The sequence below is a fragment of the Sciurus carolinensis genome, chromosome 1 (assembly GCF_902686445.1).
Source record: "Sciurus carolinensis chromosome 1, mSciCar1.2, whole genome shotgun sequence".
Classification (NCBI taxonomy): Eukaryota; Metazoa; Chordata; class Mammalia; order Rodentia; family Sciuridae; genus Sciurus; species Sciurus carolinensis.
The window spans coordinates 144,338,998-144,585,165 of NC_062213.1; the positions used below are offsets into that span (position 1 = coordinate 144,338,998).

The 246,168-nt window shown below is 35.8% G+C and overlaps 4 protein-coding genes and 3 non-coding genes across 31 annotated transcripts; 4 read left to right on the forward strand and 3 right to left on the reverse strand.

The window, feature by feature from the left end:
* Window positions 1-757: 757 nt before the first annotated feature.
* Gipc2 (GIPC PDZ domain containing family member 2) lies at window positions 758-90,096 on the reverse strand. The gene is given in 7 exon segments (XM_047529363.1): window positions 758-4,360; window positions 12,773-12,854; window positions 15,813-15,919; window positions 37,686-37,866; window positions 51,170-51,255; window positions 51,258-51,354; window positions 89,608-90,096. Coding segments are annotated over 7 exon segments (939 nt in total). The 5' UTR covers window positions 89,848-90,096; the 3' UTR covers window positions 758-4,214.
* Window positions 41,259-41,364, forward strand: LOC124968462 (U6 spliceosomal RNA). The gene has a single exon (XR_007105732.1). It is a non-coding gene; the product is annotated as a U6 spliceosomal RNA (small nuclear RNA).
* A 30,493-nt stretch (window positions 90,097-120,589) lies between the features above and the next one.
* On the reverse strand, window positions 120,590-157,356 carry Dnajb4 (DnaJ heat shock protein family (Hsp40) member B4). Of its 3 annotated transcripts, none has more exons than XM_047552000.1 (5): window positions 157,243-157,356; window positions 152,469-152,572; window positions 131,057-131,298; window positions 123,280-123,848; window positions 120,590-121,890 (listed from the first exon to the last, which is right to left on the reverse strand). In XM_047552000.1, the coding sequence occupies exons 3-5, from the start codon at window positions 131,265-131,267 to the stop codon at window positions 121,657-121,659; spliced, it is 1,014 nt and encodes a 337-aa protein (XP_047407956.1). In that variant the 5' UTR covers window positions 131,268-131,298; window positions 152,469-152,572; window positions 157,243-157,356; the 3' UTR covers window positions 120,590-121,656. The 3 variants fall into 3 exon arrangements, with proteins under 3 accessions (XP_047407956.1, XP_047407963.1, XP_047407948.1); XM_047552007.1 differs by lacking the exon at window positions 157,243-157,356 and adding an exon at window positions 156,910-157,040; XM_047551992.1 differs by lacking the exons at window positions 152,469-152,572; window positions 157,243-157,356 and having other exon boundaries at window positions 131,057-131,501.
* A 62-nt stretch (window positions 157,357-157,418) lies between these two features.
* Window positions 157,419-191,343, forward strand: Fubp1 (far upstream element binding protein 1). Of its 17 annotated transcripts, none has more exons than XR_007108649.1 (23): window positions 157,419-157,653; window positions 163,425-163,515; window positions 164,361-164,423; window positions 165,230-165,268; window positions 165,712-165,751; window positions 166,278-166,330; window positions 166,442-166,513; window positions 166,638-166,695; window positions 169,412-169,574; window positions 169,677-169,775; window positions 169,892-169,993; window positions 170,240-170,342; window positions 170,433-170,533; window positions 170,878-171,019; window positions 171,648-171,808; window positions 174,160-174,311; window positions 174,532-174,611; window positions 177,658-177,795; window positions 179,929-180,003; window positions 185,781-185,840; window positions 185,921-186,066; window positions 187,819-187,913; window positions 188,791-191,343. XR_007108649.1 is itself a non-coding variant. In XM_047551857.1 (22 exons), the coding sequence occupies exons 1-22, from the start codon at window positions 157,534-157,536 to the stop codon at window positions 187,822-187,824; spliced, it is 2,064 nt and encodes a 687-aa protein (XP_047407813.1). In that variant the 5' UTR covers window positions 157,419-157,533; the 3' UTR covers window positions 187,825-191,343. The 17 variants fall into 17 exon arrangements, 14 of the variants coding, with proteins under 14 accessions (XP_047407813.1, XP_047407811.1, XP_047407812.1 ...); XR_007108647.1 differs by having other exon boundaries at window positions 157,420-157,653; window positions 186,573-189,878; window positions 191,102-191,343; XR_007108648.1 differs by having other exon boundaries at window positions 157,420-157,653; window positions 186,573-188,836; window positions 189,742-191,343.
* On the reverse strand, window positions 191,233-239,923 carry Nexn (nexilin F-actin binding protein). 7 transcript variants are annotated; one of them, XM_047551938.1, is made up of 14 exons: window positions 239,706-239,920; window positions 215,295-215,370; window positions 214,357-214,548; window positions 213,752-213,830; window positions 213,515-213,663; window positions 209,127-209,168; window positions 207,769-207,966; window positions 207,506-207,682; window positions 204,998-205,186; window positions 200,716-200,913; window positions 197,757-197,978; window positions 193,027-193,212; window positions 192,443-192,800; window positions 191,233-192,364 (listed from the first exon to the last, which is right to left on the reverse strand). In XM_047551938.1, the coding sequence occupies exons 2-14, from the start codon at window positions 215,319-215,321 to the stop codon at window positions 192,351-192,353; spliced, it is 2,031 nt and encodes a 676-aa protein (XP_047407894.1). In that variant the 5' UTR covers window positions 215,322-215,370; window positions 239,706-239,920; the 3' UTR covers window positions 191,233-192,350. The 7 variants fall into 7 exon arrangements, with proteins under 7 accessions (XP_047407894.1, XP_047407898.1, XP_047407919.1 ...); XM_047551942.1 differs by lacking the exon at window positions 239,706-239,920 and adding an exon at window positions 239,555-239,675; XM_047551963.1 differs by lacking the exon at window positions 214,357-214,548 and having other exon boundaries at window positions 191,234-192,364; window positions 239,706-239,919.
* On the forward strand, window positions 199,516-199,589 carry Trnat-ugu (transfer RNA threonine (anticodon UGU)). The gene has a single exon. It is a non-coding gene; the product is annotated as a tRNA-Thr (tRNA).
* LOC124968688 (small nucleolar RNA SNORA42/SNORA80 family) lies at window positions 219,389-219,523 on the forward strand. Its single transcript, XR_007105819.1, has one exon. It is a non-coding gene; the product is annotated as a small nucleolar RNA SNORA42/SNORA80 family (small nucleolar RNA).
* Window positions 239,924-246,168: the final 6,245 nt, after the last annotated feature.

Below are 246,168 nucleotides of genomic sequence, written 5' to 3' on the forward strand. Positions count from 1 at the left end.
TTTTTCATTTTTTCTTTTCCTTTTTAAAGAATTTCACCTTTGTTTTTTAATGTGGTGCTGAGGATTGAACCCAGTGTCTCACCCGTGCTAGGTAGCACTCTACCACTGAGCTACAATGCCAGCTTTTGTTTTGCTTTTTTTTTCCCCTACATTTTTATCGGTGCATTTTAGTCAAACATGATGATGGAATTTATTGTTACATATTCATACATGCACACAATATAGCAATATAATTTGGCCAATATCATTCCCTAGTATTTCCCTTTCTCACCCCTCCTCCCTCACCTTGGTCCCTTTCCTCTATTCTACTGATCTTCATTGAATTTTCATGAGATTCAACCTCCACCCTTCTTTTCCTTTTTCCTCTCTACCTTCTACATATGAGAGAAAACGTACAACCCTTGACCTTCTGAAAAACTACAACTCTTTTCAATGACAAAAGCAGTCATTCTTTGGTTCATGAAAAGGTATTTATTTTAAGAAGGCATATTTTAAATATAAGAAATATTACAAAATTGTATATAACAATTTATTTTTTGATCAACGTGCAACCAAATTTTACATCTATAAGTAGAAATATAATAAACGATATATCCTAGAACAGTATCAATATAAAATTCACAATTTCACATATTGATTAGTAGATCCCCAAAATTCAATCTCAAAAACACTAAATGTATGCTATGATTTTTACAAAATCATATATATATGAGATATATATATATATATATATATATATATATATATATATCTTTCCCCAAAAAAATAGAATATTTTACCTATACTATTGTATGGCACAAATGGTTCAGAATATTAAACAATAAATCAAAACAATCTTTAGAAATATTTTATAATTTCTTCATTTTGTTACTACTTTAAAAATACCTACAGCTATATCTAAGTCTTATGGAGACTTACTATCTCCAATTGAAATAAGGATGTCTTATTTAACTTCCACCCTCTTAGCAGATAATAACCTGGAGTTATTTCTTAGAACTAAGTTTTCAGTTAATAACATAGAGACAAGCTGTACCACTTTGTATACTTCACAAATTAAGAATCATTTTATAATCATGATATATGTAAGGGCTTTTAATTACTTTGATATCTCCTTCAATCTGTGTCAGAAAAATAAATGTGTATTTTAAACAGGGCACTATTAAACTTGGGACCACAAGTCGAATATCTTTGCCTCTTTCTTTAGTCACTAATATCTTTGGTAAAACATTTAACTGGCCTTCTAACCTACTGTCTCCACCTGAACAATAACAAAGCTATTGGTATCTATTTTTAGATGTATCAGAGAGTGAAAAAGCCATTATATGATCAATCTTTTACATCTTGGTGAATGACTGTGCTCTATTTAGAAGAACCATTATGTTGAAAACTCCATTTTGCAAATGAAATTCATTTAGCAAATATGACAATTCTAGATAGGCAATAATAACCACAGGAGACCAAGGAGACGAGCAATAACACGGGACTCATGAAGTGTACTTTCCTTGGAAAACGTCTATTTGCTCAAATTAGAGAGGGAACATTGCAAATTGTATATCATTGGGAGGATTGTTCTCTTTTTCATTTTCAGTCACATTATAATATTGGATATAGCAGCTCCAGAGGCTAACAGATTACTGTTTTTATAATTGAATTTGTAAAGTTCCACATCATGAAATTATATAATTATGTTTTTGAAACATCACAAAAGCCCAAAATACATCCATCTGTAATCATCACAATGTGCACATCTGATCAGGACCCAGCTATGTTCAAGGGTCTGTTCAATCATCATCCATATTTTCTGCCACAATCAAAGAAAATACATTGTGTGCTCTTAGTGGCCACTAAGAGAAGATGCTGTCTTGCATGAGAGGAACTCATGAACAAATAAAATAACCATCCTTCATCAAAAAAAAAAAAAACTATAGAACAAGAGAAAATGAGAGTCCTGAAAATGCCTAGTGGTACTAATTAAATGAATGTTTCAAAAAAAAGATTTGCCCAGCATAGCAGCAGCAGCAGAGTAGCCCACAACTTATGTGACTGCACTAAAAATACACTCTATTACTTTTTCTGCACTGTGAATTGCAAAAAGATACAAAGTTCACAAATAGATGTATTTTCAGGTATAGGTACAAAATGACATAAAAGATGACCTTGTTATCAATAGATGTAAGAGTTAAGAACATTTCAAAGAAAAATCCATTAGTATACAAAGCACTTGATCCCAGATGAAGTCCTCAAAAAGTACAATGTCCCTTTGAACAGGGATAAGAATAATTAAGCTGTACATGGATGTACCTTACACATCAAAGTTCTCAAAATATCATTGCTAAAAATACATCCCATAAACCACAGCATCACGTTTCAGACTTCATGCATGCCCAAAAAAGGTGAAACTGACATTCATCAATAATAGACAATAAATCAGTGGAACATGGTGACATGCACCTATAAGTCTCAGCTATTCAGAGGCTGAGACAGTAGGATCTCTTGGAAACCACAAGTTCAAGTTCATCTTGCACAATGCAGCAAGTCTTGTCTCAAAAAAAACTTTTTGAAATAATAATGATAAAACAATGAATAATTTTAAATCTAACATATAGTTCCAAGAAATTATGTGTTTGTTGTTTAAAATGTTTCTATGGGTCTCCAAAATCATACAATAACTTTCCTATTTCTAAATATATCAGCTTTTTTTATGTCTAAGATGGATAGGTATTTTTGGAACCTCCAAAAGAAGCTAAACGAGTACTAACAGATTACAGACCAAGCTGGATCCTATCTTAAAATGCTGGGCAAGAACAATAAAACAATCCATATTCTTTAAGCTACTTTGGTTATATATTAATGGCTAAAACAGCTCTGTGTATATGTCAGATTAACATTAGCTTCACAGCATTAAACTTATGTGACAGGGGAATGGATGGCAGCAAAAGAAAAGTTTTACCAGAGAACAACAGAGTTATCTAAGCAAAAACCCAGCATGAAAAGGGCACTACTTCTGATTTCCTAGAATGCCTCCTTCAAAGGGGATTATTTCTGATTACTGTGACAGCACACAGCATTTCTCATCCAACACTTTAGAAGAACATTTGGTCACACCATGCTCTGCCTTTTTAAATGATATATGTTGAAACCACTCATTTCCATTTCCCTTACATCAGTAAATGTTAAAAAAGAGTGATAAGATTGTCGTTTACCCTCAATTTCCTCAATAATGTAAGGTTTAGAGGCAGTGTGTTAGAGTTCTAAAATAATAGACTAATACATTCCCAAGTCTCCCTTCCTCCTTTATTTCTACTTGGAGGAAATCTATTTCTGATATCTCCTCTAAAGTTTAGGATGCTGAAAAGGATTGCTGCTTAACCCTCCCCCCAAAAAAGTTCTCAAACATAGTGATTTTCTGAGTAAATATCTTTCAAAAGAAAAGTGCCACATAGAATATAAAACCTTCCCTGGAGTGCTTATAAAGGGTATCATAAAAGTAGTTATAGGTGGAAAAAAAGGAATAACATTTTAAGAACTGAAAAAAAAAATCAAATACAAGTGCTTCTACCCTCCTGCCTCTTTCATCCATGCAAATGTGTACACACAGCAATAGACTCAACTATAAGTTTTAAGAGCAATTACACAAAAGCAAAAAAGAAAATGAATCTTTGTTTCACAAAGAAAGAAAGTATGTCATAGAAAACACCAAAGGAATCTTACCTCACTCAGTGGATAAAAAACAATACTTCTAGACCTACAGTAGGCATAATTCACATTTCATTTTCAGAATATATTCTATTTGAGCTTGTATAACAAAATGAAGATGTTATGAGGTAATTATACTATCTTAATTATCATTACATTAAGATTTTGCAACAAAAAATCTACAAAGCTATTGCAATCAATTTCTTAATGTGGAAAACTAAACATGGGTGCTAATGGAGAGAAAAAGCATTTATATGAAAATACTCCTTAAATCTTTCTTTTTAAAACTTCTGAATGAAAATTAAAATCAATCACATATTAAGTAATTTAAACAAACTGTGGTAGCAACTACAATAGAAAGTATTCAGAAATCAAAATTACCAATTATATTCCAGACTTTATTCCATACACATAAAACCAAACCAGAGTTCAGAAAGGTGTCTAAAAGAGTTCTTATACAGGTTTGTTTTTTAAGAACAATAGTTCATTTCTTCAGAGAGAGAACATTCACATCATAATCATCCTTGTTTGGCATCACCAATGGCTCCCCAAACATCAAAGACAAATTCATCTGGGAATGCAAAGTCTCCAAGAGTTTCATCAAGTGCCATGGCAAATTCATCTGGATTATTTTTGTCCTTTCCAGCTTCAAACATTGTGGTAGCTGTCAAAGATAATTAACAATAAATGAGATAGCATCAGGGGACTGACACCAGTCAGTGTTTTCCAAACATAGCATGCATATGTATCATATATTCCTAGTGCAATTTAAAACCATAAGATACCCTTTCTCACTTCTCAAGGTAGCAAAGACATTTTTCAACAATCTGTCCATTGCACCAGGTTTGTAGCTGTCACCCACTGACCTCTCCCCAACCTGAAAGCTCATTGTTTGGGAACCTCCAGCATTCCTATGTGCAGAACAAATACCCTGGAAAAAAAACCTTATAGTCTAACCCTTCCCTGCCTCCCAATAGTCATCAGCTAAGATGTAACAAAAAGAATACAGCATCACATTTGTGGTATTCCTGCCAAAGAAGTGCAGCCTGATTGTAATTATGGGGGGAAAGAAAGATAGGACAAAACAAAAGGAGAAATATCCTTCAAAATAACTCACATCAAGGTCATGAAAAACAAGTAAATAAGGGATAACTACTTTAAATTGACACAGCATGGTATGTAAATGCAACACATGATTTTTGAACACACCCTTTTACTATAAAACCTATTGAAGAACTTGATGAAACATGAAAAGGACATAAACATTAGATGGCAATAAGGTCAACATTAATTTCATTATTTGGTTGAATATATTTTGGTTCAATAGGGAAACACATTTGTTACAGGAAATACACATAACTTATTGGGGGGGGACAATGGGATATCAGTAAGGTAACTTACTCTAAAATGGTTCAGGAGAAAAATGTCTTTGTACTTCACATGTAACTCTCTGTAAGTTTGGCAGGGGAGATAGTAATAAAGTAGAGGAACTGAATCTCTTCTCTTAATTGTGGTCACCCTTCCTCCCATCTCAACCCTGACCCAAAGTGTTCTTCATTGATCATCAACCAGAAGTACTTCAAACAGGAGGGAGGTAGGGCTGGAATTGTAGCTCAGTGGTAGAGCACTTGCCTAGCATGTGTGAGGCACTGGGTTTGATCCTCAGCACCACATAAATAAATTAATAAAATAAAGATCCATTGACATCTAAAAAAAATTTTAAAAAAAAGAAGGTACAGTGAACCACTCCAGTCACAGATCCTGCCAAGTTACTAAGTTATTCAGACTCTTCTAAAGCTCCCAAGTTTATTAAAACTTTTCATATTTTTAAAGCATATGCCAAGACTGGGCAGGATATACTAAAAACCAATACTCCAATATACTGGTTTGACTTTATAAACTTGACTATTGAAAAATAATTTGGAAACAAGTGTCAAAATCCTCAAAAATATTCATATCCATTAATCTACCTAACATTTCCACCCCTGGGAATCTATACTTTAAAAATAAAATCTTGGGCTGGTTTTGGAGCTCAGAGGTAGTGTGCATGCACAGCATGCACATGGCCCTAGGTCCAATCACCAGCACCAAAAAAATAGACAAAATCTTAAAAGCAGAAAATAATTTAACATAAAGATATAACTAAGTATCAAATAAATCTAAAATGTAGAATTATTAAGTAATCTCTAGTGTAATGAAATGTATCAGGTGAAATATTTCATGAAATATTTTGAAATAATTTTAATGTTCATGAATAATTTGTAATAATGGGGTAATATTTTTCCTTAGTATTTACTGAAAAAGCAGTACATAAATATTACATTATTATCACAACTACATTTTTACAAAAATCTATATATGAAGTAGATAAATAGAAGTAATAAACTAATTACAGTAAAAAAAATTGTGTGTATGCATTGGTTGGGGGTGGAACTCAGAACCTTGTGCATGCTAGGCAAGTACTCTACCACTGAACTATACTCCAAGCCTTTGAGTTAAAAAAAAAATTTCCACTGATAGGATCAAACCCATAGCATCACACACACTGACTGGGTCAACACTCTATCACTGAGCATCATCCCCAGCCCTCCTATAGTAAAGTATTAATGGCAGAATCTAGATGACAAATGGAGAAGAATTCACTAAAATGTCTGTCAACTGTGCTGTATGTTTTTAAACTACCATAGTAGAATATTGGGAGGAACCTCTATGCAGACCATGGATGAAAACTTTTTAAAACATAGTAGATAAATTCAAGTAGAAAAGAAGAAAAATTCCTCATGAGTACTAATTATTTCCCAAGGAAATTATTCCCCAAGGTCTATATTCAGTGCTTCATCTCTTTCAACAGGAAGTGATGGTACTGTATTCAAGAAAAGAAAAAAGCTCCCTCAAAAAAAGAAACCAAATACACAGAAAACTGCACTCCATCCATATTCCCCATAATCCCAGAGGTTCTATCTGTGTCTCTCTCCTTCTTAGACATTCTGCCTTGGGGAATTGATCTACAAACCTGTGTAAACAAGACTTTGCTTCAGAGAAGTCCAGACCTTTCCTTCCTTCCCCAACTTCTCATGAGCCCCACCCTCCCATTTTAGAATAAGTGGTGGGCAATCCTTCCAACGTGTGCCATTAGCATCTCAAGCAGCAGATGTCATCTACCCTTCAGAAACTGCTACCCTTTCTCCTGTTTCCGCCATTGTCCTTAGAGTGTGAGTTCTCTCCTTTACTTCATCTCTAAGTCTTGTCAGCAGTCCATTCCACATGGGCACAGTAGACTCTTCTTCCTGAAGCACAGCTCTGATTCCACAGGTAATAGAACGAGAGGACAGTGAAGCTCTGTTCCACCTCTGGAACCGTCTTTCTCATCCCCACATATAAAAATATTCCTTGTGCCACCAACTTCCTCAAAACTCTAAACCCTAGTCTGTCACTCTGATCTGAAGCACCCTTGGCTCCCAAATGCCCTACTCCTCTACACTAACAGTATGCCCTCAAAAATATGGCTACTCAAAATGCTAGCTTTGATCCTTCTGTCTTTGCCTGGGATAATCCACCATTAAAATCCTTTCTCTCCTTGAAAGCCCTCTCCTCAATGAAACTCTTTGTCCATAAATGGAAGTCATATCTAAATTCTCTAAACCCTTCTGCAGGTACTTTTCATACTAAAGATGCAAACAATCTACGTAAAACCTTGACAAAATGCAGATTCTGCTCCAATAGCTCTGTAGCCATACCTAAGATTTTGCCCTTCCAACAACTCTCAGGTGGTACTGATTCCCAAGCAACACTGAAGTAATAAGATCTTATAGTACAAATTCATAATAGCCACATTATAGAAACAGCCTACATGCCTAGGCATCAGTGGATAAAGAGATACAGAAAATGTGGTATATATATACATACACACACACACACACACACACACACACCCCACACACAATGGAATATTATTTGGACATAAAAAGGAATGAAATCATATCATTTATAGAAAAATAAATGGAACAAGAGATTACAATGTTAAGTAAAATAAGCCAGACTCAGAAAGACAGTATTGCATGTCTTCTTTCATAGATGGAATCTAGGATGGGGGGGCGTGTTGACCATGAAAGTAGAAGGGATACTTTTAGAAAAGAGGAAAGGGACTAGGGAGGGGAAAGGAAAGAGTTAGAGAAGGTACTGGATTCATAGATATTATATGCATGTATAAATATGCCACAGTGAAACCCATTATTCTGTATAGTTGAAATGAACTAAAAATATTAATAAAAGATCTTATAATGCATATTCAACACTGCTCAAGTCTTAAAGTCTGCACTGATCTTATTTGTAAGTATTGTTTTCTACCCTACTAAGGAATAAATTTCCAATGGATCTTGATTAGCTTACTCAGTCTTTTATGTCCACAGGAACTAGTTCAATGTCTTATACCTAACAAATACTGGTGAATGAGTAGGGACAGAGGAGGCTTTGTAAGTAAACTTAAATATTGTGCACGTTGGTACAGCTAGCATGTTTAGGGAAAGAGAAGTCCAAAACTCTGGACCCATAGCTAGAATGTGAAAGAAGAGCAGACAAAATATAAATGTTAAGTATAGCTGAAGTAAGACTCGAGTTCAGAATTTTGCTTAATCTAAACTTTAACTATTTCTTATAGGTCCCACAAAAAGCATTTATTGACTTATGAATGAGACATAGGGAAGAAGAAATCTAGTTGAAGAAGAAATAAGATGGACACAGACAAAAGATATAGGAAAATGTATAGACTATTCAGAAGCAGAAACAATAGTATAGATGATGATTTTAAGTGTTGGAATAATCAATGTAGGCATTCACTGATAGATCTGGAATCAACCAAAATCAATCAATCTATCTCTCTATCGCCATTACCACATGCGTGTACACACACACACATACACACACACACACACACTTGACTGTAAAGGTGGAAAAAACCCTGGCACATGTGGTACATTGTTTTTTATACCTCAGGGAACTCAGCGGCATTGTCTAGTGCACTGAGCTCAGGACCATGCTGTGGACCTGGCCTGCTCTAACTTAGAGTCTCTGGGGTTTGGTTTCCTAATCATAAAATGAGAAAAATGCTGCTTCTAAATGTTTACACTACAATTTTGCAGTCGAAATCTATAATCTCACTCTTGCACTCATTCTGACACAGCAGAAAAGTGGAGGAAAACCCCCACACTCAAAGAAGTCCCACAGTTACTCTGACCTCCAGGTATACGGTCCTATATTTTCTAACTCCACTGCCTCTACTCTTATTGCTGGTAATAATTATTAGTGATAATTGCTGAGATTGATAATGGTTACATCTATTATTTATGATGTAACAGGAACTTTATATACATTATTTAATTTGATGCCTTGGCAATTCTATGAGGTTGTTTTTATTGTGCCCCTTTTACAGATGTGGAAATTAAGGCTCAAAGCTTAATAATTTGCCCAAAGGCTAACGCTTCAAAGTAATGAAATCAGAATTCATACTCCCTGTGAATTCTCTACTTTTGTGCCTCTCAACATTTTCCAGTATTTACTTTGAGGTACTATAGAAGTGATAAAAAATACTAATTAGGCAGCTTCATAATTGTGCTAGAAATACTATAATGCCCCATAAATCTTTTAAAAACCAGCAATTTGCTACACAAATTCAAAAGGAAATTAAGAATGGAGAATGCACTTGAACGTGTTATAAATATTTGCTAATGCATAAACATAATGTTTAAACATCCTTACAGGAAAAATGAATGTTATAATTCCATCCTTTTTGATAAAAGATTGTATCCCTGCTTTAAGAGAAAAGCCCACAGGGCATGGTGACACATGCCTGTAATCCCAGCAACTCAGGAGGTTAGCAAGTTCAAGGTCAGCCTCAGCAACTTAACAAGGCCATAAGCAATTTAGCAAGACTCTAAAATTTTTTAAAGGGCTGGGTATGTGGATCAGTGGTTGAGTGCCCCTGGGTTCAATTCTCAGTACCAAAAACAGAGAGAGAGAGAGAGAGAGAGAGATGTGTCAAAGAAAAACTTCAGTACAATGAAATACTATTTTAAAAGTTATATCCTATATAATATACTGTATAACTTATATAATACATTAACATAAGATAGTATTAAAATGATTTTTTCTGTTAACTGATATAGAGCTGCAATATACCAGATTATATTTAATACTTAAATAAAATCTGGCAAAAAAATATTCCACTGAAAGTCGCTTTTATGCCACACATAGCAGCTAAGTGCTGACCTCTCATGGCCATTCTGAAAATATCTTCTATCATCACCATTCCTGAACTTTCATATCATTATTAGTGACAAACCTAGTTTGGTGATATAGATCAATATAGTTTCCATTAAGCTTTTGAATATTTAAACATAACTATTAGATATTTAAAAATTACTCCATGGTTTAAAATCTTAGTATAAAAGTCCTACAATTAAATCTTAGTTCTAACTTGTTAATTAACTTATGGTAAGTTGCAGAACTCCTCTCAATCTCCTCAGCATTCAAACCTACAAAATAGCAAACAGCATAATTTAGATAAAGTTTAGTCATCACTGTTGTTAACTTGACCATGAAATCTGTAACTGTATCTCACTCTATGGAAGGTCTTTAGCACTTATACTCCTTAAGATTTTTTTATAACTATCAACCCATTCCAAATAATTCACATAAGTCATACACTGAAAACATAGTCAATGTAGAATATATTTTTTTGCTCTTTTAAAAAAACAAGCTTTATTGAGATATAAGTCACACACCATATAATTCATCCATTTAAAGGGTAGAATTTGAAGTTGGGGAGTCAGTGGTAGAGTGCTTGCCTAGCATGGACAAAGTCCTGGGTTCAACCCTCAATATCAAAAGAAGAAGAAAAAGGAGGAGGAAGAAGGAAGAAGAAGGAAGGAGGAGAAGGAGGAGGGGAAAGAGGAGGAAGAAGAAGGAAGAAGAAGAGGAGGAGGAGGAGGGATGAGGAGAAGGAGGAAGAGAAGAAAGAAGAAGAGGAAAGGAGGGGAGGAAGAAGAAGAAACTTACATACAACTTCCCATTAAGTTAGGTCAATCTACATAAAACCTTACAGGACTCAAAATCTTCTAGGACTTTTTTTCCCCATGGATAACATCCCATGGTGACCCATGTCACAAATGGTTGGTTGAAAAGTCACAGTTCACACTTTAACTTTACAACCAAATAAATAAAGCACTTTCATCTTCAGAGTTAACTTCCCACAAAAATTCATTTGAATTCATATCTATTTTCAAATAATAAACATACCCTAATCCCTTTTTTTTTTTAAGGATAGTGTTTTCAGCCACTTTATTATCATGCTATTTTTAAAAATTTTTAAAAACTTACATAACTCCAGAATAATGGAATGTCAATGTAATTTGCATTAAGAAATAACATTTCTGAAAGTCAAGAAATACTAGGAATACATAGAAGTAAATATATTCATTTGTCTGTTAAATAAGTCTCACATTTGTGATTTATATTTCATGTTAGTAATATCTGAATAATAGAAAGCCCTAATTTAAAACAGTGGACATTCTTCAAATAATTATTTTCCTAACACTTTCCCTGTATAATGATAATGCATCATGGCAATTGGAAGAATTTACTACAGATGATTAATTAACCTTACAAAGAGACTGTTAGTTTATTTACAATTAACTTGTGAGGAATGTTTAGTGCCCTGAGTGCACTTCTAGAATTGCAAATTCTGTATTTTTCTTAAGGATCAAGAAACAGAGCACCAGTGTTTTTCAGTTACAGGCTTTATCTATGCATCCTACTATAGAAATTTTTGAAGTTCAGACAGGCAAGAAAAAATTCTATTAAATAAAATGGACATTGGTTTGGACTGAGCTTTTTGCACTAGGCCCAACAGATGAAACCAAATGGGGTCACTCATGTTGAAGTTCCACACCAACAAGCCAAAACTAAGTTACTCATCTCATCTTCCAAGAAATTAGAGTGAGAAATAATCATCAAATCCTAAAACAGGCCAGTTTTAGCTTATATGACAAGGAAGTCCCCTGATTTAGCCTGGATAGGGAAACTTGAAATGACCGATTTTATTTGTTCTGTTTTTGCTTTCTTCAGTCCCTTCCTATCTATGAAGCCAGTCTCCTCTGTTCATTAAAACACTCTTATGTTTTATAAGATGAGATGCCACCCAATTTGCAATTCTAGAACTGCAAATAAAAACCAATTGAGATCTTTAAAGTACATTTGTTTTCATTTTGTCTTTTGACAATTCTAAAAGAAAAATGAAAAATAAGTGGAACTCAAATAGAAAAGGATGAATGAGCTTCAAATACTCTACCTGGTAGCAGATAAACAAAATAGGCAAGACCTTGACTTTAGAAAATGTATTCAGCAACTGATTCAAATGCACACACACGCGCACACACGCATCAGTGCATGCAGGCACAAACTGCACCAGGTTCCTTTATATTATTCTTTCTTATCTTTATATTCATTATTCTTTTCATGACTCTACAAATATTTTTTAATCTTGAAAGGTATAATTGGATACACAAATAAGACATAAACAAGCACTAGAATCTATCAAATTAGAAGATATGAGACTTTTGAAGGTAAGAGTCTTGGAGCAGAGAGAAGAGGCAAGAGTGATCCCCAGACTAACCAAAGCCACAGCTGCTGTATCCCTGCATCCAGCACCAAGGTCCCATCACCTTTGCCACCATTCCCAAGAGAAAAGCTGGAGGGATGCTAAGGTGATGGGCAAACCAGAGAAGATCCACAAGGTTGTCTGCTAAACCTGCTCCTCCAAAGCCAGAGCCCAAGCCTAAAAAGGCCCTGCAAAGAAGAGAGAGAAGGTGCCCCAAGAGAAAAAGGGAAAAGCTGATGCTGGCAAGGATGGAAACAACCCTGCAGAAAATGGAGCTGCCAAGCAGACCAGGCCCAGAAAGCTAAAGGTGCTGCAAATGCCAAGAGAAGGGTGTGCATTTTTCAGAGCAGTGTATTTCTGGTGACTATGCAATTTGAAATACAATTTCTTATCAAGTTTTATCTTTTAAAAGTATATTCTTACCTAAGTCAATATCTCGAATACCCATGTATAGTTCAAGAAGATCATCAATCTTTTCGATTGCCTTTGCTTTCACTTCAGAGGGCTTCATCAAAGAAGAGAGAAATAAGACATTATATTTTTATAATGAAATCTCTTGATTGTCAGGAGAAAATCTGATACAGAGCCAGCTCATGGGGATGTGCTTCAGCTTATTTTAGTGAAAATATCTCCAAAATGTGCTCTATAACTAAACATAAATCAATATAGTAAAAACTTTATTTTTAGTGTTAGCTTTAAATGTTATGGATTCATAAAAGAAAAGCAGGGAACACAGTTCCCAAGTAGTTAACTACCTAGATGGGGAAATCAATGTAAAAATAAATGACTATGTAACAATCTTAAAGGACATAAAAAGTACAGAGCCACCATGGGGAGGAAGCAAATTTATCTAAGAGTTTTGGAAGATTTCAGAAAGAAGGTGACTTCAGAATTGTGTTTTCCAAGATGTACAAGGACAGGGGCACTTGAAGCAGAAGGCAATGGATATGCAAAGTCTGTGAGGTCACAGGCTCTGCATGCTACAGGGACTACAAGAAGCCCTGTGCGACTGGAGAGCACAATGACAACGTGACTAGATCTTAAGGGGTCCCGTGTGTCACTAAAAGGACTTTGGTCTTTATTGTCTAGGCCAGGGTCTCCAAACTCTTGATGGCTCACCCCAACAGTAAAATACTTCTAAACATCCCCTCTTATTATTTACTCTTTAATTTTATGGTACAAATTTTTATAAATTACACACATGTATTACCATATTAATATATTATACACATTATAAAAACACCAAAAAAGAAAATTTTATAAGATGAGACACTTTTGAGATAATATTCTTAACATAGTTTGTTTTATGTATTAATGATACCAAAACATTTTGTTCTTCCTAAAACTATTAAAATTTTCAGTAAAAAATATGTTTTTAATATTCTTTTAAAATCTTTAGTAAGTCTTGTCCTATGTTCAGACTATTCTTGGTTTCCTTCATACCTGAAAAGAAATTGCCCAAAGACATTTAATACTTGACTACAGGTGCAAATGTAGATGCACCATTAGTCAGATTTTCAGAATTTCACATTACTTTCATTATTGTTATATGTGTTTGTTGCTTTGTATTCTCAAAATTTATTAAAGTCATGTATTTTATAGCAAATAAAAAATTATTTTTATCTCCTTGAGGATATCAGTACAATGTTCTTACTTTTTTCTTTCTTTTTTTTTTTTCCCCTTCTGTGCTGGGGTCTTGGACATGCTAGGCAAGCACTCTAACACTGAGCTACATCCAGGGCCCCATACACTAGCACTAAGCTTCAAAACAGTAACAGACCTAATATATTGCTATTGCCTTCATTTTAGTGGGCAATTTTGAATTGCCTGTGTAAAACAACAGGCTATACAAAGTAACTTAGGTGTTAACCTTTGTATCTATCTACCCAGTCACACTATAAGTTGCCATAACAGTATCAGTACTCTGGCACACACAACAGTTTATCACTATCTGCAGCACAGCTCTTGATCTATCACCTCTTGTTCAGCCACAATGGTTGCCTAAGTCCATTCCCCATCTTCTCTTATGCACAGAAGCTTCCTTTTACCCCCTTGCTATCCCCCTCTCAAATCCATCCTGCTTCACAATCCATCCTCTCAAACCAAGGGATTTTTCTCTAACATGAAATTGATTGTGTTGCTCCCCAGTTTTCATAAGTTCTCTCACTTCAAGACTTGAGTCAATTCCTCCAGCCTCATCCGCCTCAGCCTGGTACTTCCAGTACCCACACTCCTGTTTCAGGGATGGCTCACCAGCTCCCCAAGCCCATCACAGTGTCATGTCTAGGATATTCTTCTCCTAATCTCACATGAACTTCACCATTTTTTCTGGAAGGAAACTTGCTGACCTCCTTTCTCTCCCCAGTTCCTTCTTTGTGACACTGTGTATTCTGTGCATATTTCCATTAGTCCTGTTCAGTTGGTTCATGATAGCTTCTTGTCATGCCTCTCTCCCTTAGAAGAGGAACAATGTCTTTATCATCGTTTTTTTAATTTTTGTTTATTTTTACAGATTACATTTTTGATTCATTGTACACAAACGAGGTACAACTTTTCATTTCTATGGCTGTACACAATGTAGATTCTATCCATCTTCATATCACCAGCACCTGGACTTTGCTGATCCAACAAATGAATAAAAGAATTGGATGTGCAAGTAGAATATCATTCGGTGTTCAGAATTTGTGCCAGGTTATAAGGGGATGATTTGTTTCAGATCCTACGAATCCTTTAAATACTTCAATCCTTGAAACTAGATTACAAGTCATTTGTATCAAATTTAATATTGGCACCAAAACCGCTTTTTTCCTTTCATTATCAGCTATTTTTAATTGACCTATTTAATTAAGCAGGCTAGGCAAACAGGGATGGATTTTTTTTTTTTTTTTGGACATTTAATTTTAAATAAATCTTTCCTACCTCCTCAGATAGATTTTAAGCAACTATTTTTCCTCCTAGCACCTAATATGTAGCAGATGCTTAACAAATATTTATGATACTATTAGAAGATGATGCTCCTGAAGGGACATGGAGTTCTCCCACTAACCCTGTCTCCTTTCCAAGCTGCTTCAAGTCTGCTCATTCTCCCCCACAGCCTCCAGCAGAAAGCAGGGCTGGCATTCACCTCATTGCCCACTGCCAGTTCCTTCCCACTGTTCTTCCATTCTCCTGAATTTATTTTTTCCACTCGGGCATGATCATTCATTCAAGAAATAGTAATGGCCTTCAGTAACATGCCCGGCAGTGTGCTGCACAATGAAAACATAAAGGCTCAAAATGACCAGGTGTTACTGTGTAGGTTTTGTTCAATTCTTCCTCATATCTCATTTCAAAATGCTTGCAACTCTACCAGGTCTGCCAGTTGCCATTTACCTCCAGAACAAACCTTTCATTCCCCCAGGACCAAAGTACAAGGTATCTATACATTTCTAAGCAAAATGGAAATCAAATGAACATAACATACCATTTCTTCCACGGTGGCAGGACCTTTTGATCTCAGACGAAGTGTTCCTCTTGCAGTTCCCATTTTGTCTGCTGAAGACTTTCCAGCATTTGACCTTGGTCCTATTTCTATAAATATAAAATGGGGGGGGGGGGTGTTATACACACACACACACATTTATATCCAGAAAGAATTCCAACAGATTGCTGCAAAAGCTAACATAGTTTCCATCACAAGTTATTGTAGAGATTTGATAAAAGGTAAGCCTTCTTACAGAATTACTTAAAACAAAATCAATTCGCCTGCTATCCATTATTCTCATATTCAAATCTCTATGAGAATTGTACCCTCAAAAAGAGGGAATATGTGAAGTGTACAGATAAGATAAGGCTGGAATGGGGGGGTACGCCTGTAATCTCAGCAACTCAGGAGGCTGAGGCAGGAGGAGCACAAGTTCAAACCCAGCCTCAGCAACTTGGTGAGGTCCTAAGCAACTTAGCAAGTCCCTGTCTCAAAATAAAAAATAAAAAGGGCTGGGGATGTAGCTCAGTGGTTAAGCACCTCTGGGTTCAATCCCCAGTATCAAAAGAAAGAAAGAAAAAAAGACTGGAAGTTATAAGGAAGAAAAAGTACAACAGTTGGCTTTGTTATAAGAGCAAAGAGGTTTAAGTAGCCAGAAAGCAGCACTGAAAGTCCATCTGGACTTCATCCAGCTCATGAAGGAAAAGAACCATGTCTTGACAGAAGAGAGAGATGAAGGCATTGTTATTTGTGTACCAAACATCTGCTTGATGCCTTATGTGCACAATACTATTTAATACTCATACCACCCTCTCAGGACTACTATCACCCTCATTTTACAAATAAGGGAATTGAACTCAGTAAGAAGTACAGTTGGGATTCAAAACCAGGTCTTGTGATTCCAGCATCAACATGCTTTACTCAACAGCTCTCCAGCCAACACAGGGATAAATTTAAAGGTGATATAGAGACAAGGGCCTAAAGAAAGGTAGGCTGGAAACAGTTCCAAGGGAGGAATTCCCCAAAGATAGCAGGGACCAGAACTGGAAGCAAAGGTTCATAAGAAGCTGCTCCTTTCCTTATGCTTGTTTTGTGTTTTCTTTTTGTTCTTGCAATGCACCAAGTCACACCCCCTACCCCCAATCCCAAGCAGCAACCTACGCTAGTGAACAGGAAGGGTAGGGAGTGAGGATGGATGGAAGGAGCGTGCCGTCTCTAGACCACTCCAACACTTCCCACCCTTGGAAGTGTAGGCCCTGCTAAGTCAGATTTATTGTTTTGCAGAGGACCTGGATACTCAGAGTTTTGCATGAATTTCCTGATTTTTCAGATTAGGTAATTAAGTTAAACATTTTAAAATAATGTATTGGCAAAGACAAGAGGTCAGATTCCAAACACAGGTCACCAGTCTATAAACTCTGCAGATATTTCCCAAGTCCCCTGGGGTGAGGAAGAAGTACAGGGAGGACGCCACACCTGAGCTGCAGACTGAGCTCCAGAGATTCATGGGACCAGCTGATAAGTGCGAGCAGGTAACAAGGTCCTCAAAAAATTCACAAGACACAGAAGTCAAGTGCCTGCACAAAGACATTCTTACCAACTTAGAACCTAGAATAAGCCCCACCTTTAGCAAGTACTGCATTGGTTTTAGGAATATATCCCAAAGTGATTGAAGATTTTGCATATTAATTCTACCCTGCATTTTGGGACAGAAGTCTTCCTCTGAGAATGAAAGGGAAAAAATGATCATGCAATAAGTAGATCAGCTCTCCCGAAGCAAAAAACTGTAAATGATGGTTAATAAATTTGGGTAACACCCAAATGCTAGTTCTGGTGACCAAACACATTTCAGAAAACTAACATTGTATCAACAAGCCTACAGCGTTGGTCTTGCCAGTTCCCCTATGTCCTGAGGAAAGAACGGATTTTCAAATGCTAGACAAAGAGTGTCCAAAGAAAAAGATTGGGTTGGTCTGTCATCAGCACTGTCCAGGATTCTGTACTGCCCAACGACATGAGTGTTCCCAACCCAGAGTTACGCACATCCCTAAAGTGATAAAGATAGTCTCAGCATAACAGCACTAACCATTAAACAAACCACACATGAGCACACACCTACACACCAACCCACTGTGATTTCACCTAGCAACCTACTCAGTATAGTTGTCTTCCCCCCAAAATTCCTACAGGGTAGAAAATAAACTGCTCAAATAATACATGCTTTGGTCTACTGCTACATATACATCTCTAGGTAAAGTAATGTATTGGCATTGTAACTTATCAACAAGAATCTCTTGTAAGTTTTATGAGCATGATGTATTCCTGGAAAATTGAACAAGTCTGAAATCACTGGGGGGGAAAAGAAGGTTTCTGATATTTATAAGGCTAAGGACTTAGACACAGGACTATGTGGCTTCCCACCTTAGAGTTCATTTGGCCTCCCTAGACAATGTCTCTATCTTTTCTTGCTCTTACTTACAATACCAGTAGCCAGAAGGAAAAATTTATGGAAAACGGAAGTATTTTTAAATAATAAATTATTTTTAGAGTTTTAGGTTCACAGCAAAATTGAGCATAAAGAACACAAATTTCCCATATACCCTCACCCCCTCCCACAGGCACAACCTCCTCCATTATCCGTATCCCCCACCACAGCAGCACATTTGTTACCATGGATGAACCTACACTGGTGTGTGCATGTGTGTATGTGTATTTTTTTATTTTATTTTATGTATTTATTTATTTATTTATTTATTGTAGTGGGAATTGAATTGAACCCAGGGACACTTTACCACTGAGCTACAACCCTAACCCTTTTATTTTGAGACAGGTTCTTGCTACTTAAGGCCTTGCTAAGTTGCTGAGTCTGACCTTGAACTTAACAATCCTCCTGCCTCAGTCTCCCCAGTCACTGGGATTACAGGTATGTACCACCACACCCAGCTGGTACATCATTTTTGATCCATAGTTGACATTAGGGTTCACTCTTGGTATTGTACATTCTGTAAATTTGGATATATGTATATATGCATATCCACCATTGTAGCTTCGAACAGAAGTGTCACTACCCTAAAAATCCTGAATTCTGTCTATTCATTCCAGATTTTTTTAATCATTATGTATTTGCTAAGCCATCTTCCTCTTGAAAGTGGCATGCTCACACTAACCACTTGGGGGCACCAAAGCAGAAGTTAAATTTTAAATTCTGACTTGTACTGGCCTCCAGGACGGTTTTCACTTCTAAGGAAAGAGCCGCCAGTTTTCTCCGTGATCCTATGGTTCAGGTACATAAGTCGACATGTTTATACCTGCAAACAAAAGTATGATCCTGTTCACCCGCAGGGAAAAAAACAGGTTTTATGTTTTGGAAATGTTTTGAAAAGTTTTAATGCTAATTGTCTGCTCTACTTTAGGGAATGCCGGCAGGCCTAAGCACGTCTGACCAGTCAGACCACACCCTAAATCGGGACTTCATGTGAATGGGTTTGCATGATGTCTTTCATGGGGCTGACCTAAGTGGAGAGGTGGTTTACACCACAGATACAAATAACCAGCTTGCAGATTCACTAGGTTCATTGGTGCTCCCCACTCCACCTACAAAGCATACAGTCCCTGCCAGTCATGGGTTACTGAGGGCACAGGAACACTCCCAGCCAGGAATCAGGCATATTTGTCCCCACATTTTCTTGTGGCAATTGTATCTTTTATTCTGATTTAATTTAAAAGTGCATGAGCTGATGAGATGAGTGTGAAATGAGGAGTTATTATTGCTCCAAAAACTAGGTTGACTGCTTTGGAATGACTCCATAAGAATTATTTCAAAAAAAAAAAAAAAAAAGTGTGGGCAATATGTTTCAAAGAGATTAGTAAAAATATCTTTAAACTTCCATCATTTATCATATCTGGTTTTTAAAAATGAAATAGAACTCATAGGTATGCATTAACATTGTGATTATATAAGAAAAACTTCATAGAATTCCAATTTGTGCCCTTTATACCAAGAAAAAGTCTTTTCCATCAAGAGTGGTAAAAGAAAGTATATTTCTAGACTTTAAATTAAAACATTTGTATAGACACATAACATTCCTTATGAGACCCTATTTTAATTGACATTTTTAATAAATAGACAAACTCCCAGTCTCTGCTATATGGTGAAGATCAGGAGGGTGAGAAAATGGGGAAGGCAGAAATGTTTCTGTGTCCATTCCCTCACCCCCCACCCCCAAAAAACCTGTGCCTGCACCATAGGAAAGGAAGAAGTACAGACAGAAGTCAAAAGCGCTATTTTCAGGAAAAGTGCATGCAACATGGCTTAGATTCTCAATGACAAAGGGTGACACATGGGGGAGGCTGGGCATTCTCCCCACTTCTGCACAGCATGAGGGACCTAGTTGGCCTGGAGTATGAAGCATCACTGTCAGAGCAGGAACAGTGATCACAACTTCAATAGGAGGTGGGCACAGATGCACAGAGTCATATCCAACATCTCTTGTTGCTCAGTGAAAAAGAGATGGCCCAGGGGCTGGGGATGTAGCTCAGAGACAGAGTGCGTGGTTAGTATGCACAAGGTCCTAGTTCAATCCCTAGCACCACAGAGGCGAGAAAGAGGGAGATGACCCAAAAATGCCCAAGGCAGAAGATGGAATGCGTAAGATGCAGAGGTCAACAGGGGTGCCTAACAGGATTCGGCTGCTGAGCACATGTGGAATCGTTGGGAAGATCTAGAAATAACTCTAAAGGGCAACACTGCGATGAACTGGAAGTCATGCATGAAAACAAAGTGGGAAAGAAAAATCAGTGACATTTTGGTGACAGGAAGCAAATGAATCACTCTCAGTTCAAAACTGTGACCAAAGTTGTTTTACTATTTCTCATGAGATTTCAGCTGAAAGTAGAGACCCCTCTTATTTTTCTGGCTTTTTAAAACATTATCTGACCCTTTTAAGACATCTTGCAAGGGCTTTATGACTGAGATCTGATTATCTCCACCTTCACACTGTTCTTAACTGTGTATTATAATGCCTGAGTGATGTTCTCAATTGCATTCTGATGACTGACATATAATAGTTTGCCCTATTAGAAAATTAACATTCTGGTCAAATCTATACTGTTGTCCACAGGGTGGTGGTTAAGACCATGGACTTCAGAATCAGAATACCTGAGTTAATGCCTAGTTCCTTCATTTATAAATTATATGAACTTGAGGAGTAAGTCCTTATCTGTGAAATACCATCTACATACAGCTTTGTTTAAGCACTCAAGGGGCTAATATATGAAAGGTGCTCAGCCCAGCAGCCTGCTCACATTTAGAGAATGCTGGATGAATTTCAGTCTGGGGAGAGAGAGATCGGCTCATCCACTCCCTCCTTAACAACACTGTTTGCATTGGTTTTCTCTCTGAAAATGAGAAACATGCAAAGGTCCCTTTCAAAATGTTCAAGTTGTCACTTCAAATACGAGCAGCAAAGGTCTCTTTTGTATTTAACTTTATTTCTTGCTTCTATGAAACATTACAATTTCTCCCTTCCCATTAGAGCAGGGTAGAAATGATAGGTGATCCCCCTATTTCTTCACGGGATTCCCCAAAGTGGAAAAGTTTAAGACTAACCCTTCCACAGTGGAGACCTCCAGTATTCATCTCAGTGGTGGCAGAACTTAAAGGGAGGGGGAAGAAGGGTCTACTGAGAACCTGATACAGAGTGAAATCCCAGGACCCTGCAGTCTCTTTGTCCCCTCATTAGTTTTATGACCCCACATGGGCAAGTGACCAGATGTATCTCCACTCCATTTCAGAGAAGAAAACACATAGTCCACTCCCCTGACCATCCTTGTAGGGTGCACTCAGTTACCTCACCAAATTCAACAATTGATTTCCATCGTTTCCATCTCAACTTACATAGCACCAAGAGAAACATTAAAAGGTGGCCAGATGGTAATCCAGGCAGGACTTTGCATTATAAATACACCTAGTATCCTCAGTTTTGCAAGCCCAGAATTGCTTGTTTTTCTTTTGTTTTGTTTTTTTGTGTGTGTTGTTGTTGTTGTTTCATTTTTGTTTTTTCATGACTCTCAGTGCTAATCTCAATTTCAGAGAATGATTCACACTAACCAAATTCACATAGAGCAGAAGTTATCACATCTGTCTGTTAATCCATAGGTATAGGAGTGATTTTACATAGCATTGAAACCACTATACATTGAGTGCTTAAACAAAGCTGTAAATGTATATTGTTTTACAGAAAAGGGTTCACACTCAAGTTCACAAAATCTGTAAACAGAGGAGCTGGGAAGTTAACCCAGGTTCTCTGATTCTAAAGTTCATACTCTTAACCATATAAATCCATAGGTATCAGAGGTCCAAGTGGACTCCCATGCTTCTTCCTCATGAGCCTGAGACTTCCTGGAAAAAGTAATGTACAAAGAAAGACCCAAACACCAAGGGCAAGGACAAGTGGGAAAAGAGACAGGGAGAATCAAATGTTGCAGGCCACTGATTCAGCAAGGTCCAAGGCTCCCAAAGCAAGGAATAGAGAATTTCAGAGTCCCTCCCATCTAGGAGACTCTCAATTCATTAGTTCTCTAGCCCTCCTAGAAATGATTAATTTAAAATTTCCTTCCACCTAGATACATGAGAAGCTTGGTGTGCAAGACATCAGATCAAAGGACTTAGGCCTGAAGGACAGTATTCTTAGGCCAAGGCTATTAAAAAGTAGTTCAAAGTTACAACTTTATTTCAAAGGAATAAATACGCATATAAACATGCACTATAATTCATCTAGGAATACTAATGTAAATCACTGGGGAAGGTCAATATAATGACTAACTAATTATTTAATATAGCCCAGGCAACAGATAAATTCTTTATATGTTCTTTCATTTAATCCTTACAACACTAATATGAGATAGGTATTGTTATTACCCTAATTTTATGAAGGAAAACCAAGCTTTGAGAAGTGGAATGATTTCACAGGGTCATAGACAACAGGTAAGAGGGCAGAGTTAGAATAAAAGGCCAGACAGGTCTAACCCAGTCACCACTTGATTTTGTATTCTATTTAAAATTATGAGCTGCCATCAGTACTAGATGCTAACTGTTCATCTTCCCAGTACCTACTGGTCATTTGAAGATCATTGTGGTTCAGAGGAAACTGACTGCTCACAGGTTCAGGGATGGAACACAAGAATGGGCCAAGACAGTAGACCCCTTCATCACAGTGACTGTTCCAGAGGTGGGCAGAATGAATCTCAGGTTGTTCACTGGAAATTATAAACAAGGACACCCCCTTTCCTGCTCTACTTGAAAAAAGAAGCAGATGCCAGCAACTGCTGACCGCCATCCTGGGACACAGTGTGGTGCCGACCTGAATGATGGAACTGAGACAGCAAGCAGCAGGGCACAGAGAATGGGCAAGACACAGGATCCTGAACCCATCATGTGGGCTCTCCAAGGAGCCTTGCTGATGCCAGTACCACTCAAGGACTGTTGATTTATGATTCCCCCTTCTGCTAAGCCAGTTAGGAAGGTTTTCCATTGTCTTTAACAGAAAGACACCTTGCAGATACAGATGTCTGTCCAAATAATGAAGCAACCCATCTAAAAAGACCTTCCAATGTGTAGACACACACCAATAGCATGGTCCATATAGAGTTCATGTGCTCCCTTCCCTATCTCCACCCCCAACATACATATCTGCTTCTCTGAATAGTTGATAAAATCTAGCTTGTGTCCCAGGAATCAAAATTGAACTGTGTATTTCATTTTTCCATGTGTCCTTCCTCTCTGCAATATTTCTCAGACTTCTTTAGAATAGGCTTTTAAAGGGTTGGGGTTGTGGCTCAGTGGTAGAGCGCTTGCCTAGCATGTGTGAGGCCCTGGGTTCAATTTTCAGCACTGCATATAAATAAATGAATAAAATAAAGGTCCATGAAATATATATACATTTGAATATCTATTGTATATAATTTCCATCACATCCTCTAAGGCCAAATCCAAGTGCAATTTTCTCCAAGGATCTTTCTCATGGAGTACAACCCACATAAAAGCATATATATATATACTTTTAAAAAATACAGCTAGAAGATGTGCTAGGACAAATAAAAAGCAAGGAAAAGGAGGCAAGAACTGATGCCACCAGCAGGAGGATATCATCTGTTGTTGGATAAAGAGCCCTCAGCTTATGAGTGAACCCACAAGGACACAAAGTTGGTTCTGAACTGTTCCCTTGTTGAGACTGAGCAGTGCCTGGCAAGTATCAGAAGTGAAATAACTGCCTGAAATCTTCTTGTTCTTTAAAGTGCATCATATGAGAAAATCCCAACCCCATTTTTATAACTCCCTAAAACTGCGAGCAAAATTTAATGTGCATTTCTGAGGAGAATGTTGGTAGCTTTAATCCAGAGGGGAATATGTTACAAAAACAGATCACAAACCCCTGAACTCCAATTTGAGGAAAGTAAAGAATCACTCTTCTTAAAAGAGTAACAACCAAAATAATTTACTTTTTCTCTTTTACTTATTTTACTCTTCAACATAATTTTATATGAGAATGCAAGAAACAAAAATCATTGTCTTTATTACTGGTTTACTGCACATATTTTCCCCTAGAATTTTAAAAGTTAAGTAGTTACCAAAACAGATCCCATTAATTTGAAGAGTTGATAGGATGTAATATTCTACCACACTAGTAACATGGAACCATTTACAATAATATTAAAGAAAATTGTTCAATGATGAAAATGATAGAGTTGAAAACCATAAAATCGCTATTTTATAGAATGACAAAGTTTCTTACAGTTCCTAGAATGCTAACCTTCTTTTTTAAAATAACTATTTTCTGGTTATGAAAGTTAAAATGTTCATTCAATATTTAAAATTTTTAAAACTCCAAACAAGCCTATATAAAGTCACCCATACACTTACCACTGAAGGATAACCAGTTAACATTTTGATATACATACAGGGCAAATTGTTTTTGTTCTACATTAAAGATAGTTTTTACAAAAATGGGACATTACTGTACATAATGTAATCTTTTCACAATATATCACAAACTTTTTTAATACATGAAAAGAATTGCTTCTCTGCTTAATTTTTCAGAACACACTCTGGCTACAATTTTGAGCATAATCTGTTAAATCTGTTTTCCTATAATTATATGAAAATTCCCATAATAAAAACAGTCTCTAGTGAAATATTCATTATTGGCAGAATTGCTATTTTTTTAATAAGTTGCATTATACTCATACAATTCAGTCATATTAAAGAAGCGACTTGTATTTAGCATCAGTTTGCCCTTCATTCCACACTCCATTTTAATTACTAAATTTTAAAATACTTGAAAATCAGTAGCTTCTTTCTACTTATGGTTGTTATTATTTCCAAATGCACCCAAAAATGCATTATAGTTCTAAGAAGTCAATCTAATTACCAATTAGGGAAAATGTCTTGGAAAACACTGTTTACAAGATTTTTAGTACTATACATCACAATAATTTCACCTTTTTCAGATTATAATGTGTTTACTAAAATATTTTTAGTTGAGAGTTTACAACTAGAATAGAAAAGAATCCATACTCAGGTATCCAGCTGGTCTTACACTGAAAATGCATTTGTCAGTTACACTCAGGATTCATCTGACATATCTGCCACATCCCACAAGAGGGAACTTGGCTCCTCATTCATCTTCTCCCACAGGATCTCCAAAGCAAACTCCAAACCAATGTCTAGCTGCGTATGAGAAGACCAAAATAGACTACTACATAAAAAGATGATGAAGTGACATGTTCTACCACCCCCAAATCTGTCATGTAAGCACTTCAAACCTGACCAAAAAATACCTAAGAGTGTCATTAAATGCATCCAAACCTTGAACTTCTCTCCCGCACTGTCCCCAAATCATCTCTATATCCCAACTGCCTCATTTCCAATTATAACATCATTGTTATCCCAGGTTCCCAGAATAGAAATCTTGGAAGTAACATTTGCTCCTGAACTTTCTTTCCTGTCCTCTTCATCTAAGGGTCATCAATCCACCTCCAATCCCTACTCAACCCTGGCTTCTTTCTTCCCTTGGAATCTCCACTGCTGCCCATGGTCCTAGCCCTTATCATTTTCTCCTAGACTGTCACTACAGCATCTTACATGGTTCCTCCTCTAGTCAAATATAGCCACATTGGTCTTTTAGGCTTAATTCCCAAAAATATGTTTCATACATCATTCTTCAGTTCTAACATCTAAATGATTCCCTATCCCACTGTAAAGCAACCTTGTGTTCCCCATCTAGCTTTCAGTGCTCTTCTTAACAAGGCCCTAAGATGCTTTTGTAGCCTGCTTTGTCACAGTGTTCATGGTCCTGAACACTTTCCCCAGGAAACCTTCCTTGTACATAATTTCCATCACATTCTCTAAGGTCGAATCCAAGAGCAATTTTCTCCAAGAATCTTTCTCACGGGGTCCAGCCTATTCATATCTTTCCCCTCTCTGAACACCCATTTAAATTTCTTCAGTGGATTTTAAATTTAATTCTAGATATAAAAAGTATCAAATTGTACATGACCCTAAACCCCCATGCTGTAGATTTGGTGGGAATTTTAATCTTGGTTTTGTTTGGGAAGTTCTTCTCCCTCCCAAGATCCAGAGGATTGATGCTGCACTCAGTCTGTCACGAAACCTACCCTGAAGCTCTACGACCAAGTCAGAGTATCCACTCGGAAGCTGATCCCAAAATTTCAGGTCACAGCTCTTAAAGTTCTTGATGCTGGCATAAATCATCTCTTCCATGGCTCTCTCTTTGGGGAAGCTCCTTTCTAATCTTACCACTTTCTGTCTACCCCACCACTCTCTAAGCCTTAGAATCCCTCTCCATAATGGGTAAAACAGCTCTCATATGAACTGCACTTTGTTTAAATCTGCTTCATAGCAAATATCAGAGTTTGCATTATATTCTGATGAGACAGTAATACAAAATGCTAAAGCTCAAGCTTGAAACAAACAGGGCCAGAGTGCTATCCCTGCACTTCCAGTCCCCGCTGGGTGACTTCAGCAAGTTAGTTAACCACCCAACAAGTAGACTTGTCTGGAAAATCTTCATTGGAGTAGCATGAGGATTAAATGAGGTCACAATAGCAGTAAACCTATCAGCATTTATGTGTCACTATGTATCCACCAATTCTCTAAGAACCTTACATGTATTAATTCATTTTATCCTCACAGTACTTGATGGATAAGTAAACAGGCATAGAAAGGTTAAGTAATACCAGAGATCACATAACTAGTAAGCAGCAGAGAAAGGAATCAAACCCAAGTTTGGGTCAGAATCTTTGCTCTTCATATACTACACCATTGTTTCTTAAAAGCATGCAATAAACAGTAGCTATTACCATGAACAAAATTATTTAATTCCTAATGTATCTGTCTCCTTATGTAAACGGTAAGCCCCTTGAGGACAGCAACACACTGGCTCATCCATAGGAGTTATCAGAGAGCTGGCCCTGGAGGCTGGCTGAGTGGCTGAGAAGTCTACCTCCTTTGTTCATCACCTAAAACCTGCAACAAATTGCTGTTATTTACAGTTGGCTATGAGGCTTGAATGGTTTCCTACTTAGAAGTACTTGGAAAAGTAAATGGCAGTCACTATTGTGATATCCCGATATACTTCATTATTTGATTTGAGAGGGGATATTATCAGCTGTCTTCCTGAATCTGAAATAGTGTCAGAGTTTTCAACAAATACTTGCTAATCACAAACTCACACTGTTTTTCCTGTTTCACGTGGGTTTCTCCTTTTTCTCAAATTAGGCCTTAAAGAAAAGGCTACACCTTCACAATGTTGGCACAGGTTGAGTATCCCTTATCTAAAATGCTTTGGGGGGCTGGGGTTAGTGGTAGAGTGCTTGCCTGGCATGCCTGGGTTCGATCCTTAGCACCACATATAAATAAATAAAGGTCCATTGACAACTACAACAACATTTTAATAAATAAAATGCTTGGGACCAGAAGTGTTTCAGATTTTAGATTCTTTTCAGATTCTGGAATATTTGCATATACATATAATGAGATATTTGGGAGATGGAACCCAAATCTAAACATGAAATTCACTTATGTTTCACGTACACCTAGTATGCAGAACCTGAAGGTAATTTTATATAATATTTTTAGCACGATTTTGACAGTAACCCATCATACAAGTTTGGGGTAGGTTTTCCCATTTATGGCATCAGGCCAGTAATCAAAATGTTTCAGATTTTGGATTTTGGGGTGCTCAACCTGTGATAATAACAGTTTACTTTTTTTTTTTGGGGGGGTACCAGGGATTGAACCTAGGGGCGCTTAACTACTGAGTCACATCTCCAACCCTTTTTTATATTTTATTAAGAGACAGGGTCTTACTAAGTTGCTTAGGGTCTCATAAATTGCTATGGCTGGCTTTGAATTCACGATCCTCTTGCCTCAGCCTCCCGAGCCACTGGGAATACACGCATGCAACAACAGTTTACTTTTTTTATTGAAGACTTACTATGTGCCAGGGACTATTCTATGATTTTATCTTGTGTAATAATTAAATCTTCATAACGGTCAAATGTGTTAAATACTACTATCACTTTCACTTTTTATGTGAGGAAATCAAGGCACAGAATGGTTTGCTTACTTATTCAATGTCAAATTATCACACAGCCTTGACCTGGCAGAGCGTACAGGCTTAACCACTGCATTTTCTGTCTTTTATAACTTGTTTCATATTCTCCAGTGTATTTTGTAGAAGTCAGAATATAGGAAAAGGAAAAGTATTTGTTGGTTGAATTTTTTTTACTAGAAATAACAAATAATAAAAAGTATTTTTTAAATGTTTAAAATATCTGCCTAAAATGTCCTGTAAAACTTAAAATCCAAAGCTTATTTTCTAATGACAAATAAGCTCAGCTTTTGAAACAAGTACATCAGTTAAGCTGAATTGGGAAGATGAGGTCCAACACTTCCAGCTGTGAATGACTCAAAGGACTGAAACGCACTTCACATACTTAACATCCTATTCTGATGGATACACAGCACAGAAATGAAGGCTCTAAAAGAAGACATAACAGATCTGCTGCAAAAATCTAACCCCAAAACAAATGTCTTAGGAGGTAAGCGTTTTCTTTCAGCTCCCTTGCTGATTTTGAAAACAGAAATATTCCAGGCTTCCTGTAACAGATCTCTTTCCATAACAGGCAACAATCACCAATCGGATAAATTCTCCAAGATAAATGGACTCAAAACTCATTTAAGCAAAACTAAATCAAAATTTCACAGATTTAATAGTTATTATTCTGCAATGAAGAGGTCTCATATGAAAATGAACCAGTTGGACTAGTCCGATCTTCAGGTTATTCAAATGGAGAGTGGATTCACATAGCCTTGGGAAAATCGAGGTTCACAGGGCAAATTGCAGGGTTGAGTTCATTGTGAAGACATATTCCTTTCATCAGCAAAAGAGGAAAGGAAGTGAGCCATGCCCTAAAAAATACCACTAGAGACATTCCAACCGACACTTGATAAGGACTGGGAAGGCTGCCATCACCTCATGGGGTGGAAGAAGGAAAATCTGGATCAGAATGCAAGTGACCAGGAGAAACCATGTTAAGTATGGGAAAGATTCCACTAAGCAACAAATTTGCAACAGGGAAGTCATTTAAAACAGTTTTTTTTTTTTTTTCTTTTTTGGTCTTTGTTTTTGGAGGGTTTTGTGTTGTTTTGTTTAACTGTGTCCTAGTAAGAAATAAATGCATTATATTGTAACCCATAAACACAAATATATATGGTAAAACATTTATAACAAATAATGCCTACTCTTATTCGGTACAAAGCGCTATGATATTTTTAACTCTATTCCACTTTGTGTTATAGACACACTGGTTGAGATACAGTAACTAAAAAATAGTGATTTAAATTGACCAACACAAGAGATTCTATGGGTATCTTTTAAAATGGCCTTTATTTCTCCCTCAGAGCCCCAAAGCCAACTTGGGAAAGCTACAATGAGCATCGGCTCTACGTGCTGCATACTCCATGCCATTCCTCACTAGACCAGCTTCTCCTCTTCCTAGTTCTTTAGTGCGGATGTCCCCCCACAGCTTCCATCTTTTTTTCACATCACTCTGAGGGACTGCATCTACTTCCATGATTTCCACTGCCTATGCAGGACAAACACTCATTAACCCATTTTCCAGACCTCAATTCCCAACACCCTTATCTCTCTTACGTTTTCACCCAAAATGAACCATAATATACTCATAGATCCAAAACTGTACTTAAATGAACTATAATAAACTCATAGATCCAAAACTGTACTTATAATCCATCTCCTTACCCAAATCTTTTCCAGCTTTCCTCTTCACAAAGAAAGGCACTGCACTACACCCCTCACCCAAGACACAACAAATCTGTGGGTCATCATTTGCAATTCTTCCTTCCTTTACCTCTACTTCCAAAGGGTTACTGATCCAGCCTTCTTAATACTCAGTAGTATGCAGGTAAACATTTAACAATCCACTCTCCAGGCTAAAAAAAAAAGAACCTAAAGTGCAACACTTACCTATTTCTGTGGTGTAAATACCCTACCATAACTAATTTCAAGCAACCAATCTGATGCTCCTGAAAGAGGGGTTGAAAAAAGATGTGTACAAATGAATCTAGCACACTATTCTCAATTACTCAGAAAAATTTCTTTCCATATCTGCCAGTGCTGTCTTAATTCATGATTTTTTTTTTGAACGGGGAGTACTAGGGATTGAATCCAGGTGTGCTTAACCACTGAGCCGCATCCCCAGCCCTTTTTTAAAGATTTTATTAGAGACAGGGTCTCACTGAGTTTCTAGGTACCTTGCTGAGTTGCTGAGAATGGCTTTGTACTCACCGTCCTCCTGCCTCAGCCTCCCAAGCTGCTGGGATTACAGGTGTGCCCCACCACACCTGGCTTAATTTAGGATTTCATCTCTCTCCCAGCTAACAAAAAATTATCTCTATGATCACATGACATCACATCCCACTCCTCTGACAGTCTCCAAAATCCAGTATTCATCAAATCACTCCCCTGCCTAAACCTTTTTATTAGTTCTCACTGCCCACTCCTTATCTTCGTGTATAATGTCCTTAATAATTTGGTCCCTACTGACACTTGAGCTTCATCTCTTGTGACAGCACTACCTATAATCTCTATTCTAAAAACACTGGCATACATGATATCCCCAAATATATGACACTTTTCCATTTCTCTGCACCTGTGCTCACTCTGTTCCTACTCCCAAAGAAAACTTTCCCCAACTACCCACTGAGTAAACACTTACTCATCTTCTCAGATTCAGTTCAAATCCCTTTATATCATTTCTTCTCATGCATATTAACCATACAGGATAGTTATTTTCATTATACTACAATCATAATATGCATACAACATAATTTCATTAATTTCACTCCTAATATCTTCCATTGTCCTTCCAGCCTCCCTCTCCCTGTTCCCTAATGGTCTCCCTTCTGTTGTCATGAGATCTCTTTCTTTCCTTTTTTCCCTTCTAGCTCTACATACGAGAGAAAACACACATTTGTCTATCTGAATCTGTGTATTTCACTTAACATGATCTCCAGTTTCATCCATTTTCCTACAAATGATATAATCTTGTCCTTTACAGCTGAATAAAACTCCATTGTGTATCTTCACCATATTTTCTTTATCCATTCATCTGTCAATAGAAACCTGGGCTGGTTCCATAACTTGGCTATCATGAATTGTGCTGCTACAAACATGGGAATATATGTATCTCTAAAGTATGCTGTCTTTAGTTCTTTCGGATAAATACTTAGTACTGGTATAACTGGATCATATAGTTCACTTTTAGAATTTTGAGGGCCCTCCATAGTGGCTGTGCTAATTTCCACCAACAGCACATCAGTGTTCCCTACTCCCATATTCTTACTAATATTTATTGTTATTTTTATTCCTTTTTTTTTTACACAATACCTTTATTTTATTTATTTATTTTTATGTGGTACAGAGAATCAAACCAGTGACACACATATGCTAGGCAAGTGCTCTATCACTGAACTACAAACCCAACCCTGTTATTTGTATTCTTGATGATTGCCATTCTGACTAGAGTGAGACAGAATCTCAGTGTAGTTTTGATCTGCATTTCCCTAATGGTTAAATATGTTAAAGACATCTTTTGACATATTTGTTGGTCATTTGTACTTCTTGAGAAAAATCTGTTTAGGTAATTTGCCATTTACTAAATGAGATGTGTTTATTTGTTTGGCGTTGAGTTTTTGTCCTTTTTATAATTCTGGATATTAATCCTCCGTCAGAAGAGTAGCTAGCAAAGATTTTCTCCCATTCTGAATACTGTATCTTCATGCTATTGTTTCCTTTGCTGTGCAGCTTTCCAATTTGATGCCACTCATTTATTGATTCTTGGCATTATTTCCTGAGCTTTAGAGATCCTACTCAGGAAGTCATTGCCTACATGGTGAAGAATTTCCCCTGTGTTTTCTTCAAGTAGTTGCAAAATTTCTGAACGAATTCCTAGATCTTTGATTCATTTTGAATTGACTTTTGTGCAGGGTGAGAGACAGGGATCTAGTTTCATTCTTCTACATGTGAATATCCAGTTTCCCAGCAATATTGTTAAAAAGGCTATCTTTTCTCCAATGTACTTTGGCACCTTTGTCAAGAATCAGATGACTGTAGATGTATGGGTTTGTCTATGTCTTCAGTTCTATTCCATTGGTCTATGTGTCTGTTTTTATGCCAGTACCATGTTGTTTTTGTTACTATAGTTTTGTAATATCATTTGAAACTGGGTATTGTGATGCCTCTAGCATTGTTCTTTTTGCTCAGGATTGCTTTGGCTATTCTGGGTCTTGTGTTCCTCCATAAGAATTTTAGGATTGTTTTTTCTAGTTCTGTAAAGAATTTCATTTGATATTTTGATGGGGATTGCATTGAATCTGTAGATCATTTTTGATAATATAGTTTTTTATTTTTCCACAGTAGTGGGGATTGAACCCAAGGGAGTTTTATCATTAAGATACATCCCTAGCCCTTTCTTTTTTTTTTTTTCCTAGCCCTTTTCATTTTGAGACAAGGTCTCACTAAGTTGTTGAGAGTCTTGCTAAATTGTTGAGATTGTCCTTGAACATGTCATCCTTCTGCCTCAGTCTCCAGAGTCACTGGGATTACAGGCATGTGCTCCCAGTAGTCATTTTAACTACATTAATTCAACCTATCCATGAACATACAGGGGTGGGGAGGAGGGGGTCTGATCATCTTCTCGTGTCATCTTCTATTTTTTTTGGTGCTCTGTAATTTCTCTCGTAGAGGTGTTTCCTTGGTTAGATTTATCCCTAGGTTGTGGTGGTGATTGCTGTTGAAGCTATTGTAAATGGAACTGTTTCCCTAATTTCAGTGGATTTCTTATTGGTTCAAATCCCTTCCATAGAGAAAATTCCTTAGGTAGACTTAATGCCTCCCAGTTTCATATCTCTAGTATATTTTAGCACTTATAACACCCCTTTATTGAACTTATTTTCTTTTCATGTCCATCTCCTCTCACTAAACATGAGCTTCTGGATCTGGATCTTATTCATCATGTATACTAAGCATATGATATGGTCATGGTGTAGAGTAGGCTCTCAGTAAATGGTGACTATTATTATTATCTAGGGTAAATAGCACCCTAAGACCAGTATATAGCAACTGCTCAATAAGTGTCTGTTGAACTGAAATATCAGTATGTTCTTGCCAGTCTCCAAGGTCACAGGACTGCTAAAGTCCATTCTGGATTGTTAGGGAGTCCAAGATCTACTTCCACTGCCAAAGAACTGGCACTTTAACTTTTTTTCCTTGCCTATTGGCCTCTGTGTTAGTTTACTAGAGCTACCAGAATGGGTGGCTTCAACAATATAAATTCATTTTCTCATAGTTCCGAAGGCTAGAAGTATAAGATTAAGGTGTCCCCAGCACTGGTTCTTCTGAGGCCATTCTCCTTTGCTTATAGATAAACGCCTATCTAAATGCTTAAATAGCATTCTTCCTCTGTGTCTGAGTTCAAATTTCTTCTTCTTTTTTTTTTTTTGGTGCTGGGGATCGAACCCAGGGCCTTGTGCTTATAAGACAAGCACTCTACCGACTGAGCCATCTCCCCAGTCCCAAATTTCCTCTTCTTATAGGTATACCAGTCATAATGGATTAGAGCCCACCCTAATGACCTCATTTTAACAATAATTACTCTTTAAAGACCCTATCTCCAAATACAGTCTCATTCGGAAGTACTGGTGATTTAGGACTTCAACATACAAATTTTGTAGGATACGATTCAGCCCATAACAACCTCCTATTGGTCTGTGAGCTCCTCAAAAAGTAGGAACTTGGGCTTCCATCTTATCATCCACTGTACCTATCAGAGCACCTGGAACACAGGAGATTCTCAGAAAACAATGTGTGGGATACAAAAGTTAAGGATCTTCCCAGAAGTATAGTCCAAATCTATAGATTGGGGTCCCTCAAAATCAAGTGGCAAGCACCAAGCAAAACAAGGTTTTACTATTTCCCTGGAAGAGAGTTTGATTCTGTCATCACCTCTAGCTAGTTCACTGCCAAACAGTTATTTATGTGGCACTCTATTCATAGCATAAAAATGAAATCCTTAAGGACAGATATCCAAAGCCATTGACAATATCCTCTTCTCTCCAGATCTATTCTAATACTTGCAACAGACAGTTTGGCTAGAGTCAGATTCAAGGTTAAAAGAAAACCAACACTGTTCTGCCTACAAGGTGTAACAGCTTAGGATAAATGGTAAGTTGAGTATCTGCTGCTTTCTTTTTTTTTTTTTCAACCCAAAAGGAAACATCCCCCTCTCTGTTCTGTGTGATTTTGGTAGACCTATCAATCACATAGCCTGCATTCTCCAATGTCAAGATGAACATATGACATAATCAGTCCCCCCACATTTTAGGCATTTGAATCCTACATAGAGTGACATGAAAAAATAATTGGAGGGAAGTGCATTAAGCCTATGCCATTAAATCTTTCTGGTACACACACCCCTAAAAGTTACTGACTTTCCCAAGGCTTGATCAACTATTTTTGTTAGAGATGTACCTAGTAGTCTTCCAACAAATGCTTTTCCCTTAAATTAGTGAATCTTAATACATATAGTGGCCTCTAGAAGTGTGGGCAGTGGAAGTGTTGTACCTAAAATATGGAAATGGGAGCAGGTAATAAGGATTCCCCTACCTGCTATAGAGAAGTTGTGCTCACCATCCTTATTTTGCCACCATAGAACAAAGTATTTGAGGACATAGTTCATTCACATGCCTCCCTTGACTAAACCTTTTGGGAAGTTGGTAGGAAAATATCAAAATACTGGAGTGTGTGGCCATTTCTGACTGTTTTTGGTAAGATCCTAGAAATGAGCCAGGTATAGTGGTGTAGGCCTATAATCCCAGCAGCTCGGGAGGCTGAGGCAGGAGGATCCCAAATTCAAAGCCAGCCTCAGCAATTTAGTAAAACCCTAGGCAACTTTGCAAGATCCTGTCTCAAAATAAAAAAAAAATAAAATAAAATGAGATAAAATAAAAAGGGCTGGGGTTGTGGCTCACTGTTTAAGCAACTCTGGGTTCAATCCCTGGTACCCCCCCCCAAAAAAAAAAAATCCCAAGATCCTAGAAATGACTTCACTTCAACCAAGGTGGCCTACAAGAATGCAGAAAAAACTCTTCCTCACTTAGACTGGTCCTGTTTCCTGGTAGGAATTCAAGATAACAGAGAGGCAGATAATCGTGAAAGGCCATAAAATTTGAATTCTTGGCCCTGAGTCAATGATAATGCTAGAAAACACAAGGAGAAAGGAAGGAAACATAGCAAAAGATAAGATTGCAACCAAGAGAATTGGGGGAAGCCTGATGCCCCAAGTACCTCCGGATATAAATTCTCCCTCCCTGGCAAAGGGCTAAGCATTGGGATGAAGCCAGAGGATGAGAAACTGACTAGTTTTGCCTTTATCCCAGGAGCAAAAAGAAAAGCAAGAAAATTAAGGGCTAGAGGATAGACAAAGCAGTAAGGCTACTTCTAAGAGAAACCCTCAAGCTAGGGCCAGAATCCAAGATTAAGCTACAGAGGAGAAAATGCATACAGACTAGCAGCTTGGAAAACAAAAACCTATCACTGCTCCAAAATCAATTTCTAGGTATCCTATTCCACAGCACCAACAGAATTTGACATACTGAAATACATACCCTTATTAGAAAAATCCTAGCCTTCTCAAATATATCCATGAAATTCACAAGGCAATAAGGAACAGGTTTGATCGTAGCTACTTAAGTGAAGTACATCTCTGATATTGAAGAGAGAAATCTAATTATAGGACAATAGTGACTAAATATAATGACCTTTGTAATACACAAGACAAGCAGCAACTTTCTACAAAGACATGGGAACCAAAAGATTTATATGCATACAATATGAAAAAATTGAAAGAGATTAACTCTGGAAAACGTAATATGTGTTAGAGAAAAATGTAGGAAGATTTCACATTTCTTAGGTGTACTAACAGAACAGCTTTAGTTTACAAAGAACCTAAATCAAATAAGAATATTTATCTCAAATCATCTATGCCCTATCAGCTCATATGCCATGCTATCTGGGGAGCTGGACTACCGAACAAAGCCCTTTCAAAAGGAGCTGGTGGAGAAAAGTCTGGGTGCCCTGGCCTTCCTTTGTAGGTAGGACAGCAGATGCTGCACCGCACCAGGCAGAATCACAGCAGCTTCCTAGAGCACTCCCTCCAGGTGCAGCATGGGCATAAGGCACTCTTCTTACACCTGCCGTGGAACTCCATCTCCCACAAGCAACGAAACCTTTACTATATTTCCATTAAATGGCACAGAATCATGGGAGCAGAGAAAACTTCCTAATTCCACAGATGCAGCTTACTCCCTAAGGAAAATGTGATTCCCCAGACCCACTGCATTCTCCCACCATGTTCACTAACTGCCTTGAGTAAATGGCATTAGAAACAACTAGAAGGCATATTTATGTTCTGTGAGCCAAGGAAAGAACATAGGGTGGGTGGAGTCATGGATGAGTAAGGGCAGGCTTGGAATGATTCTGTCGAAGATATTTTAACACTGGCAAACATGAGGCCTTCATCTGGCTTATTAAAATAGTGCTGGGTAGTGAGAGGGAAGTTGGCACATTCTCGTGTAGATGAGATGGCCCTGGGGGTTTGAACGACAGTTGTAATACAGCTGCCATGGCTAAAACTAGGCAAGTACAGATGTCACATCAACGAGGGAGTAATTTCATACTGTTCCATGCTGCCAAATTCAAAATGCCAATGGAGGAAAAGTAGAGGTGAAGGAGGTCTTTAAAATAGACTAGATAACTATTTTAAATACCAATTCTGTGTATAACTAAAGTTTTTTGCTGCTGAGGTCCATGAACAACAGTTATTATGGTTTAAAGGGCTCAATCAAAAATCTTACTGCTCAGCAAAATGAAAACAATATTCAATGTGCTGTTCTCAGAGATTGGAACAGCCACATCAAATTTAGTCACTAGACTAAATTTGTCTTTGTCATTCCCAATGTTTGTTTAGAAAATGTCCTTCTACGAAACTTTTTTTTTCCTCCTTCAGTAGTTGCTGTCCCTGAAAGCAGTGCTATCTATCATTCTCTATGTTCTTAACTGAGGTGTTAGATAAGATAAATATTAAAAGCACATGGCACCACATAACAGTACTCATTTCCCTTAAAAAGGTAAACCAGAGGAAGAGATGATTCTCACACACACACACACACACACACACACACACACACACGCACACATACACACAACTTACCAAATGCCTTCTTGGGTTCTATTAACTTCAAGGTAAAGAGTTCCTCTTTTTTTAATTCCTTTAACTTCTTAGCAACTTCATAATGACGCCACCCAACGATATTTTCTCCATTTATGGATTCAATATGATCCCCCACACAGATTGTTTTAACTGAGTCAATAATGCTACCATCTTTAATTCTCTGAAAGAAAGAAAAATTAATGATGATATAAAAAAGAACTGTGTGGCATTACTTTCCATGCTCCTGAGATCTTATATTCATTGTATTGACATACTAACAACGCAGCTTAAGGCTCAGTTAAAGAAGACCAAACAAAGAACCACATCATCTAACCTCCAACCATTCTTCATCTTCTTTGTCATTCAGAATTCAACTACCTCACAGTTACCTTGTCCTCTGGGAAGCTTTCCCTGATTTCCTCCCACAGGAATGAGTAAGGTGCCACTCTCATTTTCTACAATACTTTATGCTCTATACACTGAGCTTTAAACTAAGCACTTTACATTTGCTATTTAATTTAATTCTAACAACCATTATGGTAGATCAGGAAGATGGAGGCTTGAGAAAAATCAATTGATATGCCAGATTCAACACACCACAGTGCAGGTGTTCATTTCCCTTCACTTGCCATAGCTAAACTGTGATATCCTTGGAGACAGAGTCTTATACATCATTTTATGTCCTGTTCCTGACACAATGCCTGCACAGAAAATTCCTCCGTAAATGATTGTTGAATTATTTCAAAATGAGACCCACTTCAGAAATATAAAGCTTAAGATTTTTCTACTAGATACATTTTTTAAACTGCATTTACAAATGCAAACATTCAAATGGCAGGATCTTGACTAAGATGACTAATATCTCATAAGAAACAAGTATGGGTATCATTTGAGAGTAAGAGTCATTTTATACTGTTGTTCTTCATTGATATATTTTAGATGAGAACTCAAAACTCAAGGAGAAATTTGAAACTTGTCTTTCTTCAATTTTACTTATTTACAATGCATCTGTTATACAGAGTCTCAGTGTTAGATCTAGGGTCCCTAAGATGGTACCAAGAATTTCTGAAAGGATTTTAGGGGAAAGAACTCTAGAAAACAATATAGGGGTGAGAGCCCTGCGTGAATGTACAAATACTTCCACAGTGATAAGGAGCGGGTCAAAATAAAGGCCATCAACTGCCGCAGGAATCACAAATCCTTCATGGGAATGCCAGGACAAACATCAGGTGCTGCTGCTACTGCCATAAAAACAGGTAGACTCCCCATCCCTGCCACATGGATGTGTAACATCTTCTGATTGATCACTGTGTCCAAGATAAGAGAAACTGATCTCAGGTACCCCAGCATCTCCATCAGAAAAAGTTTGTAAAAGATGAACCTGAGAAGGTCATGATTTTTTTTTTTTTTATTAAAATGTGAGTAGTTTTCCTTTCTACCCTCAAATTTTAAGAATATTGCTGTGTTCATTATTCTAGTATTACCATGCTCCATGCAAATGGAAAACAATACAAATTGAAACAGAGCTTATTATTTATCACTACAAATAGTTAATTTTAAAGCGAATAAACCAGAAATTGCATAATCTGGCATTGTTTTATTAGAAATCCTTATTAGTCTTCCATAGCTAACAAAAACAAAAGTAACCACAACATACCACTGAATACTACAGTTTCTAAACTGCCACAGAAAAATAAACAAGATTAAGAAAAAGATTAGAGTCTAAAGGCAAAAATTTAAACATACTATTACATAACCACTTTAAAGGCATTAAAGAATTTAACTTGGACTTTTTTCTTAACTTTTATTCTAATTTATCTTTTGATATGGCTTGAAACTATTTTTTCTTTGATTAGTTATACCATGCAAATTTCAGTATCTTAACACATACTATTTTTAGTTTTTGAGACTTATTTTTATGAGTTTATTAAAAATAAGCATTATAAAAAGCAATAAGTAAAAGACCTAAAAGTCATGGCTGACCCTTACCCGTGAAATAAAGGTCAGCATAACAGCAATCTCTCATTGCCCAGGCCACTGAGTAGGTGTAACAGTCACTAGAGAGGACCCAAACCGAAGGAGGAAAGGCAAAGTTACTGAGTCAGAGCAGGCAGCAGGGTGAGAATCCAGGCAGAGGATCTGGGATGAAAGAAGGGAAAATCAGTTTAAGAATCTTTGAGAAGAAAACCAGAAGTTGGACCAGAATTAGAAGCAAACTTAGAGAAACTAATTATTTATAGAATGGGTTACCTGGACCTTAGCCTCCTAAGTAGGTAGGATGTAGAATGAGGTAGCAGTAGGGACTGAACCAGGGGATGCTCTACCACTGACCTACATCCCCAGTCCCTTTTATTTTTTATATTGAGACAGGGTCTTACTAAGTTGCTGAGGCTGACCTCAAACCCAATCCTCCTGCCTTGGCCTCCCGAGTTTCTGGGATTAACAAGCAATGCACCACCTAACTCCACTGGTTTTTACTTTTTTTTTTTCCTTTTTTTTTTTTTTTCCTTTCTTTTTAAGTTGTTGAAGGACCTTTATTTTATTTACTTATATGTGGTGCTGAGGATCAAACCCAGTGCTTCACACATGCTAGGCAAGCACTCTACTACTGAGCCACAACCCCAGCCACTGGTGTTTACTTTTCTGAATGGTATTTAAAAATCAGAATAATATTTGTAGGGCTTGTAGCTCAGTGGAAGAGCACTTGCCTAGCACGTGTGAAGCAGTGGGTTCAATCTTCAGCACCACATAAAAATAAATAAAAATAAAAGTATTATGTCCATCTGCAAATAAAAATGTTTTAAGATATAAGAATAATAATATTTGTAATGTGAAAATTATATGAAACCCAAATCACAGTATCCATAAGTAAAATCAGTCCCACAGGGAAACACCCACACTCACTCAAGTATTGTCCATGGCTGCTATCACTTCAGTCAGTGACTTAGTTGAGTAGTTGCAACAGAGGCTGTACAACCCACAAAGCACAAAATATTTATTATCAGGCCCTTACAGGAAATGTTTGCCAATTCCTGTTTCAGACTAGACTAGAAATTTATGTTTTATTATAAGCATACTTTAAATTTTCTAATGAAGTTATTCACATACTTTTTTTCCTAGGAAATGTTGAGACCTGGAGGCTAAAATCAAGGATGTTTAGGTGGACTGTCTTTTCACCTGAGGAGTTTCACCTGTGAGAATCATGGAGAACTACAGAATGTATTTCTCTGTCATTGCTCTTTCTCTCTCTCCTAATTATGTAATGATTTATTGTTACTATGATTAAAGTATTAGCTATCAATTAAGAATACTGTCAGATATTTTACATGTATCATTATCTTTATGTCTCAAATAACCCTATAAGGTAGGGGCTAATATTTGAAAGAAGGTCAGAAAGGTTCAATGACTTGCCCAGGGTCACATGCTTGTCTGATTCTGAAGCCCAAGTTTTGTGCATTGCACTGTACTACCTCCCTAATCTAGAGTCCTGCCCCCTTGTCCTTGAATCCCTGTTACTGTCCTTCTCTTACTTTGACCTACTCTGACTTCCAAACACTATTAAAAGCACATTCAGCACTTATTTCAGTAGCACATAGACTAAACTTGTAACCATGCAGAAGAGACAAGCATGGTCCCTGCACAAGGATGGCATGCAGACTAATGCACATTCCATTTTTTTCTGCTTATCTTGGCCAATATAAGAATCACAGGAAAGATAAGTCAGAAATGAATAAAACTGATTACTTTTAAGAAGTGGGGGAAGATAATTGGAGAGACAGGGTAGGAGAAGAAATGGAACATCTTTGAAAAAAAAAATCTTTACATATAGTTTTGATTTTTTGAATCATATTTTTTATTATATTCAGAAAATAAAACTGGTTAAACATGGATGAGGGAAAAACAAACAGAAGCAAAAGGACTCAAGAGTATTTCAAATAAAGAGCATAGACACCAGAGGTAGGGGAAAATAGGACAGAACTATTCCAAATAACTTGTGAATACAAAACTTCAAATCTATATAATTTACACACACACACACACACACACACACACACACACAATAAAGACAAAATGGAGTACATTCAGACTTTGAACTCTTATTAATAGGTTTATTTTTCATAGTATTATCGATATAGCAATACTAAAACTAGTTGGTATAAATTGTAGGACTAAGCAAATGAGAGCATGTTTGAGTAAATATTTTTATAGGAAAGTCAAGGAATAGCCTTGAGATGAGAATGAAGCATAATTATGAATTCATCATTTCTAATAAACATGTTTACTTTTTTTTTTTTTTCTTTTTTCTTTTTGGTACTAAGGATTGAACCCAGAAGCACTTAACCACTGAGCAACATCCCTAGCCCTTTTTCGTATTTTATCTAGATACAGGGTCTCACTGAGTTGCTTAGTGCTTCACTAAGTTGCTGGCTTTGAACTTGCAATCCTCCTGCCTCAACCTTCTGAGTTGCTGGGATCATAGGCATGTACCACCACACCCAGCATAAACATGTTTTTCTAATGCTATCACTGAAAAAGACCTAGAAATAATAAAACTCCAGTAGCAATGAAAGACTACTACTCATAACTTGAGTTTGAAATATCAAGAACCTGAATTTGAAATATCATTTTAAAAAATCAGGGCTCCTGCTGGGCATGGTGGCACACACCTGTAATCCCAGTGGCTCAGGAGGCTGAGGATTACAGGAGGATCTCAAGTTCAAAGCCAGCCTCAGCAAACATGAGGTGCTTAGCAACTCAGTGAGACTCTGTTTCTAAATAAAATATAAAATAGGGTTAAGGATGTGGTTCACTGATTGAGTGCCCCTAAGTACCAAAAAAAAAAAAAAAAAACTCCTTAGAAAAATGGTTGAGTCTGGGCCTGAGAAAAGGAAGATATAAGATGAGCCTAGAACATCTTGTGCCAGAAAGTAAGGAACTGCTCTATAAAATGATGAGAGCCATACTGAAAGAGCCAGCTTACCAGATTTCTACAGGTCAAATCTCAGAAAATAAATGATAATACTAGCTTAGAACCCATTGAATAAAATAAAAAATAATGTACTCATGCTAATAAATAAATAAATAAATAGAACCAGTTTTTTAAAAAAGAATGTTTTCTAATAAATATTTAAAGAATGATGGTATTGGGAAAACTATCATTTTGCAACCATCATAGGAAAAATTGATTCAAGCAAGATACATCAATAGATGCTAGATTAGTGGGTTCTGAGTAAGGGAACAGGATATTTTCACAATGTCAAATATATCCCCACCATTATTTATTTATTTATTTTTTAAAATATACATATATTTTATTGATATACATAAAATTAGAAGTGCAGTCTTTAAAAAAGAAAAAAAACAAAGGATTTAGAATGTTGTTTAAAAGAAAAAATACATATACTCGAGATGAAATATATATGCCAATCACCCTGATTGTTTTATATATTTATTAATTACAAAGGAAAATACAATACTTTTGTGGTGAAAAAGATTGGTGGACACCACCTTAGACAAATGACAAAAATTAACATCATAAATAACGGGACAAACCAACATCAAGCACTTTCTGATGTGGTACACTGAGGACACTGCAGTACTTATGTAATTTTCCTTCCCAAAATGCACAACCTGTCTCTAACGTGAGGAAACATCAGAAAAGACTCAAATAAAGGGGATATCCCTCAAAAGGCTAAGAAACAATTCTAGATTTTAAAAGACTAGAAAGAAAAAAACCCTGGAGGCTCAAGATGACAGACTAATGACACCCAGCACTAGTTGCTCCTCCCAGGGAAACAAAGCCCAGGTGTGTAACTACTCTTGGTGTCTATGGCTATGGGTGAGCACTGTAAACTGACAGCAAAGGAAACAAAACCTGGTGAAAGCCAGAGAGTAAAGAGAATAACAAAGCGAAAGAATTTCCAGTGCCTGGCACCTCAGCTGGGGAAAGGGGACTCTCCCTTCTAAGGGAATAAAAGTAAAACAGGAAAAGTTGCAGTATAACACAGAAGACAGCACCCTACCAACAAACAATTTAAATAGGTGACAAGGACTATGCACTGCAAGTTAGCTTTAGAGAAGAAATTCACCTATCCCTCAGCAAACAGTGCTTGAGCCAGGAGCCATCTTGAGATAGGTCCTATTGTCAGAGACTAAACTGCTCTGGGGATCAGAAAACCTGGCAAAATCACATCTCAGGGTTCCTGTGGACACTCGCTGCATTGTCGGGACAGTGCAGTGTCGGGACTGCATTATGAGACAAGTGAGGCTTAGGAGCGTCTCCATAGCAATTCTGACCTCCACAACATGAATGAAACCAACTGAGCGTGCTTCTGCATGACCAGTCTGAGGTGCAAGGATCAAGGCTAGCTGACCACAGAGTCCTTGTATCGTCCCCTCCAGTTCAGAACTCAGTGGTTCAATTGCTCCCCACATCCTTGGAGAAATTCTAGGCATCAGCTACAGCTTTGCCATTTGCCAGGACACCCAGGACAAAGACTAAAACCCTCAGAAGCACACATATAGCTAGCACAGTCCACATTCTGCCAAAATTCAGCTGAGGGGAAGGACTTGTGTGGCCTCTGGACGCACCCTGGGTAGGCAGACTAAAAACCTTATGAAAGAATATACCCCTGGCAAGATCAATATTCTGCCTTGACCTGTTCAGCAAGAAACACAGGGTGCAACCTGGGTACCACCCCAAACTCACTTGGCAAGAGCTAAGAGAAACTACAGCAAGCTGTAGTTGAAACACACTCCTGCCCCCATACCTGGTGAATTCCAACCTTAGAAGTTATCTGAGTGCCTTGGAGGAATTTTGTTGTTGTTGTTGTTTTCTATTCTATCTTTTTTTGTCCTTACTTTTGTTTCATTTTTAATTTGATTTTTTCTTTTTTCTTCTTTCTCATGTCTTTCCCTTTTATTTTTGATATCATTTTCCCTATTCTTCTTTTGTTTTTATCTATTTTTATTATTCACTTTTTAATTATTTCTCTCTTTCTCTTGCTCTTTTACTTTTTTTCCCCTTCCAGTGCTGAGAATTGAACTGGGCCTCAGATGCTCTGTCTCTGAGGCATATTCCCATAAGCTCAGCACCAGTCACAATCCAGTCCTGCTAATATCCTGGCAGATACTTCTACTTAAAGAAAAGGAAGACATAAGATCTCAACTGTCCACCCATACTAAGTGTGCACAGATAAGGGAGGCTAAGGACCATATCCTAGACTACGTCCTGTGTTATTCCCACAGTAACAGAAGAACACAATGATTAATGGCATCACATCTATATGGATCCATCTTGGTCACACATGGTCCATTCGTGCAGAACTGTTATATCTGAAGATGAGTCCCACAGAGAGGAAGTTGTCATTCCAAGTCCCTTTCCATTCCCATGAACTACCAATTTCCAATAAGAAGGCCCTTCAACAACACTGAAGTAATCAGCATCAGAATCATTTCAAGTAACAGTGCTACTGCCAACAACAGTACTTGTGGAAAACCCCAACTCCAAAGGGGGTTCCACTCCCAAAACAGAAGTACCCAGAGGACACATCCCACATACTCTGCTGTCTACACCATATCTGCCTGAAGTAGAAGAGTGTCTCCACTCTTAGAAGTCTTACAGAGAAACTGGATCTTTTCAAATTCAATATAGAATGCTCTGTGCCCAAATCCATAAATCACAACCAAACAAGCTACAAGGAGATTAGACTATGGAGTCAGGTTAGAAATAAACACAACACTATACAACAAACCACTGCAGTCACACTGGCATTAAAAAAAAAAAATTCATACCATAAGGCCAACACGCAAAAACAGAAGAGATACTGATCCCAACAGATGGGCAAATCTCAACACTGATGGACAAATAAGAACAAACAAGGTGATCTGTCACTTCCTAAGGGTCACAGTACTAAAGAAAGGGAAAAAGAATGAATGAATGAAAAGAGCATACAATATCTCTGGGACACCAAACATCCATGGATACAGAAAACATAGTGAAATAATAGCAGAAAATGCCCCATATCTTAGGAAAGACATGAACATCCAGGTGCAGGAGGCATTTAGAACTCTAAACAGACATGACCAGAAAAGAACACCTCCACAACATATTATAGTAAAATTGCCAAAAGTACCCAAGAAATAAAGAATATTAAAAGTTGCAAGTTAGCCACAGTGGTGCATGCCTGTAATGGTCAAAGGTCACGCTGGAGGAAAGTTGCTCAGCTTGTGTCAACTAAAAAGGAGTGAGGGAGAAAATAAACCATGGCACCCAACAGTGACATACTTCCTCCAACTAGGTCCTACCTCCCTTCAGTTCAGCTATCAATTACTATTTATTATATATTCAGCTATTAATGGATAATCCATCAAATGGACTAATTCACTGATAAGGTTACAGTCCTCATGATCCAATCATATTGGGGACCATACTTTTAACCAGAAACTTTAGGAGACATTTCAGATCCAAACCATATACTGGGAAAAAGCAAAGTAATTCCCCTAAGATCAGAAACAAGACAAAATTGTCTACTCTCATCACTCTTATTCAATATAGTATTAGAAGTGCTAGCCAGAGAAACCAGGCAAGAGAAAGAAATGAAAGGTGTATAAACTGGAAAGGAGGAAGTCAAATACCCCATTTGCAGATATGACTCAGTACACAGAAAATCCTAAAGACTCCATCAAAAGACTTTTAGAGCTGATAAATTCACTTAAATACCAGTATACAAAAATCAAAACACAAAAATCAGTAGCTTTTCTATACATCAATAATGAACTCACTGAGAAAAAAATCAGAAAAGCAATATGATTCACAATAGCCAGAAAACAAATAACTAAGAATAATACCTAAGTAAGTATGTGAAATACCCTTACAATGAAAATCGTGAAACAATGAAGAAAGAAATTAAGAAAACACTAGAAGCTGAAAAGATTTCCTATGTTCATGGAGTGGGAAAATTAATGTTGACAAAATGGCCATACTACCCAAAGTGATCTACAGATTCAATGCAATCTTAATCAACAATGACATTCTTCACAGAACTAGAAAAAATAATCCTAAAATTCGTATAGAAACAAAAAAGACCCTGAATAGCCAAACCAGTCCTGAGCAAAAAGAACAATGCTAGAAGCACCACAATACCAGATTTCAAAACATACTACAGAAATGGTAATAAAATCAATATGGTACTGATAAAAATAGACCCATAGACCAACAGAATAGAAGTAGAATAAAAGACCCAGAAGTAAGTCCATACATCTTCAGCCAACTGTTCTTAACAAAGGTGCTAAAAACATGTTAGAAAAAGGTTAGCGTCTTCAACAAAAGATGCTGGGAAAAGTGGATACTTACATGCAGATGATTGAACCTAGATCCCTATCTCTCACCTTGCACAAAATGAATCAAAGACCTTACTATAAGACAGATGTTTTAAAACTACTAGAACAAAACATAGGAGAAACCTTTCAAGATATTGGCACAGTGATTTCTGGGTTAGGACCCCAACAGCCCAAGAAACAAAAGCCAAAATTGACAAATGGATTTAAAACAAATTTAAAAGTTTCCAAACAGTAAAGAAAAGTAAAGAGACAACCTACAGAATAGGAGAAAATCGTTGGTAGCTATTCATCTGACGGTTACTATCTAGAATAATTCAAGCTAAGCACAGTAGCACACGCCTGTAATCCCAGCAACTCAGAAGGCTGAGGCAGAAGGATCACAAATTCAAGGCCAGCCTCAGAAACTTGGCAAGGCCCTAAGCAACTTGGCGAGACCCTGTCTCAAGATAAAAAATAAAAAGGTCTGGGATGTGGCTCAGTGGCTAAGCACCCCTGGATTCAATTCCTAGTACAGGGAAAAAATAATAATAATTTAACAAAATAAAACATATAATCCAATCAAGAAATGGGCAAATGGTCTGAATACACACTTCACAAATGTAAGTGCAAATGGCCAATAAATATATGAAAAATTATCAGTATCTAATAGCTATCAGGGAAATGCAAATCAAAACAACATTGAGATTTCATCTCACCCCAGGAAGAACAGCAACTACCAAAAAAACAAAAAATAAGCCAGGTACAGGGGCACACACCAACTACTCAGGAGGCTGAGGCAGGAGGATCACAAGTTCCAGTTCAATCCTGGCAACTTAGAGACTCTGTCTCAAAATAAAAATAAATAGACCTGGTGATGTAGCTCAGTGGTAGAGCACTCCTGGGTTCAATTTCTAGTACTGAAAAAAAAAAATGTTGGTGAGGTTGTGGAAAAAAAAGACAACCTTATATTTTCTTGGTGGGAATGTAAATTTGTACACTCACTATGGAAAACACTGTGGAGGGTCCTCAAGAAAGTAAAAATAGAACCACCATATCATGTAGCTATCCCCTATCCCACTCCTGAGTACATATCCAAAGAAACTGAAGTCAGCATACAAAAGAAATACCTTCATACCCATGTCTACAGTGGCACTATTCACAATAGCCAAGAGATGGAAATAGACTAAGTGCCCATCAACAGATGAATGGATAAAGAAAATACACAGACACAATTGAGTATTATTCAGTCATAAAGAAAATAAAATCCTGCCTTTTGCAGGAAATGGGTGGAACTGGAAGACATCATGTTTAAGTGAAATAAGTTATACACAAAAAAGACAAATGTCATATTGTCTCTCATATGTAGAAACTAAAAAAAGATGACCTGAAAGTAGGACTATGAAAGTCCAGGAAGGGTAAGAAAGGGAGGGAGGACAATATCAGAACTTAATATATACATGTATGGAATGCCACAGTGAAACCCATTAATTTACCTAATTACTGCATTAATGATTATAATAATTTTTAAAAGACTAAAAGACATGGTAACTAAACATAAAGCATGACCCTGGACTGAATCTGTACCAGGGAAATGGACATTATTAGGAAAACAAATGAAGTTGCAATATGAACTATAGATTAATTTAAAAGTATTATATAAATGTGAGATTTTAAAATTTTATAACTGTACTGTAGTTATATATAAGGAATATCCTTGTGCTTAGTAATTACACTCCAAGTACTAAGGGATACATGCACACACACAAGAGTTCTTTATATCTTTATACTCTTGTGTAGGAAATTATCCCATTTTTAAAATTTTTATAAACTAAGTACACAGTACAATATGAATCTCTCTATTAAAGTGAATTCTGTGTTTGCTGTTTGGATTATTTTCCACTTTCTCCTTTGTCCACCAGGTCCTTTGTCTCCACAGGGCTAATGACTAGTACTCTAAGGCAGGCACATGTTAGACAAGGCATTAAAAAAAATAGAAACACGAGCTCCAAATGTCAGAGACTAACATCTAAAAAATCCACACATGTTTGCAAAACTTCCAAGCCCTTCTCTTCTGACATTAGAAAGTCACTGCTGCATATGCCTCATGTCCTGAGCTTCCCTTGGATAATCCCACATGACTTTCCCAACTCACAGATTTTCCATTTGGTCACCCACTCAACCTTCAGCACAGTCATATCTTTTGCAGAGTTAAAAATAGCCATTCTATCAAGTGGGAAGTTGAAGCACCATTTAGTTTAAGTATATAACTTTCCTAAAACTATTTCTTTAATGATGACAATGCATCAGCAAGTCAAGATTTGGACAAAATAAAGACATGCAACATGCTATGCTGCATGCAGCCTACCACTAATTCTTAGCTCAGCGCACAGGAATGCCAGGTCCACTGTCAGGCTTCTTGGATTCAAATCCTGAATTTCTCCAGCTGTATAACTTTGGGCAAATTACTTTAACTTTCCTGATCCTATTTTTATACCTGCAAGATAAGAGTTGCTAATATTACCTTCCCATGGACGAATCTCACAGACATAATGTTGAACAAAATAAGTCAGAAAAAATAGAGTATATAAACTTCAAGAAGCAAATGGTGACAGAAGTCAAAATAGTAGCTACAACTCTGAGAGCCATAGTGGCTACTACTCTCCCCAAAGGGGTGGAGGGGAGAGCATTTACTGAGAAAGGGCACAGAAAGGCTTCAGAGCAGTACAAACAGAATTTTCCATTGATATGGGTGGTAGGTACACAGGTGTTAAGATGTAGACATTCGGGCTGGGGAAATAACTCAGTTGATAGAGTACTTGCCTCGCATGCACAAGGCCCTGGGTTCAATCCCCAGCACCAAAAAAAAAAAAAAAAAAAAAAAAGATGTAGACATTCATTAAAAATTTGTTACACCTCACACAGGGGAGCATGCCTGTAAGCCCAGTAACTAAGGAGGCTGAAGCAGGAGAACAGCAAGTTCAAAGCCAGCCTCAGAAACTTAGCAAGGCCCTAAGAAACTTAGTGAAATCCTGTCTCAAAATAAAAAATAAAAAGGGCTGGGGATGTGGCTCAGTTGTTAAGCACCCTGGGTTCAATTCTGATACCAAAAAAAAAAAAGGAAACTTACACCTCAACAACATAAAAGTAAATAAAAAGACATAACACCAACAAATAGAATTGTTGTGAGAATTAAATAAGAAAATATATGCAAAGTGCCTAGTACCTGGCAAGCATTCAGTATAAGTCAGCTGTTATTATTACAGTTACATTCAACTCCAAGGCAGAAGGATCACCTGATCCCAGAATTTCATGGCTAGACTGGGCAACATAGCGAGAAACCATTTCAAAAGGAAAAAAAAAAAAAAATGTTTCGCTTCTGTCCTGAACATGTACAGACTTTTTTTTACTTGTCATTATTCCCCAAACAATACAATAACAATTTACATAACATTTAAATTTTATATATAAGTAATCTAGAGATGATTGAAAGTATGTAGGAGAATGTCATAGGTTATATGCAAATTCTACAGAAAGTCGAGCTTCTGAAGACTAGCATCCCCAGAGAGTCCTGGAACCAATCTCCACACAGATGCCAGGTAACAACTGTCCTTATTACAACAGAACTATTTTTAAGAGGTATTTACCTTTTTACTACTCCTTATTTCGAAAAATTTTTGTCCCATTTCAAACTTCTTTCTCTTGCCTTTGTTTCTTTATATTACTGTCTCTGTATTTAAACAGAGGAATTATATAGTTCATGTAATTCTGAAGAGCAATTTAAAGAAGTAAATAAAGTAGCTGAAAATCTGTGCAGTTAAAAGGAACCCTAAATCCCTGGATGTCAGCATGAATGTCATCTGATTTTAGAGCTGCAAAACTGGAAAAACTTACATGAACAGGCACCAGGAACAGTCTTTCTTTTCAATAAGTTCTATATTCAAGAGGAAGTTTAAACCAAAGGGAAGAAATTCAAAGAAAGGGTAAACAAAAAATGATGTCTTTCAACATTTTTTTTAAATGAAAGTGAAACTAACATTACCAATTCATGCATGCCTGCTGAGCCAGCTCTCACCCTGAAGATCATTTCTGTCATTGACCTGGTAGATTTTCTTAAATATTACCCTCAATTAGGTCACACTGTTTTGGTTTGCTTTGTAACTTACCTTGATAAAAGCATAGCCAACACCATTATCTGTGATGGTGAGTCCAAGTGAATCTTCAGATTTATACACATTCACTTCTTTTTTAGTCCTTTCACATGGGCAAATATGAAATCTTCAAGACCTAATTGCCCTCCTAGGAGTTTTTCCATGTCGATTTTAGGTGTGTTTAAAGTACAATATAAGATCTACAAAGATAAAGAAATATATTGTCAGTTCCCATCAGGAAAACATTCTGGTCATCACCTTATTTGATAAATATTGGGTAAAATAGTTCTAAATTTATGATGTCTAAGTCCACATATAAAATGTGTTCATGTGTTGGCTGGACAAAATCTGAGACTCATTTTCATGTAAAGACATTAGGTAACATGTACTGTTTTCCATAGGTCTCACAATAGCTTTATAAAGTACCACATTATTTCCATATCACAAACAAGAAATGGGGCATAGAAAGACAGTTTTCCTAAAGACACAAAGCAGTACTTGTCAATGTCAAGGATTTAAGGTCAGGCCCTTCCACTTCTCAGTGGCTTCAACTGTATGACCTGCTATTTACAAGGCTGAAATCAAAGACTAAATTCCAAAAAATCTGCATAACATACTCTGCATGATACACACACGGCAATAAAAATACAGGCAAACCTACACGTGAAAACTGGTACACGTATTTTTTTAAAAGAAAATTTTATTTATCTTGCATTACAGTGCTTTAAAAAAAACAATTTCATGACTGGGCATGGTGATGCACCACCTGTAATCCCAGCAACTCAGGAGGCTGAGGCAAGAGGATCACAAGATCAAGGCCAGCCTCAGCAACTTAATGAGACTATAAGCAACTTAGTAACACTCTGTCTCAAATAAAAATAAAAGAGCAGGAGATGTAGCAACATGTCCCTGGGTTCAATCCCCAGGACCAAAAAAAAAATCTCATTAGTGAATGAGGTGTGAAAAGTAAAAATGTTTTAGGGCTAAGGTAAAATTTAAAGACTGAGAAATCCAAACCTCAACTTTAAGGAGGGACTGAGGTTTGGAGGAGTTAAAGCAACTTATCCAAATTCACGGAATAGTAAAAAGGTAACAAAAAAAATTACCTTAACAGTTAGAAAATTGTGTGGACACTTTAAAGAGTCTTCGTAAGTTTGGCAAGTCTCTATTTGACCTCTTTTTCCCTTCAGAAATATGACTCATTTTACTAAAATATGCAGTGCTACTCTTAAGTTTCTTAACCATAATCTGAATAATTTGGAGGTCCAAATACAAGATTATGGAAGAGAGGAAAGGTGAGAATGTATCACTGGTTTAAAAATCAAATTCAATGAACAGGAATTGAATATCTTCTATGTACCAAATCAAAAAGACATTTAATATGGCTATTTATGCCCACATGGCTAAATGGAATTTTATCTCTTTTTTTATTATTGAGTCCTGTTCACTTTAGATACTGATAACTCTCTGTTAGTCAGCTTTGCATAACTACAATGAAATACCTGGGGGAGCTCACTGATAAAGAGAAAACATTTATTTAACTCATGTTTCAGAGATTAAAGTACAGATGAAATGACCCCATCTGCTTGGGCTCTGAAGGTGATGGGGGGGACACAGCAGGTGAGAGCACATCATGGCAAGAATGTGGGGGGCAGAGAGTTCACATGGTCAAACAGGAAGTCAGAGAGGGAGACTGGGTCCCACAATCCATTAGGGATACTTCCCTAATGACCTCTAACTAGGCCCTACCTCCCAAAGGTTCCACCACCTCTCCACATGTCACCTTGTGGACCAACTCTCTAAACACCATGAACCCTTGGGATGGTCAGACTGTTAGTGAAAGTTCAGTCCTTGTCCCCATTCCAGTCCAATAATGAAGATAAGGTTTGGGGAAAAAAACGGAAAAAGAAGTTGCATTGCTTTGCTAGCAAAGGAGAAAAGCAAGGACTCCTGTCCTGGAGGCCGAGATTTTCCCCCTCAGGAGGCATAGGCATGTTTTTTAAAGAGGTGATTTGAAGGCTACATTCTCTGTCTGGAGTTGTAGTTCACTTGTTAATTTGGAATACAGTCATTTCTTTGATCTTCTGGTGCCATACCCAAGACTGGATTACTTTGTTCCTGTGGCGGTTGTGTGCACAAGGACAGATAACCATGCCTAGGATGGGCAGGAATGGTAATCCTGTTTCCCCTGAGATTAGGCAAAGGGAGAGATTAGGAAGGTGAGGGAGAGAGGAAGAGAAAGAAACACGTCTGTTTTAAAAATAAGAAAGTAAAGGGGGTTTCAAGATGGCAGACTAGGGGGGTTTTCAAGATGGTGGACTAGAGGGCAGCTGCATTTCATGTTGCTCCAGGATGCAGGATTCAAAAGAGGAGATAGTGAGAGACTTGGGACCAACTCAAAGCCACCGGGTGAGTCTCTCCCGTTGGGGAGGCGTCCCGGATGGGGCGGTAGCCCCGGAAAACAGGAACTTTGTGAAGTAGAGTTGCTCGGCGAGAAGCCCCTCCCCCACTGAAGCGGTAAACACGGACCACTGGGAACATCGTAGCAGAGGCCACTCAGCACAGCGCTTGGACTCGGAGCAACCACTGGGGCTCCGGGCGGCTGCCTGAGGAAGAGCTGCGTGGCGAGATGTTTGGACTCAGAGCGATCGCTTCTGAACACCGGGGGGTTGCCCGGAGGAAGAGGAGAAGAGCGGCGGGTCGCTTGGTCTAGGAGTGACTGCATCAGAGCCACAGGTGGTTGCCAGAGGAGGAGCTGCGTGGTGAGTTGTTTGAATTCAAAGAGACCGCTCCTGAACAACAGTGGCCTGCCTGGATGAGGAGCGTGGTGGGTCGCTTGGTCTCCGAGCGACCACTCCTAAACACTCGGGGGCTACCCCAAGGAGGAGGAGGAACAGGGCGGGTCACTTGGACTCGGAGTGACTGCCTAGGGCTACGGGCGGTTGGCGGGAGGAGGAGGACGCGAAGTGAGTTGCTTGGATTCCTAGTGACTGTGTCAGAACACCGGGCGGCTGTCCGGAGGAAGAGGTGTGTGGCGGGTCTCTGGGTCTCGGAGCTATTGTACGGGGCTCCAGGTGGTGGCTCAGAGGAGGGGCTGCATAGCCAGGCAATTAGGAGCAGAGCAGGGTGCCAGGACCTAGGCGGCTTCTTGCTAGAAGAGCTGCACAGAGACACGCCTGGGGGCAGAGCAAAGTTTCCAGGAATGCGGGCAGATTCTCTGAGGAGAGGCAGCCTAAGGAGACTCGCCTGCGAAGGGTGAGGCTCCAGCCCAGGAGGTAGGTCCGGGCCCCTGGGAAGGTTGCAGAGAAGACAGCCAGCCCAGGCGGTAGTTGTAGATTGAGGGGAACCTCTAGGAGGGGAACTGATCAGCAAGACATCCCCACAGAGTGAGTCTTCCCTGCCGGGTGAGGTTTTCCACAAGGACGGTAAAACCAGAGACACAGGCACAAACAGGCCTTGCCTCAGCCCGCAGCCTAGTTCTCCTTTGGATGACCATTGGTCAACAAGTGGAGGCACCTCTTCCCACTATCAGGGAATATACCCGACCTGAGGGTCCACAACCCTAGAGAGGCAGCTTCCTTGTGGAGCACCGCATTATCAACTTCCTCCAAGACTGCAGGCTACTGAAGGATAAGAAGGGATATACTAGCAATCTTCAGGGACATTATAAGTTGATAGAGGAAATCTGCAATATCTTAATGACCCACTGATTCCTGAACAATATGAGAAAACAAGGGAAGAAAATGCCCCAAACAAATCTAGATGTTACATCAATAAATCCAACAACAGCATGGCAGAAGAAATGACAGAAAGGGAGTTCAGAATGTACATAATTAAAATGATCAGGGAAGCAAACGATGAGATGAAAGAGCAAATGCAGGCATTGAATGATGAGATGAAAGAGCAAATGCAGCATTGAATGATGAGATGAAAGAGCAAATGCGGGCATTGAATGATCACACCAATCGACAGTTAAAAGAGCAAATACAGGAAGCAAAAGATCATTTCAATAAAGAGTTAGAGATATTGAAAAAAAAAACAAACAGAAATCCTTGAAATGAAGGAAACAATAAACCAAATTAAGAACTCCATAGAAAGCACAACCAATAGGATAGAACACCTGGAAGACAGAACTTCAGACATTGAAGACAAAATATTTAACCTCGAAAGCAAAGTTGAACAAACAGAGAAGATGGTAAGAAATCCTGAACAGAATCTCCAAGAACTATGGGATATCATGAAAAGGCCAAATTTGAGAATTACTGGGATTGAGGAAGGCTTAGAGAAACAAACCAAAGGAATGAACAATCTATTCAATGAAATAATATCAGAAAATTTCCCAAATCTGAAGAATGAAATGGAAAATCAAGTTCAAGAGGCTTATAGGACTCCAAATACACAAAATTAAAACAGACCCACACCAAGGACATTATAATGAAAATACCTAACATACAAAATAAAGACAGAATTTTAAAGGCTGTGAGAGAAAAGAACCAAATTACATTCAGGGGGAAACCAATACAGATATCAGCAGATTTTTCAATCCAGACCCTAAAAGCTAGAAGGGACTGGAACAACATTTTTCAAGCTCTGAAAGAAATGGATGCCAACCAAGAATCTTATACCAGCAAAACTTACCTTCAAATTTGACGATGAAATAAAATCATTCCATGATAAACAAAAGCTAAAAGAATTTACAAAAAGAAAGCCAGCATTACAGAACATTCTCAGCAAAATATTCCATGAGGAAGAGATAAAACACAAAGAAGCAAATCAGCAAAGGGAGGAATTATCCTAAAGGAACTGTCAAATAAAGGAGGAACCAAGTTGTGTCAAAAAATAAATAAATAATAAATAAAATTTTAAAAATGAACCAAATGACCAGGAATACAAATCATATCTCAATAATAACCCTGAATGTTAATGGCCTGAATTCATCAATCAAAAGACATAGACTGGCAGATTGGATTAAAAAGAAAGATCCAACAATATGCTGCCTGCAAGAGACTCATCTCATAGAAAGAGATACCCATAGACTAAAGGTGAAAGGATGGGGAAAACATACCATGCACATGGACTCAGCAAAAAAGCTGGAGTATCCATCCTCATTTCAGATAATGTGGACTTCAAGCCAAAGTTAGTCAGAACGGATGAAGAAGGACATTTCATACTGCTTAAGGGAACCATAAATCAGCAAGATATAACAATCATAAACATCTATGCCCCAAACACTGGCTCATCCATGTATGTCAAACAAATCCTTCTCAATTTTAGAAACCAAATACACCGTAACACAATAATACTAGGTTGATTTTAACACACCTCTCTCATCACTGGACAGATCTTCCAAACAAAAATTGAACAAAGAAACCATAGATCTTGATAACACAATTAATAATTTAGACTTGACAGACATTTATAGAATATACCATCCAACCAAGAGTAAATACACTTTCTTCTCAGCAGCACATGGATCCTTCTCTAAAATAGACCATATATTATGCCACAAAGCTAATGTTAGCAAATACAAGAAGATAGAGACACTACCTTGTATTCTATCAGATCATAATGGATTGAAACTAGAAATAAATGAAAGAGTAAAAAACAGAAATTACTCCAACACCTGGAGATTAAACAATATGCTATTATATGATGAATGGATAATAGAAGATATTAGGAAGGAAATTAAAAATTCTTAGAGGTAAATGAGAACAAAGAAACATCATATCAAGATCTCTGGGACACTATGAAAGCAGTACTTAGAGGAAAATTTATTTCATGGAGCACATTTAATAAAAGAAGTAAAACTCAACAAATAAACGACCTAACACTACAGCTCAAAGCCCTAGAAAAAGAAGAACAGACCAACACCAAAAGTAGTAGAAGACAGGAAATAGTTAAACTCAGAGCTGAAATCAACAAAATTGAAACAAAAGAAACAATACAAAAAATTGACAAAATAAATAGTTGGTTCTTCAAAAAAATAAACAAAATTGATAAACCTTTAGCCACACTAACAAAGAGAAGATGACAGAAAACCCAAATCACTAAAATTCGGAAAGAACAAGGAAATATCACAACAGACACGATAGAAATACAAAACATAATTAGAAGCTATTTTGAAAATCTATACTCCAACAAAATAGAAAATTTGAAGACATCAACAGGTTTCTAAAGACATATGAATTGCCTAAACTGAACGAGGAGGATATACACAATTTAAATAGACCAATTTCAGGTAATGAAATAGAAGAAGTCATCAATAGCCTACCAACAAAGAAAAGTCCAGGACCAGATGGGTTCTCAGCCGAATTCTACAAAACCTTTAAAGAAGACCTCATTCCAATACTTCTCAAAGTATTCCATAAAATAGAAGAGGAGGGAACCCTCCCAAACTCATTCTATGAAGCCAATATTACCCTGATACCTAAACCAGACAGAGACACATTGAGGAAAGAAAATTTCAGACCAATATCCTTAATGAATATTGATGCAAAAATTCTAAACAAAATTTTAGCAAATCGCATACAAAAACATATTAAAAAGATAGTGCACCATGATCAAGTGGGTTTCATCCCAGGGATGCAAGGTTGGTTCAACATCAGGAAATCAATAAATGTCATTCACCATATCAATAGACTTAAAGTCAAGAATCACATGATTATTTCGATAGATGCAGAAAAAGCATTTGATAAAATACAGCACCCCTTCATGCTCAAAACACTAGAAAAAATAGGGATAGTGGGAACATTCCTTAACATTGTAAAGGCCATCTATGCTAAACCCATGGCTAATATCATTCTAAATGGTGAAAAACTGAAGCATTCCCCCTAAAAACTGGAACAAGGCAGGGATGCCCTCTTTCACCACTTCTTTTCAATATCGTCCTTGAAACTCTAGCCAGAGCAATTAGACAGACCAAAGAAATTAAAGGGATACGAATAGGAAAAGAAGAACTCAAACTATCCCTATTTGCTGATGATGTGATTGTATACTTAGAGGAACCAGGAAATTCCACCAGAAAACTCTTAGAACTCATAAGTGAATTCAGTAAAGTAGCGGGATATAAGATCAATGCACATAAATCTAAGGCATTTTTATACATAAGTGATGAATCTTCAGAAAAAGAAATTAGAAAAACTACCCCATTCACAATAGCATCGAAAAAAATAAAATACTTGGGAATCAATCTCACAAAAGAGGTGAAAGACCTCTACAAGGAGAACTACAGAACACTAAAGAAAGAAATTAAAGAAACCTTAGAAGATGGAAAGATCTCCCATGTTCTGGACAGGAAGAATTAATATTGTCAAAATGGCCATACTACCAAAAGTGCTATACAGATTCAATGCAATTCCAATTAAAATCCCAATTTTGTACCTTACAGAAATAGAGCAAGCAATTATGAAATTCATCTGGAAGAATAAAAACCCAGAATAGCTAAAGCAATCCTTGGCAGAAAGAGTGAAGCAGGGGGTATCGCAATACCAGATCTTCAACTCTACTACAAAGCAATAGTAACAAAAACGGCATGGTATTGGTACCAAAATAGAAAGGTGGATCAATGGTACAGAATAGAGGACACGGACACAAACCCAAATAAATACAATTTTCTCATACTAGACCAAGGGGCCAAAAATATGCAATGGAGAAAAGATAGCCTCTTCAACAAATGGTGCTGGGAGAATTGGAAATCCATATGCAACAGAATAAAACTAAACCCATATCTCTCACCATGCACGAAAATAAACTCAAAATGGATTAAGGACCTCGGAATCAAACCAGAGACCTTGTATCTTATAGAAGAAAAAGTAGGCCCAGAGCTTCAACATGTCGGCTTAGGACCAGACTTCCTCAACAGGACTCCCAAAGCACAAGAAATAAAAGCAAGAATCAATAACTGGGATAGATTCAAACTAAAAGCTTTCTCTCAGCAAAGGAAACTATCAGCAATGCAAAGAAAGAGCCTACAGAGTGGGAGAAAATCTTTGCCAATCATACTTCAGATAGAGCACTAATCTCCAGAATCTATAAAGAACTCAAAAACTCTACACCAAGAATGCAAATAATCCAATTGACAAATGGGCTAAGGAAATGAATAGACACTTCACAGAAGAAGATCTACAAGCAATCAACAAACATATGGAAAAATGTTCAACATCTCTAGTAATAAGAGAAATGCAAATCAAAACCACCCTAAGATTCCATCTCACCCCAATTAGAATGGCGATTATCAAGAATACAAGCAACAACAGGTGTTGGCGAGGATGTGGGGAGAAAGGCACACTCATACATTGCTGGTGGGGCTGCAAATTAGCGCAGCCATTCTGGAAAGCATTGTGGAGACTCCTTAGAAAACTTGGAATGGAACCACCATTTGACCCAGCTATCCCACTCCTTGGCCTATACCCTTAAAATCAGCATATTACAGAGATACAGCCACATCAATGTTCATAGCTGCTCAGTTCACAATAGACAGATTGTGGAACCAACCTAGATGTCCTTCAATTGATGGAATGGATAAAGAAAATGTGGTATATATATACAATGTAATATTACTCAGCCATAAAGAATGATAAAATTATGGCATTTGCAGGCAAATGGATGAAACTGGAGAATATCATGCTAAGTGAGATAAGCCAATCTCAAAAAACCAATGGACGAATGATATCGCTAATAAGTGGATGATGACACATAATGGGGGGTGGGAGGGGTTAGTGTTAGGGTTAGAGTTAGGGTTAGGGAGGGGGGCAGGAATGGAGGAAGGAAGGACTGTATAGAGGGAAAAGAGGGGTGGGAGGTATGGGGGGGAAGGGAAAAAATAACAGAATGAATCAAACATTACCCTATGTAAATTTATGATTACACAATTGGTATGCCTTTACGCCATGTACAAACAGAGAAACAACATGTATCCCATTTGTTTACAATAAAAATAAATAAATAAATAAATAAATAAAAAATAAAAATAAAAAAATAAAAAAAAGAAGTAAAGATAGTAGACTGAGACAGTATTACCCTATGTATATATATGATTACATGAACAGTGTGAATCTACATCGCGTACAACCATAGAAATGAAAAGTTGTGCCTCATTTGTGTACAATGAATCAAAATGCAGTCTGTAAAAATAACTTTTTTTAAAATAAAAAATAAAAATACATAAAAATAACTGAAGAAACCCTGCCCCCCCCCCAAAAAAAAGTAGAAGTGGCAGAGCAGCAAGAACTATATTCAGAGCATAAAGTGGCCCACTGTTACAAGACCACACCCAGATCAGCACCTTCCTTCATCCCAGAGCCTCACATCCAGTCCTCATTCTCAACTCTCCCTGCATCCCTGAGTTTTACACCATTCTCAATTCTCACCAGAACTTTGAGCCTTAACCTCCATAATCCTCCTGAAGCTCAAAATCTGGGGCAAGTACTATTTATCAAATGGCTTTTTAGGCCATGTCAAAATGTGCCTGATTTAGCCATGCCGGGTGGCACATGCCTGTCATTCCAGCATTTTAGGCAGCAGAGGCAAGAGGATCCCAAGTTGAGGCCAGCCTCAGCAATTTACCAAGATCCTTTCTCAAAATAAAGAATAAAAAGGCTGGGGATGTAGCTCAGTAGTAAGAATATACTGGGTTCAATCCCCATACCAAAAAAATAATAGTAATAACCTGTGCCTAATTTAGAAGAGCTTCATAAAATGAAGCTCTCTCTGCTACACAATTAAAAGTTTACAGTGGTCAACAAAGGAGTTAAGTAAGAAAAAGACCCCTGTATACACAACAGTGAATACCTACAGGAAAAACTAATGTCCCACCCTTTTCCTCTTTTCATCCTGGTCTTTCATGAGCCTTTCATGCAACTCTCTATGTTCCTAGAATGGGTAAAAATATATTCGGCCTTGTGCCCAGTAAGTTTTTACAAATATCCTCTATTGTAAAAACTGTAATATTCCCAGTGGGTAAAAAGCTAAGCCAAGAATGGTTTCTGCTTGTAATTGTAAAATCAATGACATAATCAGTCCATTGACAAAAACCATTACAAATGGTTGGAAGGGAAAGGAATTATTCACATCTCTTCTGACCTCCTTTCTCAAAATCATGGGAAGTGAGAAGAAATAATAAACACAGTTCTCTCCTTGCCTTATTTTCCATGAATCTGTCAATCATATTAAGAGCATATCTCAAACACCCCTAACATGAAAGTGACTTCACAGTTAAATAGGAAATAGAAGATTAAAACATAATGATAATATAAACAGGCTAGGAGGAAACCCAAAAAAGAAAATTTCACACAAACTGACCTACTAGTTACTAAGCCACTTCCTTTCTTTCAATTTATCACATGCCTTTATGCAGAGCAAACACTGGATTTCCTGTAGATAGAAGCCTTTGCCATTATGCTTCCTCCCCTGAAAAATAACACTCCTTTCCATGCAGCCAGAAGTTGGCAGGAAGCTTTATTTATTTATTTATTTATTTATTTTAATAAAAGGAGTGGAGCCAGCTATATCCTTCACTGAACAGAGCTTAAAGGGAAGTTGTATTGAAAACCCACAGGAATGGAATGGCCACTAGGAGGTGAAGTAAGAGCCCTCCTTAGCAGCAGGTAACTAAAGCACCAAGACTTCATTCAGATCAGTTCTTCACGTGAGACTAAGAACCTACCATTCACTCTATATAGATGCACATCTTTCAGCAAAGATATCTCTAAGTGTGTGGTAGAGTCTAGAAACTCAAACACAGGGCTGGGAATATAGCTCAGTGGTAGAACACCTATCTTGCATGCACGAGGCCTGGGTTCAATTCCCAATACCAAAAAAGAAAAAAACTGGATTAGCCAGGCACAGTGGTGCATGCCTGTAATCCCAGCAACTTGGGAAGCTAAAGCAGAAGGATAACAAGTACAAGGCCAGTCTCAGTAACTTAGTAAGACCCTGTCTCAAACTTTAAAAATTAAGGGAACTGAGGACGTAACTCAGTGGTAAGTCACCCTTGGATTAAATCCCCAGTACAAAAAAAAAAAAAAAAGAAAGAAAAGAAAAGAAATTCAAAACCATCCTCATAGATACTGTATTTTAAACTAAGTAATCAGTGCTATCCCACCTTCTAAAGGCTGCATAGTTCTTATTCATCTACTCATCAAATACACATTGAATATCTGGTTTTTGTCGAATTCTATGCTAGATACAGATAAATATCATAGTCATGAGGAACTCTCAGGCTGGTAGATGGTCCACTGAGGTACAGTAAGGCAACACAGAGCCAACTATAATGTAATAAAATCCATAAATATTTAAGCCAAGGAGAATCTAAAATACATACCATGAACTTTCCTAACCTCTCATATAGGTCCTCTATTCAAAATCTAAAATGCCTGTCTGATGACCACCCCCACTCCACCCCTACACCCTTGTCTGTGGAGACCAAATGTGACAGCCCAGGTGGAGTGAAAACCTAATAATCACTCTTTCCACTTTGCTCACGTAATAAAAAAATCTAGTACCTCTTTGAGTGTCTGAGTCACCTTGCCTGAAGTCCACTTGGTTTAACACACATTTGTCACTCCCACTCTGCTGAGAGAGGTGGATCTTAGTCATCTTTCTCTCTTCTCCAATGTCTAACACAGGAACTTACTTGCTCAGTTTATATCTGAATGGCGTTTAAAGGGCATATTCACTTACCTCATCTAACATGGCACACCTGCATACTGGATTTTATTATCCTCATTTTGTAGACAAGAAAATTGTGACTTTATCCAATTAACACAAAAAGTACATGTTTTCTGTTAAAAAGAAACATAAGGGCTGGGGGTGTTGCTCAGTGGTAGAGCTTGTACTTAGCATGCATGAGGCCCTGGGCTCAATCTTAAACACCAAAAAAATAAAGTAAAATAAAAGGAAAGGAAACAGGATAGGGAAAAAAAAGAAAAAAGAAAAGAAACAAAGACTTGGTCATGTTTAAAACATTCCTCTAGGAAATGTGTGCTTCCAAAGAATAAATATGTTAGATAAAAGGCAGTAAATACAATACTTTTTATCTTTTACACTCTGGTAGATAAATTAAATTTTAAAAATTAAGAAAGCAAATTTATGGCAAGGCATCATGCAATATAAAGAAAATGACTGATCCATTATATATAATAAATAACTTTTGTTTTTCATGGAATCCTGAACACATTCTAAGGTTATCTATATTAGGTGTTTTACCATCATCATTGCCTATTTTCATAAGAAAAACTGATTATTTTTCATGATTATTTCATTTTTTTAGAGCAGTATTTCCCAAAAGAAATATAATATGAACCACACAATTTTGCATTTTCTAATAGTCACATTTAAAAAAGTAAAGCTGGGCATGATAGCACACACCTGTCATCCCAGTGATTTGGAAGGCTGAGGCAAGATCTCAAGTTCAAGGCCAGCCTCAGCAATTTAACAAGAACCTCAGTGACTTAGCTGAGGTTAACCTGTCTCAAAATTAAAGAAATAGTAATGAAAGAATTTTTAAAAATAAAGAACAAGAGGCTGGGGTTGAGGCTCAATGACAGAACACTTGCCTGGTATGTGTGAGGCACTGTGCTCGATTCTCAGCACCACGTATAAATAAATATATTAAAATAAAGGTACATAAAAAAAAAAAAAACAAAAGCAAATAGAAATATGTGAAATTTAATTTACAATTTAATTATATAACCCAGTATAATCAAAATATTATAATTTCAACATATAAATATAAAAATTATTAATAAGATAGTTTGCATTTTTGTATAAGGCTTTTAAGATCTGATAGGTAGTTACCCATATGTCTTTTCTCAATTTAGACTAGCAAGTCACATTTAAAGTATTCAGTATCAATATATGGGCAGATCAGTTGTAAAATTGCATGTCTTTTTTTTTTTTTTTTTTTTGGGGTGCTGGGGATCGAACCCAGGGCCTTGTGCTTGCAAGGCAAGCACTCTACCGACTGAGCTATCTCCCCAGCCCCGCATGTCTTTATTAATATTATACTTTGTGTTTTTCCCATTTCTATACATCTGATCAAGTCATTTCCTCAGACAAAAATGCCATACCTTGAAACCAACTTCTAAACCCAGTTGATGCTGTCAAAATCTTCTCTATCCAATGAAGTCTAACTAATTTTTTTCCACAATTACCCTAGGATAATGTTTTTTTTTTCATCTTCTACATACCTATTAGATTTCATACTACTCTTGTGAGATAGCCACATGCTATTTGTAAACTTTCAGTTGACAGGGATTTTATCTTATTGTCTTGTCTTTCACATGCCTATCACTATCTTTTGTATAGGGAGGGAGAGATTAATAGTAGTAGAAAGCTTTTTCCCTTTGGGGCTACAAGATGGAGGACCTTGGATTGTTATTACTGTGCTGATATCAATATCTATCGTACCCATTCCCCTTGCCCTTAATTTTTCTCTGGAAACTTCTCTATTTAAGCCACAGGGTAGTTTGAATGGAAGTAACACCACCCTTAGTTCCATTGAGATTGAGTCATGATTGGGTTTAATACATTTAATGACTAAGTCATAATCCAATTTAGTCCAAGAAGATTCAAGAAAGAATTTGTTGGAGTTTCTGGAGAAAGAATCTTTTGTTTTCCATACAAGTTACTAAAAGGTGACACCCTTTCTGTACCTCCCCATCCCCACCCCCTCCACTTCCCCAACTCCTGTTCACAAACCACAGGAGTGAGACTGGGACAAAGCTGACAGAGAGGACAAAGTCACTGAATCCCATCTTACCTAAATACAGTCAGTGGTCCATTCTTTTCCCTAGTAACACAAACCCTCAGATATCTAGACCTCCCATGTGCTTAGGAGGAAAATGATTCACATCCCCTGTTCCAGACATAACATTTAACTAGTCTAAGCAGTGATTTAGGAGTAGATGTATGGCTCAATGTTAGCCAATAAGCCATGAGAAGAGGACATCCAGAAAGTTTCTGAAAAGTTCTTAAGCTCTTAAACAAAGAGGAGACAACCCCTTTTTTTCCCAGGATATTGCCTTATCTGGAAGTGGTCTAGAAACTTCCATTACCATTGAGGTATCACCATCTTACTGTTAGCTGAGAAAGAAACCAAAGCCAAGAATAGAAAAAACAAAGAAGATCCTTGATGACTCACTCTCATTTATACAAAATAATAAACTATCTTGTTTTAGCCAGCTTTAGAAGGCAGTTTTCTGTTACTTTCAACAGAAAACACATGATTTGATGCACCATCTTAACCCAGAATATTCAGTCACATAAGCCAATTATTTCACTAATTTTTTCTGCGTAGGATTTTCTGTTGCTGTCAACTATAAGATTCCTGATAGAATGATTCCTTGTATCTTTACAATTCTTCACAGTTTAAAAGTTCTATTTGTCTCATTTTATCCTTTTTAAAATATGTAAAGTGCATGGTGACTTGTGTTTCTTTTAATGCACTGAGGCACTGTGGTATCTATAGTACTTCATATTCTGCCTCATTCATAGTCTATACCCTCTAACAAAAATTTCAGTCAATTCTTCCCCCTTTACTTTAAATATCAATCAAATAAATCAATCTCTTAGGAATTATCTTGTCCTTATAATGGCTGATAAACAGAAGAAAATAAAAGGAAAGGCAAGAGAAGAAAATAATGAATTAAGAGGTAAGATCCTAGGTCTAGTTCCAATAATATATTTCAAGTCTTTTGGCTTCTTGGATTCACATGTAAATCATGACATTAATAAAGCTTGGACTACATCACAGAACTGTTACAAAAATTCAGTAAAAGACTATAAAAAGTACTTTATAAATTCTAAAGGTTTTTATTATTATTCCTGTAATACAAGTGCTTCCTGAACAAGAGAGTGCTTGAGAGCTTAAATTGCATGACTTTTGCTAAAGATATTACAATTTTCTTCTTTTTTTAATATCATAACTAGGATAAATTCCAAATTCCCCATAAACTGTATTTCCCATTACCCTTCAACTTTTTTATTGAAAGATAACTCATAGACAGTGGTTTTTTTTATTTTTTTTGGGGGGGGTATTGAAAGATAACTCATAGACAGTGGGGGTTTTTTGGGGGGTTATTTTTGTTTTTGTTTTTTTTGGTACTGGGGATTGAACTCAGGGGTGCTTTAACACTGAGTCGCACCCCCAGTCCTTGTGTTTTGTTTTGTTTTTTTGCAGGGGGCGGAGTTTGTTTTTGAGACAGGTGTCTGGTTAAGCTGCTTAAGGCCTTGCTAAATTGCTGAGGCTGGTCTTAAACTTGCAATCCTCCTGCATCAGCCTCTCGAGTTGCTAGGATTACAGGCATGTGACACCACACCTGACTCATGGACGGTATTTTTACTGTGCATTTATATTTTAATTGCTATTTTCTTCAGTATTTTCAAATTCTTATCACATGGCTATGACTATTTACCATTGAAACTCATATGGCTAGTATGATAAAGGTCTGAACCATTGCATAGAGTCAGTAATATAAATTAATATTGCTTATTCTCTGATGGCACCATTATCTGTTCCCCCAATGCACTTTGTAAATAGCACTATAGAAACAATTTGTCATCAGTGCTTCAAAAGATATTACGGAGCATAATGGTGCACACCTGTAATCCCAGCAACATGGGAGGCTGACGCAGGAGCATCACAAGTTCAAGACCAGCCTAGGCAATTTAGCAAGATGTTAAGCAATTTAGAAAGATCCTGTCTCAAAATAAAAAATAAAAAGGCTAGGGATATGGCTCCGTGGTTAAACTCCCTGGGTTCAATCCCTGGTACCTAAAGAAAAAAAAAAAAAAGATATAGACCCAAGGACTGGGTGTGGTAGTACACACCTATAATCCCAGCAACTGGTGAGAGTTAGGAAGGAGGATCTCAAATTCAAGGCCAACCTGGACAACTTTTTAAGACCCTGGAGAAAAAAATATATATATACAAACTCCTCAAAATCTGGGGTTTTTTTGGCTGGGGAGGAGGACAGGTACCAGGGATTGAACCCAGGGGCACTTAACCACTGAGCCACATCCCCAGCCCTTTTTGAGACAGGATCTCACTAAATTGCTTACAGTCTCCCTAAATTGCTGAAGCTAACTTCAAACCTGTTATCCTCCTGCCCCTCAGGCTCCCCAGCTGCTGGAATTACAGGTGTGCACAACCACTCCTGGCTCAAAATCATTTTTAAAACTCCAGGAAGTCCATTTCCAACTTTCTTTTGTTTAATGTTCCTTAAACAGGAACTGAGCTGGCCAAATATTCTACACATTCCAAAGGTATCTGAAAAAAAAATATGAGCTTGTGCAGCTGGAGTTAATGTTATTCATGGATGTGATTATAAACACAAGTAACTAGAATAGTTACCTTTTGTAACTTCCTGAAGTGGCAGTACTAGTAAACATTTTTATTTAATGACTTTCATATATCTCAGTCTTCCCAAGAAGCTTCCTTTGTACACTTCATCTCAAATAAGCACTGTATAATATCAGCCAAAATCATTATAGAAAATAAACAGCATAATAATAAACCTTGTATAATATTAATTAGCCCTTACTTTCATCAGGAGTTATTATCACATCTTTACGTATAAGAAAACACTTGGGTTATGTTTTCATTATTGATGACTAAGGTTTTATCTGGGCAGTTATTATTTAAGTCTCAAAAATGCCTTCTCAAAGAGAAAAAAAATGTTATTTTACCTTCAACTAGGTGATTGCTCTTAAAATAGTAGGAATTAAAGATGACTTAAAATTATGAACAAAATAATTATGGGGGTGGGGAAGATTACCCACTTACCCTGAGTACTTGAACAGAATCATCCCTAGCCAAGTCACATGTAAGAACTACTTACTCAAATACTTCCAAAAAGTTCAGTGTCTTAAGCTACACAAAACCAAAATATTTGGTAAAGGTGTTGTATCAAGGAACTTTTATAACTCAATCTTCTTCAATTATAGTCATAGACTGGGGCAACTGCTCAACCCTCTTAGTTGTATGGAGTTTGGATACTGATTCCCACTTCCAGTAAAGTACTGTGAAAGCAAAAACTGTAGAGATGAAGTTCTGTAAGGATAAAAAGAACATTAATTATTAAAGTACAAGAAACACTGATTATCTATGTGCAATCAGCTACTTGCATATTTTACTTCATTTAATTCTTACAGTTCTAAGTTACAGATTGAACATCCCTAAATTAAAAATGCAAAATCCAAAATGTTTGAAAATCCAAAAATTCTTATGCACCAACATGCTGCCAAAAGTGAAATACTCTACACCACAAAACTTTCAATCACAAAAATATTTAAAATATTGCATAAAATACCAATCAGTCTACATGTATATGGGGTTTATGAAACATAAATGAATTTTGTGGGTAGATCTGGGTCCCAACCTCTAGCTACTTTATTATGTGTATGGAAATATTCCAAAATCCAAAAAAATTTGAACTTCTATAATCCAAAACAGTTTTAGTTTCAAGCATTTCAGATAATGGCCAGCCAACCTGTGTACCTTCTTTGTGTGTTTGTGTGTGTGTGTGTGTGTGTGTGTGTGTGTACGTCAGGTGGATTGAACCCAAGCCCAGGGTTTCACACATGATAAGCACATACTCTACCACTGAGCTATATCTCCAGTTCTACCCATGTTTTACAGCTCAGAAAATAATGGTTTAGAGAAAATTACTTGTGTAGAGTCACATAATGCAAGTAGAACTCCAACACTGGTTGTTTAACTTCAAGCTCTTTTCCCTGAAATGCTTTTCTGACATCTAAGGGTCATCTAAGACACCAGTTACTTCCTAATGCCTAGTTCAACTAATTATTATGATTCAGGCATGAAAGAAAGTATTCTATGCCCTGTGCAGACAAGAAAATCACCTCAAACCCATTAAAAGATCTAAATTCACACAGCTAGTTAAAGGCACTTAAAACTAGAATCCAGATTTAGGAACTTTTTCTAACCCATGACACTAGCTGCAATGTAAATATAAACTTGGTTTAGAATTTAAAACTCCTGGAAAGCAGAGACTATATAGTTTTATGCTTTACGTAGAGTCAGATAAAAGAGTAAGACAGCTTGCAAAAGAAGCTATCTGTAGCCAGGCACTGTGGCACATGCCTGTAATCCCAATGACTCGGGAGCTGAGGCAGGAGGATCTCAAGTTCAAAGTCAGTCTCATTAACTTAGTGAGGCCCTAAGCAGCTTAGTGAGACCCTGTCTCAAAATAAAAAATAAACAAGGTTGGGAATGTGGATTAGTGGTTGAGCACTCTGGGTTCAATCCCTGGCACAAAAAAAAAAGCTATTCATAAAGGGACTCTAAAAGTTAAACATATTAGGTGGCTTAACAAATATCAAAACAGCAAAATACATCACTATTTAATTTGAATCACTATAAATAATTTTTTAAAATATCTCTTCCAGTTAAATAATTTTAAAACTGGTTATATTTCTTTATTTTATTATAAACACAGACATTTAAAGTCTCATTCTTATGATTTTCCAGTATAATATATATATATTTTATTTCTAAGATTTATTTTAAAATACATATCATTTTATATATGTAATACCTTTACCTTCACCTTGTCAATAGCTGCAGTCATCTAGAAACAAGCTTCACAGCTTGGAAAGATATAAAATTGGCAACAAGACAGATATTTAGAAACATGATACTGTATGCTCTATTTAGACCTTCATGAGGATATTGTATAAAGCCCTGCCTCGAACTGGGTAGAACTTTCTATAAATGATTCACTTCTAAATTAGCTGCCCTAGGTCAGCAGTGGTAAGCCTTAAATAAAAGGTGAATCATTCTTTGTACTCTTTCTTCTCCAGTACAACTACTTTTTTTCTGTGTTTTTAATGACCAAAATAGTATAACAAAAGAATTCAACCCTCCCCCCAAAAAATGAAAGACATAGTCAAGTTTATATTTTTTATCTACCAAATGACTTCCCAGAATAACCAAAAAAATACTTTTGGGGTAGGGTTGTGATAAAATCTAATCAAAGTAACTATGTATCCAAGAAAATCTAAATTGCAAAGCAATTCTTGAGACATAAAAAAGGTTAAAAGAATACAAAGAGGTTTCAGTCTTCCTTTGTGGACATGACCCAGACACTCAACCAACAAGTAAGATAAATCAAATGTGTGTAGCTATATATATCATCTCTCCCACAATATTCTTGCAGTCAGAGATGTCTGAGCTTATTCTAGTCTAATAATGCTGCAAGGTTACATGCCAATTTTAAAGACGACATAAATCATTGCTATTCCCCCTTGTCAGGTGCTGTCTCAAGTTGTCCAGCTTTCTGACCATTTATCTTCTTTAAAAAGTCTCCTTCTCTTGACACTAAAGATAGGAGAAAATCTAAACAGAGACTGTAACAGTAGGGTGATTTATGAAATAATAATAAATATAATAAATTATAATTTTTTAGTAAAGAGATTTGTGAAATAACCTCTTCCAGTTAACTAAACAAATACGCTAATACAGTTTGTAAAACATTGCCATTTGACCTCGAAAGGATCCTTAACAAAATACTCTAATTCATTTGGTAGAATGCTCATATAGCACCGTGTTCCAATTAGCCGGGAGGCTGACTTAAAACCCTTACAATGAAATGTCTAAGGAGCCTGTGATATTTTAAAACTACCCAAATGAATCATGGAAAACTGGAAAGCAGACATGATAAGCCATTCAGGTGTCAACATGGAACAATGAGGGGCTGGGATGCAGCTCAGCATTACAGCCCTGGGTTTGATCCCCAACACTTCAGAAAAAGAAAGAAAAAAAAAAAAAAAAGATGAGCAATGAGGGAAGATGATCTATTCCTTACTACTCTCTAGCACAGAAATTCTGAAAGAAAAATGGGTACTTTGTGGAAGAAAAATAGGTCACTAGAGAAACTATCAGAGGGAGAGGGCCCAGGGTGAAGCAGACGCATGTGAGACTTTAGGAAATGAGGCTACAGGATTTGCTAGATGACAAGTGACAAAGAACTCAGGGTCAGGGGGTCGAAGCAAACTCACCATCCACCTTAGACTCAAATTATTCATTAGAAAGTTGGAAAGCATAAGAAAGCACACCTATAGGTAGGGCTGGTGGGACTGATGCACAAGTAAGGTTTCCCTCCATCTGGACTGTGTGTGAGGATTCTTCTAGGCTTGAGGTTGCTTGGTTTTGAACCACCTCCCACCCTGGGGCCAGCGTGCCATAGAAACAGAGAACGGAAAAAGGTGAAAAGGAGTTGCCAAGAATAGATCTGTCACAGGCTCAGAGATACTCAGACACAACCCTGGCTGAAAGACTGTCCTTCACTGTGAGTTGTTTTTTACCAGCTCCCTACGCCCACTCTCACCAGGCAGCTGCTTCCCACCCTCTGCTGGCCAACATTACTGCCACTCCAGGCTGTGCGACCCCTGGTCTTGGGGCAGGCACAGAACTCAGTGGGAGAGACGACCAGGCAGGGTCAGGAGACTTCCCAAAGAAGCTGGCAGGCTACACCAGGGCTTCATCCTCAACTCCCAGGAATGTGTCACCGCACCACAGCCAGGACGAGGAGTACCAGTTCCCTGGCTCCAGGCTGGGCACTGACACCACGCCCTTACTACCTGCTTCTATTTTTATGACCATGCACACTACCCTTCCCCAATGCCTATAATGTAAAACCTTCCTCACTGCCCAGGAAACAGATTCATATATTGTTGGTGCCTAATTGGCAAAGGTATGACAAATTTTCTCATGGTGTATTTTTCTTCTTTCTCCTTTTCTAGCAGGCTAATTGGTTGTATGTAGGATAACTTCAATTCCCAGTTTACCTGTCATCCCAAAGTAATTATTAATACCATTCCTTTTATTCTCTGAAGTGTATGAGACTTGGAACAAATTACATGGTCACATATTTATACTGTATTTCCTATTAAAGTGATCAAATAACCATGCTCCCATTTCAGGATGTGGAAAAATCATATGATTTGGGTGTTGAGGAAAGGGAGTGGCTGATTTCTTCCTCTATCCCATGGTACTAAAGTCACCTTCCCCAGATGCCCCAACTGTGCACTTTTTGGAATAACATGGCAATGGTCCATGACTTAAACACAATAAACAAGACTCTAGCAGATTTGGTGTAGGGAGAAGTAAAAATTAGCTCTAAATGTTAAGACAAATTCTATAACAGGTACTCTCCATGTCTAGAAATATGAACAAATAAATACATATAAAGAGCTATTTTTTGCTTAGGGAAATAAACATGGACAAATGTACAAAACAATTCTGGATGAACTGGCATATTTAATATTTTTCAAGTTAAACAGATTCCCAACTTTGTTGGCTGGGTTTATATTAAATGTTACTGAAGAACCAACCAGTCACCAGAGGAGTCCAGATTAATTACTACAATACAGAATTCCACACTGAGGCATGTTAGTTTGAGGATTATGTAGAGATATGCTTTTAAGCTTGTCTTCTTTATTTTCTGGGTTTAGGCAACGGGTGGGAGAATGAAAACTGCTTGGGTCTAGAATAAAAAAAAATAGCAAGGAAAATCTGCAAAAATAAGTGTCATCCAGCATTCTATTTGAGGGAAAGAGAACTAGAACTTATTAAACCATTGTTCTGGACATCTAATATGTAATTCATTGAATTCCTATGACATCCTATAAGGCAATGTTATTTGTACATTTTAGCAGTGAGAAAATTGAGGCCAGATAGTGGCATCTCTAGGAATCAAATCCATGACATGCCATCCTCCTCTGAAACTTCACCTTCCCATCTGACCTCCAAGGCTGTGCTCCTCTATCATACCTCTCTGACAGTCCATCTGCCACAGGGCTCTATAAACCTCTCCAAAGCCACAGCAACATCTGATACCTCAAGACATTACAAAAGCTTGTCACATCACCAATGTAACCAATCATGTGTTCCACTTGCAAATTATAATCCTGTAAGACTGATCCTAAAACTAAAAGGATAAAACCAACAGGAGTTCTAATTCCTGATTTCAAGTGTAGAGCAATTTCTTAATCCCAAGTAACCAGTTGTAAAGCAATGTTGCAAGAGAGGGGCTGGAGTGATACTAACCTCCAAAGAAACAGCTTGAAATTTTATGAGGGTTTTTATGGTAGTATGATTATGTGACATCACTGATATTTAGGGGAAACTGGAAAAGGGTCAAAGATACTTTATGAATTGCAATACTTGAAAAGACTGGCTAAGTGAAAAACTGTTTTGCATTTCACATGTTTTCAAATGTCCTACTTGACATTCATACTGAGAGTAAGGAAAACACTATTTATTATTTAAGCCTAGACCCTAATTCTGTGTTACACATGAACTCATTTTTGTCCTGAATTTTCCTGAACAGAAATTACTATGTAACTCAAGAAAAGACTGTACTGGTTTGTGCAAAATCTTACCAAGAGTTACTCATCATTTCAGAAAAGCAAGTCACTGACAGCAACGATGTTATATATTTTAATTTTTAACATAAAACATGTTTATCAATCTGCTCCTATTGTTGCTACATTATGATAATTCTATGAACATGCACAAATGTTACTTACACCCATTTCAAAAAGTCATATGTAAAGAAAAAGAAACATTCAATTCAATATTGAATGTTGTCCTAATTTTACTGTTTTGAAATCCAAAATTTTCACTGTAAATAGATACAAGCACTTGACTACTTCATTATGTCTCCAAGGATAGTTTTCCCAAATATTTGTATACTGAAAGTCATATTTCTCTCTAATATTAGAGTTAACAACATGTTTTAAATTATGCATACAGATAGGTAATGTTCAAATTTTTATTTCAGGATAGTAAAGTAGTTAACAGGTAATACTCACTAGAGAGGAACTTTGAGTATAAGATTAAGAATATTTGTGTAAAGGGAAAAGCAAGGAATTTGGATTCAGACAGGCCTGGGGTCAAAGTCATCCCTCTGGACTGCATGACTTGAGTAATTTACTTGTAATCGGAGTTCCAGTTGTCTCATCTATGGCTTTTAGTCATTTCTAGGGGTTCTGGTAAGAATTATCATTTCAGATAAGATAGCATAGATAAGTGGTAATAGAAGGTATTCAACAATAATTCTCTCAATGTTTTCTTTTTCTTTTTTTTCTTTTTTTTTTTTTGTACCAGGGATTGAACCCAGGGATGCTTGAACACTGAGCCACATCCTCAGCCCAACAATAATTCTCTTCTTAATTCTCAAAATATGTTTTTCTTCCCCCACTTTGATCCACATAGAGGCAGACGAACTAAGCTAGGAAGGGGAAAGTACAATGAATACAGGAGAGAGGAAACAATGAAAATTATGACCAGCACCAACATTAACCACACCCAGAACACACTGCCATTGTCTAATGAGAGCAGTTTTAAGAGGTGAAGTTCGCCTGCTGCTCGCTCTTTGTGAACAGACCCTCTGCTCACTGCCAGTCCAACCCCCACCACTTGCCCCACCAGGGTCCTGCTGCATGTGGACTCCTCTTGTATTCTCTGGAATAGTGTTCCTTCCCACTGTAACCACAGCCTGTGCTTAGCTTGGGTAAGACTTAGATGAAAATGGTGCTTTAATAAACCACTTCTGGTCAGTCACAATCACCAGGTTGCTGTGGGGACCCAGCTCCACATCTGAATCAGCTGCCCACATTCTGACATAGAAAAATCCAAGCAGCTGGCTCATTCCCTTCTTGTGCTCTCTCCCTCCCCAAGTTTGTTTTCAAGTAAAAGATAGAGATTTGCCTCTTCTCCACCCCGCCAAAAAAAGAGCTTAAGTTCAGGTTCTGCCTTTGATCATGAAAGGAATAAGGTTAACACCAATCCTATAGCCGCCACTAGATGAACACAATGTACAGATATGCAAATTACTTTATGAAAGGATACAGAATTATCATTTCCTCAACTTTGCTACTGTGTATCTCTTCAAGGTCACTATATGCTTTGATTTTTCTCCAGGGAGATTTTTATACACATAGTAAATACACTTTCTGAACACTACTAACGGAGGGTCATACAGTTTCTAAAAAGCAAACAACTTATCACTGACAAGCTCTAAAGTCCCTTCTGGCCTTTCACATACCCAGAGAAGTCACAGGACCTCCTTGGTATTAGTCATGTCCAAGGTTCAACTTCCGGCTCTTCATTTTAATCAATAAAACCTCAGAACATTCAGCATACTCCAAAGAACAGAGCTAGAATTCCTGAGTGTCTTGGAACACAAAGAAGCAGTGACAGAGTCAGCATCTAACCTAACTTTGCTTTCTTTTGTCTACCTCAACAAGTATCTGGAACCATAAGTATTTGCTAATTAGTTACTTTTCCTTCAGTATTTCATTTAAAAGAACATCTTCAGTTATCTCAGAAAATGAGAGTTTATCCTCAGGTGAACAGGAAAGCAAAGGAAGTAATACAGGAAAACCCTTCAGGAGACATGTGGGCTTCTTAGAAACTATTAAAAATTAGCTCATCACCACTGGAGACATAATAGCAGGTCTCCTAGTACAAAGGACACTCCAGTGGCCCTCAGTACAATGCAGGACTGCCAATAACTGCCATTCACATGCCTCAGCCTCTCTTTCTTAGATTCACTCATCTGCTGCCACTACCAACTGTACAGAACAGATGTACGACATGCTTCTAATTGGGTTTTCAAGTAAAAGCATAGAGGAAGGATAACTAATATCGAGATATGCACATATTGTCACATATACACATGCACATAAATTCATGGATGATTTCTGCAAGGATAATCAAGAAATCAGTCATAGCAAATACTTCTGTGGAAAAGGATGAGGGAACTGTGAATAGGACCTTGGAACTCTCCATTCATCGACCCGTAAACACACGTCTACATATGGATGGCAAGTCAGTTACCTAAAGCTATCAGGGAAATTTTTGTACTCCATGTTTCCATAAATATGTCAAAATAAACTCTACTGTCATGTATAACTAAAAAGAACAAATTTTTAAAATAAATAAATTTCTTTAAAAATTACAACATTCTCACACCTTGTTCAAATCTGTAAGGGTAAGGACCAGAAACTTGTGTTCTTTAAAAGGATGACCAGGTGATTCTGAGCTACAATAAGTTTTGGAAACCACTGGTCTGGTCCACTTGCCCCACATTACATATGAAGAAACTGAAGCACAATGAAATAGAAGACCTGCCCAAAGTTGGATAGTGAAGTGAACAAAACAGTCAAAGGATCAGCAGAGGACAAGAATCAAATGGAAACTATCTGGCAAAGTTGTCCTAAGTAAGATAAAGATAAGCCTTTACTAATTGGAACATTAAAAATTATCATAGGGAACTTTTATTACAGAATAAAACAACTGATGAACAGTTTTATAAAATCAATAGTTTTTTTTTAAATTATAGACCTCAAAATATTGGCCCAAGGACTGTTACGCAGGGGGAGAAATGGAGAGTTCCATTGGAAAATAAAAATGATAAACACCAAGATTTCTAGATTTTTTTTAAACTTTTAGTAGACTTCTTTGAGCCTTTACTACATACTAGGAATTTACAAGATACATTTCCCAAAGTTATTTGAGAAAAAGGCATTTTTCTAGGCATTTTTAAGGAAACCTTGTACTAGTTTGTCATGTCGCTTGTCTTTTTAAACTGAACTCAATTGGAGGATGGGGCTGTCTTTTTTACCTTTATATTTCTGGCATAGAGCTGAACTAATAGCAAGCACTCAGATAAGTGCATTCCTTCAGAAAAAAACTAGTTACAAGTTAGATTGGGGAAAGGGAGGTTATGAATATGTAAATATATAAAGACCAAAAGTTAATATTTTCTGGGGCCAGGGAGCTTGGGAATGAGAAGGAGAGGCCAAGAGGAGGGAGGGACTGGGAATGATTACTAATGGTTATTCATTTCTTTCTTGGGTGATACAAGTGCTCTAAAATTGTGTTGATGGCTGCATATGTCTGTGAACACACTAAAAACCCCTGGATTAGGTCTGGGGTTGTACCTCAGTGGTAGAGCAGTTGGCTAGCATGTGTGAGACACTGAGTTCGATTCTCAGCACCACATATAAACAAATAAAATAAAGGTCCATCAACAACTAAAAAAAAAAAAAAAAAAAATTAATTAAAAAAAAAAAAAATCACTGGATTATACACCTTGTTTGTTCATTTGCAGTACTGGGGATTGAACCCAGAGTCCCTCTATCACTGACTACATGCCCAGTCTTTCTATTTTTGTTTTGAGACAGGGTCTCACTAAATTGCTGAGGCTGGTCTCAAACTCAGCTTCCTGAATAACTAGGATTAGGACTGTATACTTTAAATGGGTAAATGATGTGATGTGTGAATTATATCTCAATAAAGCTGTTTTAAAACACTTAAGAATCATTAGAAATGGGTTGCTTATTTGGTAAATAAGTAAAAAAAAAAAAAGTTAAAATACAATAAAGACCCTTTCGACTCTAGAATTATAATAACCAACACTTCACAAACACCTACAAAGTATCAGGCACTGATTAAACATACAAAATTTCATATACTCCTCACAACAACCCTTTATAATGAGTCTCCTCATTAGCCCCATTTTACAGATGAGGAACAGAAACAATGAGCAGCCAGGAATGTGCTCAAGCTCTCACAGTTAGTGGCCCTTCCAACCACTAAGTTATGATTCAATGCTTCCCCACACAAGAGAGGTTTCAGAGCACAAGGCACAGAAGCAGTATTAGGAGTGACAAATAAATGATGGAGGGTTTTCTAGCAAAAAGTATAAACAAGCTTATGTCTTTTCTTGCTTAACAAAATCTAAGTCCCTTTTTCTGAAAGATATATGAAATACATATGAAATGAAAAGATATATGTGTATGTAAAGAGAAACCCTATATTCATAAGAGCTAGGACAACAGACAGTAGGCCAACAAATGCTCATTGTACTGTCTGGTGGTATGTCATTGACTCAAGAAATACCCATCTCAGAGAAGGAGGGACTAGAATAAAAGTTCCATGCTGGCGGGAACTGTTGTCTATTTTGTTCACTAATGAATCCCAAGATTTGCAGCAGTAACCAGTGCAGGTTAGTATTCAAAAATTTCTAAGGAAGGGCAAGACTAAACAGGCTCAATATGTGTAGCTTCTATTTAAAAAATGCATTCAATGCTGGGCATGGTGGCACACACCTGCAATCCCTTCTACTCAGGAGGCTGAAGTGGGAGGATCACAAATTCAAGACCAGTATGAGCAACTTAGCAAGATCCTGTCTCAAAATAAAATTTTCTATAAAGGGCTGGGGATGTACTTGGTGGTAGAGCACTTCCCAAGCATGGTTCAATTCCCAGGACCACAAAAATTTAAAAACAAATTTAAAATTATAATTAGTCTATTCTGTTATAAATTTATAACATGTACAAATAAGTAAAATATACATTTTTATATGATAAACACCTTTTTTATTAGAGAATTTTATGGTCTTCTCTCCCTGTACTTGATTCTCTACACACATAGCAGAAAGAAATGTATCTCCAGAGATTTCTTCTTGAAGAATTAAAATTCTGTCAGGATTCAGTCAGAAAAGAGTTCAACCGGCCATGCCAAGGGTATGACTGGTAAAACAGATAGTTCTAGCTTTATGCTCAGAAGGTATAGAAAAACACAGCTACGGGGCTGGGGAGATAGCTCAGTTGGTAAAGTGCTTGCCTTACAAGCACAGGACCCTGGGTTCAATCCCCAGCACCGTGAAAAAAAAAAAAGAAAAAAAGAAAACACAGTTACAACTGGGTGCAGTGGTACATACCTGTAATCCAAACTATTGGGAGGCTGACACAAGAGGATTGCAGGTTCAAGGCTAGCCTAGGAAATTTAACAAGACCCTATCTTAAAATACAAAAAATAAAAAGGGCTGGGCATGTAGCTCTTGGGAGAGCATTTCTGAGTTCAAACCCAAGTATCATAAAAAGGAAAAGAGTAAAATAAAATCACAGCTATTTCACTATGCAAACACTGAAACACAGAACATACAAGGGACTTTTCAAATGGGATACAGTCTATTCCAGCACATACTGACAACATTGTAAAAGGTAAGACTTATCCTATTTTCTCTGTTGATTTTATTCATTCAATCAGCACAAAATTTTAACTGTTCTTTGATATTGTCTCATCAAGAAGTAAAAAAGGACTCATTGGATTAAGCTAAAGATACGACTAGCAAAAAAATAGAGTACAGAACCTACAGGAATATTAGAATCTGGTTTTCAATTTCATTTTGACCTGAAAATGAAATAAACTCTCTATAATAATGAAAAAAAAGATACAACTATCAATTTATAGGAAATACAGTGATGATGAATGCTAAATTATACTACAGGAATTTAAACAACAAAAAACAAACTAGGAAAAAAACATACAGGATAAAAGATCTGGCTTCTTCAACAAATACATTGGAAAGAGAGAAAGAACAAGGGTGATCTATAGATTGAGAGAGACTCAAAAGACATATTTTTTAAAAGTCTCAATTATGATATTTAAGACAGTACACTTCAAGAAAAAAGCATTATCAGGATTCATTATCATAAGTCAAGACAGTGGTTATTCTTAGGGGACAGGTGGAAGGGGCACATAAAAGGTTCTCAGGCAGCTGCCAAGCTCTATCATCTTAACACGTGTGGTTTACAAGAGTGTTCAACCTACCCATTAAGTGGTACATTTGTTTTATGTGCTTTGCCCTACTTGTGTTAAATTTAATAATAAAAACCGTTTTTAATTGGATATGAAAAGAAGAAATGTTGAAGCTGGGCACATGGAAGTTAATGACATTACTCTCTTACTTTTACATGTATTTAAAGTTTCTGTAATAAAAAGTTTTACTGCATACCAACTGCCAGCCCCTGTCCAGAGCAGTTCTCAATCTGATGGAAGAAGAGTCATAGAAGCTCAGAGAAAAAGCATGGAACCCAGCACTGAGGTGGAGGGAAGGTTTTGGGTAGTGACTCTTGAGTTTTGTAGCCTAAGTAGGAGTTGACAGAAAAGAACATGGGAAACAGTTCCAGATAAAAGGGAGAATAATGCATAAAAGTCACAAAGAACAGACTATCGTGTCATGTTCTAGGGAGGCCATGGAAGGCATCTGCCATTCACATTACCCTAATTCAATAAGTCTCAGAATACCCGTCATGTCCACAGTTCTTTCCTGCAGAAGTCCTTATCCACTGTTCCCCTGCTTTCATACCATATGCCCTACAAGCTGGAGCAGAGATGAGCCCACACCTGAGGGGCCTATCCCACCTCTACCGTTTCTTGACACAATAGATTCTCTTAGAGACTGATTTGAGACACACAAAGTAAGGCACAGAAATCAGAGAGGCGAAGAAATACAAAGACAAAGAGACAGGCAAAAAGGTCCTTGGAGGAGCAGTCAAAAAAAGAATGTGAAGAAAGAATCATTCAGAAGTGGTAGTCAGCAGAGAGAGGACTGAGATGGAGGAGACAGAAGCAGCAGCCAGACTTACTCTTGGTTCTCTAGCATACACAGTCACTGCTTTAATCTGGGTAGGATGAACCATGTTCCAGATGTCCATGGAACCTAACTGTGCAGACACAGAAGCTGTCCTGGGCTTCCTTACCTCCCTATGTATCCTAATAATATTAACAAATACATACTGGTACAGAAAATGTTTGTGTTCCCCAAAAATCCATATGTTAAAATCCTAAATCCTAAGGTGATAATCTATGGAAGGTGGTTAAGTCATAAAGCTGAAGCCCTCATGCATGGGATTGGTGCCCTACAGAATAGGCTCTGAAGAGCTCCCTTGTGTGGACACAGCAGAAGGCATCATCTATGAACCAAAAAGGGTCCTTCACCAGACACCAAATTTACTCCATTTCAATCTCAGACTTCCCAGTCTCCAATACTGTGATAAATAAATTTGTTTATTAGTCAGTTGGTCTAAGGCAGTTCATTATAGCAGCCCAAAAAGACAGGTGAATACAATTTATATGTATTAGTTACCTGAGTGCCCCATCTTAAAACCTGCGAGAGCCTTGCACTCCGTTCAGAATGGCTAAAGAAGCAGGGGGAAGAGAAGAGGACAGCAGCTAGGGTAAGGGGAGATGAGAGGGCCAGTTTTCAACCTAAGAGGCATCAGGGGATGGAAGAGGAGACTACCTGGCCCATGGGTTCAAATTTACCCTGGGGTTGCTCACACACCTACTTCAGAGGAGGCATAGCACAAGATGAAGCAGTCTTATCTATTTCTTACCTTCCTTATAGCAATGAGATCTAGAAGACAGCTGCTTAGATTTTCCTCCTACTTCTCAAAATGAGTCATGTTGTTCTTGCTTGAATTTTTCGTACAAAAATGAAGCTAATGTTCATAGGGGTATATTAAGCATACATAATGACTGTAACATATTTATAACTTCTGAGGTGGTACTGTACACATCCAGAAAATATCACCACATTCAATTTAAGTCAAACATTATTTATAAAGAAAACACAGCTAATGGACAGTTGTGCTTTTCTTTATAAAATATACATCGGGCATCATTACCTCTTCTGAAAAACATCTGAGTTATTCACACTCCCTTCAGAATAAAATCTGTTCAACTTCTAGGACATTTGGATAGTTTTGCTACTATCTGTATTGTCAGCTTCATTGCCTATTGTATCACTCATGTACTTTTATTTAGCAAACTTTTATGGGGCAGCTAACCATCCAGTAACTCAGGGATCAAGATTTTTAAAAGAGAAAAAAGTACCAGCCCTCAGGAAGAGATAGAGGAGAAACTAAATTCAATTCAGTGTGCTGGTGCCATGTTCAATCTTGTGCACTTGTAGCTATCTAGACTGACAGGTTAACAGGGATGGTTTCTTGGAGGAAATGATAGTGGAGATTGGAAAGGTGAGTACAGACTATTGAAATGAAGAGCATGAGAAAAGGTACAGAGGAATTAAACACTTAAATATTCTGAACTGTAATGAAGGATTGTTAAAAGCAGTGCTGGGAGCAGCTGCCACCGTATAGGGCTCAAGAGTTGGGCAAGGAATATGAGAAATTGCTTTGCTGGGGGTGGGGGTCGGGGGAGGCATGGTACTGGCAAGGAACTAAAAGTTCTGGAAGTGCTTTTTGTTTTTGTTTTCTTTATTTTTCATTTATTTTTTTTTCCTTTTGGTGCTAGGGATTAAACCCAAGATGTTTTACCACTGAGGTACATCCCTAGTTCTTTTAAATTTTTTTTATTTTGAGAAAGGGTCTCACTAAGTTGCTGAGGCTGGCCTTGAACTTAGAATTCTCCTGCCTCCGCCTCTAGAGTGCCACTGTGCCCCACTGCACTGGAAGCTTTTGAGGAAATTGATATGATCAAAGCATCAAAATATTAAAACAGAAGACAGATGAAATCAGGAAAACCAAATCCAGAGTGCCTCTTTACCAAATGCATTATAATAACCAAACAATGTGAACTGTCAATATCCATCAGTCAAAGATTACCAGGGATTCTCACCTGGAAGTTTATTGCTCCTTGTAATAAACTGTAAGAGCTCTACAGGGAGACTGCATTCCATGGGGGAATGCTGGGCATCTCAGAAGGTCTTAGAAAGGACTGGGGATGTAGCTCAGGGGTAGCACAAGGCCCTGGGTTCAATCTACCGTATCTCACACACACAAATGCATAAGAAAAAATCTGGGCTTACTGTTTGGTGATTTGGGGGATGTTGAAAGAAGCATAGGTTTGCTCTGGAGAGAGTGCTGTCAGGAAGTAGGGTCAATCCTATGACCAAGTGTCTTAGTAAACCTATTTATAAGGTGGGACATACTACTACAGTCACATAGCATTTTTACCTGATGCCCAAGTTTTATGGAATTGTTTATCAAGGCCTACCCAGGAGTGTCAGTTCAGCTCCAGGATGTCAGGGTCTGTTTTTCTCTTATGCTCTTTCCACTGCATTTTATTGGGCTTGAGATCAATGGTGATATTCACACCAAAATTTCCAATCCCCTCATTTTGTGAGTTTGTTGTTGCTTCTGGGGTTACATGCAAGTCAATGGACTCCATTTTCCTCCATTCTTCTTTGAGCTCCCATTTGTGAACCAAAGAGACAAAATAGTTTCAGTTGCCAGTTATGTGCATTGCTGGCAAATGGTAAAATCTGAAGACATTTCATATTCTCCAGAAGTGCCACATAAATACACAATATTGATTTCCATACACACTTGGTGCTGGTGCCAGCAAGTTGAGAAGGGGAAGCAGTTTCTGGGAAGCCTCACAAGGCAGCTTCCCATATGCTGTAACTTATTTAGGAAGCAACTTTGCTTGCTAACAGAGCCTCCAGCTTCATATTTTCTAAGATGGATAGGTCAATTAGTTTGACTTAATTGTCTTACTCTACATGCATATCAAATATTGTACATCTTATTTTATTTAAAACTTAAAAAAAAAAAAAGATGAGGGTGATGTTCCTCATACCCCTCCCCAACAAGACAACTCCTCTTTCCCCTCTATAATATAAAAGAGTTAATACCTACATAAGATGTCAGCATTATAATCAGTAGTAAAAGATTATGTTAACGATGCAGGACTTAAGTACTAAATTTGTGAGGATTCTTTTATTCAGCAATTATCTTTTGAGCCCCAAGGATGTTCCAAGCCCTTAGGGCTATATCAGTAAATGCAAAAGGCAAACAGATAATAAACAAAATAAGTCATATAGATAGGCTATTACAGATACTTCATGGAGAAAAGTTAAGTGGAGAAGGGAATGGGCCTGCTATTCATCTAGATGGGATGGATGATTAATGTCGGCCTTGCCAACATGTCACTATGCAGAGTTTTAAAAAGAGCATCCTGGGCTGGGGAGATGGTTCGGTCGGTAGAGTGCTTGTCTTGTAAGCACAAGGCCCTGGGTTCAATCCCTAGTACCCGCAAAAAAGAAAAAAGAGCATCCTGTAAGAAAAGGCTCTGGCAGAGAGAAGAACCAATACAAAAGCCCTCAGGCTCCAGTGTTCAAGGAATAGCCTGGTAGCCAGACTGGTTGGAGCATCCTGCCAGCATTGGAATAATAACAATGGAGAAGTAATGGACCTATAGCCCATCACAGAATTTTTGTTCAAAGTAAGATGGGAATCCAAGGAGGATTTTGAGCAAAGAATGAGATACAAAGCACATCTCATTGGGGACAAGAGTTTTGGAAGAGTTTTGCTACTAAGGAGAAATGGGTGGGGTGTAGCCTAGGGGATGGGAACAGATGTCAAGAGAAGGTTGGTTGGTTTAAGAGAAATAATCATATGTTTGCACACACAGGATTTTAAATTTTAAAATCACAATTCTTGCCAGGTGTGGTGGCACATGCATATAATCTCTGCTGAAGCAGAATGATTACTTGAGCACAGGAATTCAAAGCCAGCCTGGGCAATATAGTGAAATCCTTAACAACAACAAAATCACATCTCTTGTCTTTTCTGCTTCCCAACAATACTGTTCTATTCATCTACTTTATATGTCAAGAGAGAATAAATCACTGAATGATTCATTTATTCATTCAATGAACTATGTGGTATCTAATATCATACATAAATTCATACTGGTTGAACTTTCCTAACTTTGAAATACTCCAAAATCTATAACTTTCTGAGTGATGACATAATGCCAGAAGTGGAAAATTCATCACTAATCTTATATGATGGATCATAGTCCAAATGTAGGTTAAAAATATTATATAAAAGTATCTTCATGCTGTGTGTATAAGGTATACAGAAAACATAAATGAATTTCATATTTACACTTAGGTCCCATTCCTAAGACATTTCATTATGTGTATGGAAATCTTCCAAAATCAGAAAACATCTGAAATTCAAAACACTTCTGGTCCCAAGCATTTCAGATAAGTTATACTCAACATGGATAACCAAGTCAAAGAAAATAATTTCTGAATTCCATAAAGAAATTGAGTCTGGGGGCCAGGCGCAGGGGCAAACACCAGTAATCCCAGCAGCTTGGGAGGTTGAGGCAGGAGGAAATTGAGTTCTAGGCCAGCCTCAGTAAAAGCAAGGTGCTAAGCAACTCAGTGAGACCTGTCTCTAAATAATAGGGCTGGGGATGTGGCTTAGTTGTTGAGTGTCCCTGAGTTCAATGCCCCGTACCCACCCCCCAACACACACACACACACACAAAAAAAAAAAGAAAGAAAGAAAGAAAGAAAGAAAGAAAGAAAGAAACTGAGTCTGGGTTTCCAGTTACTGAACATGTCTATCTTCTAACTACAAAACTGATTTATTTATTTAAAAGCTTCTCAATTCATTATCTTTTCCTATAATCTTGCCTCAAAATAAAGATTTAAGTGAAGAAAACATGTCATGGCACAAACTACTTGTCAGACAATCACAGTAGTCAAATATTCAAAATGCCTCTTCAACAAAATTTATGACTATGCTTAAGAGCTATAGTCATAAATAATGACTCAACTCTTTTATGTAACCTGAATATTTTAAAGGATGGTATTAAGCTTTCTGAAAAATTGACCCTGCATTTACTATTTTTTAGATGAGATTAAGTTACTTTCTTTTTTTCTCTTTTTACTGAATTGCTCATTTAGTTGTTTTAGGAAAAAAAGACCTCAGTATATGGGATTTCTGCATAAGTGACCATCTGTTTCAATGTAATGATCACAATAGACTGCATCCTGCCAGCATGGGTAACAAATCTTAAGAGATTCACAGGCTTAATTCACTTCTCCCTTCAGGGACCACAAAACAGTTGAAATTCACAACTGTCAATCTCACAGAAGCATCATTTTAGGTGAAAAATATTTGTCTAAAAAGAAGGCTTTCCAGGTTTGTATATGGAATTTGAAAGTAGTTACTAAGAATTTTCCAGCCAGTTCCTTGGATGGAACCAAGAAACCCAAATTCAAATTCCAACTCTACCATGATCTGAGGGACTCTGGGCCAGCTCACAGCCTCATTCAGCACAAGTATAAAATGAAAAGAATTCTCATGAGGGTAAAAAGTGGCCAAACTGCTGACTACACATCTAGCACAGGTGTGGCACATTATGGGCCCCAGGAAATTTATCTGAATGTGCCCCATCTGACATTCAATCCTGTTCTTTTCCCCCAATAAAGAGTATATAGCTCCTAGCTGGGCACATTGCCCAACACCTGTAATCCCAGAGGTTTAGGAAGCTGAGGCAAGAGGATCACAAATTCAAAGCTAGCTTCAGCAACTTCACAAGGCCTTAAGCAACTTAGCAAGATCCTGTCTCAAAATAAAAAATAAGAAGGGCTGAGGATGTGGTTCAGTGGTTAAGCACCCCTGAGTTCAATCCCTGGTCCCTTCCCCGCCCCCAAAAAAAGCATATTGCTCTTTATAGAGTTTCATTTATATCCTTACCGCCTCTTCTCTTGCGAGAAGGCAAGCCTTCCAAGTTAACTATCTATTCAATCCTCTTAAGGGGGAAATTTTTTGTTTCATATGCACTGACATCTCAAAAACTATTTGTATTACTATTCCTCTTGCTAGGATTATGGGATAATCGATGGAATCTTCTCTGGTGTGAATCTGATTTTAATAACTAACTTTTGTTTCAAAGTTAAGTACTGAGATGTTTAAGACATACTATATAATGATGACAAATGGTTTATCCTGCACATACTTATTAACTATTTTTAATCCAGGTAGAAACCCTACATTAATGTTGGTTATACACATAATCATGCTAATATACATATATTGGGGCTATAAAATATACTTATGAACTTTGATACAGCATATCAAAACACTTTATGCTCATTAGCTTTGAATTTTATCTTGCTAATCAAATGCACTGAAACTGAACTGAAAACATTGAACATGGCTGTTAAGATATTATTAAGAGACTCTGGAAAAATTGGGAAACAATATAACTTCGTGGAATTTGGAATCAGAAAGAAAAAAACGGATTTAAATCCAGGCTTTACCATTTATTGTGTGTAATTCTAAAAATGTTCTGAATTCGAAAGCCTTGGTTTCTTCTCTATGAAGCAGGTATTAATAATAATACTTTCATTTTAGGGATTAAGCCGATTGAACAAAATTACGCATCTTGAGCTCAGAATAATGTTATATATAGTGATAAAGAAAACTGTTAATGTAAAGAGACCAAAACTGGAGTCCCTGGTCACAGAAGAGACATTTAAAGTTATCAGTTAAGTATGTTAACAATCTCACCACTGTAGAAATAAGATTCAAGAGTACATAACAGTTATGCTTTTTTCTTCTTCTTCTTCTTCTTCTTCTTTTGTAAGGCCCAATCTCTTTATATGTCAGTTTATCATTTAACTTCTAGGCATTAATAATATCAATTACAATTCATTGAACACTGATCATATGCCATGCAATCTGATAGGTCTGCATACAAAATACAATCTTCACAATATCCTTCAAGGTAGATACTCTTATCTGTACTTTATAGGTGACTGAAAATGAGACATTAAACTAGCCTATGGTAGAGCCAGGCTCCACATTCAAGTTTATCTCATTAGCCTGCCACCTACCTCACCTACAGAAGATCACAAGGATTGTTCTTCAAACACACTTTTGTTTTCCCAGACAATGAATACTTTTGTTTACTATATATCAGTATTTCTCAAGAATTGCAAAGGACATACACTAAAAAATAATTCTTAGTTTATCTATAATTCAAATTTTAAAAATTTTTATGAGTGCATAATAATTATACATCATAGTAGAATTCACTGTGACAAACTGGTACATGCACATACATAATTTGTTGATTTCAGTCCCAAGTACCTTCCCTTGACCTCCATTTTTCTCTCTTCCTAGTCCCCTCCTCTACTCTACTGGTCTCCCTTCTATATTCCTGAGATCCCTTTTAAAAAATGCTTTTTAACATTGGGCATAGGGACACATGCCTCCAATCCCAGCTACTTGGGAGGCTGAGCCAAGAGGATGGCAAGTTGGAGGCCAGCCTCTAGCAACTTAAGGAGACACCATCTCAAAATAAAATTTCTAAAAAGCTCCAGGAATTACGAAGTGACTCATTCCTGTAAACCCAATAACTCAAGAGGCTGATGCAGAAAAAATGAAAGTTCGAAGCTAGCCTCAGTAACTTAGCAAGGTCCTACGCAATTTAGCAAGACTCTGTCTTAAAATTAAAATTAAAAAAGAGCTGGGAATGTGGCTCAGAGGTTAAGTTTCCCTCGGTTCAATCACTGGTACAAAAAATAAAATAAAATAAAAAGGGGAGGACTGAGGAGTGTAGTTCAGTGATAGAGTGCTTGCCTAGCAAGAGCAAGGACCTAGGTTCAACAGTCAGTACCACCAAAAAAAAAAAAAAAAAAAGTGCTTTTTTTGTTGAAAAGTTCCTTGTAAATGTAAAGTTATTACTACAGTCCTACGTAAATATAAATAATTTACAAACTGGGTTTGTGATTTAGCCCTTAGTACTTGGGAATCTGAAAGAACAAAGAGCTACACTTTATGTTCTCTTTCATGTCTTTTTGGAATTTTGCCTTGACCTCAATTTCGCTTGGACAGACCTGACAAACAACTAATTAAAAAAAAAAAAAAAAATCAAACAACAAATTAAAGAAGAGATATCTGGATGTTACCCTATGCCACTCAAAGGCAGCTCTTTACACTCAGAAGTCATAGGCAACAAAATCCTGTGCTTTTCCTAGAAATGTGGACAAAATATTTTCTTGAACTAACTCTTCACAAGTACATTTACAGTTAGATCCCTTGGGTAAGCATAAAGTGGTCACATAAAAAAAGCCCTCATAAACTCCTACTTTTGAGATCATGCCTACGTCAAACTCCAGTTCCAGGCAAGAACACATTTTAATTAAATTTCTCAGGCCCTTTTCAAGTTTATGATGTAAAAGTTAAAAGCTCATCGTTCCCATGAAAATTGTGTTAACTAGTCACACGTAGTTAAGTATGATTTTTTAAAGTAATGCCCTCCCTTGAAATAACAGCGCAGCTTTTAAAAACTTCTTAGAAATAACACCGTTTCTGGTGTTAATACTGGAAATGACAAATGAGATGCAACATGGGCCTTGGTTTGGGATCGCCTGGAAGGCACGCCAATCTTTTTCCCCCTTACTTTGGGCAAAAGCCCAGAGCGACTCTCACGCCTACAGAGGAAACGGGAGGGTAAAGTCCAGGTGAGATGGAGGGTATTAATTTGCCCAGCCAGATCTTGACTCTGGGAATCCTGAGCTGCTGAATCTGGGGCATCTAAAGCAAACTCATTTACATGAGGAAGAAAAGTCGCCTCGCCCCAGTTTCCCACAGGCTGGGTCTCTGAGCTTGGGGAATGTGACTCTCCAGTCCTGGGACTTGCCTTTCCCTTCCCTCTCTCTTTCCCTGAGGCGCTCCCGGCGGACTCCACCCTGCGTGCGATCCAGGGTTTAACGAAAGCTGCTCAACCAGTCCAGGCCAATTTAAGCCACGGGGCCCCGCGGAGAGCGGGAGGGAGAGGCTGAGCACCTGGCCCTTACCTCCGACGGCGAGATCTCGAACACGCCGGCGATACTGGCGTAGAGCTCACGGATGCTGGAGAAACCCTCCACCCGGCCCGTGGCGCTGCCGTGCGCCAGCTGCGTGTGGAAGACCAGCCTGCGCGCGGGAGCCGGGGGGTCCGGGAGGCTCCCGACGCCCGCGCCCGCCTGCTCGCCCTCCACCAGCCGGGCGGTCTCCTTGGACTTGGCCTTCTTCTTTCCCCGCAGCCCCAGCGGCATCCTGCCTGGCCGAGGGCGTGGGCGCACCTGGGCTGCCGGCCGCCGGCTCCTTGGCGCAGCGCCGCGGACTTTGCGCTCGGGGCCGCGGGGCTCCGCGCAGGTGAAGGCCGCCGCTGGACCAATGGCAGCGGCGCTTCCGCCTGGCAGCACCGGGTTAGGGCCCCCTCCTCCCTGTGCGGGAGAAGGCACCTGGACCCGAGCACGCGCCTACCTTCCTTCCCTCTGTGTAAATCCGGAGAGAAGGAAGGTTGGGCGCAGCCCCACAACCTCTCTCCCAGTTTATGCTTCCTCCGGAAAAACTCCATTTCCGTGAAGGCCTCGGATGCTGACGCTTCCCAACAATACGTCTTAGAATATAAACATGCTGGCCCTTCTGTGCTTTTCAGAGACTCTAGTGTATGCTCACGATTTGGCCGCTCTCCTTCTTATCCCTGTGGCCTGGGTCTTTGGAGATAGGGATTTAAGTAGAACTCAACCTTCATCTGCTTTCTCAGCTCATAATACAGGGCACAATTGAAAGGGAAAAGTCATGTAATTCTCAAAATAGGTGTCACTTTCAATTCCTAGTCAAACACCTCCAGGCAGGCCTTGCAATGCTTTTTACTTTTCCCTGGGCAGCTTTCTCTCCCAAGTCATTTGCCCCACCTCTGCCCTTCTCTCAGCTTAGGACCTTCCTTTTCATTCTACAGAGAAAATGGAGGCTGTTCCTTGTGAGGCGTAAACTCACTCATTTTCCCACCCACTGTCTGTAACAAACACCTCCAACCTAGGAAGAAATCTTTTCTTTTGACCCTGAATTTGATCTCTCCCCTCTTCAAGGATCTCTATTTTAATCTACCTATTGTGCTGTTTCTCCCCAGCTGGTGCCACAGATGGTCAATATTATGATGTTATTTTCAAGTCCAGCATCCTTGCGGTTCCCTCTGTCTGCATTTTTCACAGCAAGGCAAAACAGTCTTAAATTATTAGCTGCATTTCTTCATTTCTTTGCTTTTAGACTCACTGTGATCAGACTTTCTCCCCTGACTGAAATTGGCTTACCATGGTCGGTACCTCTTTTTTTTTTTTTTTTTTTTTTTTTTGATAGGAGAGTCCCATTTATTTTAAAAATCATTACTATTTATTTAACTTAGAATGTATTGTTATACATTTTTATTGATTGAGTTCCTTTAGGTTAAAAATATTTAAAGCTGTATTTCTCTATAGCATTAATGAAATGTTAACTTTTGCCACATTCTTATGGAAGATAAAAAATATATTCCCCATCCTTACCTTCCTCCTTTCTTCTTCTTTTTTTTGAACTATTTTTTTCTTTATTAAAATATTTTTATTTTTACAGATACATTTTGATTCATTGTAACAAATGGGGTACAACTTTTCATTTCTATGGTTGTACACAATGTAGATTCACACCATTCATGTAATCATATATATATATAGGGTAATAGTGTTTCATTCTACTGTTTTTCCATTCCCACCCCCTCCCACCCCTTTTTCCTCTACACCATCCAAAGTTCCTTCAGTCTTCTCTGACCCCCATCACCTCCCATCATTATATAATGTCATGCACTTATCAGAGAAAACATTCGGCCTTTGGTTTTTTTGGGCTTGGCCTATTTCACTTAGCATGATATTTTCCAACTTCATCCATTTACCAGCAAATGCCATCATTTTGTCCTTCTTTATGGCTGAGTAATATTCCATTGTGTATATATACACCACAGTTTCTTTATCCATTCATCTATTGAAGGGCATCTAGGTTGGTTCCATGATCTAGCTATTGTGAATTGAGCTGTTATGAACATCGATGTGGCTGCATCATTGTAGTATGCTGAGTTTATGTCCTTTGGGTATAAACCAAGGAGTGGGATAGCTGGGTCAAATGATGGGTCCATTCCAAGTTTTCTGAGGAATCTCCGTACTGCTTTCCAGAGTGGCTGTACCAGTTTGCAACTCCATCAGCAATGTATGGGTGTGCCTTTTTCCCCACATCCATGCCAACACTTATTATTATGTTCTTGATAATAGCCATTCTAATTGGAGTTAGATGAAATCTTAGGATGGTTTTAATTTGCATTTCTCTAATTACCAGGGATGATGAGCACTTTTTCATGTATTTGTTGATCACCTGTATATCTTCTTCTGTGAAGTGTCTGCCTATTTCCTTAGCCCATTTATTGATTGGGTTCTTTGTATTTTGGGTGTAAAGTTTTTAAATTTCTTTATAAACTTTGGAGATGAGTGCTCTATCTGAAGTGTGTGTGGAAAAGATTTTCTCCCACTCTGTAGACTCTCTTTTCACATTATTGATTGTTTCCTGTGCTAAGAAAAAATATTTTTAGTTTGACTCTATCCCATTTATTGACTCTTGCTTTTATTTCTTGTGATATGGGTTTCTTGTTAAGGAAGTCTGGTCCTAAACCAACATGATGGAGATTCGGGCCTACTTTTTCTTCTCTTTGGTGAAGGGTCTCAGGTCTAATTCCTAGATCCTTGATCCATTTTGAGTTGAGTTATGTACAGGGCGAGAGATAGGGGTTTTGTTTTATTTTACTGCATATGGATTTCCAGTTTTGCCAGCACCATTTGTTGAAGAGACTATCTTTTCTCCATTGTAAGTTTTTGGCACCTTTGTCTAGTATGCGATAACTATACTTACATGCATATATCTCCGTGTCTTCTATCCTGTACCATTGGTCTACCTATTTTGGTTTCAGTACCTCTTAATCACCAAATACAATTAACTGTTTTCAGTCTAACTTGAACTTTTAAGTGCATCTGACTATGTTGACATTTTCATTCTTCTTGAATCTTTTTTTTTTTTATTGTAAACAAATGGGATACATGTTGTTTCTCTGTTTGTACATGGCGTAAAGGCATACCATTTGTGTAATCATAAATTTACATAGGGTAATGTTGTTTGATTCATTCTGCCATTTTTTCCCTTCCCCCCACCCCTCCCACCCCTCCCCTCCACCTATACAGTCCTTCCTTCCTCCATTCCTGCCCCCCTCCCTAAACCCAACTCCAACCCCAACACTAACCCTTCCCACCCCCCATTATGTGTCATCATCCACTTATTAGCGTTATCATTCTTCCTTTGGTTTTTTGAGATTGGCTTATCTCAGTTAGCATGATATTCTCCAGTTTCATCCATTTGCCTGCAAATGCCATAATTTTATCGTTCTTTATGGCTGAGTAATATTCCATTGTATATATATACCACATTTTCTTTATCCATTCATCAATTGAAGGACATCTAGGTTGGTTCCACAATCTGGCTATTGTGAATTGAGCAGCTGTGAACATTGATGTGGCTGTATCTCTGTAATATGCTGATTTTAAGTCCTTTGGGTATAGGCCAAGGAGTGGGATAGCTGGGTCAAATGGTGGTTCCATTCCAAGTTTTCTAAGGAATCTCCACACTGCTTTCCAGAGTGGCTGCACTAATTTGCAGCCCCACCAGCAATGTAAGAGTGTACCTTTCTCCCCACATCCTCGCCAACACCTGTTGTATTCTTGATAATCTTGTATTCTTGATAATCGCCATTCTAATTGGGGTGAGATGGAATCTTAGGGTGGTTTTGATTTGCATTTCTCTTATTACTAGAGATGTTGAACATTTTTCCATATGTTTGTTGATTGCTTGTATATCTTCTTTGAATCTTTTTTTACTATACATATTTGAAAACTTTTTTTCATACATACACACAATATAATAAAATTTGACCAATATCATTCCTCAGTCCCCCACCCTTTTTCATAAGATCTCTCACACACACATACACGCTCACACCTTTATTTTCCTTTTTCTTCTCTACTTTCCACATATGAGAGAAGATGTACAACCCTTGAGTTTATCAGTTTGGCTTATTTCACTTAACATAATGGTCTCCACTTCCAATCATTTTCTTGCAAATGGCATAATTTCATTCTTCTTTATGGCTGAATGAAACTCCATTTGATTGATATATATAAAAAAAAATATATATATATATATATATATCACATTTTCTTTATCAGTTCATTCATCTCCTAGTCTGGTTTCATAATGAATCATGCTACTATAAACATGGGTATGCATGTATCACTATAATATTTATCTTTAGGATAAATACCAAGGAGGGATATAACTGAGTCACATGGTAATTCTATTCCCAGTCTTTTGAGGAACCTCCATACTGATTTCCAGATGGTTGTATTAATTTACAATTCTGTCAACAGTGTAAAAGTTTTTCTTTTTCTCCACATGCTCTCCAGCATTTCTTACTGTTTATATTCTTGATGGCTACCATTGTAACTGAAGTGTAATTCTTGAATTTTGCTTCTCTTTTGGCTACCTTTATGCTCCCTAACCACCACTTGCTAACTGCTGCTCTCCAGGAAGAGTGTTCACAGGCTGTTTTTCCTTAGCCAACTTCTCTTCTTGCTCTATATGTTCTTTCGGAATGACTATATCTACTCACTTTGGTTTCATAGTGTAGATTGCCAAACTGATACCTCCAGCTCACTCCAACAGGAAGGGAATGTTCTCCAGGAAACTCAAATTGCGATTGTACAAAACTGACCTCATCCTTTCTCCTGAACATTTTTTTTTCCCCTCCTGGCTGAAGTAAATAGAATTACCATGCATTTAGTGGCCCAAGTCAGACATCCCCAAGTCCTCATGCCACACTTTGTCCTTTTCCCTAATCTCTCACATCAATTCAGCCCTGAACATCCATGTTGCTCAAATTAAGATTAACAGATGTACTAGGGAAAGAGAGAGGGGTCTATAAATTCTTTAGAATAATTTTTTTGTTTTATGTTTCTGTGTCTTAAAAAAGAAATGTAAACAGTCAGGTGCATGCCTGTAATCCTAAGTGGCTCAGGAGGCTGAGAGAGGAGGATTGCATATTCGAGATCAGCCTTTAGCAATTCAGCAAAGCCCTAAGAAACTTAGTAAAACCCTGTCTCAAAATAAAAAATTAAAAAGAACTAAGGGTGTAATTCTATGGTAAAGCAACCCTTGGTTCAACCCCAGTAACCAGCCCTCACCTCCCCCCAAAAAACAATGTAAATACATTCTGGTTCATCCAAATGACTCTAAATCTGAGATAACTCCATAAGATCTCAAGTCTTGAATTCCTTTTTGGCTATGATTGCCATAGCACGAAGTAGTATTGCTTGGTCTTGAACTAATAAGAAAAGAGTAAAGAAAATCTAAATAAATTATGTGTTCCTATCAAGGGAAAGCCAAACAACTTCACAATGTATTGTATGGATTAAAAGCTAGAGAAGTTTGATTAAAGAAAAACAGAAGTAAGTCATCATAGAGTACATTATCAACATCTGGGAACATGAGGGAACACAAGGGGTATTAAATTAAGAAAAACCTCAAAGGGAAAAATGCTTTTGTACTGTGTCAAAAAAATATTAAAAGAACAAAAGTATTTTTACAGAATAGAAAGGTAGGCTTCCATACTCTTTCAAATCCTTTAACTTCTAAATGCTGTTTTCCCTTGACTAGAAAGTGAAAGTGTTCATCAAGGCCTATATCAAGTTCATTTTTGCTGTATTATCACACATAAGGAACCAACTACATTGAGCATGCTCACAGCAGAAAACAGATGGTACTCTCAGATTAAAGTATTTTGTGATGATTTAATAAAGAAAATAGGCAGGTGGTGGTCAGGGTAAAACCAGACCATACAGTATAATACCCCAGGGCAGTTTCTATCCCAAAGTTCAAGGAAATGAGGAATTAAAAAGTTCTGTAGAGAAAATCACCTTAAGAGGTGAAGTGACATTTGCTTGAAGGAAACATCTGCCAGAAATGATTTCCATCTCCAAGAAAAGCACCTGGGGAAATAAATAGCTTGATCCAGTGTTACCCAGAGGCCCAGGCAAAAGGCACTCCTTCAGCTACCCACCACCCTACAAGGAGGGGAGTCCCCAGAGCCAAGGGCATATGGCCACCCAGAACTCATACACTCCTTTCTAAACCATACTCTGGATACCCAGGACTCTGAATTGCCCTGCCCAGGTGGCCCCAAACCTACTTCCAGAACCTGCATAGGTTTCCCAGGCTAGGCAGCCAGCTTCCCTCTGCCTGAGGAGTGGCTAAGGAGCAGCTCTTAGCCAGAGTAAAGTGGGGATTAGGGCACAAGATAGAGCTGGGTAGGAAAATAAAGGGCTAAACTGCAAGCTGAGATCTGTTTCTCTCTCCCTATGTTCCTGCATTCCAGTGTGGAACTCTGAGGAATTGGGGAACTCTAAATTTGTATTTGGTTGTTCAGGTTGTTATGAAGATATACTGGTCAAAACAGAAACAGAGAACATATATTATTTGACCATTAGTTTTAGACAGGCATATGATATCTGGACCCCCTTTGTACTCTTGCTGTAGGGCCCACATATGTGCCTACGCTGATCTTATTCTGCTTCAGTCTTCAGATTACCTACTTATGCTTAACATTGAACTAAACCAGAGTCTGGAGGGAAGGGAGTCTCTGTTGATATGTTCCAGGCTGCATATGCCTCCAGGAAAAACAAAAAAGGTAGAGATTGGATCTAGAGAGGCAAATGGAAGGTGGCTGGCACACCACCCCACAAAGCTCTGTATGTGTGTGTGTGTGTGTGTGTGTGTGTTACTAGAGATTTAACCCAGGGCAACTCTACCTCTGAGCTACCCAGCCCCGTTTTCTATTTTTTTTATTTAAGACAAAGTCATACTAAATAGCTGAGGCTGACCTCAATCCTCATACATCAGCCTCCTGAGTCATTAGGATTACAGGTGTGAGCCACTGCATCCAGATTACAGCAAAGTTTTATATTTGTATAAATGCTGACTTTTTTTCACATATGATTAAGTTGTTAAATCAAACGAGACAGTTTCTAGATGGTAGAAACCATTTCATCTTCCTCATTGGTATCCTGTTCTGATTCTTATATAGTGTTATATATGTAATAGATATCAGTACATAGGATTGAACAAAATGGATTGACCTTTGTTACTACCTAAAATAAATAAATTAAATATAATTAATTAACATTATTGGGCTGGGGGTATATAGCTCAGTGTCAGAGCACTTGCCTGCAATGCACAAGGGCCTGGGTTTGATCCCCAGCACTGAAAGGAAAAGAAAGAAAGAGAGAGAGAGAGAGAGACAGAGGGAGGAAGTGGGGGAGAGGTGGGGAGGGGAGGGGAAGGGAGGGGAAAGAAAAGAACAAGGACTTCACTTTACCTCTAGGCTTTACCTAGGTTATCAATCTACAATATTTCTATTCATTATCATTTGGTGTTTCTATTAAAGTATCAACTATAAAATCAAATATAAGTGATTTATTTTTAAAATTCTAGAACTAATATAACTTATATGTCTTCCAAAGACAAAACATGTATCCATCAAATGAATCAGAAGATAAATTTACTAACTTGTTTTTCCCAGCAAAGACAGCCTCTAATTACAACATGTAACATTAGGAGTTCTGAAACAATACCACATTGATCACCCCCCTTCAGTCTCCCCTAAACCCTGTTATGTATGTATCCAGTAAGCAAATGCTTCAGGAAAAATAAACACAGGATTTGTTAAACCATATGCCCTTTTCCTTAGGACTAAAGATAGCATGTTTTAGTTGCATGGCAACAATGAGCAACTGACAATGACAAATGGGGGAGGAAATAACTATTAGCTAAAATTCAGACAAGTTTTGTTAGGATTAACGAAATAGAAAACTGGAAAAAGGAAAAGATGAAGTGATACCATGTGAAGAATAAAGTTAATAATAAGCAGGTACTTATTGAGCTTATTGAGAACCTACTGTGTGTCTGGCCCAGTGCTCAGTATTTTACACACATTATCTCATTTATGTACACCTGGAAGAAACTCTGGCATGGAGTCCAGATTACTCTGCATCTCCAAGGTTGTGGGGAATAAAATATTAAAGAGGCCAGAATAAATGTGAACAGAAAGCTAATTTAACATAAATTCTTACCATGATCTAAATATGGAAAATTGCATGAGGTTTAGAGAGTAGCCACATTCAAATGATCACATGATTTTAATCATTCAAGATCCATTTACAAAACTGAAATAGTAACTGGTTCACATATAAGCCATGGAGGACTCTTTCAGAGTTGGGCAAATAATTTTCTTTATACAAGCTCAAAGTAGTTGACTAAAATAAGTGTTTGTGTGTGTGTGTGTGTGTGTGTGTGTGTGAGTACTGGAGATTAACCCAGGTGCACTCTACTACTGAACAACATCCTCAGCCCTTTTTATTTTATTTTGAGACAGGGTCTCACTAAACTGCTACAGCTGGTCTGGAATTTATGATCTTCCTGTTTCAGTCTCCCAAAGTGCTGGGATTACAAACATGCAGCACCACACCTGGTTAAAATAAATATTTTCAATAAAAATAACAACCTAAAGCTTCTGAAAGTAATCACTGTAGTCATTTTTAAGGTCAAACATAGCCATGACAAAAAGCGTATTTTCTTTAAGGAAAAATAAACATAATAGTTTTTTTTGATACTTTTATTACAGGTCAAAAATACTGTGTTAGTCAGCTATTTGTTGTTGTGATCAAAGTAGCTGACATGAACAACTTAAAGAAGGAAGCATTTATTTTGGCTCATGGTTACAGAGGTTTCTGTGCTTGGTGGGTTGGCTGTATAGCTCTGGGTCTGAGATGAGGCAGAGGAAAGCTGCTGTCTCATGGCAGCCAGGAAGTAGAGAAAGAGACACAGAGAGGGAAAGAGGAAGGGAAGGGTTCAGGGAGAAGATAAACCTTTCCAGAGAATACCCACAGTGACGTGTTTCCTTCAACTACGTCTCACTCGCGGTAGTTCACTCAGCAATGATCTGTTGAGGTCAGAGCCCTCATGATCCAGGCATTACTTAAAAGTCCCATTCTGAACCCTGCTGCATTAGAGACCATGCTTTCAACATGAGACTTTCCAGAACATTTCAGATTCAAACCACAATAAATATAAAAAATATGGGGTCAACCTGGCTTTCCATTTGTTGGGGAAAAGGTAGAAGATTATCAACAGTATGGAATCATTAGCTGGCGATGAGATGACTATTTTCCCAACTGTTCTATTGTAAACTTGAAATAAATACAAATGATAAGTTCTCAGACATAGCCAAATACTATTCATTTTGTTCCACCATTTTGTTGCAAAATTTATACTGGTACATGTATCCAAAAATAGTTTGCCACATTTGGTAATTAATTTTAGAACACTGAACTTACCCAGTAAGTTTTTAAAATTAGAATTTGAACTGAAAACTAATCCTTACAATATAACCTCAGTAACTTAAGATAATTTAAGTTTTGCTATAATTTTAGCATAGGCAGAATTAAATATATATCTGTGGAGCAGAATGAAGACAATGATGATTTACATGGGACAAGGATAACCTGAAAATCCAAACAATTTTTGAGTGGGCATCCTGCTTTCTTCTTTTCAAAAGTTAAATAAACAAATTGAAATAGTGAGTTTAAGTTTTTGTAGTACTGGGAATTTAACCCAGGACCTCATGCACACTAGGCAAGTAATGCTACCTTTGAACTACATCCCAGCCCTTTTTGTTTTGAGACAGAATCTCTCTAAGTTGCCAAGGATGGCCTCAAACTTGTGATTCTTCTGGAATTTCAAGTGTGCACCCCCACTCTGAATATAGGTGTTTAAAAACAAAAAAAGGAGAAGCCAGTCGTGATGGCATACAACTATAATTCCAGCAGTTTGGGAGGCTAAGACAGGTAGATCTCAAGTTTAAGCCCAGCCTCAGCAATTAAGCAAGACTCTGTCTCAAAATAAAAAATAAAAGGAGCTGGGGATGTGGCTCAGTGGTTAAGTGTCCCTGGTTTCAATCCCTGGTGCTTCCCTGCCAACAAAGAATAACAGTGATAAGGGAATTGTATAGGATCAGGGCAGCGATATATCACTTCCTATATTTTCCACAACTATTATAAATAAGGGATGCTATTCAGAATACCAGTAAAGAACTTGAGTTTTACAATAAAAAGAACCCTTATACAGTGTTGGTAGTAATGAGAGTAGTACAGTCACTATGGAAATTAGTATGGAGGATCCTCAGAAAAAGTAAAAATAGAACTACCATATGATCCAGTAATCCCACGCTGGTGTATATACCTGAAGAAATTAAAGTCAGCATACTGTAGTGATACCTGCATACCCATGTTAATCATAGCATAATTCACAATAGACAAGTTATAGAATCAGACTTGGTGCCCATAGATGGATGAAAGGATAAAGAAAATGTGGTATATATACCTAGCCATAAAGAAGAATGAAATCATGGCATTTATAGGAAAATGGATGAAACTGGAGATTGTTATGTTAAGCAATATAATTCAGACTTGGAAAGAAATATCACGTTTTCCCTTGCATGTGTTATCTGAGAACAACCGTGAGATAACAGGACAGAAGCAGAGAAACTATTAGAAGAGGAAGAGTATTCAGGGGAATGGGAAGTAAGGGAGGGAAAAGGGGTGGGTATGACAAAGTATATTATTTGCATGTGTGAATATGCTACAATGAAATTCATTATTCTATATAATTAAAATGTGCTAACAAAAAGAACTTGAGTTTTAGATTAAGAGATTTGGCTCAAGGTGTTACATAGTATTTGACAATGATCTTGGGCAATTCTTTCAATCTCTCTTGGCTAATATGTTATACTTAAAGATATTTACTTCATAGGGATAATATGAGGGTTTATAGATCAGGTGGTGTAGTACCTAGCACATAGTAGATGATTAAGAAACAATCATTATTAGTGTATAATAGATGTTCATTATTAAAATGAATAACATGCTCTAAGATCCTATAGTATATTCTGAATCAAATACATGTTCTGTTCTTGATAAGAGCTTTTTCATTTTGTTTGTTTTGTGGTACTGAGGGTTAAATCCTGGGGCACTCTAACACTGAGCTACATCCCATCCCTTTTTGACTTTATTTTGAGACATCTTTAAGGTGTCCTTTCTTTCTTTCCTTTTTTTTTTTTTTTTTTTTTTTTTTGGTTGCTTTTCTTTTTTCTTCTTCTTTTTTTTTTTTTTTTCTTTTGATACTCAGGATTGAACCCAGAAATATTCTACTTCTGAACTATATTACCAGTCCTTTTTAATTTGAAACAGGGTCAATTGCCCAGGCTTGCCTTGAATTTGGGATCTTCCTGCCTGCACCTCTCAAGTAGCTGGAACTATAGGCAAGCACTACTGCACCTAGCTTGATAATAGTTTTTATATGGTATATTTCATTGAACTCTTAAACTTTGAAAACAAGCTATCTGAACATATGCATTTAAGTTGTTCAAAATAATGAATCAGAACATTCTGTTCTAAGCATTTTAGATTAAGAACAATTAGTTTAAAGACACACACCTATAATCCCAGATACCTTGGAAGTTGAGGCAGAAGTATCCCAAGTTTGAAACCAGCCTGGACAATTTAATGAGACCTGTCCTGAAATTTAAAAAAATATTTATTAAGTGACCTGGGGATGTAGCTCAGGGGTGAAGTGCTTAACAAGAACAAGGCCCTTGTTTCAATCTGTAGTACCACAAAAAGAAAGGGAAGGAAGGAAGGAAGGAAGGAAGGAAGGGAGGGAGGGAGGGAGGGAGGGAGGAAGGAAGGAAGGAAGGAAGGAAGGAAGGAAGGAAGGAAGGAAGGAAGGAAGGGAGGGAGGGAGGGAGGGAGGGAAGGAGGGAGGGAGAAGTCAGTTTTCCAGAATGCCCAATCCAGTGAGGAAGACTAACATAATAATTGTTAATTATACAAAGATTATAATAAGCTCTGCAAGGAAATAGCAGAATGAAGAAAAGATTGGATCTGATAAAAGAACAGAGATGTCTCACATGTGAGTTGGACCCTTATTTGACAGGTAGAAGATTGGAGTCAAATGAGAACTACATGAAGAGAAAAATTGTTGTATATTCTTTCTGCAGAGGTGAAACAGTAGATGTTTATGGCTTGCATTACAAATGTGTCTAGAATTGCTGCTTCAATATATAAAACTCAAAACATAGGTTGATTCCAATTATAAATGGTAAGAAATACTAGAAGAAAGTTTGAATTTTATTTTTGGTAATTTGTAATAACCAATAATGTGATTAATGTGGAACATCTGTTTGGCAATGAGGACACCTAGTCCAAGTTTTACTACTCATTAGCTTATGGACAAGTCATTTAGCAACTCTAGGCACCATTTTCTTAACTCATTTGGAAAAAAAAAAAAAAAAAGAGCTGAGTAGAACTGCTGATCTGATTCCTTTATGTACAAAAGTGATGTAATTGTGTAACTCAAACTAAAAACTATGGAACTAAAACATCACATGATACCCCATAAATATGAACAGTTTTTATGTGTCAATTTAAAATTTTTTTAAGTATGGAACTGTATAACCTTTTATCAATCAGTATCAGTCAGGAGGTAAAAATAGATTCTTCCTACTTAAATAGAAAGTTAAGGATTTCATTAGCCTTGTGAGTGTTTAAAAACTATTTTGTTTTGCTGACATCTGGTTCTAAGTTTGTAAGACATTTTCTTTTTGAAGATTAAATCCCATATATATTTCCCAAAAGAAAGTGTATCCCATTATCATATTTTCTTCTCTACCAGGATCTCAAATACTTTGAGAAAAATCCAGAGTGACTTAAGCATTCAAGGCAAAATATTTAGGCATGATATCTGACATTGAATAAGTGCTAAATACTTGTTGAAATTAGTTATTTCCCCCTACTTCCCAATTCCATTGCTAGTTTTAACTCAAACCCTTTAATCTAACACTATCATTTTTAAAATTGTTTTCCAAAGGTTTCATTTCTTCTGTGTTCTGTCTTTCCTATTCATCTGCCAAACCCCTACCTGGGAGGAATCTTAGTAAAATTAAAGCCTAATTATTTTCCTGTTTAAAACTGTTTATTTTCCATTGCTTATAGCAAGTGCTTAAAATGTGGTTCCCAGATCAACAGCAGCATCCAGTGACTTTATAAATGTAAATTCTCAGGTTTCACCCCAAACCCACAATCCATGTTTTCCACTAGTCCTCCAGATGACACAGATGCACACTAAAGTTTGTGAGCCACTGGCTTATAAGATAAAATAAAAATTCCTTAGGATAGCATATATTCAACACCGTTCCCTACCCATTCCTCTACCTCTCCCAAATCAAATCATGTACCTGTGGCCTATTGAAGTGCTGGCAGTTTCCTAAACAGCACTATCCCCTTTGCTTATTGCTCCTGGAAAACACCTTCCCAACATGGCAGCCTGATAGCCTCTTGCTCATTTTTCAAAGTTTCTCTCAAGGGTCCCTGAATGTTGTGGCAGTCATATGGAGACTGTGACAAAGCCCATTGGAAGAATCAGGGTGCAAAGCCCTAAAATTTGGAGTAAGGGTATGATCTTTGCTACTAACAGTCATTTCCCTTTGAAAACCAGTTCCAGACTTGCTATAGAAACTGACCTCATCATGGAATACCAAGTGATTATTCAACCAGAGCTAACTCCCCATGAATTGACTGTTACTTGGTCAACCAAATCTTAAGTTGAAGCATGCACACGCTGTTATTAATGGAATTCATGGAATAATGTATTACATTATTAAATAGAGATACAAGGCTAGGCCCAACTGATGGCTAGTTAATAAGGGAGGAAAAGCACAGGCTTGGGTCTGCACTGTGCTGGCACAACCAGAACTGGGCAGGTGCTGCATTATACTCGTGGGTAACCTTGAAGGATATGGGGATAGGAATTCCCTTCTGAGTATAAAACTTAGGACAGTTCACTTGTTTGTCCACTTTGCAAGGAAAGAAAAATGGTCTAGTATCTATTTACTTTGGCCACATTCCTCTTGTTGGTCTTGCTGATAAGGTAGATTAAGAAAGGGCCTACAACAAGGGCCCTAATTCAGTCAGTGAGTTTAGGGGTTTGGAAAGAGATGAGCCCAAAGGCACAACCCCAGGCACCATCTTAACACTGCTGATCATTCTATCTTTCTGCTTACTTGCTAGCTAACTCCTTTGTCAGAGTTTTACCTTTAAATCCTTAGTGAGAATCATTCATTGGGGAAAAAAAATTCACCAGCCCAAGGGCTTTGGAAAGAAAAGAGGAAGAGGAAAGACTATTCAAGAACTACTAATCACTGTGCATTGGTTTTCAACAACACCTCTTGTCACCAAAGCTTCTTGCATTGCTGTGACACTCTGCAGTTATCTGCATCTGCAGCCTGAGCTGCTGCCTCCAACTGTGGCAATGAGGCTGAAGTCCATGTCTATTACAAGGTAATGCTGGAGGAAGTCAAGAGCCAACTTAAAAAGCTTTCCTCCAACTAATCTTCTCTCCAGCCTGCCAACTATCAACTCTAACACTCACACTGGTTCAAAAGAGCCTTAAAATCTCTCCAGGGTTCCTCCTTACTCCATCTAGTTCTATAGTTTCTGTGAGGCTGCCTGTGGAGGGAGCTTGCAGTTCCTACTGCTTTCTGGTCTTGTCTAGAAACTAGAAGATTTCAAATTCTCATGAATCTAATTCTTGGCATATAGTTTGTTTTAAAATGTTTAATTAATATTGAATGAATCAATTCTGGTAACTGAGGTCAGAAACTAGAATTTTAAGTCTACTTCCAAACAAAGAGATGCCATGACTAGCAGTGGCTATTATGTATTATTGACTCAGATGCTATTTTAGGTCCTAATATCTTTAAAAGAAGTAATGCACTAATAAATGAAGTAACTATAAATTTCTTCTGTGTTCTGACTGGGAAATAAGAAAAACAAGTATACTTCTTTATAATAACTGTGTACCGTTTAAATGCCCACTACATATGATTTACCTAACATGCCTAATATCTTCCAGATACATTTAATCGATTCATGCTCTACTATTTTTCCTAAAAAGATTTCAATTTTTCTGAAAATGTATTTTCATGACATACACACATATATACCACTTAATTCATATTAATTTTCTAATAATTTTTAATTCTTTTTTCCACATTTTTATTGGTACATTATAGTTATACCTCATGATGGGATTTGTTGTTACATACTTATACATGCACACAATATAGCAATATAATTTGGTCAGTATCACTCCCCAGCACTTTCACCCTCCCTCCCCATCTCTTACCCTTTGGTTCCTTTTCCTTTACTGATCTCCCTCTTATTAATTTTCTTATAAGAAGACTTATCAGACTATTTCTTCACTGTTACCTTAGAGATATATGTATATGGCTCATTCATGTATATCCCAGAAGTACACTTTGTACAGAACTAGAATTAATAAAGAGGACAATTACCTAAAGGTCTATGAATTCTAACAGGCTACACAAAAATACTATGTACAATCACCTAAAACATTAAGATTATACCAAATGCTTACAAATGAGAACTACTAGCAATAGCAACTTGGGAAACATATTTTACCCTGCATTATGTTTGTGGTCACTGATGATGATAACTACAAAATTAAGAAATAATATGAAAACAGAAGTCAGTCAAATACTTCAAGTGGCATTTGCTTTTTTTAATCATAAATAATCCTGAGAGAAATAGTTGTGCTGCTGGCAAACAGAATGCAAAGAGTTTTAAGTACATTTTAAGTTAACTTAGGGGCTTGGGAACAGATGAGCCCAAGGGCACAGAACCCCAGGCGCCACCTAACCACTGCTTTAACTTAAAATTTAAAGCAACTTTAAAAAATGTTTAAAGTAAGCAGTACATGCTGTAATACCAGCTACTCAGGAGGCTGAGTCAGGAGAATCACAAGTTTGAGGCCAGTTTCAGCTACTTGGTGAGAGGCCCTGTCTCAAAATAAAAAATAAAAAGTTCAGTGGTAGAGTGCTCCCAGTTCAAACCCCAGTACTAAGAAAGAGAGAGAGAAAGAAAAAAAGAAAAGGTGTGTTTAAGTTACATTTCCTACACTCAAGGTAGAGTAACCCATCAGAATCATACTCAAATTCATTCTGAACTCAAAATTAATAAATAATATATAAGTTGATCTAAGAGAAACAACATGTTTCTTACTAAAAACACCCACCTCTTTATGTAAGACCTTCATAGTCTTTGATTTGTAAATTTAATTTTTAAAAAGTATTAGTAACATGGGTTTGCTAAAATATAAACAAGAATTTGAATTCCAAATATTTTCACAGCCTTTATGTGCCTTCAATATGACAAATTTAATATAGATTTACTTTTCATAATTATCTGAAATTGATATAAATGAATTCCATCTATAAATACATTAAAATAATGATCTGCCAGGTATGGTAACCACACGTGTAATCCCAGCAACCTGGGAGACTGAGGCAGAAGGAACCCAAGATGGAGGCCAGTCTGGGCATCTTAGGGAGATCCTGTCTCAAAACAAAATAAAAAGGGCTGGGAATGTAGCTTAGTGGTACAACATCCTGGATTCAATCCCTAGTACTGCTACTAATACTAATAGTCTTATTAGAATTTGTCTCATGACCAAAAAGTAGCTGTATCTACTGCTGTTCCCACAATCAAATAACCTAGTTACGTTTAAAAAGTAATTAAACAAAATGTCAATCGATTAAATTTTAGTAATTCTTGCATTTGTATCCTTATAAGAATTCCTAGAATTTTTCAAGCTGTAGAACTATTTCCTAAATGTAGATCATGAAAAATGTAGTGGAGTACAATTTAAAAAAAATAGAGTACAATAAAAAATATCAGAGTAATTCCATGTGAGAAGAGTAGGTAATGCTTTATGAAACTTTCATTTCATATACATATCTGCATATACAATTATATTCAAAGGTCAGAAAAGATAATTTCATGTTACTATTTTTATTATTTTGTTTGTTTTTGAGATGGGATCTGCTATGTTGCTGAGGCTGGTGTTGAGCTACTGGGCTTAAGCAGTCTTCCTCCTTAGCATCACAAGTAGTTGGGACTATAGATATGCACAACTGTACTCTGCTCATATTGAATTTCAATAGAAAAAGTTGAATATTTGTAATTTTATATATGTTTGTTGTTGTTTTGTAGTACTGGGGATCAACTCAGCCTTGTACATGATAGGCAAGTGTTCTAATGCTGAGCTACACCCCAGCCTTATAATTTCATATTGTTCAAACTAATATATACTCACTCACACATAATGTAAGCAATTAGATGATAGTATAAAATGTATATTCTTCCTGACAGAGAATAAAAACAACACCAGAAAGCTCTCAGAGTGCTGCTATACTTTTCATACAAACCTGCATCACTTAACATGGGAAATGTTCTGGATGACTTGTCACAGTGAAATGCCTATAATCACAGCTACTCAGATGCTGAAGCAGAAGGATTACAAGTTTGAGGCCAGCCTTGGCAAATTAGCAAAACATCTCTCAAAACAACAACAATTTTTTTTTTAAATTTAAAGGGATTTGTTTTGAGAAATGAATCACCCAGGCAATTGTGTCATGCAAACCCAGAATGTACTTATACGAACCTACATGGCATAACCTATCACATATGTGGACATGTGGTAGAATCTACTGCTCTTAGGCTATAAACTGAAGCCTGTTGGCAATTGGAACACAATAGTGTATTTGTGTAAGCATCTAAACATAGAAAAGATAAGAGTAAAAATACTAGATAGGAATATTTTAACTCTGTGATAATGCCATGGGACCACCATTATATATGCTGTCCCCATTGGTGACCAAAACATTGTTATGTGTTGTTACATGGCTATAGTTCTAGAAGATAGACAGACACTTGAGAATGTTTATTTCTGTTGAATTATAGAGTAGTTTTACTTATTCATTAAAATTTTATGGCTTATTTTTTTTATGTTATGTTATGATATGAATTGATATTTAAAAATGTGAACTCTAACAAGCTAATTAATGTATAAGTATTTTAAAGTTTCCAAACTTCCATAATTGTTATCCCTAGTAATATCTTTCAGGGAAAAAATGAAGACTGGTGAAGAATAATTAAGAGAGGTGGGCAAATTAATTTTCTATTTTTGTTCCTTGTACCAGTTTTCCAGAACCATATATAAGTAAATGCTTAAATTTCAAAGTATTATTAAAAAGTAACACTAATTTAAATTTCATGTATTATTTACTCTTACCATTATAAAGAACATAAACTATTCTTTTCTACCCTAACATTATTAGCTAGTTCTGTTAAGACATTTACTTACAAAACCTCCCAAAGTTGTTAATGACACAAATAAATTCATGGTTCATAATTAAAAAGTAAAAAAAAAAAAAAAAAATCCACCCACACTAACAAATTAAATTTTACTGTAGTCTATTTTTCCAGGGTGAGTTATTGTATGATTTCTAAAGGCAGTTTTATATACTCAAGGATAGACCTCATATAGTGTCATGGTCAGCAAATAGCAGGTACCAAAATTACAATCAAAGCAAGCCTAGTGGCTCCTAACCAGAGTTCTCCACAGCCCCAGGAAACTACAAAGGAGGTAACAGGAATAAGTGACCAAGTTCCTTTCAGTATTGCAAATCACTTATTGGGAATTACACATCCTTAAACATGTTATTGAGGTTAATTTTTTAAATGATGCTCTTTGCTTCCACCTATTTAGTTTCTGTTTATCAGTAGGGCTAGCAATTGTATTGTAGTTGACATATAAAACTAGTCTTTTTTTATTTTTGAGGCAGGGTCTTGCCTGGTTGGCCAGGCTGGCCTTGAACTCCTGAACTCAAATAATCCTCCCACCTCAGCCTCCTGCACAGCTGGAACTACAGGCACACACTCCTATGCCCAGTTCTAAATTTTTAGTTCAACATAATTTAACTCTGAATATCCTTTGTCCATTCCCAGAATTCTTTATAGAATCACATATTTGATTAGGAATTATATATGATAAGTATTCTCCATTATATGTGAAAACAAGCCTGAAAAGAAATGTGGCTACGTAAGAGTCAGGATCAGAAGCCAACGTGACATAATGCAGTCCAATTTTCTTTTTAGATTACTATTTACTTCTGCCACTTGGTTTATATTAGGAAATAAATCAATAGGATTTGAAAATTTGATAGTGAGTCTTAACTAAACTTGATTAAATATATCTTTACTTTTCCCAATAAAGTATTTCATTGTAGGACTTTTTTCTTTTCTTTTCTTTTCTTTCTTTTTCTTTCTCTCTCCTCTCTTTCTCCCTCTCTCTCTTCCTTCCTTCCTACCTTTTTTTTTTTCTTTTCTTTTCTTTCTTTTTCTTCTACTGGGGATTGAATGCAGGGCACTTTACCACTGAGTTACATCCCCAGTTCTTTTATTTATTTATTTTATTTAATTTTGAGACAAAGTCTAGCTAAGTTGCCGAGGGTCCTGCTAAATTTCTGAGGCTGGCTTCAAATGTACAATCCTTCCTCAGCCTCCTGAGTCACTGGGATTGCAGGCATGCATCATCATAACTAGCCCATTGCAGGACTTTTGCTATTGCTGTTCCTTTTTCCTTAAATGGTTTTCTACCAGATTTTCCAGCAGCCACACTATTGCCTTATTGAGGTCTGAGTGGCTCATGTCTCTTTCCAGACAGACATTGACTCCTCTAGCTAAAAGCACTCCGTTTTACCCCCACACCCATTTCTATCCCATTATCATCTTTTTCTTACCGAGTATTATTTTCCAAAAAATGATTTATTTTTTAAATATATTTTTGTCTTTAACTGGCTTATAATTGTTGTGAATATTTATGATAGAGCATGACATTTCAATAAATGTAAATAATATGTCATGATCAGATCAGGGCAAATGGTATATCAATCACTTCAGAGAGAAAGAGAAAGTTGGGAGGAGACTTCCTGGGGTCAGAGCAAATCTCAAACAAAATTTCAGTATTATCCTTTCAAAGGAGTCCAGATTTGCTGTTTTTAGAACAATGTATGCCCCAGGGCATTGTTGAAAACAGTAGAATAATCAGTCAGCAATTAGTGGAGCTTAGCATTTGGATGTGGTCAGGAAACAAAGCCTCAGAGCCTTGTCAAAACCACTGTCATCTCAGGGTGACTGTGTGAACACCTGTAAGTTGCTTCCCCTGAAGAGGAACATCATAGGTTTCACACGGTGAAGGTAAAATAGACTTTACTAAAATGTTCTTCCAAATACTAAATAAGTAAATAATAATAACAAGTTCCAGAGGTGGGTAAGGACCAGTATCCAGAGTTGCTAAAAAAACTGCCTTAAAGAAAGTATGACCCATATTCCAGGAAATACAAAGCCAACAGAAACTGCTTATGAATGTACCAGATGTTGGATTTAACAAAGATTTGAAAGGAGTCATTATTAAGTATGTTCAAGATCTAAAGGAGACCATGATTAATTAAGGGAAAATACAGCAACAATGTTTTATCAAACAGAAAATCAGTAAGAGACAAATCATAAAAAGGAACCAGATGGAAATTATAGAGTTGAAAGGACAAGAATATAAATGATATATTTATATGTAACAGAGCTCAAGAGTACATTTGAATTGGTAGAAAAAAAATAGATTGATAAAGATTAAACATTCCAAAGAATAGAAAAAAGAATGAAAAAAAATGAACAAAGCCTTTGAAAATTAAACACTATCAAAGGCAATACATTCAAAACTTGAGTAATAAAAAAATGAAGCAAGAAAGGAATAGAAAAGAACTTATTTGAAGAAATAAGACTAAAAAATCCCCAAATTCATTAAAAAACATTAATCTATTCATCAAAAAAACTCAATAAGCTCCGCATGGGATAAGAGCAAAGGAATCAACACCCATGCACACACACACATTTCACAGTAAAAAATGCTAAAAACAAAAGACAAGGAGAAAATCTTAAAAACAGAAAGAGATAAATGACATAACTCACAAAGGAAGTTTAATAAAATCAGCTAATTTCCAACCAGAAATAAGCAGCTGAACAGCATATTCAAAATGCTTAAAGAAATTTGTCAACCAAGAATATTATCTCCAGCAAAACTATCTTTCAAAGGCAGAGGCAAACTTGGGCATAGTAGTAAATACTTGTAATCCCAGTGACTTGGAAGGCTGAGATCAGAGGCTCACAAGTTCAAGGTGAACTTGGGCAATTTAGGCTCTGAACGACCTAGTGAGACCGTGTCTTAAAAAAAAAAAAAAAAAAATTTAAGGGCTGGGGACATAGCTCAGTGGTAAAGTACACCTGGGTTCAATCCCCAGTACTATACCAAAAAAAAAAAAAAAAAAAAGCAAATAAAGACATCCCTAAATAAACAAAAAGTGAATTTGTTAATAGCAAATCTGCTTTAAACATTAAAAGAAATTCCCCAGACTGAAAGCAAGTGGCTCCCAGACACCAGTTCTTCAGTTAATAATTCATATCCACCAACACATGAACACACAAAAATCCACATGAACAAACATGAAAACAGGTATTGATAATTATGTAATTTAAAAAGACATTATAAATGCATGTTTCTTTTCCTTTTTTCTCTTCACTGATTTGAAAATCAATCACATAAAACAATATGTATATAACATAAAACAATATGTATATAACATATTATTGGTATTATAACATATAGAAATGTAGTACATTTACCAATAACAACACAAAGGAGGTGGGTGGGAGCAATATTATATTGAAGAAATTATTCCAGATGCTAGCTAACCCAAATGCACAAAAACAAATGAAGATAACCAGAGTGATCAATATTCTAATATAACAAGTTATATATTTGCCTTCCTATCTTGTTTCTTTAAAAACCATATTATATAAAATAATAACTATGTATCATTGGATTTATAATATTTACAGATATCATGTATATAACAATATCACAAATTGAAGGTTGTTATGGCTGGACCTGCAACATCCCCCTAAAAGCTCTTGTGTTGAAAGGATGGTCCCCAGTGCATCAAGGTCAGGCCTTCAGGCAATGATTTTAGGCAATGATCATAAAGGCTCTGACCTCATCACTGGATTAATCCATTTGATGGATTCATAATTTGAATGAACTTACTGGGAGGTGGTGAAACTATAGGCAGGTAGGGCATGACTGGAGGAAGTAGGTCACTGGGGGCATGGCCTTAGAAAATATATACACCCTGTCTCCCTTGCTCTGTTTCTTAGCTGACATTATCTGAGCAGCTTTTCCCTGCCATGCCCATTCACCATGAGGTTTCTGCAATGGAGTTGACCAACCAAGAACTGAGATTTCTGAATCCATGAGTCAAAATAAATCTTTCCTCCTGTAAGTTATTCTTCTTGGTATTTTGGTCGCAGCAATGGAAAGCTAATACAGGTAGAAAGGAAAAGTAGAGTTATAAAGAAATAACATTTCTATATTTCACTGAAATTGTTAATGTAAATCAGAAGCTGAACCTGCTAAATTGATATTAAGAGAGACCATTAAGGAAATAATTTTTAAATCGTGAAAAAAATCATTAAAGAAATTGGAACTCGATATTAGAAAGTATTTGCCTCATGCAGAAGACAGCAGTAAAGAAGGACTCAGGAGGCTAAGGCAGAAGAACCACAAGTTTGAAGTCAACTTGGACAATTTAACAAGACCCTATAGGGAGTGGGGCTGGGGATGTTTCTCAGTGGTAGAGTGCTTGCTTGCTTAACATGCATGAGGCCCTAGGTTCAATCCCCAGCAATGCCAAAAAAAAAAAAAAAAAAAAAAAAGAGAGAGAGATAAAAATAAAAATAAAAAGTGAGAAAGAGCAAGAGAAAAACACAAAGAAAAGAAATAGTACAATGGCAGACATAAATCCAATTATATTGATAACATAAAAATGGCAAATATAAGAAAGCTAAAGTGTCTATACTAGTATCGACAAAATTGACTTTAAAACAAAAATATGTCTCTCAAGATGGGGACATTTTATAATATTAAAGAGAATTATAATATTTTATAATAATAATGGGTTAATCTATCAGGAAGATATAAAATTATGTTTATGCACCTAACAACAGAACACCAAAATACATGAAGCAAAAAATGACAGAAATGAGGAGACATATAGAATATTCAACAATATTTAAAGATTTTAATACCCCATTCTGATAAAGGATGGAACAAGTAGTCATATCAACAACAACAAAAAGACTTGAATAACACTATACACCAAGTAGATCTAACAAACATTGTAGAATACTGTACCCAACAATAGTAGAGTATACATTCTTTTCAAGTTCACATGAAACATTCTCCAGGATAGAACATTTATTGATCATAAAACAAATATCAGTAAATTTAAAAAGATAGAAATAATGTTTAAAAAACTTTATAAAGGCAAGGATCTACCTACATCTAACACAGATCTTGAGACAGAACAGACATGAATTTTTATTTTCTACCAATCAGAACTAATATAAAAATAATAAAATTCATGTCTTTCCTGAATACAAAGTAGGAAAAAGAAATATATTTGAAAATCATAAAATTCAGCTCAATTTAGACACAAGGAAAAACAAACTTCAAATTCTTGATTCTGTCCCTGAAAGACCTAGGCAGAAACCATGGCTAACTGGTAGAAAATATTTCTCATAGGAGGCAAGCACATAGTGAATTTCCACTGACATGCTCTTTATGTATCTGTCCTCCATCCTCAAGTTTACAAATGCTTTTGTAAAAATCATTTTTATTTGTGACTCCAGCTCCTAGTCTTGTGCTCTTTACAAAATACTTCCTGATAATGACAACAGCTAAGATGATCTTCATGGAAGCAAGGTATACAATCAGTTGTTACTATCCATTCACTGAGATAAACTTCTCTTGATTTCCAAAAGTTACTATCTTAAATAATTTACTGGTTATGGAAGGATTTGTTCAGTTGTTCCAGGCAGAACAAATGAAGACTACTGCCAACTTCATAAACATGTAGCCATGAATAGTAGAAGCAGCAGGTCAAAAATTGTTATCTGGGCTTGAATAGTAGTTACATCCTTTCTAGTTTTGTGACCTGGGATAAGGAATTTAAAAACATCAATCTGTTTCCTCATCTGCAACTAGAAGTAATAATAACTACCTCAAAAAATTATAAATTGCTATGCAAAAATATTAGACTATACAGTTGAAAATGACTATGAACTGTTAGTCACTGAACTCTCATAAATTAGTTATTTTATAAACTAAAATCAAAAGCAGGCAGGGCATTTATTTTGAATTTAAAAAGTACTTAACAGTGTATAACTGGACACAAGATACTTAGTTCAGACTTTTTGAAATAGTCACATATTCACAATAATTTTAAGTTCATAGCCTACATTCACTGGCTAGAATTATGTGTTGTTCTTTAATTTAGTACCTTTACTTCTCTGAAAATATTTTATTTGCTTATTTATTTGCAGTACCAAGAATCAAAACTATGGCCTCAGACATCTAGGCAAGCATTCTACTACTGAACTACATTCCCAGCCCTTTTTATTTTTTATTTTGAGACAGGGTCTCACTAAATTGCCTATGCTGGCCTCAAACTTGTGATCCTCCTGCCTCAACCTCCTGAGTAGCTGGGATTTCAGGTATTTGCCACCACATCTAGCTGAAAATAGTTTAACTCAATAACATGTACACATTTTAAAGCGTGTATAACAGATCCTGTGTAAAGAAACTGAGATTTATGTAGCAGTCTCCATTTTTTAAACTACACATAAGTCTTAAAACAACTTGAATCTGTTATAATGATAAAAATACATGTAAAAATAAATTATTTTGTATTAATTAAATAACTGGTAAAGTTTTAAAATTTCACGCCACTACAAAATTAGGATTCCTAGCCAATGACTGATCTTAATATTTAAACACATGTTTAATAAGAAAAAATATTAAATTAGATGACTTGTATCTATTCATAATGAGTGTATCTATTCATAAATGAGTGTTTTTAACCCACAACAAGGGAGTGGAAGATTAGGAGTTAATTGGATTAGACAAAGGGAAATGAAGGGAAGGGAGGGGGAATGGTAATAGGAAATACACTAGAATGCATTGGACATATTTTTCCTATCTTCATATGTAAATATATGACCAAAGTAACTCCACATCAGGTACAACCACAATAATGGGATCCTAATTGGAACAAGTTATACTTATTCTATGTATGTATAATATTTCAAAATATACTCTACTGTCACACAAAAAAAATAATTTAAAAGTGGGGAAAAAAAAGTCAAAAAAACAAATTCATCACACCTAACACCTCAAGATTCTAACTGAAAGAGAAAAAAGGAAAAGTGGGTCAGTCTCATGAAAATCAAAGGGAGATCAGTAGAGTAGAAGAAAGGGATCAGAGAGGGAAGAGGGGAGGGAAGGGGGAAATATTAGATAATGACATTGGCCAAACTATATTGTTACATTATATGCATTTACAAATGTGTAATGAATCCTACCATTATGTATAAATATAATGTACCAGTAAAAATTTGGAAGAAGATTCTAACTGGAAATAAACATAAGATATCTGAATTCCATTTTAAAACATTTGACATATTTTGCTACATTTATTTTGGTTAAATGACTTTGGTACAATAATAATTTTTATTGAGTAAGTTTTTCTTTTCGTTGTTTTGTTATTTGTGGTGCTGGGGATCCAACCCAGGACCTGGGAATGCTAAGCAAACACTCTACCACTGAGCTACACCCTCAACCCTTGTATAAATTTTGTGGTGTGCAAATCTTTTTGTGTGAGTACCAAAGCAGAGATAGTGTAACTTCATATACTCTCTTCGAAGTTTATGGAAATTAACCTGTATTACCTAACAAGTAATTTTAAATAATACTAAAGCCTCATTACAACCTGGTTTCCAATTTCAACTTTTAAATAATTTCCTCCAAAATTTATGCATTAAATATTGAGGGAAAAAAGCATAAAATGTGTAACTATTTCTGGCGTGTAATTACTACTCTGAAGTTGGTTGTGCCAACTTTCAAGGTTGCCTTCATAAGTTAGGGAGTGTAATTTATAAAAGCCAAGGTAAAATATAATTTCCCCATCTAATTCGGTTATGTCTCTGAAAGTTTTATGGTAGGAAAATGATCAGGATCTTAAGTTGTTATGGGAAAAAAAAAGTTTTAGGCAGAACCCTACTCTTAAGTCACTTTTTAAGTTTTCTACAATGAAGACTATATTAAATAATGAGAATGATAGTCTATTATTTAATTAGTAACAATACCATCTGATTTACCATTCCTTTCTCAACTTTAGAAACTTTAGATGCTTGCAAATTTGTTTTGTTAGACATAATAGGGATATCAAGAATGTAATTTTTAAATAGAAAGCATAACCTTATTTAAAATGCTTAATGCTTTTCAAATTTTATGATTCTCAATTAACCTTAGCCTTTTAAATTCCTCCACCTCTGGAGCCCTAGAAGTGCAAAATGTGTACTTAGATTTTTGTGTGTGAAACTTTTCTTTAATTATTTACATAACTAAATATTTCTCAAACTCTTTTCTAACATTTGATCTTCCATAACTTCATGTCACAAAAATACTTCCTGTAGACTTTTAATTTTTTGTGATTTTATTTATTTATTTATTTATTTATTTATTTATTTATTTATTTATTTATTTATTTATTTGCAGTACTGGAACTGGAACCTAGTAGCACTCTACCATGGCCACATCCCAGCCCTTTCATTTTTTGAGTCTTGCTAAATTGCCCATGCTGGCCTTGAACTTGTGATCCTCTTGCCTCGGCCTCCCAAGTAGGTGAAACTACAGGGGTGTCCCACTATACCTGTATTCATCTTAATGCTATCCCTTTAACAAAAATAGTAACAAAGTTCTTTGTCTTTGGCTTTATTTCTTATGTTTAAGGCTGCATCTGAATTTTTTCATTTGCTTCTACAATTTACTATCATTTTCTTTGTCCAACCTCCAGCCTTCTCTTTTCAAAATGATCTCAAGAATAGCTTAAGAACTGTATTCACACAAATCAACATTTTAAAAAAATTTTGTTTGTTTTAGTTGTAGGTGGACACAATACCTTTATTTTATGTGGTGCTGAGGAACAAACCCAGGACCTCACACATGCTAGATGAGCACTCTACCACTGAGCCACAACCCCAGCCCCCAAATCAATACTTTGATGAAGAGATATACCCACAAATTTTTAGTTTGAGAGGGATTACTATATTTGCAAATGAATATAGAGGGTATATATATTATTACTCATTATAATTTTTTTGATGAAAAACTGCAAGTTTTTTCTCTCCCTTTCTTTCTCCTCCTTCTCTCTTACCTTTCCCTCTCCTTTTTTTGTACAAGGATGGTTTCACATAGGTAGTATCTTACTTTCAAAAATATATATGGCTTATATAAAACTTCAAATATGGCCTCATTGTATTTTGAAAATAATTTGAGGTACATTTTAAAAATTTTAATCAAGGGCCCATCCTAATTATGAACTATTGTTGCTATTAATTTCCTTGAAAAATGATTTTGAGAGGCTGGGGCTGTAGCTCAGTGGCAGAGCGCTTGCCTGGCATGTGTGAGGCACTGGGTTCGATCTTAGTACCACATAAAAATAAACATAAAATAAAAGCATGCTGTCCAAATACAAAAAAAAAAAATTTTTAATGTTTTTGAGCCTATATGATAGTGCATACCTGTAATCATAGCTTTTCAGGAGACTAAGGAGGATTCCAAGTTCAAGGTCAGCCTGGACAATTTAGCAAGACTCTGTCTCAAAATAAAAAGTTTAAAAGGAATGAACCTCAGAGGCAGAACTCTTACCTAGCTTGTGTGAGGTCCTAAGTTTGATTCCCAGCACCACACACACACACACAAATAAAAATAACCCATTTTGTAATGTGTCTCAAAAGTTGTGACTTTATATTCTATCTTCATAAATGACTCAAAATATTTCAAGTATACATGCTAAATTACACAGACTTTACAAAGAGATAGCAAACTTTTAAAACATTTTTTCCATTCTTGAAAATTTAACAACAGGAGACATGAATGGCTTACTAGGGAAAATGTGGCACTGAGAATCAGTCTAATTCTCTGAGTTTCCTTTACAACTTGGTCTTTAAGTGCAAACAAGTCACTTGGCCAGGGTTTTACTTCTTCATCTAGAATTCTATGAACTAAAAGTATCACAGGGGTAAAAAAAGGAAATGTTGAAATATTTAATCTATAAAATTTATCTACTCATCCAAATTTTGATGAAGCTATTATTAAAAAATAACAAGCCAAATATTTGTTTCCTTAAAGGATAAAGCCCACATATACACACATGACATATAGGCAGTATATATACATTATTCAGTAAAAATTATTTTTACATTAAGGATGATGTCTATTTATCCTTAACTCTGGGAGGTTAAGTACATAGTTCTTGAACTATGAGGAGAGTAAGTCATGTCTAAACTCTTTACTGAGTCCAATCACATATATTAATTTCATTTTACCCCTCATAACTATTCAAATGACAGTTTCCTAAAAATAAACAAACAGGAGCATTTTTAATTCCTTGCTTCCAAGACAAGCTACTAAGAGGCAGAAGTGATGAGCTAAAGTAGAGGTCACAAACTCAGATGCTTTCAGAAGTCACAGACAAGTTAACTAAACATGCATAGCAGCTTTATGTAACACAATAGAGAATGGTAGGTCAGTGGCAGAAGTATATGCTTTGCCTAGAAACATCCTAATTAAAAAATGTTTTTTAAACTAATGAGCTAGCCAAACAAAATGCTTTTTTTGGCAAGCCATCAATGACCTTAGTGTACAGTTGTTCTTTTTAGCATAAGTAACTTGTGGTTTTTCTTGTGGGAAAGATAAACATCTTTATCAATTAGCTTACTGGGATCTATAGTACCTCACAACTCTTCCAGCTATGCAAAACAGGTTCAAAAGAACATTTTTAAAATCTCACAATTTAAAAAAAATTAGAAAATTTTAATCTTTACTTATACTACTACTATTAATTCAACATCTGATAAGTTAAAATTGGGCACTTATGTACAGTAAGGCCATTTAGTATCCTCTAAGATGAGAGATATTAGGATACTGTTTGTAGAACAATGTAAATTTTACTACTTAGAATAATTCTCTACTTAAAAAAACATTTAACACAAAGATTATTCACATTTCTAACCTATAAATTATTTACCTGGAAGAGTCAAGAAAATTGCAGTAAGCATGGGTTAAAATAGAAATCACACCTACCACAATGATGCTTTTCAGTTCTACCTCTTTAGATTTATAAGAAATTTTTCATGATTTCACACTTCCCTAGGACATTTCACCCACTGCAGTGCTGGGACTGAACCCAAGGGCATTTTAACTGTTATTCAGAAAAACAAAGTTATAAAGAATTTATGAATTATATATAGCAAGTATGATTAGCTCAAGTCTTTGCATTTTTTACAAATATCTTCCATTTTGCAACTAACGTATGTGGTTGTTTCTAACAATTCCTAAGGTATATGCCCAAGATAATTGAAAAGTTATGTCCACACAAAACTTTGCACACAAATGTCAACAGCAGCATTATATAATAACCAAAAAGTGGAAATAACCCAAATGTCCCAAAATACCTTGACAGATAAACAAAATTTACTAGGCATAATAGCACACACCAATAATCCCAGCTATGTGGGAGGCTGAGGTAGTAAAATTGTAAGTTCAAGGTCAGTCTTGGCAACTTAATGAGTCCAGGTCTCAAAACAAAAAATAAAAAGGATTGAGGAAGTAACTCAGGGGTGGAGGCCTCCTGGTTCATCCCCAGTAGTGCACATGTACATACACATAAACAAAATGTGACATATACATAAAATAAAATACTATTTGCCACATAAAGAAATGAAGTACTATGATGCAACATGGATGGACTTTAAATGTCATGCTAAATTAATCAGACAAAATACAGTTTTATTCCATTTATATGAAATATCCAGATAGACAAATCCATCAGATAAAAAGTAGATTAGTGTTGTCAGTGATTGGAAGAAAGAATGGGGGGTGACTGCCAATAGACATAGGGTTTCTTTTGGGAGTGATGAAAATATTCTGAATTAATGGTGATGATAGCACAACTATATGATCATACTAAAAACACTGAATTGTGCACCTCAAAAGGATAAACATAGGCTGGGAATATAGCTCAATGATAGAGCACTTGCCTACTATGAGCAAGGTCCTGGGTTCAATCCCAGTGCCACTCACACACACAAAGCAGGGGAAAGGGAGTAAACTAACAGGTCAGTGGTATAGCTTAGTGGTAAGGTATAGCTTAGTGGTAGAATGCATGCTTAGACTGCACAAGGCCCTGGGTCCATTCCTCAGCACACATAACCAAAAAAAAGTAAACTGTATTATGGTATATGAATTCTATCTCAATAAAGCTACAAGGCATATACTTATTATAACCTATTTATATTCTACTAAAAGGTGACAGAATCCAATTGTATGTATGTGTGCTCATGTGAATCATTATTCTGGGAAGTAGTTTTGTTTTTGTTATTGTTTTCTTCTTATTTTGTTTTTGTTTTGTACTGGAGATTGAATCCAGGAACACTTTACCATTTGAGCCATATCCCCAGTCCTTTTTATTTTTTTTATCTTGAGACAGGATCTCAACTAAGTTGCTTAGGGCTTCGCTAAATTGCTGAGGCTAGCCTCAAACTTGGAATCCTCCTGCCTCAGCTTCCTGAGTCACTGGGATTACAGGCATGTGCCACCATACCTGGCTGGGAAGTGTTTTTTTAACCAAAAACTTCTCAAAACATTACTCTCAATGTAGTTATAAAAACAGAAGACAAAACAAAATAATTTTTAAACGCAAATATATTTAAAAAATTAAAACACCTAGGAAATGCAATCTATACATATGAAAAAGTAAAATATTTATATGCATAACAAGTAGTAGCAACATTGACCATAAGCAGCAGTTAGTGTTTATTTTTCCTATATTTTGGTTTAACACCACAGTGGTAGTTTATTCTTTTTAGGGAAATTATATAAGGTATAGATAGCATATTATAAGTAAGTTACAGAAGACTGTGTAATTGGAAATTAATTCCAAGTAACAGTGTTTCCTCTAAAAACACATTTCTTATTAAACAAATTATTTTAAACTAGTGGACAACAAAATGAGCCTATAATTTAAGCCCAAGATATATAGTTAACTTGCATAAAATTACATATGGCATTTAAAAAGTCTATTTCTAAAATATCAGTAATCAGGCAATTGGGATTTCCACAGGAGATAAATTGCCATTCATTTTATTTTTATGAAGAAAAGGTCTGCTTTTAAGAACATTATAACCATGTTATTAAGAAATGTTACCGTATATACTTCAAAAGTCAAAATGGTAAAACATATTCACCAGTATGTTCTTTTACAGGTTGGTATTAGTCCTCAAACAGCATTTCAGGGTGGTTTAAATCTAATAACCACATTTCCAAACAACTTTGGCTTTTAATCTCTTTAGAAATACATATTACATACACAGATAATTGAAATTTCCATTATAAATGGGAACCTAGTAATACTGATTATCTAAAGATGTAAGTAATAAAGTACTTGGATTGTCTAGTACTTTATTAGAAATACATCTGCTGATATCACAAAACCAACTTCTCTATATATGCAAAATACTAAAATTTCTGATTTGGGAGAAATAAAATAAAATACAGTGAGTAGTTTTCTCTTAATCTCTAACTGTAAAAATCCCTTTTGCCTATTTATTTGACCCGTCTCTATTCATGCAATTTAATGAGCCCTCAGAAGAATTTACACATTTTTATACAGAATTCACATCTACATCAGTAAACTGCCAGTCCTTTTATATTTTCAGTGCCTTATCAAAATATGGGTAACAAAGTTCTTCATTCTATGAGGCAGGAAGATGTTTTCTAAGAACTTCTTTGGATGATGAAGATATTGTATCTGGGAAGGACACCTCAAATTCTATTAGAAGGTCACCACGTTGGTCAGGATTTTTGGGAAATGGCAGCCCATATCCAATAATTCTTCTTCTCATGCCAGGTTTCACAATATCATTTATTGACATAGGTATGTTTCTTCCATCCATTGTTGGCACATTAATTGAACAGCCACACAATGCCTAAAATGGACAAAATAAAATAAAGTTATCAAACTCTAAAACTTAAAAATCTATGTAAACACATTACAAGGTAGTAAAAAAATATATATATTAATGTAAAATTTTAATCCCCAAAAGAATAATAACTTACAAAACTTTTTCCCCATTAGAAAAATTATTTAGGGAAAAAAATGAAAAGTTCTTCAGGTAATACATAATCAGAGATGTTACAAAATATGGGAAAGTAAGGAAAAAGGAAAAGAGAAGTAAAGGATGTCTTTAACAATGCCTTGGAATGAAATGGATAGTTTGAAGTTGCTATTACAATAATCAAGATGCAGAAATTGGAATGCAAGAAAGAGAACAGACTTAGAACTGGAAAGACCAACATGGGAGCAATACCTACTTCTCTGTAAAACCACAGAATAAGAAATACACTTATTTTAGTCAACATTTACTATTTACTACATGCTACACAATTCCTATTGAACAACAGAGGGACCATGAACAAAGATGCCACCTCAAGGAAAGCACAAGGAACTCAGAGAAACATACATACAAACTAGCAATTAATAGTGTGAGCACAGAGGTCTTTGTGAGAGAAAGGGCACTCACATTATCACCCTAGTTTCTGTGAATACAGAATGCTTGAGCTAAGCATTGGACCAGGAGTAGGTATTGAGGCAAGCTGAAGAACAACAGTGCTGTGTAGAGTAGAGGTGAGATTATGACAAGAATTATATAAGATAATAATAACAGCAAACTCAGGGAGAACATACATCTCTAGATAGAAATCAGATTTAAAATGACCTTTTATCTTAAGTCAAGTTTAGACTTTAATGTAGAAATTAGGTAGAGCCATTTGAGAATTTTAGGCAGGACCTAAAATTGACATGGCCATATTTCATGGGTTATAATCTATTTTGAGAAATAGTGAAAATAAGAACTTGAGAACCACACTGAAGTACTACTATTATGGTGTTATTTTTTACTATATAATTATTACTACAAAGTATAAATTATTATTGTAATACTTTGATACACCATTATTACTCCAAATTAATAATTTTAGAACACATCTTATCAATGGATTTAAGGCGATGAGATTCCAGAGCAAATCATATAAACCACAATTGTAAAAACAGAGTAGAGTTAATCCACTATTAGGCCTCATCATACATAATTCAGTTTGCACTTAAAACTGACATTTAAATGGTTAAATAATTAAACTTAGAAAACTAACTTCATAAAAACGATTAAAGGTACTATTGCCTCAGAGAGTCATTATAAGGGTTACAATAAATATGATACACACAAAATAAACGTTAGCTATTATTTAGATTAATTCCCTAAGATCAATCAGCTGCAAAAATATGTTTGGTCTCAGAATCCTAGGTCCTACTAACTTACCTCCCGTAAACTAATTTTAGCATTATAAATTATATTTGATCCATCTCTTTTAAATTTGGGGTGATCTTTGTCTTTAATAATAAAAACAATGTCTGCTGGAATACTATTTGGTGTTTCATCTCCTTCCCTTGGAAAAGTAATTTTGGTGCCTTCTTTCCACCCTTTTTTAATCTCAATGGTGAGAATTTTGTCCTCAGATCTATAACTCCTTCCATCAGGGTTTAACCTTTTCCGAGAAATCTTCATCCGTTTGGTACAACCATTGTATATTTCTTCAAGTGATACTCTAAGTTCATGAATAACTGGAGGATCTTGTTTGAGACGGGATGGCCCCACAGAATTCCTGTCTCTTGGATATCCATTCATGCTGAATCCAAAGGCACTAAAAGGATCTCCATCTATTTCCATTTCTTCAGAATCTCTACCACCACCCATCCGTCTTCCAAAGAAGATTTCAAAGGGGTTGGAACCTCCAAAAAATGCTGCAAATGTGGCATGAGGATCACCATGAAAGGTGTACCGAAAGGTTCCTCCTTGTCCATCAGTACCTCCTGCTCCTCCTTTCAACCCTATGTGAAGAGATAAGCATGATTACAAAAAAAATCTGCAACTCTTGACAGTTAAACTTTCAAAAACTCCACTGCTCAGAAACTGGCTAAATTGGGTTGCAATTTATTCAGAAATATCATTATATCTAAATACAAAAAATTCCTGAAAATTCCATCCCAAGTTAAGTTTCTAACTTTCAAAATCTTCCTCCAAATGCTTAGCTTTAATACTTTATTCCTGGGTTGGGGATGTAGCTCAGTGGTTCAAAGTTTGCCCAGCATGCTTGATGTAGTAGTTCAATCCTCAACACTGTACATACATACAAATACAGTAATTTATTCCTGAATATTTGTTTTATAATCAGTAAGAAACAATTTAAGAATCCCTTTAACTACTGGTGTGGCATACTGAAGTATACAAATTTAAGTTTTTAAAATTTGTCAGTTGAAAGGTGTTTAGTAATCAATGCAAAATCTGAAGCTTTAAGTACCATTATAATCAATAAATACAATCAATAATATGTAGTAGCATATACATACTAAATTATTTCAGGTCAAGTATTAAGAAAGAAACTCTGCAAAGGGGAAAAATTCTAATAATGAGAACACACTATGAAAAATGTTTTTTAGACACTAAAATTGCTATTGTTTTTGTTTTTGCAGTACTGAACCCAGGGATATTCTACCCCTGAGCTAAATCCCAGCCCTTTTCATTTTGTATTTTGAGATAAGGTCTGGCGAAATTGCCCAGGCTAGGCCTGAATTTGAGATTTAACTGTTTCCACCTCCAGAGTAGCTGGGATTACAGGCATGTGCCACCATGCCCAGCCTAAAATTCTTATACCAAAAATTCTTATTCTTATATCCAGATACCAAATTTGTTTATCTAGGCATATCTCATCATAATATTATTCCAAAAACAAGACAGCTATCAAGAGCTGTAAATATCCCTCCCTTGTAAGGACTGTGACTGGTTATTTCTGTCTATTGTGGACAACCCACTTCAGACTACAGTATAGTGGCATTTTGCTCAGAGGTTCAACTAAGTAACATGTAGCTCACAAGATTACATATGTTTGAAAAAGCATTTTCTAGTACATGCCAAAGAAAGATTCCACTAAAACCCACAAAACATCATCACAGTGATCTTTTAAGGGGTCAATACTGAGATTAAAATCAGCAAAGTCTCTGAGGCAGCCTTACAGGAATTCCTAACCAAGGGAACAAGGAGAAAAATAAAGATTATAAAACTGAAAAACATAAAAAATAATTTAAAGTTCCACTAGAAATACTTTGCATGTGCTCAAAGGGAGAGCATATTTCTTATTCTATATTAGCTTCTTCCATTAAAAGGTATATATATGTATTCTACACCATCCTAAAGTCTCAACTGATGTCTAAATTTTTACCTTTATCCATGAATAGAAATCTAAAGAGTTCTAACAATCTGAAAATTGTCAAAACGGAAGGATATAACCAAATAGCAGTTAGGGAAAATCCTTGTAGAAACTCAATGATAAGACTAAGCTGGTAATAACTTTTAAGATGCAGTTCATCCAAATCTCGAGTGTGTGTATGTGTGTGTGTATGTGTGTGTTTACTTATTTTTGTAGTGGGAAATGAAGCCAAGGATACTTTACCATTGAACTACATCCCCAGCCATTTTTATTTTCTTTTATTTTGAGACAGCGTCTCACTGAATAGACCAGACTGACCACAAACTTAAAATCCTACCTCAGTCTCCTGAGCTACTAGGATTACAAGCCTGTATCACTATGCCTGACTTTTTTTTTTTTTTTTTGGCAGTACCAGGGACTGAACCCAGTGGCACTCTACCACTGAGCTACATACCCAGCCCTTTTTATTTTGGGACAAGGTCTCAATAAGTTGTCCAAGATGGCCTTTGAACTTGTGATCTTTCTGCCTCTGCCTTCCAAGTAGCTGGGATTAGGCAGGGTGTAGCTCAGAGGTAGGGTACCATGCTCAGCATGTTGGAGGTCCTTTGGTTTGACACCTAGTACCAAAAATAAAATAAAATAAAATAATCCAAATTTCTAAGATTAAAAGCATGTGCTATTGTGCCCAGCTTCCCTTTTATAAATTTTACGAGAACAATTATAATTCTCCATGTTAAAGGTTAATGGCATATTTCTTTAAATGAAAGAAAACAAATATTCAAGGTCATAACCAAGTAACTAAAATGAATACTTAAATTATTTCAATAATTTTATCCTTCATCACACAGATTTCATAGGATATAACTATTTATTAGAGAGTTAAGTAAATCAGAGGCAGGAGATGTAGCTCAGTGATAGAGCACTTGCCTATCATGCCTGAGATCCTAGGTTCAATCCCCAGTATTGTAGGGGAAAAAAATTAGAGTTAAGAAAATTGGGTAAATTAGCTTGTTTAATCTAAGCCTCTACAAGCCAAAAAATCTAAATGCTTTGGAGCCATAATGGATTCATGGAAAGAATAACATTTTAAGTTATTACATCAGGAGTTTGGCTTTCCCTAAAACCTCTTCCCACTCTGCCAAAAATGGTAACTCAGGATTACTGAGTCCCTAAAAAGATTCACATGTAGTCTGAAGTGTCTTATTTATCGAAACTGTCAAGACTCCAATGCAGCTTTGAGGTTTTCCTAGACATTAAATAGTGAATTATGTGGCTCAGATAAAGAACGGAGCTACTCTAGGCTGAGAAAATTCTATCAAAATTCATGCCACTATTATATAATATGAATTGTTATGCAAGTATCACTTGCAATGCATAGTACTTGAATTATAACAAGCATGTCATCAATTATACAGTTAATCATGTGTAGTTTAACTGCTAATGGAAATTTTAAAAATTCAACTAGATTCCTTTGCCATCCAAAACACTTTCTAGATACTATCATCTCTTTGTGTGATCAAGAAATGCACTCTAGAAACATTTGCCTATGCTTTAGTACGTCTGCTATTATATAAAAACCAACCAACCAACACATTTGTTCTCTAAAAACAAATATTTGGAATAGTATCCACAGCAATGACTTCCACTTATTAGTTAACTTGATTAAAAGTTTATCAAAAAAAGAAATACTAGAGAACAATTAGAATTTCAAGAAAAAAAAATGATACTATTTAATCCTTACATTAAGGAGACCTAATATGTAAAAATCCAGACTTATATAGCAAGACATAGAATAAGATCCTTTAAAGTTTATTTCACAAAAATCCAATTGAGCGGGCTGGGGAGATAGCTCAGCTGGTAGAGTGCTTGCCTTATAATCACAAGGCCCTGAGTTCGATCCCCAGTACCGCAAAAAAAAAAAAAAAAAAAAAAAAAAAAAAATCCAATTGACTTACATATTTTTGGAATGTGTAATAATAAATACCAAAGAGATTCTGTTGATTAAACATGTAAGTTAAAGAGAAGAAGCAAACTAGCATAAAGATTAATATACTAAATGTAAATTTGATCACATAAATACTACTTTTTAGCACTTGAAGAAAATTGAGTAAACTATAAGCAATAAACAAAATAAGGAAAGCATAAAGAAAAAGACATGTTAAAGTATGAGAATACTCTAAGGATGTGTTACTAAAAATTCTTTTTTAAAAATTTTTTAATGCAAACTTCAGTTCACATTCACTGAACTATTCAGAACTACACCTAAAATTTTCAGGCAAGAGTGGTTCAAATTTAGAATTCCAATTCTAAATTTCTATGGTTCTAGTTTTTGCTTTCAAATGATTCAACTACGGAGAAAATTTATTTTTAAAAAATTGACTGATTTCATACCCTAAAATTAAACCTTTGTAAATATATATTTTGTACAATCAACAATCCACTGGGATGTGGTTGTGGCTCAGTGGTAGAGTGCTAGCCCAGCATGTGTGAGGCCCTGGGTTTGATCCTCAGCACCAAATAAAAATAAAGGTATTATGTCTATCTACAACTAAAACAAAATATTTGAAAAAAAAAATCCACTTATGAGCAGGAGTTGTAGTTCAGTGGTAGAGTGCTTGCATAGCACATGTGAGGCACTAGGTTCAAACCTTAGTCTGACATTAAAAAAAAAAAAATCCACATATGGAATATTACCATCATTCCAAAGAGTTCTGCAGTTCCTATTTGTAGCTAATCCCTATTCCTACCTTCAGCCCTAGGCAAGAAGATCTGCTTTCTTCTCTACAAATTTGCCTTTTCCAAACATTTCATATAAATGGAATCGTACAGTATGTAATCTTAATTTATATATGGCTTCTTTTATTTGATACTTTTTAAGGTTCATCCATGTTGTAGCATGTTTCAGTAAACTGGTCCTTTTAACTACTAAATAGAACCCCACTGATGTTCATACATTTTCTTTATCCATTAACTAATTGATGGTACTTTTGATGTTTTAAATTTGGGACTGTTACAAATAATGCTACTACGAACTTTTAGGTACATGATTTGTGTAGATATGTTTCTTCTTCCTAAGAGTGGAATTGTTGAGTCATATAGTTAAGTTTAAAACATCTTTTTGGGAGGGATACTGAGGATTGAACCCAGGGGCACCTTACCACTGAGCTACATCCCTGGCCCTTTTTGTTTTGAGACAGGGTCTTGCCAAGTTGCTAAGGCTGGTCTCAACCTCCCAGGTCACTGAGGCAATTACAGGCCTGTGCCATCCTACCTGGCTAAAACAGCTCTATCTGTCCATTTTTTTTAAATAAGGCATTCTAAATTAGAGATATTAGAGATTTTTCAGAACACTAGTAAATTGAATCAATGAATCTCTTAATTCCTAAATACATAAATTTAGCAAAAACTCAGATACTTCTGAGTTTATGATTCTTTATTTCCACTGTCCCAGCTCCAAGAATATAATAATTAAGGGGGGGGAGTACATCCAGTACTTACAGTGTCTCCAATAGTCTTAAAATTCAGTATTTTGTTACTACTAAAGAAATGTATGAAACCAGGACTGCAGGTCAGACAGAACAATAAAAAGCAAAGAGAAAAAAAATGTTTTCCCACACTTTCACAGTGTATCTAAAGGGAATTTGGCAGGGCACAGGGGAGGGAGGAGCTGCTCAGGATCTAACCCAGCACCTATCCATCATTGAGCTGCATTCCCAGTTCCTAACAGGATTTTTTAAAGAATTAGTGGGATATTCTGAGTAAAGGACAAATAATAAACGTGATACTTTTCTGGTAAGGAAGAATAATTCTAAAAAATAATTCGAATACCTTCATTCAACTGTATTTTCAAGTAATCTATAACTGTGGAATATTTCTGAATAGGTCAATGTTCTAAAAAAAAAAAAAATCCCCCCCCAACTCTTTCTTTCTATAGCTTATATCAATTATCTGAATTAAGAACAACAACAAAAATATTCAGGGCACATAGATGATCCTCGTTTAATTTTTAAAAATGCACTCACTGATGATGACCAGTAAAAATCAAACTTGGAAAAAAAAATTGACTCAAGAAAAGCACTATTAAGAAGCAATATAGGGCTGGGGAGACAGCTCAGTCGGTAAAGTGCTTGCCTTGCAAGCACAAGGCCATGGGTTCGATTCCCAGCACCACAAAAAAAAAAAAAAAAAAAAAGAAAAAAGGCAATATAGACAAGAAAACTGTAGTCATTTGGTGACTTGAAAATTCTGAAGATAAATAACCTTAATAAACCTGAATCCCTATGGCTTTGTCACAGATATAAACTTCAGCAATCAATGAGATAGATGTAGCCAAATATCTCAGATTTAAAGCACGGGAATTTACAGTGCTACTCCATGTTTATGGGCTTTTTTTTTTTTTTACAAAATTATAAAAACCTCCTTCAGAAAGAGTAGTAGATTACTGACAGTATCTCGAAATCCTGCTTAACTCTTGAAAAGAACCAAATCATGGTATTCTGAGTAGTATGGCCATAGGGAACATGCACTATTTGTCCCTTTATAGTTACAAGACCTGACATTGCAGATCCTCACCACACTAAAACAAGCAGCATAAACTTCAATTTTTGGCAACTTACAGACCAAAAGGTAAAAAACTCTTTACACACAATAGCCCTGCTTGTCTCTATTTAATTTGTTTGATTCAAAATGAGAAGTCTCTGCTTGGCTTTATTTTAAGAATATATTTCTAATTAGCAAAATTTGATGATATAATGCAATAAAGAAAGCAAAGGGATAACAAAAAGTTTTCATAGCTACAATAATTTAAGACATTTTGAGAGAAAAACTAATAATAAAGTACTTGATTTTAAATTTTGAAAATACAGGACTTGTAGAAATAAAAAGGTTTTTGTTGTTGTTGTTGTTGTTAATTAGCGATTTAAAATAGTCTACTTTATGGCTATATTTATATGGAGATGACAAACAAACCTGATTTAAAATCCAGAATGATAAAAGAAGAATCATAAATTATCCCTATTTATGGTTGTCACTAATATCTGATCACATAATGTAAGAAACAAAAGTATGGCAGGGACAGAAAAGGGAAGTTGTCATGCTTTCCTCCACACCTAGATAGTAAAATTTCAAAATGAATTGTTACCTAAAAGAAATTCAGTAATTGTTCAAACTAGGTGGCCATTTTAGGTCAAAAACTGTATTTCTGGGATCTCATTTTCTTGGCACACAATTACTGTTTACAATTAAGCTAAAAACTTGTTCTGGTATTTTATGACATCAGGAAAATTCTTTCCTCTCCAGGCAAAATGCCAAAAACAACTAGAAGCTAAATGCCTGCGCCTTCTGCTTCTAAGACAGACGATTCTGTCTTGTTCAGTCGCCTTGTTTTAAGAAAGGAAAAAAAAAAAAAACTTGTTTGTTTTTTGTGAATAAAAGATAAAGTACCCAGAATTTGAACATCTAATCTTAAAATTTTAAAATCATTATTGATTCTGGCAGAAAATTCACTGGAAAACAAAACAGGTTGCATAAGACTTTTGACACAATTCATTGATGTACATGGGAATTTAAGGTTTCTGTTTAAATACACAATGTTAACAACAGAAGTCTAATGGTAGAATATGTATAATACAAAATGCTAAAATCCCCTGTAAAAGGCAAACAAGGACATTTCATTCATAGCTATGCAATACTCATTCATATAATCAGGGATGAAATCTTGTTTTTAATCTATTACTTATTTTCAACATGTCTGAGGATCTAATTTAATGATAACCACAGAGTAAGAAAGGAAAGAGAGATGAAGAAACAGAAAGATACACACAAAATACTTACCTTCTTCCCCAAACTGATCATATATTTCTCTCTTTTTAGGATCACTCAACACTTCATAAGCTTCTGCGACCTCTTTAAATTTTTCCTCTGCTTGAGGAGATTTGTTCTTGTCCGGATGAAATTTGAGGGCTTGTTTTCGGTAAGCCTTTTTAATATCTTCATCTGAAGCTCCTTTTTCAATTCCCAAAATGCAATAATAGTCTTTCCCCATTTCGAATGCCTTGAAATGAACTTAGATTTCCCTTTGTAAAAGAAAACAGCGTCCCCAGTCTTAGCAATATGATTCTAAGAAAAATAAACCAAGCTGGGTATTTTAAAAGTTAAAGCAAATCAGCAATTTAGCTAGCTGTCTTAAGGCAACAAGCAGACAGCGTCTCCGTGTTTAATTCCTTCCCAACAGCTCACTTACAGATAAATATACACTACACAGGAGACGGCCTCCTTCTGGATCCTCCCATTTTCACTACGTGTCTCTGTACTTTCTAGAACAGCAAATGCTACAGGACGTCACTTTCCCAGCTGCCTCTAGTCAAAGTACTGAGCTATGTTTTCTCCTCCTCCATGATTAACTATTCATTTTCCTTCTGGTTCTATCATTTTTATTTCCTATTTAAGAGGCCAAGTAGATTTAACAAACCAGTATTTCAACATGGACTGTCATAACCACATATTTATTTACTCGGTTCTAGGTGGAAAAGACACAAAAATAATTATAGCCATTAAGAATTCCATGTTATCAAGTGATTATACAAGTACCCTGACTTATTATTTTAGGTATTTGAATTTCAAGTCATTCAATTGTAAAACATACAATACTAAAAGGTAGGTTTTTAAATTTTTTCAAATAATTTGCTTCATTAAAAAAATTCCTGGAGTTTATCAATCAGAAATTCGAATTAGTATATTCAATTTCACATTGTAAAAAGGCTATATCATGAAGTTAAAAAGCAGTATTTTTTTGGGCTGGGGAAATAGCTCAGTCGGTAGAGTGCTTGCCCTGGGTTCGATCCCCAGCACCGCAAAAAAAAAAAAAAAAAAAAAAAAAAGCAGTATTTTTAAATGAAGACATAAATGATCTGAACTATCTTTTTGATTTTTTGTAGTATATAAGAATTAACAGCTCTAGGAAGCCAGTATTTATTTGTAAAAGCTTAATACCTGAATTTAGTTATTTCAACTAAAACAGCATGACTCATTCCCCCCCTACACTGTACTCCTGGGGTCACTATTTAAGGAATTTTTGTAATGCAGGAAAGTTAGGGAAAAGGTGTCAGGTTACAGATAGTACAAGCTCATGTTCCTTAATAAGATCAAACTAAAAATCTAGATATGCTATTATTAAAAGAGCAGTAATATGGAAATATTTTTTTCCTTTTCAAACACATTTCCCCTAATTAGAAATATATACTCATTGAAAAAGATTTTGGGAAACACAAAAAATAAAAATCTCCCTATCATACCACTTTAGGTAATCCTGTTAAATGTTAGTATATCTCCTAATCCCTTCTTCTATGAATATTGATGGTTATTTGATATATTTATATATCCTCTGATGCCTGTTTTCTCATATATTTTTTAATATTTTATGAGACATATTTTCATGTATATAACTCATCTTTTATTTATATGGTTTTCTCATCTTTTCAAAAAATGTTCTCATTTCTCTTTTTTTTCCCTTTTCTTTTCTTTTCTTTCTTTCTTTCCTTCTTTTTTTTTTGTGGGTGGGGGCATGGGTTAGCTTGGTTTGGTTTTTGTGGTGCTTGAGGATCAAATCCTAGGTCTCACACATGCTAGGTAAATACTCTTATGACTGAACCCCCATTTCTAATATAATATTGAAATGATGGATTACGAAGAAAATGTCAAAAGAAATGTATCAAGTTCATACCCAGTGTCTATAAACATGAGGAAAAAAAAACTTTTAAGAGGTCTAAGGTGTAGCTCAGTGGTAGGGTTCTGGCCTAGCATGTGCAAGTTCCTCATTTCAATCCCAGTACCCTCCCCCTACAAAACATTATGAGGAAAATAAAATAGACATTATGTTTAGAATATAATGAAAAGGTCAGATGTGGTGGCACACACCTGTAATCCCAGTTACTTGGGAGGCTGTGGTAGGATATTCACAACTTTCAGGCCAGCCAGTAACTTAGCCAGCCCTGTCTCAAATTTTTAAAAAAGGACTGGGGATATAGCTCTGTGGGAGAATGTCCCTGGGTTCAATCCCAATTATCACCACTAAAAATAACAACAACAATAATAACAAAAAGGAGATAACCATGTGTGAAAGAAATGGTAATTATAAAAGGAAAAGAAAGGGAATTACCTCCTCTACTGTATGGGCCATCAATGATGACTCAGCACTTCTTTCTGAATGGTTTATCTTTGCACGTTTTAACAGCTATGATCCCCCATTTCTCAAACCTCTCCACTTTAAAAACACCTTGGCATTAGAAATTTCTAACATCTATTTAACTTAGTATAGGTTATAGAGATTTGTCAGCTATTTAGCATGCTTTTTACTCTCATCAAGGAATAACTAATGTGAAAAGATACCTTTCAAATCCAGAACATTTAGGGAAAAATATTAATATTCAAAGTCACTGAAAGACTCCTATTTTTAAAAAGCATATTGTCAAGCTGGAAGTCAGTTCAAGGATCAGTATCTACAGTAGATTAAAACACATAAAAATTTCCAATGAAATTTCTTTAATATTCATTACCTAAAGGAACACTGACATTACTGTCTACAAAATACATGAAATCGTTCTTTTAGATAATGGTGGGATAAAAAAACGACAACACTTATCTGATTCAGTCATTTTGAGAAAGCTAGAAATATTACAAGATAATGACATATTAAATGATTTTAGATCCCAAAGTTTAGGTCTTTCACATATATTTATAGATGGAAAGAAACATAGCTCTCTAGACAGCAAAAGGGTAAAAAGAGATTTTTCACATTTCTTCAAATATTGTACATACACAAAAGAATCATAGTGGTTAAGTAAAAAGCAAGAATTCGCCTCAACTTGGATATTTCAAGTTAACAAAGAAGCAGATATAATCTTATTTCAAGATCACTAAAGAAAATAAAACAACCTGGCTAGGTTTTGGCAAAATGAGCAGGTAACTGCATACTCTCAGTTTTGTAAATTTTTATAAATAATTCTTTCAAACATTTGTCAACAGTTATTAAGAAGCCATTAAACATGATTTTTAGGAGCTATAAACAATCCTTAGGAAACAATTCAAAGATAAAAATAATTATATGTCCAGATAAAAAAAGTTCAAAGACAAAAATAATTATATATCCATATAAAATAGTTCAAAGATAAAAATTATATATATATAAATATACACATTGCAAACAGATGAAATAAGAGTAATGGATCAATGTGATTAATAAATAGTACATTGGAAACATTTCACTCTTGCACTCACTTTTTCACTTCTCTACTACTATGTTGAAAATCCATTACACAATCCCTTTATATTAAATTTTGGCCAACCAAGTTTTTATGAGATGAATATGGGAATCTTTTTAATAGGGGAGGAATTGCCATCCTTGCAAATAATTATCATGACAGAAATAGGAAGAGTCTATAAAGGGAACAGCAATGACGGCCTTTAGGGAAAATGGAGAAGAGATGTGATCAAAGTTTATTTAATAAATGTGTTTTTAAAAGTAAAAATAAGGCATGTAGTAGCAGTTTGGGAGGCTGAGATAGGAGGATCGAAAGTTCAAAGCCAGCCACATCAACTTAGCAAAGCCCTAAGCAACTTAATGAGATCCTGTCTCAAAATAAAAAATAAAAAGGGCTGGGGATGATGTGGCTCAGTAGTAGAACACCCCTGGATTCACTCCTTAGTACCAAAAAAATAGTTTCCTTTCACTCAGAAAATTTAACTTGGCATAAAGCATTAACGTAAACACCAGATTCATCCTCAAAATACTCAGACATCCTGCAAGATCGTATCACCGTCCAGGCCCTTTTTCAGATCTTTATTTCAGAATTTTAGTCTCACAGTGCCAAAAAAAAAAAAAAAAAAAAAAAATTTCTAAGTCTTCCCCATGATAACATTTATATAATACTTTACAGTTTATAAAACACTTCCATTGTCCTAATAATACATTTAACAGACACTGTTCTAATATTACCTTATGATTAAGGTGTATGAGGTTGCATTTATTCTAATCTATGGCCCATTTTTCAAATAACATCTAAATAATTACCTAATACCAAATTATTGGACATCTAATAATTACTGTCATCTATACGTTATACTTTCTTTAAGAGACTTCAAGCACTAAGATTCATCATTGCCAAGGATTTCTGTAGGAATAAATACTTGATGTAAGTTTGGAACTTGGTCTCTATAAATTCTCATTCCTGTGGAAAGGCTTCAGATTTTGAGCGCAATAGTTAAAATACCTATAAAATTTGCCCTGGTTATAATCATAACTTTTTTGGGGTGGGGAATGGAGAAATTTTGAAGAGCTTCACTTTTTATCCCATTAGGTTACAAGAGAGAAGATGTAAACTTCAGTTTAAATTGTTCACTGGGTAGGTATGCTGGCACATGTCTGTAATCCTAACTACTTGGGAGACCAAGACAGAAGGATCTTAAGTTCGAGACCAATCTCAGCAACTTAGCAAGACCCTGTCTCAAAATAAAAAGATAAAAAGAGCTGGGGATATAGCTCAGTGATTAAGCACTCCTGGGTTCAATCCCCAGTACCAAACCAAAACAAACAAAAATGATGCTTCAGTCAACAATGGACTGGGCCACATGTATGACAATGTTTCCTTAAGACTATATATCATCTAGTAATATCTAGTAATATCCATCTTAGTTTACGGAAATATATTCTATGATGTTCACCCAATGATGAAAATCACCTAAGTATAATTTCTCAGAACATATCCCCATCACTAAACAATGACCATATCAAGAAGAAATGTATTAAGCTCTCCTTTTCCATTTATTCCCTATAGGCTTCAAAAGATGTTTAGTTCTTTTGAAGCCTATAGTTAATAATCAAATTCAATAAAGTTTAATTAGAGTGAACAATTAATGACCAAATAAATGCTATTCAATTATTATGAGAGCTGGGAGACAAACACAGCATAGAGGAAAAAAGCATAAAACTTTGAATGAGAGGATTTGGTTCGGTGCTCTTAGATTTGGTATGTAGATACCCATATGAGTTATGGAAGTCATGTATTTCTCTGAGTCTCAATTCCCTTATCTATAAGTAGCTAACATCAACTCCACTGGACTGACATAAAGACAGAAAATACTATGACAGGGATTTACAAAAAAGTGAAATATTGTACAAATGTTGATTATCATACTGACTTTGGACTGGAATGGTGAGGATGGGAAAGCCTTCAGAAAAGAAAAATATAAGGGTTGCCGGTGTAGCTTAGTGATACAGCATATGCTTAGCATGTATAAGGCCATGGGTTCAAGTAGGCATAGCACCAAAAAAAGAAAAAAAAAAAAAAAAAAGATGAGCAAGGTTTTGAAAGATTACTAGATTTTAAAAGAAAGAGAAGAAGCAGGAGAGAGTTGCAATTTGTACCAAGAACACAAAGCCCACAGGCAAAAAAGTATAAAATATATTCCATATAGCAAAAAGACTGATCTGGTTAAAAGAAGTTTAGGGAGGCTTACCTTAAGAAGTTGACAAAAAAAAGTTATGATCAAATTGTTGAGAGTTTGAATGTCATTTTGTTTGATTGCTTGTTATTCATGTTATTAAAAAAAAAAAAAAGTGGCTCTTGTTACTTCAAGAATTGGGGATGTAGCTATAGAAGACTTGCCTACCATTCAAGAGGCCCTGGGTTCCATTCCCAGTACTACAAAAAAATAAAATAAAATAAAGTGCTATTTCAATGGTTTGTTCTTTCACAAACCTGAAACCACAATCTATTTTGAAACCAGTGAAATTACTCCTTTGGTTTTCTTAGTAAGGTGAATCAATCTTATAAAAAATTACATTAATATTTGTAAACTTCTAAAAGCATGTATAAAAGATGTCAAACTAACCTAAATTTCTCAGTACTTCAAATGCATGTGCTAGGCAAGTGCTCTACCACTGAAGTGCTACATTACCAGCCCAGTTTTCCCATTTCAATACATTCTTATTGCTTGATTTTATAATAGTTTCCCTGCACAAAGCATTATAATATATACATTTAATTTTACTGATTTATTGGTCTTCAAAAAAAGAACTAAAATGAAAATTTACAAAATTTTTTAAAAGTATATGCCTTTAAAAACTAAGGTAATAGTAATATTGCTTTAAGAAGTTTATTAAAACTACTAGTTACCTACAGATACTCAGGAGTCAGAAATATTTTATATTTAAAAATTATATTTCCTTTTTGGGAGTACACAACTGACTTATTCTGATATTCAAATTATTATTAAATACATTTAAATATATCCTAATAAAATTTCCAAGCTACAACTAGTATATATTATTCTCTTTTAAGATAAGTCACAGAAAAGTTTACAAGCTAGTAAACATAGAGGCAGCTAATAAACTTTCTTACATTTTGGAAAACATTTAAAATGTTTTCTTTAATTTTCAACATTGAATTAGAAGCCGAAAGAAACTACAGCATTGCTAGATTATTTTAAAAGGGTCTTGATAAATTCATATTTGACTATAACACTTTATGTTGAAGGTTCACATAATCTAAGGCATGCTGTCCAAGAGATATATAAAGCAAATTACAAATGCAAGCCATGTATATTAGTCATACATTTCTAGAATTCATGTTTTTAAAGTAAAAAAACTGTGACATTAATTTTAATAGTATATTTAATTTAACCCAGTAAATCCAAGAATTACCACAGCAACATGTGACTAACATATAAATTGTCAGTGAGATACTTTACATGCTCCTTTGGAACTAAATCTTTGAAATCAGTCTGTATTTTACACTTACACAACACCTCAATTTGGATAACCAAATTTAAGAAGTTTATTAAAAGTCTCATATAGCTAGTAGCTACTGTATACAAAGTACAAATATACCGATTCCTTCTAATCACCAGTGCTGATGATCAGATTTTTCAGAAATCTTAGCCTATGAATTTATCAAACATTTACATTTCTCACTTGCATTTTTACTTATAAAACAGTATTCTATTTTTCCTTTTACAAAAAAAGATGAAAATTTTTTCAAACAATTTAAAGTTATGTAGTAGGAATGGCTCTATTTACATATGCTCAGTTGACAAATATTTTCATAATGTTCCAATTAAAGCAACACTAGGACTTTATGTGATTTTCACTTTCCTTTTTTGAGTTTCTTGTTCCATACATGGACACAGAAGGCCTCTTAATTGGATGGTCAGAAGAAAGTAGTATGTGACTAAAGTGAAACCAGCAGCTCCTAAGACAATAGTACAGAGAAAATGGGAGAAAAATGTCTGTAGCACAAGAGATGAGCAGGGGAAGAGGATATGCTGCTATTTCACCGAACTGTTAGGCTCTTAGCCAAGACAGCAACAAACTGATTAGCAAGTTTGTTTAGCTCTCTAATCGTTTACAACTGTAAAATGACTTCTTTTAACTTAAATTGGTACCACATTTTAATTACGAATTATCTTTATGTTATATCCTGAAGCCATAATTAAACTACTCCTATGACACTTAACTATGATTCAAAGACTTTATTGACAGCTACCAAAAATAATTATTAGAACGTTTATAAAAATAAGCCAACATATTCTATAGTATTTACCAACTACTATAGAAGTAGATCACTGTCTAATTCAAAATACAATGAGCTCAAATTACTATTATTGCCTAAAGTAGTATATCTGTAGATTTAAAAATTAAGATTTCTAAATTAATGTTAAGTACATGAGTTTTAATATTTGGGTTTTTAATATTTAAAAAAGTCTTATCTGTACTAAATCAGAACATCAAGGCAAGCCTTATCAAGACCTAATTGTTACACTGTTGCCTGTGCCATGAAGGATAAAGTAGAAGACACAGTCCCTAGCTCTTAAGAGGTTTATACTATAACTATAGTAAATACTACTACTATCTATTGCTGCTTTTGCTATATAGTGTTAAAATAGTTGAAGCAGAGACTGTATAGCCTACAAAGTCTAAAATACAAACTCTCTGGCCCTTTACAGGAAGTTTGCTGACTCCTGCTTTATATAAACTATTTTTGATAGAGGAAGAGGATAGTCTAAAAAAAGCACTAAACACAATAAAATTTTATTTTGATCTGGCAAATTTTTCTAAAACTCTGGTTTTTACTATAAGAATTCAGAAAATAAAAGTTCAAACTTCTCTTGCTAGATCAATAAAATAAAACTTGTAAACTAATTCTTTTTTAATTTTTTAGTTGCAGATGGACACATACCTTTATTTATCTATTTATTTATTTATTTAATGTGGTGCTGAGGATTGACCCAGGTACCTCACCTGTGCTAGGCAAGCACTCTACCACTAAGCCACAACTCCTGCCCCCTAAAATTTGTAGATTAATTCTTAACCTGGACATGTCTGCTAAGGAGACTACATTAGAATATTTGAGGTATGAGATAAGATGTTTATCAAAAGAGAGTATACAATGTTACAAAAAACTGAGAAAGCTGGGCTGGTGGTGCATGTCTGTAATCCTAGGACTTGGGAGGCTAAGGCAGAAGGGACTGCAAGTTGAAAGCCAACCTTAGCAATCAAGGCCCTAACTTAGTGAGACTCTGTCTCCAAATTAAAAAAAAGGGCTGGGAATGTAGCTGAGAGGTTATGTACCCCTGTGTTCAATCCTTCGTACAAAACAAAACTCTGAGAAAGCTGCTTTAATAATCATACTGTTTTGCTCAGTTTAACCATTCCCATCATCTCTTCAAGTACTGGCCATAAGTGATTTTGGCCATTTCCCAAAATTACGTTTACCCTGAAAGCAGTTGATTCTCATTATTTGCCACTGTTACATTCTATAAAATTGCAGGGGATGCTGAATTAGCAAATTCTAAATCATTACTTTCTAAGGAAATAGGTTCCTAACAGACGCTGATCACATCTTCTATCCAACCAATAATATGTAACTTATTTTATGTGTGTTTCTATTTTTAAATTCCTCATTTAATATATATTGTTGATTTATTGACATTAACTCATGGTCAACAGCACTATTAAGTCATGCCTAGACACATCACAGGCTGTAGGAGGCAGTACTGGGGATTGAACGCAGGGGATTGAACCCAGGGCCTTGCACGCAGGCTAGGCAAGCTCCGTATCACAGAGTTACAAACGCAGGCTTTTCTTTATTTTGGCCAGGCTGACCTCAAACTTGCAATTCTGCCTCAGTCTCCTGAGTAGCTGGGATTACAGTTCTGGGTCACAACATCTGGTTTCACATCATAGCCTTTTTGCACTTAGGAATATTTAGACAGCGCTTCAGTATTGTAGTTGGAAGCCATTTTAAATAGTGATTATCACCAAAAAAGCAGAAAGATGCAAAAAAAAGTTATACTAAATAGAGGAGACTGATTTACAGTACAAGAACTGAAACAAGAATAAACAGTGCTACCTTATTCAACCTCAGCTGGTTCATAAGACTCAAAACTGCTACTCTTGTATGCACAAGTCTGGAAATGACCTTCAGTATTGATTTGGGGATAAAAATAAATTTTGTTTTTTTGTAAATTTGCAAATACAGAATTGGCAAGAAACAAGGATCAACTGTGTAATGATATGCCATAACTAAGAATCTTCTAAATTAATCAGTTTTTTTTTTTTTCCTTTTTTTGCTGTGCTGGGGATTGAACCCAGGGCCTTGTGCTTTCGAGGCAGGCACTCTACCAACTGAGCTATATCCCCAGCCCCAATTAATCAGTTTTTATAAATTATTTCTGAGCAACGTTAAGTACACAGGCAACAAAGGCTGTCTTTGAAGTGATATTTGTTATAGATATAACAAATGGGTTGTATGTAGGTGTATAAACCCTTTACCCAGTTTGTTTCTGCTTTGTGACTCTAGTTGTGCTGCTTAGGTTGGGTTCCCTGATCTACTTTTACCCTATAGCTCAACTCTATCACTATTAAAAAAAAAACCCTACATAATGGTCTGTTGATGCGTTACTCACTATGGGGTTTTTTGTTTTGTTTTTGTTGGTTGGTTTTGGTTTTATTTTAGCAGTATTGAGATTGAACGCAGGGATGCTCTGCTCTACTTACCAAGCTATATCCCTAACCCTTTTTATTTTACTTTGAGACAGTCTTGCTAAATTGTCCAGGTTGGCCTTTGCAATCCTCCTGCCTCAGCCTTTCAAGATGCTGAGATGACAGGACTGTGCCACCATGCTGATTTATCCACTGGATTGAAACCTCCCTGGGAGATCTTGTTACTCTTTCGCTGTCTCTCTTTTTTCCCACTAGAACCAATAGAATAAGACCTTTACAATATGCTGCTGCTCAATGAACATATACCAAGTGAATGAATCAAAGATTAGTAATTGGGACCTAAAGTACAATGACCATGATATAAAACCAAAAAATTTCAATAAAAAGTAGAATCAGTACAATTTGCCAATAAGCTGGATGTATGGATAAGGAATGATTTCAGATTACCAGTTTCTGGGTTGAACAAAGGTGTGCACAGCTGTGTTTTCAATGAAAATGCAGAATATAGGAAAATGTTTGAAGGGAAAGACAAATTCCATTATGAACAGGCCTACAGCTCTATTAACAGCCCCTTCACCTAGGCTACTTCTATTTGGAAATTTTTGTTGCTTGATTGCATTTCTAAGTACGACTGTATTGTAATAACCTGTTTCTCTAGTTAACTCCAATTAAAATGCCGAACTGTACAGTGCAAGATTTGTCACTCCTCAAAACCTAGTAAAACAATATTCACTTGAATTAAATGTGGATGAAGATGTCCACAAAACATATTCTGAACTGAAGCTTAGAAAGAAATATTAGCTAGAGATTAAAAAATTAGAAAGGATCATCACACAAGTGGTATTTTTAAGTGTGAAAAAGGAATAATTTTTGGAAAGAATCAAAGACAGAACTTTGATATGATCAGTATGTATGGATCACATCAGTCAAGAGAAAACAATGAAAAAGACTGAGAAGGAATCATTAGAGATCAACCAGGTGAATCAGCCATTCATATCTTCTTTCTGGCTAACAACTACCTAATTTCTTCCAGGAATAGAGTAAGTGACTCAAGGAAGGTGGGAGCTGTCTCCAGCCCTGGGAAATGGCTCATGGTTGGTTTAAGTCAATCATATAATCACATTTTCTTTTGTCAGTAACTGATGCCCAATGTGATGTAAGGGAAATGATCTGGGGAACTTGGGAGAAGATTTTCCTCCCTAAAAGAGAAATCCTAGCAGAAACCTCAGGATTGCCTTCCAGGTTTTGAATGATGAAGAGATAAAGAATTATAATAATGAGGGGATAAAAGAAGTTTTAAGATGGTCAAGAGGAAGTGAATGATACAGATGAGAGTTATAAAAATATTTTAGATACATTAATAAAATAATCATTTATGTAATGTCTCAGAGAAGACTTGATAAAAAGAATATGAGTAGTTGAGATCTGCACAAAATTAGAGGTTGACTCTGAGAGCAAAAGGAAATGAAGACCAATTTATGAGTTTGAAGGCAAAAGGATTGGAAAGACCAAGTTCATAAATGCTACAAATTTTCCTCTTAAAAATATTTTTTAAATGCATCTATTTCTAAAAAGTTAATAATAAAGTAGGATGCTTGATAAGAATGGTGACGGTTTGGCCAGCTATGGTGGTGCATACCTGTAATACCAGTGACTCCAGAGGCTAAGGTTGAGGTAAGAGGATCACAAGTCAAAACCAGCCTGAGCAAATTAGTGAGGCCCTAAGCAATTTAGGGAGACTCTGTCTCCAAAACAACCCCCAAAAGGGCTGGGGATATGACTCGGTGGACAAGCATCCCTGGGTTCAATTCCTGGTGGGGGATCGGGGGGCAATGACAGGATCACTTTGGATTCTGTTAAGAACAGAATGGGAAGAATGATGGGAAAGAGTAGAAGACCAGTTAAGAATGCACTTAATAATTCAGATGGTTTGGAACATGATGTAGCAGTGAGAAGTAGTCAACTTCTGCATATACTTTAAAGATAGTCAATAGGATTTCCTGATGAATCAGACGTGCAAGCAATCAATAATGACACTAAGGTTTTTTAGCTTCAGCAAACTGAGAGAACAGAATTGCTATTTACTAAATTAGAGGAGAAGGAGGGAAGTTGGGGAGTTCAGTATTGGAAATACTAAGTTCAGAATATATGAAAATGTCTCATAGGAAGTTGGAGAAGAGTCTGGTAATCAAAGAAATAGTCCAGACAGAAGAAAAAATAGGGGAATAGAGGTGACCTTTAAAACCATGAAACTAAAAGAAAGTACTGGAGTGAATAAAGGGTTTTTTTGTTTGAAGTTCAAGGATTGCATCCTAGGATTCGTAAATGTAGTAGTAATAATAACTATTACTAGGAAAGTGGGGCTTCTCACATATCCTAGGAGGTGAGTCTTAATTATTCAAAAGTATGATCCTTGCAGGCATAAACCTGTGTGACTCAGTCCTAAATTATTCAAAAGCCAATATGACACTTGCAAGCATAAAACCTGCTCTAGTCAAGACAGGGTTAATCTGATTGGTAGTCAGGGATAGGATAAGGGGAATGTATGCTGGTAGAAGAAATATTTTTCTTCCATTTAACAGTCATGACTGTATAATACCTATGGCAATGTTTAAGTAGTCATTAGGAAAACTAAGCCAATAAGCTGAAGATTGTAGAGGACAAAGATGAAAAAAAGACATAGATACATCATAAATTGTTGAGTTGCTAACTCAATCAACTTTAGGATCATTCCTGTATTTTCTGTTATTATTTAAGCTACTTAATAAGAGTTTACATTACTTGGAGTCAAAAGTATCTGGCTATAGTCATTTCATTTAATAACAATGCTTAGGCAACTGAAAAGCAAACAGACCCCAAAAAAGGTTCAATACCTTGGCAAGGTCACTTAAGCAACAAATGGTGAACTGAAGCTTATCTGACTCCAAGTCTAGATGAACTGATTAACTCCTGCAAACTGAGTAGACATAATTGAAAGAGAGGAGAGTGGGAGTTGAGAATTAACAAAGTCAATGACAAAAAGTTAAGGCCAGGAAGTAAGACACTGAAAAAGAAAAGTGTCTAAAGAATAGAGAAACAAATGGAGTACATTAGTAAAGAAGCTAAACTGACAAGTCTTCCTGAGAGGAGAATATCAGTTGAAGATTTTTATTGTTTGAAAAGTCTGGATGAAGGTTAGATGGAGGTGGTCATGAGTAGGGAGTAAAGAGTACTTTGAGTAGTCAAGGATTAATGTAAACATCTGCTAACATTTACTATATGGCACACTTGATTTTCTGATACAATCAAAAGACAAGGTACCCTAAAGAGTTTCCACTCTAGAGTGAAGGACAATAAACAAAAAACTAGAACTTTAGTGTATAAAAAAGCTTAGGGTCAGCACTGCCACTGGAACTCAGTAGCACTGATTTAAGATGAAGGTACCCAGTTGTGACCTACATAGCAACCCTGAGGCCTTAATGCAGGTAGAAACAGAATATCAGAAGGACAGACAGAACAACAATGAGATTTTTTTCAAATAATTTAATTTATTTAAGGGAGTAAATGTTTAATGAATGATCCACCTGATCATTAAACTTTTCCTATTTCAACTTTTCAATTCATGGCTTAATAAATGCCTAAAAGCAAACAGATAATCTGCAAAGTGATTCATGATTTCATGTAACATTCACTCAATTAGAATATGCTCCAGGAGGGTGGGATACTTGCTTATTTTGTTTACTTTTGTACCTCCAGTATTTTTGTTGGACTGAATAAATGAATACATTAATAAGCAGGCATTATATTAATCTCAGCTGAATAAGACAGTGCCTGCCCTTCAGAGTTTACCATTCAAAGGCTCCAATTAAAATTTCTTGGATTATCTAAGTACATACTTAAGAGTTTTGAAAAATGAAAAGTAATAGCTGTCTGGGATAAAAGTTTATTTTAAGCTTCATATACTTCTAAATTAAAAAATAAACTACTATTCTATCTTGAAAAATTAGTATTGTATCCCTACTTGCTACAATTAGTTTATTAGCATAAATGATTATGATAAATTACAGGAAAACTAACTTCAGATGCTTCTAAAACATTTAAGTCCTTTTTTCCTCTCAAGTATAGGTCCCTTCAGATGCATTTTTTAAAATGAAGTGAGTGCATGAGTTAATGTGAAGTAACATAAAATAGCAAACAAAATCAGAAGGCAAATTCCAAAGAGATCACTACTATAAATAGACATGGAAATGTCAGCACAGAAGCAAAGTTCTACTAAAAACAACACTACTGTTATCCCAAGTGAGTCTAAATCTTATACCCACCCAGATAAGAATTTCACTTCACTTGGTAAAGATCTTCAGAATTCCCATAATGTATTTCCAGAAGGAAACGCTGTTAAGTAGACAGATGTCCTGATTACAAAAAACAAGATGCTTCTGATTCTGCACCGATTCTTCTCCTTGTTGTACTTAATGAAATGAAAATTTCCTTAACCCAAAAACTGCTGCTTCATATAGAAGACAATTCATGAAATAAAAAGTATCAGATAGGAATCTAGGGCTGGCTCTGTAATTAATCTTGTCACTTTATACAACACACTCAAACAATCTGGGTCACTGTTTCCTTCACCATAAAACAAAAGAAATGGACTAGATTATCTTTTCAAGGTCTTTTTAAGAAAAGTTTGAGGGAAATTACCCTCCAGTGCCATCTGGCCTCAAATGCCCTCAACATTCATAACCATATTTTCTATAATTGCCCAGCTCTAACTCTGTAGGAAAATGTTAAGTAGAAGATAATAAGGAATTCAACCTAATAGTTATTAAGATTTTGCCAAGATAAAAGCACTAAGCTCTACTAGGCAAACCAAAGTAAGACCTACTCTTTGAGCAGTCCTCTTTTAAAGAGAAAGGAAAAATAAAGGACAAGATCCTTGTATTCAGAACATTTACTACAACCTAGCTGGGGAAACAAAATTTAACTCAGTTTATTTCACCAAACATTTATTAAGTACTTTTTGTGTAAAAGGGAAGTTCAGATTTTCATGAGCATACCAATAACACTCACTTTCTAAAAAATAAGAAATGCAGATTCCTCAAAGCATGATTCAGTAGGGCTATTGTCTGCACTTCAAAAAAGTGCTGCAGATGACACTGGTAGTTTTTGGTTAAGAAACACTGCCCGAACCTACATTACAAAAAGTTAATAGGACTCTTAAAATGTCAAGTTTGACACCTTAACATTTTCAAGAATCGACTAAAGAAGCAGGCAAATCCAAAATGAAAGTGGTTCAGTGGTTCAGAGTTCAAGGGGCCAGAGGGGATGGCTTTTCTCAGATAAGCACAGAAGCAAGGAAAAGAAAATATATGATTGGTTAAGATGGAGAAGCAGCCTTATTTGGCTCATGTCAGTGGAAAGTCCCTAGTTAGAGGTTAGTTAACGGTTTCTGTCTGGTTAAGACTGTTTATAGTAGGTTTCAGTTTGCTTATGTAGGAATGCAGGGTACTTAAGCCATTTAATTATTTTAACAGTTTAAAAACAGAAAATATTTCCAGATCTTAAACTCTTCCCAAGACTATATTCCCCTAACAACTAGAACAAACTACAGGCAAAAGTCTGAGAGAACATCAAGACTTCGGAGCTTCTTAAATATGGCCTGCATTTCAGGATTAATTTCAGAAGCTTTTAAAGATTTAAATACAAACAAATTAAATCAGTGTCTGGGAATAGGGAGTGGGACTAACTCTTCCTTGTTTTCTTTTTTGTTTGTTTGTTTTGTTTTTTGTCTTCCAGTGCTGGGAATCAAACCTAGGGCCTTGTGCATGCTAGGCCAAAAGCTTTACCACTGAAATGCTTTACCTCCATTCTCTTCTTTATTTATTTTTATGTGGTGGTGAGGACTGAACCCAATGCCTTACATGTGCTAGGCCAGTGCTCTACCACTGAGCCATAACCCCAGCCCATACCTTCAAGTTCTTAAAAAAGCTCTCTCTTGCCACTGCAGACAACCACTAAGTAAAAGATCACTGAAATAGGTTAGTCCTTGAAAAAATGGGTTGGGGTGGGGGGAAAGATGTGTATATATATGTGTGTGTATCCACACTGTGCTGGGAATCGAATCCAGGGTCTATGCATGCTTAGACAAGTGTTCTACCACTGAGCTACACCCCCAGCGCACCTCCAAATGATTTTTTATCTGGATTTTTTTTTTTAAGCTAAAAAGTTTTTAAAAATGTAATAAAATAAAAGGAACTGTTATATAAATATATAGATATGGGATTTAACAGGGAGGAGGGAAAATAAACGTTTTTTACCAACCACAAAAAAAAAAGAGAGAGAGAATAAGAACAATAAACATATTAAATTGTTTTAGTTTTTTTTTTGTTTTTTTTTTTTTTTTGGTACCGGGGATTTAACCCAGGGATGCTTAACTACTGAGTCACACCTCCAGCCCTTTTTATTTTTCACTTTGAGACAGGGTCTCACTAAATTGCCCAGGCTGGCCTCAAACTTGTGATCCTCTTGCTTCAATCTCCCAAGTTGCTGGAATTACAGGCATGTGCCACCATGCCTGGCTGTTTTAGACATTTTGTTTTTAGGCAACATGCAAAATAAAAGTCCTGTAGACAGCTAAGCAGTCACAGGTGTGGAAACACACTTGGGGAATAAATATAGGACCAATTTAAAGTAAATTAAAACTATATATATTACAGATATATACATATATATTACAGCTTTATTATAAATTATTGAAAAGCACAGTATACAATTTGTCTAAAATTACTCAAGAACTGGGTGTAAAGGCCAGTTTTTGAGACAGATGCTCTGAAGGGTCCCAAATTTTCAATCTAGCATTATAACCCTAAGTAATGGGAAGCTGTGAGTGTTATGTCCTATCAGTAAGAGCAGAAAGCTCTGAACTTTTCAATTTTCTGCATAATGATGCTGTGTTGTGGCTCCTATGGCATTGGTTAAAGGACAGATCCTACCAACAGCTATAAGCAGCTAGCCAAACAAAACACTATATATATTGAAAAAGGGCTTTTTGTATGATGCAGTAAGGAGTTTCCTTCTCTCATTAGACTTGAAAAACACTATAAAGCTGGAAATGACACTTTGGTCACCCACTAGATATTCCTTCTACCTTTACTAAAAAGGTCCCAAGAAGAGAAAATGTGTCATGTTTTCACAAAGGATCTCTGCTTCAAGCATTAACAGTTCTAAAAGATAAACTATAAAGAATTTTACTCAGAATTCTCAAAAGTCTGATCTTTTCTAGAAGTTGGAATATTTTCTAAAGAAATCTGATATGCAGAAAAACAGTACAAACACTATTACTGATGCTGTGTGGTAACATGGGAAAAATCAATCAATCTGATCCTTGCCTTAAAAAGACTTATAATAGACTACTGACAGATCAATCCCTAAATAATGTATTTGAAAAATAACACTAATCATCACTCATCATCAAATATATATAGACATCCCTCAGTATCTGAAGGGTATTGGTTACAAGATTCCCCTCAGATACTAAAATTTGAAGACATCCAAGTCCTTCATATAAAATGGTATACAGTATTTGCATGTAACTTAGATACATCCCCCATACATGGATATAGATTTGGGTATGTGCTCTACCACTAAGCTTTATATACCCAGTCCCCTCCTGTATATATTTAAGTCATCTCTGGATTATTTATAACACCTAATACATTGTAAATTCTATGTAAATACTTGCTGTATTGTATTGTTCAGGGAATAATGACAAGGAAAAAAGTCTGTGTATGTTCTGTACAGACAGAACTTTTCTGATTATTTTTGATCCATGGTTGGTTGAATTCACAAATGCAAAATCCACAGAGGGCAGACTACATATGTAGGCATGTATAGAAACATACCATATAAAGTTTTATACAGCCAGAGCAATTAGACAGACCAAAGAAATTAAAGGGATACAAATAGGAAAAGAAGAACTCAAACTATCCCTATTTGCTGATGATATGATTGTATACTTAGAGGAACCAGGAAATTCCACCAGAAAACTTTTAGATCTCATAAGTGAATTCAGTAAAGTAGCGAGATATAAGATCAATGCACATAAATCTAAGGCATTTTTATACATAAGTGATGAATCTTCAGAAAGAGAAATCAGGAAAACTACCCCATTCACAATAGCTTTGAAAAAAATAAAATACTTGGGAATCAATCTCACAAAAGAGGTGAAAGACCTCTACAAGGAGAACTACAGAACACTAAAGAAAGAAATTAAAGAAAACCTTAGAAGATGGAAAGATCTCCCATGTTCTTGGATAGGAAGAATTAATATTGTCAAAATGGCCATACTACCAAAAGTGCTATACAGATTCAATGCAATTCCAATTAAAATCCCAATGATGTACCTTACAGAAATAGAGCAAGAAATTATGAAATTCATCTGGAAGAATAAAAAACCCAGAATAGCTAAAGCAATCCTTGGCAGAAAGAATGAAGCAGGGGGTATCGCAATACCAGATCTTCAACTCTGCTACAAAGCAATAGTAACAAAAACGGCATGGTATTGGTACCAAAATAGAAAGGTAGATCAATGGTACAGAGTAGAGGACACGGACACAAACCCAAATAAATACAATTTTCTCATACTAGACAAAGGGGCCAAAAATATGCAATGGAGAAAAGATAGCCTCTTCAACAAATGGTGCTGGGAGAATTGGAAATCCATATGCAACAGAATGAAACTAAACCCATATCTCTCACCATGCACAAAACTAAACTCAAAATGGATTAAGGACCTCGGAATCAGACCAGAGACCTTGCATCTTATAGAAGAAAAAGTAGGTCCAGAGCTTCAACATGTCGGCTTAGGACCAGACTTCCTTAACAGGACTCCCATAGCACAAGAAATAAAAGCAAGAATTAATAACTGGGATAGATTCAAACTAAAAAGCTTTCTCTCAGCAAAGGAAACTATCAGCAATGCGAAGAAAGAGCCTACAGAGTGGGAAAAAATCTTTGCCAAACATACTTCAGATAGAGCGCTAATCTCCAGAATCTATAAAGAACTCAAAAAACTCTACACCAAGAATGCAAATAATCCAATTGACAAATGGGCTAAGGAAATGAATAGACACTTCACAGAAGAAGATCTACAAGCAATCAACAAACATATGGAAAAATGTTCAACATCTCTAGTAATAAGAGAAATGCAAATCAAAACCACCCTAAGATTCCATCTCACCCCAATTAGAATGGCCATTATCAAGAATACAAGCAACAACAGGTGTTGGCGAGGATGTGGGGAGAAAGGTACACTCTTACATTGCTGGTGGGGCTGCAAATTAGTGCAGCCACTCTGGAAAGCAGTGTGGAGACTCCTTAGAAAACTTGGAATGGAACCACCATTTGACCCAGCTATCCCACTCCTTGGCCTATACCCAAAGGACTTAAAATCAGCATATTACAGAGATACAGCCACATCAATGTTCATAGCTGCTCAGTTCACAATAGACAGATTGTGGAACCAACCTAGATGTCCTTCAATTGATGGAATGGATAAAGAAAATGTGGTATATATATACAATGTAATATTACTCAGCCATAAAGAATGATAAAATTATGGCATTTGCAGGCAAATGGATGAAACTGGAGAATATCATGCTAAGTGAGATAAACCAATCTCAAAAAACCAATGGACAAATGATATCGCTAATAAGTGGATGATGACACATAATGGGGGGTGGGAGGGGTTAGTGTTAGGGTTAGAGTTAGGGTTAGGGAGGGGGGCAAGAATGGAGGAAGGAAGGACTGTATAGAGGGAAAAGAGGGGTGGGAGGGGGGGGGGGGAAAGGGAAAAAAATAACAGAATGAATCAAACATTACCCTATATAAATTTATGATTACACAAATGGTATGCCTTTACGCCATGTACAAACAGAGAAACAACATGTATCCCATGTGTTTACAATAAAAAAAAAAGTTTTATACACTTTAATAAGGCATATTACTTAACTCCTCCAAAGTTACAGAAGAAAGTATAAGATTATATCATATGACATGAGTTCTTTAAATTTTGTAAATTAAATCTATTCTTTTTTCCACATAAAGAGCTGCCTTCTCATGAAGACTTTTGGTCTAAGTCTTGATTAAAAACAAATGCAAATATTTTAAAAATTCAAATAAAAGCACTAAGTCATGAACCATATCCTAGAAATTACAAAGACATTCATTTTCTTACCCATCTTTGTACAGACAATTCCTTTCTTTCAAGTTAGGTTACCCACATTCAAACTGCAGCTTGCAGCTCTAACACTAATATGTGACCCTGGGCAAGTTAACATACCTAAACCTCAGCAAAATGGTAGATATTAACAGGCTCTATCTCAAAAAGACTGCTATGAGAACAAAAAAATGAATCCATTTAAAGAACTTAGAACAGTGCCCATAATATGGTATTAGATATTACTATCAGTGTTTTGGTGTGCTATGCTTTTTCTTTGTGTCTGCACAAAGGCAGACATAGCTATTACTATCTTAAGACATTATATCCAAGTGAGAATTCCAAATAAACAATGAATGATAAGATGGGAAATTACTATGCTATGGCACATGAGAATGAATAGAAATTCCTAATTTAGAGTTTCGGACAAGCTTTTTGGAAAAAATAGGGAATTATCATACAACAGTAAAACAGAAGTCAGAGGTCAGTTTCTTACAGAGAAAAAGATGTACAAAGGCTCAGGGGCTCCACAGTTATGAATATGTGGGGATGGTAAACATGTTAAACAGCTGAATTTAGGGTAAATGAATGGCCATTAACAATATCATAGTACTGTTCAGTCCTCTAACAGCTCTTCAATCAGGATACTCAAATTTGGCATTCAAATCAGAGAAGAAATTGCTGGGAACTCAGAGTGAGATGATGCTACAACAATTTCTTTTTCTTTTCATTTCTTTTTTAATACTGTAGATTTAACCCAGAGGCACTTTACCATTGACATACATTCCCAGTCCTTTTTTAATTTTTATTTTGAGACAGGGTCCTGCTCTAAGTTGCTAAGGCTGGTCTCCATCAGCGTCCTCTCTCAGCCTCCCAAATCACTGAGATTACAGGTATATACCACAGAGTCTGGCTAACAGTTTCTCAAAGGCAAACAGAAATCACTGTGTAAAAATACAAAAATTTTATTATGTTTTACTGTTGGTTACTTTTAAGAAACAGATTAAATTACCCTTTTAATGTTATGCTAGTGAAAGAAAGAACTTGAGACTTACCAAAGGGCATACACTTGATTCTAGATCCTCTGGGACCAAATCCAGAGTCTTTTCCACAACATTGGGCTGCCTCCAGTTTCAGACATTGGTCAAACTGCTATTCCCTACAAAGTTCCAAAGTTACATTTGTGTTAACAACTTTGTCTTTTAAAATGAAAAATATCTCCTGCTTCCATTCATACCTTAGTCTAAAATAAAATCCTAGAAACTCAAACAGAATGGAGATAAAAGTCACAAAGGTTAATTACCCACCTAATAATCAAATACCTGAACAACATCCTGGACCATCACTTTAAAGTGGTTGCATTCTCACATTTAACCTGCATCTGTTGGGACTGTATACTGGAAAAACAGAGTTGGTTTCAATGACAGAGTATAAAATAAGTGTATAAGTTTATAAGAGCCTTCTGGCTAAAACCTGTCAGAATATACATGGATATAAAGTGAGGTAGGAAAGCTAGACAATTTTTGCCATTCTAAAAATGCCTGTTCAAAAACCGTAAGAGGTTATTTTTCTCTATTAGCTATAAATAACTATCTGTCAATATTTCACACAGTCTTAAGAGCTCCAACAGTTCATTCTATACTAAGAATGAACCAATTTGGTAAGCAATAAATCAAGAAGTAAAAGGAAGAAACTTTCTAGTACATTTAATAATCCAACTTTTATTTACCCTTTTACCTTATTATTTGGCAATTTACATGGTATTGGACATTTATAAGTTCAGAACTACTGACTTTCCCTTCATCCTGAGGATAAAATATGGAATACCTATCAGAAGTTAATTTTTTAGGCTACTGCCAAAGTTCTAATAACTGATTCTAAAATGTCCTTGATAAGAGTGTGACTATCAAACATAATTTAGTTGGACATTCAGCTAATCTCTCATAGCACAATAAACCAATTATAGATTATTAACTATGAGATGCCCATGATAGGTTCATTTTTTTTCTTCTTGTTTTTAATTTTTAAAATTTTTGATATGCCCATTTTAAGAGGATTTACACTGCAAAAGGGAATAAACTTAGTCAAGAAGATTTCATCAGTTTTAATAAAATTAAGCTAGAAGAAACAGCAGAGTACAAATAGCTTTGAGAAGAGTATATGAACTCAAAACTAACATATATATATAACTTAGGAAAATCACTAGCAAACTGGTACAGTGGCTCAGGCCTATAATCCAAGTGATTTGGGAGACTAAGGCAGGAGACTCACAAATTCATGGTCAGCATCAGAAACTTAACAAGATTTTGCCTCAAAAATAAAAAATAAAAAGGAATGGAGATGTAGTTCAATGGTGAAGTGCCCCCGGTTTTAAACTCCAGTATTTAAAAAAAAAAAAATCATAGTTTTCCCACAATTCGGTTAACCTTGCATTATTCTGTTTTACCAAAAATATTAAAATATACTATTTTTAAAGAGTACTATGCATTTTTTTTCCTGATCATGCAATACCAGAAGATGAATTGCCTATTTTATTCATACCAGTTTTCTGAAAAGCTCAGAAATACAGTTCATTAAAGGATGGTAACAGATTATGATCACTATATAGATGAGAAATCTGACACAGATTAAGCTACATGCCGAACATCAAAAAATCAACTAAGCCAGGTGTGGTGGCATACTCCTACAATGACAGCAATTTGGGAGGCCGAGGCAGAAGGATCACAAGTTCAAAGTCAGTCTCAGCAATTTAGTAAGGTCTTAAGCAACCTAGCCAGACCCTGTCTCAAAATTAAAAAAAAAAAAAAAAAAAAAGTAAAAAGGGCTGGGAATGTGGCTCGGTGGTTGAGTGCCCCTGGGTTCAATTCCTGGTACCAAGGGGGAAAAAAACCACAAAAACTCAAATGGGAAAGCAGTTATTTTTCAACATTCATTCATTCAACAAATACAGAGTGCCAAAACTAGGACTAAATTAGTAGGATCAGTACTAGGGACTGATCAATGGTGGAGAAAAATCCCTGCTCTCCAGAAGTTTATGTTTTAATGCAAGAGACACATAAAAAAAGTAAACACATAAAACATAAGATAATTTCAGATAAATACCCTAAAGAGAACATGGTATCTGACAGTAACTGCAGAATGGCAAGATCAGATTGGCATAAGGAGGTATCATCTGAAGTGAGGCCTGAATGAGGAAGACAAGTCATGTGAAGGTCTATAAGTGCATATTGTCAGAGGAAAAAATAACTAAAAGGTTCCACAGGCAGGAAGATCTTGAACAGCAAAGTAGACAAATAGTTTGGAGTGGAGTCAGTTGTAGACACAGTGGCCTGATTATGTGGAGCCCTCGGGCCATGTTAGGAAAAGGATTTAAAATGCAACTGGAAACATATAGATGAGATCTGATTTGTTTTCCTTAAAAAAAAAAAAACATTAACCTTCTATATGAGAAATTAATTGTAATATCAGGTAGAGGTACCTTTGAAGTTTCAAAAATACAGATAATGGTTTACTCCTTAGATAATATTCTCAGAGTTGGTACATGGGTGCTTGGTACTTTTGAAACCTTATGTATTTACATACGTTTCTGTACCAAATTTCATCATTTTTTAAAAAAGTAAATTGAAGAGATGTAAGCGCAGAAGCAGAGAAATCAACTAGAATGCTGCTTAACCATCCAAAAATGAAGTCATGGTAACTTGGGTTAGGGTGGGGGCAGTGGGAGTGAAAGTAATGGAATTTAGAATATGCAATGGCATTATAGTCACTAAGGTCTTCCTGATAGATAAGAGGCAGGAACAGAAACCATTGATGCTTACCTATGAGGGGTAATTTTGTCCAAGGCACATATGCAATGTCTGTATCTATTTTGGGTTGTCACAACTGGTGATGGATCAAAGGGGTGCTACTGTAGCAGAAGATGAGGAAGCTGTCAAACATATTTGAATGCAGAATAGTACAGCAAAACAAAGATTTATCTGGTCTAAAATGTCAATAGTGCTGAGGTTGAGAAATCCTGGTCTAGACTGATTTCAGTTTGTTCCCATTCTAGCATATCCATACCTCTACCAAAAAAAAAAAAAAACTACATAAATGTGTGTGTGTGTGTGTGTGTGTGTGTGTAGAGAGGAAGGGGGGGAGAGGGAGAGAGATCCTTACTTTCAATATCTAAAGAAAACTAAAGTATACATGAAATAAAGATTGCTTGGGGATAAATTATATAACTCGTATATTATGTTGACCAGAAGGTCTGACTGGTATCTGACTAACAAAATAAAATATGAAAAAATCTATTACTGATTAATAAATACAACTAAAAATATAAAGTTTTAATTAGCAATACCACCCAAGACTACTTTTATAGCTTGTCTATATATTGTAGGTTCAATACATGTACTGCTTTCCCAAATATAATTTCCATTTAAAAAAAAAATCTTATTTTGATAATAGGGATTGAATTACCAGCTTTTTTCCCACTGAGCTACATCCCATACCTTTTTATTTTCTATTGTGAGGCAGGATCTCACTAAAGTTGCTGAGTTGGCCTCCACTGAAGCTCCTCCTGCTTCAGCCTCCCCACTGGCTGGGATTATAGGCCTGCACCTCCTTGCTCAGACCCAGTAAAATTTAAAGGAAAGCTATGAGCACTGGAAAGGATGATCAGAGCTATTAATGGATAGGATACCAAACGCTGATTAGAAGAAAATCATGGTCCATTCATATTTACTAACATAACTTCAGTTAACTGACTTATTTTGGGTCTTGAACAAATGGATACATTCGTTTTTAGGTTATCCCAAAGACTGCAGCACACATTCCTCTCACTTTTAAGACCAGCAATGGGAAAAGTATTTTTTTAGATTAATTCACAGAAGACAAAAATGCCACAAAGTTGGAAAAGTTCATTTTACCTCATTTTGTTAACTAAATGGAAACGAGTTTGGGAAAAAGAATAAAAAACATTGTGAGATATTCAAGTACAAACAGAATGACTTGTAAAACACCCTAATTTGTCTCTGGAACTACTACTACTATCAATGCAGACTACATAAACTATGCTAAGTTCTGAAAAATGTCTGAAATCATTTGGGAAATAATAGAACTTGCCACACTCCCCCCAAAAAGAAATCAGCTAGTTACAGGGATGACAATCAGAACAGGACCTTACATTTGAGTACACACAGATGAATGGGGAAAAAACCATTTCAGAAGCCACAAAAATCAATTCCGGGCAAGAAACGCATGTTAATTATAAGAACCTCAATAAAACTGCTCAGGGACACACCACTATGATATCAACTTTAACACTGAATTTTATGAACAAACGCGTTTTCGAAGGATAACGGGCAGTCATTGTCAGTCTGCTCATTCACATTAAGTTAAAAACATGGAAATCAGTTCGATAACTAATAGACTTCCAACCTCAACTCATCCCCAGTTGTGATAAAACTCCAAAATCTTGACAGTCTAAAAGTAAATACAGGGGCGCTTTACTACCCTGAAAATCATGCTGGGTTTCCACTAAGCCAGGCAGGAGTTTTCAGAAGCATAGCCGCACGGCGTCCCGGGCGCGCTTCTCTCAGGCGCTCTCCCGGCCGCAGTGCTCCCGAGACACTGTTGCGTTGCCGTCACGCCCCTCGGCGTCAAGCCCTTCCTCACCGATACATAGACTAACCCTCCGCGGAAATTTCTTCCGCACTACCTTCCTGAGGCAGCGGCAGGTGAGCAACAATTACTCCTTTTTCTTCCAGCTTTCTGCAACCCAAACTCAAGAGCTGTCACCGCGCCAGACGTACCCACCAACCCGAAATAACAATTACCCAGCCTCACCCCAACAACGCGCTGAAAGGAGGCGCCAAGATAAACCATATTCTCGCGAAACCTTAAACCCAGTTCTCGCGACGCTCTCTGCCGCTCCTTCTCTCTCAGCCCCACCCCCACAGCAGCACGTCCCCTCAGAAATATCGCGGGATTTCCGTCTTTTAGTCTCCGCCCCTTTACGGCACGATGGTCGCGCAAGAATGTGATAGAACCTCGACGGCCGCCATTTTCTTCCTTTCTTAGCAGTTAGCTGAGAGGAGGTCTGTGAGAAGAAGCGGTAGCGGCTCTTGTAGTGTAGTCATGGCAGACTATTCAACAGTGCCTCCACCCTCCTCTGGGTCAGCTGGTGGTGGTGGCGGCGGCGGTGGTGGTGGAGGAGTTAACGATGCTTTCAAAGATGCGCTGCAGAGAGCCCGGCAGGTAAGTCGGGATCGCGCGGCGGGTTCCCGAAAGCCCACGGCAATTGGCCTGCTGGCTGTGTAGGCCGCTATCTCTTCCCGCGTGAGGAAGGGGAAAGAGGTGCTCTTCCTGGCCAAAATGTGAGAAGATTCACGTTTCCCTACGTTGATAATAGCGACCGGAGACCAGAACTCAAGTTTTGTGTTCTTAGCGTTGGAATCCCAATGCATGGTACTCAGATGGCATTAAGTCTCGCCTAGTTCTGCAGTACTAGCACTTCCCCAACAAGTTATCGCAGCCTCTCCTTTCCCTCAGGATGAATGTCTTTCACACGGTACGAAGCGCGCGTAGTTTTTACACAATAGGATGGAAGGTTCTGGTAATTAGTTTGGGAACGAGTAGAGTCCGTCTACAGAAGTCTCACGTAGTAAGGGAAGGGATTTGTCATTAAAGCAGTCGTTTCAGCTTCCAGCTCCTTTGCGCTCTGCCTCGAAATTAAAGGAGCTTTCGGTAACGTTCACCTTCACGTCTACAAGGAAGCGATTCAAGAGAGTACCCTTCCTTTGGGCGGGATTTGTGTGTGAGTTCTTCCTCCTTTCTCAAGATGGCCTCAGGCCCATTATACCCGAGGTTTCAATTTGAATCTGCCTCTCTCTGTTCAGAGTCGTAAATTGACCAGACCTCTTTGTATTACGTAGGTGCGTGCATAGCCCTGAAGGCATTTCTTTCCCAGGGTAAAAAAAACCGTTTTAAAAAATGGTTTATGTGCTCTCGGAACCTGGAAGATTTCTTAACTTGAATGTTAACTTTTCCAATGTCCCTTGATACGCTTGTACTTTAAAATATGTGATGTTGGTATGGTCTAGTTTGTAAGCTACAGTCGAAATCTTACTTTAGTTACACAGTAGGTGCTGGCATTTTAGAGTAGGGTCAAGCGAACGGTAAGTGAAAACCAGTTTTGATTGTATGAGGAGTTGGCTTAGTTTTTACCCACCAGGCGGATTGAGTCAAAAATCAAAATCCACTCGGAAGGCTGAGTCAGGAAGATCACGAGTTCAAAGCCAGCTTTAGCAAGAGCGAGGCGCTAAACAACTCATTGAGACCCTGTCTCTTAAGTAAAATACAAAATAGGGCTGGGGATATGACTCTGTTGACATCTGCCCCTGAGTTCAATCCCCAGATTCCCCCAGCCCCCCAAAAGTCAAAATCTTTAGGGAACACATTAAAATGTACCTGTTGATTATTAACCAAAATATTGGGAGTAGTCAACAAAAGTTCATCATTAATACTAGTTGTGCATTTGTAAAACTTCTGAACATTCTTTAAAACAGTCGAAACATTCATGTAGCAGACAGAAACTCTGTTAGGTTAGTTTGGATTGGAAGACTTATCAGTCTTTATTAAACTTGCATATTGTATCACACTGTTCATAGATATAGGGGTTTTTGTACTTGGGTGCTGGGGATCTAAGGCCTCATACATGGCTGGGCAAGAGCCTTATCATTGAACTACATCTCCCGCCAGATGCTGGAAATTATTTTAGTATGCGAATTGGGTTCTCACTTTTTAGGAAGCTTGATATAGTCAAAAGAACCAAATGCAAATAACAGAATTGCCAGATTTAATGCTTTCATTAATAAAGAGTGTAGACAAAATATGGACACTTAATTCTTCAACTTGTTCTAATAGAGCATTTCTGCTGAGTCAGAAACTGTATAGGATACCAGGAAAGGGTGTCCAACTGCCTAATGGATGTTATTCAGGCATTGGAGAATGAGTTTGGCCAATAGAGAAAAGCAGCATGTGCAAAAGTATGAGAATTCGGGGAATGGTCAGAACCCAAGAGTTACTAGAGCATAATATTGAGTGGGGCAAGGCGAATGGAAAGAGGTGAGAAAATACAGATGAATCCAGGTTTTGATAGACTTTGGGTTGCTAACAAGCTTGATTATGGTAATAAGGAAATGGTGGTGTAATACTGCAGGTGTCCATATATCTCTGCGCATTTCAAGTGTATGACCATGAACTCCATCAAGACCTTGCTCATAGTTGATACTCAGTACTTACTGAATCAAATCAGTGAATTAAAAGTTATCAAATTTTGTTTTGACAATGATTATGTTCTTTGAAATGCATGTTACTGGCTATGTCACATCCTAGGACTACAGAGGTTGTATGCCTTGTTCTTCCAGGCATGTTTTTCACAAGTAGAATGCAACTATGTTTGATCCAGGTGCATTTTTAAAATCAAATATTTGTGGACCATGCTTTAAATTTGAATCACATAATATGCTAGTTTGTCTTAATAACAAGCAATTTGTTAAGACTATGCTACATATTAAGCTCTGAGCTAAACATATCTTGATTCACTTAAATTTTGCAGTCATCCCACAAGGTAGGTATAGAGACTATTTTACCATTTCATTATATGCAGATGTGGTAAATGAGGCACAGAGTGCTCAAGAAAATTTGATAAGGACACAAAAAGTTCTAGAAAGAAGTAGAATCAGATCTATAACTTCACCCAAAAGCCTAAGAGAGGCATGTGGTGGACTTAAAATTGGCATTTAGGTAGTTTACTTATCTTCTAAGAATTGGCTTTTTAAAAAAAACTAAAAGCAAGTGGTATGACTGACTAATCTATTGCATTTCCTATCAACTTCACAATTCCTGGATTTGAGAGAGGGCCAGCGTAGAAGGTGGGAAATGCTTAAAATATACATATATGTATGAAAGCACAGAAAACTATTGACTCATTCATGGAGTAGAATATGGTCCAAATAGAAAGTGTGTATTATTTAATGTTTTTGTTAGTGCTTTATATGTATATGTATATAAAATAGTGGAGTTCAGTTCGACATTCATACAGGCATGGAATATAATTCGTTGTATTTCAATTCCTTATGCTTCCACTTTCCCTTCCCTCCTCCCTCTCACTGTTCCCCTTTACACTACTGGTCTTTATTTATTTATTATATGCTTGAATTATTTTTGTATATTAAAATCAAAGTAAGAAGTTGCCCACACTTAAGCTATGTCTAATAAGAATTGAGTATTGTTTTAGTCAGCTGTTTCACTTCTGAGACTAAAAGGATCTGACCAGCACAGTTATAGAGGAGGAAGAGTTTGAGGGCTCAGTTTCAGAGGTCTTAGTCCATCGAAGGCCCCTTCCATTCTTCAGGGCTGGGGGTGAGGCAGAACATCATGGCAGAAGAGTGTGGCAGTGGGAAGCAGCTCACTTCATCAGGAAGCATACAGAGAGAGTCTCCAGTGTCCAGATACAAAATATATACCCCAAAGCCATGCCTCAATTCCAGTTCTCTTCTGGCTACATCCTACCACTCAGTTAATCCCTATCAGGGGATTAAATCACTGATGGGTAGAAAATTCTACAACTAAATCATTTCTCCTCTGAACGTTTTTGCATTGTCTCACACGTGAGCTTTTGGGGGACACCTCATATCCAAACCATAAGTATATCAGGAAGTTGGTTTCTAGGAATTATTTCTTTTAAATTAACCCTGTTTGTAGTAACCTAGAAAATGTATTTGATCAAATCTGTTAATATTTATACTAAAATCTCTAATGTCTTTACCTACTGTCAATTTTTGAGAATTTTTTTTAGTTGCAATATTTTTATTTATTTTTTTATGTGGTGCTAAGGAGCAAACCCAGGGCTTCACGTGTGCTTTGCGAACACACTACCACTGAGTCACAACCCCAACCCAATTTTTGAGATATTACTGGTTCTTTTGAGTGAACGAAGTAGGAACTTTTCATTTTCAAGTGGATAGTTGTAGAACTATTCAGCGATTAAAACTATTCAGTAAATAAAGTATAAATAAGTAGCCTTTCTTTGAAGTTCAAGGATTGTGGCTTTGCAAATTCAGAGCTTTTGTAAATCCCAGTTAATGTATTTAAGTTCTTAAAGAACATTTGAAGTACTAAATGTTTTGATTCCTAAGGAGTTCAAGTGTGATTAGGGAAACTTTGAGGAAGAAAATAACATTAAATTATATGTATCATGCATTTTAATAATAATGCTTTGTGTAGTAGGTATTTGCATTTACAGATGAGGAAAAGGGAGATCTAGGAAACTGGAAAGTATAGTTATTAGATGAGTTATGACACATATGGGGTTTAAGTAATCCATATTTGATTTAAGACCCCAGGTCCTTGAATATACTCTTAACCTCTCCAGTGTCCGGATTATACCCGAATGTGAAGCAGTTGGATTAGTTCTTTTAATCTCACTTCAAGATCTCTTGGAAATTTCAGTCACCAAAAGTTTGATTATCTTTAATATATTTTAACTTGGATGATTTCAGACACCAAGTTAAATGATATGATAAACCTTCATAAGTCCATCACATATCTTTGATAATGAACATAATACCTGGTATTGTGGAGTTAGACCTTTGCTGGTAAAAATAGTTCCATTTCCCTTTTCATAGAAAAATGCAATAAATACTATGCCCTGTTTGCGACTCCAAGCTCATACTTCTTGTATGGTGTTTGTTTAGTCAAATACAATTATTTGCCCCACTCCACTCCTTTTGCACTACCACACCCCACACCCCCTACCCCCCACCCTACCCCCGTGCTGGGGATTGAACCCAGGACCTTGTGCTTACAAGGCAAGCACTCTACCAACTGAGCAATCTCCCCAGCCCAGCAATCGATCATTTTTGTTGTTGTTTTGTTTTTACAGGGCTGGGGATTGAACCCAGGGCCTTGTGCTTGAGAGGCAAAGCACTCTGCCAACTGTGCTGTATCCCCAGCCCTAACAATCGATCATTTAAGAGGAAAGTGGCTACTGCTGCTTCTTTTTGGCACCAGAGATTGAGCCTGGGGGTGCTTAACCACTGGGCCATATCCCCAGCCATCTTTTTATTTTGAGACAGAGTCTAGCTAAGTTGCTGAGGCTGGCGTTGAACTTGAGAATCCTCTACCTTAGCCTCCTTAGCCACTGGGATTACAGGCATTCACCATCACAAGGGCTGTGACTTTTTAAAAAAAATTTATATATTATTTTTAGTTGTAGGTGACACAATACCTTTTTTTTTTTTTTTTTAAATGTAGTGCTGAGGATTGAACCTCACACTGAACCACCACCCTAGCCCAGGAAAATGACTTTTAAACAGAATTATGGTTCTATAGCTAAGATTTTCTTAGACTAGAGCTCCCCAGGCTCCTCCTGCATGTATTCTTAGAACAATATTGTCCAGTGAAAATACAATTCAAGCTCCCGTATTTTGTTTGGCTCACCAAACACAGAACATTATCCTTTTCGTGTATGTTTAATATAAACTTTTTAGATGCTTTATATTCTTCACATTGGTTGCAATTTTTCAGTATCCAAGTGCGTATTTTATACTTAAAGAGCATGTCAGTTTGGACTGGCCACAATTTAAGTACTTGGTAACTACACGTGGCTAGAAACCATTTAAAATACCATAGTACCTGGAGTCTTAGAAGTAGTCCTATGTTCTGTGATCACAAACATTTTTTGAAGTTATGGGAGAAAGCTATGGAAAAGATAGCATTAGGATCCAGATTTTCTTCAAAACTAGTTTTTTCTTCTAAAGATAACTAATTGCAGCTACTTTGATAATTCTATGGAAGCTTCATTTCAGACCATGATTGTTAACTCCGTGAAGTATTAATAATAGTGATAAATTGAACTGTAGTTTTAGTTTGTCTTTGTATCAAGTGATTTTCTTTTGTGATGCTGAATAATATATACTAATTGTGTTGCTATCCTTGGTAATGGTGTGCTTTTGTTTTTTAAGATTGCAGCAAAAATTGGGGGTGATGCTGGTACATCATTAAATTCAAATGACTATGGTTATGGGGGACAAAAAAGACCTTTAGAAGATGGAGGTAAGTTACAGCCATAAGTAATTTTAATTGTTTAGAGAGTATTTAATTGAAGTTATTTTCAATATTTTTTCAGTATTGAGTCACTTGTATTGTAATATGGTTCTTAAAATTGTAAGATTTATATTAGCTTTCAAGAGGTAATGGGGGAAGGGAGACCTAGACAAGGTAGGTAAAATTTGAATCAACCAGAAAGTTTTCTTAGTAGAAAACAAGTTGATTTTCCCTCTTAGGATTGTGCCAGATTGACAGTTCGCACAGACTTCTTGTTAATTCTGAAAACAAAACTATAAATAATTTAGGAAACACTTTACTGTTTTTTCTCATATATGAATGAATTTTTATATGCTGTATTTTCATTATTTACTATTTTAGGTTTCATTTTGCAGGTTAAGGTTGCTGTAGTGTGCTACTCCAGTGTGTTTTGTTGCAGGTTATACCATTTTTATGTTACTTTGTGTTTCAGGTTTAATTTTTAATGTGGATTAAATTAGTGGATTTACAGTGCTTTCTATTTTTAAAAAATAATTGTTGAAACTTCTGAACTTAGAAGTCTGCACATATTTTTTTGTTTTAGGTTTGATATATATAAATTTTGATACACTTTCTTTGGCCCTTTTTCTTTTTTCTTTCTTTCTTTTTTTTTTTTTTTTTTTTTTTTTTTTTTTTTTTTTTAAGGAGGATTCTGACCGAGCCTATGAATGTATTTGTAGCTTTTGACCAGGAGTACTTGGTTTCCTCATATTTAAGTGTCTTTCATATTTATAGTGAGGTTTTTAATATTTAAAAAATGAGCTAATGATGCTTCAGATGTTGTATGTAATGTATTCTTTTTATTTTATGTGTAGATGGCTCTTGGACAAGTCCGAGCAGTACAACACACTGGGAGGGAATGCCCTCTCCTTTTAAAGGCAGGAATTTTTATTTATTACCTGTGTTTAGTATGTAAACGTGAAATAAACCAGTGGATTCTTAAATGGACACAAATATGTTTTGGATTGTGTCTGAATTTTTGCTGCACAACAGTCTTTATTTTATGTTTAATCATTTAAGTTTGAAAAGGGGGGAGGAGAATATAGTTCAATCGTCTATAGGTTGTCTGTTGTAAGGTATGCATTGTATTTATCTCTAATGAATTTAGATAAAGGTAGTCATGTAGTTGCCTTGAGTTCTGAAGTTCTACACAGTGAAATGTTTTCTCTAGAGATAACAAAATAGTTTAGATTGAGATTGCCTTGTAATGTGATTTGTTTTTTTTTTTTTTTGTTTGTTTTTCCTTTTTGACTCTAGTTTTGTGGTCACTATCAAATACACTCAACTTTTGATAAGTCAGATTTTGACATTTTGATAGTTCATCCTCCCCGCACCCAGTCTTCAGTTCCTACAGTGGAAGCATCATTAGCCTTTAGCATATGTGGTATTTTGCTAGTAATGGAGATACTTTGTCTTGTATCATTCTAAAGTGTTTTAACATACATTAAAGTCAGTGATTTGATATAATGAAAGATTTTTTTTTACTGTCTGTGCATTTTTTTAAACACAAAGATAATGAAAGACTGTAGTTTTTTTTTCTTTAGATTATTGGGAGTAGGTTGAGTTTTGGTTCAAGTAATAAACCATTCTACCAGATTTTCAATAAATGTTTATAACAATATTTATTCTTGGCGGGGGAGCTTTGTCCTTATTGGCAAAAATTAAAAGACTCTTAATTTTACAGATCAACCAGATGCTAAGAAAGTTGCTCCTCAGAATGACTGTAAGTATTTATTTTAAGCTGGGTTAAAAGTACCTGAATTTTAATATTGAGGACTTGTTCCTACTTTTAGTGGATATTTTTGAAGTTGGTTGATCTTTTAGAATGTGAAGCCTTCTCTTATAAATGTATACCTTTCTTTCTTTTATATTCCTTTTAGCAGTCCTTGTGGCTAATATATATAAAGATTGATTCTTATTTTATTTAACTATTTCTTAATCTATGCTTGTATCACTTGAATGAGGAAAATTTTGTGCTTTTTTGCTAATATATTTGTCCTTTCACTGGTTTTCTCATCAATGTTAATGTTGATTTAAATCATCTATGTAAAATTTTATTCCCTGCAGAATGTTTTTGAATCAGGGAAAGTTTAAAATGTCTGATTTGATTGTTGTTAAATATATAAGTAAACTTAAATTTTGCATTTTTATTTAATTTTTTGGTAGCTTTTGGAACACAGTTACCACCGATGCATCAGCAACAAAGGTATAGTCAAAAGCTTTTTTAAAAGTACTTTGCAAGTGTGAGTTGAACTGTATGTACAAAGACAAATTAATGTCTAATGAATATATGTCAACATAGTTTTTTGCTTTTGTGGTTCATTTCCCTCCATTGGGAAGATGACACAAAAGGACAGATTTTTTTTTTTTTTCCCAAGAGATTCATTTGAGATATGAGAAAACAGGTGGAACTGGTTACATTTTAGTGAATTAAAATATAAGTGAATTAAATTATAAGATGACTTTTTCTGAACTACATCCTAACTCCTTTGCAGTTCATGCCTTTAGACTGTTCAGTTCACCATCTCGTCCTCACTTAATAAGTGTCACCTTATTTAAGATTCTTAATTTAACTACACTACACAAAGAATAAGACTATATTTTGGCCAAAAATATGTGCTTGAATCTTAAATTAAGCCATTAGGAGGCATTAGACTTGATATTTATAGATTACCTTTTATATATAAACATATTTTCTTTGAAGGAAATTTTTAGTTATTTTTATTTCTTAGCAGATCTGTAATGACAGAAGAATACAAAGTTCCAGATGGAATGGTTGGATTCAGTAAGTAACTTAATATACAAAGTTTTGAAAACATAAAGCATACGCTGTAATATTTCAGCAAATAATTTTCTTTCTTTCTTCTTTTGTTCTTTTTTTTTTTTTTTAAACTAGTAATTGGCCGAGGAGGTGAACAGATATCACGCATACAACAGGAATCTGGATGCAAAATACAGATAGCTCCTGGTAATGTTATTCTCGGGTATTTTCAAAGTGACTAGAAAAAGTGTATATACTTTTTTAATTTGCCTAGTTATAATGATGCAACTTGTTAGTATTTTCTTGACCTAAAATTTTCTTTGATTTTTAGATAGTGGTGGCCTTCCAGAAAGGTCTTGTATGTTAACTGGAACACCTGAATCTGTCCAGTAAGTATGAAAATCTTAAAAGTCTATTTATAGTAATAATCTGAAGACTCTGAACTTTGTCTTTGCTCTTTACTACTGCTTCTACACCATTGTCTTGCTGTCCCCTTCCCTGAAATTTAACTTTTCAAAGTTTATACCTCACCTTTCTTGTTTAGGGTTTATTAGCTGAGCTATGGAATACAAAAAGTGACTAAAACCAATTTTGTATCTACTACAGGTTCTACTTTGGGACCTGTATCAAAATATATACTACCATGCTGACTGGTGTTATATAAAACTCAACCATTAAGCTCAAGTAGATTTCTCTGGTTCCATTCATTCTTTCACTCTTGTTGTTCAAGGCTCTTTGAAATTATATCAGTTCCCCATTTTCAAATCTTCAGCATCTAACCCCTTGTTTCCCACTGAAGCACATTTCACAACAACATAGAAACAAACGATGAAGAAGTTTTCTACCTCATTTTACCACTTAAACTTACCACACTTCATTTCTACTCTATATGCACAGTCCTCGGATATTGCTTGCCTTTGTATTCTGTGCCTAAGACTAACTCTTCCTACTTAAATAGGATATTATCTCTGCAATTCAACTTTCTTCTGCATTAGTACTTTTTTTTAAAAGATAATTTCTAATATAATATAAACATGTTTGAAAGTCTCTCCATCTTAACAAAAACATCTTTGAAGCCAACGTTGTATTTCTCTACCCAGCAAAGTCCCTTAAAAGAGTTATTGTACTTAGCTTATCATCTACCCATTTTCATTTTCTTTTGAACTCATTCATTGATTCCAACCATTCTGCTGAAATTTCTTTTTCCAACCTTACAGCCTGCCACCATATCCTTCAGTCTGTCAGCACTGTTTGACAGAGTGGTCCTACTTGAAATACTAGATTTATTTGATTTTTGAGGCACCAACTTACCTAACTGGCCTTCTTAGTTTTTTTAATTGTTCTGCTTTAACTTCTAGGCCTTGAAACATGGAAATGCCCCCAAAATTCAGTCCTCATACAATATATTGATGCATACTCAATAGATGACTTCACTTAATCTGTCAAATTCCATGTGATAGGGGTTGGAGTTATGGCTCAGTGGTAGAGCCCTTGCCTGTCATGTATGAGGCACTGGGTTCAATCCTCAGGACCCCATATAAATAAATAAATTAAATTTTAAAATGATCCATTGACAACTAAAAATAAATTTTTTTTTTAATTCATGTGTTAAATGAATTTATAAACCATGAGTTTTACATACTCAAGCATTTTCAGTCTGAATCTCTTTCCTAAATAGACTGAAATACCTAGCTGCTTATCTAGTATCTCCACTTGAATATACCTTAGGTATGTCCAAATTTATTTTATTATATTTGGTTAGGAATTGAACCGCGGGCCTCATACAGGCTAAGCATATGCTGTGTCAGTGAGCTACATGCCCAGTCCCAGATACCTCTAACTTTGGATTGTTAAAAAACAGAATTCTTGCCAGGAGTGGTGGCCTATAATCCCACTGACTTGGGAAACTGGGACAGAAGGATTTCAAATTTGAGGCCAGCCTCAACAACTTAGCAAGAGGCACTAAGGAATTTAGCAAGACCCTGTCTCAAAAAACAGAGGGTTGGGTTGTGACTCAAAGGTTAAGTACCTCTGGGTTCAATCTCTGGTACCAAAAAAACTCGATATCCAAGAGTTTGTTGTTGTTGTTTTTTAAATACTGGGGATTAGCCCAGGGGTGCTTTACTACTAATTCACATCTCCAGCCCTTTTGTTTTTTGAAACAGAGCCTCACTAAGTTGCTGAGGCTGGCTTTGTAATCCCGAGTTGCTGGAATTTCAGTTGTGTGCCACCATGTCCAGCTCTCCAAATTGATTTTTTTATTTCATTCATGTCATGTTATTGTATGGCCACTCTTGAATCTTTCATGATTTATTCAGAATCCATCCTCTTTCTTGCAGTCATCTATGCACTACCACTCTGGTGCCATTTGCCTACCTATGCTACACCATGTCTTCATTCTTAAGGCCTCCTTTTTCTGTTTTGTATGAAATAGTACCATTGCATGTGTACACATATGCTTACATTCTCTTTTTCCTGCTTTGATTTTCTTTATAGCAACCAACAAATGATGTTATTAATTTGATATATGTTATTTTATGGATTTAATGTAGTTAAGCCAAATATAAGTGAACAAAATTATGGTTTTAAAATGTAAATGGGCTGGGGTATAACTCAACTTAGAGCTTCTGCTTCATTATACCTTAGGCCTTTGGTTTAATCCCCAGGACCAAAGAAAATTAAATTTTGGGGGGAATTAACTAAATTCTGAGAGAACACTTATTGAAAAATTTTGGGCTGCTCTCGAAAATAAAAATTGCATATTTATAAGATTTATTACTTTGTGGTGACCCACACCTGTAATTCCAGGTACACAGACAACGTAGAAAGAAAGATTGCAAGTTCATAGCCAGACTTGGCACCTTAATAAAACCTTTCTTCAAAAAAAGCAAGGTGGATGTAGCTCAGGAATAGTCTTACCCAGGTGAAGGAAGAAAACAAAGAAACAAGATTTTATTACCAAGTCTCAGTCTTGGATCTTTGGCAGTTTTTATAACTAAAAGCATAGTTAAATAACTTTAAATACCTATTAGAGTAGGATTACTTGACAATATTATCTCTGTCTTTGGGCACGCCAACTTCATTATTTGAATATGAATTTAACAGATCAGCAAAACGGTTACTGGATCAGATTGTTGAAAAAGGAAGACCAGCTCCCGGATTTCATCATGGCGATGGTCCCGGAAATGCAGTTCAAGAAATCATGATTCCAGCTAGCAAGGCAGGATTAGTTATTGGAAAGGGAGGAGAGACTATTAAACAACTTCAGGTATGATCAATTGTAAAATGTGAAAGCTTTTAATCTATCTTGAAGCCATTTTTTTTTCCTTTCCCCTTTTATTAATTCATGGGATTTTTATGATTTTAACAGGAACGGGCTGGAGTTAAAATGGTTATGATTCAAGATGGGCCTCAGAACACTGGTGCTGATAAACCACTTAGGATTACAGGCGACCCATACAAAGTTCAAGTAAACTTCACTTTATCCTTCATAAGGGGGTTGGATGGGTTTAGGCAAAACATGCACAAATAATTAAAATGTTTTAAGACCTGCTTTTTAAATTGATTTTTTTCCCCCTACCTTAGCAAGCCAAGGAAATGGTGTTAGAGTTAATTCGTGATCAAGGTGGTTTCAGAGAAGTTCGAAATGAATACGGATCAAGAATAGGAGGAAATGAAGGGATTGATGTAAGTGAAGACACCCAATCAGAAATGATTGTATGCTAATCCATAAATACAAATGGTGTTTTTCCTGTTGGGGGTTAGATGACTTACTTTAATGGTGTATCCATTTTTTACTTTATACTTCACCAGAGTATGTTTTGTTTCTTGTTATTCTATTTGATATATACATAGCATATATCCTTTTATGATTTGATGCAGATTAATTTGGGGGAAATTTTTTTTTTTAATACTTAGTCTTCTTTGCATAAGGTTCCCATCCCAAGATTTGCTGTTGGTATTGTAATAGGAAGAAATGGAGAGATGATCAAAAAAATACAGAATGATGCTGGTGTTCGAATCCAGTTTAAGCCAGGTGAGTACATATATTTAATCTTCTAAGTATTGGTAGCACATTTAATTGATGTTATACACATTTAATGTTTAATTTCAATTTGTTTCAAAGATGATGGAACAACACCTGATAGAATAGCACAAATAACAGGACCGCCAGACCGATGTCAACATGCTGCAGAAATTATTACAGACCTTCTTCGAAGTGTTCAGGTTTGATAGAAATATTTCGTCATTGGAGAAGTATTTTTCTTCATATCTAAAAGTACCCCTTATATTTTATATCACAGTCTGCTTGATATTACTTAATTAATCACTGGAAAATGTAAACTGCTTTAATGGAGTAACCTCTTGGAGCAAGAAGAATTGCTACATAAGTGCCCTCTCTTATTCACCCACCCCAATATCATAAAATAATGGAAGTTATTATTTATGATTTTTGTCAAGTTATTTCTGAAGTTATCTCTAAATTTTTGGTTTAGTAATAGAGTTGGGAAATTTTGTCATAGAAAGAAGTGTTCATTTCTATACTGACTTCTTATCTTTTCCCTCCTTAGGCTGGTAATCCTGGTGGACCTGGACCTGGTGGTCGAGGAAGAGGTAGAGGTCAAGGCAACTGGAACATGGGACCACCTGGTGGACTGCAGGAGTTTAATTTCATTGTGCCAACTGGGAAGACTGGATTAATAATAGGAAAAGGCAATGTATTTAAAAATTTTTAATATTTAACACGACTTAGTTTTTCTGGATACTGTTTCTGATGCTGTTGTAAACAGCTGGCAATGATTTTTCTCTTAGGCTGTATTTTAATAGAAGAGTATTTATGTTAACATAATAACTGAAACAAATGAAGTATCTTATGTGTACTTACAGAAAAGAGTGGGGTTTGAATTTGTTGACTCCTAGAGAGAGGAGAACCGAGAATTGATGAGTGTAAGAAACTTGACTCAAAAAGTGATTTGAATGGGTTTCTTTGTTTCTTGGTTCATTTTGCCTTTACCTGAATTACATATTTTTTAAAAAAATATGTTTAGAAATGTATTTTTTTTTTTTTGCATTGTTTAAAACAACATATTCAAACCAATAATTTGGTAAGTTATAATACATATTAAGTTGTATATGATTTTAAGTGAACTTTAATACAGTTTAGAAACATGAGATGCTTCATGTAACTGAAATGTAGAATAAATGAAAATCCTACTAGAATATTGTCAAGATAGGGTAGTGGCCAAAAAATTTTTTATGACCTATTTGTGACCATTTTCTTTTAAATAGTGTGTCTTATATCCTTTGAACCTTTAGGGAAATTACTGTCTTTTGACTTTAGGAGGTGAAACCATAAAAAGCATAAGCCAACAGTCTGGTGCAAGAATAGAACTTCAGAGAAATCCTCCACCTAATGCAGACCCTAATATGAAATTATTTACAATTCGTGGCACTCCACAGCAAATAGACTATGCTCGGCAACTCATAGAAGAAAAGATTGGTGTGAGTATGCTTTAAACTTCTAATATATATAAGATCTGTTATTTAAGTAAGTAAAGCATTAATTCAGATGCATCATTTAAAAAATGTACCATTTCTAGTCTGATGTGTAGGTTTCCTCATGATAAAAGGTGTCCACCAATAAAAATAACCTAATTAAATATACAGTTAAAGGTGCTTACAACTTTCTTACATTTGGGTGTACTCAGATAAGAGCTGCATTACCTGCAGACATAATGTTAGTATTGGTGGAGGATTGTAGAACATAGTTGAAGAGAGTTATGAGAATTCAGTGTTTATAAAGGTCTTAGGTATACCCATGCCTGGTGAGGCAAAAAAGATGAATTAGATGCCTCTTCCACTTTATAGCACAAGTTTATGTGGCTTTTAACTGGATCACAATCATAGAGTTTTTAAAATAAAGACTACTTGAATATTTCCAACCCCTACATGTAACATACACAGGGAGTCCTAATTCTAAACCTCTAGGATAGGGCCCAGCATCTAATTTTACAAAGATGTTTTGGGTGATTCTGTGCATAGTGAATTCTGCTAACTTTTCTGGTGGTAGAACAAAAAAGTGTAAAGAACCTTGACTGTGCTTTTTTTAAATGTGGCAGATACTGTTTTACTTTTTTTTTCTTCTTAATTAAAAAGTAACATAAGATGTGAGGGAGCATCTTAAATTATTAGAAGTTCTTAGGAAGATTCTCCTTGACAGTTACCCTGCTGAGTAGGGTGCAGAAGTTTTGAGACTCTCTGCTTGGGAAGAAAAAAAGATGTACAGAAGATACAACATTTTATAGCAATGTACATGAACATTGTTAAGTTCTGTGGTATGGATAAGTGTATTCTAAAAATGAAGAAAATATTTGTGGACTCAGTAATAAAAGAGGTTTGCTGCCACAGCAGAAAAATGAATTAGCACATTGTAGTTTTTTATTTTACTAACCTAGCAGGCATGGTTCATGATTTCTGTTGGATTCATGTAGAAACACGTTTAGAAAGAAAACAGTTTTGTATAGTGATTAAGAGCATGAGCCCCATTTAGAATGATTTAAACATTGCATCTGTATACATGTACTGAAACATAACACGCTGCCCCATTAATACATGAAATTATGTTTTTATGTATCAGTTTAAAAAGTTTTTTTAAGTAATAAAACTGAGCATGATACTAGAGTCAGACTACCTGGATTAAAAGTCTTGTGTGGACTGAAGAAGTTATTCTGTGTTTCAGTTTGCTCCTATGAAATGAATGTAACATTTGGTTCATAGAACTGTAGGGCTTGAGTATGTTTCACTTAAGAATGCCTGGAGTTTAGTCCTATAAAATGTTTCCCTTTTTTCTTGTAACTATTTGGACTGGATATGAGGGATGACAGCAATTAAAGAGTTAGAGGCAAGTTAATAAGGGGCTTAAAAGGTCATTAAAAAGTTTCCATGTTTCTTAGTGAGAAAGTTAACCAAATGTAATTAATGCATTTTGTCCAAAATGTCACATTGAGTTAGTGTTAACTGAGAAAGGAGTGTCTTAGGCAGTTAAGTCAAAATGTCTTTGCAAGTTGACTTAATCAAAAAAGAAATAGTGGGGACTGGGGATATAGCATGGTGGGTAGAGTGCTTGCCTTGCAAGCATAAGGCCCTGGGTTCAATCCCCAGCACCGCAAAAAAGAGAAAAAAAAAAAAAAAAAGAAAGAAATAGGCTAAACGTTAATTATCATCTGGTACAATAAGGATATGAAAATTCTGATTTATCAGTTATAAGAGGAATTTTCATGCTATTTAGAAATGATAGATACAAATGAAAAAGAGGACATTTAATTGTTGTTCTAAATGGGATTCCAGGTACAGAAATAGAAAGGTTATGTGACAGATTTTAGGTTGAGAGAGAATTAGTAAATTCATGTGTAATTTTATTCACATTATAGAATTCATACATTTGGGGGTATGTATTGTCAAGATGTTTGATATTAGGAGAGTAAAGAAGGAATAAATGCAGAAAAAACTGGAAATAAGGACCTATTATCTTATAAGTGTTCATGTTAGGTGCTAAATCCTGAACATAATGAATTGTAATGAGATGTAGAACTGTCTCAAGAATAGATTGGAAACTAAAGAAAATGTATCAGTTCTTGAATTCTTTTGTTAATGCTATTTTCCTGAATTATACATGTCTCAATATGACAGTTAAAATATTTTGCAATGTGAATGAGGAAAGGACAAAAACGCTAAAATTTATTACTTGTGAGTATAAGAAGGTAGAAATGTATGATTATTTGACCTTTGCATTATTTTGACCATCACTCTCTTTTTCTGAATGTTTTGTGTCATCTTGGTTTTTTTTTTTGCAGGGCCCAGTAAATCCTTTAGGGCCACCTGTACCCCATGGGCCCCATGGTGTCCCAGGCCCCCATGGGCCTCCTGGGCCTCCAGGGCCTGGAACCCCAATGGGACCGTACAACCCTGCACCTTATAATCCTGGACCACCTGGCCCAGCTCCTCAGTAAGTACTTCATTTGGTTCTGGACTTTTCCATAAAGATTGTAGGTTTTAGTAAATTATATATATTTTTAATTTCTTTAAATAGTTGATGGACCTTTATTTATTTATATGCATTACTGAGAATCAAACTCAGTACTTCACACATGCTAGGCAAGCATTCTACCACTGAGCTGCAACCCTAGCCCAATAAATTGTATTTATATGTCAATTTTTCTTTTCAGTGGCCCTCCAGCCCCATATGCTCCTCAGGGGTGGGGAAATGCATATCCACATTGGCAGCAACAGGCTCCTCCTGATCCAGGTAAAGAATAACTTAGTATATTTGTGTTATCTGTATTTGTTACACTTTTTAATTTTCTGTTTGATTTCACATTTGTATGCATTGTATTCACTCCTTGGAGAATGGTAGGCCCTGCTTTTACCACAGTGTATGAGACTGAAATGATTTCCACTTTCATGAAACTTTTGGGCTTTTTCTTCTTCTAAATTGATAAAGAGTGCTAAAAACCAAAAAGCATAGAAAGAAATACAATGTCTTTGTTTTAGATACTAGTACTATCAAATGTTTATATTGCATTATTTGTAATATTATCCATACCAAAGGGAAAAAACCTGTTTATAAGATTAAATAAGGGTCTAATAGAGTGTTAATGCTTGGGCTTTAAACTCCCAGGTTCTCAAATAAGCTTACATGAGCTCCTGTGTTAGTATTGCTGAAAAGACAACTTTAAATATTAGTAAAAATTAGGTCCATATTTAATAATTGCATGCTGGAACTCTGTTATCTCATTCAAATCTGGATTTTTATATGCATTCTTGTCTCTTGGATCTTCCCATACCATGTAGTTTGCTTTCCATGTTGGTCAAACAGTCCTTATTTGAAACCACATGACATTTATAAATGATCCTTTTTTTTTTTTTTTTAAACCTGCTTTACCTATTTTTTGAACTTTTTCCCTGGAGTAGTTTAAGAGAATGTATCCTGAATTACAGATTCTTTATGCACAACGTATATTTATTAAAAGAAAAAACCCAACATAATGTTTTTAAATGAAATTGATTAAATTTGGTTAAATATTTCAGTATTTAAATGTCCCATGTTATAAAATACCTTCATTTCATAGGAAATTTTCTTTGTAGAATCTTCTGGCTTGAAAGTCACCAAAACCACAGTTTATACCCATTTTAAGGAACAAATTTAGTAGTTCTAGCATCTGGTTATTCAAAGATGAGTTTATGTTCCAAAACTAAAGAATGCACTCCCAGTGTAAACAATATTGTGGTTGAAGGATTTACAGGGTACAGATCAAGCATAAAAAAAGATTTGCTCTAGAACAATCACAGAGTCTTTTAAGAATGAAAAGCCTTTCCATTGGAACCTAATTGGGATGGTGTAATTATAAAGGAATGAGTCAACAAGAATTTGAGGTTAAGAGGCACACTGATACTCTGTCACTACATCTCAGGATTATATTTATGAGCACTGTCAAGGTAGGTAGCATGATTGAGAAAAATGATGGAACTGAAGAATGGTCTTTGAATCATCATCTTAATTTCCCACATGGAGTAGTAATGAAGTTTACTGTAAGCCCTAATCAATGAATAAGGCTTCCAGCATTGCTTTTGGTACATAAGTAACCTATTTAGCTGAAAGACGATAGCTAGTTGACTCAGGCTCAGGTTTATCATATTGTTCCTGAGTCTCTGGGTTACACGTTGCTTTTATTAGACTTAGCATTCTGTAATATTTTACTGTTAGTATTCTCTAAACTAAAATCTATTTCTATTTTAAAAATTAATGATCTGTTACATATTTGTGTAATAGTCAGGAACTTGGACTACAGAATTAAACAGACCTATAACAGTACTAGTCCTATAACTTAGTAATTGTGGGACATCAAAGAAGCTTTTAAACCCCTCTAAACCCATTTTCTTACCTATAGAATGATAATAAATGAATGAATGTTATGTTGAATGAATAGTTTTCAGTACATATTAGATATATGTAACTGTGAGACTGGTTTTCTCTTATGGTTTACACATGAAGAAGTATAAGTGTTGCTTCTTAAAGTTTGTTCTATCTGCCTGGCGCTGAGGCCGGAGGATCACTTGAACCCAGGAGTTCGAGACCAACCTGGGCAACAGAGCAAGACCCATCTCAGAAAAAAAAGTTTGTTCTATCTTAATTTCTCTATCCAGACATTGTATCAAGTGAAATATTTGTATTTATTAATAGACATGCTGATAATAACACTATTAAGACATATTGAAAAGTGGTACCTTGAACATTTGAGAAAGATTTGGGGGGTGACCAATAGAGTACCTTATAAATTTTTTCTGGAAATATTGCTCCTTATTTCCTCAAGTTCCATGAACGTTTATTAAGCAGCTGAGAATTGCTACTTCACTGGAATAAGTCTGAACGTACCACTTACAGATAGACTCTGGCTAAGGAAATATATTCTTCTTGCAGATACAAACTAATAAAAATACCTATAATATTATATAACTTTTTAATTCATTATAAAAGAGCACCAATAAGAGGACTTCTGTTGGCTGAGTAAGAGGTTTCAAACTGTTCCCATATCAGTTAAATTATGAGGGATGAGTGAAGGTAAGCCAAGTGCAGTGGAAATTTATAACCAAAGGCTCATTCATGGGCATGGTGACTTCAGAAAAGTATAAGCAATTTCTTGTAACTAGAACTTGAGTATCAGAGAGGTATTAACAAAAGGGAGAGAAGATGGACTAGGAGATTCGTATCATTAAACATGTTGTTGAATGATGTACTGTGCTTAAAAACTTTTAGCCATCCTAAAGATTCTAGGGAATAAATTTCAATTAGTGTAGTAACATCAAGTTTATTGTCATAAGCTACTGTGAAATAGAATGAAATGTGGTTAATCTGTTTCTGAGATTTTTATTTTCTCATGGAAAACAAGATACAAATCATAGTTCTGAAATAATTGTTTCCTTCTTGTACAAATCAGCCCCTAGAAATCTTTTCCTTTAGTCATTTTCCACATAGAACCGTTGCATTTGAGCTAAACTGGTCTAGAAAAAGCAAGGGCACAAGATAGTTTTAGATAAAGCATTGGATTTGGAGCATTGGATCCAAATTCGTGTCCCAGTTCTGCTTTTCACTTAATTATGTAACCTTAAAAGTCAATCACTGAGTCTCAATTTCTATAATAGAAGCTAGCAAAAATATTAGAAAATTTGAAAGTTTCCATTTGTTCTTTATTGTTGATTTGGGGGTCTCTTTGTCAGAAAGCTGCATCTGTGAGAGAGTGAAGAGGTGATGAACTTTGGATATAAACCTTTAAAAATCTGTTTATTAATTCTAGCTAAGGCAGGAACGGATCCAAATTCAGCAGCTTGGGCTGCTTATTATGCTCATTATTATCAACAGCAAGCACAGCCACCACCTGCAGCTCCTGCAGGTGCACCAACTACAACCCAGACTAATGGACAAGGTAACTATGGTAACTAAACAATTTATTTGTATTTGAAAGCCAAAACATTTAAAATTATATATGAAGTATATCACTGTATAATACCTAAAATTTCTAACATTATTCAATTATATCTTCAGTATCTAGCTTCATTTTCTTAAATAAGTTACTTTGGATAATTTCAAATTTTATACAAGTTCATAAGAACAAAACCAAGACACACAGATAGCCACACTATCAGTTGTATCCCCTCCTATCCATTACACTCTTATATATGTGTCCATGTACATTGTCATAATTTCATCATAAAGCTCTGAAAATCAGTCACCCATCATTAATGTATCATTACTATTCCAATGTGCTGCCTTTAGTTAGATATCACCAGTTGTCCTAATATTTCTCTCCTGATTGAAGATCCCATTTGGTAACATATTTAGTTGTCAGGCCTGTTAAATCTCCCCAATCTGAAATAGCTCCTCATTCTTTTTGTTTTTATTTTTTTCTCTTTTATATATAATAGAAAGAGTGCAGACCTTGTGTTTTATTAAAAGATTGCCAGTCTAGGTCCCTTTGACCTTTTCTTTTTTGAGATGGATTCTCGCTGTATTGCCTAGGCAAGGTCTTGAAAACCTGGGCTCCAGCGATCCTCCTGCCTCAGCTTCTCAAGTAACTGGGATTACAGGTGTGCACCACTGTGCCTGGCCTATTCAGTCTTTTCTGTTGACCATAAGGTAATGCTTACGTGACAAGAAAACTCAAACAGTTCAGCGATGTTATGCTTTGAACAGAAATCATAAAATGTTTAAATCTTCCATACCTGGTGATAGTAACCTTGATCATTTGGTCATATTGAAGTCTCTTAGGTTTTTGGGCCATGATATCACCATTTTTCTCAAATTAATTTATATTTTCTGGGGCATTATACTGAGATTATGCTGTCCTTTGTCAAACTTCTACCTATCAAAGAGCCTTCATTAATAATGTCTGCTTTGGGGGCTGGGGAGATAGCTCAGTTGGTAGAGTGCTTGCCTTGCAAGCACAAGGCCCTGGGTTCGATCCCCAGCACCACCAAAAAAAAAAAAAAATAATGTCTGCTTTGTTCACTATTAGCATGGTGATAATTTTGTTTTCAAATTTGGGCATATATTATTTGGTATTTTATCATAAGGAAAAGTGTTCCCATTTTATGACTCATTTCTTTCATTTTGTGTATTTTTTTAACCATTTATTATTATTTTAATAATCAGATTATCCTAGATTGGACCAGTCAGGAATATCTTCAGGTGGTGCCTATATCCTGTTGAAACAACCATAATTCTTTAAGCACTTTTTTTTCTGGCATAAGAAGGTGTTTGTTTTGTGTTTTCTGGGCTCTGGCCATTTTTTCAAGAGTTCCTGGTTTACTTTTTGTGGGGGATGGGATACCACAGATTAAACCCAGGGGCACTGTACCACTCAGCCACATCACCAGACTCATTTATTTAATTCTTTAGAGACAGGGTTTCAGTAAGTTGGCGAGGCTGGCCTGAGATTTGGAATCCTCCTGCCTCAGCCTCCCAAGTCTCTGGGATTACAGGCATGCACCATCTTGCCTGGCCTAATTTCCCTTTAGTGAAGCATGACATTTAGAAACCAAACTGCGCATGCTTATTGTTACTGAGCTCCTTTCAGCAGACAAAATTAGAAAAATACTTGGGCATGGTAATGCACACCTATTATCTCAGCTACTTGGGAAACTGAGGCTGAAGGCCAGCCTAGGTAGTATAACTCAGTGGTACATCCTGGGTTCAAACCCTAATACTGCCCCCCCCCCCAAAAAAAAAGAGAACTAGGAAGTAATAGTTAACCCTCAAATTTTTCACTGTTTTCCCTTTTCATATTTAAAAATAGTGAGAAACCTGCTATCTTATACGTATTTTCTTACTTGACATAAGTTTACTTTATATGTGTAAAATAACCAGTTTTATCTGTTCAATACCTCTGTCTTGCACTGTCTTCTCTTTTTGACACCAGAGGGACACCACTACCATACAGCAACTCTCTCCTTCACTGCTCCATCGTAGACTACTGCCAATTTCTATACTCCAAGAAATAGAAGGAAAGGCCCAAGATAGCCTTTAAAAACTTTTAATCTAGTTTTTCTGTTTGTTTTTCTCTAATAAGGAGATCAGCAAAATCCAGCTCCAGCTGGACAGGTTGATTATACCAAGGCTTGGGAAGAGTACTACAAGAAAATGGGTATGTTGTGTATATATTTAAATGTGTGTTTGTGTGTATCCTTATGATTTTGATTCATTAATTATTGTAATATTGAGGGGAATAATTGACCAGAATTACATTGTAAAATAACTGTACTTTCAGACATATACAGGCCCGTACAAATAATTCTTAAATTTGGTCTGGGTTTGCAACTCAGTGATAGAGCACTTTCCTAACATGCAAAACTATGGGTTCGATCCCTAGCACCATCAAAAGCAAAAATCTTAAATATATAGCAATGAAATGCATTTGTTAATCAGTTTTTATTTATTTGTAACTAGAAATTTCCTCACTGACATACATGTCTGAATATTGCTGCGCTTTTGTCAAAAACCAGTTAATATATATGACTAGCATAAATGACATGAAGTTAAATTTCTGAGCACCAAGCAGAAGTTAGTTGTGTGCACTGTTATTTTTGCTGCAAAATAGGTACAACCTGAGGATGTAGCTCAGTGGCAGAGCACTTGTCTAGTGTGCACAAGGTCCTATTTTTGATCCCTAGCACCACCTTAAAAAAAAAAAAAAAGGGGAAAGAAATTACTTAAATAAAATTTTGCATGTGTGAAAAAGGGAAAGCAAGTTACTTGGAAAAGCTCTTTTCCTTCAATAACTGTAGAACACCTAAAGCCATGTACCTAGCATAATGATAGATATTAAGAGTGCATTTAGAGCATAGAACCTAGGAGATCTGACCTAAAAAGATACAGTTGTTAGTCAAATAATTTGTGGATGTATTACTGCAAACTGCCATGCAAAGGAAAGGAGCTTTATCTTCACTGACAATTCACTTGTACAGATTGAGAAACCAGTCACACACAATTAAGTGATAGAATCTGAGTTTTACTTCTGAGGGCCTTAAGTCTCAATCCTATTTCACAAGTTTATGTATTTAGGGACCAATTGGAACCTGGTATTACCCTTCTAGACAGTTATTTTTTAGTTGCTTTTGCTTATAAAAATTCATTTAAAAGTAACACACCTATACTAGTTTTCAGAAATGAAAGTCTTGGGCCAGGATTGTGACTCAGTAGTAGAGCACTTGCCTAGCATGGGTGAGACACTGGGTTCGATTCTCAGCACTGCATACAAGTAAATAAAGGTTCATCAACAATTAATAAAAATATTTTTAAAAAATGAAAGCTAAACAGATAAATTTGCCCATCCTTCGTTGGCACAGGAGTCATAAAAGAGTCTGCTTGTGATTTTCAATATAAATTTCAGTGTTTTTTGACCAAAGAATGTCTCACTTTGCACAAAAAGAAAATTTTTCATGAGGGTAATTTGTCGTTGTTGTTATTGTAGGTGGACATAATGCCTTTGTTTTTTATTTTTATGTGGTGCTAAGGATTAAACCCAGGGCCTCGCGCGTATTTTAAGCGCACTACCACTGAACCACACTCCAGCCCAAGGGTGAATATCTTTTTGGTGTAAAAGTACCTATCTTTAAGGATTTCTTCAAAACTGATTCCTGGTTGGTTGGTTGGTTGGTTTCTGTGGTACTGGGGATTGAACCCAGGCCCTCAAGCTGGCTAGACGAGTGCTGTACCAATTAGCTACCTATCCAGCTCTTTTATTTCTTTATTTTGAGACAGATCTCACTGCATTATCAGTTTAACCTCAAATTTACAATCCTGGATCTGCCTCAGCCCCCCAAGTCAATGGGATTAAAGATGTGGGCCACCAGGCTTGGCTGATTGCTGTATAAAGAAAGACTGGTGTTTCCAATTAGAATGACCTTGAAAGGAGTGTTATACATTCCTAAGAATTTATCAGATTTATTAATTTTATTTTTGTGACCTAGAAGCAAAGTGTACCTGCATAGACTGGTTGGGTATTTTCCTCTCATGTAATTGTTTTTGGGTGGTGTTGGAGATTGAAACCAGCCTTCTGTATATTAGGCAAGTGCTCTTAAATGCTGAGCCACATCCCCCAACCCCCTCATATGTTAGTGTCTTTTTTTGGGTGGAGTTGGTACCTGGGATTGAACCCAGGGCATTTAAATTACTGAGCCACACCCCCAGCCCTTTTTTATATCTTATGTAGAGACAGGGTCTCACTGACTTGCTTCTTAGGGCCTCCATGACTTGGTCAGGCTAACATTGAACTCAAGAGTTCTCCTTCCTCAGCCTCTCAGGCTACTGTGATTACAGGCGTGCACCACCATACCCAGCCCTCAAATATAAGTCTTAAAGGAACTAAGACTAGGTAATTCAGTCAGGTGTTTAATGAACATATTTTGTTTTCATTATATGATAAGGGACTCTGTCAATTTATTTTTTCCTATTAAAGTTTTTTCGTAAATGATCTTTGCTTAGCTACTCTGATTTCTTCTAGGTATAATCCTCAGAATATTTTTAGGATAACCACAAATAGACTTTAAACATAGTTCACTCATCAAGTATCATAAATGATAGGAGGAAAAGGAGTAATAAAATTAGGAGATAAAAATCTTTATGCCATGGACTGGGGTTGTAGCTCAGAGGTAGAGTGCTTGCCTGGCATGTGTGAGGCACTGGGTTTGATCTTCAGCACCACATAAAAATAAATAAATAAATAATAAAGGTATTTAAAAAAAATCTTTATGTCCAAACCCACTTCCTTATTAACTCTTCAATTGTTCTAGATTTTTGAAAAATCCAGATTTCTTAGTTCCTTGATTTGCCTTCCAGTGTCCTCTTCACCAAACTAGGCAGGCTATCACAGTTGAGTTTTTTTCTCCCCTTACCTCTTCACAGTTATGGAGATGTGACTCCAACCCTCTCACCAGACAAGTGCTCTACTGCTGAGCTACTTCTCCAGCCTCCATCACAGCTTTTGAAGTCTAATTTCAGGTTTTCCTTTAAGACCGAAACTCCCTTTACAGACTCTAAACTTATCATTATTCACTTGCCAATAAATAAACCTCTATATTGAAACACATTTAAGTTAAATTTTTAAAACTTAGTTTTCTGAACTAATTCTGAATTTTCCAGAATTATACTAAGAGACTTAGGAGATAAATTTTAAAGATGAGATTCTAGGGAGTTCAAAAGGGTTTATGTAATTAGCAAAAACTATGCAAGAGAACAAACAAGGTTTCAAACTAGAGAGAGAATTCCTGTTTGGAGCAGGGTAAGTGAAAACATTTTGGGAAAAGTTTGACTTAAAAAAAGGTTCTTCTGCCAGGCATGGTAGCACATGCTTGTAATCCTAATGGTTTGGGAGGCTGATGCAGGAGGATTACAAGTTCAAAGCCAGTCTCAACAAAAGTGTGGTGCTAAGCAACTCAGTAAGACCCTGTCTCTAAATAAAATATGAAATAGGGCTAGGGATATGACTCAGTGAGTGCCCCTGAGTTCAACCCTGGAAAACCCCCCCCCCCCCCCCCCCCCGCAAAAAAAGGCCCTTCTGATGTTAAGCATTGATGTGATGGACTCTCTGAACCTTTAGCCATCTGGTATCCCTTTTTGAGGTGGGGGGGGGTTAGGGGGAGCATCTGTGATTCCATCATGTATGTATACACCACAGCTTCTTTATCTATTCATCTGTTGATGGGCATCTAGGTTGGTACCACGATCTAGCTATTGTGAATTGAGCAGCTATAAACATTGATGTGACTGCTTTACTGTAGTATGCTGGTTTTAAGTTCTTTGGAGTGGGATAGCTGGGTCAAATGGTGGGTTCATTCGAAGTTCTGAGGAAATCTCCATACTGCTTTCCAGAGAGCCACTGGGATTATAGGCGTGCACCACCTCACCCAGCTGAACGTATTTTTCAGATTGAAATGTCAATTTTTTTTTTTTTCCTTTTGTAAACAAATGGGTGAAATGTCAGATATTGACAACTTTTCAAGTGTTTTTCTTAGAGTCTAACACCTTTACTTTTAGCTTTCCATCTGGATATATGTCTGTTTAAACTCTTGTTTTATATAGCCTGTAACCTAAGCGTATCTTCAGTGAAGTTTTGTTCCTTTTGTAAATTTGGAAATGGAAATTGTTGCTCCTTTAACAAAGTTTGTTTTCCAAATATTAAAACTTGTTTCAGATTTACTGGAATTGTCTCCATATAAGGTCAAAATGTTGAACTAACTTTTTGAAAAAGTTTTTTATGGAAGGAAAAAAATGAGAATTTTTTTGTAGTAAATGTAATTTTTCTCTGTTGCCCAAAGAAAATTTCTTTTATTATTATTATTTTTTTTTTAATATATTTTTAGTTGTCAATGGATTTTTTATTTATATGTGGTCAGCACCCAGGGCCTCATGTACCAGGCAAGCACTCTACCACTGAGCCACAACTCCAGCCCCTTTTTTATTCATTTTTAAGGTTAATGGTTATATATATTAAGATTTTATTCACTCAGTGGCTTTTTCATTCCATTACCAGTTTGATAATGGTGGTTAGACTACTTCCTAAAACTGTAAAGTTGCCTTCTTGGCAACTTCCAGCAAACATAAAAATAGCATATGGTATGTTATGGTGCTTCAATATTTTTTGTCTATAATTATGTAATAGAACCAAGTGCTCATGTGTAGGAGCTGTGATTAGGAAAACATCTCATTTCTCCTTGCTGCCTCTGTGTGTGTGTGTGTGTGTGTTACTATGGATTCAATCCAGGGCCTTACACATGCTAAGCATGTGTTCTACTTCTGAGCTATATCCCCAGCCCTTTGTTTTTTTAGGCAGGGCCTTGCTAAGTTAATCAGACTGGCTTCTTGTGATCCTCCTGCCTCAGCCTCCCAAGTAGCTGGGATTACAGGCACACACCACTGCCCAGCTCTCATTTTTTTATTTTCAAATTTTTTTCATTTTCAGAAAATTGGAAAAATAGTACAACAAATACCCAGTTTCACCATTTTTTAAAAAGTGATCCATACACCTTTGTTTGTGTGGTTTTTGTATGTTTTTTTGTACATGGACAATTACAAAGTAATTTGCAGATAATTTTTCTCTAAATATACTCAGTAATATCCTTAACATACACAGTATATTTAAATGTCACTATCCAGAAAATCTTTTATAATTTGTGGTTTTGTCTTGTTTGTTTTAGTTTGGAGCCCACTCATTGTTTGTATATTACATTTGGTTGTTGTATCTCTTTAGTTTCATGATTCAGAAAAGTCATCTTGCCTAAAGAAAGATCTGATCATGAGTTTGTGTTTCTTTGATCTTTTTGTGTCATTTACCAGGTTATTTTTAATAAAATTTTGTTGTAATTTGAGCATATCAGGTTTATATCATGATCTTTAAGTATTTTTTATTTGCTTTTCATAAATATTTTTAGTAGTTCTCTATTGAGGGCTTGAATTTCAAGACTGGTAGTATAACAGATCTATCCCCCCCCCCCCCCCCAAAAAAAAAAAAAACAGAATTTTCTCTCTTCTTTTACCCTGTGTTTGCCTTCACTGCCAGGGCACCATCCAAAGGTCTACAGACTACTTAACTAGAAGTACTTTTGAAACTTACTCAGAACAATAACAGTTTATTAACTCTGAAATTAAATCAAGGATTATGTCTTGAATTTTTACCTTTGCTTAAGGCTAAGTAGATTTTGGCAAGTTTTTGGTTTTAATTAATAGTAAGACTATTAATTAAAACCCATGATTAACCATAAGATTAAGAAAAGAGAGGTTTTTTTGTTTTTGTTTTCAGGGTAGTTTTTAGCAGTAATGAATATTTAAGATAAACAGGCAGAATTCTGATCCTCTACTTTGTCATTATAACCTGTACTAACAGTGGATTTAATTTTGTATTAAAATTTAGGGGGTTTTTTTTAGGTCAACAAGGGCAGACACAAGATTATTCAAAGGCTTGGGAGGAATATTACAAGAAGCAAGGTATTGTTTTTATTAGAAATGAGATTCTTTTGGGCTTTTAATTATGGTTGCAGCAACAAAGTTGTTCTGTTTTCTTAAAGGTCAAGCAGTTCCTGCTCCTACTGGGGCTCCACCAGGTGGTCAGCCAGATTATAGTGCGGCCTGGGCTGAGTACTATAGACAACAAGCAGCTTATTATGCCCAGACAAGTCCCCAGGGAATGCCACAGCATCCTCCAGCACCTCAGGTATAATAAATTAGCTAATTTGTTGTTGTTGTTGTTTTTTTTTTTTTTTTTTTTTTTTTTTTTTTTTTTTTTTTTTTTTTTTTTTTTTTTTTGTCATTGTTTGTTTGTGTGGTTCCCCCACCCCCACCCCCCCAATCATATTTTCTGCATGTTTACTGTTTTGTCTGTTTGGGACTGTACCTTTTTTGTTTTCATCTGGCAGAATTTAAATGAAATGTTCTGTATTTGGGGGTTTTTTTGTTTGTTTGTTTTGAGACTTTATTTTTTTCTTTCTTTCTTTCTTTTAAAATAATGCTTTCTGGCATCTGAGCGCTGAATATTTCTACAATGCCTTTGATTTAAAAATAAATTTTCTTCCCCCCCCAGGGATTTGCAAATCATGCAAGAAGCCACCACCATTTATATTAACCAATTTTTCTTTCTTAAAGGATTCACTCCTGAATTAGCTCCATTTAAAGGATTTTCTTTAACTTTTTGTGTATTTCTTATGTATCTCTTCTGCACAGGGCCAATAATAAGAAGTGGACAATACAGTATTTGCTTCATTGTGTGGGGGAAAAAAACCTTTGTTAAATATATGGATGCAGACGACTTGATGAAGATCTTAATTTTGTTTTTGGTTTAAAGTAGTTTTTTTTTTTTTTTATCTTTTTCTTTTTCTTTTTTTTTTTTTTGAAAATGTACAAAATATCTATCACTACTGATAGGAGGTTAATATTTCTGTGTAGAAATGAAAATTGGTTTGTTTTTAGTGTTTAGTGTAGATGTACACATTCCAGCAAATGTATTTGCAACTATTATGTGGTCAATGCTTTGTGATATAAATGTACTTTTTCAATGTATACTTTCACTTTTAAAATGCCTGTTTTGTGCTTTACAATAAATGATATGAAACCTCCTGTGTCGGTAAGTTGGATATGTGGGTATTTAAAGAATTCGTAATTTCTTAGCAGTGATAAGATACATATACACAAATATGTAAGCTTTCCCCATGAATTATTGAGTTTTTAAACACTGGCATGTTTTTTCCCCCTTGCAGTATAGTGGTAGATTGGAGACTTTTCCATTTATTGTATTTGGCTATTTCAGCACAAGTAATCCTGATATCTTCATTTTTTTTCCTTCTGTTTGATTAAAAACTGCATGTGTGTACAATGATCTTTTGGCATACTTCCATTGCATTAACAGTAAAATTTCCTTTTATACATGACCACTGTTTCAGACCTGTACTGCTGCTATAACAGTTAACCTTTCTGTTCTTAATTTGATATTTACTTGATTTCCAAGATTGTTTCAGCATAACTAATTTTAAACAGTTTTCAGATAGTGAATTTGAGTAGTCTAATGAGTTTTTTTCATGTAAAGCAACTCTTTCAATGTATATAATATTAGTGTGTTTCTTTCTAAATTTAGGGTAGAAAAGTGAATAGTATGCAAAAAGTATAGCTACATTGCATCTGCCATTGAAACATAATTGGGGTATGGAAACGTTCAAGCTTTTTTCTTTTTTCTCTTTTTTTTCTTTTTGCAGTATAGATAAGCTTTGTTTTGTAAATGCACAAGTCCAATCATTGAATCAACTTAATTTTTTTATGTACTTGAAATCATTTTATTACTCTTTAACACTCATGCTGAAGTTCTGATATTTTGTTGAAATCCATTGTTTTACTCTTTGCATATTTGTTGGCTCTTTGCATATTTATAGACTACATGCAAATACAGTCTGTCTTGCCATTGTCTGTTGAAGTGCAGGTTTGATCCAGCCAGTATAGAACTAGCTCTGTAGGGGTGAGGAGGACTGTGCTGTGTATCATCCTTGATTGTGTTCCTTCAAGGAGCATTGCACTGTAAGTACATCAGAATGACAAATTGATGAACTGCAACAGTATCTTTTTGTCAATGTTCCACATAATGCAAATGCCATATTTTGTGTGAATATTATGTTGGAATACAGTGCTAATATCTTGGAAAACCATAATTGTTTAACATAGAATAATACATAGTTCTGTTTTTTTTTTTTGTTTTTTTTTTTTTTTTTTAAGTGAGCTTAATGGGTAAGTATTTTTGATATGCTTTAGCTATAGCTAAAGAAAACTTGATCATTAACAAAATTGAATAGTATTACTGGTGCTCCTAAAATACTGGTTTTTGGTTAAAATATGCATATCGTATATTAATATGAAAAACTTGAAATGTATAAGACAGAAGTGGTTTTCAGCTTGCAAATAATAAGCAATGTAGCACTTTTAACACCATAAATATATTTTCTGTCATTGGTGGGGAGCACCATTTGTTGTTTTGAATATACTTTAAAGGAAGATGTACAAGAACAAAATGTTGAGATTACTATAGGGTGGAAAATAGCAGTACAGTTCATTGTAGATATTTTGAAATGTTTTTGATTGTTTTATATAACCTAGAGTGACTTCCCTTACCCTTATTTAGATATGGATGTGTAGTACTAGTTTGAAGTTTAATAGTTAAGGAGTTAGTTATCTGTTATCTTTAAGAGTAGGGTATTGACATGAACAATTTCAGTATTTTGCATGATTCTGTTGTATAGATGATCTTTTAGGAAAGTGGTGCATTTATTAATTAAAACAGAAGAAATAGTTCAGTTGGATTCAATATCATAACTCACAAATTGGAGGCTGTTGATTTTGATTCATTTAAGGTTTAAAATCTTTATTAATTGCAAACAGTGCAATTATTTATACTTCACAGTGCCTTCCCAGACCTTCCACCTTAGGTTCTGCTGCAAAAAGCACAGGTAAGCACAACCTAAGGACATATATAAATAAATATTTCAGTACATTAATGTTGTCCCTGTGAGGTTTTTGTGGTTGTGTACTCAAAGCAATCTGCTGCTGCTACCCCAAAATGTATTTTGTTATGCTACCATTTTAGTGGAAAGTCTGTTAAGTTGTTCAAGCAACTGTACATTTCTGGGTAATGTTTTTTATTTTAATTTTTTTATTAAAACAAAATAATGTAGATTGCTGCTATAACTGATCTACATGCAAATCTTTTTGCATTTTTCCCCCAAATATAAAATTGTTGCAGTTAAGAAAGGACAATTACATAATTTTCAAGACTTAGGAAATCGTTTGGTCAGAAACTTCAACAGCCTTCACAGTCTGTTTATGATTGACAGGACATTTCTTTGCCCTCCAAAACTGTGGTTTCTTTATTTTCTTTTTTTCTTATTCTTGAACTGTAGTAATTCAGTAAGAACATTATGGGACAGTTTGGTTTTTTTGTTTTTTGTTTTTGTTTTTGTTTTTTCTTAGACAAATCTGTTTTCATAACAAATGCTGAAAAAGGAAAAATTATGAAATACTGGCAGTATATTTTGATAAAAGGCATGTGCATCAGTGAAATGTTAACTGTATAGCAAATAACCTTTCATAATCTGTGTAGCAACCAATATTTTTCTGACTTATAATATTTTAATAACTGACGCTGCATTTATTTTATTTTTGCCAGTTTAAAATGTTTTGTGTGTTATAGATGATTTTAACTGGTACATATTTTGAGTTAAGATGAATGTATTAAAGCAGCATCATACCAGTTTTGTTTATTCAATTTCTAAAATGTGCTGATCCTTTTAAACTCCTGCTTATCTGTACATCAAAGAAAAATATTCAAAAATACTGCCTTCATTTTCACACACAGTGCTGAAGATGCTGCAAGCACCAAATCATAGCTCATAAAATCAGGTCCTGAGATAGTTACCCATAAAGAGGAATCCTTTGAGTGTATGCCATTGGTGAGCCGATGAGCATGGACCATAGAAGGGCTCAATGTAGAAGGTAAAATTGGCAAATCATAATTGAGAAATATGAAATGTATTCCCATACATAATATGGTGTAGGGTGTAATGTACCTGCTTTTGATCACTTTTCATTTTAAAGTGCTATTCACTTGATCTTAAATGTTCCATGAACTGTTAAATTTCTTAAGTTACTGCACCACATTTATGCTATGTGTATTTGATAGTCAATGCTAGTTATGTTAAAATTTGATAGTATAAAGGGGCTCTTTTGACCTTAAGAACCCTGTCAAGTTTTGGTTAGTTGTAGTTTGCATTTTTATAGAGGAAAATACAGATGAATGCTATTAGATATGTGGCATTGTTGCTATCATGAGAATTTTTTAATTCATTACCATAACCTTCCTGATAAAATAAGCATTTTTTTTAAATGGCACTAATCTTATTGTATCTTTGAAATAAAGGGAAAGCAAAAAAGGTGAGCCAGTTGGTTTGAAATGAAATGGATGTTAGCCATGGTAGAAAAAAATGTTTAGTTTTAGATGGAACTTTCACTGATTGATTTGACTAGCACTTGAGCAAAAACTTGACAGTGTGTTTTTTTAAGACTCTTAGTGTGGTGATACTTAGAATTCTATGGTTTGATATTTTTTTTTCTTTTTTCTTTTCTTTTTTTTTTTAGAAATAAGTATATTTTTTAATTAATAAAAATGGTTTAATGCTAAGGCTAGTGATTTGATACTAGTTGTTTATTAACATTGTAAAATATATCCTTAAATATCTTTGTAGTTAATTCATAATGACAAGTTTGGTTAGGTGTAGGAGAGTAATTTAGAAAGAAATAGGAGTATATGACTAAGTAACAGTATTTGTTTGGATACTCTGCCAGTAGAACCTTCTACCTAGAAAGTTATCTGTTGTCTAAAATAATGATATAGTTTACTAATCAATGAGGATGTCTTATTTTTTTTTCTGCAAATTCTGCCTCATTTTAAAATGCTTTTTAACAATACCTAGTTAAATATAATTTTGATTCTGATAATAACCTTACGTTTTATTTAAACAGTCACTTGATTTTTCTTACCACAATAAAACTTTTGAGGGATTTTAAATTGGTGCTTTTAAAAAGCAAATAAATCCCAAGGTTTTATTTTCTTCAGTAGTACCCCTAAAGAAAACTCTTAAATGTATTTGCGAATATATATATATTTTTTCTTATGCATGCTCGATGCATTTTCGTCCTGAGAAAAGTGTTCTCTACAGAAACTACCCGTGTGTAAAAAGAAGATTGGCTTAAAATGGCTACTGTGATGGGAACAGTGTCTTAGGGAGATGCAGCTTGGACTTGAGGTAAATTGAATACTTTACAAACTGTGGTTTAGAGTTTGCTTTAATGACATTGTGTGTAAAAGGATACATGCTTGCTGTAATTTTGTATTCATTATGGTCTCCTCAATAAAAAAAATTAATAAATGTACTTTGGTGAATTATAAGAGTATTTTGTGTCTTTTATACATTTGATACTCGGGAAAAAGAATTTTGTCTTGACATTAAAGGATTGTGAGAAAATACTGGTTTTTAAGAATTCCAATGATAAAGGGTAAACATCTGATTGGACAAGTCTTTAAACCAAGGAAAGATCTTTTTTATTTAATATACAAGTTACTTCATTAATGGGTTTACATTGTAAAATAAAACCATCTTCCAGAAAATTAAAATATAAAAACAACTTGATAACATAACTAGTTATTTACAAATAGACTAGTGTTTTTAATTAAAGGCTTTTTACTAAGTCAGTCCTCTTAAATCTTGAAACCTTCAATTATGTTGAAAATGTTTTCTCCTGCATGAACTAGTCATACAAAGTTTTCTCATTAAAATATAATTTGTTCAAGCAAGATCATAACAAAATTTGCTTCAGTAGTTTGGTTATAATATTACACACATTTGAAAAATACATTTAAGTATTCCTAACACTCAGAACAATGTATAGGCAGTGGTTTCTTATCTGATTTTTTCTGGTGATTGTTTTTTTCTCCATGTTTCCTTTCCCATGAAAAGAATGATCCTCTTCCCCTTCTACTTCAGAAAGACTGAAACATTCAGTTACTAAGAAAAAAAGCCAACTCGAATCCAAATTAGTTGTCTCAGCTCAGGCTAATTTTAGGTGTAAAAGCTCACAAATGGTAATTCTTTCATGCAAAATAATGTTTACTTTTTAAAAAACATAATTGCTATAAATCTACAGGAAATATACCACCATTATAACTGAATCAGTTTCCCACCCCATAAATATATTTTTGACTACTATTGCATAATGTTTATAAATTTGATGCTCAGTTGAAAAAGTAAATATTCTTTAGATGAGTGTGTTTTTGAAGACTTATGAAAAAGGAATTAAGAAGTCAACATAGTGGTACTTATGGTATCCTTTTTGGCACTGCCACAGAAAAGATGGATGTAGGAAGAAAGAAAGTTGTAGATAGAGAAAGTTCCAAGTTGAGAAGGTAGCCTAGTAGTCATCAGCTAAAAAAGAGAAAAAAAAATAATTTAATAGGAAAAAATTTTAATAGAATAAAAGATTAAAAGATGATTAATTCTTACTTTCAATGGTAAGAATACAGGTACTAGCTGCAGAGCCTTTATTGTTGACTGCTTTACACATATACTCTCCTCCATCTTCTGGGAAAGTTTCTGGTAAGTAAAGGCAGTAAGTTTCTCCTCTTTCAATATATTGATAGTCTTCTCCATCCTGTAGTATTTCTCCTTCAAACCACCAGGTAATTTCTGGTTTGGGTTCTCCTGTTACTTTAACAGTAAATCTGACTGGCTCACTATCTACAACTGAGGTGTTTTTCAGAGGCTTCTTGAACCATGGAGCTCCTGATCTGATTTGCTCTTCATCTTCAATTGTGGAGCCATTCATGATGCTACCCTCCTCTTCGTCCTCCTCTTCTCTTTTCTATATTAAAATAAGTGCATTAAGGATGGCATTTACAATATTATTTTCAAAGCAGTGGTATAGTAGTAGAATTTTGAAGGTAAAAGCAAATAATGTATACTTATAAAGTATACAATATTCCAGTTATTTGAAAGCTATTAAGATTTTTTAAAATTCTCTTCATAAAATTATGGTTTTTAAAAGCATCCTTGGAACATTTTTTTAAAACAACATGTAAACCTGGTACCTTTTGTAGGGCTGCATCAATTTCTTTTTGTTCAAACTGCATTCGCAGAAACTTTTGTTCTTCAATCCTTCTTTGTTCTTCTTCTTCCCTTGCCTTAGCCATTTGTTCAAATCTTGCTTTCATATTCACTTTATGAGTAAATGGAGCCTCACTTTTTTTTGCAGGCTTTATATCAACATCATCTTCCTTCAAAAAAAGGGGATCAAGAATAACAATTGCTTATTTTCTAAAAACCAAGAAATGAAGTGTTAATAATTGTGTCATGTACCTAGGGGTGCTTTACTCCTGAGCTACACTCCCACCCCTTTTTATGTTTTGACTTAGGATCTCACTAAATTGCAGAGACTGGCCTCAAACTTGCTATCCTCCTGCCTCACCCTCCCAAGCCACTGGGTTTACAGGTATTTACTACCATGCCCAGCAAAGCATTCTTAATTATAATCCTTTCCTTCAAGTGTAAAGATCACACAGTCTCATTGGAATGCCAGCCTATTGATTTGCCCAGCCAACTCTGGCTTGTTTTTGATAGTACTGAATGATAGGGAAAAGGCCCAAATACAGTACTACACCTTTTCACAATTAGTAAAACTCCCTTTTCCCCTACCCTATGACAAAGAATATAATTTGTTTCTGTTATTGTTTGATTTTCCTTCCTCACCCATCTTTGGCCTGTGTCCTAGAGATGAATCCCATACAAATCATGATCAAATGGCAGAAAAATGGGAAGACAGATGTTAAAAGGCAGTAATTAAGGTCAAATGTGTAGTTCATCTGTTTAAAGCTGAGTGTTGGAAGCCATGGTAATAGTGATTTAAGAGCAGAATCAACTATCAGTATGAATGAGTCTAGGAAAGGGCCAATTTGATAGTGATGTCGCTGTGGGTGGTTTTAGTAGAATGTGGTTAACAAGTACAGTTAATCCATACTTTCTAAAGTTCTATAGTTGTAGTTGACTTGGTTTACAGGCATTTGTAGGTCTATCTGAAAACAATTTAATACTGTGGGGTAGTTGCTTCAGGGTAACAGCCAACTAAAGAACTTGCAAAGACAATATGTTAGTCATATATGAAGGTCTTCGAAGGTCACAGGATGTTTTATATCAGTTTGAGGTGTTTCACCCTTGTTCCAGTGAAAGAAATAGGAAGTAAAAGAAAATTGGTTTGTTTTTCCCAGTTTGAGTCCAATTTTTTTTTTCATTTTTTTATACCTTTATTTTTATGTGGTGCTAAGGATCGAACCCAGTGTCTCGAGTGTGCTAGGCAAGTACTCTGCCAGTGAGCCACAACTGCAGGCACCCCCCACCCCCAATTTTTATTTGTGGGGAAATCCTAGGACATGAATTATAAACAGATACCTGGTGGGTAAATTTGTGCTGTTACCCTCCAGATAATGCCTGCCTATAATTACTTTTAATGAAAGGTTTAAAAATACATATGCTAACTTTGCTTACTGCAGTTTTATCAATAGGGTTTTCTAATTTTAGAAAAGACTGCCTTCATCCTACATAAATATTTAATTTGATTACCAAACTAACTTCAGGATAGGGTACTGTACAATAGTATAGTAATGCAGTACAATAACTGCTGTTCTGACTGGATCCCATTTAAGAACTTGCATTGTAGATTTTGGCACAAAAATAAATTTGAACAAGTAAATTTCTCATGAGCTAATAGGGAGAAAGTGAATGAACAAATGTCATCTTTTCTTGAACCCCTGAAAAGCTAGATTAATGTTTCTGAGAAAGAAAGCTATTTTATCCTGTTGAATGGAATGAACTCTTCTCTAGGTACATTATAAGGCACTGACACCCCCCAGTGCAGGAACATTAAAGGCAGTGCAGTTAGGCAATGCAGTTTTCTTAGAATACAATGAAGCAGGAATGGTTTGAGAGTATAGTGTACTGAAAATCTTAACTTTAAAGTCAGATACTACATAAGGCATTTAGCAGGTTTAAATACCAAATCAAATGAATGATACAGATTAAGTGCTACAGGAGCTGGAATGGAATTCTCTGGGGAAGTATACACGAATGAGGCCTTGAAAGATGGCGGACACATTTTTCTAAAGGAGGAAATGAGACGTGGAAAAAGGGATTGCTATAGCAGAGGTCCCGCTCTTGGTTGCACTCTAGCAAAAATTATGCTAGTACATTTTTAAAGACTGCCTCAATGACCTTTAATTCAGGAAGGTATGATAGGAGGGACTTCAGTGCCCTTTGCAGGAAGCACCTATTCAGAACATCCTAATGTATTAAAGGAGTTCCGGCATTCCCTGATCTCATTGTAGAGTCAATAATAGAAATAAAACAAAAAGTCACCTGCCTTATTTATTTTTATCTTGCCTACAAATTTTGATTGCTCAGGTTTAATACCAGTTAGCAACTCAAAGGAAACAAGTACACGGTGACTTGTGTGACAAATTTATCTCTTAATTCTCAACTGATTTTATTCCATCTAACCAAATGCTGGCTCTTGGGGGTTTTATCATTCACCTCCATATTTTATTTCCAAATGGCTTGATCTACTTCAGCAAAGTTAACAGTACATAGACCTTGCCACTTACCCTAGTTTAAGATCTGTTTCAGACTGTCTCTACCTTATTCAAAACAATTTATTCATCCTGCCTCATCAGACCTGATTTCTCTAGCAATTATCTGGTTTTCTTGGTAATCTTGGTGTAATATTAGGCTCCTCAGCAGCCACCTGCCCCAAAGCAACTTTTTACCCAGTTTTGTTAGTTTGCTCTACTTTTCTCCTTTGGCCTCAATACCTTCGTACATATTTTCCAGTTCATCCATCATGATCTCCAAATTCTTTAATAAACAATCTTTTTTACTGTCCTAGAAATTTGTTTATTAACATTTCCCAGAAAACTATAAGTTTAAAAAGGCCTTTGCACTAGCCATAATCTCCCTCTACAGTCAACACTATTCTGTGAACCTTACCTTACAGCCCTTTGAGCCTATTTTCCACTCCCCAAATATTTATAGCCTCTGTTGAATCATTGTGCCCTCAATCTGGAGTGTTTCTCTTTACCTGCAACTTCTATGCAACCTTTACATTCAGCATGTTTGCTTAGCACTGTTAAACCTCTTCTAGACATTAAATCCTTCCAATTTGATCCCATAAAACTAAATATAAAACCTTTTAAAATACTTATAACAGCTCTTATCAGTCACATCTCATTTGGCTTGCACACTTTCCCCAAAACAACTCAGGGCCCCACAGGAGTGGTTACGAACTCACTTCCTTTACCCTGCTTCATGACTCTCTAGCTTTTATTTGCCACCACTTAGTAATTGTTTACCATCCTTCACCTTTGCCTTTGATTCTAAGTGCTATGTGAAGAGAAATGACAAGTTTAGTCACTAAGACAGTACCAGTGTCTACAGCAGATCCTGAAACTGGGAACTCCTGAACACATACATCTGAGCCCACCTTTAGTTTGACATACTGTAGCTAAAAAGATGTCTGATGTTACTCCACATTTTAAAACTCTCTTCACATGACTTGGAGCCACACATCCCCAACTCTTATTTTTTATTTTTGGGACAGAGTCTTGCTAAATTGCTTAAGTCCTCCCTAAGTTGTTAAGGCTGGCTTTGAACTTAAAATCTTGCCTCATCCTCCTGAGTTGCTGGGCCACCACACCCAGCTCACATGGCATTTTAAGACTACATAGGCCAGGTACAATGATGCACACCTGTAATCCCAGCAATTCAAGGTTGAGGCAGAAGGATTACAAGTTTGAGATCAACCTCAACAATTTAGCAAGACCCTGTTTCAAAATAATAAACAGGGTTGGGGATGTAACTCAGTATATAGTGCCCCTGGGCTCAATCCCCAGTTTAAAAATTTTCATCTCACGTGTGCTTGCATCTTCATCTCTTCATTCTGTGCTTGCCTCAATAGTAATGAATTGCTTACGGTTTCAATTATGTGCTAATTTTATATTTTTTTTTTTTAGTTGTTGAAGAACCTTTATATGTGGTGCTGAGATTCAAACCTAGTACCTCACACATGCTAGGCAAGTGCTCTACCACTGAACCATAACCTCAACTCACTAATTGGCACATAATTTCATTCCATCCTTAAATCCCCTCTAAAGGCTCTCCCAACTTTCCATACCTGTTTGCTAGTTGCATATTTCAAAGTGTATTTTTAGGCATATAGATTAAATATTACAGAATTCTGGCAAGAAAAAAAATCCAAATCCCATGTAAATGCAGACTCACTCATGGAAAAGTCTAAAGTAGGAAAGGACATTACAGGATTGACTCATTTTATGTATGAAGATACCTCAATTTCATGCCCTCAGAATTCCGATTAAGGCTCTTCCACTGAGTTACTGCTGTGACTTTGACCACATCACATGGTTTTATAGCCTCATCTATAAAACATGTTAGTATGAATAATCTCTGGGGTTTAACTTGAATAAACTGGTTCTACTAGTTGCACTAAAACCAATACTTTAACCATTTTTGCTTAGATTAAACCATTTGATCTCTAGGTTTTAACAGGTCATTTTGTAACGATGCTAGAGTCAGGGAGTCTTTCAAAGTTTTCTAAGATCTTAATGTGCTTTTGCTTTTTGTTTTTGTTTTGATTATTATATATGTCAGTGATTAAATGTAAGTACTTTTTTAGTACTAAAACTTATTTCAAAGGTAGTTTTATATTGCATTCATTATCATTATTGTACCATAGCTGTTAAATACAAAAGTAATATACCTCGTGGAAGTTTTCTGCTTCTCGTTCTTTAATTTCAAGGTCAATTGCTCTTCTCCTTGCTCGTTCTTCTTCTATCTTTTTCTGTATTTCTTTTTCAGACAACTGTCCAATTTTTTCAAATTTGCTTTTTAGATTTTTAGCTTGAATAGAGCCGCTTCTTTTTAATTTGATTAATTCTTCATATTCTCTGCTCAATCCAAAGGTTTCATTTTCTTCTTCTTCCTTCAGAAAAATTAATAATGTTGAATATCAACAAATTAGTTTTTCCCCAAATATTTGCAGAGATATGTACCAAGATGCCCAGTAGATGCCTGAAGCCACAAATAGTACTGAATCCTGTGTGTACTGTTTTTTTCTTATTCATTCTTAGCAATTTCAGCATACAAATCTTTCTCTTACTAAGTCAGAAAATTTTACCTTTTCACTTTAAAGGAAGTTATTTACAGCTTCTCTGGTATTTCCAAATTACCATCATCACTACTCTTGTGCTTTGGACCCATTATTATGTAAAATATAGCAAGCACTGCTATCCTGTGACAGTCAATCTGATAGTAGAGACTACAAATCATACCACATGGATATGCTAGGCAAAAGGATGATTCCTGTTCTAGGCAGAATGGAGTGGGACAGTGAGAGATTACATCACACTACATAGAATGTTGCAGAGTTAAAACTTGTGAATTGCTTATTTCTGGAATTTAATATTTTGAGACTATGGTTAACCACAGAAAGGAAAACTTCAGGTAAGGGAGGGGACCTACTATAATTGGTAAAATAAACCATCAAAGAGTGCAGCATTTCTTATTTGAAACCAAAGACGAAGCTTAAATTAGCTCTTTCCTCAACACAAATGTTCAAATTTACCTAAAGTGTTGCTATAAATTTAGAAAACATTTTATTCCGTGTAAAATATTTTTGTCATGGAGTATAAGTACACATCTTTAACATTCCACATTAACCTGCTAAAACTAAAATATGCATGGCAAGATTAATTTTTACTAGGAATTAAAAGAAGATCATTTAGGGGAAGGCAAAAAATAGAAAGAACACTGGGCTAGAAGTAAGCTATGAATTACAGTTTTGGTTTAGGCTTTTTGCCTACTTGCTTACCCCACAGGACATGATTTTTTTAATCTTCAAATAAAGCCCTAGGGTGCCAGATGCAGTGACACACCCCTGTAATCCTAGCAACTCCAGAGACAGAGGCAAGTTCAAGGCCAGCCTAAGCAACTTATTGTGAGACCTTGCCTCAAAAAGGACTGGGAATGTAGGTCAGTGGTAAAGCACTTGCCTAACTTGTGCAAAGTCCTGGGTTCAATCCCATTCCCAGCACTGCAAAAAAGCAACAAAACTCTTGGACATAGGGTACAGTAACTTGATAGCACCAGAATGTCTGACCATTAATTTTCCATGTATTAACTACATTACTTCTAATAAAATACTAACATTCTACTTTAGAAGTGAGTTTTTCATAGACTATTTTCAGCTTTATTAAATAATTGCTATTAAGTTTTGGGGAAGGTAAGGGAAAGACACGATTTCCTACAGCATATTCATGGTATTTTAATTATAATTTCTATTCATATGGTATTTATATTCTTAGAGCCAGCTATATAATTTGCTGAGCCACAGCCAAGGCAGGGGTGTAAAAATTCTCATAACCTACTGCCCCAACCTATGACAAACAAGCAACTTCTAGGAGACTGCCACCTCACCTCTGTGTAGAGATCAGAAGTTGATAAGAGGATGCCACTGGGGCTGGGGAGATAGCTCAGTCGGTAGAGTGCTTGCCTTGTAAGCACGAGGTCCTGGGTTCGATCCCCAGCACCCCAAAAAAAAAAAAAAAAAAAAAGAGGATGCCACTAATTTGCCTGCCAAACATACTATGGCATTGCCAGTCGAAGACTAGGACAGTCAGTGCTCATCTTGCTCCTATTCATATGTACACCTTGCTCCTATTCATATGTACGGCCTTACACTTCAGGGGCCCTCTCTTCTCTTGCCTTCTGCCACCTATGCAACGTGAGCCACCCCCACAGAGGATGAGGGTATCCAGGCATGGGAAGGTTAGACAAAGCTTTGGGAAGGCCACTTCTGAAAGCCCATTCCAGGGGGTAGGGAGGCAGCAGGAAGCATGGGTAAGCCAAGGCTCCAATGCCCTAAAACACCTTTCATTGTCCAATCATCTTTTACTTAACACAAATTCAAAGACAAAAATTAAGGCTTTCAATATGGCAATCTCAGAGGATTGAGTCATATGAAGTATTCTGAACATGAGGTCCTGTGAGTACACAATTTGCATGCCCATAAAACTGGCCCCGTGTATAATATATACATTTATTTTAAAAATTAGTTTCGACACTACAGAGATCATACTAAGATACTTAACATCACCACAGTTCCACTTTAGGATAATTTAGTAAAACAATGATTCAAATACATGCTAAATGGGCTGGGGGTGTACCTCAGTGGTAGAGAATGTGCTTTGTACTAGCCCCTCCGTTCAATACCAAGGACCAAAAGATAAAAATACACTTAGTGAAACTGATAGCCCTATTAGTATCCATGCTTCTGTAGGTTTTACTTTAAATTTATCAGTTTGTCCATTTGTTTTAAGGAAAATTCATAGATATATTGAATATAGTACTTTAGAAAAACAGTTCACAATCATGATGCACCCACATAATTTTCAGTTATGTAGGAAGAATTATTAAGGAACTATAGGACTTCTCTTCATAACTTGAAAACATTATATATATAACATATTATATATATCATTAAATTAGCAAGGAGGGAGTTAGCAAACTAGAAGTACATATAACTGCTGAAGCCTGTACCACACATATGCCCCATAGGAGTTTGTTGAGTATCCTTTATGTGAATATGTGAATAATATAAGGTTACTTGTTGTAAGGTAATAGAAGTATAAATAGTATATAGATGTTTCTTAAACTCTTACCTCTCCCATTTCTCGTCTCAGTTGTTCGAATTCCTGTTTCTCCATTTCTAGTTTATGCTTCCGTTCCTCCTCTGTTCGCCTTTTTTCTTCTTCCATTTTTTGTTTTAGTAATTCCTCAAAATTTATTTCCAGTTTTCCCGGTGTGAGAGATTCTTGAGAGATTGTTTTATATATTTCTGGGGAGTCATCATCTACTACCTATTTGAAATAATTCCTTTATTAAATTTGCCAGAATTATATATGCTAAGAAAGGAATATTTCTTGTAGAAATTGGAATTCCTTAAATAGAAAGGTTTCCCATTGAACTAAAAAAAAAATACAAAACAGGAGATCGGGGCTGGGGTTATAGCTCAGTGGTAGAGTGCTTGCTTAGCACGTGTGAGGCACTGGATTTGATCCTCAGCACTACATAAATAAATAAAATAAAGGTATTGTGTTCATTAACAACAACAAGATAATCCAGGAGATCATAAATTCTCTTCAAAAGTATAAAACAATAAGGGAAGATATTTATAAAATTAAGGACAGGTATTTTGTAGTTATGGAGAAACTGATAACCATCTATTCTCCATTCCAGTGAACAAAAATAATTTGCCTTTATTTATACTGTGAGAAATTTGGATTAGATATTAATATTTTATTAATAATATAACAGATTAAAATGAATCTCTATTCTGGTAATTAAAATAGAACATTTCAGCTGGGTGCAGTAACACATGCCTGTAATCACAGCTACTGGGGAGGAAAGCAAGTCCAAGGCCAGCCTCTGCAATTTATTGAGGCTGTCTCAAAATGAAAAAAAGGTAGTAAAGCATCCCTGGGTTCAGACCCCAGTCCTAGAATGAATGAATGAATGAAATAAAACATTTCAGTTATACTCTTGTCTGAGTGAATTAGATCACCCATCATTGAGCTCCTCATAATCAGGGGGAACACACCTTTTTTTTTTTTTTTTTTTTTTTTTTTTGTGGTGCTGGGGATCGAACCCAGGGACTTATGTTTGCAAGGCAAGCACTCTACTGACTGAGCTATCTCTCCAGCCCAGGGGGAACACTCTTAATGCTCTAATTTTATTATACCGATTTATTTACTGCCAGGATAATTTTTAAGAAATAATAGTTAATACTTAGAGCTGCCAATTATAGGCACTTTACATATGATTATTTATTTAACACTGCAATCTTATGAAGGCTATATTAATATCCTTGTTTTACAGATGAAGAAACTGAAGCACTGAAAAATAACTTGTGCAAAGTTAAGATAAATACAAGGTAACAAAGTTGGGATTCAAACTTCAAAATATTTCTAGTAAGATTATAAATAATATACTACCTTTATATAATTTCATTAATTTATTTAGATAACTAATTAAATTAGCAATTTAAATAAATACCTGCCATTTGGCTGTGACCTTGGGCAAGAACCTACCCTCTCTGAGTTTCCTTATCTGTGACAACTTTCATATAGGTGTCATGAGGACTAAATAATGTTTGGAAACACTTAGCTGTGGTAGTTTTATTCTTACATTATCATTCTCTATTATATATAAGGCAATTCCTAAATTGCAAATAGAAAATTTGCTTTTGTTAACTTGAATACATTTTACCATGAAAAAGAATTATTTAATTCCGTTTTTCTGTCACCTGAAGGCATATGCGTACACCACTGATCTGAACTATAACCCTGTGGTTAAAATAGACAGGAGAATGAGAGAGGTTCATTTATTTGATCCAAGTTTTATCAAGGCTCTACACACAGACTTTACCACAGAACTAATCCAACTCTTCAACAATGTTTAAATGGTTTCAAAATTCAAAGATTGCCCACTAATTTTTTATTTAATGTATGAACAAATTAAATCAGCATGCAATTACAATATTTGATCCTGAATAAGAAACACTAATGAAGAAACTTTCTTTTAATTCAAAATGTCTTTAGGAAACTTGGTATTGGTTTAATGCCTTTTTTCCTTCCCTACACTTTTTCCACTAGTAAATCATGGTAAAAAGGCAGTTTAAGCCTAAAAAAACCCACCTCCTTTACTAGGTCTACTGATCTTCATACTTATTTCACTACTACATCTCAACCTGCTTATTTTATTCTCCAAAACTTAAGTGTTTTAACCATGTATGTTTTTTTATTTTTATGTAGAAACCATTTGTTAATGAGGGATTATCTGATGCACACAAGATCATTTAAATATAACTTATATTAAAAACATTTATTGAGCCAGGCACAGTAGCACACGCCTATAATCCCAGCGACTACGGAGGCTGAGGCAGGAGGATTCCAAGTTCAAGGCCAGCCTCGCAACTTAGCAAGACCCTAAATCACTTAGTGAGATCTTATCTCAAAATATAGTTCAGTGGCAAAGTATCCCTGAGTTCAAACCCCAGTACCAAAACAAACAAAACAAAAACCAATTTATTGAAAATCTGTTATACTAGGCATTGTACCACATGTCTGATGAATAGTCTCATCCTCACTGAGAAAGACAGCATATGTAATAACAATATGTATTAGTGCTATTTAAGGGGAGTACTAATTGCCACAGGAATACATAGAAGTTGTTTGTTATAAGGAAAGGCTTCTCAGAGGCAATGGAAAGTTATAAATAGGAGATAGCAGAGCATAGGGAAAGGAGAAAGGGACAAGTTTCAGACAGTATTTGTGAAAGCCTAGTGGTTCTCAGATGAAAAAAATGAAAGAAATTTAGTATGTCTGGAACAAAAATGAAAGATTAAGGTACATCAAGAAATGCAACTGGGCCTGGAGTTGTGGCTTAGTGGTAGAGCACTTGCTTAGCATGTGTGAGGCACTGGGTTCGATTCTTAGCACTGCATATAAATAAATAAATAAATAAAGGTCCATCAACAACTAAAAGGAAATTTTAAAAAATGAAACTGGAGAAATATACAAGAACAAAATTATAAATAAACTTAAAGTTTTTGGATTTTTGCTTTGGGAAGTCGAAAAATATTAAGCAAAAGTAAGAAAGTACCCCACTACTGTGATTGAACCCATGGGTACTTTACTACTGAACTACACCTCATAACCCTTATTTTTTATTTAATGACAAGATCTCCCTAAATTGTGACCTTTTGCTCTTCCTGCTTTAGCCTCCTGAGCAGCTGGGATTACAGGCCAGCGTCATCATACTTGGCTTTTTTTTTTTTTTTTTTTTTAAAGAAAGATCACTCCAAGGGCTGTGCGGTGTAACTCAGTGTTAGGCACAAGGCCCTAGGTTCAACCCCCAGCACTGCAAAAGAAGAGGAGGGAGAAGGGGAGAAGGAAAAGGACAGGGAGGAGAAAAAGAAAAAGACTGCTACTAGCATTGTAGGGAAGAATGGATTACAGATAAGAAAGCAAATGAATCAGGAGTTGATCCCAAGCAAGGAATATCAGTAACCCAAATTTTACAGTAATCTCAAAGGGAAATGCTAACAGATTTTAGAGTAGTTGAGAAGATAGAATAAATGAGACTTAGTGACTGACTGGATTTCAGGCATGAAAAGGTATAAATATTTAAGTCTTCCAAGTTTCTGATTTGAGCATCTACGTGGGTCATTAAGCCAAATGGACACCTAGATATATATGCTTGAAACTCACCCAGAGAAACAAAAAAAAGTTATTACATCACTGAAGTCAACTAAAATATTTCAAGAAAAGGATGTAGTGGTCATGTGTCAAATTGCTTGAAAACAGTTTGTCAGATAACTGTACAATTTAACAAACATTAAAATGGTATAGAAAATATAATTTTGTGACATTTAAGTTAGGTAACAAAATCCTGGAGTGATAGGTGAGCATTTTAAAAAAGTTAAATAACTGATCAAAATGATTCCAGCCATTTAATATACATTGGATGGGAGGAAAACTGAAAAGAAAGAAGGAAAGAAAAAAATGAGTGAAGGAGGGATAGAGGTAGTATGGAAGAGAAGGAGTGAATGGAGAGGAAGGAGGGGAACATGTGGGGAGGAGACACCCTGCTTCTTCCTTAGGCACTCAGTTCTGGAAAACATAACTTCCCATAAAAAAAGATAATTTTCAGTCCTTTATACCAGGCATGGTAATTTAATCAGAACCTTCTCAAAAGTATATTGAAGTAAATACCTTCAACTGACTGATATTATTTCATGGAAGACTTTAAAACCTATTTGCCATTTCTAATCTTGGCACAGATTCGAGAAAGAACAGGATACTCCCCAAAATCAAATGATTTCTGTTAACATGCTCTAAAAGCTGAATGCTAATGGCATTTTCCATTTGGGTTCTGTCTTACCATGCTCCTTCGTGCTTCAGCAAATGCCTTCTTTTCTTCCTCTATTCTCCTTCGGGCTTCCTCTTCTGCTTTCCTTTTTTCATCTTCTCTCCTTTGCCTTTCTATTTCTTCAAAACTCAGTTTGAGCTTACCAGGGCGGTATCCTTTAAATTTTTTTTCCGTGTCTTGGTCTTCCTCATCTTCATTTACCTAAGCAAAGAAACGATTCATTTTTAAGAATTGAGATTCATTAAAAATAGCAATGAATTAGCAATAAAAAGCATAGAATTAGCTTTTTAGCACAGGGGTGTTTTGATGTCCTTAATATACTTGGTCAAAATCCTGTTCCTTTTTAATGACTTATATGATAAAATCTTCAAATTTGGAGAAATTTCAAGTACAGATGTACCCAAGTTAAATAAAACTTCCCAATCAAAACAAGTTTTTAAATAAATAAAATGGAATATTTAAAATTTTTGAATGGGTCACCCTGAATATTAACTCTCCCAGAGCAAGCATAAGATGTGTGTTTAGGTACTTAAATTGAGTTGCAAATATAACCAAACAGTCTTTTTGGTAGACTCTGCAAAATAAAGCTTTGTTGTTGTTGTTTTTGTTTTGTTTTGTTTTTGAAACTGGGGATTGAACACCCAGGGACACTGAACCACTGACCTACATCCCCAGTCCTTTTTATATTTTATTTTGAGATGATGTCTAAGTTACTTTAAGGTCTCACTAATTTGCTGAGGCTGGTTTTGAACCTGTGATCTGCCTCTGCCTCCTGAGTTCTGGGATTATAGGCAGGCACCACCATGTCCAGTTTAAAGTTCATGTTTTGTAATTTTTATGGATTTTTTTAAACTTCTTTTTTTTTTTTTTTGGGGGGGGTGCTGGGGATCGAACCCAAACTTCTTTTTTGTTTAGTTGTAGATGGAACAATACCTTTATATTTATTTATTTATCTTTATGTAGTGCTGAGGATTGAACCCAGGGCCTCACATGTGCTAGGCAAGTGCTGTACCACTGAGCCATGACCCTAGCCCCTGGATTTTTTTTTTTTTTTTAATACTATAAACTATGGAATTTTCCATATACTATTCAGGTTAAAGATTATTATTTGGAACTATTTTATATAAAATTCAAGTTTCATGATTTTAATTTATTAAGTTAATTTAAATATTGTTATTTGATTAATTATTTCTATTTCTTTGTTGATGACTACCAATGATATCTAAAATGTGTAAGTATTATGCAACTATAATTGTCCTCAAAGTAGTAACATTTTCAAATGTCTAGGAAATTAAAATTTTTGTAATGTAATCTTTAGATATCACTAATAAAAGCTGATCAAGAAAGTTGTGGTCACTTTAAAAATTACAGATGTTCCATTTTTAAATTCTTAACATTAGATTTGAAATCAGTATTTTTTTCTTGTTTCAATTGTATTTTTATTGATAATAACCGTTAACAGTTTTTAAATACTTAATATATGCCAAATCCTATTTTAAATGCTTTCTAGATATTAACTCATTTAATAATTTAAGAAGGAAGAACAGCTGTGCAGTGACCCATGCCTATGATACCCACGAGTTGGGAGGCTACAGCAGGAGGATCACAAGTTTGAGGCCAACTTTAGCAAACTTAGTGAAACTCCGTCTCAAAATAGAAAGGACTGGGAATATACTTTAGTGTTAAAGCACCTGTATTCGATCACAAGTCCAAGAAAAAAAAAGGAAGCACTATCATTTTTGCCATTTTACCAATTAAGATGCTCAGATGCTCAGACATGGAGAGTTTAATAACATGCCCATGTTTACACAGTTATAAACAGTTGAGATCTAAATCCAGACAGTAAGGCTCCAAAATCCATGCTCTTAATCACTACATTATACACACACACATGCACACACCCTACTGCATATTCCTTAGTAAAATATTATTTCAATATGTTCAAATATTTGAAAAACTGTACTGAAACCAAATGAACATTTATAATTAGACCTGAAAATGTCCTGCAACCATGCAGGCTGAACTAATAGATGGACAGAAACCATGTTCATTGAGTATTTTGCGTGTTTCTATATAAGAGTATTGGATAAAATGCCACAAAGTGAAAACTTGAAAACAATACAGATGAATTTTATATATGGGATATGTATATGTCTCAAAAGATGTATATAGTATGCATATATGACATTTTTCTCTTGTTTTTCTTTTTTTTATTTTTTTTTTTTTATTTTTTTTTTTTTTTTTGGTACTGGGGATTGAATCCAGGGGTGCTTTACCATTGAGCTACATCCCCAACCCCTTTTATTTTTTATTCTGAGGCAGGGTCTTGCTAAATTGCTGAGGTTGGCTTCAAACTTGTGATCCTCGTACCTCAGCTTCCCAAGTTGCAGGAATTACAGGAACGCACCATCACACCCAGCCATGTCCTTTAATATAGAAAATCTTGAATTTATGGTAATAAGCCTTAACTAAAGATAGGTTCCCTAATGTGAAATGTAAGGTTTAAGTATATATATTTACCATTTGCCGCCTTGCTTCTTCAAAAGCACGCTTCTCCTCTTCTAAACGTTGTCTTGCTTCCTCTTCAGCTTGTTTTTTTCGGTTTTCTTGTCTTTGTCGCTCCAATTCTTCAAAAGTTAGTTTCAATTTTCCAGGAAAAAATGATTCTTTTTTTGCTTCACTTTGCATTTCATCATCCTATGAAAACACATCTGTTAGTCATAAAGTGGAAGGCTGCTAACTTAACTATTTTGATTTGTTCCTTAAAATAATTAAAAAATTACCATGACGAATGAAAGACATTTTGCTTCTTTGAGAGATCGTCGTTGCTCTTCATATCTTGTTCTTTTATCTTCTTCATGCTTAATCCTTTCTTTCTCTTCTTGCTCTTTTTCTAGATCCTCAAAATTCTTTTTTATTTTTCCAGGTGTTTTGTATGATTTGACAGGTACCACTGTTATAAGTAGTGAATCATCTCCTTCCTATTTTATAAGATAGATAATTAGCATAGAGCTACCTAATAAAAATTCAGGTTTTGGGGGCCTTTACCTCCATCATTGGTGAATTTCATTACATTGCCATCAATGTTACTATAAAGAACAAAAAATTATTTTTACTATGTTTCTCAATATTCACTGTGCATTGTGAGTTAATTTTATTGAAATCCATTGCTGACAAGGTTGAGAAGCATTCTATTTCCTAGAAGATAGAGTCAAATAGTTAATCAGATAAAACTGTAGAGACACTGCCTGAATTTCTCTCTCCATGCACTACTCCCACAAAAGGTAATGTACATGTGAAAGTACTCTAAATCAATTTGATGGTGGATAGATTCAACCTAAACACACACAAAATTATATGATTTTTCTTCTCCATGCAAGTTTTTAAAATACTTAATGAGTATTTAATGAGAAAAAACCCTACAGGATATCCAAGTGATTTATTAAATGCTTTTAAGATAAAACTGTAATATTTTATCCTATTAAAATATTTTAAAATTCATTGTCTTTGATATTTATTTTAGTTCCACTACATAATCTATTGTTCCCTCTTTTTAGAAAAATAAAGAGAACAGTTATAAAATATAACACATGCCCCTAAAATAAAAATTTTCCAATTTATGTGGCTGTGGTTTTAGGCACACCATCAAATTGTTTGATTGATTTTTAACTTTCTCTGTTAGATAAAAAAGGATTACTAAAATTTTTGTGGTTGTTGATACATGGTAATACACACTGCACTCTGTACTTGCATATGAAAACCAAAACACAAACTATAGGAACTCTGAGGAAAGAAAACAAATAGTGAAAAGAAAATTGCCTTTTATAAGTGTTAGCTTTCAACAATCTCAACTGTTAGTAGTGGTACAAGAAATATATAGTCTTGGCAGAGTATCCTATACTAAGATTGAGGTTTTTTCTTCTAAACGTAAGAGCAAAAACATACTTTTCTTTAAAAACACTAGAGTGTTTGAAAGTGTAAAAGTATGATCTTGCTTTCATGAAGCATCCTTATTTTTTATTGTTATGTTTATAATAAAAAGAGTTAAATACAAAGCCCTTTTCATTTTTTCTTAGATTACAAGATAATTTGTGAAAAATAATTTTAGTTGAATGTTTCATTAAAGGAAATGTCTGTTTACCTCTGATGCTGTTTCAGTTCCCGTATTGTTTATGTCCTCAATCTATATTGAATGAGAATTTCATATCATTACATTACATTATATTTCTGCTTGTTTCCTTTAAATATAAAACTGAAAAGTAATTTAATTGTGGTTTATGGTAATTTTTAAAATTTATAATTTTTGAAATATTTTTATTAGCCAAATGTCCTTTCAAATGGAGATTAAACCTTATACTGGCTTTTGCATTTTGAAATTTATATCAATATTAAGGAACAGCATATTAAGAAAAAATTAAGTTAAGCCTACCTTTGTAAATCTGGAAATTGAATAATGGACCAAACTCTCTTGACCTGGCTGTGAGCTTACAAGCAGCAGTTATTAATTTAATTAACAATTTAAACAGACATACAGAAACACTACTCCATTCTCTGGGTGTCCCATAAAAGGAAACACCTATCATTAGCAATCAAATAATTGTCACGATTATATTATACACATAAACAAATGGCAAAAATATAACTGTCACGATAACAAAGTGTGGTAAAACCACGTAGGCTAGTTTAGAAGGGAAAATAATTCCTGGTCTCTATATTTTAACCAGATCTAAGTAGGAAATGCACTCATTTTAAAAGTGGAAGCTCCCTAAGCATGGTGGTGCACACCTATAATTCCAGCAGTTCAAAAGGCTGAGACAGGCGGATGCAAGATTGAGGTTAACCTCAGCAATTTAGCAAAACCCTGTCTCAAAAAAGTAAATAGTGCTGTAGATGTAGCTCAGGGGCAAAGCACTCGTGATTTAATTCCCAGTAACACACAGAAGTGGAAGCTCAATTTGACCATTACTCTTTAAAAAACATCATTAGGTTAGTTTGAGAGGCAGACTAATATACTTGGCAAGCTGAAAATTGAAAGAAGATAGTTAATTTAAATAATATAATGTTTGAGATCTCAGGAAGAAGAAATACAAGCAATAGAAAATCAAAACCAATAGAAAGTAAGAATTCAAATTGTTTATTATTTTAATTTTATTTGTAAAACCAATGGGAATGGGCTGGGGTTGTAGCTCAGTGGTAGAGCGATTGCCTAGCACATGTGAGGCACTGGATTTGATTCTTGGCACCACATAAAAATAAATAAAGGTATTGCGTCCATCTACAACTAAAAAATATATATTAAAAAATCAGTGGGAGTCTGACAGTGGTTTATTCTTCATGAATTTAAGTGAATTTTGTTGTATTCTGGCTCATATTAGGAACTGGACAGGTTAAGTACCTGCTTTCTCATCTGACTTTCCCAACAAGGAATAAAAAAGACATTTTATTTGGATACCCAGTTTCTTAAAAACTAAATTATTCTGAACAAATGGTTTATTTTTTTAAAAAATCAGTTTTTATACTCTAATAATTTAAATGTTTTATTCAGAATAATCTCATGTACTACAAAATAATTTATTTTGTTAGAATAATTTGCTTTGGTTACAGAATTACTTCTTATGCTGACATCCTAAGTAAGGGTGAACATTTTATTGAATGTTGTATTATACTAAAAAAAAATACTGTTCCACATTGGTGCATTATAGTTGTACATAATGATGGGATTTGAAGTTACATATTTGTACATGAATACAATATAACTATAATTTGACCAATATCACTCCCCAAGATTTTCCCCTTTCCTCCCTATCTCCCATCCCTTGGTCCCTTTCCTTTACTTATCTCCCTTTGATTTTTATGAGGTCCACCCCCATCTTTCTTTTCCTTTTTCCTCTAAAACCTTCCCAGATCTTGCTTAGCTTATTGTAAGATGTTGAAACATATTTGTAGTTTTTTTAAAATTTGCTCATTTCAAACCATTACCATAATAATAAAAGATAGAAGAATAATTTTTTAATTAAATAAGGAAATAGATGATTTGTCTAAGAGGTCAAGTTGTTGAAATCTTCACAGAGAACAGTTTTTCAGAAGTCCAATTATGGTGTTGACTTTCAGAAGCCACCATTAAAGAGCTGCTTCCTAACTATTTTGTTTTAATGAAAGCAAACTACTTTCATTTCTTCCCAAATCAACTTCCTTTTTTGTCTCCTTTCTTTTGAAGATTCCCTACTCTAACCAAAGCTGCTCTTTTTCTAAATTTCTTAATTTTATCCATCAGTGTATCATCAAAGATAACCAGATAATTCCAAATCAAGATATCCTCCAATTTTTTTTATTTTAAATATTTTTTTCGTTGTCAATAGACATTTTATTTATTTGTTTGTTTGTTTATTTATTTATATATGATGTAGAGAATCGAGCATCGTGCCTCACACATGCTAGGGAAGCACTCTACCACTGAGCTATGACCCCAGCCCAAGATATCCCCCAAATTTTGGCATATTCATTTTTAATTCTTTATAAGATCCTAGAATCTTAGAACTGATAATTATCTTGGTTGTCACTCATTCAGCCATCTCCCAAACTCTGAAATCCCCCCTAGTCCTTTTTTACAATTTTATTTTGAGACATGTTTTTGTTAAATTGCCTAGCCTGTCTTCCAACTTGCAATCCTCTAGCCTCAGTCTTCCCAAGTAGCTGAGATTACAGGTATGCATCTCCATGCCAGGCTCCTTCTATAGCATTCTTGCATATGGATTTCTACAAGTGAACTTTGTAACATTAAGACTCTTTTTGACTATCTGTACCATCTTGTACTTCTTATATGGAAAGATACATTAAGTTATATCGGATTTCAGTGGAAATGTACTTAGGTTTTAAAACTACACTTACATATTTACAAGATTTTTACCATCAATAGTTTGTAGTACCTACATATCCTTAATTTAATAGGCCAAAATTTTATTAGCCAAGATTCTCTGTCACCCTACCCATGTAGCAAGTATTTGGAGTTACTAAAGAAAGAGATTCTTTGTCATGATCGTATTTTGTTTCCCATCTCTCTATGATAATCCATTGTCTTCACAATATTCAAACTCACTTTTTTAAAAAACACAGTTTTTGAAAAACTACTGTCTAAATATTCCTTTCTTGAAGTTAAAAGTGAGTCTGAAAGACTATAAAACAATCAGTGCTGTAAAATAATATAAAAGCAGACTAGGTGCTGAGGTTGTAGCTCAGTGGTAGTGTTTGCCTAGCATGTGTGAGGCACTGGGTTAGATCCTCAGCACCACATATAATTAATAAAATAAAGGTCTATCAACATCTAAAATAATTTTTTTAAATAAACTAACCCATATACATACTACTTTCTGCCAAATACCATATATTTTAATTATATATTTATTATAATTTTTATTTTCATTTTATAATTTATACTGTTAATATAAAGATATATTTACATATGATTACAATATAATGTATAATTTATAATAATTCTCATGTTATAATTTTATTTCCTTATAAAATTTCACTATAAAATGAATGGTAATTTTTAATGACTAGAAGTGGCTGTAATAGAGCATATAGCATTCTTTCTTCAGAAAAGGCGGTACAAAGTAATAAAATATAGGAAATTCCCATTCTTTTTTATATCTCACCTAGTACATGTCATCATTTGCCACCATACAAGTGGCTGTTTTTGCCACAGAAGTGGTCACTGCAAAATCAGAGTAAATAAATTTCTTTGACATGCAAGTTTGGCATGGTTTGCTTTCAGTATACTTTTCTTTTGAGAAAGATAGTAGAAACAGAAGGGAGCATTTCAAATAGATTTAATGTTCTTAAATTAAAAACAGCATTTAAAAGTTTTGCTATTGGGACTGGGGTTGAGGCTCAGTGACAGCGCTTGCCTACCATGTGTAAAGCACTGGGTTCGATTCTCAGCATCAAAATATAAATAAATAAAATAAAGATCCATTGACAACTAAAAAAAATATTTTCTAAAAAAGTTTTGCTATTAAAAGTCTGCATTTGTGTGTGTGTGTGTGTGTGCGTGCACACTTTTGCTTTCGATATGTTACATGTGAAATCGTCTTACATCTTTGTAAAATCCTCTAACATGTCAAGAAAAGTAAGAAATGTGGACCATAAAGGAACATGGACAGAATTTTAAGATCATAAAACAAAAATCATCTCAACATTTCACCTTAAAATAGGCATATCCTAGAGTTGGGGATGTAGCTCAGTGGTAGAGTGCTTGTCTAGAACGTGTGAGACCCTGAATTCGATCCCTAGTACTGCAAAAAAAAAAAAAAAAAAAAAAAAAGCCTAAGGAAAAAAAAAAGCCCATTTTGCCTGTATCATTCTAGGCATCTAATATTCAACATTTTTACTCAAGATGTTATTTTTAGGTTAGCTGCTATTATTAGGCTTATGTTGTATTAAAATATTTTAATTAGGCAACATACCGATTAGTCTTCCTTTGTACAATTAGTTTCAGAAGAAAATACCAACTTAATATTTAGTGTATACCTGCTCGGCCCTTTTTGCTAATTCACGCTGTATTTTCCTCTTTTCTAACATATCCTGTTCAATTCTTCGTTTTCGTTCCTCCTCCATTCTCTTCCTTTGTTCCTCTTGTCTTTGTTTCTCCATTTCAGCAAATCTACCTTTAACAGTCCCTAAGAATAGATTTTTTTAAAAATTAATACTTTGCTACATTTCTTTCTTTTGTAATTTCTTTTACAATTTACCCCTCCAGTTTCTTACCTGTTAGCTTTGGGACATAAGCCTTTTCTACTTTAGAAGTTACCTCTTCCTCATCATCAGAAGCAAGCATTTCTTTAATCTAGAGGGTAAAATAAATTAAGATAAACATGTCTAAGTTAGACTAAATTGGATTACAGTTGTCCTCCCTCATCTGCAGGAGATACCTTCTAAGACCCCCAATGGAAGCCTGAGCCATACATAGGACTGAGCCATATATATACTGTATTTTTTACTATGTATACACATCTATGATAAAGTTTAATTTATAAATTAGGCATAGTAAGAAATTGACAGTGATTATGAAGTTTAACAATTATAACAATATAATTTAATAAAATGTATTTTAAAATTAAGAATTATTTGTTTCTGGAATTTTCCATTTAATATTTTCAGACTGGTTGATTGCAGGTAACTGAAACAGTGGAAAGCAAACCTACAGATAAGGAGAGACTACTGTCTATGGAGAGTTTAAATAAGCTTGCAAATACATTAAAGTATTTTAATTATAGTTATATGAAATGTAACTATGAATAATAAATAAAATGTAAATTTAAAAAATGAAAATTAATAATTGCACATAATAAAATAAAATAAAATAAAATAACCTCCTGCTTTCTCCTGTTCCATTCTCTCTCTCTAATATATTGTTCTTTTCTTCTTTGCTTTTCGTCTCTAGATCTCCTTTGATTTCTTTCTTCCCTGGCTTTCTGCATGGCTTCAAACTTATCCTTTACATCACCCTTGCCAAGTTTTGGCACATAGGATTTTGGGACAGGTTTAGATGAAGAAAGCAGAATCTTCATTAGAAGAAAATAAAGAGAAGAAAGTTTAAAAAACAAAAGATAGGAAGAAATTAGATAAAGATAAGAATAAGCAATATAAAAAATACTTATTGAAACAGAAAATAGAAATGAGTTTTAAAACTTTATTTGGATTATCATAACCTGGTTAGACACTATCTACAACTTAAGTATAAAAATGAAATTATAGAAAATATGAGATAAATTTTATTAATATAAATATTTATTAATGTAAATTTTGTCCATATAAAATACCTTAGTGAAGAAGTTCCATTTGTGGATACCCATCTACTGAAGCTAAAGGTCAGTAAAATATAAATATCAAATACTGAAACCAAAAGAAGCAACCTATATTTACTATTCCATTACTAAAAATTCAGATTTGGATAGGCAAGGTGGCACTTGGGAGGCCGAGGCAGGAGGATCATGAGCTCAAAGCCAGCCTCAGCAACTTAGTGAGGCTCTAAGCAACTCAGGGAGACCCTGTCTCTAAATAAAATGTAAAAAAGGACTAAGGATGTGGCTCAGTGGGTAAGCGACCCTGAGTTCAATCCCCAGTACTGAAAAAAAAAAAAAAATTTCAGATTTTAACTCTTGCTTAAAAGTTACCAAGACTAATTTCACTAAATTAGATGAAAATGAAAACAAGACAGATGTTCAGGCTTTAAAGTTTAAAACTTAAATTGTGTATCATATTCTTGCTGGTTTTCATCTTTTTTGTTTGTTTAACTTTTGAGACTTACCTCGGCCTTTTGGGAAATATCATTCATATTTGCTCAGTATGGTTTTGGGCTGATGCAGCTTTGTATATTTTTGCACCTGTAAAACATTTTAATATTATACAAGAATTTTAATGACTTTATTTTTAATATGTTATGTATTTTTATAAGTAGAAATAGCGTATTATTTCCCCTCAAAAAATGCTTGTGAGTATTGAGTTGTGATAACCTTCAACATCTTTTCCCAAGATTCAAGGCACATAAAATACAAGGTGCATGGTATTAAAAGATCCCAGAAAGTTAATGGCCCAATACAGCTTGGTAAACATATCAAGCATACTTGAAAAGAATGTGTATTCTATAATTATTTAGTATATTATTCTATAAATATCAAACTGATTAAGATGACTGGTGATGTAGATATATTAGTCTTCAAAATGAAGAATATTCTATTATTCCCTTTAATTCCACTATTTTTGTTTCATGTAATTTCAGGTTCTTTGAAACATGTACACATTATGATTGCAATGTTTCCCTTTGGAATTGATCCTTTTGTTAGTATCAAATTTCCCTCTTCCTTGTGTTGAACTGATGTGATATTAAAATAGCCACACTAACTTTCCCAGCTTTACAGTTTGCATTGTGCATAATCTTCTATTTTACTTTTAACCTATTTATGTTTTTATATGTAAAGCACATCTCTTAGACCTAGCATATAATTGGACTTTGGATTTTGCTTAAAAATTTTTGTTTATATATATTTTGTTGTTGTTGTTGTTTTTATAAAGGGCCTCACTATGTTGCCCAGGCTGACCTCAAACTCCTAGGCTTAAGTGATTCTCCTGAATCAGCCTCCTAAGTAACTGGATTACAGGCCTGCATCAGGTTCAGGAAGTTTTCCTTGAATCTACTTGGTGCTAGTTCTGTTAGGACTCAAGATACAAAAAAAAAAAAAAAAAAAAAAAAAGGCAACATGGTTTCCCTATCTTGCTCTGTACACTTACAGGGCCAAACTCCACTTAAAATGACCAAAATAATCATGGCTTCTTGTGTGTCCAGCTATATACTATATATAAGGCATACAACTGCTGGTTGTGATGGTGCCTACTTGTAATCCCAGTGGATATTTATTTATTTATTTATTTAGAGACAGTATCTCTCTATGATGTCCAGGCTGTTCTCAAACTCTTGGGCTCAAGGGACTGGCAACAGCCTCCTCAGTAGGTGGAACTACAGATCCTCCCCATCATAGCTGGCTATTTTATTTTTTTGATAGGCTTTACTTTTTAGAGCAGCTCAGGTTCATAGCAAAATTGAGTGCAAATTACAAATATTCCCCAAATATACCTACCCTCACACAAGCATAGCTTTCTCATCTCCCACCAGAATAGTACATTTGTTAAATTTGACACATTGTTATCATTCAGAGTCCATTGTTTATATTATGGTTCACTCCTGGTATACACCTATGGTTTTAGATAAATGTACAATGACATGTATCCACCCTTACAGTAGCATATCAAATAGTTTCACTGCTCTAATAATCCTCTGTGCTCTACCCACTCTTGCTCCCTCTTCCCCACAACCCATAGCAACCATTTACAGTCTCTTTAGTTTTGCCTTTTTTAGAATGTCATACAGTTAAAATTGCGTATACTTTACAAATTGACTTCAGTTGCTGCTTCTTTTTCTTTTCTTTTTTTTCTTTTCTTTTGGAGTGGTGGAAGAGGTTGTGGTGCTAGAGGTCAAACCTAGGGTGTCTCACATAAAAGCATGTGCTAGTCTACCATTGAGCTATACTTCCAACCCTCGCTTTTTTTTTTTTTTCTTTTCCAATACTGGAAATAGAACCCAGGGCCTCCCACATGCTAGGCAATTGCTCTACAACTGAGCTACATTCCAAGTCTCTCATATTGATTTATTTCACTAATATGCATTTAAGTTTCCAACACGATTTTTCATGACTCGATAGTTAATTTCTAAAAATTTTTAGTTGTAGATGGACATAATAACTATTTTTATGTATGTATGTATGTATGTATGTATGTATGTATGTGGTGCTGAGGATCAAACCCAGTGCCTCATACTTGTTAGGCAGGCTCTCTACCATTGAGCCATGACCCCAACCCCTTTTTAATAGTGAAGAATATTCTTGTCTGGATGTATCATTTTATTTATCAATTCACCTACTGAACAGCTTTTTGGTTACTTCCAAATTTTGGCAATTGTAAGTAAAATGAAAATTCATGTTGCTCTATATCCTCACTCATACTTCAAATTCTCAGTGTTCTGGATTTCAGTCATTCTAATAGTGGAAAGTGGTTATCTCACTGTCATTTTAATTGGCATCTTTCTGATGATGTGGTGTTTAGCATCTTTTCTTATGCTTATTTGTCATTTGTGTATTTTATTTAGTGGGGTGTCTGTTAAGATTTTTGGCTTATTATTATTTTTTTAATCAGGCTGTTTTCTTACTGTTGTCTTAGGAGTTCTTTGTATACTTTGGGTAACAGTTCTTTCTCTGATACATCTTTTGCAAATATTTTCTCCCAGTCTATACAATAGCTACATGATGAAATGAAGTGAGGTGAATAATATATGCATTATGGCATAGCGTTAGGCTACTACATCTCTCTTTCTCTCTGGTGACTCATTCTTCACATAGTAGAAATTTTAAATTTTAGAGAAGTCCAGCTTATTGGTGCAGTCTTTTACAGATTGTACCTTTGGTATTACATCTAAAAAGTCAACTCCAAACCCAATGATATCTAGACTTGCCTATGTGATTATCTTCTAGGGGTTTTATAGCTCTGTGTTTTACATCTATTTTGAGTTAAATTTTGTGGAGGATATAAGGTCTGTGGCCAGTTTTTTTTTTTTTTTTTTTTTTTGCATGTGGATGTCCAGTTGTTCCAGCACCATTTATGGAAAAAACAGTATTTTCTCCACTGTATTGCTTTTTCTCCTTTGTCAAAGATAAGTCAAGTATATTTATGTGGGTCTATTTCTGATAATTTTAGTCTGTCCATTGATCTATTTGTATATTGTTTCATCAATACCATACTGTCTTGATTATTGTGGCTTTATAGTACAGCACTTCCCCCTTACCTGAAGTTTTACTTTTCACAGTTTCAGTTATCCATAGTCAATCACCATCTGAACATATTAAATGGAAAATTCCAGAAATAAATAATTTATAAGTTTTAAATTGTATGTCATTCTGAGTAGCATGATGAAATCTTGCACTATCCTACTCCATCCTGCTCAGGATATGAATCATTCCTTTGTTCAGCATATCCACCCTATATTTAATTACACTACCTGTTAAATCACTCAGTAGCTGTCTGGGTTATCACATCGACTATTGCAGTATCTCCGTGCTTGTGTTCAAGTTACCCTTATGTAGTAGCCTAATGCTGCATCAAAATGCCTACATTATTCACCTCACTTCATCTCTCCATGTATGCATCATATCTCACATCATCACAAAAAAGGAAATAGAGAACAATAAGATATTTTGAAAGAGATCAAATTCACATAACTTTTTTCCAGTATATAGTTATCATTATTAATATACAGTATATTGTTATCCTAACATTATATTTATTATTAGTTACTGTTAATCTCTTAAGGTGTCTAACTTAGAAATTAAGCTATGTTACAGACATGTATGTAAAGGAAAAACTGTATTATGTAATAAGGCTCAGTACTAGCTGTGGTCTCAGGTATCTGCTTGGGGTCTTGGAGCATATCCCCAGCAGATAAGAGGATATAAAATCCAGTGGTGTCAGTCCTCTAGCTTTGTTGTTCTTCTTAAAGACTATGATGGAGCAGGTGCTGTTGTACATGCCTGTAATCCCAAGGATTTGGAGGATTGCACATTCAAGGCCAACCTGAGCAACTTAGTGAGAACTAAGAAAAAAGAAAAAAGAAAAAATCTAAAAAAGGGGTGGGGATGTGGCTCAATGGTAAAGTGCCCTTGGGTTCAATCCCAGTACCAATAAAATATATATATATTTCTGTATAAATGTATATAATATATATTTATATATTTTTTATTATTATTATTCTGGATCTTTCCTCTCTTTACATAAACTATAGAATCAGTTGGTCATTGTCCACAAAATAACTTGCTAGGAGGCCTATCCCTCTGGACTTCTTACAGTGTCTCATGCCAGATCAAACTGTGATCCTGAACAATTGCCTGACCTCTGTGCCTGTAGGTTGCTGGAACTGAAGTGAGTTGCACAGTGCAGAAAAAAAACAATAACTTCTAGAATTTTTATTGAGATGGCATTGAATCTATAGATAGATTTGTACTTTTCAATGTGCAGGTCTTCCACATCTTTCTGCTAAATTTCTCCATTAACTCATATTTGTTGATGCTACTTGTATTAGTCCATTTTAAATCACTGAAACAAAATACCTGAAGCTGGGTATAAAAAAAGAAACTTATTTAGCATATAGTTGTGGAGGCTGAAAGTCCAAGACCAGTGGGTGGCCCCATTGGTTCTGTCTCTGGTGAGGTCCTAAATAGCAGATTGTATCACACAGGAGCACATGTCTAAGAGTGAGAGATAACATCACAAGACAGGAAGCCAATGAGCAATTCAGGGATCAGGTTGAAGTTTTTAAATAACTTACTCTGCCAAAAATAACTCAGGGTTCCATGAGAACTACTAATCCCTTTGTAGGGCATACTCCCAATGACCTAAGAACCTCCCAATTGGCCCCACTACCAAGCCTCCAACACAAGAACCCCGGGTTGACAAATCACATTCAAATCACTGCACTACAATAAATGCTTTCTTTTTTTAAGATTTCAAATGGTGATTGATTTTGCTAATATATAGAACTACAATTTTTGTGTTCTGATCTTACCTCCTGAAACCCTACTAATGTAGTTCACTTATTTGTTCTATTGACTTTCTTTGTGTGTGTAGATTCCATCAGGTTTTCTACATATATAGATAATCACATCATCTGTGAGCACAGTTCAACATTTTCCCCCTGGCTTTCTGTCCCCTACAGTACCCTGTCTACACCATCATTCCACAATGCTTCTTCTTCCAGACAGAACAGTCACTTAGAACTCTCCCAAAACTGTCTCTCTTCTATCAGTCAGCTAGAGATTGTACCTTGAATATAATAGATGTCAAAAATGTAAATGATCACAATTATATTGGCAGACTATATATTATGAAAAAAATTCAAAACAAATGGTATATGCAGCCTCAGTCATGCCATGAATTTTCACAAACCTTCTCCCATAAAAATTCCAAACCCACGTATTTTAAATTTGGTAAGATATTAACAAAGATAATTTTAGATCATCCAAAATATTCTACTTGAATATTCTGCACTTAAGACCTTTGTAGAAAATATTTTTATATCCTAATGATAATTAGTTGTTGATTTTTTAAAGAAATTTTTTAGAATTTCTGTTTAATTTAATCCTTAGACATGTGGTTTCAGACAAACTATTTAACTTCTGTGACTCTTTTTAAATCTAAGCATAATAATGTTTTCTTCTTATATTGCCAGGAAAAAAATGGACAATTCTCTCCTTCTGAAATTCACTGCTATATTATGTGATAGTCTGTTATCTCTCTCTCTCTCTTTTATTTCTCAGTGCTGGGGATCAAATCCAGTGTCTCACACATGCTAGACAAGTGTTCTAACAACTGAACTACATTCCCAGCCCCTCTCTTAATAAATTATCTATATTGTTTTTTAAATTATCTGTTGAACATTAACAAAAGATTGTTAAATTAGTCTTTTGCAAACATATTCTCCAATTCCAAATATCATATATGTACAGATTTTAGTATAAGAATCCTACCTCAATAATGTATGTTTTTTAAAATTTCCAAATATCCATTCAATCTTTGACTCAGTTTATTATCTCCACTTACTTTCATACTTATCAGTCAACAATTCACTTATCAGTCTATAAATTTATGTGGAATTTGTTACTTTTAAGCATAGAGACCCCAGTTCCTCCTTCAATTTCATATAATCATGTTTATCAGAAATACTCATTTATATTTAGTATTCATATGTATCACTATAATTTTAATTAATACACTTATAAAATGAGAAGATATAAAATTCAAAGTATTCACTTTAACACTTTTCTTTCCTTCAGAATCCTGGTAAGCATTTTAAAATTATCAATTCTTTTCATAAGCACCAGAATCCAAGTGTATTGAGAACATAGGTAACTCAGCTGCTATGGGGCAACTGTTTTAATGTAGTTTCTTCAAAACTTTTAATTAACACATTGTCAAAATGATTAAGTATAAATTATTAATAAAATTAGTTTAAAGATTCTAGAATAACTTATTCATGATTCTTCCGATTTTGATTTTTCATTTGATTTTTTTATTATTATTGTGGGGTAACGGCACACTATTCTTTTTGCTTTTATTCAGGCTCACTAAGTTCTCAACTACTACAGTCTCTACCCTCTGTGCTCCTTATCACTAATCTGTCACTCATACTCTAAGGATATTGACTGCATAGTGCATGATGGATCAGAATTAAACTTCTCTTCTGGGGTTGACAGGACTTCTACGAGTTCCTCACACTCTGGTTTTCCTCGTCTCCTCCCAGTGCTTCAACCTTCAACCTTAATAAATACATTCAGTAGTTTTTATCTACTTCTAAGACCTTTCTTAAGTCATTTCTTTACTAATGAAGTATTTTCCCAAACTACTTGTAATAGAAATAGTGGTTTTCCCCACTTAATCCTAAACATGGTCATTTTTCTACTGTAGGCTCCAAGATTTCTAAATGTACTAAGGTTACTAGGTTTTTTTGGTGTTGGGGATGGAACCCAGGGCCTTATACATGCCAGACAAGGCTCTACCACTGAGCCAAATCCCCAGTCCTAGTATGCATTTTAAAAAGTTTATAATATTCAACATCTTAGATATATCAGTCTAATCTACTTTACCGTTTTATTATGGAAATTTTCAGGCATACAAAATTAAAGAGACTACTCTAATGAACACCCATATATCCATTACTAAGCTTCAACAATGATCAGCTTTGTCCACTGTCTTATTAACAATACAAAATGTTTCATTTGTTTTATGCAACACCTATTTCAGCACAATATATCTTTAAAGATGCCTTAAATCATACTTTATATTCCAGTTGTTCCTACCACATCCTAGGCATCCTCCAATCCATTCAGAATTATGTCCCCACCAGTGCCTTTCATTCTCTCTTGAAAAGACTTTAATGTAACCACTTAAAGTCGAGGCCAGGCACAGTAGTGTATGCCTGTAATCCTAGCAGCTCAGGAGGCTGACACAGGAGGTGAAGTTCAAGGCAAGCCTCAGTAACTTAGCAAGATCCTAAGTAACTTAGTGAGACCCTATCTCAAAAATTAAAAAAGGGTTGGGGATGTAGCTCAGTGGTAAATTGCCCCTGAGTTAAATCCCCAGTACTCCCTCAGTACTTACCCAGATGATAAATTATCATTATGAAGTCATTAATAAAGTAATGAAAAATTGCATATATAAGTAAAATGTAAGGCTCTTTAAAAAAAAAAAAAAAAAAAAAAAAAAAAAAAAACACTACATTTTTTAAAAGGCCTAAAAGGATTGCAAGTTCAAAGTCAGTCTCAGCAACTTGGTGGGCTCTAGGCAGCTCAGGAAGACCCTGTCTCTAAATAAAATATAAAAAAAGGGTCAGGGATGTGGTTCAGTGGTTAAGCACCCCAGGGTTCAATCCCTGGTACAAAACAAACAACAACAACAACAATAAACAAAAGCCTATAGTTTCTACACTGAATAAAAGAGAAGGGTTGAACTCCTATATGTCCCATACACAAGTTAGTTTGACTATTATTTCACCAACCTAAAGCAGGTGAATATGCTAGAATTAAGAATAAATGAGAAAAGATGAAATTAGCTAAAAAGCATACATATTCATTTGAGAAACATTTATTTCCAGTCACAGTGGCACACACCTGTAAACCCAACTACTTGGAAGTCAGGCAGAAGGATTGCACATTTGAGGCCCGGGCAGCTTAGAGAGACCCTGTCTCAAAACAAAAAATAAAAAAGGCTGGGGATGTAGCTCAGTGGCAAAGTGTCCCTATTAATGCCTGATACCACAAAAAGAAAAAAGAAACATTTTGACCATCTTTCTATTTTCCAGATACAGTATTACATAATACAATGATGAATAGGGTAAAATATCTGTTCTCAGAGTTCAAAAATCTAGATGAGATAAAATACATTTACCGAAAATATAGTAAGACATTACATTTTTAGTTTGGAAAATGTTTAATTAGATAATGTGAAAGTTTGTAAACATATAAAAATAAAATGAGTGATGTTAAAGAAAATGTACCTTCTGGAAGAACAGCTATGAATTACAAGACTGGGCTTCAAATTTTGGATGCTCAGTGCTAACATGTGGGCCTATTACTGAGGATCCTAAACAAATTTTATTTATATGAATTATTTTTGTAGATACGTAATATATTAGAAATTTTAAAATAAGTCATTTAAATAATAATAGTAGTGTCCTCTAAAATGTTTATTTTTGGATTGTTTATTGCTATTATATAAAAATAAAATAATAGACCTTTTATCCTAAAAACTAAAAAATAGTAAAACCTATTATTATAAACACAAAAAGAGTTTATGAAAAATAACTGTATTTTCCAAATGAAAACAATTAATCAAAAGAGTGGCACTGTTTTACATTTTGATAAATCTCTTTAATTCTGGCTTTATCTGTTTCTACATTCAAATTATTGTGACATATGGTTTTGACTTAAATTTACAAAGAAAATATAATCTCATAGAGATATATATTTAGAGAAGGAAGGACTTCATCGATACTTAAAGGGTACATGGGACTCTCAGGGTTTTGTTTTTGTTTTGTTTGTGTAACTGAAGATTGAACCCAGAAGCACTTTTGCCACTGAACTACACCCCCAGCCCTTTTTATTTTTTAGTTTGAGACAGAGTCTCACTAAGTTGCTTAGGGCCTTGGTAAAGAATGACATTTTTATTAGTAGTAGTAGTATTTTATTTATTTTTGGCAGTACTAGGTCCTCAGTATGCTAGGCAAATGCTCTACCACGGAAGCACAGCCCCAACTCAGGGCCTTGGTAAATTGCTGAGGCTAGCCTCAAACTTGTGGTCCTCCTGTTTCAGCCTCCTAAGTCATCGAGTAGCTGGGATTACAGGCATGCCCCACCACACCCGGGTGGACTCCCCAAAATTCTAAAAGAACATTTGAGATTTGCAGAATTACAGACAAGAGTATCAAATCAAGTTTGTCATGCAAAATGAAAATCAGTTTAACAATTTCTTATACTCAGTACCTGAAGCCAAAGGATTTTATATCTGAAATCTCATAGGTTTTTCTGAAGCTAGTGTTAAGTAATTTTTCTTGTCTGAGCAGGGAGATGCAATGTTCTTGACCACCTTAAAGGGGCAGCAGCAACATAACAATTCAGCCCCACTGCACTTTCTAAATGTAAGCTCGGGCAAACTAAATAAATTGTTATCAAGAATAAGATTTGGGCTGGAGTTGTGGCTCAGTGGTAGAGCATTTTCCTAGCATGTGCAAGGCACTGGGTTCAATTCTTAGCACCACCTATAAATAAATGAATAAAAGAAAGGTCTATCAACATCTAAATAATATTTTTAAAAAAGAATAAAATTAATGTCTGCACACACAAGAAAGAAAGAAATATAATTAGAGAGAAAACACCAAAGGATAAGGTTGAATGAGGTGCAACAGTAAGAGTTTGATCATAATAAAGGATGATAAAGGATGGGATGATAAAGGGATTTAGTAAGCCAGTCTAGCATATTAAGTATTCATGTTAAATAAAGACAAAATATCCACCACAGAATTTATAGGAAATATTGCAATACTAATATAGCCTGTATGTGATTTATCAAAAGAGTTGCATTTTTTTCAAATTTGACAGATTAGATCTGTATTTACAAGACAGTGTCTTTCTAAGAAGAATCTGTCATATGCCAAACATTAAGCCCTGTGAATAAGAATGAATAAGAGATAACCCCCTGCCATGCACATGGCACAAACCTGTAATCCCAGCAACTCAGGAGGCTGAGGCAGGAGGATCGAGAGTTCAAAGCCAGCCTCAGCAAAAGCGAGGTGCTAAGCAACTCAGTGAGACCCTGTCTCTAAATAAAATACAAAACAGGGATATGGCTCAGTGTTGAGTGCCCCCGAGTTCAATTCCTGGTACCCCGCCCCCCAAAAAAAGAGATATCCCCTGAAATCAAGTATCTTTGGAGAGAAAAGTAGATGGAACTACAACTAATTATAATACAAAGTCATAGGTGCTATAAAAGAAATATGATAGCAAAGCTACACAAACATGGAAAAGAGTATAGTGTGGTTAAGGAATGGGTTCAGTTAAAGAAGTTTTCAAAGAGATGATGACATGAGTTAGACCTTTAAAGAATACGTAGGATTTCACAAAGTAGAAAAGGGGGTAAGGCACAAAGGCAGAAGAACCAACATTAACAAAAATACTAATGCCTGATAATTTGCAAATTTGTGGAGCTATAAATTGTCCAGGGACTCTATGGCAAAACATGAAAGACAAGCTGGGCACTGGCTAGAAAGATTCCTGAATGCCATAATAAGAAAAAGTTTAGACTTGCTACTATAGGCAATGGGAGCAACTAAAATTTTGTAAGCTGGAGCATGATTTAATCATTTATGTGTGCTAGGAAGAAAATAAAGAATCTTCTAGCAGTGCAGAGAGTGGAGTGAAATGGGTGGAGGAAGGCTAGTGAAAGGAGAGCAAGTGCAATGATTTTTGGCAAGGGACTGAATTAGGACAGTAGCATTAGGAACCAAAAGTCATAATAGACATTTTAGAAGTGAAATTGAAAGGACATGGTGACCCTATAACAAATTTATTAAGCTCCTACTATATGCCAGGCAACTATTCTAGGCTCTAGGGATAGTGAATAAAAAGAGTCCCTTCATGAAACTTACACTGTAGTGGGGGCACTATAGAAAGAACTTTGAGGGACAGAAGTGAGGAGGGGACTGCTGTCAAGAATAAATCCAAGCTGGGCATCATGGTGCATGCCTGTAATCCCAGTGACTTGAGAGGCTGAGGCAAAAGGATCACAAGTTCAAGACCAGCCTCATCAATTTAGTGAGACCCTGAGCAACTTAGTAAGACCCTGTCTCAAATAAAAAATGGGCTAAGAATGTAGCTCAGTGGTAAAGATCCCCTGGGTTTAATTACCAGTAACTTCCCCAACAAAATTACATTTTGGGTCTGGTTATACGTGGATGAGGAATCATGGAATTTTAGAACTCATTTCTAAGAACCTTACAAATGATCTAGTCCATTTACCATATAAAGAAATGAGAGGCACAAAGATATTCAATGACTTATCGGAGATTACAAGTTGCTGAGTAGTAGAACAATGAACTAGCTTCCAGTTTTCTTAATTTAGTCACTCTGTCATTCAACATTTTTACCTATTTTAAGAACATGAAACATTACACATATGGAAATAATATGCCCGATGGCAATACTAATGTTGGTGTCAATTTTCATAGTAATTGTGAAAAATAGGCTTTGAGAAGTTTTTAAAACATGACTTAATTGACTGATGTTTCCAGAATAAAATAATTTCCAGGTAAGATATGAAGATATGAAGTTCAAGTCATGAGACAGTATGTCTCATAGTAGAATGTAACAGTAAGTATGACAGATTTTTGGGAGGCCACTGGGGATTGAATCCGAGGCCTCATTCATACTAAGTACATATTCTACCACTGAGCTACATTCCCACTGTCACCCATAAGAAATTTTTCTTAAAATATGCATGTTAATGCTTCTGTTCTAAAATTTCTTTACATCTGTTTAATCTCTAACTTTCATAACTTTAATGAATTTTCCTTTACTTTTTAGATATGCAATTGAAATATTTCAAGAATAGCAAATAATGCAAGAATTGTAAGAATTTGAAATCATAGCTATCATTTAAAATAACCTTTACTGGTTGGGGATATAGCTCAGTTAGTAGAGTGCTTGCCTTGCAAGCCTCAAGGCCTTGGGTTCAATCCCCAGCACTACAAAAGAAAACCCCAAAACATAAAACAACTGTTTCACTGTATTATCTCCTTTTCCAAGTATAGAATTGTCAAGACGGGGACTGTTTTAAATCTGCATTTCTTTTTTTATTATTAAATTTAAAAAAAATGTTTATCTACTGCATTTTGATTCATTGTACACAAATAGGGTACAACTTTCCATTTCTATGGTTGTACACAATGTAGATTCACACCATTCATGTAATCATACATATACATAGGGTAATACTGTTTCATTCTACTACCTTTCCACCCCCACCCCCTCCCACCCATTTTCCTCTACACCATCTAAAGTTCCTTCATTCTTCTCTTCCCCCACCCCAACACCTCACCTTGTTATAGATTGTCTTCCATTTATCAGAGAAAACATTTGGCCTTTGGTTTTTTGGGCTTGGCCTATTTCACATAGCATGATATTTTCCAACTTCATCCATTTACCAGCAGAGATCATAATTTTATTCTTCTTTATGGCTGAGTAATATTCCATTGTGTATATACACCACAGGTTTTGTTTTTTTTTTTTTATCCATTCATCAATTGAAGGACATCTCAGTTGGTTCCACTCTAGCTATTGTGAATTGAGCTGCTATGAACATTGACGTGATTGCATCACTGTAGTATGCGTATTTTAAGGCTTTTGGGTATAAACCAAGGAGTGGGATAGCTCGGTCAAATAGTGGTTACATTCCAAGTTTTCTGAGGAATCTCCATACTGATTTTGAGAGTGACTGCACCAATTTACAACTCCACCAGCAACGTATGAGTGTGTTTTTTTTTCCCCACATACTCGCCAACACTTATTATTGCTTATGTTCTTGATAATAGTCATTCTAATTGGAGTAAGAAGAAATCTTAGGATGGTTTTAATTTGCATTTCTCTAATTACTAGGGATGATGAGCACTTTTTTATAAATTTGTTGATCACCTATATATCTTCTTCTGTGAATTGTCTGCCCAGTTCCTTAGCCCATTTATTGATTGGGTTCTTGTATTTTTGGTGTAAAGTTTTTTAAGTTCTTTATTAACTTTGGAGATTAGTGCTCTATCCGAGGTGAGTGTGGAAAAGATTTTCTCCCACTCTGTAGGTTCTATTTTCACACTATTGATTGTTTCGTTTGCTGAGAAAAAGCTTTTAGTTTGAATCTATCCCATTTATTGATTCTTGCTTTTATTTCTTGTGCTATGATGTTCTTGTTAAGGAAGTCTGATCCTAAGCCAATGGAGATTTGGGCCTACTTTTTCTTCTATTTGGTGAAGGGTCTCAGGTCTAATTCCTAGATTCATGATCCATTTTGAGTTGAGTTTTGTACAGGGTGAGGGATAGTGGTTTAATTTCATTTTACTGCATATGGATTTCCAGTTTTGCCAGCATCATTTGTTTGAAGAGGCCATCTTTTCTCCATTGTAAGCTTTTGGCACCTTTGTCTAGTATGAGATAACTGTATTTATGTGGGTTTGTCTCTGTGTCTTCTATTATGTACCATTGGTCTACCTATCTATTTAGGTGCCAATACCATGCCATTTTTGTTACTATTGCTCTATAGGAGAGTTTAAGTTCTGGTATTGTGATACCTCCTGCATCACTCTTCCTGCCCAGGATTGATTTGGCTATTCTGGGTCTTTTGTTTTTCCAGATGAAATTCATGATCCGCTTTCTCTATTTCTATGAGAAATATCATTGGGATTTTAATTGGAATTGCATTAAATCTGTATAGTGCCTTTGGAAATATGGCCATTTTGATAATATTAATTTTGCCTATCCAAGAAATGGGAGACTTTCCATATTCTAAGGTCTTTTTAAATTTCTTTCTTTAATATTCCATTGTTTTCATTGTAGAGATCTTTCACCACTTTGGTTAGATTGATTCCCAAGTTTTTTTTTTTTTGTTTTGTTTTGTTTTTTTTAGGCTATTGTGAACGGAGTTGTTTTCCTCATTTTCCTTTCAGATGTCTCATCACTTATGAATAAAAATGCTTTTTAGATTTATGCATGTTGATTTTATATCCTGTTATTTTTTATTTTGATGAATTCATTTATGAGGTCTACAAGTTTTCTGTTGGAGTTTTTTGGATCCTCTAAATATAGAATCATGTCATCAGCAAATAGGGATAGCTTGAGTTCTTCTTTTCCTATACATATCCCTTTAATTTCTTTGGTCTGTCTAATTGCTCTGGCTAGTGTTTCAAGGACAATGTTGAAAGAAGTGGTGAAAGAGGACATCACTGTCTTGTTCCAGTTTTTTGTTTTGTTTTGTTTTTTTGCGGTGCTAGGGATTGAACCCAGGGCCTTGTGCTTGCGAGGCAAGCACTCTACCAACTGAGCTATCTCCCCAGCCCTCGTTCCAGTTTTTAAAGAGAATGCTTTCAGTTTTTCTCCATTAAGAATGATGTTGGGGGGGGGAAGGGAAAAAATGGCAGAATGAATCAAACAACATTACCCTATGTAGATTTATGATTACACAAATGGTATGCCTTTACGCCATGTACAGACAGAGAAACAACATGTATCCCATTTGTTTACAATTTTATAATAAAAAAAAAAAAAAAAAAAAAAAGAATGATGTTGGCCGTGGGGTTAGTATAAATAGTATTTACAATGTTGAGGTATGTTCCTATTATCCGTATTTTTTCTAGTGTCTTGAGCATGAAGGGGTGTTGTATTTTGTTGAACGCTTTCTCTGCATCAATTAAAATAATCATGTGATTCTTAACCTTAAGTCTATTGATGTAATGAATTACATTTATTGATTTCCAGATGTCGAAACAACCTTGCATCCCTGGGATGAAATCCACTTGATTGTGGTGCACTATCTTCTTAATATGTTTTTGTAAGCGATTTGCCAGAATTTTGTTAAGAATTGTTGCATCTATATTCATCAGGGATATGGGTCTAAAGTTTTCTTTCTTTGATGTGTCTTTGGCTGGTTTGGGTATGAGGGTGATACTAGCTTCATAGAATGAGTTTGGAAGGGTTCCCTCCTTTTCTATTTCCTGGAATACTTTGAGAAGTATTGGAATGAGATCTTCTTTGAAGGTCTTGTAGAACTTGGCTGAGAATCCATCTAGTCCTGGACTTTTCTTGGTTGGTAGACTTTTGACGGCTTGTATTTCATTGCTTGAAATTGATCTGCTTAAATTGTGTATGTCTTCCTGGTTCAGTTTGGAAGGATCATATGTCTCTAGAAATTTGTCAGTCTTCGATGTTTTCTATTTTTTTTGGAGTATAGATTTTCAAAGTAACTTCTCATTATGTTACATATTTCAGTGGTGTCTGTCATGATATATCCTTTTTCATCAGGAATTTTAGCAAATTTAAGTTTTCTCTCTCCTCTTTTTTTAGTGTGGCTAAGGGTTTGTCTATTTTGTTTACTTTTTCAAAGAACCAACTTTTTGTTTTGTCAATTTTTTGAATTGTTTCTTTTGTTTCAATTTCATTGATTTCAGCTCTGATTTTAGTTTTTTCCTGTCTTCTACTACTTTTGGTGTTGTTCTGGTCTTCTTTTCTAGGGCTTTGAGCTGTAATATTAGGTCATTTAGTTGTTGACTTTTTATTCTTTTCTTAAATGCACTCCATGCAATGAATTTTCCTCTTAGTACTGCTTTCACAGTGTCCCAGAGATTTTGATATGTTGTATCGTCATTTTCATTTACAAGATTTTTTTTTTGTCTCTTTCCTGATGTTTTCTGTTATCCATTCTTCATTCAGTAGCATACTATTTAGCCTCCAGGTGTTGGAGTAATTTCTGTTTTTTATTTTGCCATTGATCTCTAATTTCATTCCATTATGATCTGATAGAACACAAGGTAGTTAGTATCTCTATTTTTTTGTATTTACTAAGGACCGCTTTGTAGCATAACATATGATCTATTTTAGAGAAGGATTCATATGCTGCTGAGAAGAAAGTGTATTCACTTGTTGATGGATGGAATATTCTATATATGTCTGTTAAGTCTAAGTTTTTGTGTTATTGAGTTCTATGGTTTCTTTTTTAGTGTTTGTTTAGAAGATCTATTCTGTGTTGACAGTGCTGTCTTAAAGTCACCCAGCATTTTTGTGTTGTGGTCTATTTGATTCCTGGAATTGAGAAGGATTTGTTTGATGTACATGGATGCACCATTGTTTGGGGCATAAATATTTATGGTCATTATGTCTTCCTGATTTATGGTTCCCTTAAGCAGTATGACATGTCCTTCTTTATCTCTTCTTACTGACTTTGGCTTGAAGTCCACTTTATCTGAAATAAGAATGGAAACTCCTGTTTTTTTATTGAGTTTGTGTGCGTGGTAGGTTTTTCTCATCCTTTCACCTTTAGTCTGTGAATGTCTTTTTCTATGAGATGAGTCTCTTGAAGGCAGCATATTGTCAGGCCTTTCTTTTTAATCCAATCTGCCAGTCTATGTCTTTTGATTGATGGGTTTAGGCCATTAACATTCAGGGTTATTATTGAGATATGATTTGTATTCCCAGTCATTTGGGCTTATTTTTGGTTTTTAACTTGACTTGGTTTCTCATTTGATTGCCTTTTCCTTTAAGGTAGTTCTTCCCTTTGCTGACCTACATTGTTGTTTTTCATTTCCTCCTCATGGACTATTTTGCTGAGAATATTCTGTAGTGCAGGCTATTTGTATATTCTTTTTTTTTTTTTTTTTTTTTTTTTTTTTTTTTTTTTTTGGTGCTGGGGATTGAACCCAGGACCTTGTGCTTGTGAGGTAAGCACTCTACCAACTGAGCTATATCCCCAGCCCCTTGTATATTCTTTTAACTTTTGTTTATCATGGAAGGATTTTATTTCATCTTCAAATCTGAAGGTTAGTTTTGCTGGGTATAGGATTCTTGATTGGCAATCATGTTCTTTCAGAGCTTGAAATATGTTGTTCCAGGTCCTTCTAGCTTTTAGGGTCCAGGTTGAGAAATCTGCTGATATCCATATTGGTTTCCCCCTATATGTAATCTGATGCTATTCTCTTGCAGCCTTCAAAATCCTACCTTTATTTTGGATGTTAGGCAATTTCATTATAATGTGCCTTGGTGTGTATGCGTTGTAATTTTGTGCATTTGGTGCTCTGTAAGCCTCTTGTATTTGATTTTCCATTTCATTCTTCAGGTTTGAGAAATTTTCTGATATTATTTCAGTGAATAGGTTGTCCATTCCTTTGGTTTTTATTGCTGTGCCTTCCTCAATCCCAATAATTCTTAAGTTTGGTCTTTTCATGAATGTTCCATAGTTCTTGGAGGTTTCATTCATGATTTTTTACTATCTTCTCTGGTCAACTTTATTTTCAGGATTAAATATTTTGTCTTCATTGTCTGAGGTTCTGTCTTCCAAGTGATCTAGTCTGTTGGTGATACTTTCCATTGAGGTTTTTTATTTGGTTTATTGTTTCCTTCATTTCAAGGATTTCCGTTTGGTTTTTCTTGAGAATCTCTATCTCTTTGTTGAAATGATCTTTTGCTTCCTGCAGTTCCTCTTTCAACTGCTTATTGGAGTGATCATTCATTGCCTGCATTTGCTCTCTTATCTCATCCTTTGCTTCACAAATCATTTTAATTATGTATATTCTGAACTTCTTTTCTGACATTTCTTCTACCATGCTGTCACTGGGTTCTATTAATATAGAATCTGGGTTTGTTTGGAACATTTTCTTCCCTTGTTTTTTCATGTTGTTCACGTATCTTCCCCTGTAACAGTACAGATCTGGGGTATTTCAGTTTCCCCCTATAGGCTTACAGTGACCATATAGGTTTCCAAAACCTCTTCTTTAAGGGGGAGATCAATATTAGCAGTGCCCAGTACAGACACTATTTAGCCCTAAACCAAATAGCCCCTATGAAGACATTAACAATATTGTCACAATAATCAGAGAAAATGAGTTCAATTATTATCTACAGTATAACAAACAGATTTGCAATAAGCTCTGCAGTTTCTAATGGAGGACAAAGAGGATGGGGAGGGGTATAGGTTGTACTGTTAATGGGATAAGAGTAGAAGTTCTAGATTGTAGAAAGAGTGAAAATGTAATCAAAAGAAGTTAGTTGTTAGCATGAGAAAAGGGAGAAAGAGACTCTGAGGAAATAGGTGAACAAAAGGAAACTAAAGAGAGCAAGAAAAGTAAAGAAATAAAAACTTAAAATTTTTCAAAAAGGAGAAAAAAATATCTACCTTATAACAGTCAAATAGTATTCAAAACCTCCCAGTCTTCAGTAGTCTAATGCATGAGAGGTACCTAACAATGAGCTTCCAGTCTCCAACAGGCATCCAAGGATGAGATTTGCCCCACCTAAAGAGGGGAGCTACTACTTGCAGGATAATCCAAGATAGCCGCTCTGGCTTCCAAATGTGTTGGCAAATGGAGAGATGCAGCTCAGTGTGTGGGCATGGTCAGCCAGGGGTCCTGGAGGCAGGGTGTGGTCAGTTGGGTTGAGGGGTCCTGGAGACAGGGCTCAGTCAGTCTGGCCTGGGGTCCTATAGGTCCTGGCTGTTGCCTCAAAATGGCGGCAGCCATGTGTAACCAAACCTGTGGATACTGTGAAAGTGGACTTCCAGGCAACAGCAGGCAGCTGGTGATCCACCGGGTGGTCTGTGGTTGGTCTGCTGGCTACTTGCAGACAATCAGCAGGTGGACCTTGGGCAGCGGGTGATGGATAGGTGAAAGGCAGGCAATGGGCAGACAAGAGGCAGGCAAATGGTGAATGATGGGCGCCAGTCAGTGAGCAATCTGCACTCAAAAAGTAGTCGACAGTCTGACAGACTGCAGGTGATCACAGTGGACAAATGGGGTAAACAGCAGGGGATCAAAAAGCAGCAAAGACTGCCTCATTGAGAAACAGATATCCTCTGCTTGAAACCCGAGTTTCAGAATGACCTGCATTTCTTTTTTTTAATGTAAAAAAATTTTTATTTGTTCTTTTTAGTTATACATGACAGTAGAATGTATTTTGACATACCATATACACATGGAGTATAACTTCCATTTTTGTGACTGTACATAACATTGAGTTACATTAATCATGTATTCATATATGAACATAAGAAAGTTATGTCCAATTCATTCTACTGTCTTTCCCATTCCCATCCCCCTACCCTTCCTCCTACTGCCCCCTATCCAATCTGGTGAACCTCAATCCTCCTCTCCTCCCACCTATTGTGAGTCCCCATCCACATATCAGAGAGAACGTTCAGCCTTTATTTTGGGGGATTGGCTTATTTCACTTAGCATGATAACCTCCATTTCCATCTATTTACCGGCAAATGACATAATGTCATTCTTCTTTATGGCTGAATAATATTCCATTGTGTATGTGTACCACATTTTCTTTATTCATTTGCCTGTTGAAGGGCATCTAGGTTGGTTCCATAATCTAGTTATTGTGAATTGAACCGCTGTAAACATTGACATGGCTGCTTTACTGTAGTATGCTGATTTAAGTCCTTTGGGTATATGGCAAGGAGTGGGATAACTGGGTCAAATGGTGGTTACATTCCAAGTTTTCTGAGGAATCTCCATACTGCTTTCCACAGTGGTTGTACCATTGCAGTCCCACCAGCAATGTATGAATGTACATTTTCCCCCACATCCTCAACAACATCGTTATTTGTATTCTTGATAATTGCCATTCTGACTGGAGTGGGATGGAATCTCAGTGTAGTTTTACTTTGCATTTCTCTATCTGGTAGAGATGTGGAACATTTTTTCATATATTTGTTGACAATTCAGATTTCTTCTGTGAAGTGTCTGTTCAGTTCCTTTGCCATTAAATCTGCATTTCATTGAAATCAAGGCAAAGTCTTCATCTCAACTTTTAAGAAAGGTTTAATTCAAACACTTAACTATGTACTTCAAGTAAATGTTAAAACCTAATTCTTATAGTCTTTGGAATAAACAACAAATTGTTTAGAGCCTCTTAAAATGCAAGCTTACATTTTTATCACTTTTTACTTGTGTAAGAAACATAAATATAACTTCATTATATTTAATTAACAAAGTTTCAACTTTATTCTTTAAAATTTACTGCAAAACCCATCATAAACTTCATCACAAGTTAAAAATATGAAATTAGATCCTATTTTACCTACTGGAAATAGTGAGAATTTTCCTTCCTACCATTACACAATTCCTCACTGAAAACCAAGACTCTTACTTTCAACCTGCATTGACATTCTTCTCTAATAATTATATATAATACTTTGCCTTCATATGACTATATATGATACTTTTCAAAGTGTATTGACCACACTATGAGTTCTGAAAGATAAGAATTGCTCAATCCTTTCAATATCCTTAGTGTTTCACACAATACCAAGTACAAGTTCAATTCATATTTGATGAATGATAAATAACAGGAAAACCGTGGATCCAAAACAGTTCAAATAAGATATGATTGAACATATACAAAAGGAAGGCTGATGATTGCTAACTAAATAATATAATAGAAGATAAAATGGGATGGGTTTATTCTAAACTAAATATCATGAACACTCAGTAACCTGGGGCTTCAGGAAGCTGCATTCCCAAGAAAATGGCTGTGATAACTGCTGGAGGAGTACGGGCCTCTTCAGCCTCTCTACAAGTGGAAGATGGTCTTTCACTGAAGAACACAGGAGTTAGAAGACCTGAACCTTTCACTCCAAACAAGTCATTGAGGTAGGGAGGCAGAAGAATAGTAAATAATAGTTAGCTCCTCTTTATGGCAAGCTCTAGGAGTCACAAAAATTTTTAAAGTACAGGTACCCAGTTCTAAGTCCAGCAGATTTACTATCATATCATCCTTCAGACTTGCCCTAATATATATTAGATCAGGGAACTGCATATTCAAGTGTCAAGGGTCAGGTAATATAAATGCTATGTAATGCAATCAAAGGTAATATAAATGAGTATGATTAGTTATAAAACAATAGGGGATCATGGAGACTGTGTCAAATGGAGAATGTGTACTCTGGGGCAACCACTGCTTGGTTCCAAAGTGCTGCTGTAGAAATGTTGACCCAGTTTTGTCCAGACCTTCCAGTTTTTTAAGAAAGAATGTAAATTCATATTTTAATGTAAAATGTACCAATATTTAGGCATGTCTATGACTTAGAAGTGTCTTTTGGTTTTTAATTTGTGGTTCCATTATCTAAATGAATGGACCACACTGAGAAAACTGAAAGGGACAAAGGGGAGACTTAATTTGACCCGAAAAAGGAAGGCAGAATCAAAAGGAAAGAATGGATAGGAAAGGAACCCAGAAAGGAAGGTGGAGCAAATCTCATCAACCTCAAAACCTACCTATGGAGTGCCACCCAATCTGCTTGCCTTCTAATTTGAGAGCGGAGAGGAAGAGATGTTAAGAAGGAGAAGAAGGAGGAAGAAAAAGAATCGCCTGTTGATCACTTACTAGATGGCAGTTACTGCATCAAATGCTTTCTAAGATGCTTTCATGAGATATGACAATACAAGGGGAAAAAAATCCTATGCATACAGAAAAGACTAGAAAATACTAACAATAGGAGTATCAGATTATGAGAACAACTTTTTATGTTCTCCATAATTTTTAACCATAAATATAGTTGTATTAACATCATAACACAAGTAATGACTAAGAGTTAGGGTAAATTTCTGAGTTAAAATCTGCCTACTTTGAGTGTACAAAATATACAATAGGTTGGGGGAGCTCAGTGGTCAAGCATGTGCTGAGCATGCTCAGGCCCTGGGTTCAATCCACAGCACACACATCTACACACATATATACACAGAAGTACAAGACCATAAGTTAAGCCACACTATATATTGAATATTTATATAAAAGAAGAAAATATAAAATTTCAAATGTGTATAATATGTAATTAGGCAATTAGAAATCCAGAAGAGAGAGCATGAAAGAAACTGTACAGGTGATATGAACTACGAATTGAATAAATAAGAGCAGAAACATGTGAACTAGTTAAGAATGTTATAAGCCAGGCTGGGGTTGTGGCTCAGTGGTAGAGCGCTTGTCTGGCATGTGTGAGGCCCTGCGTTCGATACTTAGCACCACATATAAATAAATAAAATTAAAAAATCCATTGACAGCTAAAAAGTATTAAAACAAAAAAATTGGAAAAAATGTTGTAAGTTATTCTCCCTCTGAATTATAAACTACCAAGATTTTTATGTGGCCTACATAATTATAAAATATGCTAAAATTCTCTTCTGTAAAAACTTTTAGATATCTGCTCATCTCTTACACACTTTGTTTATTTTAAAAATTTTTTGTTGATGAACCTTTATTGTATTTATTTTTAAAAAAAATTTTAGTTGTAGATGGACATAATACCTTCCTTTTATTTATTTGTTTATTTTTATGTGGTGCTGAGGATCAAACCCAGTGATAGGCAAGTGCTCTACCACTGAGCTACAACCCCAGCCCCTCTCATGTTTATTTGAATAATATTTTTATTCTAGGGCTGTTTAAAAATAACAGTTTACTTTTTTAATGAACAAAGTATATCACTTCATGCCACTTGGGTTGTAAGTTATCTAAATCCCCAATTCTCTTCCAAACGTACATATTTAGTTTTCATTTTATTCGTGAGTAAAACCCTAACCTAAATATTTCAAGTGAAATTTTAGGGGTAAAATACTGTTCAAAAACCTAGATAATGCATTCCTTTGTTGGTGCTAAATATAGTCATCTCAAGATGACATACATTTTGACAATGATCTGCCTTACGTGTCAAATTTTCAAAAATAGCACAGATTTCATTTTAAAGTGAGCAGGAAAAATTGCTACTCACTATATTTTAATTGAAAATGGATTTGAAGGTACAAATTGTCAATTAAAACTGGATTACATCAATAACTGTAATAAGGAAAACTAAGATAATTTTGTTGTGGTTTTTGCTTAGGGTTCTTTAAGTGAGTTGTTGGCAGGTAAAATAAAGAATTGCACACATTAAAAGAATTATTCCTCAGAAGCATTAACCAAAATATAAAATTCTTTCAGAAATAGGTGCCAATAGCTGCGAGGAAAAAGAACCAAACCAGCTACATCAATAACCAAAGTTCATTTGTACAAAATATACCTTCCTTTAAAACCCCTTTCATTCATTTGAATGATTACATATTTTTTTCCTTACGAATACTCTGGAACTCAAAAGAATTTCAGAGACATGTATGTTTCAAGTTTCCTTATGGCAACAATTTGCCCTACAAAAGAATTTTAGGGGTGCAAATTATGCAGTTCACTCTTATAATGTGTGACTAAGATGGTATAAATACTTAAAATTATTTAACCACACTACCCATGACATAGTTATGACTGGAAGACCAGTGGGCCCATATTATATGAACTCATTAACAAAATTTAGCTGATGAATGATGTCCTCATCGCTTGGTCAGATAACTAATTTCTTACTTATTGTGATTTACTTCGTTTCTCCACCTGCCTCTTTCTCAAGGACAGACATTTTGTTAGGACATATCCTCATGCTATTTTTACCGTGTTATCTATCTCTCCCAACTCTTTGTTCACGTTGTAGCCTTTAATAAATATAAAATAAATACCTTGAAGTCATTTTGATAACCAACTATCCACTCAATTTGATTATTTTTCTTACAAATACCAATAATAATAAATCTTTAGTATTTATAGAACGTTTCCAGTTTACAAAGACAGTTGGTGTTATCAAAATGCATATATAGACAAGGGACTTCTCAAGAGGTCACTGCATTTTTCACTTCAACTTCAAGCTCTATTTGCTTGTTCAGTCTTCAGCATCTCACCTCGTGTAGAGAGGGGGAAAAAAACAGTTTGGAGATGCTAGGTTGTTAAATCATATTTCACTCCCCAGCCTCCATAGAAGCCGATCAGAAATGATTTTAAATAATGGGCATTGCTGGTGGAGACGCAGACCAATGGGGCGCGTGGCGGGGAATCACAGTGAACTTTATACCCTCTCGGACCCCAAGGATACAGCAAAGGGACAGGCACCCGCTCCGCTCACGGAGGGCTCTTTTCCTGCAGGAGTACAAAAAAGCACCCAAAACTCGACCGATAAGGCAAGGCAGAGCAGAAGCAAGGAAAGCGCAACCAGAAGCCAGAGACGGGTTAAGACCGAGATGGCGAGGTCGACCAGGGCCCAAAGGACGCAGCCCGAGGGTCGGTGCGTTCTGCCTGGAAACCGAAGCCTACTTACGGCTGGATGGAACCGGGCGCGCTTTCATGCTGCAGCGGAGCGGGCCAGGAGCCTGGGCGTCCAGAGCGCCTCTTTACTGCCGCTGTTTCCACCCGCGCCAGGGGACCGGATCTTCACCGTCCCCATTCCACGTTACCCCAAACCCTCTTACCCTTCAGGTACCGGTGACAAGCGAAGGACCTCTTCGCGTGCGGAGCGACTGTGCGCGTGCGGCGCTTGAGGGTAGGTAGGGGTCTGAGAGTCCCGACCGCAGCCACTGCTGCTCCAGTCACTGGGAGCCCTCTGGCTGCCGCCGCCGCCGCGGTCCCCGGCAGCAAGTTTCCATAAAAGTCCTGGTGCGCAGCCTGTTCCCGCATTCCAGACGGGCCCAGCGCTGGCTGCAGCTGTTCCAAAACACAAGGCCAGTTCCCCAGTCCCCCACCCCCACCTATCACCCGGCGAAGGGTGGAGAGTCCTGGAGAGGCAGGCGAGCGGGCGGTGGCTGCCAACTTTCCGCCAGAACTTGCCTGTTGCCCGGTCCAGAGTGCCTGAACTGATCCCCAAACTTGGGCCTGCCTCCACCTACAGCAGGGCCCAGAGAGGGGAGGCTGCCTCCTCCGTGGGAAAGGAATGATGCTAGAATGGTCATTCCCAGTCTGCTTCCATGCAACCCATTTGCCCGAGACCCACTTCTCTCAGTCTCTCTACCTGTCTTCGTTTCTAATCAAAAAGTGAAGCTATTACATTATTTTCACCCAAAGCACTGACCTTTGACCAGCTTTTCCTTTATTAATGAGAACCTGGTTGGACAATCCCAGAACACTTCATCTGTTTATTGCTCTCTTTTTCTTGAGCCCTGGTCTTTAACTCCAATATGCTGGAGGAGAAAGAGGAATATAATGTGTGTGTGTGTGTGTGTGTGTGTGTGTGTGTAGTAATTTTCATTCTTCCTTAACTAAAGGCAAATCATCTACCGTCTTCCTAAACCCTCATAAAGGCATTTGTATTAGGCATCTCCAATCCTTTTTCAACTTGGATCATTAGTCTGTGAATTAAATTCATCTGACAACACGATATTAAAACGTGAACTGCATATTCAGAAGAGGCTTTTTTTTGGTGGGGGAGATTTTCTTTACCGCACTTTAAATAAAAAAACAAAAAACAAAAAACTGATATCCAGACAGATACACCAAGGACAAAGGTAACTACTTGCAACTTCAGGCTCTGGGCAGACAGCAGTGTTCAGGTCATATTTCAGGGTTGTCAAAAGACCTTTTGCTCATAATATAACTTTCCCATCCCCATTTCCATACCATTTACTCAGGATGAAAATTCTTTTAAGATGGGTAAGGCAATCAACCTAGGTGCCCTTCAACAGATGAATGGATAAAGAAAATGTGGTATATAAACACAATGGAATGTTACCCAGCTGTAAGAAGAATGAAATTATGGTATCTGCTGGTAAATGGATGGAACTGGAGATTATTATGCTAAGTGAAATAAGCAAAGGCTGAATGTTCTGATATGCGGATGCTAACACACAATGGGGGTAGGGAGAGAATAGAAGTACTCTGAATTAGACAAAAGGGAATGAAGGGAAGGGAAGGGGGTGGGAATAGGAAAGAGAGTAGAATGAATTGGACGTAACTTTCCTAGGTTCATAAATGAATCCACGACCAGTGTAACTCCACATCATTTACAACCACAAGAATGGGAAGTTATATCCCATGTATGTATGATATGTCAAAATACATTCTAGTGTCAGGTATAACTACAAAGAACAACAAAAAAAGATGGGTAAGTGTTCATTCCTCAAGTGAAGTTCTAATTTGGTGATTAAAATGGTTAAATACAGACAGTGATAGGTGGTCAGGATTATTTAGCTTGCCCCTGTGCTCCCTTCAGTATCCTCACCTTGGCCTTCTTTAGTTCATGGTCACCCTGGCTGCAGGTACACAAGTCATTCCTTCTGCATGGCATCCTCTTTTCCCAACTCTTCACCTAACTTCAACATATCCTTTGGATCATCATTTAAATGTTGCTTCCTCAGAGAAGCCTTCCTTGCACCCCGTTCTGTAAGTGCTCATCCCACCCTTCTCCTCCCTATAATTATCAATTTATATTTTGTGATTTAAAAAAGTGAGTAGTTTTCTAATTTTGTGTTTCTCCTCAACGGATTTACTAGATTAAAAAAGCTCTCTATAAAATACTGAAAACTACCCACAGCCTGCAAGTCCTACTTATTCACCAATTCATCATTCATTCAACAAATTATCAGTTCCAGATACTGAAGATACAGCAGGAACAAAATAAATAAGGCTCTCATCCTCATGGAACATAAATTCTAGCAGAAAGCAGATAAACAAATGACTTATGTAGTATTTAGTGATATGCAATATGGATAAAGTCAGCAGGAATTGGGGCTGGGGTTGTAGCTCAGCACTACATAACAATAAATAAAATAAGGTATTGTATCCATCTACAACTAAAAAAATTTTTAAAAAACCAGCAGGGAAGTAGGGAATTGTTGAGAATGGGCTAAATGGATGTTTTAATTTTAGACAGAACAACTAGAGAAAACCTCAAATGAGTAAAACTATTGAGGAAAGTGAGGCAACATATTAATTCATTTCCTACTACTGTAACAAAATACCTGAGGTCAGATAACTTTTATAAAGGAGATTTATTTAGCTCACAATTCTGGAGTTTCAGGGCATGGTGTTGGTACCAGTTTGGCTCTGGTGAGGACCTCTTGACAGATGGCATCACAATGGCATAGAGTTTGTGGGAGAGGGTGAGATCACACAGTGAGACAGGGAGCCAGAGTGTAGGGTGGACCAGTAATGACCTCTTACTAAGCCCTACCTTTTAAAGGTTCTGCCACCTCTTAACATTGTCTGGGGACCAAGTTTCCACAGCACATGAACTTTTTTTTTTTTTAGTTGTTGATGGACTTTTATTCATTTATTTATATGCAGTGCTGGGAATGGAGCCCAGTGCCCCACAGAAGTGAGGCAGTGCTCTACCACTGAGCCTCAACCCCAGCTCACAACACATGAACTTTTGAATATTATAAACCATATCCAGACTATAGCAGGCAGTGAGCTATGTGAGTATCTGAAGACTGAACCAGGGAGAGGTACAAAGGCCCAGAGAAGGGTCCTATTAGATATGTTGTAAGACAAATAAGGAGGCCTGTGTGGGTGAAGCTGAGTATGTGAACAAATAGGTGTGGTAGGGCAGGGGAAGAGGGCAAAACCCTTTTTGTATAGTGTTGTAAGGACTTTGCTTTTTACTCTAAGTTGGGTGAACACTGGTGGGTTTTAAACAATGTAGTGACTTGACTGCTTGTAACGTGTTCATCCTGGCTGATGTGCTGGAAATATACTAAATGGGACAAGTGAGGAAGCAGGGGACCAATAAAGAGGCTTCCACAAGAACCAGAATGTGTGGTAGAAGGGTTATGCACCAAGGTGACAGCTGTGAAGGTAGTGAAAAATGGCTTGCCTCTTCTTTTTTTCCCTTGGTACATTTTTAGGTAGAAGTGGTATGATTCTGGTAACAGACTGAAGTGAAAAGAGGTTTTTGGTCCTTGAACTAAAGAAGGGAGTTCTCTTTCACTCAGAGGGGAAGACTGGTAGAAGAGGACTATTGGCAGGGGTGGTCAAGGGCTAAGTTTTAACATGCTAAATTTGAGAAAATTATAAGAAATCCAAGATTTGTCAAATTTTATAAACATTCCTGGCATATTTATCATGAACCAGCTGGATCTGTTGTCGATCTTGACTGTATCAGAGCTTTTTCTTTTTTTCATGGTGCTGGGATTCAAATCAAGGCAAGTGCTCTACCCCTGAGCTATACTCCTAGTCCCTTTTGAAATCATATGAACATTACAAAGATAAACATTAAAGTCAGGATGTTATAATCTTTATAAAATCTAAGTTGAATGCTTTGAAAAGATTCGATAAAGGCAAATAGCTTACAAAAATTGCCATCAACCTAAGCGTGGGGAAGACATGTAAAAAAAGATTGGGTACAAACTTAGTAAAACCTAGGGAGATTATATACTCATTGCTTTCATGTCTAAGTTGTTTTCTCCTTTAAAAGGGTCATGAAAGAGGGCTGGGGTTGTGGCTCAGTGGTGGAGTGCTTGCCTAGCTAGCATGTGTGAGGCACTGGGTTTGATCCTCAGCACCACATTAAAAAAAATAAAGTTATTATATCCAACTACAAGTAAAAATATTTAAAAAAGAAGAAGAAGAAAAAAAAAAAAAGGTCATGAAAGAAAAACAAAAGGAACTTGAAATCCCAGAAAATGACTTAAGGGTGTAGTTTATATACCAAGATATCTTGGAAAATCCAGTGAATCCATACTTTAACTAAAGGTCTTCAGGCCATGATTGACCTAAAAGCCAGGTGTGGTTGTAGGAGGCTACTCAGGAGGCTGATGCAGGAGGATCACTTGAGCCCAGAAGTTTGTGACTAGTCTAGAAAACATAGTTGAAACTGTCTCAAACAAAGGGTAGGGGGAAAGGAAATATTTGCTTTAACCTACTTTATTATCACACACTAAGTACTTCTTTTTTTTTTTTTCTTCCCTTTTTTTTGGTACTAGGGACTGAACCCAGGGGCATTCTACCACTAAGCTATATCCCCATCATTTATTTTAATTTTTTGGTACTGTGGATTGAACTTAGGGGCACTTAGCCACATCCCCTGCCCTTTTTTGTATTTTATTTAGTGACAGGGTCTCACTGAGTTGCTGAGTACCTCACTAAATTGCTGAGGCTGGCTTTGAACCCTTGATCCTCCTGCCTCAGCCTCCTGAGCTGCTGGGATTATAGGCATGCACCACCATGCCCAGCCTCAGCCCTTTTTATTTTGAAATGGGGTGTTGCTAAATTGCTTAGGCTCTCGTAAGTTGCTAAGGCTGGCTTTGAACTTGTGATCCTCCTGCCTTAGCCTCCTGGTCACTGGGATTACTGGCATGCACCACCATACCTGACAAATACTTCATACACTTTTAAAGGTTACTAGAACCATTCTCTAAGTATTACATCAAAAAATTTCTAACTTTGATAAGTTATATATTCTAGTTGCTTTTCAGATGTTAAAGTGTTTCTCTATATTCAATTTCTATGGTTTTATTTCAAACAGCAAATTATCAGTTCTGTAATTTCCTATATATAAATGTACTTTGTGAAAGGTTTCTTTGACACACATAAAAAAATTAAAAGCAAAATGCTGAGGTGATATTTGATGTATCAGTTGCTTTGTTGTGGCTTTTAAGTAAAGAATAAAAAGTGTCATAGAAGGAAGGTTTGCTCTTTTTCTTTTCTCTTCTGAAATCCAGCCCTTCCCTGCCCAGATGATGAAGGTTACTGTAGGGTTTTCACTGTTTAGATGTAGGGGAGAAAAAAAAAAAAAGAAAGAAAAACCCAAAGAACTTCAGCAGACCAAAGAGCTTGTGCAGCCTGATCAGAAATGTCAGTAGCATAGGAGAGCAAGAGATCAAGGGGAAAGAAGTGGCAGGGTAAGGAATCAGAGAACATAGGGAACAGGAAGAAACACTGAAGAAAAAAATATAAGTCAAAAGCAGCACAAGAACAGTAAAGAAGGCAGTGGATAAACAAAGTGGGTTTATAAAGATTTCCAAAAAAAAAAAACACCTTACAAACAATGTAATAACAGAATAGTGAGATGCTTGCAGAGAAGCATTTTAAGAATAAGAATTCAGAGAGAGATGTTTAAAGTGCAAAACATTAAGTTCAGATAGTAGGACCAAAGAGTATGCATGAGACAATAAAGAAGATGGCAGAAATGACATGGAAAGCAGAAAATGAGATAAGAGATGCAGATCTGGGTTCCTGTTCTACTCCAAGCCTATATCCAGAATGAAAGAGACTCAATATTTGTATGATTTGCTTATTAAGTAATATATTTCAGTTGATAAGTTTAATTTAAAACTTTTTTACAGGGGGGCTCTGTATGCAGCTCAGTTGGACAGTGTTTGTTCCAGCATGCAAGAGACGCTGGTTTTGATCCCAGCACCATAAACAAACAATCCATTTATCTATATAATACATGCTTAATTACTTTATAATAAATCTATTTATTTAAAGTATCAAATTAAGAATACTGTTTTTGTGTCCAGGTGAATCCTTTCTGTCCCATGATGGTGTTCAGGCAGCAGCTTTCTCTGTGATTAAACATATCTAAACCCTTACCAAGACGTGATGAGAAAGGAGGCTGAAATCTGAAGAGGGATGGATATATATATATATAAACTTGATAAATTTATACTATGCTTGATGACATTACTCACTGTAACTCTTCAAGACACAAGTACTTTGACTTTATTCATCACAAAATCACCTTTTTTCCATATTAGTACATAAAGATAACACACTTTTACATTCAATTTCAATGTTTCTGCATAGACACTGTATATATGGTGATATATAGATGGAAAGTGCTCATAGTGTAGAGTCTGATGAGACAATTGTGACCTCCCAATTATATATAAACATTGTTTAAAATATGCAATACATTTCCTAGATGTATGATCACTTTTTATTTGGCAGTAATACATCCATGTTATAGTGCTTATTTTGGCTAAAGAGCCAATGCTATTT

Bases quoted from the DNA above. Each gene is read 5' to 3' on its own strand.
- Dnajb4 (XM_047552000.1), bottom strand. From the start codon at position 131,267: ATGGGGAAAGACTATTATTGCATTTTGGGAATTGAAAAAGGAGCTTCA. The intron at 123,849-131,056 runs GTAAGTATTTTG...CTCTTCACATAG, and splicing joins TGATCAGTTTGGGGAAGAAG to GGTTGAAAGGAGGAGCAGGA. The intron at 121,891-123,279 runs GTAAGTTAGTAG...TGTCCATTTTAG, and splicing joins CTAAAATTAGTTTACGGGAG to GCATTGTGTGGCTGTTCAAT.
- Fubp1 (XM_047551855.1), top strand. From the start codon at position 157,534: ATGGCAGACTATTCAACAGTGCCTCCACCCTCCTCTGGGTCAGCTGGT. The intron at 166,514-166,637 runs GTAATGTTATTC...TTTGATTTTTAG, and splicing joins CAAAATACAGATAGCTCCTG to ATAGTGGTGGCCTTCCAGAA. The intron at 166,696-169,411 runs GTAAGTATGAAA...TGAATTTAACAG, and splicing joins GGAACACCTGAATCTGTCCA to ATCAGCAAAACGGTTACTGG.
- Nexn (XM_047551938.1), bottom strand. From the start codon at position 215,321: ATGAATGATATTTCCCAAAAGGCCGAG. The intron at 213,831-214,356 runs GTTATTTTATTT...TTTACCCTCTAG, and splicing joins GGAACAGGAGAAAGCAGGAG to ATTAAAGAAATGCTTGCTTC. The intron at 205,187-207,505 runs GTAAATATATAT...TTCTTTGCTTAG, and splicing joins AAGAAGCAAGGCGGCAAATG to GTAAATGAAGATGAGGAAGA.